Below are 243,793 nucleotides of genomic sequence, written 5' to 3'. Positions count from 1 at the left end.
GCCTCTTCAACAAATGGTGCTGGGAGAATTGGAAATCCATATGCAACAGAATGAAACTAAACCCATATCTCTCACCATGCACAAAACTAAACTCAAAATGGATTAAGGATCTCGGAATCAGACCAGAGACCTTGCATTTTATAGAAGAAAAAGTAGGTCCAGAGCTTCAACATGTCGGCTTAGGACCAGACTTCCTCAACAGGACTCCCATAGCACAAGAAATAAAAGCAAGAATTAATAACTGGGATAGATTCAAACTAAAAAGCTTTCTCTCAGCAAAGGAAACTATCAGCAATGCGAAGAAAGAGCCTACAGAGTGGGAGAAAATCTTTGCCACTCATACTTCAGATAGAGCACTAATCTCCAGAATCTATAAAGAACTCAAAAAACTCTACACCAAGAATGCAAATAATCCAATTGACAAATGGGTTAAGGAAATGAATAGACACTTCACAGAATTGATCTACAAGCAATCAACAAACATATGGAAAAATGTTCAACATCTCTAGTAATAAGAGAAATGCAAATCAAAACCACCCTAAGATTCCATCTCACCCCAATTAGAATGGCGATTATCAAGAATACAAGCAACAACAGGTGTTGGCGAGGATGTGGGGAGAAAGGTACACTCTTACATTGCTGGTGGGGCTGCAAATTAGTGCAGCCACTCTGGAAAGCAGTGTGGAGACTCCTTAGAAAACTTGGAATGGAACCACCATTTGACCCAGCTATCCCACTCCTTGGCCTATACCCAAAGGACTTAAAATCAGCATATTACAGAGATACAGGCACATCAATGTTCATAGGTGCTCAGTTCACAATAGCCAGATTGTGGAACCAACCTAGATGTCCTTCAATTGATGAATGGATAAAGAAATGTGGTATATATATACAATGGAATATTACTCAGCCATAAAGAATGATAAAATTATGGCATTTGCAGGCAAATGGATGAAATTGGAGAATATCATGCTAAGTGAGATAAGCCAATCTCAAAAAACCAATGGACGAATGATATCGCTAATAAGTGGATGATGACACATAATGGGGGGTGGGAGGGGTTAGTGTTAGGGTTAGAGTTAGGTTTAGGGAGGGGGCCAAGAATGGAGGAAGGAAGGACTATATAGAGGGAAAAGAGGGGTGGGAGTGGTGGGGGGAAGGGGAAAAAATAACAGAATGAATCAAACAACATTACCCTATGTAAATTTATGATTACACAAATGGTATGCCTTTACGCCATGTACAAACAGAGAAACAACATGTATCCCATTTGTTTACAATAATAAAAATAAATACATAAATAAATTTAAAAAAATATTAATACGAAGTGAGAGCTAAATTCTTTTTTTAATTTCTTAATTTTTTATTTTTACAGACTGAATTTTGATTCACTGTACAGAAATAGGACAAAACTTTTTGTCTCTATGGTGGTATATGATGTAGATTCACACCACTTGTGTAATCATACATTACACAGGGAGAAGGTAAATAGGTATTAGAGAACTGAGGCTGAGAGAACCCATAAGCAATTGAAGATACAGTCAGATCTAGTATATATACTCAGACTAGCTTAGTATTGAAATACTCCATGGAGACTCTTGTGCTTACCTAATGAATTATTAATAAATCAACCTTTCTTTTCAAAAAAAGAAAAAAACTTTGGTCCCTTATGCTATTTCATGTTACCATAGGATATTTAAACTGTCAATGCCTCAGGACTTTTTCTTCCAATCTCTAAAATACTACTACTACTACTACTACTACTACTACTTTACCATAAAACTTCTTCAGAGCTCATATTGTACAAGTTTACATAAAGTAGAGCAACTTTGCAATTATATAGGCCCATTTACCAACATCTCTGACAATCTTTATTGCCATGTAGATTATGTATATATTACAAAATCACTAAGAAATGCTTTAATTTTTGTTTTAAACAGATGTATATATTTTAAAGACATTTAGAGAAAAAGTAATTGTTTATATTTATCCAGGTTCTCCCATTTCTAACCTTCAATCTGAATGTCTGAGTTTCCTTCAGTATCACTTTTTTTAATATGAAGAATTTCCTTTAGCATTCATTTATTGTATTGTGTGTCTGCTGGTAATAAATGATCTCAACCTTTCCTGATCTAAAATTATCTTTACTTTTGGGGGGGATGTACTAGGGATTAAACCAAGGGCCTCACACATGCTAGGTCAGGACTCACCACTGAGCTACAACTCACAGCCCTATTACACCTTCTTGAAAAATGTTTTTGCAGTATATAGAATTCTTTCACCGTCCCTCGTCAACTTCAAAGAAGTTGTACTGCCGGGGTCCAGCCCTAGCAGGGGTCGTAGTGGTCACAGGTGATGGAGTAGGCAAGGTGGAGAACAAAGCAACACAAACTCAAGGAATGGATGCTAAGTTCTAAATTTTATTTTTCCCATCCAGCTTTTTATACATTAAAAGGTTGACAGTTACATGTTTTTCCAGAACAGAAAAAGATCACAAAGAAAAATAACAAAAATATCTTGTATAATCATTACTAGACCAGGCAATGAAGTATTCTAATTATTTTTAGTAATTGCTTACTCATGATAACCTATAACTAAACAATAAGACACATTATTATTGCTTAACTAATCAAAAAGGTAAAAGCAAGTTCAGCAGGGTTGAGTAAATGTCAGTTGTGTGGCTACTGCTGTGGTTAATAAGTGCTAGACAGTTTAAGCTAACAATAATATGACATCATCTTCTGCTGTGTGAACTTAACATTGAGGAACTTTTTCTCCGGGGGATAGGTGACCAATAATATTTACAGCATTTAGTAAATCCTAATCTTTAAGAAATGGAATATCTTGCACTCTTGTATGTATACTTTCAAACCAATTATAACATGTCCTGATTTTACATCTAAATATCTCGTGGGAGATGAAGGAGGGTCTAAATCCAGGGGCTTAAGAGGCATCCCTCTGTAAGGATGTCATGGCTTTCCATTAATTAAATAAGCATTGTCATAAGGTGTTTTAACTCTAGGAACTCTATTTTCTTTATTTCTTCTGTTCCTGTTAATCATTCCTGATGGGGTTGGAGTTATTTGCCTACATACTTCAGGTCATCTGAGAGTAGTCAACAGGGGATCGGCAGCTAGAATCTATTTTTGTATTTTCTCATAACTTTCTTGGTTACTCAAAGTTTCATTACAAATGACAAAATCTGAAATCACTATTCCATTAGAAGTCTGGTTTTTATGTTTTAACCCTGGTTCTGTTAAGACCCCTGTTTTCAGGGAAAACATATAAAATATTAAGAGTAAACCTACACATATTAAACTAGCAAGGAAGGAAAGTCCACAACCGAATTCCCAATATGATAGACTTTGCAAACATCTTTTATACTCGGTGGAATCCTTGTCAAGCACTGAGGGGAATTGCAGGTGGCGTAACATTGTACTATTTTCTATCATCAATACTTCCTAGGAAATTTGTGCTCTTTAGAATTGTGATTCTTCTTTTTGGGACCACAAGTGCCATTTCCCCGCTCCCAAGTTTCTCTTTATCTTTGTTTTTCGGCGTTTGAACATAATGACCTAAGGCATGATTTTCTTTGTGCCTATTCTTCTTTGTATTTATCATATTTTATATGTTTAACATCTTAAATATGTAAATTTGTCTTTGGTCAAAGTTTTCGGCTACTCCTAGTTTCTTCTTCCTAATTCTTTTCTTTTGAAACTCTTAATTACCTATACATTATATGAGATGATATTATCCTACATGTGTCTCAGATTTTGTTAACATTTTTTCAAAAGTTTTTTAGATTGGATAATTTATACTGATGTCTTCAAGTTCCTGATACTCTTCTCTATCATGTCCATTCTGCCATTAGGTTCAGCCACTGAATATTTTTATTGAATTTATTTAATGAATTTCTTAAAATTCTATTTGTACCTTTTTTTTTACGAATTCAATTTCTCTGCTGAGATTTAGTGTCTTTTCATTTAGAAGAGTGTATTGTTCTTTATTTCATTGAATGTTTTTATTTTTGCTGCTTTAAACCATTGTAGGATAATTCCTACATGCCCTCTTGAGTTTAACATCTGACCTTTACTTTTGAGAATTGGTCTGATTTTATTCATACTTTTGGATTATGTAGTTGGTACTTCAAGTAATTTTGGATTATGCCCTAGAGATTTTGAAAATTATCTTTTGGAATTTCTGGGTTTTTGGATTTTGTTATATTCTTCTGTGGATACTTTGTTTAGTAGGTAGTTAACTTGGTTCAACAGAAACAGTTTTGCTCATGTAGGTAACAGTTTAAATCTCATTTCAGTTCTTTTATCTGGATCCCTTGTATTCTATGTTTGAATCAAATTAGGACTTAATCAGGGACAGAGTTTAGAGTCCTTCTTTCTGGTTTTCTCTTTTTGAAATTCCTGCTTCACTTTCTAGCTTCCCTGAGGTCCCTTTCCTTGGGTCTTCAAATTAGAAAGCACACTTTCAATGGGAGTTTTTGCCATTCTGTGCTGCTTCACAATTTTTGGCTGTCTATTAACCAGTCACCAAAAATGGGAAACTCATTCGGTTGGTCATATCCTCCAAGTTTTTACTCTACCTGTTACTCTTTACTCTCCAGACTCTGGATAGTTTTTGTGGAAAGGTCAGTCTTTGGATCCTAATTACCCACACATGAGGTGACTGAGATTCTGTCTCAATTTGAAAAATTCCATTATGGTGTCCTTTCTATGTTCTTCCTGTATCCTTTGTAACAGAAAATTACAAGCAGAAACATTTCCCCTTTACCCATTTCCTGTTCTCTTATCACAGTTCTATCTTTCCACACTCCCTTCCTGCTCTGAGTGGGTGGGAGTGTGGGGATTTGAAAGGGCAGGGAATCACTGCAAGTTGATCCTCTATACAAAACCAGTGAATTCAGTAGTATATATATTTGATTCTTCTTGTGGATTTATCAGTTACCTCTCAATTCCCTCTTCCATACTTCTGGGGACAATGGATTAATGACAAAGTGCTTTTCCTTTACAGACACTTCCACGTCCCACAAATCCATACAATCCAAGCCACAGTCAACCCTGGAAGTTTGCTTCTTTCCCAGTGCTTGTTCTACAATGCCGGTCAGAGGTGGAAACAGTTTTGAGCATTCCATGTTCTTCCACCTGTATTTTCTTCTACCCTTTCCTTACCAGTCACTTCTCAATGCTCTGCCACCCCTCCTATATCTCCTCCTCATAATATCTACCATTTATTGAATTTGTTATGTACGTTAGTACAAACCACCCTATCAATCCTTGAAGTAGGTAGTAATACTAACGGCTAATATTTGTGTGCTTTTATTACTTGCCAAGCCCTTATAAATTCATCTACTCTGTAAGAATACTCTTCCTTTTTTTAGGGATAAGGGAGCTGAGGATCAGTGGTCTGGGTTACACTGCGGGTAACTGGCAAAACTAGATTCTGAAGCCATGTCTTAGTGGCACCAAGCCATTCTCATCCCATGATCAATATTTTCAGCTCCTTGTTCTGAACACTTTGTCATCTCTGGTCTCCGTGTTCTTTACCCCTATTCTCCTCTTTCCCTGGCCCCTCACGTTCCTTCTGCCTCCTCATCCTACAGCCTGCCCACGTTTCTTGACTCCACATTCCTGTCTCAATCACTGCCAGGCCCTCAGCTCCTTGTCTCTTTCTTCTCTTGAGATCCTGGTTTTCCCTTATTTACCCTCATCTCCAGAATTTCCCCTCCCTGGGGCATCACCCGAGTCCTCCTCAGCCCTCGGCCACACTCCCCGGCGCGGTGGCGTGCGGGGGGCGGGGCAAAGGAACGCGGGCAGCGCAGCCGCGTCCGAGGGGCGCCGCGGGGTCCTCCCGCGGCCGCAGACCCCGGGCGCGGTGCAGTCTGGGGGAACATGGCCGCTTCCGGTCTCCCTCCCGGGCCGGCGCTGGCCTGACTGCGGCCCCTACCCGGCGCACTCCGCCCTTCGCTCCTCCCGCCTGGCAGTCGCGGAGTCCCTTCAGCCTTTCGCTCTCGTAGCCCCGGCCGTGCCATGGAGAAGAGCTCAAGCTGCGAGAGTCTGGGCTCCCAGCCCTTGGCGGCTCGGCCGCCCAGCGTGGACTCCCTGTCCAGGTAACCCGGACTCCCAGGGCCCCGCCCAGCGTCCGAGGGGGATGGAGAGGGGCCGGGGACTCGCCGGGTGGGCCCCTGATCCTGGTTCCTGAAGGCTGCTCCGAATTCCTTCGCTGAGACTTGGAAATCACTTCTACCTCTCTCTCTCTCTCTGGGGCGGTGAGGGTGAGGGTGAGGAAAAGGAGGTGAAAACTCGCTGTTTTTGTTTTGGTCCCGCCACCTTTTTTATTCAGTCTCGTTTCTCCCGGGAAGTGGTAGCTCCAGTTAATTGGTTTTCTTATCTTTGATTCCCAATTCTTTCTTTGGACAGCCCTTCCCCCACTCTCCCCCTCATTTCTTGCCTTTTTGTCTTTAGCACTCTTTCCAAAACCATCTGTCAGTTTTTCCTCCATCCGTTTTTACGTCTTTAGTCTTTAGTTTTTGTGTTCATGTTCAACCCCCCTTTTTTCTTTTTCATCGTTTCTCTTTCACGCTTTGCCCCACACTTCCATTTCTCTCCTCATTCCCCAATTTTGCTTAAATATGTAAATAAAAGTGTCCCCTGTGCTCTGAGTTTCTCAGTCTTCCAGCTGAAAGTCAGTATCAAGGAATCTCAGTAGTCTTTATCCTTACCGGTTTACGAAAGCAAAATTAGTAATGTTAATTTTCATCCCTCTTGGGCTACTGGTTCTCCACCTTGTCATTTTTCTGGAAACATTTGGCTATTTTATTCTAGAATTTTGAGTAGGACTTTATACATCTTTGTAGAGAGCTGTTGTGAATATTAACTGGACATGTTTTAGATGTAGTCTTTTTTTTCAATGTTAGAATAGTAATTTAAAATTTTTGTAAGAAATAGTATTTGTTATGAAGCTACAATTAAATCAGGTCTTTTCCATTAAAACATTCTGTTATTAGGTACTAAATTGCTGTGTGAGCACACAATTTTCATTTGAATAAGTTGAGTTGCCCTTTTAAGAGTTCATTTTGGACTCTTCTAAATGTGGGTGATGCTACCATTTTTTTTTCCCATTGATATTCATTTAGTACCTCATTGAGGAACCTTTGACTAATCTCATCATTCCAAATTAGATTCTTTCCCTTATATACATGTATAGCTTTTGCTCACTCCTTTTTCACTCCTTAACAACTACACTCTTAATTGTTGGTTTAATTCTTCTTTAGTAGTTATCAGCTGTTTGAAGGCAAGTACCATATCAGTCATCTTCATATCTCCAGCACTTAACATAGATCTGGCATGTCATAGGTGATCAATGATCTATTGAATTTGTACATTAAATTACTCAGGAGATAAGAATTTTTCTCTTCCTTTCATTATATATAGTATACATTTGTTTCAAGTTTTTAAAATTAAATTTAGAAAACTGAGGATACATGTGCTCAACTGTAAGACCTTCAATTTTAAAAAACTGGAAAAATTAGTTTTATGGAAAAGTTACAAATGACAACTAATGTTCAGAATAATAAAATATAAAGAAAACAGGTGACACAACTAGTATTCTAATGCAAGGGAAAGGAGTTAAAGAAGGCAGCATAGGTATGTTAGAAGGAAGTACTGAAAATCAGTAGGCTCCATGCTGAAGTCAGCTAGCTATCTGGCCTGTATCATCTACTCTTTTTAGTCTGAAGTTTTCTCATCTTTTAAAATATGGGATTGATGTAGAAAATCTATCAGGTATCTTGAAACTTTAAAATTCTGTTTTTTAAATCTTTTAATGACATTACTTAGCTGAATGCATACTTACCACCTATTAAGGTATTACCTTTATAATCTTTTGTTTTGGATTTTGAAATTAGACTAAATAAATATTGTCTATTATTAAAAAGTTATGTTCTGGGGCTGAGGTTGTGTCTCAGTGGTAGAGCACTTGCCTTGCATGTGTGAGGCACTGGGTTCGATTCTCAGCACCACATATAAAGAAATGAATAAAATAAGTCCATCAACTAAAAAAATTTCAAAACAAACAAAAAGCTCCCTAATATTTCTAACTATAGCACTCTGACACATTAGTTTCCTGAAAAGAAACAAAGTTCAGCAGATTTAAAGTTTGTATATGTATTTTTGTTTCTTAATAAAAAAGTCTTACTGATATATGAATTTGAGAGAATGAAAAACAACTAGATAGAATTTTGACTATAGTAGCCTCCCCTCAGGACAAATTGACTTCGTATTTTCCAGAAGAGAAAGCCAGCTTTTATTTCTTTCTTAAGTAAGGCAGAAAAATAACATTTATTGAATATGTACATATAGAAGTTACCCTACCACATTCTTTCACCTTTTAAATTTCATTAATCATCATATTCATTTGCGGCACTCTTTCTAATCAACATATATAATAGCTTTCTTAATATACACATGTTAGAAAACTTGCATTTAAACTTCATTTAGGCTAACAGTCAGAGGTGATCTAAAACACAGGCAGGATAGTTTAAAAAGTTGTGTTAAGGGTCTATTTAGTTTTATGTTTTTACTTTTTGTTAATCTGTGACAATACCAAATATTGGTATTTTGACTGAGAGTTTTGCAGTACTGTCACCCTTTAAGTGTAGTTTGTTATAGCTTTTTGTTTTTATAGAGACTCAATTAGAAAATTTTCTTGTGCATCTGTTTTAACATTGATATGACTATATAATCAGTTATGTAATAGTTAATACTGTTAAATGTGTCACAGAATGTCTTTTGCACAATAGTGACAAATTGCTGCTGAATTAGCTACAAGGAAAATTATTTATGTAAAAAAAAAAATGTGATTGCTACCAGTTTGTTAGGAAATAGGAATGTGACTATCTTTCTCTTCAGCCTAGCAACAAACTTAGGTCAAATTTATAACTGAACCTGGTAATATATGCAGCTCTAGTTTCTTCAGATAGTTTCTTCAATTCAGATAGAACTGAATTGAAATATTATGTTTAAGTGTTTATTGATGTTTTCAGCTCTTCTTGGAAGAAGGATGGACATAAATCTGAAAAATAGTACAGAAACCTATTTGGTTGCTCATTGTTTTTTGAAAATGACACACTCTGTTGAAGTTCTATAAAAGCCTTTGTGCAGTCTACTAAACATATGTTGAGTCTTCATATACCCCCGTAGTTGTTTCAGAGTTGCTGTTGTCTCTGACTTTTCTAGACCATGGACCTGATACCTTTGGTCATAAAAGAGCAGTTTTATTCTTTATATGATAATTCAGATAGTTGTCCTCTAACCAATTGTAGTTTTGTCAACAAGCATCCTTAAAAAATGTAGTTTTCTCTGTTGAGTGTTGCTTGGTATTGCCAAGCAACACTCAACTCTTGTGTATTCTTGAATGTTCCCAGCCCCTCAGAGAGTTGCGGAAAAATTTACTTCAGCATACTGATAATCTTACTGTAGTTCATAATTTTATTCTTGTTGGTCTTGCTCTGGTTCTTGATGCAAATAGAACTATATGGATCTTGTATATAAATAAAACAAGATTGTAAGCTGGATGCTAGGGTAGGCCTGACATTCAGAATTATAACAAGGTAGCAGCATTTCATGGTAGTTTTGCCATCTTTAGTCTAGTTTTTCATTTTTCAGTTTGTACACTATTATTTCCATTTTTCAGTTTGTACTTGAATAGGTTTCTTTCCATTATTTTACTTTTTACTATGTGTAGTCAAATGGTAAGAAATCTAGTGCCAAACATGTGCTCTATGAACTTCTAAATAAAAGAATGTCTGAATTCTCACCACTAATTCTATTTATTGTTCCCATTCAAGGGATTGAAAAGGTTTTCTTCTTTTAGCCTGATCAGTTCCTATTTCATGTTCAAGCTGAAGTTAATTTTATGTGGATTTTACTAACTGCATTATCTTTTCAGGTCCCATTCCTATCTATATTAAGGTTATTATGTTCCCTTTCACCTACCTGTTTCACCCTTTGCTACTTGCTACTCTTTTTAAAAAAAAAATTTTTAGTTGTTGATTGACTTTTATTTTTTTATTTATTTTTAATGTGGTACTGAGATTTGAACCCTGTGCCTCACATATGCTAGGAAAGCACTCTACCACTGAGCTACAATCCCAACCCTCACCCTTTACTACTCTTGATTACTTTGACTCCCTTTTCTTGTCAGTCATTTTATTAAATGTGTATTTCTTTTATCCATTATATAACCTTATGGTCTCATTCTGGCCACTACTTTTTTGTTCCAGGTTATTTTTGTTTTATCAGATGATTTTTAGTGATAAATTCATTAGTATTTTTGAGCAGTTCATATTTACATTTAACTCACTTTAAAAAAAAAAAAAATAGGGCAGCCAGTGGCACATAATCCCAGCAGCTCCGGAGGCTGAGGCAGGAGGATCGTGAGTTTAAAGCCAACCTCAGCAATGGCAAGATGCTAAGCAACTCAGTGAGACTCTGCCTCTAAATAAAATACAAAATAGGACTTAGGATGTGACTTAGTGGTTGAGTGCCCCTGAGTTCAATCCTTGGTACCTCCCCACAAAAAAAAAGTAAAGGACAAGTACACATACTCATAGTAGTCCCCAACTAATTGCATTTTTAAAATGCATGTCTTCCTTAAAATTACCATCATTTGAAAATAGCAAATCTTGAATTTCTGTTTTAATGAGTTTTGATTATTTTTATAGCCTAAAGAGGTGGAACAGTTTCCAAGATTTCTAAAACATGTTTTGTTGCAAGGTGTCCTCTTTAGTTTCAACTTCAAGGTCTCTTAAAAATTATATGTTGGTAGGAAGTATGCTTTTGACATATTAATTCAGCAGTCGTGATGGATATGTGTAAATCACAGTCTTACATTGTGACTCTTGGCATGACTTTTGAGGCAGCTGTCCAGAATTATTGTTGCAAACTATAGATGGTAGTGCAAAGTGAAGCTACCAGTTGAACCTACAAACTTGGTATTGTTATTGGAACTTTGCATCAGCTACTGAACATGTTGGTAATCTAAAAATTACTTTTTTTGGATTTCATTTTTCCAGGACTCTAAAAGACCCAATATTATTGTGAATTAATTAGTAATTATTATCTAGATTTTTAAAGAAAGGATTTTTAACAAGAGTAATCGCCACTCACAAGTATGCAGTTTCATACTGTAGCTGAGATTGGATCCTGTACACTTTTTCTTCTTTGCTTCTTATGCTATCCATAGTTTTCTTTAATGTAAATTAGTAGTTCCCATAGTAGGATCCCTCTCTTAGTAGTATCAGCCTCACTTGGAAGTTTATTAAAAATGCATTTATTTTTTCCATTCTGGGGATTGAAGGTAGGGGTGCTCTACCACTAAGCAACATATCTCAGACCTAACTGAATCTAGAACCCTGAGGGTGGGAACCACTGTTTGTTTTAATAAGCCCTTCAGGTGATCCTGATGGATGCTGAAGTTTGAGAGCCACTCACTGCCTTGGATCTGCTACCTAGTGCCTCAGAACTTCATCTACATTAGTTGAAAAAGACTAAATTAGGGTTTATATTAGCCAGAGGTGTGATAAGCCTATTATTTGAGAGCGTATTTGTAAATACCTTAACTAAAGGAGTGAAAGATAAACGTCATCTCTTGTTGATTTATTGTATCTAATTTTTAAGGGGAATTTTCTGACTTTTCCTCAGTTATGCGTAACAAATCAAAAGTCCAAGTTGTAGGCTTTTTTGTTCCTTTTAAAAAATTCTTATTTTGATACGTTATTGGTAAGAAGCGTTTTAAAATGTGTTATAAAGAAGTCATCACTGACTTCAGTGAAATGTGGATTGTGCCCAAGGGAAGGAAATAACCTGGATATAGATGTTCAAAAAGCAATAAGTTTATTTTAGAAAGCTGCCAAGTTAACACTATTGTATTCAGAATCATCAGAGCCAAAGATTGCATGTGATTTAGGATTTGAGTAGTGGAAATCCTCCAGATTTTAGTATGGAATATTTTCCCTTTTAAGGAAAATGGTTTTGAATATGTAAAGCACTTGCTATCTTTGTGTCTTAGGATTTAGTTAAATAAGTAGAGAGTATTAAAAACTCTTGAAGAGGTGATATTCAAGGATAGGAAATGATTTTATAAGCCTGCTTTCCACAGGAAATCAGGTTAAAAATGGAACTCTATAAAAAGGTTGGTACAAGGCTATTAAAATAAAAGGGACTATGGAAGATGTCCTCTTAATGAAAATAGTAACTTCAGCTTCCTCTCCTGTGCCTGTATTACAAGCAATTGTGCTTTTCCCTAGGACTCACAATATTAACTACTGAATCATTTTCTTTCTTTTCTTTCATTCTTTAAAGATTCTTAGGCTCTTTAAATACTTTATAATTTATATCAACTAAGGGCAGGTACTGTGTTTTAAACTTAATAAAATAAACTCCAAAATATGTTTTAATATATAAATTTCAAAAATCTAAATACTAATATTTGGCTAATTCTTGATTCATTTCTTCAGGTTATGTTTCACTTGATTTACTTATTTATCTATTTGCAGTGCTGGGGATTGAACCCAGGACCTTGTGCTTGCTAGGCAAGTGCTCTTCCTCTGAGCTATATTCCCAACAGAATATAACAGAAAATCCAGACTAGCAGTGGTTTAAAACCAGATATATTTTTTAAGCCACTTAAAAGCTCAGAGATAGTCAATACAGATCTGATATGGATCAAGGACCCATATTCTTCATGTATCTTATATTCCATCTTTACCTCTTAAACAGCAATTGCTATTGGAGCTCTAGCCATTACAACTTCAGAAGAAAGGGAAGAAGTAGGGCATAATCCCTCTCTTTAAAGGACTCTTGGCAGTCATAAGTAGTTGTTGAGCTTATATCTTATTGGTTCCATGGCCATGGCTAACCATTGGGGTTTGTATATTCAATCTTTTCTGAAAGTCCTTGTGCTGAGCTAAAAATTGGGGGTTCTGTCATTAAGGAATAGGAGAGGATAGGTATTGAAGACAATCAGCTGCTTCTCCATGGTATACAAATTAATGATTTAAAATTTAAAAAGACGTTTTCCAGTTAAAGTCTAGGACACTTCACTTATTCCAAAGATACTCTTAGATTTTCAAATGCAATGACCAAAAAATAGAAAATATATTGAAAGAGAGAGGTGGTATATTGTAACCTACTGAAAAAGAGACCCCAATCTTGGAACACTCTGAACTCTAATTTTGTACTTCTTTGTGTATTTGGGCCATATTTTTACAATCCTAATTGAGGACCATAAAATGAAAGTGATACATTTAATAATTGTTAGATTCTTATCTGACAGGCAAGTTGAAATCAAATGAAGAATGAGCAGCTATGCTATTTCATTTTAAGAACTCAAGGAATTCCATAATAAAGTAGTGAAAGTAGTGGTGGTAATGAGCTTTAGACTGTTTACTCCTCTCCAGTTTTGTGTCAATTTCTAAACCAAGTATCCATGATTGATCTCCTTCTAGAATGTTACATCAGGTTCTACTTAGGTATTTTCTATTGTTTCAATTTTAAGCGTGTGGTCTTCATATGGGAAATAAAACTAGTCATCTTATGCTGTATTAGTTTATGAAAGCTTTTGCCAATAGTTTGTGTTTGTTTTATATCCTTGACCTAAAAATTTTATTGAAAAAACCAGAGAAATCAATGCTTTATGTATTCTTGTATTGCCTTACCTAAATATTTATATTTTAGTTGTGTACTTTCAAACATAAGGAGTTTAATTATTTTGGAGCAAGTAGAGAAGGGTAGATAAGTCTCCCCTGGATTGATAGGACCTTTGTTCATCAGTCTTAGAGGGTTTAATAGCATAAGTCACAACTATTGCCATCTTCCTTCTCAGCAGAATTGCTTTTCCTAATAGAAAGAAGCACATGAGCAGTTGTCAGAGTAGCCTTTTGTCAGGAGTTTGTGTATTAGTAAGGGGAAATAACTGCCTCAGAGTAATTTTCATAGAACTTATCATCTCATAATAATTTTCTTGAACTAAGCCAAGATAACTGCAAAGGTCAAAAACAAATTTTTGTATTGTGTGAATGTCTTCTGTTAATATTAGAAAACATTCTTTCATTATACCAAAGGCAGAAAGCTAAAAAATAGAAACACTTGAGAAAACCTATGCTTTCCAAATGGTAGACATTTGTAATCGATTTATGGAATTAGTATTAGTAAACAATGTAATATAAGTAATAGCATTTGACATTTATGTGTTTAGTGTGTGTGCTTACTATGTGCTGGGTATGGTGCTAAATTCTTTATGCATTTTCTTATGTAATCCTCATAACTATATAAAGTAGACTATTAATTTTTCCATTTATAGATTCTTAAGAAAACTGAAGATTAGAGAGAATAGTTTGACATTTGAATCCAAGTCTTCGGGATCTGTGTGTGCTTCAAAGAACTGCTCATGCCTGAAGATTTTTTGTCTTTGGTCCAAGTCAGATCTTTTTAGTTAGAGGGCAGTCCCAGGGCAGGTTTATTGGGTGGTAGTAATGAGGATGTGAATTTTCTTAATGTGTTGCCATGTTAGAGAAGGGTAAAGGTACATGATACATTAGCAAATTTGGAGTAGACATATTTGGAGAGAAATTTCCTTAGCTTTGAATTTTTTTTCCAGACAGAAAATAGGATAATTTGTCTTCTTTGCCCTTTGAGTAAATGGGTGAAGTATTTTTTATTTAAAAGAATGGTCTTATATTTTGAAGATCAGATAAATTATGAAGCAGGTAAATAATACCAAAGCCTCCCAACCCCCAACAACCTTTACACAGTGATTTAGAATACTTAACTCTAGGCTTCCTTAAATATCTGAATTCCCCTAAGTTCCTTTGTGTTTGTTTACAGTTAATGTGTTAAGAGCCATTGACATTTGAAGATCATCAGAAGTGAAGATAAAACATCTCAAAAATTATAATGTAAGTGAATGGGAAAATGCAAAAGGTGGACAGAAGTTAATATTTCTGGAATCCATATTGTCCCAAATGAATTTTGTGCATATGAGTAATCACTAATTTCAGACTTCAATCCCAATTTCAAGATCCAGTCTTGAAAATTCTTTGTTCACTTGTTCTTGGGGAAGACACTCATTGAATTTCAGACATCCAGTAATAATCCATGAGAATTTTATTTTACTTCCATGTATTATTTTCTTCCTTTTCCTGCTTAGTACTTTACAGTTTAACTTGAGAAGAGAGTGACAAAGGTTCATGTTATATATAAAGTTGTATTTGTGTAGACAGAGGTCTTTGCTTTCCAGCTGCTGATGTGTTTTTATTTTTACCTTAGTTTAATTTTGCTACTGTCTGGTATGTTTGTTAGTCTAAAATAATTATCAGTTTGCTAACAACCCTTTGTCCTTTTTTCCCTACCTTTATTTGGTTGCCTGCTCCTTTCTTTCCTTTTTTCCCCTCTCTGAATATTTGTTTCGTTATCTATTGTGTCTCCCACACTATGGTAGATATTCCTAAGAGCTTGGTGCTAAGACCAGTTGCATCATCTTTTTATATTGTTAAGAGCATTTGAGATCATTTAGTTAGTGCTTCTCAAGTGTCACTGAGGACTCCCTGCATATTTCAGTTACCTGTGGTCCTTGGTCAGCATTTAACTTCCTAAATTCCAGACCAGACATTCTGAATCATTGGAAGTAGACCCAAAATCTGCTCTTAAAAGTTTGTGGTTCATTGATCCAGATACTTTCAGCAGTCTAGTCCAGCTCTGTAACTTTGCAAATTGAGGATAGACCTGGAGAAATTGATTAAGTTACCTAAGTGCACAATAAATGTTAGAAGGCCAGGAATAGTTGATGACTTTTCTTTCAAAGTCACAGAGATATTTAGTGCTAAAGATGATCTCCTGATTCTCAGTTCTAGACTTTACCAAGTCATGCTATAATTTTTTTGGGGGGCCAGACAACTCATTGTGTTTCATGTCTATAGAATTCTCCTTTAATACCACATATAAAATCATAACCCAATTCACCACTGTAACTGAAAAAATAACTAAAAGCACACATCAGTTGTGTGCATGAAAAAACATGTACTGTTTCTCCATGTTTAGTCAGATAAGTGACTAATTCTGGTTTTGAAATCATTGACTGATAGTCTTGGTAGAAGGAAAAAAGGTTTTGATTTTATAGCCAGAACGTTATTTCTACCTGAACTTTTAAATTTTGTACTTCTAGAAAAGGAGAATCTGATTTCATTTTTGAATGAAATAGTAGGTACAAATTTCATAGTGTTTTGTAAATAGTAGTTGCTTGGTAAACTGTACTGTGAACAGTTTGCTATTAAAAATTTCTCCCCCTTTGGCTTCTATTAGGAGTGGTTTTATTTGCTTTGTACAGAATCTGATGCCTTATATAACAAATCAGAGATCTCAAATAATTGAAATTAATTTATAATACTGTATTGTTACAGTGGGGATTCACAGTGTCTCTGAGGGACTAATGTTTACTAAGATATTTTTTGAAATGTAAAAGTTTGAATTAATTTTACACTTGTATATATTTTATATTGTATTGTGTATTTTTATAGTTTCTGTATTGTAGCTTCATATTAACTAATATAGTTAGTATTTTTTTTGGAAATATTCTTTAATGGTTGAATTATTAGCAAGTTTAACTGTAAAATACAGTTACCCAAGTTTTCTGAATATTTTGGGACATGATTTAATTAAATCATTTTTTAAAATGTTATTTCACTTATTTGTTTTGCAGTGCTAGAGATCCCACCCAAGGCCTTGCATGTGCTAGGCAGGTGCTCTACCACTGCGCTCTACCTTCAGTCCTAAAAATGTTATTTTTAAAGCTTATTCATTTTTGATAAGCTTATTATATCTTGCCATTATAATTATTATTTCCATTAAATCTTATTACAAAAAGAAAAAAATTTGTATATTTGTAAATATAATCGCTCTAAAAAGGGACTTTATTGATGTAATTCCCTTTTTTTTTTTTTTTTCTTTTGATTGGGACACTAATGATAAGGAACTTTCCCAAGAGTGGAAGTTTTATACATATTAAAAAAAATCTTGTGAACAAAACAGAATGACATTTATTTTATGATATGTGTAAAATGTTTTGAAAATTGTAAAGAGGCACACATATGTAATGGGTTACCGATTACTACTGTGATGTGTCCATAGAGTTTCCTTGCAACTTAATTGAACGTTTGCTATTACTTACTTAATTTAAAATCAGAAAGAAAAATGCATGCATTGTCACTTGGTCTTTTATTTCTCATGCTCATATTTTATTTTGTTTTATTTTTATTTTTATTTTTGTTATTGGGGTGTTTAACCACTGAGCCACATCCCCAGCCCCTTTTTAATACTTCATTTAGAGATAAGGTCTCAATGACTTGCTAAGTGCCTTGCTAGGTTGCTGAGGTTGGATCAGAACTCGAAATCCTGCCTCAGTCTCCTGAACCCCTGGGATTACAGACATGTGCCACTGCACCCAACTCAGATTTTATTGATTCTTCTTGAAGCACATGATATTAGAATAGGTACTATGCAGGATAGCTAAATTTCTCTTTCTCTGTGAAAGAGTAGCAGTGACTAATCCAGATTGTCACCTTAAGTAATCACACAAAACACTCAAGATAATATTATATTGGAAGACTTGTATCAGCCATTTTCTGTGGAAGAAAATGGTTAATGAATGAATAAATGAGTATTCAATATACTTCTCAGGGTATTCAAAGTAGCTAATAGTAAAGTTAATATATTTTGGTGTACTTTTTATTTCCAAAGGTGTTTTACCTACACAGTCTGTTATTTCTCACAACAATCCAGTGAGATAGTTCTTAATTTGACCGACAAGTAGGTAAGACCCAAAGAAGTGTCTCTGGTTATAAAAGGTGGAACTGGAATTTTAATTTTGATTCTTAAAGCCATGTTGCTTCCACTCCCAATAAAGATAACACAGAAGTGGTAAAATTTCATGCGGTTTGCATTTTACTGTTTTTAAAAGAAATTTAGAATCTTGAAAAGTTGTCAGCAGGTTCACCTTGTCCGTCAGCCTAATTACTCACTGTATGCTTTTCTTTTGAAGTCAGACTCACTTTTCCTAAAATATTTAAAAGAAATGCTACTATCTTGGATAAAAGACTCATCCTGAGTGTGGCTACCAGCATGTGATGCCTAAAATTATTTGAGTGTTTAAATATAAAAGAGAGTGATTATGATCTTTAGAAGTGTATAGAAGTATATCAACAGGAAAAATTGTGTGTGTTACAGCACAATGTAGTGAGAAGTATTGATCTTTTCTTTGTCTTCCATTCTTTAATTCTGATCCTGCTTTTTAAGGATGACTCTGAATGAGTGACTTGACATCTCCGATCCTTGATTTTCTTACAGGAAAATGGCAAAGTGATAATCTACTATCCTACCTTTACAGGATTCTTGTGGAACCCAGATACGATGATTGATGATGACAATACTTTTAAATAATATAGGATATAGCAAGTTTTAGGCACCATTTTAAATATTTCACTTATATGAATTTAATCCTTATAGAGTTTTTCTGGGTATAAAAATGACCATTATTCCAACATTATAAATGAGGAAAGCAAGGCACAGAGAGGTTAAATAACTTCCTCAAGGTCAAAATGGTAGAAGCAGAAATTAATACTTGGAAATCTAGCTCCAGAGTTGGTGTGTATATAGAACATAATGTGTGTGAAAACACTTTGACCTTTGTAAAGGGCTATGATAATGTAAAGTGTTACTAATTAAATATTTTAGAAGACTTTTGTTCCTTATCCTTATTATACAAATAGAGAAAAATTACAAAAGCTAAGTCTCAAGGTACCTTCTACTCCCCAATCCTCTCCTGTACCTCCTATGGACACACTGATTTTGACTAGAATACTTTGACCTTTACCACATTCATTTAAATTTTCAGGTAAGATCTATGAAGAAACAATACTTTAGAGAAAAAAGAGTTGCTTGCAAACTGCTATGCATACTGGTTGCTGCTGGCCTTATCAAACATTATGTGTTGATTTTTAGCTTGGGAAATTAAATTGACAGACCTAGAAATAAAATGATTCAAAATTAACTGTATTCTGAGTCACATGGTCCTTAATCCCTTGGATTGTTCAAAGACTGTACCAGAGCTCAGATCTTTGTTTCTCTGAAGAATACAAAATGTAGTCTCTCATTTTATCAATCAGATGCAGTGATGAAAAGATAAGTCATGCCATCTCTTTTATCCTATAGATTGGTTCAGTTAAACAATGCAGGTTTCTGGCATAGCATTTTAAAAATAATTAACTGCATTAGTTTGTTTGAGTAGGTTTTCAATTTTTTTTTCTTTTTAATTTTGGAGATCCTGCAAATGTTCCGATTATGTTTGTTTGTTTGTTGAGTGTGTGTCCCAAATGCAGAAACACTACAGGCCTTTTATTGTTATTTTTAAAAATAAAATTTTCAACAGAATGACTAATAGATCATGAACAGTGCTTATGACACTGTAGTCCATTGTGTAAGTATTGAGAGCAAAATTTGCATTCCTAGAAAAGCCTGTTCACAATCAGAATATAGAAGGCATTCTTTAATGTTCTTGGGCAAACATGGTGTGTAAGTGCTCAGGACATTACTTAAAGAGGACATTTTTTTTTAAAGTATCTTTTCTTTCCATGGGATACTGAAGAAAACTTGAATTGGCAGCACGGCAGCACGAGTGAAGCTTAACTAAGGCAAGTGGTTTAGATCTTAATATAATGACTGTGGTCAGCAGGAACTGGAAATAGAAGAAGTGCAACCTTTCCTAAGACCTCTGAAGGTGTTTTTTTACTAGGATATATGAAAAGATAGGTGACTTGTTTTCTGCTTTCCAGGTTGTTTTGAATTGAGAGTGATTAATGCTGGTATGTTTATTTGCATCTCTAATTTTCAGAAATACTTCTCATTTTTATAAAATACTTTCATTGAACTTTGATATATTTGATTAGGAGAAGGAAGAGGAATGTAAATATATTGATTGCATCTTGAACTGCTTGCATTTTTTTTCTGCTCATTATTATTAAGTACCTGGAAGTGATGGTGTGATTGACAATGAAGTAGTGGTAATTCTATTAATATTCAAGCAAACCAGTGGAACCAGAGGTGGTTAATTCTTTACTGTTGGTTTCATTGAAAATTACTGGTGGTGGGCCTGGTTTTGTGATTGAAACTTGAGTTAGTTTTTCCTTGAATATATTGAAAGTTACATCAGATACACATTTACATATGTGGGTGAATGTATTTTAAAGAATTGCCCTAATATTTGTGCTTTGTGTTACACTAGATTTATCAGTTGATTAAAGGTTTTATTTTGACTTTAAAAGTTAGCATATTCAATTTTCTCAGTGTACATGAAGATATTTTACAGTATAGATCTAAATAAAAAACATTTAGGAGCAAGTACTTTGCTTCATTTAAATTTAATTAGTGGATTCCTTTTTAAAAGGAGACCTTTATTTCTGATTTCATTGTTTTCCCTTCTGAAGAGGGTACTCAGTGTGTTTTCTACAATACTATTTGTTAGACACTTTCTATCATTTCAGTATTTAACATTAAGTACTTTCAATATATCATGCTTTTTGATCATTATTACAGTCTTATAATGTATCATTATTTTATAAAGAAAGAACTTGGATTAAGTAACTTGCTTTATTTATTTACTTATTTTTTTGCTAAGTGGTGAAATTAAATCTGTGATTCTAAAGTTCTTGTTTTTAACCACTAAGCACTTTTGTCTGTGTTTGGAGGCAAAGGATCTCAGTTTCCATCCTTCTAAGGAAGTTGAGTAGTGTTTTGAGGTATGGGAATATTTGGAGATGATTTATTAATCCCCATTAGCTGGCAACAGATTTCTTTGTCTCTGAAGCATTAACAGGATGCTTGTAAGCCAAGTACTCATAGGTACCAAAATTCATTTTTTTAAGATATAGTCCCCCCACCACTTTTTTTTTGTTTCAATGCTAGAATTGAACCAAGGCCTTGTGCGTGCTAGGCAAGTAGTCTACCACTGAACTGCATCCCCAACCCTAGATGTAATGTCCCTAATTTGTAAATTTTTATCCTTATCAGTAATATGTTTAACTAAAAAAACTCCCAAATAAAAGTGTAGAGTGCTTTATTTATTGATACTATTTTGAAAAGCATATAGAGAATAATTCCTGTCTCCCCTAATTAGTTTGTATAACTGTTCACTTAAATGCCACACTTTGAAATAGTAGAACTTTTGAGACAGAAAGTGTAGCACATTGCTCTTACTATAGCAAAGGAAAATGACATTCTGTTACAACAGTAGACCAGTTAGTTTGTGGGAATGACTAAGAGTCAGATGATGGGATTTCTGTTTGTTCTTGTGGTGGAAAGAAAGCTGTCACTCTGGCTGAGATAGTGGCATGGTTATTAGAAAACAAAGGATGACTAGTGCTCTACTATATTTTGCCTCTTTTACTCAAAACCCAAGTTCTGTTATTTCATACGTATGTGTGTACATATATCTTCATTTTGTTATTATCTGGAACCTGCGTTTAACATTTAAATAATATTGACTTAGTTCTTTTTACTTAGGAATTGAAAATAATATAATTTTGGATAGAATGAGTGGGTCAGAGAGAAGAGATCTTAGAATGACTTTCATTTATAAGAATCATGATCCAGTGAATTTGAATAAATACATTTATGACTATGAATTGTATGTTCATGTAATCTTTAACTGCTTTTAAGGGTTAATAGTCAGTGTTTAATATATTAGAATGTAATTACAGTTTTAATTTAAGAGGTATTTTGAACCTCTTGGGAAAAGGAATTTATATATGAATTAGTTTGAAGAATAATTAATAGTATTCCACAATGCTGATTATGCTTTGATCAGTTTTGTCATTCTTGTAAAAAAAAAATTCTCTCTTTAACTATTTCATTAATTTCTAAAATGTGTTTTTTTGTTTATAAATTTTTTTGACATAACTTAGTTATCTGAATAAAGATGTTAATGCTTTCAAGGGTAGAAATTATGTTTTTCCTACCTTTGAGGTGTTATGTTTGTTCCTGTTAAAAAGTACACTTAACTCTTCCTTATTTTGAAACTTGGTAATTACTTGCAGGCTATCAGGGGCTGGGAGTTTTTAATTTACTTAAGGCTTAGATATTTGAGCCCTGTCAGGTTTTTTTTTTTTTTTTAACCTGCAGTAAAGGATTTATAAGAACAAAAAGGATTTGTGATTATAATTTAGTGTTATTTCTTTTTTTAATTTATAAAGAATATAAATTTATTTCTCACAGTTCTGGAAGGCAGAAGTCCAAGATCAAGGCACTGGCATGTTTGGTGAGGGCTGCATCACTGCTTCTACGATGACACTTTGAGTATTATGTCCTCTGAGAGCCTGGGTGTTTGAAGGGGCCTCTTTTCCATGACCAACTATGTGTGAGAATCATTGTTCCCCAGGTCCATGCAGTCACCTGTAGTCTTGCTCAGCCTCTTGGCCTGTGCAGTAGGAGCAACATTTCTGACTGGAAAATGTCTTCAGAAGAAAATGTACCAGATGCCAGACTGCCCACCCTGGGCTCCCAGTCTCTAGTTCTGGAGGCCAGGAAGTCCAAGAGCATGGTGCTGGCATCTGGTGTGGTCCTTTTTGCTGTGTCATAACATGGCAAGACAGACAAAGCATGTCTAGTGTTATTTCTTAACAGCTTTGGTTAATGGTTTAGACAGAAATATCCAAATCAGTTGGGCAGGAGGAACAAATTTTTATAATGCTGCAACTATGTGAGAGAGCCTTTGGATGGGGAAAGTTTATGCAGTGTAATTAAGAAATGATGTTGAAGGATAAGTCTTTGAGTCACATATTCAAGTGGGACAATAGTTTATTTGTATGCATACGTGTTTGTATGTGGGGAGAGGCGAGAAGGGTGGCATTTTGCTTGTTAATAAGTGAAAGGATGTTAAAAATAGTAAGCCTCTACTTTAGCAGAAATTTCCAGTATTTAGGAGTGTAATTCTTCATCTGTGATTCTAAAATTTTGTACCTGTGCTCCAAATCATAGAATCTTAGATTTGGACTTCGTGACTGTCTTGTAGTAGCAGCCCTACCCATTTAGTCTTCCTTATGGCTTTTGAATATCATCAGTGATTAGACCTTCATTTTTTCAGCACTTCCTGCCCCATTTTGGAGCCCCCATTTTTGATGACAAGGCCTTGTCATATACAAGAAATTGACTTTATGTAGTTTATCAGTTAAATGGAAAATAGGAAATGCAGAATGATTGCTTGTTGAAAACATAGCTTTCTTTTTCAATTAAACAGACATTGAAAAAATCTGACTTTTGGAGGGACATGAAAGCGGTGTTTAGTGATTACAGTAAATACTGTGAAGGATTGACTAAAATTTGAAGAATAGCATTGAAACTTTTAGAATCTTGACTGTTTGAAATCTCTGTGAAATCCTTATGAAATGAAAGGTCACTTAAAGTGTATTTGGACCATGACCATTTTTATAGTACATTGTCTTTTCATTTGTGTGCCCAAATTTTGTCCGATTAGGCTTTTGTCAAAAATGATACGTGATTCTTCTTTGACATTTGGTAACTTTTGCTCCTGTCTTGTAGTCTGTCTTATGATAGATTTGACTTCTCAAAATTTTTTTAGTATTTTCCCCTCTAAGTCAATTAACTCTTTCTTTTAGTGAGAGTAGCTCTGGCCTACCATTTTATTGCCATAGTAAAATACATATCTTGTAAAACCTATCTCTAAAAGAGTTCTGATTTTTAGATAGTTTTCTTGAGTTGTGCATTTATTGAGTTTGTGCATTTTAAAACCTAACTAGAAAATGTAAACTTGCTCAAAAAACCTTAGCCACCAGTTAGAGAGATAGCTGTGAATTAAAGAGATATGTCCTTAGAGCAGCATATACTCAGGAGAAATGGCATTAATCTGGAAGTTTTCCTGAGAAGATGGTTTTTGTTTCCCAACCCCATAAGTGTTTTTTTCTTTAACTTTAAAGTCTTAAGCATTTTGACAGTAACTTCATTTTCCATATTTTGACACCATTGTCAGTTGCAGGATACTGTCCATTTACTCCTCAATTCTTTTTCAATAGTGGTATGTATGTGTTTGTTTATATGTATGTTTCTATATATATATAAAAGAACAGTATAGTTTAAATGGAGTTTTCACATCATTTCTACTTGGTCTTTATAACTACATAGTGAAATAAATAGAACAAGTGTTTTCATCCCTACTTTGTAGTATGAAATTGAGGTTCTGAGAGGCTAAATGACTTTCCATGATTTATGACTCCCAATTTTCATTCTCTTCTAATACTTAAATTTACATGTCCTTATTGGAGTGGGAGAAGTTTATGTATTGGCACTTGCTAAAATGTTCTTTGCTGCAAATTGTGAACATGCTTTTTAATATGGTTATATATATGAGTCCACTATTAAAAACTGTAGATATTCTTTCATTGTAATAAAATAATATACAACATTTGGGACTAAAGTAGAAAGTATTGATGTTTTAAAAATGAATTAATAATTGAAACTGTTATTAAAGGGGAAATGTGAAATTTCCTTTTCCATAGATTATTTTTGATTGAGTAAATTGTCTTAATTTTCCTCTGTAGAGATTGTGACTAGGGCTAACTCCTTTAAAGCTAAAATTGTTAGAGTTGTATTCATTTAAATTCTTCAATCTGTGTCTGGCTTCATTCTTTTTTTTTTTTTTTTTTTTCTGTTTTTTTTTCTGGCTTCATTCTGCTAAACCAGGATTCTCAGATGGCTAAGAGGTGTCCTATTCTAGCCTTCATTAGATAAAAATAATAGTTTACCTGACTTTGTTACTGATTGTCAGATAATGTGCTAAAATCTTTGCATTTATATTTTATTTCATCTTTATAAGTATGGGAACAGATCCTAGCATATGGTAAGCACTCAGTATTAACTACTTGATTTAATACAGTTCAATAAAAATACACTTTTGAGCTCCTGTTGTGTGCCAGTATTAGTCTATAGCTAGACCAGAGTTTCTCAACCCTTTTTAAAATTATTGCCCAATGGAGCAGTTTTAGACACCCTTCCCTCAGCTGTCCTCTCCATCCATGAAAATATGATACCACAAAATATAATGTACATAAATTTGTGTACTTTATGTATGTTTGTTTATACTTAAAAATTAAGATTTTTTTCCCCTTTGCCTTCAAAGAACCTTTTTTTTTTTTTCACCTCTTTGTGGGGTGGTATTCCTCTTGCATGCTCTAGGTACTTGAGATATGGAAGTGAATAAAACAAAGTTTGGGACCCTCAAAGAGATAATTTTTTTTTTGTCTTATTAAGGAAATATTTATTTATTTATTTATTTATTTTTAAATTTATTTTTTTTGTAAACAAATGGGATACATGTTGTTTCTGTTTGTACATGGAATAATGGCATACCATTTGCATAATCATACATTTACATAGGGTAATGATGTTTGATTCATTCTGTTATTTTTTCCTTCCCCCCCACCCCTCCCACCCCTCTTTTCCCTCTATACAGTCCCTCCTTCCTCCATTCTTGCCCCCCTCCCACCCCCCATTATGTGTCATCATCCGCTTATCATCGAGATCATTCGTCCTTTGGTTTTTTGAGTTTGGCTTATCTCACTTAGCATGATATTCCATTTCATATCCAGTTTCATCCATTTACCTGTAAATGCCATAATTTTATTATTCTTTATAGCTGAGTAATATTCCATTGTATATATATACCACAGTTTCTTTTTTTTTTATTGTAAACAAATGGGATACATGTTGTTTCTCTGTACATGGAGTCAAGGCATACCATTTGTGTAATCATAAATTTACACAGGGTAATGTTGCTTGATTCATTGTTATTTTTTTCCTTCCCCCCCAACCCCTCCCACTCCTCTTTTCCCTCTATACAGTCCTTCCTTCCTCTATTCTTGCCGCCGTCCTTAACTCTAACCCTAAACCTAACCCTAACCCTAACGCTAACCCCTCCCACCCCCCATTATATGTCCTCATCCGCTTATCAGCGAGATCATTTGTCCTTTGGTTTTTGAGATTGGCTTATCTCACTTAGCATGATATTCTCCAATTTCATCCATTTCCCATAATTTTATCATTCTTTACAGCTGAGTAATATTCCATTGTATATATATACCACAGTTTCTTTATCCATTCATCAATTGAAGGACATCTAGGTTGGTTCCACAGTATGGCTATTGTGAATTGAGCAGCTATGAACATTGATGTGGCTGTATCTCTGTAGTATGCTGATTTTAAGTCCTTTGGGTATAGGCTGAGAAGTGGGAGAGCTGGGTCAAATGGTGGTTCCATTCCAAGTTTTCTAAGGAGTCTCCACACTGCTTTCTAGAGTGGCTGCACTAATTTGCAGCCCCACCAGCAATGTATGAGTGTACCTTTTTCCCCACATCCTCTCCAACACCTATTGTTGCTTGTATTCTTGATAATCGCCATTCTAATTGGGGTGAGATGGAATGTTAGTGTAGCTTTGATTTGCATTTCTCTTATTACTAAAGATGTTGAACATTTTTTCATATGTTTGTTGATTGCTTGTAGATCAATTCTGTGAAGCGTCTGTTCATATCCTTAGCCCATTTGTTGATTGGGTTATTTGCATTCTTGGTGTAGAGTTTTTTGAGTTCTTTATATATTCTGGAAATTAGTGCTCTATCTGAAGTATGAGTGGCAAAGATTTTCTCCCACTCTGTAGGCTCTTTCTTCACATTGCTGGTAGTTTGCTTTGTTGAGAGAAAGCTATTTAGTTTGAATCTGTCCCAGTTGTTGATTCTTGCTTTTATTTCTTGTGCTATTGGAGTCCTGTTAAGGAAGTCTGATCCTAAGCCAACAAGGTGAAGATTTGGACCTACTTTTTTCTTCTGTAAGATGCAGGGTCTCTGGTCTGATTTTGAGGTCCTTGATCCATTGTGAGTTGATTTTTGTGCAGGGTGAGAGATAGGGGTTTATTTTCATTCTGTTGCATATGGATTTCCAGTTTTCCCAGCACCATTTGTTGAAGAGGCTATCTTTTCTCCATTGCATATTTTTGTCTAGTGTGAGAAAATTGTATTTATTTGGGTTTGTGTCCTTGTCCTCTATTCTGTACCATTGATCTACCTGTCTATTTTGGTGCCAATACCATGCCATTTTTGTTACTATTGCTTTGTAGTAGAGTTTGAAGTTCTGGTATTGGGATATGCCCTGCTTCATTCTTCCTGCTAAGGATTGCTTTAGCTATTCTGGGTTTCTTATTCTTCCAGATGAATTTCATGATTGCTGCTCTATTTCTGTAGGGTACATCATTGGGATTTTAATTGGAATTGCATTGAATCTGTATAGCTCTTTTGGTAGTATGGCCATTTTCACAATATTAATTCTGCCTATCGAAGAACATGGGAGATCTTTCCATCTTCTAAGGTCTTCCTCAATTTCTTTCTTCAAAGTTTTGTAGTTTTCATTGTAGAGATCTTTTACCTCTTTGGTTAGATTGATTCCCAAGTTTTTTTTTTTTTTTTTTTTTTTTTTTGAGGCTATTGCAAATGGAGTTGTTTTCCTCATTTCCCTTTCAGCTGTCTCATCGCTTGCGTATAAAAATGCTTTAGATTTATGCGTGTTGATTTTATAGACTGCTATTTTGCTGAATTCATTGATGAGGTCTAGAAGTTTTCTGGAGGAGTTTTTTGGATCCTCTAAATATAGAATCATGTCGTCAGCAAACAGTGACAGCTTAAGTTCCTCTTTTCCTATTTGTATCCCTTTAATTTCTTTAGTCTGCCTAATTGCTCTGTCTAGAGTTTTGAGGACAATTTAAATAGAAGTGGTGAAAAAGGACATCCCTGTCTTGTTCTCGGTTTTAAAGGAAATGGTTTTAGTTTTTCTCCATTAAGAATGATGTTGGCCATGGGCTTAGCATAAATAGCCTTTACAATGTTCAGGTATGTTCCTACTATCCCTATTTTTTCTAGTGTTTTGAGCATGAAGGTGTGTTATATTTTGTCAAATGCTTTTTCTGCATCAGTTGAAATAATCATGATTCTTATCTTTAAGTCTGTTGACATGATGGATTATGTTTATTGATTTATGGGTGTTAAACCATCCTTGCATTCCAGGGATGAACCCCACTTGATCGTGGTGCACGATTTTCTTAATGTGTTTTTGGATATGGATTGCCAATATTTTGTTAAGGATCTTTGCATCTATATTCATCAAGGATATTGGTCTAAAATTTTCTTTCCTTGATGTGTCTTTTCCTGGTCTGAGTATGAGGGTGATATTAGCTTCATAGAATGAGTTTGGTAGGGTACCCTCTTTTTCTATTTCCTGGAATACTTTGAGAAGTATTGGAATGAGTTCTTCTTTGAAGGTCTTGTAGAACTTGGCTGAGAATCTGTTTGGTCCTGGGCTTTTCTTGGATGGTAGGTTTTTAATGGCTTCTTCTATTTCATTGCTTGATATTGATCTGTTTAAATTGTGTATGTCCTCCTGGTTCAGTTTGGGAGGAGCATATGTCTCTAGAAATTTGTCAAAGTCTTCTGTAGTTTCTATTTTGTTGGAATACAGATTTTTGAAGTAGCTTCTCATTATGTTCTGTATCTCAGTGGTGTCTGTCATAATATTTCCTTTTTCATCACGAAATTTAGTAATTTGAATTTTCTCTCTCCTTCTCTTTGTTAGTGTGGTTAAGGGTTTGTCTATTTTGTTTACTTTTTCAAAGAACCAACTTTTTGTTTTGTCAATTTTTTGAATTGTTTCTTTTGTTTCAATTTCATTGACTTCAACTCTGATTTTAATTATTTCCTGTCTTCTACGTCTTTTGCTGTTATTCTGTTCTTCTTTTTCTAGGGCTTTGAGCTGTAATGTTAGGTCATTTAGTTGTTGACTTTTCATTCTTTTCTGGAATGCACTCCATGCAATGAATTTTTCTCTTAGTACCGCTTTCATAGTGTCCCAGAGATTTTGATATGTTGTATCGTCGTTCTCATTGACCTTTAAGAATATTTTTAACTCCTCCCTGATGTTTTCTGTTATCCATGTTTCATTCAATAGCATATTCTTTAGTCTCCAGGTGTTGGAGTAATTTCTGTTTTTATTTTGTCATTGATTTCTATTCTCAGTTCATTATGATCTGAAAGAACACAAGGCAGTATCTCTATTTTTTTGCATTTCCTAAGGGCTGCTTTGTGGCATAACATATGGTCTATTTTCGAGAAGTTTCCATATGCTGCTGAGAAGAAAGTGAATCCGCTCGTTGATGGATGGAATATTCTATATATGTCTATTAAGTCTAGGTTATTGATCGTGTTATTGAGTTCTGTGGTTTCTTTGGTTGGATTTTGTTTGGAAGATCTATCCAGTGGTGAGAGCGGTGCGTTAAAGTCACCCAGAATTATTTTGTTGTGGTCTATGTGATTCTTGAAATTGAGAAGGATTTGTTTGATGTACAGGGATGCACCATTGTTTGGGGCATAAATATTTACTATCATTATGTCTTCCTGATTTATGGTTCCCTTAAGCAGTATAAAATGTCCTTCTTTATCCCTTCTGACTAACTTTGGCTTGAAGTCCACTTTTTCTGATATAAGGATGGAAACCCCCGCTTTTTTACTGAGTCCATGTGCGTGGTAGGTTTTTTTCCCATTCTTTCACCTTTAGTCTGTGGATGTCTTTTTCTATGAGATGAGTCTCTTGCAGGCAGCATATTGTTGGGTCTTCCTTTTTAATCCATTCTGCCAGTCTATGTCTTTTGATTGATCAGTTTAGGCCATTAACGTTCAGGGTTATTATTGAGATATGATTTGCATTCCCAATCATTTGGCTTATTTTTGGTTTTTAAGTTGGCTCGGTTTCTCCTTTGAGTGGTTTTTCTCTAAGGTCATTCCTCCCTTTGCTGACCTCCATTGTTGTTTTTCATTTCCTCCTCATGGAATATTTTGTTGAGAACATTCTGTAGTGCAACCTTTCTATTTGTAAATTCTTTTAACTTTGTTTATCATGGAAGGATTTTATTTCATCTTCAAATCTGAAGGTTAGTTTTGCTGGGTATAGGATTCTTGGTTGGCAACCATGTTCTTTCAGAGCTTGAAATATGTTGGTCCTGGCCCTTCTAGCTTTTAGAGTCTGGATTGAGAAGTTGGCTGCTATCCATATTTATCTCCCCCTATATGTAAATTGATGCTTTTCTCTCACGGCCTTCAAAATACTATATTTATTTTGAATGTTAGGCATTTTCATTATAATGTAGACCTGTTTCATTGGTGTGGACCTGTTGTGATTTTGTGCATTTGGTTCTGAAAGCCTCTTGTATTTGATTTTCCATTTCATTCTTCAGGTTTGGGAAATTTTCTGATATTATTTCATTGAATAGGTTGTTCATTCCTTTGGTTTATATCTCTGTGCCTTCCTCAATCCCAATAATTCTTAAATTTGGTCTTTTCATGATGTCCCATAGTTCTTGGAGATTCTGTTCATGATTTCTTACCATCTTCTCTATTTGGGGAACTTTATTTTCAAGATTAAATATTTTGTCTTCATTGTCTGAGGTTCTGTCTTCCTAGTGGTCTAGCCTTTTGGTGATGCTTTCCATTGAGTTTTTTATTTGGTTTATTGTTCCCCTCATTTCAAGGATTTCCATTTGGTTGTTTTTGAGAATCTCTATCTCATTGTTGAAATGATCTTTTGCTTCCTGCAGTTGCTCTGTCAGCTTATTGGTATTATCATTCATGGCCTGCATTTGCTCTCTTATCTCATCCTTTGCTTCGCGAATCATCTTAATCATGTATAATCTGAAGTCCTTTTCTGATATTTCTTCTAACATACTGTCATTGAATTCTATTAATATAGAATCTAGATTTGTTTGGATCATTTTCTTCCCTTGTTTTTTCATGTTGTTCATGTATCTTCCCCTCTAGCAGTGCAGATCTGGGGTATTGTAGATTTCCCCCTGTAGGCTTATAGTGGCTCTATAGGTTTCCAAAACCCTTTCTTGAAGGGGAGATCAATATTAGCAATGCCCAATTCAGACCCTGTGCAATCCTAGACCACATAACCCTATGAGGACAATAACAAAATTGTCATAATAAACAGAATGAATTCAAATATTATCTTCAGTAAAACAAACAGATTTTCAGTAAGGTCTGCAGTTTCTGATGGAGGACAAAGAGGATGCAGAGGGATGTAGAATGTGGCTGTTAATGGGATAAGAAAAGAATATACAGAAGTTCTAGATAATAGAAAGGATGAGAGTGTAATCAAAAGAAATTGGATGTTAGCATGCAATAAAGGGAGAAAGAGACTCTGAGGGAACAGGTAAACAAAAGGAAAAGAGAGCAAGAAAAGTAAAGAAATAAAAACTTAAAATTTTTCAATAAGGAGAAAAAAGAAAATCTACAGTATAACAGTCATATAGTAATGAAACCTCCCAGCGTTCAGTAGCCTGATGCATGAGAGGTACCTGACAATGAGCTTCAAGCCTCTAGCAGTCATCTCAGGATGGGATTTGCCCCACCTAAAGATCAGAGCTGCCGCTTCCAGGATTATCCAAGATGGCCACTCTGGCTTCTAAATGTGTTGGCAAATGGGGAACTGCAGCTCAGGGTGTGGACGTGCTCAGCTGGAGGTCCTGGATGTGGGGTGTGGTTGGTCAGTCAGGGGTCCTGGAGGTCAGGTGTGTTTGTTGTGGTTGCGGGATCCTGGAGGCCGGGTGCAGTCGGTCTGGGTTCCCAGTGATAGGGCGCAGTCAGTTGGTCGGGGGTCCTGGCGGCAGGGAGCAGTCAGTCGATGTGAGGGTCCCAGAAGTAGGGAGTGATCGGTTGGGCTGAGGGATCCTGGAGACGGTGCTCAGTCAGTCCAGCCAAGGGCCCTACGGGGCCTGGCTGTTGTCTCAAAATGCAAGATAATATTTTTTAAACTTTTTTTTTTGTTGTCGTCACTGGACCTTTATTTTATTTTTATGTAGTATGAGGATTTTTATGTGGTTCATTACTCATATGCTAGGTAAGTGCTCTACCAGTCAGCTACAATCTCAGCCTGAGATTACATTTTTAAGGAAGATGGGTGGAAGGGAATGTGGGAGACAAAAAATAAGGAAATAAGTAAAACAAAAAGAATGTCAGGTGATGACTAGTTCTCTTGGGAAAATTAAGGTAGGGGATAGAAAATGAGTTAGGTGGGTTTGTAGTGGTTTGTCTTCTTAAATAAGATGAGTAGGAAAGTCTCATTAAGAAGGCAGTATGTAAGTAAAAATGCTGAATGAAATGAAGGAAATAAACAGAAACATTTAGAAAAAGAGTTACGAATGAGACAACCAAAGCATTTGGGCATATTAGATGCCTTTGGAAGTATTTAAATAAGTAGGTATTGGAATCTAGAATTCCAGAGGAAAGCCTGAAATTGAGCTATAAGCTATGATATTGAGCTATAAGCTCTGAGTCTAGATGAGATTATTAAGTCGAGGAGAGATATACAGAAGAGTACAGGCTCAAGGACTGAAAGTTCAGGGACACTACAGTGTTTCAAGGTTAAGGAGGTAAGGGAATGGTTAAGGAGATGTGAGAGTAATGACTACTGAGTTAGGAGAAAAGTTGTAAGGGTCTAATGTTCTGGAAGACAAATGGAGGAAAGTATTTCAAGTAGGAAAAACTATGTTAAATGCTCCTTAGTGGGTTTCATAAAGTGGAGGCTATTGATGCCCTCAACAAGGGCATTTTTGTTGGTGTGATGGAGGCAAAGGCCTGACTGAAGTGGGTTTAAGAGAGAATGAAATGTGAGAAATTGTAAGTGGTGAGTATAGACATCTCTTTTAACAAGTTTTGTTCTAAAAAAGCCCAGGAAAATCAAATATCTGAAGGGGTTGAGGGAAATAGTAGCATGTTTCAATATTGGTTGGAGTGATTGAGTGGCAAGGGAGTATTCTATGATGCAGGAATCAGAGAGGAGAATTGCTGGACAGATTTTTCTTGTGCAGACAAGAGAAAATAGTTTAGGAGGGGTTTGAATGGGCCTTGTTGAGGTAAGTGGTCTGAATTTAAAGTGAGGCTGGGTCATATGGTTGGTAACTTTTCTCTAGACTCATTTAGTTGTCTGAGTACTACCAGTCTGGAGTAATAGAGAGTCAGCTTTTAAAAATTATGGAAATTTGTAGCATTGGAAAGAATTGTGGTGATTCTGAAGCTAAATCTTCAAGGAATGAAGAACAGTGACTTAGAGGTTGGTAGATGACTTGAACAAGGAGAGGTAGTAAGTACATAGTACAATCTGATGACATGAATTGATGACATGAAATTGAAAATTTGGGATTTTTAGAGTTGGAGAGGAATAATCTGAAAGGGGCAATGAGGAATAAAGTCCAGTTTCCAGGTCCAGACAGAGGAGAGAGGTATAGGAGAGAAAATAAAGGGATTGATTCTCTATTTGAGAAGGTTGTTGGGAAACTGTGTCCATAGGCAGGGAAAAAGAATTTAATAGGCATAAAAGATGAAGAGATCAATTAGCAAGACAGTAAATATATTTGTGACAGAAATATAGAGTTTGTTTTTTTTTTTTTTTGGCAGGGGTGAGGGGTACATGCTATATCTCCCAAGTGAAAGAAAAAACATCCTAAGGATATTCCTCCTTTTAGTTCTGTACTCTGTGTCAGAAGCAATGTGAGTTGATCAAAGGAGACCTGATTTCTATGTCAGATTTTATATACATTAGCTCTGTCTATCCATCTATGTGTATATGTGTTTACATACATATATCTCTGTCTTCTCTGCCACTAATTTGTTATCATATTCTAAACCCTGCATTTCACTTCTCTGAGCTGCACTTTATCTATAAATGAAGGGGATTTCACTAGAATGATCTCAGAGGTCCTTTACATTTCTATTAATTCACTGATTATCAGAATAGTTGGCTAACTAATATCTGTACTTGCATTTAAATGGAACAATTTTTAAAAGTATTATTCGATATACTTCTGGCTACTCTGTGGCTTAGTGTTATAAGGTATAGGCAATAGCCCAGCAGGATCAGAGTGAGAAATAAAACTGAAGAGAAGGGGTGAAACTGACAGTAGAATGATCAGACTAACAGAGGATATATGTAAATTAATGTGGGACTGAGAAATACATTTGATAATCATTTGTGCAGACATAATAAATGAAATTATGAGAATATGATATTGCAGAGAAAGATTGAATATAGAGATCAAAGGCAAGATCTGAGCTTTCAAGAGAATCTATATTTAGGGAACGACTGGAAGAAAAAGCCTAGGGAGTGAGAGGGTAAAAAGAAAGTACATGAAAACAGAAACCTAGAGAGAAAACATTTCCAAAGGCAGTGAAAGTAATATCAAATATTGCCAGGAGGTCAAAAGAAGGTGAGAAATGAGGAGACACAGGCTCCTTTGTTCCTGAGGTCATTAATGACATTTAGAAAGCATTATCAGTAACTAGTTGAGTCTTGAGTTCAATTTGAGTGTGATTATTAATGAGTTTCACATAGGTTCTGGTAATCACTATTGAGTTCTTATTAAATGTCCAGCGTTGTTTAAATCATACATCCCCACCTTCCACCCAAAAAAAGAAGAAACTGGATGGGCCAGAATTAGGAGCATAGGATGAAGGACTGGCCTTGACTCTGGGAAAGTACATGTGACTGTCTTAAGATTCCTGAGAAGGAAGAATGGATTTGAATATAGGCTAGTTTACTGAAGGAGAGGCGAGAAGTTGAGGAGTCCATACTTTAGTACCTCTGTTTTTTTTTTCGTTCATATCAAGTTAATGTTTCTAAAATATATTGGAGGCCATCTTGACTTAGTCATTGGTTTAACTTTTTTAAATTAATAAATTCAGTGGTTTTTTTCCTCCTGTTTTTCTTGACTATTTTGTCATATTAGATACTATGAAGTACTTATTTTGAAACACTTTTTGGCTTTCATAAATTTTTCTGATTCTGCAATCTCTGATTATTTTTTTTTTTGGTCCACCATTTCTACCTCCAGTCTCAAATCTCTGATCCTTGGGCTATATAATCCAATTTTATGGATTTGATTTAGCTATCACCTCCCTGTAACTATGCCAGGGGTCAAAAACTGTTTTTCTACTTATATAATGAATATTTTAACTGGGATATTTTACATGAATCTCAAATTCAGTGACAGGTTTTTTTTGCATTATTTTCATATACCACGTATCATTGAAACCTGATTTTTCTTCTGTGATTCTCAACTTTGTCATAGTGTGTCCTATTCTACTTGTCTATTAAGTGATCTAGCTGCCCAATATAACCTGTTAAATAATCTAACTTCCTGTAGAATATTTTCTATAGTTGATGCTTCATAAACTGAGTAGAATATCACTCAGTATATAGAACTAATTATTTGAACTTAGACCCAAAAGTGTTTGATGGTTTCCTTTCATCTACAGATTATAATCTATCTGAACTCTTTTGTATCTATTTTTTTTTTTCATAGAACATAGCCCCAATCTCTCTTGCTTTCTTCCCATTGAGATCTGCAGAGTTCAGTCATGTAGGTTTCTGTATTAGTCAGGGTTCTCTAGAGGAACAGAACCAACAGGAGTTATGATTATCAAAAGGGGATTTATTAGATTGGCTTACACAGGCAGAAACTGGATAGTCCACAATGGTCTTCCACAGGCTGGAGAGCTGTAGGAAGCAGAAACTGCACAGTACAAGATGCTGAAGCCTCAAAACAAGAGGGATCAACCATGCTACCCCACTTTGACACCAAAGGCTTCTGGAAATTCCCTGGAGAATTATTGGCAGAGTTTGCTTTGGAAGAGTGAAGGAGCAAGAGTCTGATGTCCTAAGGTAATCACAGCAGCAATCAAGAACCCATTCAAAGCCCTGCATTGTGGCCTATAATTCCACCAGCTCTGGAGGCTGAGGCAGGAGGATCACGAATTCAAAGCCAGCCTCAGCAAAACCAAGGCACTGAGTAACTCACTGAGACCCTGTCTCTAAATAAATACAAAATAGGGCTGGGGTTGTGGCTTAGTGGTTGACTGCCCTTAAGTTCAGTCCCTGGTACCAAAAAAAAAAAAAAAAAAAGAACCCGTTTAAGAAGAAGAATCATGCTTGCATCTGCTGCTGCTTCCTTGTTCTTCCAATATTTATTCCATCCAAGCCTCCAACCTATTGGATGGTGCTACCCACTGTTAGGGAGGTTCTCCACTTTAGTTCACCATCCAACATGCCAGTCATTCCTCATTGACATACCCAGAAACCTCTTAATCGTGGACATCTCTTAATCCAATCAAGCTGACAATTCAAATTAACCATTACAGATATATTTACTTAGACTGTTCTGTTTTGTATGTTTTTTATTCTAATGTTTCACCATCAAATCCTACTAACAGGATAGTGATGCCTGAATTATTTTCAGTTACATTTAATCTTTTCCTTCTCTGTGCTCTTTTAGCATTTCTTTCTTTCCTTTTGTTTTTTTTTAACCATGAATAGTATTCTTTGCAACCAGATTCATAGTTAAATAGGATAACTATTATTTAGAAGCACATCTAATATTGTCGTGTTGCATATCTTCACAGTACACTTGTCCAACACAGAGTAAACAGTAAATGAATATTGCCTGAATGAATGAATAAATAATTGCATGATCAGGTAAAATCTAAAATCTGAAATCCCTTGGCTTACTAGTATACATGTTGCTATGGATTTCCCTATGGATGCTTTGCTTCTACCTCCATCTGAAAAATTTGAAGACGGAATTCATCAGTTCCTCAGATGATTCATTTGTCTTCTTTACTCTCTAATTAGTCACCGGACCTAGGATTAAATTTTGACTCTTCTCTCTGATTGTCACGCCAAATCATTTTCTAAGTTCTGTTGATTTAATTCTAATGTCCCTTCCATCCACTCCTATTTCATTTTAATTGCTAGTTTAGGGTTTCATACCTCAGAGTTAAGGTTTCCTACTAGTCTCCTAATAGATCTTTCCTCTCTTAAAATTCATTCTTTGACCTGTTGCTCAGTCTTCCTAAAGTGCAAAAATTTTAGTGGTTTCTCATTGCTAAATGTCAACTTGTTTTTCAGTACCTTCTATAGTCTAATCCAAACCTATCTTTTCATGCTTATCTTTGTGCTGTTAGGTTCTTAAACTCCAACCAAAATGGTTTATCTGTTAGAATTGCTTTACCCACTTCTTTTTTTAAACAAAATTGTCAAGGCTTTGAACCTCTAACTAACTCCAAGTGCTAACTTCAAGTGCTACTTTTTTCTTAAAGCCTTTCTTGAATCTCTAAATCTAATCTGTATGTGAATTTGTCAATCCCCAAATCCCCAAGTTCTTAATTTGTCTCTCCCACTCATTTCTCATACTATATTTTGTAAGTATTTCTGTTAAGTTTACTGGAATGAAAGCTCACTAAAGGCAGCAAGCTTGTCTCTGAATCTCTAGGAGTTTCTAGAAGAGTAGTATTTTGCATGTAGTAGGGGTACAATAGCATTGATTAAATTAAACTGAGATAGTGTGATAGTGAAGGGAGATGAGATTTATAGATTGAGAACTGAGGAAAGAACAATATTTTTTTGTAATTGGATCATTAGTGATTATAGAAAGATGTTTTAGGGCATTGTTTAATAAAGGCAGAACCTAGATTGCAAAAAATTAAGGAGTGAGTGTGTACTGAGAAAATGGAGACAATGAGGATTAACAGTTTTCTCAAATGTGGAAAGTGGCTGAACTCTAAGAAATGAATATGGTTTGCAGAGTTTGGAAAAGACTTGTAAAGGAAAATCACATGTGGTGTATGAAAGGAAAATGAATGTGCTGTCAGAAATTCAAGTACCATGATTACTTCAAGTCATGCATTTCCATTTTTCACCCTGGCAGAAAAGTACTCCAAATGAGTCAGGCCACTGAAGCTAATAAGCAGCTCCAAAGTACTGAGGTTACAAGGGCAAAGTAAATGTGTGAATCACAGAATAAGAAGCCTTGTAAATACAACACTGCTGGGCACCGGTAAAATTGATGTCTTGGAGTCAATTAAATTTATAGTCCTCTATTCTAGGTCTTTGTGATTAAATTATTAATTTATAGTTACTGAGCTAACCATGTATGTATGTATTTTACTGAGCTAAACATGTGTGTATGTATTTCACTCTCCTTTGAATTGTTACAGATACAATTTGAAATGAGGTATATTTTGAAATTGCATATACATTTGAAATGGAATCATTGCTTAGCTAAATTAGAATGTTTGCAAATATATTTTAAAAGGTAGAGTTTCTTTTAAACTCACTTACTGTAAAGAATAAAAATATTTAAAGAAATTGTGACTTATGTTTCTTAACATGTCATTTCTAAATATAGATAAGCAAAAGTACTGAATTTACATGGTGATAGCACAGAACTGAATAAGTGTAGCAATTTGATTTAGTTTCATGCTATTATATGTAAATGTTTCTTAAAGTTTTTATGGTAAAAACACAATATTGGAATAATTCTGTTAAGTTTTCTTAACTTCATATTCAATATTAAGGCTGTGATTTCATAATATAACATTTAAAATATTAAAAATTTTAAAAATATTTAAAAGGAAACTTTCAAATATGAAGCTATTTTAGTGTATGCATGCATATGTATATAAACCTTTTAGTCAGTCTTTCAATATTCATCCCGATAGTGTGGAGATGTTAGAAAAAGTGGACTACTCATTTCAGAAACCCTAGACTACATTAGAAGCAGCAGTGATCATCTTGGCCAAGATTCTTAAAAGTCCCTGATATTGTAAGGCTAACATTGTAAGCTTAGTATCTTTATTTTTAAGGATTTTTTAGTTGTAGATGGACACAATACTTTTATTTTTACGTGATGCTGAGGGTAGAACCCATTGCTTCACTTATCAGGTGCTTTACCCCTGAGCCCAGCTTCAGTTCAAGCTTGTTATCTTAACCGTAGATGTTGCAAAGTCCCTGACATTGTAAGCAATTCAGGGAATAGCTTTCATGAGATTCTCAAAAGAGATATGTGGCCATCAGAAAGTTAAGAACTATTAACACAGTCTAATCTGTATGTTTCACAGAACGTTAAACTGTTCTAAGGAGTGGGGATTAAGTGAGTTAACCAAGAGTGTTGCTGTTAGCTTGATAAGACTAAGATCCTGATTTCTGCATTCCCAACTACTTTCCCTTTACCACCCCAGTGGAAATAACAATACTCAATAATCAGGTCACATTGATTGTTTAAGAATTATTTGTCATTCTCTTAAGACATAGCATCTTTAGGGAAATGTTTGCCTTAGTCTTCTTGAGGAACCTTTTGACAAGTATGGGACACTATTTGGGTATGTAAACTAATATAAACAAAAGGACTTCAGAAGGCAGAAAACTTTATCTTCCCCTACTCTTGTTTCACTTCTCCTTCTACACCTTTACCACTTCTTTTTCATTTTATCTTGTATGTTCTAGTCATGGCGTTTGATGAGTTTGATTAGAATACTTCAGTCTTTTGACCATTCTTATCCTTTCATTCATTAATTAATTCAAGTATTTCCTGAGTGATCTATGCCGTGTCATACTAGGTTCTAGGAATGGAATGGTGAACAGATCCAACATTATTCTTTTTTCTTTACATTCCCCCTCCTTCTTGAAGTTTCATGTCTTAGGGAGCATAGGCATCCCAGAAAATTTCAAAACATGTAAGAACAGATTGTGGAAGTGGAAAGAAATAAAACACAAAGTACTGTGAGAAAGATTACTGGGGTCACTACATCCAGCTGGGGTTTCCCTGAGGAGATGATGTTTCAGTTTAGAACTAAAGTTTAAACGGTGTTCGGCAGAACCACACTCCCTACAGAAAGCCAAGAATCTCAAAGAAGTCACATGTAGTTGAACTGGGGAGAACAAGGGGGAGAGATGCACAAGAGGGAATTTGGAAAAGGAGTCAGGGATCAGTTTGATCATATATTGACTTGAGGCTGTGAAGTATTGATCTTTATCCTGAGAACAATGGGGAGCCATTGAAAGATTTTAAACTGGAGAATACATGGTTATTTCTACTTTTTCACTATTATGAATAATTGTGCTGTGAATGTAGTTCAAACAAACTACTTACTTCTACCAAATATGCTCGGTACTTTCTCAACTATTTTATTATTTATTTATTTTTGTATATTCATTTGTGATTTGCAAAACCTCAGTCTGACCCTTGGATTCTTTAAATGCACTAGCTTAATTTCTTTCCTTCATTTTATCTTGAGTTGAAATTTGATTATTTGACTGATAATAGTAGCAGTTTCAAATGGTTCAACTTAATATATTTCTTGGTTTCCTCTAGTCATTGTTACTATTACTTCTTTAAAGTTTTTTTTTTCTTCTATCTTATATGTGTCATTGGTGAGCTTATGTGGTAAAGATCTCTTCTTGGGAAGAAATGTCAAGGACAAAGGCTATTCCTTATTATTATTGTAACTATTATTATTATTTTAATGTTGGGGAGATTTAATTGTTTTTAAAAAATATTTTCCTGGCTCAATTATGTTAGGTTATATGTATCCAGGAATTTATCATTTTCTTCTAGAGTTTTCGACTTATTGGTCAAAAATATTCCCTAATGGGCATATGGATTTTAGTGATATCTGTTGTAATATCACCTTTTCTCATCTATAATTTTATTTTCATCTTTTCTCTCTCCCTCTCTCTCTCTCTCTCTCTCTCTCTCTCTCTCTCTCTCTCTCTCTCTCTCTGTGTTAGTTTATCTTAGGGTCTGTCAATTTTGTTTATCTTACCAAAGAACCAATTTCTTGTTTCATTGAGCTTTTTTTTTTTTTAGTCTCATTTTACTTACTTCTACTCTGATCTTTATTATTTTTTTCCCTTCTTTTCCCTTCTACTGATCTTCAGTTTAGTTTTTTTTTTTTTTTAACCCCTCCTAAGACCTTGAGATGCATCATTTGGTTATTTGAGATCAATTCTGTTTTTTAAATATCGGCACTCAGGGCCATAGAAGTCCTTTTTAGTACTGTTTTCACTCTACCTTACTGGTTTTGGTATGTTGCGTTTCCATTTTCATTGGAAACGCAACATACCAAATTAAAAATTTAATAAAATTTAATAAAATTCTAGAAATTTATTAATTTTCTCTTTGATTTCTTCAGTGACCCACTGTTCATTCAAAAGTGTACAGTTCAATCCCCATGTATTTATATAATTTCTCTAGTAACTCTTGCAGTGAATTTCTAGTTTCATTTCATTATGATCTGATAATATGCCATAATTATTTCAGTTTTGTGGAATCTGTCAATACTTACTCTGTGGCTTAATATATTGTTTGAAAAAAGTTCCATATGCTGAGGAGAAGAATGTGTATTCTGCAGTTCTTAGATGGAATATTCAGCAGAAGTCTCTTGTATTCATTTGATCTGTAGTATAATTCTGTGATATTTCTTTGTTGATTTTTAAAAAATTTTGGTCTAGATGATCTCTTAGAATGGAGTACTAATATTGCCTACTCTTTTTGTATTAGTTCTATCTCTCCCTTAATGTCCAATAGTGGTTGTTTTATAGAATTGGGTATATATTATTTATAGTCATTTCCTTGATGCAGTGTTCCTTTTCAAAATATAATGACCTTCTTTGTTTTGATTGTGACTTAAAGTCTGTGTTGTTGTGACTTAACGTCTGTTTTGTCAGATTTGAGTGCTTACTTTTGAATTGTTTGCTTGTAATATCATTTTTCATTCTTTCAGTTTCAGTCTGTATATGTCTTTACCAGTGAGGTGAACTTGTTACAGGCAGCATATAGTTGGGTCTTGCTTTTTAATCTACTTAGTCTGCATCTTTTAATTGAAGAATTAGACCATTTACATCCAGGGTTCTTACTGAAAGTTTGTACTTGTTCAGATCATTTTGTTGTTTTGAGTTTTCTGTTCATTTCTTCCTCCTTATTTGTTTTAGAGGTTTGATGATTTACTGTATGAACGTTTGATTCTTTTCTAATTCTTGTTTGCTTATCTAATTCTAATGAGATTCTTTCCCATATTATCGTGGTTGTTTATCTTTCTTACTCTTCTGGGTGTAGGGTTTCTTTGAGTATCTACTACTGTGCTGATTTAGTGGTCATGAATTCCCTTAGTTTATATGTTTATCTTGGAAGGTCTTTATTTCTGCTTTGATTCTGAAGGATAATCTTACTGGGTATAGTAATCTGTTAGCAGTTATTTTCTTTCAGTCTTGAAGTACAACATTTATAATTTTAACTCTAATATGTTGTGGAGAGGTTCTTTTTTTGGTCATGTCTGTTTGGGGCTTGAAATGCATTCTATACCTGGATGTCCATGTCTTTCTCAAAATTTGAGAAATTTCCTGCTTTTATTTTTCCAGAGCAAATTTGCTCTTTGGATTCCAGCTAGGCCTCTTGTCTGTTCAGATGACATTTCTGCATGGTGCTGAATCTTGTGCTAGTGGTACTCACTTGGATCATGCCTTTTTCATGTCTACCCCTGCCCTCTGCTGTGCTGCCAGATGGTCGATTTTGGTGTCTGTTCCATTTCCAAAGTATCTGGGTTTCTCCAAGTCTGCCTGTCCACTTTCACACTTCAGCATTCTCCCTCAGTCACCCACCTTGATAAATAGCTGCTCTCCACTTGTTTTGATTCTGTCTTGTGGTGAACAGGTAAGTGCTGGGTGCCTCTACTCCACCATATTGGATCTCCTCCTTATAGAGATTCTTAAAATGACTAAATTCAATGTGAGAAACCAATCACTTAGGACTGGTTTCTTGTGGGAATATGAACTTTCAAGAAAGGGTTTACATAGCAAAACCTTTAGTTGTTCATGGGGAAGAACATTTGGAGACTAAAAAAATATTCAGAGTAGAAAATAAAAGGAGCCTGATCCTCAGGACCAGTGGTAAGGAAAATGTTTGTCTAAATGGAGTGAATTGAAAGCTTGAGCTAGAATTAGGTGTGTTGGCTCATTAGTAGATATCCTTCATCCTCTGCAGGCTAGAATTATGAGATATAATTTGATTCAGAGGCAGTTGGTTGCTGGTGTAAGCATCTTCATTCTAATGAATATAGGTGCCTATGAACCACTGAAGTGATGCTGGGAAAAAGTTATCCTTGAAGATTTGAATATATTAGAAGGAACTGAGTCTGATAGCTGTTAGGTTTGGGGTAAAGATGGTCATGGTTTAAAAAATAACTTGGGACGTGAGAGTATCATGGAGCACTATCTTAGGTCTAGCTCATGTTTCTAATCATGAATGTTATGTGGTCCCGTTTTGAAGATTTCCTTCACTTTAGTATGTGAGAAGGTAAATGTTTATATTGGTTCAAATTTAGGGACTAGCAGGGCCCATGGATAAGAAGGACACTGAAGGTTTGCCAAGAGTATAAAATCTTAACACTCTACATTCCAGGTTGAATAGGAAGGAAAGTGAAATGGGTAAGGGCGAGCTATGAATCACAGAGGACAATGAAGATGGAGGGGTTGAGGGACTGGTTGTCTCTACTAGCTTGAAGATAAGGTGAAGGGAAGGTTAAGAAAGTGAGATTCGAAAAGGATAAATGTCTGTGGTCTGATTAAAATTATGTACCTCCATTTTAAAATTATAGAGGCATAGTAGTTCCCAGAAATGATAAGGTCCAGGGTGTGACTATACAGATGCGTAGTAGTGGGAAATGAGGAAGAAGACTATAGGACTTGAGGAATTTTGAACCGACTTGTTAATAATTTATCCTTATGGACAGTAAAATTCCTATAATTATGGCAGCTTTGGAGTAGAATGAAGTATTGGAGAAAGTGAAAAATGAAAAATCCTGAATGAATAAGGAGGCGTGATTGAAAGTGGGTGGATAGTAGTAACAAGGAGATTGTATGTTGAAAAGCTGTGATCCTCAGAGAAAGAAGTCTTTTATATAAGGAGATGGAAAAATAACAGTACTATTGAAGCATGTGAATTGAGCTGGGTGTCTGCTGGTTTCATTTAGGCTTCATTAGATATGGGAAAAGAAAAGTGTCCTCTGTTGAAGACTGCGGGGATATGGTTTCCTGGATGATGTTAGTTGAAGCAGAGAGAGGATAGAATTCTATTAAAGATGTGAGGGGATTTTACTATAAAAGTTAGGAAGATGGTGTAGTTAAGGAAGATTTGGACTGAGAAAGTGAGTGGATGAAACACAGTAATGTGTTGAATGTATGTGATAGTGAATTGACCAGAAGGTCTGGCATGTTGAAAAGAAGCTCATAATGACAAGGATAAATAGGAATGTTTGGGTTGATTGTAATGAAGTTTGGGGGCCTAGGCAGTCTGAGCAAGTGGTTTTTATACACAGAATCTATGGAACTATAAAAGATTGGGAATTTATTCCAGCTGTAAGACCTTGAAGGAGACTTCACGGAAAAGTTAGATTTTTTAACTGAGTCATAAAGGGTAGGTAGTGTGTTAATAAATAAACTGGGGTAAAGGAGCCTTCTGTTTTGAAATGCGTGAGGAATGATGTGAATTTTTGGAAATACAGAACTGGTTTGTAGAACAGTTCATAAAAGGTAAACAGAATTTGACATCAAGATGATGAATAAGGGAAAATGGGGAAAAGCTATGGAAATAGAATGTTAATACCAGCAGTTTGATTATCAGCCATTATGACAAAAGAAAAAAAACCAACTACTTAAGATCGAACTCTGCATTCTAATGTGCTTGTGGCCACCTTCAGTTGGAGTAGCACTGAAGGAAATACTTCATGTTTATACCAGGAGAACTTTCAGTAGGTGTGCTGGTACGTGAGCGTGTGTTTCTGCCATAACCACAAGGATTGTACTCTGATATATTATCATCCTCAGTTTCCTCCAGCTCCTCATTGTTTGCCTGGAGTTTAAAACCTTTTGTAGAATGGTTATATTGAATGTTACATTAGTGCTTATTCAAATGTAACATTATAGATTATATCTACCCTTGTTTATGCATGTCTGAAAAGATAAGTTAACAATTAAAGGCTATTTATCACACTTTTGCTGAAAGACTGATTCTTTGAGATTGTGTAGTGTTAGTACATGGTTTTGTTATTTTATTTCTTTTAGATTTGTTTACTTTGTACTTTGACTCTAAAAAAAGTCATTTGTTTTCTTGGTGCTACATGCTGCAGTATTCTGTCAGTATTATTTTTCTCGATAGTACACTACCTATAATTTAAATTGTTTAAATTGTTTTTATTGTCCTTTACATTTTTTTCCTGTTCTCTGGGAAGATCTTGTTCGTATGAAGTAGTAATATACTTTTGAACTTTCCCAAAATGGACATTATGAGGTGATGATTACTTTATTAGTTAGAATTGTGTTTGTGTAGAATAGAAAACTCTATTATAGTGATTTAAAAAATTGAATTTCATTTGTTTTATATAACAAAAATTCCCATAGCAGAGAGTTGTTGGTATGGATGCAGCTGCTCAATGACGATGTAAGCACCTACGCTCATCCTGTTGTCCAGCTCTCTGTCCTTAGCCTGCCAGCATGTTGCTCATGTTTACATGGTAGTTAGTGTATTGCCAAGTTTTACATTATTTCATGCTAGAGAAAGTGATAAAAGGTAAGGGCTATCTTGCCATTTCTGTTCTCCTTTATTAAGAAAATAAAAGGTTTCCTTAACCTACTAAATATCATTGACCAAAATTGTGTCTCTTGGCTTTCCTAATCACAAGGAAGCCAAATCAAGCCTGTTATGTGGAGCTGTGCACAAGATTAGGGAGGAAAAAGGGAACTGTGTGGAGTAGGAAGCTAACAGCATCTGTCAAATTATGGTGCCTTAGGTTTGATTATTTCATCTGTTATATTAATGCAGATAACATTTAATTAAAAATTAGCTATAAAAACAAAAAGATATGATTCTCAGTCTATCAGTTTTTCTTTCCTACATTTTATATTTTAAACTAGATAATACAATTTCTTAGGACTCATAATATTTAAGGTTCTTAAGCTTATCAATATATACTTGGAAATGGTAAATAAAAGGATTTTTACATTTGAAAAAGTTCAGTGTTCCAACTGAAATGCCATTTTCATCCATTTAAATGAAGTGACAGTTTTCTTTTGGGAAAGGTGATTTCATATTGTATAAAAATTTAGTTATTTTTATTGTTATAGACAGTTTATGATGGACAAGTTTATTTTAAAACTAAAGCATGGTTTAAGAACACAACCTCAAGGTAGGAAACAGTTTTTAAAAATCTGTAATGAAAAAATTTTGATTTTTTTTTAAGGGAAGACTTCTAATATTTTGGGAATGAAACTTTTTAACAAATATTTTAAAATGTGAACTTTAATCCTTAATTCAGAATGTCTGAGGTTTTTCCCATCATTGATTTTTCTTACATGAAATAATATTCACTCTCCCTTGCTGAGGAAAAAATAATAGTAATCATTCAGTTTTTGGCATATTGTCATTATGTTTTTTTTAAAATTTACCATACATAATAAATGTTACCAGTATACACAGGTACTAAAAGAGATTTTGTGGAAAATAAAAATGAAGAAAGGTATAACAGTTGCCTTTAGCGCACTTAAAATTTAGTTGGTGAGGAAAAAATGTCTATACTTGGAATCAATAAATAATAGAAGGTTGTATGTGATCAAGTATCAAAAGTTCTATAAGAATTTAAGAAAATAAAACACCATGGAATGTGATTACTTAGAATAATGGAAAAAGTAGATATGTAAGGCAGGCTTATATAGGGTATGATGTGATGGGACAGTATGAGATAACAGAGGCTCATCTTTCTGTCCTCATCTGCTTTCTTGCACATCCAGCCGTTTTTGAACTATTTATTGTGTCTCAAATATTCTGTGCCCTTTGATACTTCCATACCTTTGCAGTACTTTTTTTTTGTGGAATTCTCTTACTTGTTTTCAGCCTGACAATTTCCAGTCTTTTAAAGACTGTTTACATATCCTCTCCTCTTCAAAGTCTTCCCTAAATTTTCTGGCCAGAGTTAGGGCTGTTCTTGTTTGTCTGATATCCATATATGGGGTGTGATTGTGTGTATGTTTAGAGCTGTTATCACATTTCATCATTTATTTACTTGTTTGTGCTACATACTCATAAGCTTTGGGAACATGAGGTCTATGCCATATTTATCTCTGGATCACTGTGCCTGCTACAGTGATTTTGTATATGGGAGCACTTTTATTCATGTTTGCATGAATAAAAGGGAGCGATGGATAAAAGGAAAGATTTAGCCCTGAATATGTTCATGAGTACTGGAAGAGTCTGCCCAGAGGGAAGGTGGGTGATAAGAATAATTAACCCTTTGGGAATAGAGTTTATAATTTATCTGCATTTGGATATAAATATGAAGAAGGGAAGTAGAATTTGTTGGAATTGAAATAATGCAGTTGTAAAAAAAAATGTATAAAATTGGTCTTTTAAAGCTCCCCTGTTTTCAAACATATTGTGCTTTTTTTACTTTTAGTGCCTCCACTTCTCATTCAGAGAATTCAGTGCATACAAAGTCAGCTTCAGTTGTATCATCAGATTCCATTTCAACTTCTGCAGAGAACTTTTCTCCTGATTTGAGGGTATGTATGCTATTTTAAAGTTCTGATGAAGGATTTGCTGTTAGTTGCTTGTTGCCAACAGTATCATAAACTTAATTAAACAGGAACAACTAGTGGAGTGTTCTAAGAGACCTCGATCTTTATAAACTATCCTAAACCTGCTCGGCATATTATTTATAAAAGAAAAAATGTGTAATTTATTCCTAAGGCTAATACTTTTAAGTTCTTTGACAAAAGATAACTGATAGATTTCTTTGTGGTATAAAAGATTTTCATGATTACTTTTATACTTATGGCCAATAATAACTAACATTTATTGAGTACTTACTGTGTGCCAAGCAAGTGCTATAAATGAATTATCTCTTGTAACCCCTACTAATTTTGTTATATTCTACATGTAATAATTCATAGATTAAGTAATGTGTCCAAGGTCTCCTACCTAATAAATTCTTTGGCCAGTGTTCCAGCCCATGCAGTCTAATTCTGGAGCTAAGTCACTTAAATACTATGTGATAGTTCCTACACATTTCATTATAGTGTGTAAGTATTGTTACTTCTTAAAAGGTCTTATTTATGTGAAATTAACTACATCACCAATATACTCTAGCACTTTGTTCATTTATGGATTTCATCTATTTTTCTACAACTACTTGCTTATGAATGATGCAGAAAATGAATTTCATGTGTGGTGTTAACCTCTGACCCTTACTTCAGAATCTTTAAAAATTTTAAACAATAAATATTTATTTTTATGGTTCTGGAAGTTGGGATGTTCAAGATTAAGTATTGGCAGATCAAGTGTATGGTGAGGTTATGCTTCCTGGTTTATCTTCTCTTTTTATCCTCACATGGTAGAGAGCACCTTTTATTCCAATCAAATGACTTCTTGCTTAGTGGTTGTACTATACTATTTTAACTAAAATATTGATTGTTTTCATTATTGAAATCATTTACTATTGAGCATATATTGAGAATATATTTTTTCATTTTCGAAACAAATATAAGAAGACAGGTTAGAAACATGTTAAGACTTCTGCATATTTGTTATTTCCTTTTGTGAATTTCATAAAAGATTAGGTATAGCATGATTTTAAACACTACTAAAATTATAAGGTATTTTTTATTCATAATCTGAATATATGTTCTGTTAATTATGATGGTTTCATTATATCATTAGCTATTATCTTGAAGTATGACTTGTAGTTAGGGAAGGGTTCATTCTTAATAGTGAATATAAATCCATTATTGCCTCTCCTTAACTTGATACTGCTTAAAAATATATTTTTTATTCCCTCTAATTTCTGCTCATTTGTGATATTAACAAAAGTCCTGCAGAGGTTTCTTGATAATTTTGAAAAATTTTGGTCTACTTCTGGTCAGATCTTTTTAGCAAAATGATTGTTTCTAACTTCATATTGTGACTAATAAAGGACTTACACTACAAATGAAGAAATGTTACTTATACCACTTTTTTAGCTTGCATTCTTTTTTGCTAATTTAAAAAAAAATTTTTACAGACTGCATTTTGATTCATTGTACACAAATGGGGTACAACTTTTCATTTCTGTGGTTATATATGATGTAGATTACATCATTTGTGAAATCATACATGAACATAGGGTAATAGTGTCTGTCTCAGTCCATGTCTTTTTTCCCCCTAACTCCTCTGACCCTAATTCCCTCTACACAATCAAAAGTGCCTCCATTATTCTTTTACTTGACCACCCCCAACCCTTACTTATGTATCATTATCCACTTTCCAGAGAAAATACTTGGCTTTTGGTTTTTTTGGCTTATTTCACTTAGCATGATATTCTCCATCTCCATCCATTTACCAGCAAATGCCATAATTTTATTCTTCTTTATGGCTGAGTAATATTCCATTGTATATATATACCACAGTTTCTTTATCCATTCATCAATTGAAGGGCAAGTAGGTTGGTTCCACAATCTAGCTATTGTGAATTGAGCTGCTATGAACATTGATGTGACTGCTTTACTGTAGTATGCTGATTTTAAGCCCTCTGGGTATAAAACAAGGAGTGGAAAAGCTGGGTCAAATGGTGGGTCCATTCTAAGTTTTCTGAGGAATCTCCATACTGCTTTCCAGAGTGGCTGAACCAATTTGTAACTCCACCAGCAATGCATGAGTGTGCCTTTTTCCCCACATCCACGCCAACACTTATTATTGCTTGTATTCTTGAGAATAACCATTCTAATTGGAGTTAGATGAAATCTTAGGTTGGTTATAATTCGCATTTCTCTAACTACTAGGGATGATGAGCATGTTTCCATATATTTGTTGATCACCTGTATATCTTCTGTGAAGTGTCTGCCCAGTTTCAATAAATGAGCATTTATTGATTGGGTTCTTTGTATTTTGTTGTAAAGTTTAAGTTCTTTCTCAATTTTGGAGATTAGTGCTCTATCTGTAGTGCATGTGGAAAAGATTTTCTCCCACTCTGTAGGCTCTCTTTTTGCATTATCAATTATTTGCTTTGCTGAGAAAAACCTTTTTGGTTTGAATCCATCACATTTTTTTTTTAATTGTAAACAAATGGGATACATGTTGTTTCTCTGTTTGTACATGGAGCCAAGGCATACCATTTGTGTAATCACAAATTTACATAGGGTAATGTTGTTTGATTCATTGTTATTTTTTTTTTCCTTCCCCCCCACCACTTCCACCCCTATTTTCCTTCTATATAGTCCTTCCTTCCTCCATTCTTGCCCCCCTCCTTAACTCTAACCCTAAACCTAACCCTAACCCTAACGCTAACCCCTCCCACCCCCCATTATGTGTCAACATTCACTTATCAGCGAGATCATTCATCCTTTGGTTTTTTTGAGATTGGCTTATCTCACTTAGCATGATATTCTCCAATTTCATCCATTTGCCTGCAAATGCCATAATTTTATCATTCTTTATGGTGGAGTAATATTCCATTGTATGTATATGCCACAGTTTCTTTATCCATTCATCAATTGAAGGACATCTAGGTTGGTTCCACAATCTGGCTATGGTGAATGGAGTGAGTAGCAATGAACATTGATGTGGCTGTATCTCTGTAGTATGCTGATTTTAAGTCCTTTGGGTATAGGCCAAGAAGAGGGATAGCTGGGTCAAATGGTGTTTCCATTCCAAGCTTTCTGAGGAATCTCCATACTGCTTTCCAGAGTGGCTGCACTAATTTGCAGCCCCACCAGAAGTGTATGAGTGTAGCTTTTTCCCCACATCCTCGCCAACACCTATTGTTGCTTGTGTTCTTGATAATCGCCATTCTAATTGGGGTGAGATGAAATCTTAGTGTAGTTTTGATTTGCATTTCTCTTATTACTAAAGATGTTGAACATTTTTTCATATGTTTGTTGATTGCTTGTAGATCTTCTTCTGTGAAGTGTCTGTTCATTTCCTTAGCCCATTTGTAGATTGGATTATTTGTATTCTTCGTGTAGAGTTTTTGAGTTCTTTATAGATTCTGGAAATTAGCGCTCTATCTGAAGTATGGTTGGCAAAGATATTCTCCCACTCTGTAGGCTCTCTCTTCACATCGCTGATAGTTTTCTTTGCTGAGAGAAAGCTTTTTAGTTTGACTCTATCCCAGTTATTGATTCTTGCTTTTATTTCTTGTGCTATGGGAGTCCTGTTAAGGAAGTCTGATCCGAAGCCAACAAGTTGAAGATTTGGACCTACTTTTCTTCTATAAGATGCAGGGTCTCTGGTCTGATTACGAGGTCCTTGATCCTTTTTGAGTTGAGTTTTGTGCAGGGTGAGAGATAGGGGTTTAATTTCATTCTGTTGCATATGGATTTCCAGTTTTCCCAGCACCATTTGTTGAAGAGGCTATCTTTTCTCCATTGCATATTTTTGGACCCTTTGTCTAGTATGAGAAAATTGTATTTATTTGGGTTTGTGTCCATGTCCTCTATTCTGTACCATTGATCTACCTGTCTATTTTGGTGCCAATACCATGCCGTTTTTGTTACTATTGCTTTGTAGTAGAGTTGAAGATCTGGTATTGCGATACCCCCTGCTTCACTCTTTCTGCCAAGGATTGCTTTAGCTATTCTGGGTTTTTCTTATTCTTCCAGATGAATTTCATAATTGCTTGCTCTATTTCTGTAAGGTACATCATTGGGATTTTAATTGGAATTGCATTGAATCTGTATAGCACTTTAGGTAGTATGGCCATTTTGACAATATTAATTCTGCCTATCCAGGAACATGGGAGATCTTTCCATCTTCTAAAGTTTTCTTTCATTTCTTTCTTTAGTGTTCTGTAGTTCTCATTGTAGAGGTCTTTCACCTCTTTTGTGAGATTGATTCCCAAGTATTTTATTTTTTTCGATGCTATAGTGAATGGGGTAGTTTCCCTAATTTCTCTTTCTGAAGATTCATCACTTATGTATAAAAATGCATTGGATTTATGAGCATTGATCTTGTAACCTGCTACTTTACTGAATTCACTTATGAGTTCTAAAAGTTTTCTGGTGGAATTTCCAGGTTCCTCTAAATATATAATCATGTCATCAGCGAACAGGGATAGTTTGAGTTCTTCTTTTCCAATTCGTATCCCTTTAATTTCTTTGGTTTGTCTAATTGCTCTGGCTAGAGTCTCAAGGATGATGTTGAATAGAAGTGGTGAAAGAGGGCATCCCTGCCTTGTTCCATTTTTTACGGGGAACGCTTTTAGTTTTTCACCATTTAGAATGATATTGGCCATGGGCTTAGCGTAGATGGCCTTTATAATGTTAAGGAATGTTCCCACTACCCCAGTTTTTTCTAGTGTTTTGAGCATGAAGGGATGCTGTATTTTATTGAATGCTTTTTCTGCATCTATTGAAATAATCATGTGATTCTTAACTTTAAGTCTGTTGATATGGTGAATGACATTTATTGATTTCCTGATGTTGAACCAACTTTGCATTCCTGGGATGAAACCCACTTGATCGTGGTGCACTATCTTTTAATATGTTTTTGTATGTGATTTGCTACAATTTTGTTGAGAATTTTTGCGTCGATGTTCATTAAGGATATTGGTCTGAAATTTCCTTTCCTCGATGTGTCTCTGTCTGGTTTAGGTATCAGGGTGATACTGGCTTCATAGAATGAGTTTGGGAGGGTTTCCTCCTCTTCTATTTCATGGAATACTTTGAGGAGTATTGGAATGAGCTCTTCTTTAAAGGTTTTGTAGAACTCGGCTGAGAACCCATCTGGTCCCGGACTTTTCTTTGTTGGTAGGCTTTTGATGACCTCTTCTATTTCATTGCTTGAAATTGATTTATTTAAGTTGTGTATGTCCTCCTCGTTCAGTTTAGGTAATTAATATGTCTCTAGAAATTTGTTGATGTCTTCGAGGTTTTCTGTTTTGTTGGAGTATAGATTTTCAAAATAGCTTCTAATTATGTTTTGTATTTCACTCGTGTCTGTGGTGATGTTTCCTTGTTCATTCCAAATTTTAGTAATTTGAGTTTTCTCCCTCTTTCTCTTTGTTAGTGTGGCTAAGGGTTTATCAATTTGTTTATTTTTTCAAAGAACCAACTACTTATTTTGTTAATTTTTCGATGTTTCTTTGTTTCAATTTCATTGATTTCAGCTCTGATTTTAACTATTTCCTGTCTTCTACTACTTTTGGTGTTAGTCTGCTCTTCTTTTCTAGGGCTTTGAGCTGCAGTGTTGTTTATTTGTTGATTTCTACTTCTTTTTTTGAATGCGCCCCATGAAATAAATCTTCCTCTAAGTACTGCTTTCATAGTGTCCCAGAGATTTTGCTATGATGTGTCTTTGTTCTCGTTTACTTCTAAAAATATTTTTATTTCCCTCCTGATGTCTTCTGTTATCCATTCATCATATAATAGTGTATTATTTAATCTCCAGGTATTGGAGAAGTTTCTGTTTTTTATTCTGTCATTTATTTCTAATTTCAATCCATTATGATCTGATAAGAATACAAGGTAGTATCTCTATCTTCTTGTATTTGCTAACAGTAGCTTTGTGGCATAAAATATGGTCTATTTTAGAGAAGTATCCATGTGCTGCTGAGAAGAAAGTGTATTCATTCTTTGTTGGATGGTATATTCTATATATGTCGGTTAAGTCTAAATTATTGATTGTGTTATTGAGATCTATGGTTTCTTTATTCAATTTTTGTTTGGAAGATCTATCCAGTGGTGAGAGAGGTGTGTTAAAATCGCCTAGTATTATTGTGTTGTGGTCTATTTGATTTCTTGAATTGAGAAGGATTTGTTTGACATACGTGGATGAGCCACTGTTTGGGGCATAGATATTTATGATTGTTATGTCTTGCTGATTTATGCTTCCCTTAAGCAGTATGTAATGTCCTTCTTTATCCCTTCTGACTAGTTTTGGCTTGAAGTCCACATTATCTGAAATGAGGATGGATACTCCAGCTTTTTTGCTGAGTCCATGTGCATGGTATGTTTTTCCCCATCCTTTCACCTTTAGTCTATAGGTATCTCTTTCTATGAGGTGAGTCTCTTGCAGGTAGCATATTGTTGGATTTTTCTTTTTAATCCAATCTGCCAGTCTATGTCTTTTGATTGATGAGTTCAGGACATTAACATTCAGGGTTATTATTGTGATATGATTTGTATTCCCAGACATTTGACTCATTTTTGTTTTTTGACATGATTTGATTTCTCCTTTATTTGGCTATTCCTTTAGGCTAGCGCCTCCTGTTGCTGATTTGCATCGTTGTTTTTCATCTCTTCCTCATGGAATATTTTACTGAGAATATTCTGTAATGCTGGCTTTCTTTTTGTAAATTCCTTTAGCTTTTGTTTATCATGGAAGGATCTTATTTCGTCATCAAATCTGAAAGTCAGTTTTGCTGGGTATAAGATTCTTGGTTGGTATCCGTTTTCTTTCAGGGCTTGGTAAATGTTGTTCCAGGCCCTTCTAGCTTTTAGGGTCTGGATTGAAAAAATCTGCTGATATTCTTATTGGTTTCCCTCTGAATGTAATTTGATTCTTTTCTCTCGCGGCCTTTAAAATTCTGTCTTTATTTTATATGTTAGGTATTTTCATAATAATGTGCCTTGGTGTGGGTCTGTTGTAATTTTGTATATTTGGAGTCCTATAAGCCTCTTGGACTTGATTTTCCATTTCATTCTTCAGATTTGGGAAATTTTCTGATATTATTTCATTGAATAGATTATTCATTCCTTTGGTTTGTTTCTCTAAGCCTTCCTCAATTCCAATAATTCTTCAATTTGGCCTTTTCATGATATCCCATAATTCTTGTTGATTCTGTTCTTGATTTCTTACCATCTTCTCTGTTTGGCCAACTTTGTTTTCAAGATTAAATAATTTGTCTTCATTATCTGAGGTTCTGTCTTCCAGGTGTTCTATCCTACTGGTTATGCTTTCTATGGAGTTCTTAATTTTGCTTATTGTTTCCTTCATTTCAAGGATTTCAGTTTTTTTTTTTTTCAGTATCTCTAACTCTTTATTGAAATGATCTCTTGCTTCCCGTATTTGGTGTTTTAACTGTTGATTGGTGCGATCATTTAATGCTTGCATCTGCTCTTTCATCTCCTCCTTCAATGCCTGCATTTGCTCTTTCATCTCCTCATTTGCTTCCCTGATTGTTTTAATTATGTACATTCTGAACTCCCTTTCTACATTTCTTCTGCTGTGCTGTCATTGGGTTTTATTGATGTAGTATCTAGGTTTGTTTGGGACATTTTCTTCCCTTGTTTTCTTATATTGGTCAGCTGTCAGTGGGACCCTGAGATATTGCAGATTTCCTCTATTGGCTTATAGTGTCCCTGTAGATTTCCAGTGTATCACCTCCCAGCCTTCAGTAGCCTGAAGTCTTGGAGGAACTTGATAATGCAGTGCTTCCGAAGAAAGCTGCCCCTAGCCCCTTACTGGTTCCAGGGCTTGGAGCTGGCTCTGTGCCGAAAGGCTCTCACTGGGGTCCTGCACTATGCAGCTGGCCGTGTGGGAGGAGCCCACCGCCGGAGCGTGGAAGGCTACCTGGGGAAGACTCTAGCTGCCCTGCCCTGCTCTGATAAGCCACCCCTATCTGTGCCTGCCACCCAGGCCAAGTTTCGCCCAGTGAGGGAGACTCACCCCGTGACTCTATTTTTGTCCAAGTCTCTCAATGCCTCCCCTTCTTGATTCCTGGGTTCTGGAGCGACTGGAGATGCAGTCACCCTCTAGTCCACCATCTTGGATCGCCCTGTGGAAAGAGCCTGCGGCCGGAGTGGGCAGAGCCTCCTGGAGAAGTCTCTGGCTGCCCTGCCCTGATCCCAGAGGCTGCTTGTGGATCGAAGCTCTCCGTTGGCTCGGGGACTTGTGGCTGGCTCTATGTAGAAAGGCTCTCACTGGGCGGTCCGTTCCGAGAAGCTAGCCTTGAACGGTGCCTCCCACCGCAGGGGGCCGGGCTGCTTGGGGAAGTCTCTGGCTGCCCTGTCCTGGTCCCTGAAGCCGCTTGTGTGCCTGAGTACGCCGCGCTGGCTCCGGGACTTAGAGCTTGTTCTGATCAGAAAGGCTCTCACTAGGGGGCCTGCTCTGAGAACCTGGAGAAGCTGGCTGTGTGGGAGGGGCCCACCGCCGGAGTGCGCAGGGCTGCCTGTGGAAGACTCTAGGTGATCTGCCCTGCTCCGATAAGCCACCTCTATCTGGGCCTGCCACCGGGCCGAGCTTTACCCAGTGGGCAGACTTACTCGTGGCTCTATTTTAGTCCGAGTCTCTCAATGCCTCCCCTTCTTAACTCCTGGGTTCTGGAGCGACTGGGGATGTAGTCTCCCTCTAGTCCGCCATCTTGGATCGCCCTGTGGAAAGAGCCTGCAGCCGGAGTGGGCAGAGCCGCCTGGAGAAGTCTCTGGCTGCACTGCCCTTATCCCAGAGGCTGCTTGCGGATCGAAGCTCTCCGTTGGCTTGGGGACTTGTGGCTGGCTCTATGTAGAAAGGCTCTCACTGGGCGGTCTGCTCCGAGAAGCTCCCACCGCAGGGGGCCAGGCTGCTTGGGGAAGTCTCTGGCTGCCCTGTCCTGGTCCCTGAAGCTGTTTGTGGGCCGGAGCACGCTGCGCTGGCTCCAGAACTTGGAGCTTGTTCTGATCAGAAAGGCTCTCCTCATTGGGATTTTAATTGGAATTGCATTAAATCTGTATAGCACCTTTGGAAGTATGGCCATTTTGACAGTATTAATTCTGCCTGTTCAAGAGCATAGGAGATCTTTCATCTTCTAAGGTTTTCTTTAATTTCTTTCTTTAGTGTTCTGTAATTTTCATTGTAGAAGTTTTTCACGTCTTTTGTTAGATTGATTCCCAATTATTGTATTTTTTTCAAGACTATTGTGAATGAAGTGGTTTGCCTAGTTTCTCTTTCAGAGGATTCATCACTTACAAATAGAAATGCATTAGATTTATGAGTGTTGACTTTATATATCCTGCTATTTTGCTGAATTCATTTATTAGTTCTAGTTTTCTAGGAGTTTTTTGGATCCTCTAAATATAGAATTGTGTCATCAGCAAATAGTGATAGCTTGAGTTCTTCTTTTCCTATTAATATTTCTTTAATTTCTTTGGTCTGTCTAATTGCTGTGGGTAGTGTTTCAAGGACGATGTTGAATAGAAGTGGTGAAATGGGGCATCTCTGTCTTGTTCTAGTTTTTAAAGGGAATGCTTTAATTTTTTTCTCCATTATGAATGAGATTGACCTTGGTTTTAGCATAGATAGCCTTTACAATATTGAGGTATGTTCCTACTATCCCCATTTTTTCTAGTGTTTTGAGCATGAAAGGGTCTTGTATTTTATCAAATGCTTGTTCTGCATCAGTTCAAATAATCATATCATTCTTCACCTTGAGTCTATTGATGTGATGAATTACATTTATTGTTTTCCAAATGTTGAACCAACCTTGCATCCCTGGGATTAACCCTATTTGTTCATGGTGCACTATCTTTTTATTATGTTTTTATATACAATTTGCCAGAATTTTGTTAAGTAAGGATTTTTGCATCTATATTCATCAGAGATATTGGTCTAAACTTTTCTTTCCTTGTTGCATCTTTGTCTGGTTTGGGTATCAGTGTGATATTGGCTTCATAAAATAAGTTTGGAAGTGTTCCCTCCTTTTCTATTTTATGGAATACTTTGAGGAGTATTGGTATAAGTTCTTTGAAGGTCTTGAGGAACTCAGCTGAGAATCTGTCTGGTCCCAGGCTTTACTTGGTTGGTAGGCTTTTGATGGCTTCTTCTATTTCATTGTAAAATTAATCTGTTTAAATTGTATATGTCTTCCTGATTCAGTTTTGGAGGATCATATGTCTCTAAAAATTTGTTAATGTCTTCGAAATTTTCTATTTTGTTGGAGTATAGATTTTCAAAGTAGCTTCTAATTATGTTATGTATTTCGGTGGTGTCTGATGTGCTATTTCCTTTTTCATCCCAAATTTTAGTAATTTGAGTTTTCTCTTTCTCTTTGTTAGTGTGGCCAAGGGTTTATTAATTTTTTTTTTATTTTTTCAATGAACCAACTTTTTGTTTTGTTCATTTTTTTTAGTTGTTTCTTTTGTTTCAACTTTATTGATTTCAGCTCTGATTTTAATTATTTCCTGTCTTCTACTTCTTTTGGTGTTTTTCTGTTCTTTTTCTAGGGCTTTGAGATGTAGTGTTAGGTCATTTAGTTGTTGACTTGTTATTCTTTAATTGAATGAGCTCCATGCAATGTATTTTCCTCTTGGTAATGTTTTCATAGTGTCCCAGAGATTTTGATACATTTGTTGTTGTTCTCATTTACCTTTAAAATTTTTTTATCTCCTCTCTGATGTCTTCTTTTATCCATGCTTCATATAGTAGCATACTATTTAGTCTCCACAAGTTGGAGTAGTGTCTGGTTTTTACTTTATCATTGATTTCTAATTTCATTCCATTATTATCCAATAGAATGTAAGGTAGTATCTTTATTTTTTGTATTTACTGATGGCTTCTTTGTGGCATAACGTATGGTCTGTTTTAGAGAAGGATCCATATGCTTCTGAGAAGAAAGTGTATTAACTTGGTGGATGGAATATTCTATATATGTCTCTTAGGTCTAAGTTATTGATTGTGTTATGCTTGCATTCTTAATATTATATTCTGCTTGCTGTTTATTGAGTTGTTTTAAGCCACTTGCATATTCTTTTAGAGTTACTTTAACTGTTTAACTAGTCTTACAGGTGAACTTTAGTACATGGCAGGATGCTGAAAGTAGATGGATGTAGAAGGCCTCCACTGTCAGTTTCTCTTTATTTCCTCAGGACACCATATATACCACAGAGAATGAGTGACTGACTTACATTTGGACAAAATAAGGGTCATAATATTAACCTTTACATAAAATATTGTAATTTTTATTTTTATTAAACTTAAAAAAATGTTATTTGTTCTAGTTATACATGACAGTAGAATGCATCCTGACATATCATACATAAATGGAGTATGTTTTTTCATTTTTCTGTTTGCACATGATGTAAAATCACACCTGTTGTATAGTCATATATGTACATAAGGTAATAATGTCTGATTTATTCTACTATCTTTCCCACCCCCATACCCACTTTCATCCCTTCACTCCCCTCTACCTAATCCAAAGTAATTCTGTTCTTCCTTCCCCCTCCCCTTATTGTGAAATAGCACCTGCATATCAGAGAAAACATTTGGCCATTGGTTTTTTGGGATTGACTTATTTTGCTTAGTGTGATATTCTTCAGCTCCTTCCATTTACTGGCAAATGCCATAATTTCATTCTTTAAGGCTGAGTAGTGTTCATTGTATATATAAACCACAGTTTCTTTATCCATTCATCTGTTGAAGGGCACCTAGGTTGCTTCCATAGTTTAGCTGTTTTGAGTTGAGCTTCTATAAACATTGATGTGGATTTATCACTCTTGCTGTTAATCTTGATCACTTGGTTGAGATAGTGTTGGGTTTATTTACTGTAGAATACTCCCATTCCCTTCACCTTGTACTATTTATTCTTTGGAAAGAATTTGATGTATACAGCCACCCTTAAGAAATTATGCTTTGCTTCCTTGAGAGGATGAAACATTTCTGGAATTCTTCTGCATGGAAGATTTATTTCTTCATCCTCATTTATTGACTTATTCAACTGTTTATTTCATGATAGACTTGTGGATATTTATGTGATACTTTTGTTACAATCAAAACCTACTTTATTGCTCCATTGTTTCAACTCCACATTTGGAGATCTTGTGTCCTTCTGACAGACTCCTGTATCAGTGTGATTTCCTCCTCCAACTCCTCCTTTTACTTTTTAGTACTATAAGATGCATATCACGTATATTTCCTGCTCCATTTCTAGAAGAATCATCCATTTTCCAAGGAACCCTATTTCCTTTTTATGGAGAATGGTATTAGAATCCAACAGGTTTTAGTATGGTTATCTTAGGAATCATAAAATGGTAGTATTTTAGTTAATTATAGGTGAAACTAACTGTAGGCAGCTTTGCTTTACTTTTTATCTGATCGTATTTTGGCTCTCTGTGTGGGATGAGGGGTTTGGTAGTATAATCTTGAAAGTTGTCATTCTCAGACAGTCATCAAGAATACAAGCAACAATAAATGTTGATGAGAATGTGTGTGGGGGGGAAGGTACACACATACATTGCTGATGGGGCTGCAAATTGGTGCAACCACTATGGAATGCAGTGTGGAAATTCCTCAGAAAACTTGGAGTGGAATCACCATTTGACCCAGCTATCCCACTTCTAGGTTTATACCCAAAGGACTTAAAATCAGCATATTACAGCGATGCAGTCACATCAGTGTTATTTTGGGCATCTGGAATGTATTCCATTCTGCTTGTCAGTGAAAAGATTCATGACCAGTCTGTTAATTATAGAACTAACCCCATTTCTGATTCTTCTAGCCATTATGATGTTTTTCTCCCAATAGGAGATATTTATAAATAAAAATTGAGATATGATAATGTGGAAAAAAATTTGAGTAAATTATATGAGGAAAATCTGGAAAAGGACCAGAGGCAGTTACTAATTCATTTTCTTCATGAAAGCATTTCATAATTCATTTTAAAAGTTCTTATTTCTCTGATTATTTTCATCCTTTATAGGGAACTAGTACCAAACTTAGTACCTCCCATTTTACTGAAATTTTTCTCTCCAAAGTTACCATTAACTCTCTTTTGTTAAATTTTGTGTGTTTTATAACATTTTGGGTTTTATTAAAAGAGTTATAAAATGTGTGGAAAATAGAAATAAGATTACACAAATAATAAAAATCACTAGTACTTCCACTATCTATGAATAACTATTCTTAGTTTTTGAGTAGTTAAATATAAAAATTTTTATAAAATCTTTTCCTTAAAATTCTCTTACTTAGATCTTTTACAAGTGCAGGGTTAAGTATCGGAATAAAAGCTCCTCAACTCTATTCATCACAAACTTGATGTCAGCAATTAGCTGTGCTCTTTGTGTATGTTAATATAATGTTTATTTGGTTTGTATTCCTTTTGATATGATTTGTATATATTATTATAGATTCTTTTAACCCCTGTAAGAGGGTAGAAGGTCTGAACGTGTTAAAAAGTTTAGTATAATGTGCTAAGTGATTATAAATGAAATCTAATATAATGTAAATTGTTTTAAAAACCAGAAAGTATTCCCAGAGGCTAAGATAGGAGGATCCCAAGTTCAAAGCCAGCTTCAACAACTTAGTGAAGCCTTAAGCAACTTATTAAGACTCTTGTCTCAAAATAAAAAATAAAAATGGCTGGGGATCGTGTTAAACCACCCATGGGAAAAACCCCAGTACAAAAACAAAACAGAACAAAACCAACAAACAAACAAAAAAGAAAAACCAAAAAACTAGAAAGTGGGAGAAAAAGTGTGTCTTTCTGATATACTCAGAGTGCATCAGAAATAGCATTGTCTTTTTTCTGTTGACAGTAGGGAGATAAGGAAAAATTCATATGTATAAAAGGTATTTGATTAGGTGGAATGCTAGCTAACATGATGCTGATTTTGGAGATTAAATCTTTCAGGCACTTTATTAAGCACAGAAAAAGTACTGCTGGTATAACTTGTGTTACAAACCTTAGATGGTTTCTTAAGATCATTTTCGAATGTACAGAAAAAGCAATAGTGAATATTTGACAAAATTCTACATCTATTCCATATTTTTAACTTAGGAATAGGTGAATACTTACGTGAGCATTATGCTTGATATTAAAATAGTAAAACACTGGAGGCATTCCCAGTGAAGAATATTGTTTATAAATACTGTTTTATCAATTAGATAAATGCATGAAAAGCATATTTTTGAAAACAAAGAGACAAGTATTATTTTACCTGGAAATCAAGAAAATCAAATGAAAATCAAGAATTTATATCACTGACAAACTGCTATACGCCTTCCCGTCCCCCATTGGAGACATAGGTAGGTAGAAACCCATCAGCTAAGATCTTTGCAGGAACCAGTACTTAAATTAATAATAAATTGCTGGTGGCTCTGCATAAAATATGAGTGTTAAAACTCCAGTGGTGTCTTATCTTAGGGAGGCCCTTTTAACTTTTGTGAGCTTTATCATTAAGAGCTTCACCAGGTTCTCAAAAGTGAAGATTGAGAATCTTCTGTTTCCCACAGGAAAGGGAAAAAGTACCATTCCGAATGGTATGTAGATCATTCTCTTCTTTTCAACAGGGCTTGCCCTCAAGAGAGGCTGTTTTTTTTGTTTTTGTTTTTGTTTTTTGGTGCTGGGAATCAAACCCACAGCCTTGTGATTGCAAGGCGAGCACTTTACCGACTGAACTATCTCCCTAGCCCAAGAGAAGCTGTTTTACCAGAGCCTAACCTACTGGGGTTTTGTCAGAGCCTGACTGACTTAGGAAAAGGAGACTGCTCAGGGCGAGTTCCTTCCAGCCCTCTCCAGGGTGGAAAGTACAAACTTTAGCACCCTCTAAGCCGTCCTGTCTTCCCTAAGGAGGAAGTGGTACAGTACTTGTAAATGTCACATCCCATGGGCAGAGAGGTTCACTGAATGATTGGATTATAGGATTTAGCCACAGTACTGTAATCAGCTTTTTCCCTTTCCTGAACTTGCATCTTGCTACCTTGTCACTGAAAGACTATTTACCTTATGCCTTTCAGCAAAAAATTACAATGCATACTAAAAGGCAAAATTTATATGTAAGTATGAATAGCTATTATAAAAGTAATTATAAAATATCAAGGAAGAAAAGATCATATATATAATCTATAATAATAAAAATACAAAATATCCAGGAATGAAAAAAATTTGCAGAAACTTTATGAAGAAAATTTAAAATTCTGCTTAGCAACATAAAATGATAAATGAATGGAAAGACACCTTGTTTTTGCACGGAAAAACTCAGTATTGTTCAGATTTTAATTCTTGCATATTCTGTAAATAATGTGGTTAAAAGCATGACAAACTGACTCAAATTTGTAATAATAAAAGTTTGAAAACAATTCAAATGCCTTTCAGTGAGGGGATGGTTATATAAATTGTTGATATGTTTATAATTGAATAATGCAATCTGAAAAGAAGAGGTGGATTCCCATGTTTGGATATGAAAAGTTGTTCAAGGCAGGTTAAAAAACCAAAGATTACAACAATGGTAATAAGTTCCCATACTTTACCCCTTAGAGATTTAGAATTTTTTTTGTAGAGGTTTTTGCTGAAGAGGAAAGGAACTGGTATTTATAAGAATATACCAGTGCAGGAACTGTTAGATACTTAATAAGTTACCTGTGTATTTTGGGAACAGCTCGTGATTTTTTTATTTTTTTATTTTTATTTTTTAGTTGTTGAAGGACCTTTATTTAATTAATTTATTTGTATGTAGTGCCGAGAATCAAACATAGTGCCTCACACGTTAGGCAAGTGCTCTATCACTGAGCTACAATCCAGCCCCGACAGCTTGTGTTTTTAAAAATTAATAGACTATTATTTAAGAGCAGTTTTAATTTTACAGAAAAACTTACTGGAAAGGACATAGTGCTCACATTATTGGATACTTATACCTACCAGTTTCCCCTATTACTTACATCTCAATGGTGTGGAGCATTTGTTGTAATTGATGATTCAGTAATAATATATAATTATTATTATTGCTGTTATCATTTTGCAGTAGCTGGGGATTAAAGCTAGAGCCACTCTACCATGAGCTACATCCCCAGACCTTTATTCATTTCTTTTTTCTTATTTTTTATTGTAAACAAATGGGATACATGTTGTTTCTCTGTTTGTACACGGTGTAAAGGCATACCATTTGTGTAATCATAAATTTACATAGGGTAATGTTGTTTGATTCATTCTGTTATTTTTTCCCTTCCCCCCACCCCTCCCATACCTCTTTTCCCTCTATACAGTCCTTCCTTCCTCCATTCTTGCCCCCCTCCCTAACCCTACTCTAACCCTAACACTAACCCCTCCTACCCCCATTATGTGTCATCATCCACTTATTAGCGATTTCATTCGTCCTTTGGTTTATTGAGATTGACTTATCTCACTTAGCATGATATTCTCCAATTTCATCCATTTGCCTGCAGATGCCATAATTTTATCATGCTTTATGACTGAGTAATAGTCCATTGTATATATATGCCACAGTTTCTTTATCCATTCATCAATTGAAGGACATCTAGGTTAGTTCCACAATCTGGCTATTGTGAACTGAGCAGCTATGAACATTGATGTGGCTGTATCTCTGTATTATGGTGATTTTAAGTCCTTTGGGTATAGGCCAAGGAGTGGGATAGCTGGATCAAATGGTGGTTCCATTCCAAGCTTTCTGAGGAATCTCCACACTGCTTTCCAGAGTGGCTGCACTAATGTGCAACTCCACCAGCAATGTATGAGTGTGCCTTTGTCCCCACATCCTCTCCAACACCTGTTGTTGCTTGTATTCTTGATAATCGCCATTCTAATTGGGGGTGAGATGGAATCTTAGGGTGGTTTTGATTGCATTTCTCTTATTACTAGAGATGTTGAACATTTTTCCGTATGTTTGTTGATTGCTTGTAGATCTTCTTCTGTGAAGTGTCTATTCATTTCCTTAGCACATTTGTCGATTGAATTATTTGCATTCTTGGTGTAGAGTTTTTTGAGTTCTTTATAGATTCTGGAGATTAGCGCTCTATCTGAAGTATGACTGGCAAAGATTTTCTCCCACTCTGTAGGCTCTTTCTTTGCTTTGCTGATAGTTTCCTTTGCTGAGAGAAAGCTTTTTAGTTTGACTCTATCCCAGTTATTGATTCTTGCTTTTATTTCTTGGGCTAAGGGAGTCCTGTTGAGGAAGTCTGGTCCTAAGCCGACATGTTGAAGATCTGGACCTACTTTTTCTTCTATAATCTGCAGGGTCTCTGGTCTGATTCCGAGGTTCTTAATCCATTTTGAGTTTAGTTTCGTGCATGGTGAGAGATATGGGTTTAGTTTCATTCTGTTGCATATGGATTTCCAATTCTCCCAGCACCATTTGTTGAAGAGGCTATCTTTTCTCCATTGCATATTTTTGGCCCCTTTGTCTAGTGTGAGAAAATTGTATTTATTTGGGTTTGTGTCTGTGTCCTCTATTCTGTACCATTGATCTACCTTTCTATTTTGGTACCAATACCATGCCGTTTTTGTTACTATTGTTTTGTAATAGAGTTGAAGATCTGGTATTGCGATATTCCCTTCTTCACTCTTTCTGCTAAGGATTGCTTTAGCTATTCTGGGTTTCTTATTCTTCCAGATGAATTTCATAATTGCTTGCTCTATTTCTGTAAGGTACGTCATTGGGATTTTAATTGGAATTGCATTGAATCTGTATAGCACTTTAGGTAGTATGGCCATTTTGACAATATTAATTCTGCCTATCCAAGAACATGGGATATCTTTCCATCTTCTAAGGTTTTCTTTCATTTCTTTCTTTAGTGTTCTGTAGTTCTCATTGTAGAGGTCTTTCACCTCTTTTGTGAGATTGATTCCCAAGAATTTCATTTTTTTCGAGGCTATTGTGAATGGGGTAGTTTTCCTAATTTCTCTTTCTGAAGATTCATCACTTATGTATAAAAATGCATTGGATTTATGTGCATTGATCTTATATCCCGCTACTTTACTGAATTCACTTTATGAGTTCTAAAAGTTTTCTGGTGGAATTTCCTGGTTCCTCTAAGTATATAATCATATCATCAGCAAATAGGGATAGTTTGAGTTCTTCTTTTCCTATTCGTATCCGTTTAATTTCTTTGGACTGTCTAATTGCTCTGGCTAGAGTTTCAATGATGATATTGAATAGAAGTGGTGAAAGAGGGCATCCCTGCCTTGTTCCAGTTTTTAGGGGGAATGCTTTCAGTTTTTCACCATTTAGAATGATATTAGCCATGGGCTTAGCATAGGTGGCCTTTACAATGTTAAGGAATGTACTGACTATCCCTATTTTTTCTAGTGTTTTGAGCATGAAGGGGTGCTGTATTTTATCAAATGCTTTTTCTGCATCTATTGAAATAATCATGTGATTCTTGACTTTAAGTCTATTGATATGGTGAATGACATTTATTGATTTCCGAATGTTGAACCAACCTTGCATTCCTGGGATGAAACCCACTTGATCGTGGTGCACTATCTTTTAATATGTTTTTGTATGCGATTTGCTAAAATTTTGTTGAGAATTTTTGTGTCGATGTTCATTAAGGATATTGGTCTGAAATTTTCTTTCCTCGATGTGTCTCTCTCTGGTTTAGGTATCAGGGTAATATTGGCTTCATAGAATGAGTTTGGGAGGGTTCCCTCCTCTTCTATTTTATGTAATACTCTGAGAAGTATTGGAATGAGCTCTTCTTTAAAGGTTTTGTAGAACTTGGCTGAGAACCCATCTGGTCCTGGACTTTTCTTTGTTGGTAGGCTTTTGATGACTACTTCTGTTTCATTACTTCAAATTGGTGTATTTAAATTGTGTATGTCCTCCTCGTTCAGTTTAGGCAATTTATGTGTCTCTAGAAACCTGTTGATGTCTACGAAATTTTCTATTTTGTTGGAGTATAGATTTTCAAAATAGCTTCTAATTATGTTTTGTATTTCAATCGTGTCTGTTGTGATATTACCTTGTTTATTCCGAATTTTAGTGATTTGGGTTTTCTCTCGTCTTCTCTTTGTTAGTGTGGCTAAAGGTTTTTCAATTTTATTTATTTTTTCAAAGAACCAACTATTTATTTTGTCAATTTTTTGTATTGTTTCTTTTGTTTCAATTTTGTTGATTTCAGCTCTCAGTTTAACTATTTCCTGTCTTCTACTACTTTTGATGCTGGTCTGTTCTTCTTTTTCTAGGGCTTTGAGCTGTAGTGTTAGTCATTTATTTGATGAGTTTTACTTCTTTTATTAAATGTGCTCCATGAAATAAATTTTTCTCTAAGTACTGCTTTCATAGTGTCCAAGAGATTTTGATATGATGTTTCTTTGTTCTCATTTACCTCTAAGAATTTTTTAAGTTCCTTCCTAATATCTTCTGTTATCCATTCATCATATAATGGCATATTGTTTAATCTCCAGTTGTTGGAGTAGTTTCTGTTTTTTACTCTTTCATTTATTTCTAACTTCAATCCATTAGGATCTCTTATAGAATACAAGGTCGTGTCTCTATCTTCTTGTATTTGCTAACATTAGCTTTGTGGCATAATATGTGGTCTATTTTAGAGAAGGATCCATGTGCTCCTGAGAAGAAAGTGTATTCGCTCTTGGTTGGATGGTATATTCTATAAATGTCTGTTAATTCTAAATTATTGATTGTGTTATTGAGATCTATGGTTTCTTTGTTCAATTTTTGTTTGGAAGATCTGTCCAGTGGTGAGAGAGGCGTGTTAAAATCACCTAGTATTATTGTGTTATGGTCTATTTGGTTTCTGAAATTGAGAAGGATTTGTTTGACATACATGGATGAGCCACTGTTTGGGGCATAGATGTTTATGATTGTTATGTCTTGCTGATTTATGCTTCTCTTAAGCAGTATGTAATGTCCTTCTTTATCCCTTCTGACTAGTTTTGGCTTGAAGTCCACATTATCTGAAATGAGGATGGATACTCCAGCTTTTTTGCTGAGTCCATGTGCATGGTATGTTTTTCCCCATCCTTTCACCTTTAGTCTATGGGTATCTTTTTCTATGAGGTGAGTCTCTTGCAGGCAACATATTGTTGGATCTTTTTTTTAATCCAGTCTTCCAGTCTGTGTCTTTTGATTGATGAATTCAGGCCATTAACATTCAGGGTTATTATTGAGATATGATTTGTATTCCTGGTCATTTGGTTCATTTTAAAAATTTTATTTATTTATTTATTTATTTTTGACACGACTTGGTTCCTCCTTTATTTGACAGTTCCTTTAGGATAATTCATCCCTTTGCTGATTTGCTTCTTTGTTTTTCATCTCTTCCTCAGGAATATTTTGCTGAGAATGTTCTGTAATACTTACTTTCTTTTTGTAAATTCTTTTAGCTTTTGTTTATCATGGAAGGATTTTATTTCATCGTCAAATTTGAAGGTAAGTTTTGCTGGGTATAAGATTCTTGGTTGGCATCCATTTTCTTTCAGAGCTTGAAAAATGTTGTTCCAGGCCCTTCTAGCTTTTAGTATGTGGATTGAAAAATCTGCTGATATTCTTATTGGTTCCCCCCTGAATGTAATTTGATTCTTTTCTCTCACAGCCTTTAAAATTCTGTCTTTATTTTGTATGTTCGGTATTTTCATTATAATATGCCTTGGTGTGGGTCTGTTGTAATTTTGTGTATTTGGAGTCCTATAAGCCTCTTGAACTTGATTTTCCATTTCATTCTTCAGATTTGGGAAATTTTCTGATATTATTTCATTGAATAGATTGTTCATTCCTTTGGTTGTTTCTCTAAGCCTTCCTCAATCCCAATAATTCTCAAATTTGGCCTTTTCATGTTATCCCATAGTTCTTGGAGATTCTGTTCATGATTTCTTACCATGTTTTCTGTTTGTTCAACTTTGTTTTCAAGGTTAAATATTTTGTCTTCATTATCTGAGGTTCTGTCTTCCAGGTGTTCTATCCTATTGGTTATGCTTTCTATGGAGTTCTTAATTTTGCTTATTGTTTCCTTCATTTCAAGGATTTCTGTTTTTTTTTCAATATCTCTAACTCTTTATTGAAATGATCTTTTGCTTCCTGTATTTGCTCTTTTAACTGTCGATTGGTGCTATCATTCAATGCCTGCATTTGCTCTTTCATCTCAACATTCAATGCCTGCATTTGCTCTTTCATCTCATTGTTTGCTTCCTAATCATTTTAATTATATACATTCTGAACTCCCTTTCTGTCATTTCTTTTGCCATGCTGTCATTGGATTTTATTGACGTAACATCTAGATTTGTTTGGGGCATTTTCTTCCCTTGTTTTCTCATATTGTTCAGGTATCAATGGACCACTAAGATATTGCAGATTTCCTCTATTGACTTATAATGTCCCTGAAGATTTCTAATTTATCCCCTGTTAGCCTTCAGTAGCCTGAAGTCTTGGAGGAAATTGATAATGTGGTGCTCCACAAGGAAGCTGCCTCTCTAGGGGTGGTGGCCTTCAGGTGGGGTATATTCCCTGCTAGTGGGCAGAGGTGCCTCCACTTGTTGACCAATGGTCATCCAAAGGGGAACTAGGCTGCGGGCTGAGGCAAGGCCTGTTTGTGCCTGTGTCTCTGGTTTTACGTCCTTGTGGGAAAACCTCACCCGGCAGGGAAGACTCACCCGGTGGGGAGGTCTCGCTGGTCAGTTCCCCTCCTAGAGGTTCCCCTCAATCTACAACTACCGCCTGGGCTGGGCTGCCTTCCTCTGCAACGTTCCCAGGTGCCCGGACCTACGTCCTGGGCCTAGGAGCCTCACCCTTCGCAGGCGAGTCTCCTTAGGCTGCCTCTCCTCAGAGAATCTGCCCGCAGTCCTGGAACCTTTGCTCCGCCCCTAAGCATGTCTTTGTGCGGCTCTTCCACCAAGAAGCCTCCTAGGTCCTGGGACCCTGCTCTGCACCTAATCGCCTGGCTATGTGGCCCCTCCTCTGAGTAGCCACCTGGAGCCCCGAATAGTCGCTCCGAGTCCCAGTGATCCGCCGCACACGTCTTCCTCCAGACAGCCGCCCGGTGTTCCGGTCCGGTCACTAGGAGTCCAAGCAACTCACTGCGTGCCTTCCCCTCCCGCCAACCGCCCGTAGCCCTGGGCAGTCACTCCAAGTCCAAGTGACCTGCCCCGTTCCTTCTCCTCCTCTGGGTAGTCCCCCAGGTGTTCAGGAGCGGTCGCTCTGAGTCCAAGCAACCCACCGCACGCCTCCTCTGGGCAGCCACACGGAGCTCTTGTTCGGCCGCTCCAAGACCAAGCGACCCACCGCGCTCCTCCTCCGGGCAGCCCACCGGTGTTCAGGAGTGGTCGCTTTGAGTCCAAACAACTCACCACTCGCTTCCTCTTCTGAGGAGCTGCCCGGATCTCTGATGCAGTCGCTCCGAGTCCAAGCGACCCGCCATGCTCCTCCTCCTCCTCCTCCTCTGGGCAGGCCCCGATGTTCAGGAGCCATCGCTCTGAGTCCAAACAGCTCTCTGCACAGCTCCTCCTCTGGCTACCTCCTGTAGCTCTGGTGCAGTCACTCCGAGTCCAAGCGACCCGCTGCGCTCCTCCTCCTCCTCCTCCGGGCAGCTCCCCTGGTGTTCAGGAGGAGTGGTTGCTCTGAGTCCAAACAGCTCGCTGCGCAGCTCCTCCTCTGGGCAGCCGCCCGAAGCCCCAGTGGTTGCTCCGAGTCCAAGCGCTGTGCTGAGCGGCCTCCTCTACGATGCTCCCAGTTGTCCGAGTTCACTGCTCCAGCGGGGGGAGGGGTGTCTCGTTGGGCAACTCTACTTCCCAAAGTTCCCTGCGTTCCGGGAGTACCGCCCCATCCGGGACGCCTCCCCAACGGGACAGACTCACCCGGCTACTTTGAGTTGGTCCCAAGTCTCTCAGTATCTCCTCTTTTGAATCCTGCGTCCTGGAGCAACATGAAATGCAGCCACCCTCTAGTCTGCCATCTTGAAAACCCCCTTCTTATTTCTTTTTTGAGACAGGGTTTCACTATGTTGCCTATGCTGGCCTCAAATTTGGGATCCTCCTGCCTCATCCTCCCAAATAACTGGCATTATATGTGTGCCACCATGCTGGGCTGATTGACTATTATTAATTTAAGTCCATAATTTGTGATAGGGTTTTATCTTGTGCTATGTATTGTTCTGACAAAAGTATAATGACTTTTATCCACCATTGCTGTATTATTTAGTATAGTTTCAGTGCCCTAAAATTTTTTCTTGCCTGTCCTATTCATCACCAGCTTCTTCCCTTGAGCTCCTAGAAATCACTGATCTTTTTTGGTCCTCATACTTTTGCTGTTTCCAGAACATCCTGTAGTTGGAATCAATCAGTATGCACTTTTTCCAGATTGGTTTCTTTCACTTTAGGCAACTCAATATGTCATGTACCACATAGTAACATCTCAGTCAATAATGGACTGTATATATCATGGTTGTCCTGAATGAGCTGAAAAATTTCTATTGTCTTGTGAACTTGTAGCCATCTTAGTATTACAGCACAACACGATTCTTTGTGTGTGGTAATGGTGCAAACAAACCTATTGTGACACCAGTTGTATAAAGTATAGCACATAAAGATATGTATCATATACAGTATTTGATAATTACAATACAAACTGTTATTAGTTACATGTTACTGTATTTTACTCTTTATTGTTATTTTAGAGTATATTCCTTCTAATGCATTTTTAAAAAAGAGTTCACTATAAAACAACCTCAAGCAGATTCTTCAGGAATATTGCAGAAGGCAGCATTTCTATGATAAGAGATGACAGCACCATGCATGTTATTATCTCTGAAGACCTTCCAGTGGAACAAGATGTAGAGGTGGAAGACTGTGATATTAATGATCCTTGCCCTGTGTAAGCCTAGGCAAAAGTGTGTTTGTGTTTTAGTTTTCAACAACATTTAAAAAGTTAAAAAAAAGTAAATAATTTTAAAAATGGAAAGAAAAAGTATAAAATAAGGATGTAAAGAAAAATATTTTCATACAGTTATATGTGAGTTTTAAACTAAGGGCTATCATAAGATTGGAAATTTTTAAAAGTTTATAATTATAGCAAGCAAATGTTAGTTTATTGAAAAAAGAACGATTTTTCAATAAATTTAGTGCAGCCTAAGTGTATAGTGTTGATGAAGGCTGTAGTAGTGAATAGTATCACCCTGGGCTCTCACATTTACTCATCGTTCACCCACTGACTTGCACAGAACAATTCTTCCTGTAGCTACATTTGTGGCAAGTGTTCTATACTGGTCTACCATTTAAAAATATCTTTTGTACCAAACTTTACTGTACTTTTCCTACATTTAGATATGGTTAGAGACACAAATGCCATTATGTTAGAGTTGTCTACAGTATTAAGTACAGTAACATGCTGTAGAGATTTGAAGCCTGTGAGAAATAGGCTATACAAATAGCCCGGGAATGTAGTAGGCTCTATCAGCTAGGTTTGTGATAATACACTCTGTGATGTTTGCACAGTGACAAAATTGCCTAATGATCCATATCTCAGAGCACATTCTTGTTGTTAATCAATGCATAACTGTCCTTTTAAGGTGCACCATATCTTTTCCTCGCTCCATATCTTACTTAGTATTACTAAATTATGTTTCATTGTATGGATGTATCACAGTTTGTTTATTTATTCACCTACTGAAGTTGTTTTAAACTTTTGGCAGGAATGAGCCATTTTTAACTTATTCTCAGATTAAATTTTAAACTTTTTCTGGATATTTGGTGCTTTAGTTTCCTAGGGCTGCTGTAACAAACTAGCTTAAAACAACATAAATTTATTGTCTTACAGTTCCAGAGGCTAGGAATCTGAGATCAGGATATTGACAGGGTTGGTTTCTGCCAACCAAGAGGACTTGAAGGACAGTCTGTTCCATGTCTTTTTCCTGGCTCAAGGTGAAGCCAACAGTGTTGACATTCTTAGGTTAGTAGATGCATCGTCAGTCCCTGCTTCTGTCTTTACATGGCATTCCCCCTGTCTTCACATTGCTGTCTTCTGGCAAGAACAGAATTTGGGATGCATCCTATGACCTCATGGTCCACCAGTATGAGCTCATCTTAACTAAGTATATCTGCAGTGATAATGTTTCCAAATAAGGTTACATTCTAAGGTACTGACACTTAGGTCTTCCAACATATCTGTATTGGAGGGCACAAACTCATAGCATAAAGTGCTGCTTTCTAGACTATGTCTTTAAATACTCATCCATTTTTGTTGTTGTTATTGAATCATTAATGGTGATGTAATGTTGTCCAGTTCTTGGTAATTGCGGTCTCATCTGAAATCTAAATTGCTCTTGCCTGTGTTATAAAAAGAAAGGGCTTCCCAGCTGCTGGAATTTGGATGTATTTTCAAATGTGTAACCAATAAAATATAACCCAGAAGCCAGTCTGTGGCTCTACCCTGTTAAGATTTTTGTTTGTGTGGTTCATTTGCTCACTTTGTGGTTTGTCAGTCAAGTTGTATAAAAAATAGAATAAAATAAAATGGATGTAAACAGTTTTTTTAAATTTATTTTTATTGTAAACAAATGGGATACATCTTGTTTCTCTGTACATGAAGTGGAGGCATACCATTTGTGTAATCATACATTTACCTAGGGTAATAGTTTTTGATTCATTCTGTTATTTTTTTCCTTCCCCCCCACCCCTCATTTCCCTCTATACAGTCCCTCCTTCCTCCATTCTTGCCCCCCTCCCACCCCCATTATGTGTCATCATCCACTTATCAGAAAGATCATATGTTCTTTGGTTTTTTGAGATTGGCTTATCTCACTTAGCGTGATATTCTCCAATTTCATCCATTTGCCTGTAAATGCCATAATTTTATTAATCTTTATGGCTGAGTAATATTTTAGTGGAATTATCCAACTTTTTCTTCTCAATTTAACACATAAAATATGGATGATAGTTTGCTGCTTTCACAGACTTAATTTTTTTCCTTTTAGATGATTATTATTTGGTGCCTTGCCAATTTCAGACAATTCTTTCCTGTTTTTCTACAATCTAACTATTCCACGTGAAAACTAACTCATAATATTGCCAGTTTTGAGATCAAGATTTCGGATTTCTCTTATAGTAATTTGTGTGTGTGTGTGTGTGTGTGTGTGTGTGTATGTGTGTGTGTGTGTAAGAGGGAGAGAAGTGCAAAAGTGAGAGAGAGGTAGGGAGAGAAGTAGAAAGTTAAAGTGATAGGGAATATTACTGAGCAGTTTGAAAATAATTTGATAGGATGGCATGGAAGAAAATCAGTGTTGAGAGAGCAAAACTAAGCGAAATTTTAAAAAATGGTACATTTGAATCTTGTGATATAACTTTTTTTGAACTAAAGATACTTTCATGTGAATGCTGAAACACTTTATAAATCAGTTTGGCATTGATCTCTTCATTCCCCAAATCCCTTTAAGGAAGGCCAGTCCCTGGTTTTTGAGTTGCCCCTCTTGTTTTGACCTCCCTTTGTCTCTTCATTGAGTCTTCCTTTCTCTCTTCTTCCATTACTGATATCTGAGATAAAATTCAATTTAAGTAAAAATCAAGTATTCATATAATTGCATCTGTTTTGTTTTATAAGCTTAGCATCAAATTTGATTACTTTTTCTAATATAGTGTATTCCTTTTTTATTTTAGCTACCACAGAGTAATCTAGGACTTTGCTATGTCTCTCCTAGATCATTTAACCTTTATCATATTAAGTTCTATGCATCTCCTTGACCATGCCATCTGCCTTTATCAGAGGCCTGTGGTGATTTTCTTTACATGACTGGTCAAGTCTGAAATTCTTACCCCTTCCCTAGTATTTTATTATAAAAATTCCTAAGTACACAACAAAGTTTACAAGGAATTCATTAACTCCACCATCCAAATCCTGCCCCACATCTTACTGTTTTGTTTTTTTATCTCATACCCACCATCTGTATGTTCTGCTATCCATCTATTCATTGACTTGCTTTTTGATACATTTCAAAGTAAATTGCAGATATTATTATACTCAAAACTAAATACTTCTACATCCAAATTATAGTTAAACAGTATATATAGTTTATCTTTTGCTGTAAAATTTATGTCAGAAGAAGTACTAAAACCTTGACATACATTCTGTGCCTTTAGAATAATGCATGCATATGTGTACATTGACCCTTATAGAACTTGCCAGTATCACAGCTGTATCCTTCAGACTCCTTTCTCAGTTTGCATTGCTATTCTTACCCCATAGCAACTATCGTTCTGAGTTTTCTTCCTCCTCTGTAGGTTACTTTTGTTTGTTGTAGAATTTCATGTAAATGGACTTATACAGTGTGGACTTTTTTGCTGAAGACTTTAGTAAATTTCATTTTTTTTACCCTATTTATTGAAACCCTTCACTAGAATACCCTAAACTTTCACTCCATTTTTATTTCTCAAACTTCTTTATTCTCTGAGGCAAACATTACAGTTATTCTGTTAATTTTCCCAAGTTGTGTCAGATTCTTGGAATATTTCTGCATTTTCCTTTCTATAATCTTTTATATGTACAACATTTTTTCAGTGTACTGTGTGCAATTTATATCTGTTGATGTAATTCAACAAGATATAAATGTGTTGATTTCATAATTAGAAGAAATTTTTGGCAGATTTTGATAATTGGTCTGAATTATTATTTGGCAACACAAAGTACATTTTATATGCTAATGCTGATATAAATTCTTTAAATGTATCAACACAGTTTTTATAATAACCCTGTTGTTAGGTACTATAATTGCCATTTAATAGATATAGAAAGTGAGGCATAGAGAAGTTGAATGCTTTGCCTAAGAATACCTATTATGTGACACAGTTAGGATGTGAACCCAGGAAGTTTGTATTTCTTTGACATATTGCAAGCTTTTATTATCTTTTTTTTTCTTTGTAAGTAATTGTCACGGGTTGGCCTGCCTTCCCTCCTTTCCTTCTTTCCCTTCTTTTATAACTACATAAAAGACTATGTCAAAGACTGGTAATTAGATAGCATTTTAAAAAGGTGAACTTTAAAGATGATTCTTTCTTGAGTTTTAGAATATGACATATTAAAAATATATTATTGATATGTACATTGTATTCTGATTCTTATGTGTTACATTAAAATTATAAGAAAAATTGTTGAAGTCTTGAAAGAATGAATTTGGATTATGAGTTTGATGAACAGAAGTAAATTTATTCTTGTAGTTCTTAGCTATCGGCATTGCATTATAAGTTATTGTGAGAATTGGATTGCATTATTAGTTATTATGAGCATTGGATTATAAAAGTAATATCTTAACACATTTGTCTAATCCTCCCTAAGCACTTGTCATAAACTAAGGAATAACTTGGTCATGAAGAAGCAGATTATATTTGTATTGCCTAGTAAAGAGGCCACTACAACTGTAATATCTAGTACCTGAATTCTATCTAGTATGATAAAAAAAAAGGAAAAGATAGTAAAATGTCTCATTAATACTTTAAAAAATAACTTTTACATGTTGAAATAATTTTTTGAAATATTGGATTAAAGAATATATATTATTAAAATCAATTTTGCCCATTTTTATTTTTGTAATGTAACTACCAGTTAATTAAAATTTGTGTATGTGCCTTATGTTGTATTTGTTGGGTATTAAAGGTGTCTAAGTAGGGTATCTCTTCTCTAGGAATCTGATAGGGAAGAAGACCAATTAGAATGGTACTTAGAATGGTAATTAGAAGGCAATTAGAATGGTATGGAAGTGAGATAGGAGCTCAGGCATAGGAAATATACGGGTGAGTTCTGAAGGTTATACAGCAGTAACTTTTTTTTCTTTTTACCTTCTTTTGAGGTCTTCTAGTCAAATTTTTGGATGGAAGGAAATAAATGACAAAAGCAGATAAGCATTTAAAAATGTTTTTTTGACATGTTTTTTTCTCAAGAGTGTTGGTTCTCAGTATAATGAAACAAATTAAGGTTGAAGAAGGATGTCTGAATTTGGTCCCAGAGGCCACCATTCTTTGTCTTCTCCTTGCTGCCTTGTACAAGCAAATGAATAGTAGTACCATTTGGTAGTTGGGACACACATCAGTTTTAGGTCTATTAAGTTCATGTTTTCTGTAGTACATCCAGTTGAAGGTTAATATTAGGTGATTGAATGTGTGGAACTACTATAGCCTAAAAAACTCTGGGCTGGCAATATAGATGTAGGTTAATTTAAGTCATAGGTAGGTATTAAGGATTGAGTAACAGGAATAGAGTCTAGGGCAAACCCCTGAGACCAAGCAAGGTGAGGAAAAGGAGAATAAAAGCCACTGACAGAGAATGCTCAGAGAGGGAGCAGTTCAGCCAAGGTATCTTTCAAGAAGCAGTAAGTATAGACAAATGTGTTTCTTTTTCTTTTTTCCTTTTAAATTTATACTTTTATTGTAAGATAATTACAGATTAACGTATAATAGTAAGAAATTACACAGATTCAGTTTATCTTTTACCTGATTAGTTTCCCTGATGATAATATCTTGCAAAACTATAATCTAATATTACAACCAGGATATGGATGTAGAGATGGTCAAAATGTTGAACAATTTGATCACCACAGGGATTGCTCCTGTTGTTATAGTATAGCCAAGGTCACTTCTCTCTTGGTCTCCCTTCTTGTCCTTAACCCCTGGCATCTTCTCTGTGTGTGTGTGTGTGTGTGAGAGAGAGAGAGAGAGAGAGAGAGAGAGAGAGTGTGTGTCTGTGTGTGTGTGTGTATTTCTTTAATAAGGATGTTTTTGGGGAGAAATCTGGTTTCCTGGATAGGATTCGATTAGGTGGCAAAACTAGATTGCAGGAAGCTGAAGAATTAATGGGAGGTGAAGAACAGAAACAGTGTTTATTAGTAAAAGAGATGGGGGATGGGGAAGATTTTGGTAGCTATTATAGGATATAGTTAGCACATGACAACTTGGTGTGTAGGTATATTTACTTGGTTGTGACTTCCATAACTGTTTCTGTATTTTCATTCTTGGAATACAATGTGGCATCCCTTCACAAAGGAGCTACCTGGTAACAGTTGTTATCAGGATTTTAATTTAACTTTTTTTTTAATTCAACAAGATTCATTATCAACATTATCTCCAGATTGTCTACTTTACTAAATCTATATAAGGGCTTAATTTTGCTCAAGTTTAAATGTGATGTGGACCTTCAGCATGGCATAATGGAAAGGGAATGAACTTTGTAATTGAAATTAACACTTTGGCATTTTAGGTATGTGGTCTTGAACAAATCAACTACCACTTTGGTTTTTTTCCCTCCTTACCTATCAAAAGAGAATATAATACCTCCTTTGTTGTTGGGCCCTTGTAAGATTCACTATGAAACATGTTAAGTTTTTTATGTTCAAATACAACTTCCCATGTTATATATGCCAACTCTGCAGTTTTTATAATTTGATTTAAAGTTGTAATTGTGATATGGTGTTATAAATTTAAGAACAAGCATATTTACTTGAAACTTGAATGAAAAATTAGCCTTTGAATTTAAAAAAGTGTTTCTTTTCTTGTTCCTCCCTCCCCTACCATCCAGGTCCTGAGGGAGTCTAACAAATTAGCAGAAATGGAAGAACCACCCTTGCTTCCAGGAGAAAATATTAAAGACATGGGTCTGTAATGGTATTTTTTGTTTAATTTCCTTCTCCTGTCTGACTGCAGACTATTCAGTACCCTCTGCATGCGGAGAATAAACTAGTAGCACTTATTCCCTGCAGACTGCCAACCTATAGTGTGTGCTGCAAGCCTCAGATGGTAGTGTTCATGTTTGGGCTACTGGAAAATAGGAAAATGAATTTTATCTGGTTTCATCTCTGGTTTGTTTTATTTTCTTTGAGTGCAGGTGGATTTATTTTTAACTGTTGCTCAATTTCATGAAGAGAAATTTCATTATTTTGAATTACTACATTAACATTGGGTTGTGTAGATGAAAACATTGACTTGTCACTCTATCCAAGTAGTGTTTCTTAAAACACATTCTCTCATGTTTACCTCCTTTATAGTGTTTTTTTTTTTTTTCTCTGAATAAAGTCAGGTCAATTTTTGGATAAAAATACTTCATCTGCATTGCAAAATAAGCCATTTGTCTGAAGGTGCCTTTCTCTGTACTGCTTAATGTGTATAATATGAACTGGAAACTCAAAATGAGCATCTAAACTGTATTTTTATCCCCAAGCGCTAGCTTTATTTTGATAATTTACATAATACTCAGAGATTTTTGAGAAAGAAAATAATATTAACAGATCAAAATAAAATTCTTTTTAGCCAAAGTGGATCAAGTAGATGATAGTTTCATTTTATTATCAATAATATTTTTAAAGGATTTAATGAATGTTTCATTTGCCCTGGCTAGGTGTCATTTTCTTGTGTACAGATAAGCCAAAGAAAGAAACTACCCTCTAAATGGGTGGTTAACTACTAAATTTAGGTTTTTAGCCCTAGCACGGATTTTGTCCCTTCTTGCTCTTAACATGATTGAATAACCTCCTCAGTCTTTTTTCCCTTCTCAGCATCGTGTATACACTAAGCTCTTAATCTGTTGAATGAGGTACTAAGTTATCATTGAATGTTACATAAGAACAATAGTTTTTGTCTGCTTGCTATCTCATTTAGTCATTCTCAGATTAATGGTCTTAGGATATTAGCCCCATTTGGTGGATGAGGTTCACAAAGGAAAGCACAGGAGGATTGCCTCAATAATAAAATTTTATCTAGCACTGTGACAGTTTCTTTTTTCCTATTCCAAGTCTAATGTCTATGCTCCCTCCCCTGAAATATGTGGACTTAACAAAATATTTTCAAGTTACAATTCAAGTTTCTTTCATTGATTTTTCTTCATTTAATATCAATACTAAGACTTGAGCCATTTCTCTTTTCCCACTTATATACTCTATTCTGTTGATTATATTCAAATTAATGATCTCTCATGTCATGTATTGGTTGATGATTACTAAATTTATATTTCCAGTGTGAGACTCCATCCTCATGGATGCCTAAAAAATGCCCAACTTAGATTCAGACCTTGTATCTACTATAGGAATCTTATACCCAGCATATCTAAAACTAAAATCATCACCCTTAACTCCAGACTTACTCTTTTCTTGCATTCTCTCAGTTGACATCATTACCAACTGTTCATTCACTGAAGTCAGAAATCTGGTTGTCATCCTTGACTATTCTTTTCTTCTTAACATCAAACTAGTTATCAGATCAGGAGGAGTCAATTGCAAAGACTTTCTTGAATTTATCTTGTCTTCATTTTCAGAAGCCCTTGTTATATTTATTTACATTGCATTTCAGGAACTTATGAGAGACTTCAAATGGAAATAGCATATGCAACTTTTATTTATTTTTGAAATGCTGGGGATCAAACCTAGAGCCTAATGCATGCTAGTCAAGCACTCTATCATTCTACCCAACACCTCAGGTGGAAATATTATATAAAAAAAGATCTAGGCTTGAGGTACATATTTAGGAATCATCAGCACATAGGTATTGGTTGAAAGTAGGAGGAGGAAAATAACCCAGAGACTGTATGGAGTGAGAAAAGGACCAAGAACATAACTTTGGTGATCACTAACACTGTAGTTATATGGGAGAAGAGTAATGACAGAGGGAAATTGAAGAGTGGACAGAATATGATATTCTTTTTTTGTGGGGGTTGGGTACTGGGAATTGAACTTGGGTATTCTACCTCTAAGCTATATCCCCAGTCCTTTTTATTTTTAATTTTGAGACAAGACCCCCACTAAGTTGCCTGGGGCCTTGCTAAGTTGTTGAGGATGACCTCAAACTTGTGATCCTCTTGCCTCAGCTTCCCGAGTTGCTGGGATTACAAGTGTGCTGTCACCATGCTGGGCAAGTAGGTAGAATATGATTCAAGACAGTTGGTGCGAGCCAGACTAGACAGTTACCTTTGTCAGAACATGTTCTTTATTTTCCTCACTTATGTAGCTTGGATCAGTTTTTTTTTTTTTTTTATCACTATCTTATTCATCTAAAGGATACCTGCCAGTAGGAAAAATTCCCTTGCCTATGTTCTTGAATACTTTCATGATCCTGTGCCTGAATGGATTTTTCCCATCTGTGTATACTTGAGTGTGTTTTTGTTTCTTTCTATATAGACTGAATGCTTTAATGCATTACATTTCTTTGTATATATTATCATTCTCATAGATGTGTATTCTCAAGGTCATTTTGATATTCCTCACAGAAACTATTAGTATTCTTACACTCTGATATTAGTGCAAATTTGAGAAGATCAGTAAATCTAAGATCTTTTGGTAATAGCAGGCAGTATGTTATTGCAAAATTTATAATACCAAACATAAATATATCTTAAAATCATCTATATAGACCTGATTATTGTGCAAAAAATTAAATGTAATAGGAAAAGAGTCTAATGTAAGGGCAACTTGCATATTTTCATCAAAACAAGACCTTGGGTTTTAAATTGGTTTACTATGAATACATGGTTTACATAAAAAAATAGTTAAAGCAGTTTAAGAACATCAAAGAATGCCTTAGGAAATGACTCTCAGAATATTGTGGGCTGGCCACATCAGGAATAGAGATATTCCCAGACTGCAGTAATTCACACTTTAATAGAGAAGGCAGATGTTAAACAGACTATGCTAAGTTAGTAACTGGGTTTTGCCCTGAGGGTGCCTGATGTTGTGAACAGAGGTTTGAGTTTTTAGTCAAGGGAACTGAATTCAAGTTTTAAAGAAAACAGTTACTAGTTTTGAAACATTCATCTTTAAAACTCGAAGAGATAACAATTACTAGTTTTGAAACATTGGGCAATTTATTTCACTTTTCTGAGACCTGATATTTTCATCTAAAAATTGTAGCTAACTGTATTCCAGTATTTAAGGATTAAGGTTAAATGAAGTACTGAGGTGAAAAGTACTTTATGAACTAAAATGCTAGGTCACCAGTGGTATTTATTATTGTCATTTGCACTGGTAAGGATCCTAGTCATACAATCTTCCTTCTGCTTCATGAAAACCGAGAGCATCTTTTCTATTCAGAGTAACTTAGCCCGAGCAAACAGATGAAAGCAGGGACTGATGATGGCAGTAGTAACAAAGGTCCAAACCCTTGTGGTTGTATAGTACTTTGAATTTTAGAAGCACTTTCATGTATATTATCTCAGTGATTTTAGAGTTAAAGGGAAGGAGGCCAAAAGCTTTAGAACAAGATGGCCATATCCTGTGGTGGGTTATAGGAAAATAAGACCCATTTTTTTCTTGTGCTAGTTAGAAAACTAGTTCTAGAAGGAATCCAGAAATACTTCTAGTAACATTGTATAAACCCTTCTTAGTTGAAGTGAAAATTCATAAGGATAAAAAAAATGTGTGCAAAGCAAGTCTGTGTATCTTTATATAATGAAGGTTTAATTTAATTTTAAAACCTTTCCCCTAAATGAAATACTTTGGAAATACTGTTTAAAAATTTATCTCATACTTGAGCCTTCCTAGGGAATCATTTTGAAGGTTAGAAATGATTGTTGAAAAATCATTCCCAATTCAAATTCCATACAAAATTCTTCAAAGTGATGAAAAAGAAGCAAAGTCAGGAAGTTGGAGTATCTTATTAAACATATTTCATGACCCTAAGCATTTCCAGAAGCCCCTTGAAAGGTTCTTAAAAAGTTGTGGCTCCAAAAAATTGTACCTTACTTTCTTGGAATGATAAAGAAATTGCTTTATGTGCTGATTTACTACAATAATGGCATAGCAATTATTTGTATTTTAAGATTTTAAAAAAACCCTCATATTGGTCATTTTGACCCCTCTGCCATTTTAAATAATATTTTCAACTTGTGGTTTCTGAGTTTCCTGCTTAATCAATTAATGCATGCTTTAAAAAGTAAAATGTCATATACATTCATTGTTTATTTCTTATTAAAACATTGCTCATGATCATTTCTCTACTAAGTTGGACGTCATTTGATTGGTCGGGAATATATCCCCTTACAATATTAAATTGTTTTGTGTACCTTTCTTTTCACCTACAGTATCTACCCCAGGAATATAATCAGATCAGTAATTTCTGATAATTCTATTATTTGGGTATTACATTTTTAGAGATATATTGACAAACTGGCCAGACCAGGAAGACCAAGAGATGAGTAAAGTGATCTAGAACCTGAGAAGATAAATGCTTACAGTGCTTCCGTACATTATATGTTATTGCCATCATTACCAGTACTCCTCTGCCCTGCTACTCCAGTCATCACATCTGATTTATTTCGCAGACATAGCAGGAATCTCTGTTTTCTTCTGTTTTGTCTCAGTGGAAGAGATACACTTCCACCTCTTCAGACCTTCCCTTTTATTCTACATTCTTCCCCCAGATTAATGAAGGATTAGAAGCTTGGATTAGGTTTTTCAGGTCTGTTGGAATCATTGATTATATGGTTTGTAGGCATAAATCACAATAATTTTGGGAGATGAGGAAGTTGTTTTTAATAGCATACAATGTAAATTGAATGTTTTGCTTTTCAGCCAAAGATGTAACTTACATCTGTCCATTTACTGGTGCTGTACGAGGAACTCTGACTGTCACGAATTACAGGTTATATTTCAAAAGTATGGAACGGGTAAGACTCGTTGGATTTGATTTTTGTATTTATGTGTGTGTGTTGTTTGCAGCCAGATTTGTTTACTTGTGATCATTTTTAATTAAAGAATTTCTGAATGAAATTTCTTTCTTCTTTTTTTCTTCTTTTGGTACTGGGGATACAGAACCCTAGTGCCTTGACATGCTAGGCAAGTACTCTACCACTGAGCTTCATTTCCTATCCTCTGATTAAGATTTCTATCTTTAACTATAACTGTGCTTAGTTTTATTTTTTCTTTCTTTTAGGACCCACCATTTGTTTTAGATGCTTCTCTTGGTGTTATAAGTAGAGTAGAAAAAATTGGTGGTGCTTCTAGTCGAGGTGAAAATTCATATGGACTGGAAACTGTGTGCAAGGTAAATTTTATAACTTGTACAACTTTATTTGGATTAAAAAGTTTTCTGCTAAATAGAACCTGTACTTGGAAACTGGTTTTCAGAATACCAAATGGATCTTTTACTAGAAATATCTTTCTAGTAAAAGAAAACATTTACATTTACCACTAAGTAATACCATGTTCCACTTCCCAGGTGATTTTTGTTGTACTTATTATAGCCCAATTAGCATCCAAGCACATTTCAATTTCAGATCACATTATTCCTTTATTTATTATTATTATTTTTTGCTGTTCTACCAGTGCTTTAAGTAAAAGAAACAGCACATATATAAATTAAAATACTTTCTTGTGATAATTGTCAAGGTTTTGTGAATCTTGTATTACATACTTAGTAATTATTTTCATGTTTTTCATTATAGTCAGAAGGGCTCTGTGAGTGTAATAGCTGTCAGCCATGTCTCAAGCATATTGTTTCTTGATCACTTTTCTGTAGTCAAGTAGTAAATAGAACATAGAAGAGAATATGAAACAGACTGACTTTAAAATCGTCATTTTCAATATATTCTTTTCTATGGAATCAAGACCATTACAGATAAACATACTTATTTATAGGGCTCCTGCTGTGATTGATACTTTCTGAGAACTCTTGTAGCTATCAGAATGATTCTGAGTATCTTTATTAATTATAAAGATATTTACTGAGGGAAAATAAGACCTCATAAGATCTCAATTTTAGTTCCTACATATGGATATTTTGAAATACAGTAAATTTAGCATTCTGATTTTGGGCCAGATTTGTAATACACTTTTTAAAAAAATTGTTTTTAGTTGTAGATGGATACAGTAACTTATTTTGTGTGTGTGTGTGTGTGTGTGTGTGTGTGTGTGTGTGTAATTGTGTTTTAATGTGGTGCTGAGAATTGAATCCAGTGCCTCACATGTGCTAGGTAAGCGCTCTACCACTGAGCCACAACCCCAGCTCCGATAACAGTGTTTTATTTGCTTCTGCTTTGTGGGTGGAATAGTATGTTGTGTTCCCATGTTTGGTATTACATTATGAGATATAATAAAGGTATTTTGAATCCTGCTTAGGTTATAACATTTAAATCAAATGGATAGTCTTAAAGATATTCTTAATCTCTATTTTCTAAGTGCTCTTAAGATATCAATAAAACAGAACATGAATATCTGAATTCAGCCTAAGCATAGAAAATTAGAGTATACATAATGGAAGACAGTCCTGGTCTTTAGATAAAACTATAGAGCCTGGATAATATCAGCCAAACTATTCAGAATTCTCCTGCCAGTAGGTGGAACTTGACTTTCCAATGGACAGAAGATCTTTGGCAGTTTGGTTCTCTTAGTCTAAGAGGAGGGGATTTATCAAGAGAAGTTCAAATGAAAATGAATTTTGGGAAGAGATAGTAAAGTAGGAAAATGATCTCCAGATACCATGGAAAGTAACAAGAGTTAATTAGGTTTAAACAGGGAAGTTCATGACAGGAAATAGGCATTCACAGGGAAGGACATATGTTGCCAGTGTGCCCTACTCATGATATTAAGCTTCAGATGCAGTATCTGTAATTTCCAGCCCTTATATCAATTTCTGCCTCTTATTGGCCAATGTTGAGTTCACAAGTCCAGAAGCATAGCCAAATTTTCTGCCCTCTGAATTCTGCCTTGTTTTAGAATGTCTTGTGTTTCTTATTTCTCTCAATGAACCATTATACATTTGCCTGCTTCCAGAAGCTACTGTATATTTTTCTATCCCATAGTCACAGATCTTATCATTTTACAAGGTAGTTCCACATCAACTTATTTTCATTAAATAAAAAGTGAACAGTGATTAATTTGTATCCAAAATATTTTCTAGGATATTAGGAATTTACGATTTGCTCATAAACCTGAGGGGCGAACAAGAAGATCCATATTTGAGAATCTAATGAAATATGCATTTCCTGTCTCTAATAACCTGGTAAAATATTTCTTATTTTTGGAAATATTATTATTATAATTACTGGTATAAGTAAACTTGATTAGGCTATCTAGAATTTCTGCATTTATATCCCTGCTTTGACATTTAACCAGATATATAGTTTAAGTTAATCTAATCTCTTGAGCCAATTTCTTTAGATATGAAACAAGGAAGCTGTACTAGCTCATTTCCAAGGTCATTCCAGCATGAACATTCTATAATTATATGATCTTTCTATCCAGGATATTTCCATGATGAAAAGCTGTAATTGAACTTCATTAGGATTTGAAATTTCAAATTCGTAGGACTTGAAATGTTTTCAGTTGGGAGCTCCAGTTAAGATTAGCAATTTGGGAGGGAAGCAGGGTGAATAATGAGCTTTTACTACATGCCATTGGGAAGTTTTGTGACAGTGTTAGGTGTCCTCATTTATGTAATATTATTTTACTTCCACAGTAGCCCTATTTTTCCCTGTTTTAGAGATGAAACCAGGATCAATTATGCATTTGACTCAAAGACATAGCTAATAGAGAATAGACTTTGGAATCAACACTGGTTCTCTGACTCCATTTTCAACTTTTTTTTTTAACATTATAGTTGTTTCTATCATTATGTCTATAAAAATGATAAATTGAAAGCCAAAAAATAAAAACCTTATTCTGTGTGGTTTAGAAAATATAGCATAAACTTAATAGTTGATTAACTAATTCTATCAGAAAATGCCTTTTTAAAAAATGTAATGTTTTTATTATTTTTAGAAATAAACCTACAAAAAGCTACCAAATATATTTGAAGGAGATGTGATAGTAATTTAGCATTTGGTAAATTTTGTGTGTGGGTCTATGTGCTTTCTATACTTTAAAAAATATGTAAAAAAAATACATTTTCAAATATAAAACAAAAACCAAAACAATAATAGAAAGTGCTGATACAAAATATTCTTGAAGATATGTAAATGAAAACTTTGAGTATAAGGATGTATTCTATTCATTACCTTCTTAAATAGCTCTTTAACTCTGCTTACTATTTTGTAGCCTCTTTTTGCTTTTGAATATAAAGAAGTATTCCCTGAAAATGGGTGGAAGCTATATGATCCTCTTTTAGAGTATAGAAGGCAGGTATGTACTACTGTTTGTTTTAGGTTTAGTATTCTATATTCTTTTTTTTTTACAAAGAAAACTTCAGGGGTAGAAGTAAACAACTTTTTAGAATTTTGGTTTGTTTTTGTTGTTACATGAAGGTTAATCCTGATTGTTTGGCTTCCTTTCGTTTTCTTTGAACTCTACTTTCCAGGATATGCCAGTGATTTTTTATTTATCTTTCCTTTTGTAAGAGGTTTCAAGTATTAGTTTATTTAAAAATGTCTAATAGTTGTAAAGATAAAAATAAATATAAATTTTAATTTTCTTATCTACCATCTTGCATTATTCTTTTAAATTTTCCTTTTGGGCATGCTATGATTTAATTCCGAAAACATTTCTTAATAATTCTACTCCTTATAATTTAGCTCCATATACAGTTTTGAAAATTTTATATCTTCACAGAGAACACAGTGTACTCTCTCTTTTGTTGTGTCAAAGGACAACATTGATTTATTATGGTCAGTGACCATAGTAAGAATAACCCCTCTACATTTTGGCATTAACGTATGATATTTTTATATTATTTTATATGCAGATCAAACTTTAACTGCTATTTGGTAACCTTCTCAAGTATTTACTGTCCTACTTTGATTCAGTTTAGTTTGATAAGTATTTACTAATGCCTGCTTGCCCCTTTACTATTTACTTTCTAGTTCTTCACCAGTATTAGCAGCTTTTGAAGGAAACATCTATTATTTCCTTGAAATTTTTCATACTCCAGTGGGAAGGCACTACAGTTATTTTGTCATGTTGTATCCTTAGGATGTAGCAGTGCTTGGCATGTTGTACATAGTATCTCTTGAATAAATAAATGAATGAATGAACCTTAGGAGAGTATTCTGCTTATAGTATGTGCTCTGTAAATATTTGTTAAGTAAAAAATTGTTTTATTAACTAAATCATGTGGCACGCGCATGTGTCCATGCATGCGCGTGCGTGCATAGACACACACACACACACACACACACACACACACACACACAAATATACGTACACATATAGATACCAGAGATACCAGGCTTTTCTTAGATATTTTGTAAATATTAGTTAATTTCATCTTTATAATTAGTTACCAATATTATCTACATAGCATGTGAGTGAACTGAGGCACAGAACATTGAGTAATCTGCCCAAAGCAACACAACTAATAAGTGTGGAAACCAGGATTTGAATTCAGGAAATCTAACTCCAGACCTATGTTCCTTACCATTATCCTTTGTGTCCATTTTTAAAAATCAGTTTTTTAAAAATTGGATTTCTGCTGCTAAGAGACTATTACTTCTTGTAGAGCAAAATCATCCAGAGTAGCTATAATGAAGATTTCACCTCTTACTGAGAAATGTATTTGTATTAATCAGATAATTGGAAGAATACAGTTTTAAAATTGACTCTAATTGTAACTGAGGACCATATTTACATTTAGGTATGACTAAGGGAGCATCTGCAGTTAGTTCCTTTCCTTGACTGACACAGACTTGCATTTTACTATATTTAGTAGTGACTTAACATTAAAATTTTGGTACAAAAATGAACACAGAGCCTTACATTAGAATATCTCATCCCAAAAGCATGACCACCATAGTCAGACTGCTATTCTAGTAGTTTCAGAGATGGATAATGGAAATATGAGAGTTTGAAAAGAATGGCTACTATTCTGGTTTCTTTTAATATTTCAGTTAATAATTTGTGTTATATTTTATTTCATGTGTAGGGAATTCCAAATGAAAGCTGGAGAATAACAAAGATAAATGAACGATATGAGCTTTGTGATACATACCCTGCCCTGTTGGTTGTACCAGCAAATATTCCTGATGAAGAATTAAAGAGAGTGGCATCCTTTAGGTCAAGGGGCCGCATCCCAGTAAGTATGATGCTTTGATGAGAGTGCAAAAGTTTCAGTAATCTGCTCCATGCTGAGATTAATGAATTGGAGAATTGGGTTCAGAATAAATATATCTAAAGTTGCAAGTCTTTAATTGAGATATTGGAACTGGAGTTATTAATAAAATGAAAACTTAAATTTTAAATAATAAAACTGCAAAATTAAAAAAAAAACAAAATTGCATGGTTCTTGACAATTTTTGCTGTGTATTACTGTTTCTTTATATTATATATTCTTTAGTCAAAATGATAAATGTTCTTTTCTATTAATTCCAAGAAAGAAGAAAACTTTACAAGTTTATAATGAATAACTGGATCTAGAAAGATCATCTCAAATTACTTTAGGTACAGAATTATCATAGATTCTGAAAACTTCAGAGTTGGGCAGTTTTACTGATAAAAAAATGAAACTTTAAAAGCAGTCTAAGTACTTAGCCCTGTTTTTTAATGTATTTTCTTGTAAACACAGCACTTCCAAATGAACAGTGACTTACATAAATCATTATGTGATTAAGAATTAGATGAACTTTTGCACATGCTGGAGTTGGCTTGAAAGATAATGATTTTTCCGAATAATATGAGCTGTCCTTTTATGGCTATGTGTTGGTTTCAGTTAGAAAGCAGAGCTTCGGAGAGGACTGTTTTTAAAGAAGCATTAAAAACAGAAAAGCATGTAAAGGGTATGTTAACATTTTCACCTTCATTAAGGTTTTATCATGGATTCATCCTGAAAGTCAAGCCACAATCACTCGATGTAGCCAGCCCATGGTAGGAGTGAGTGGGAAGCGAAGCAAAGATGATGAAAAATACCTTCAAGCCATCATGGATTCCAATGCCCAATCTCACAAAATCTTTATATTTGATGCTCGACCAAGTGTCAATGCTGTTGCCAATAAGGTGAGATTGTCTTTCAGTACTTAAGAATGTAATTATGGTATCTTGAATCAGATGAATTAGACAGGAACTATAGTGTAGAAAAAAGTAAAAAACCACCAGGCCATTCAGGAGTTTCTGATCTTGGCTCTTCTATTTGATGATGTGATAATGTGATTTTGAGTTAGTTATTTAATCTTCTTAAGATTGCAGTTTACATGCATTATAGAAGAATTGGTTAATACAGATAAGCAAAAAGAAGAAAATAGTTTTAAACACTCCAAACTCTATAACTATACAGAGTTTGCTTATACTTCCAGACCAGTGTGTATACACATGCACATTTATTTGAGACAAACTGGAATTTTAGTTCCTCTTCTTAAATATTAACACTGTCTATTTCTAGGTCAGTAGAAATTCATCTATAATATCATTTTAAGCTATGATAATCAATTATACCAAAGCATTGTTGGATACTTATGTTTTTTGTTTGCTTTTTGCCATTAGGAACAGTGTTTGGACAATCACCCTTTTAATAAAATTGTGAAAGACATTCCTTATTATTTTCCATCCTACTTTGCTTTTTGAGGGCATTGTGAGATCCAGGTATTCTTTATTAAACTGTAAATATATTCCTTAAAGGAGATGAGGAGGAGCATGGCCTCCTAAATCATTAATTCTTTAGTTATAGGGCATAAAAATAAAATGAGATCATGTGTAAATGAAACCCTTAGTGCAAGAACTGGTATATATTCTTATTGTAATTGCTATTCCTCCCTAAGCTTTATGGCATGGATAGGCAGGAATGAGACTTAGGATTATTTTCTAGGATCAGAGGAGAAGAATAGAGAACCGAAAAGCTGACAGGGTAAAATGTTAGATTCTTTATCTTATTTTATAAAAACTCATTCTTACACATAACTCACTGTACACAGTCCTTTTTAATTTACAAAAGTATAGATCCTTATTACTAAGGTTGCAGCACATTTTTATTTATAGTAGAAGCTTGATGAATTACTGTGTGACAAATACTTTTGTAACCATGATCCATGTCAAGAATTAAAACTTTGCCAGCCACAGTAAGGCCTAAATGAATGCCTTGCTCCAATCAATTTCACCTTCTACCCCTGGCAAAAGTAATGACTCTAATTTTCAAATAATTATTTCCATGCATTTATTTATGCTTTTATTACCAAAATGTGCTTTCATAGACTTTTTTAGTCTTACCTTTTCAAATATTGTACTCAATAAGTTTCTTAGTCTGCAGTCTTTCCTTTACCCATGTGTTTCTTGTATTTTATCTGTAGAGTTCTCACAGCCCAGACTTTGCTGATTTTATCATAATGTGGTTCATCTCTCTTCTGTCCCCTGAATTTCTGTCATATGAATCCAGAGGTTTATTCAGGTTTAGGTTCAGTCCCTTTGGCAAGACTGTAGGCGGTACACCAAGAGGCACATGGGATTTTAGCAGCTATTGATGCTCAGTGCCTAGATACACTAAAACACTATTGGTTGCAAAAAGGTTGATGTTCTAATTTGGGCTATTAGTTGAATTCTTTCTGTGAAGAGATACTTTCTCTTATTTATATTTTGGATAATTAGTTAATTCATATAAAAAAGACAGGATAAATGCTTCATTCTTCTTATTTACCTGTTTTCCCAATAGTGAATTTACTCCTATCATCCCCTTAAGGTAAGGAATTTATTAAAGTATCACTATTCATAATTAGCATTTTCTAACCTTTTTCAAGTATACCTTTTTCAAAGTAAAAAATTATCTCATCTTTGGTCAGAGGCAGCCTTTTCAAGTTATCTTCTGAGTTCTTTTCATATAGACATAGTAATTACTGTGGTTTGGATAAGTGTCTTCAATCCATGGCCCTTTTGGGAGGTGGAGCCTTTAGAAGTGTGAACCTACTGGGAGTTTTTCAGATAATTGGGGGGGCATGTCCTTAAGGGGAATGTGGAATTTTGGCATCTTTCTCTTTCACTTTCCTGCCATGAGGTAAATGATTTTGCTCTTTCATGTGTTCCTGCCATGATGTGTTGCATAAGCACAGGCTAAAAAAAGTGGAGTTATCTCATTATGAAGTCAGACCTCTAAAACTGAGCCAAAGTAGACTTTTTCTCTTTATAAGTTGATTATCTAAAATATTTGTTATAGTAACAAAAAGCTGACTGCCATAAGAAGCAGTCTGGTATAGAATTTACCACATTCATCAGAAAATCTTGTACATATTCTGCCTCAGAAAGAAAGAATCATTTCTCCAAGAAGTACTGGTTTCTGTTGGTAGAAAATGGTATTTCAAACCATGATCTTTTGCTAAGGCTGCCCATTTATTAACTGGCTTGGTTCTATTTCTAGGTCTTTTCAGTACACAGGTACTTTGTATTATATCTGCATTGTCACAGTATATAGCCTTTATTCTTTTCTACACACATCTTTCCCTTTGACATTTTGTTTCTACAAGTAGCTGTATACACTCACCTTTTGCTATCTAGAGATTCTGCATTCACAGATTCAGCTCTCTGCAGATTGAAACTAATTTTTATTTTGTTTTGGTTTTTGGTACTGGGTATTGAACCCAGAGGTGCTTTACCCCTGAACCACATCTTCAGCCTTTTTATTTTTTATTTTGAGACAGGTTCTCACTAACTTACTGAGGGCCTAAGTTGCTGTAGCTGGTCTCAAACTTCTGATCATTCCTGCCTCAGCCTCCTGAGCCGCTGGGATTACAGGTGTGTGCCACTGTGCCCAGCTGAAATTATTTTTTAAAAGTTGCATCTATATCAAATAAGTAATTTTTGCTTGTCATTATTCCCTAACCAGTATAGCATAACAACTATTTGCTTAAAATTTACATTATATTAGGTACTAATATATAATTAGGTACTAAGTCATCTGAAAGGAGATGTGCACAGGTCATGTGCAAATACCATGTCAATTTATGTAAGAGACTTTGACCATCCATGGATTTGGGAGTTCTTGGGGGATCCTGGAATAGTTCTCTAAGGATATTAAGGAATAAGGATTTTTTTTTAAAGCACTTTTATCTTTTTGGGACATAATGTGATGCACAGAAACTAAGTTCTATATAAGTTTTCTTTTTAAAATTTTAAAGGATATTAAATGTGCTACAAAGAGGGAAATATTTCAAAGAAGTTCATGGTGATTTGGCAAAGAAAACCACTAGTGACCTTTTACAATATGAAAACAAGTTTTCATAAATGAGATTTGGTTAATGAAGAGACTCCGTAAAGAGCAAATTTTTGAGGGTTTTGTTTTCTGATTCTGGATTGAATGATCTAAAACTCCATAGTTATTTAGTATCAAGTACTGATTTAAGTCTGCATATATCACAAATGATGGTTTAGATTACTTAGAGAAGTAATTCATAGTCCTAGTTTCACAACCGTCAGGGAATATCAATCAATACTATATGGTTTCCACTCTTTTAATTCACATGATGATTTTTGTTTTGTTTTGCTTTGTTTGTACTGGTGATTAAAGCCAGGGGCATTTTGTTACTGAGCTACATCCCCAGCCCTTTTTATTTTTTGAGACAGATTCTGACTAAGTTGCTTAGGATCTTGATAAGCTGCTGAGATTGGCCTCACTTGCAATCTTCCTGTCTCAGTCTCTCAAGTTGCTGGGATTACAGGCATGCCCCACCACAACCTGCTCTCTTGACTATTTTTTTTTTTTAAAGAAGGAATTCATATTTATTGAGCATTTATCAGATGCTACATAGCTGGGTTCTTTACATTCATAACCTCCCAAATAACTATTAGCATTCCCATTTTTTTTTAATTGTTTTGCTGTGCCAGGGATTGAACCCAGGTGTTACCAGAAACAATCTTTTTTTAATTTATTTTTATTGTAAACAAATGGGATACATGTTGTTTCTGTTTGTACATGGAGTAACAGCATACCATTTCCATATTCATACATTTACATGGAGTAATGATGTTTGATTCATTCCGTTATTTTTTTCCTTCCCCCCTACCCCTCCCATCTCTCTTTTCCCTCTATACAGTCCCTCCTTCCTCCATTCATGCCCCCCTCCCATCCCCCATTATGTGTCATCATCCCCTTATCATCTAGATCATTCGCCTTTTGGATTTTGGGAGATCGGCTTATCTCCCTTAGCACGATATTCTCCAATTTCATCCATTTGCCTGCAAATGCCATAATTTTATTATTCTTTATAGCTGAGTAATATTCCATTGTATATATATACCACAGTTTCTTTATCCATTCATCAATTGAAGGACATCTAGGTTGGTTCCACAGTCTAGCTATTGTGAATTGAGCACCTATGAACATTGATGTGGCTGTATCTCTGTAGTATGCTAATTTTAAGTCCTTTGGGTGTAGGCCAAGGAGAGGGACAGCTGGGTCAAATGGTGGTTCCATTCCAAGTTTTCTAAGGAGTCTCCACACTGCTTTCCAGAGTGGCTGCACTAATTTGCAGCCCCACCAGCAATGTATGAGTGTACCTTTTTCCCCACATCCTCTCCAACACCTATTGTTGCTTGTATTCTTGATAATCGCCATTCTGACTGGGGTGAGATGGAATGTTAGTGTAGTTTTGATTTGCATTTCTCTTATTACTAAAGATGGTGAACATTTTTTCATATGTTTGTTGATTGCTTGTAGATCTTCCTCTGTGAAGCGTCTGTTCATATCCTTAGCCCATTTGTTGATTGGGTTATTTGTATTCTTCGTGTAGAGTTTTTTGAGTTCTTTATCTATTCTGGAAATTAGTGCTCTATCTGAAGTATGAGTGGCAAAGATATACTCCCACTCTGTAGGCTCTCTCTTCACATTGCTGATAGTTTCCTTTGTTGAGAAAAAGCTATTTAGTTTGAATCTATCCCAGTTATTGATTCTTGCTTTTATTTCTTGTGCTATGGGAGTCCTGTTAAGGAAGTCTGATCCTAAGCCAACAAGTTGAAGATTTGGACCTACTTTTTCTTCTATAAGATGCAGGATCTCTGGTCTGATTTCAGGGTCCTTGATCCATTGTGAGTTGATTTTTGTGCAGGGTAAGAGATAGGGGTTTAGTTTCATTCTGTTGCATATGGATTTCCAGTTTTCCCAGCACCATTTGTTGAAGAGGCTATCTTTTCTCCATTGCATATTTTTGGCCCCTTTGTCTAGTGTGAGAAAATTGTATTTATTTGGGTTTGTGTCCGTGTCCTCTATTCTGTACCATTGAGCTACCTGTCTATTTTGGTGCCAATACCATGCTGTTTTTGTTACTATTGCTTTGTAGTATAGTTGAAGTTCTGGTATTGCGAAACCCCCTATTTCATTCATCCTGCTAAGGATTGCTTTAGCTATTCTGGGTTTCTTATTCTTCCAGATGAATTTCATGATTGCTTGCTCTATTTCTGTAAGGTACATCATTGGGATTTTAATTGGAATTGCACTGAATCTGTATAGCACTTTTGGTAGTATGGCCATTTTGACAGTATTAATTCTGCCTATCCAACAACATGGGAGATCTTTCCATCTTCTAAGGTCTTCCTCAATTTCTTTCTTTGATGTTTTGTAGTTTTCATTGTAGAGATCTTTTATCTCTTTGGTTAGATTGATTCCCAAGTATTTTATTTATTTTTTTTTGAGGCTATTGCAAATGGGGTTATTTTCCTCATTTCCCTTTCAGCTGTTTCGTCGCTTGCATATAAAAATGCTTTACATTTATGTGTGTTGATTTTATAGACTGCTATTTTGCTGAATTCATTGATGAGGTCTAGAAGTTTTCTGGAGGAGTTTTTTGGATACTCTAAATATAGAATCATGTCAACCGCAAATAGTGACAGCTTAAGTTCCTCTTTTCCTATTCGTATCCCTTTAATTTCTTTGGTCTGCCTAATTGCTCTGGCTAGAGTTTCGAGGACAATGTTGAATAGAAGTGGTGAAAGAAGACATCCTGTCTTGTTCCTTTTTTTAAAGGGAATGGTTTCAGTTTTTCTCCATTAAGAATGATGTTGGCCATGGGCTTAGCATAAATAGCCTTTATAATGTTCAGGTATGTTCCTACTATCCCTATTTTTTCTAGTGTTTTGAGCATGAAGGGGTATTGTATTTTGTTGAATGCTTTTTCTGTGTCAATTGAAATAACCATATGATTCTTATCCTTAAGTCTATTTTTTCTTTATTGTAAACAAATGGGATACAGGTTGTTTCTCTGTTTGTACATGGCGTGAAGGCATACCATTTGTGTAATCATAAATTTCCTTAAGTCTATTGACATGATGGATTACGTTTATTGATTTATGGATGTTGAACCATCCTTGCATTCCAGGGATGAACCCCACTTGATTGTGGTGCACAATTTTCTTAATATGTTTTTGGATACGATTTGCCAATATTTTGTTAAGGATCTTTGCATCTATATTCATCAAGGATATTGGTCTAAAATTTTCTTTCCTTGATGTGTCTTTTCCTGGTTTGGGTATGAGGGTGATATTAGCTTCATAGAATGAGTTCAGTAGGGTACCATCCTTTTCTGTTTCCTGGAATACTTTGAGAAGTATTGGAATGAGTTCTTCTTTGAAGGTCTTGTAGAACTTGGCTGAGAATCTGTCTGGTCCTGGGCTTTTCTTGGATGGTAGATTTTTAATGGCTTCCTCTATTTCATTGCTTGATATTGATCTGTTTAAATTGTGTATGTCCTCCTGGTTCTGTTTGGGAGGAGCATATGTCTCTAGAAATTTGTCAGTGTCTTTGGTAGTTTTTATTTTGTTGGAATACAGATTTTTGAAGTAGCTTCTCATTATGTTCTGTATCTCAGTGGTGTCTATCATGATATTTCCTTTTGCATCATGTTTTTAGTAATTTGAGTCTCCTTTCTCCTTCTCTTTGTTAGTGTGGCTAAGGATTTGTCTATTTTGTTTACTTTTTCAAAGAACCAACTTTTTGTTTTGTCAATTTTTTGAATAGTTTCTTTTGTTTCAATTTCATTTATTTCAGCTCTGATTTTTATTATTTCCTGTCTTCTACTACTTTTGCTGTTATTCTGTTCTTCTTTTTCTAGGGCTTTGAGCTGTGATGTTAGGTCATTTAGTTGTTGACTTTTCATTCTTTTCTGGAATGCACTCCATGCAATGAATTTTCCTCTTAATACCGCTTTCATAGTGTCCCAGAGATTTTGATATGTTGTATTGTCGTTCTCATTGACGTCTAAGAATTTTTTAATCTCCTCCCTGATGTTTTTTGTTATCCATGTTTCATTCAATAGCATATTATTTAGTCTCCAGGTGTTGGAGTAATTTCTCTTATTTTGTCATTGATTTCTACTCTCAGTCCATTATGGTCTGATAGAACACAAGGCAGTATCTCTATTTTTTTGCATTTCCTAAGGGCTGCTTTGTGGCATAACATATGGTCTATTTTCAAGAAGGTTCCATGTGCTGCTGAGAAGAAAGTGAATCCGCTCGTTGATGGAAGGAATATTCTATATATGTCTATTAAGTCTAGGTTATTGATTGTGTTATTGAGTTCTGTGGTTTCTTTGGTTGGTTGTTGTTTGATCGATCTAGTGGTGAGAGCGGTGCGTTAAAGTCACCCAGAATTATTGTGTTGTGGTCTATATGATTCCTGAAATTGAGAAGGATTTGTGTGATGTACAGGGATGCAACAGTGTTTGGGGCATAAATATTTACTATCATTATGTCTTCCTGATTTATGGTTCCCTTAAACAGTATAAAATGTCCTTCTTTATCCCTTCTGACTAACTTTGGCTTGAAGTCCACTTTTTCTGATATAAGGATGGAAACCCCCGCTTTTTTACTGAGTCCATGTGCGTGGTAGGTTTTTTTCCCATTCTTTCACCTTTAGTCTGTGGATGTCTTTTCTATGAGATGAGTCTCTTGCAGGCAGCATATTGTTGGGTCTTCCTTTTTAATCCATTCTGCCAGTCTATGTCTTTTGATTGATGAGTTTAGGCCATTAACGTTCAGGGTTATTATTGAGATATGATTTGTATTCCCAGTCATTTGGCTTATTTTTGGTTTTTAAGTTGGCATGGTTTCTCCTTTGAGTGGTTTTTCTCTAAGGTAGTTTCTCCCTTTGCTGACCTGCATTGTTGTTTTTCATTTCCTCCTCATGGAATATTTTGTTGAGAATATTCTGTAGTGCAGGTTTTCTATTTGTAAATTCTTTTAACTTTTGTTTATCATGGAAGGATTTTATTTCATCTTCAAATCTGAAGGTTAGTTTTGCTTGGTATAGGATTCTTGGTTGGCAACGATGTTCTTTCAGAGCTTGAAATATGTTGTTCCAGGCCCTTCTAGCTTTTAGAGTCTGGGTTGAGAAGTCGGCTGCTATCCGTATTGGTCTCCTCCTGTGTATAATTTGATGCTTTTCTCTCGCAGCCTTCAAAATTCTATATTTTGAATGTTAGGCATTTTCATTATAATGTGCCTTGGTGTAGATCTGTTGTGATTCTGTGCATTTGGTGTTCTGAAAGCCTCTTGTATTTGATTTTTCATTTCATTCTTCAGGTTTGGGAAATTTTCTGATATTATTTCATTGAGTAGGTTGTTCATTCCTTTGGTTTATATCTCTCTGCCTTCCTCAATCCCAATAATTCTTAAATTTGGTCTTTTCATGATGTCCCATAGTTCTTGGAGATTCCGTTCATGATTTCTTACCATCTTCTCTATTTGGGGAACTTTATTTTCAAGATTAAATATTTTGTTTCATTTTCTGAGGTTCTGTCTTCCAAGTGGTCTAGTCTTTTGGTGATGCTTTCCATTGAGTTTTTTTATTTGGTTTATTGTCTCCTTCATTTCAAGGATTTCCATTTTTTTTTTTTTTTTGAGAATCTCTATCTCTTTGTTGAAATGATCTTTTGCTTCCTGCAGTTGCTCTGTCAGCTTATTGGTATTATCATTCATGGCCTGCATTTGCTGTTTTATCTCATCCTTTGCTTCATGAATCATCTTAATCATGTATAATCTGAAGTCCTTTTCTGACATTTCTTTTTACATACTGTCATTGGATTCTATTAATATAGAATCTAGATTTGTTTGGATCATTTTCTTCCCTTGTTTTTTCATGTTGTTCATGTATCTTCCTCTCTAGCAGTGTAGATCTGGGGTATTGCAGATTTCCCCCTATAGGCTTATAGTGGCTCTATAGGTTTCCAAAAACGTTTCTTTAAGGGGAGATCAATATTAGCAGTGCCCAAATCAGACACTATGCAATCCTAGACCAAATAGCCCCTATGGGGACAATAACAAAATTGTCATAGTAAACAAAATGAGTTTAAATATTATGTTTGGTAAAACAAACAGGTTTGCAATAAGGTCTGCAGTTTCTAATGGAGGACAAAGAGGATGCAGAGGGATGTAGAATGTGGCTGTAAATGGGATAAGAAAAGAATATATAGAAGTTCTAGAAAATAGAAAGGGTGAGAGTGTAATCAAAAGAAATTGGATGTTAGCATGCAAAAAAGGGAGAAAGAGACTCTGAGGGAATAGGTAAACAAAAAGAAAAGAGTGCAAGAAAAGTAAAGAAATAAAAACTTAAATTTTTAAAAAGGAGAAAAAAGAAAATCTACTGTATAACAGTCATATAGTAATGAAACCTCCCAGTGTTCAGTAGCCTGATGCATGAGAGGTACCTGACAGTGAGCTTCAAGCCTCCAGCAGGCGTCTCAGGATGGCATTTGCCCCACCCAAAGATCGGAGCTCTGGCTTCCAGGATTATCCAAGATGGCCGCTCTGGCTTCGAAATGTGTTGGCAAATGGGGAGCTGCAGCTCAGGGGTGGAAGTGGTCAGCTGCAGTTCCTGAAGACGGGATGTAGTTGGTCCGGCCGGGGTCCTGGAGGTCCGGTGTGTTTGGTGTGGTTGTGGGATCCTGGAGGCCAGGTGCAATCAGTCAGTCTGGGGTCCCGGTGATAGGGTGCAGTCCGTTGGTCTGGGGGTCCTGGCAGCAGGGAGCAGTCAGTCAATATGAGGGCCCCAGAGGCAGGGAGTGATTGGTTGGGCTGAGGTATCCTGGAGAGGAGGCTCAGTCAGTCTGGCCAGGGGTCCTACAGGGGGTCCTACAGGGCCTGGCTGTTGTCTCAAAATGGCGGCAGCCACGTGTAATCAAACCTGCAGGTACTGTAACAGTGAACTTCCAGGCAACAGCAGGCAGCTGGTGCTCCACTGGCAGTTGGCGATCAGTTTGCTAACTGTTGTCAGATGATCGGGAGGTGAACCTCGTGAGTTGGGTGATGGATAGGTGTAAGGCAGGGGATGGACAGGCGAGAGGCAGGCAAATGGCGGATGATAGGCGCCTGACAGTGAGCAATCTGCTAGGAATAAGGATATTAAAACCAATGCAGCCACTTTTTTCTTTTTATCTTTCTAGTCCCTCCCCTCTTTGGAGGTATTCTGAAGTTGTTCTCTAGTAACTATTTCAGCATGGGAACATCATCTGAGTAGTTGCATAGTTGCATACTGATAGCAGCTTTTTTTTTTTTTTTTAATAATTGAAATTCAGTTTTATTTTATATAAAGTACTCGGCTCAGTTGATTTTCCTGAGTACCTGAAATACATTATTCCATTTTCTTTTGGCATAGTTTCAACAAGTTTGATGAAAAACTAAAACTTTTTTTCATCTAAGACCCTGATTTTGTGTGAATATCCAAATGATTTACAACATTTTTTTTTTCCAGATTATGTCTTAATGTTAGGTGTTTGGGGTCTGTATTCTCAGGTATGCTTGTATGCTATTTCGCTTTGTAATTTTCAGTATTAAAAAATTCACATTTTAATTATAGTTCTTAGTATTTGGTTTTCTATATGTGACGCTCTTCTTCAGGTATTCTTGCTATTTGCATGTTGGCTCTTTACCTATCCATCATTTGCCACTTTCTTTTTAATTTTTTTTAATGTTTTTCTAATATCTTTTTGATTTAAGACTTTTCCTTTTCACTCATTTGTTTCAGTTGAGCTTGTATTCTTTGTAATTTAGTCTTTATTCCTGAAGTGATATTTTCTTTTATTTGTAATTTGTTCCTGAATTTCTGTAATTCATTTGAGTTTTTCTAGTCCTATGTTGTTCTCATGCCTGGTATGATTTAAAAAATGTCTTTAGCTTGCTTGAAGATAGATGGTTTCACTTTTATGTGGCATTGTCTGTAGGGATGTTATGAATGCTGCTCATATATTTTTAGGATGTCTTTGTATATCAGTCATCTTTCTGCTACTTGTTTTAAGGTGAAATTAGTTGTCCTGAACTTTCAGAAGAAAAGTTAGACGACAGCACAAAAGTTAGGCATGCCCTAAAGTCAAAAGTGCTCATTTCAATGAGCATTCTTTAATTGTTTTTATGTAGCATTAAAAACTGTGGGTCTGGGGTTGTGGCTCACCTAGCATGTGTGAGGCCCTGGGTTCGATCCTCAGCACCACATGAAAATAAAGGCATTGTGTCCACCTACAACTAAAAATATTTTTTTTAAAAAATGTGAAGGCTTACTTTCTAGTATTTCTTGGCGCCAATTTGTCTTTCCCACTCTTCACCCACACCTCTTCCCCTACCACTCCTAATCCTAATTTCCCCTCCCTTCTTAACACACACACTTTTATCCAGATTTCTTGTTCATTGCCTCTGTCCTGCTCAATTTTTATTATGCTGTGAGTGGAAGGGATAGATGGCTGGTCAGATATAAGAGTGTATAAGGCTTAGATAGCTCTGGCCCTTAAATTTACCTCTGTTGTTGTATTTTTCAACCATTAAATGAACAGACCCCTCCCAATTTCAGATGCACTTGTGAAATTAACCTTTTGTACTCATCTGTAGTTCTAAATGAAGAAAGCCAAAGCAAAGAAATAGAACAAATACTCTAGGTTTCTCTTGTCTGCCATGTGTCTACTACTTTATTTATTCCCATATACTGCTAACAGCCTGACCTTGTGACTGTTGTTCCCACCTCTTGGCATTTTGCATTTTGATGGGATACACTGTCCCCAAATCCTCTTTAAAAAAAAAAAAAATTTTTTTTTTGGTTTTACTATCTAGTTATTCTTTTTAAAAAAATCAGTTTTATGGCAATATAATTCATTTTACCATACAATGTACTCTTTTTACTCTTTAGTGTATTTACAAAGTTATATAACTAAAACCTGATTCCAGAACATTTTTATTCTGTATTTTTATGACACATTCTTTGTAGTTGCCACTACTGCCATATTTCTAAAAATTGCATCAACAAATTTGATTTGAAAAGTCTCTCTCCACCCTCATCCTGTCCTATTCCTATTCTTCAGAAGTAATCCTTGTTACCAGGTACCCACTGAAGCACTATTAATTTTGTAATTGTGTGACTCCTGGATCTAAACTATTTCTTAGCCTGTTAGTGTCAAGAAATCTGAACTTCTATTCTTTCGGTAATATGTTAGTTAGGAATTGGTGAGTTTTGTTGTTTTCAAAGGTATGAATCATGAAGACTTAAGTCATGATCACTTAATTTTATATAACTATAGTGGCTTCTCTAGTATTAATCTGTTTCTTATGGGGCTCTAAGAAGTGAAGTTTTATATATGTCATGTGGGAGACAGGATCATTTTTTATTCATAAAATTATTTAGTCCAGAAAAATTAGGTTCTCTTTTTCAGTCATAGCTTATTTTGAAAAATACCAAATATTTTCTCATTCTGTTCTGTAGCTGTTAATCCTATGCCCTTATACATACTTATTTAAAAAGAATTGTATGGTTAAAATAGAAGCAAGCTATTATCACAAAGAATTTATCCTGCAAATATTAGGATTAAAATGATGTGAAGAGGCAGGTAGGTAAATTAGTATGGGTGAACCAGACATGAGCTCCCTGCACATGGAACTTAAGTCTGGTGATTTTAGTAGGTATGAAGGAAGTCTTTTGTAAGAAATTGTTTGGATAGGATTTGAAATATGGGTAGAAAAAGTAAAGTGTTTTTAAACGTTTAAATACCTTATTATAAGTTTAACATTTAATATTTATAATTGCTACTTAAGGAAGGGTAAGTACATATTCTTGTTTGATAAAGAACATGAGGTATAGCATGGTTGTGCTAAGTTGCCTTCAGTCATGTACATTTTCCCATAGGGTTTCCTGGGCACTAGTAATAAGCATTTTCTTTCGTGTCTTGGGATATTTCACAGAATTTTTTTATGATGTCCAGAGATAATGGATATATTCACTTATGATATCCTGTGATATGTGCCTCTTTCCAGGCAAAGGGTGGAGGTTATGAAAGTGAAGATGCTTATCAAAATGCAGAACTAGTTTTTCTGGATATCCACAATATTCACGTCATGAGAGAATCATTACGAAAACTTAAAGAGATTGTGTACCCCAACATTGAGGAAACTCACTGGCTGTCTAACTTGGAATCTACTCACTGGCTAGAACATATAAAGGTGTGTGATGGGTTACTATTTCTCAAAAAATGACTTTCTCTATCCTTTTGTTTATATTGGCTCTTATAATTGAAATCAGCATGAAGATACCTTCCTAAACAATGAAAAGCTGATAACTGCTTTGCTAGAATTATTTTAAAAAAGTTTTTAGATATAGTTTTAGTTGTTGATGGACCTTTATTTTTATTCATTTATATGCAGTGCTGAGAATCGAGTCCAGTGCTTCACACATGCTAGGCAAGCACTCCACCACTGAGCCACAACCCCAGCCTGATAGAATTACTTTTAAATTTGATGTTTGTTAAATTTCCTGTGTTGTGTGTAACATTTCCTGTGTTGTGCTTTCGGTTATGTTGTACTTCTTTATTTCCCTCTTTCTGATTCTGTCTGAATTCTACTCATCCTTCTGATCCTAGTTCATATTTCATTTCTTCCCTGAAATCTTTGCAGATTGTATGCATTTCATTTTCTCTGAACTCCAAATATTCATTTTTCTTTCCATTTAATTAGGTAATACCCCATTGCTTTTGTAGATCAAACAACATATATTGTTACCTCCTAGTGCCCTAGATTAGATAAATCATAGTTCTTTTTTTTGTTCCCTGAGGAACCAGGGCATCACAGAATAGGTGCCTAGTAAATACTTGTTGTATGATGTGAGGTTAAAACCATCCTGCTCAGAGAAATAAGGTAGAGTACTTGAATGAAGAATACCATTTGAGTGTTGCATCACTTGGAGAGCAACATGTGAATACTAATTTACCTAACATGCTAATTTAATGTTTACAGCACCAAACTATTTTAGTTAATATAGTTTATATTATATGTATGAATAAATTTTTTTTCCAGTATGGTATGAATCTCAGTAATATCAGGGCATTTTATTCTCTTGAAAAGGCTGGCTATAACAGAAACAAGTTTTCATAGAGGTGAAAGACATAACAGTCTGACTGGACTTTCTCCTCTGCCAGTTCTCACACCCACAAACAAGGCTTACCTACCACTTTCTTCAGATCGCAACTCACATATAGTGTTTGGCCTTTCCCAAACACTCCTTGCAAAATAGCAGGTCTCCCAGTACTCTTTATATCCCCTTGCAGATTTTTGTCATGGACACCTCACATGTTGTCTTTTCTGCGCCTGTCTGGACTTCCCCAAGTAGAATTTCAACTTCTAATATTAAGCAGGTTCTTTGTTCTCTGTTCAATGCTTTATTTTCTACCTGGAACAGTGTCTGTCACATAGTTAGGGACCCCATAACTATTTATGGAAGAACTAAGTGACTACTCTGGATATAACCCTTCCTGATCAGTCTTAACTAAGGCTTTGGGTTAATGATTCTTATGTGTGCATATACATTTGCATAATAGATGACTTATTTAAAACAGTGACTTATTTAGAACTACTGGAGAATGGGGCCATATACATACATGTATTTTTTAAATGGTCATAAATAATTCTGATAGAGTCAGGATTGAGATTGCTTTAGAGTGCCCTATTTCCAGAATATGCCTAATAATTATGTTGAAAGTTTAGTAAGTCTGTTTTCTTTCATTCTGATCTCTGTGATGCCATACTTTTCTTTAATTATGATATTATACAGTCATTGCAGACAATGCTGTATTGTCCATTTTTAAGGATAGTTTTTGTGTTTCCTTTCTTGGTTACGTCTAATTGTTCAATTTTCACTCAAGACTTTTCAAAAAAGGTAAGTTATTTTGCAGAGTTTCTGCATATGTATCAAAGGGCTGAAATTAGATACCAGATAAATTGGCATATTAATCCAATGAGAATTTTGCTTATTAAAGAAAAGTAGCTTACTCTAAAGTTTATACTATGCTAATTTTGTGCTGTGTGATATATAAAAATCTCTGTAGTCTGTAACAAATTCTATACAATATTAGAAAGGATCAAATTTTATTCCTGTTAGGTACACTTGGTTAAGTGTAAGCATTGTTTTAAAAGAAAGATAAGGCTTCAGCTGGCATAAAAATATGATATAGAAATATTTGATGTTTCTTAGAAACAGGTAACTCTAGAATTTAACTCTTAAAACTCTCCCTCATACTTTTCCTTTATTTAGCACCCAAAGTTATCTTTAATTTGGATATTTTATTGTGCAAATTAAGTTTATGAGATTTTCTAGTTTTAAAATCAAATGTATGTATCTTTTACCATTTTCAAGAATTCTTTTTAGGAAGGGTCAACTCATTTTTTTTCACCCCACGTGGGTGTCCCCAAGAAAACTGCATTAAAAATTTTTAGAAGTATTTAATTTTTAAAAAATTTCATTTAGAAAATATATTTTCCAGCTTATTCTTGCAGGGGCTCTTCGGATTGCTGATAAGGTAGAGTCAGGGAAGACGTCTGTGGTGGTGCACTGCAGTGACGGCTGGGATCGCACGGCTCAGCTAACTTCCCTAGCCATGCTTATGTTGGATGGGTACTATCGCACAATTCGAGGATTTGAAATCCTTGTGGAGAAAGAGTGGCTAAGCTTTGGACACAGATTTCAACTAGTGAGTAATGAACCTTGACTCATGATGCATCTCATGCAAGGCCTGTGAAAATAATGGTCTTAGACTGATCATTTATCTAGTAGGGCAGATTCCTCATAAAAATTTGTTTTGGAACAGTATTAGGATATCTTAAATGTGACTACAACATGGAGCCAGGGCTATTAGTCAGGTGTCTCACCCAGTGAGTCTTCTCTGATCTCTATCTGGAAATATCAGATATCATTGAGTCATGTCCATGGGTGTTTCCTCTCCAAATGACAGCTGTAAAATTGCTATGAATAGTAATGAAATTACAAAGGGTTTCTAACTTTTCTTATAGACTTAACAAGAGTGGCTAAATTATTATTATTAAAGTACCTAGACAAAGAATGAGAGTCTAAAGAATGAGAGTCATTTAGAATGAGAGTCTAAAACAAGGAGACTGGGCCTAAAACAAATAAAGGAGAAAAAACTTAAAGTTGGGAATAAAACATAGCTTTTTTATTATCTTCCTGAGATACTAAAGCCACAATGAGCATATATATGAAAATCACAGATAGTTTTATGGAAATAACAAAATTTTGAGCCCTCAAAATTTATTTTTAGGTTGCCAGATTTCAGAATTGGAAGTACATTAGAGTCCAAGCATTCCCTGTTACTTGGACTGAATAGCCCTATGAATCCAAAGTATGTGGTGGTACAAAAAAGCAAAGATCTGCTTATCAAATTACATGGCTAATGTAGGCTAATAATTCTCGAACTTTTTGATTTTAGTTAATATCACTGATTTTATCAGAAAAATCTTTAAGATCAGTGTAGTAGGTAAAAGTTTTCTAAAAATTTAATTTTCACTCAAAAGCATAACTTGTATTAACAACAAATACTGTCAGTTCTTTTTCTTAAAATAATATATTCACTTGTTTAAAAAAAAAAAAAAACTGCCAGATATCTAAGTCTTAACTAGCCACAGTTCATGATTATCAGTTGTTCTTTAAGAAAAAAATGTTCTGTGAAAGAATGGGATATTCTACCATCTTATGTCAATATGCAGCAAAAGCACATTATACATTTCCCCCATTTTGTCACATAGAAAATTAATCTTTCCTGGTTCATCAAGGACACTACTTTTAAAATAACTCTCTTTCAATGGTGTCTGGAAGGGTAAAACAAAATAATTATTACTATTGCAGTTTGGTACTACTGCCTTGATTGATTCCTGCTAAGGCACTGAAGTTTTACCCTTCGACACTTTTGCACCATTAGTACAAATGCCAACATGTTGGAAAAAGCAAATAAAAATACCTTTTTTATTGTGAAAAGTTTTGACCTCAAGTCCCCCAGAAATCTGTAGACAACACTTTTAGAATAAATCCCTGCTTTGGAATAAGCAGCAGGAATCTGTTTTAATCGTCTGTATAAAAAGACGCTCAAAGGAGGAAAGAACTGAGAAATCAGATAGATGATTGCAGGGTGGCTGGCAGGTACTATTGAAAGATTTGTGCTAATATGGTTCCTCCTGATGTGGTATGTACTTGTCATTTGCTGGCCAACGTATTTTTAATAGGGGTGCTTTATGAGACTAATGTACAAAGTAATTGTTCTTTATTGGAGGGAAATTAAATCTCCTAGATGAAAATCTGGGCTCGGAGGTCTGACTGCTCTTATTCCATTATCAATCTTTTAGGATCTGGGTTTCATTTATTAAATAAGGTGGTAGTGCCTTATTATAGCATTTCATGTCAGAAAAAAATCTGGAAGTTTATATCAAAATGTTAACGAATATATCTAGTTGGTGGAATTAAGGTGATTTCTATTTCCTTTGCAGTGTTCTTTAAAAAACTTCTCTGAAAAGTTTAAAAATACTGACCAAATATTACTTTTGTTGGAAAATATTTTCCATTAAAAAGTTAAAAAAAAAAAAAAAACACTTAAGATTTCACTTTCTTTGCTTCAGAGAGTTGGCCATGGTGATAAGAACCATGCAGATGCGGAAAGATCACCTGTTTTCCTTCAGTTTATTGACTCTGTGTGGCAAATGACAAGACAGGTAACTTATCTGGGGTATTCATTCTTCCATATCTCCTTTAAGCTTGGAGTCAGAGCTGGGAAATTTAGTCATGATTATCTAACAGTTCATGTGAAAGAGAAATTAAAATCTTTCTAAGTGATAAAGGTATTATTTATTGACACATAAATGTTTTTATTTGGGAGTAATAGTAAACACTTTACAGTTTGATTCCATTAGCTATTTAAAGATAGCATTGAGAATAATCTGAGAAGTCTCCTCCTTTATTATGAACCAAAGTGCTAAAAAATAAGTGTGTTCACCCAGAGACTTTTCTGTATAATACTAAGGAAGGGGAAGAAATAATTTAGGTAGCCCAAGCAAAATAAAATCCTATTTTAGTAATTTAAATTACTTTAAGGGGAAAAATGCATTCAGATGGAAATTATTACACGGTGACAGATATAGCTCTTTTAGGCATGGGGAGTGTGATTATGTATTTTAAACCTAAAAGCTTTGTAACAAACATTTATTTGAAACATTAATGTACAGACTTGATGTTTTGGGGAAGATACTACCAGGACAGGCTGAAAAACACTGATAAAGGGTCAGTGTCTTAATTATATGATTTAATTCTAACTTGCAAAAATCATTCCCAAACCCAAAAGTTGGAAGGCAGCTCATCAGTATGATATTTAACCAGGAGTTTGTTAGGTCTCAAACTTTATTTTAGTTAAGACTGCTACATGAATATAAATTAGGGCAACTGCTGGCCCTGCTTGGCTTTGGAATCATACTTTAGTTTCAATAAAATATTATTTATTTTAAATATAGGTGAAGTGTCAATTATGTATTTGATAGTTTTTTCCCTTAGCATTTCAGCTTGGGTGGATTATTTTGAAACCTGTTGGGTTAAATAAAGCATTGTCATAGATGTGACTACAGTGTGAGGGTAGGATTTTAACAGAGCAAATGTGTATACAATTCAGTTGTTTCCTAAGTTATGCCCTTTGTGTATTAAGGGTGCCTATGTTTTCTTCCTGAACATAAAGTTTGTTAGCTAGTATTTATTAGCAATCATTAGAAGTAAATGTATAAATAATTGAATACTACTAGGGAGACTTAAATAGCATATTTGTCAAAATAGGAAAATTATGTTGTAATTAGGCCGCATTCTATACCTTTCCTGCTCCTGTGCTCATGCCTATTCCCTTACTCCTGGCTCAGATCAGAAAGCTGTTGTCGGAAGGCCCTTCATGTTTTAAACATGTAAAGAAAATATTAGGAAATTATTGCCCAGCTGTTTTAGTTTCATTGTGAGGAAATGCCCACTGATTAAGCTGTTATCTTCTCATAACTGAGCTAATACTTTTGCCAAAAGGATGAAAAACTAATCATAGGTTTAGCTTCATGGGCTTATTTAGTGAGCCAGGATGTATTCATATTTGGCTAATAAATAAGGCCATTAAAAGTTTCTAATAAGAGATGGAATTTATTATGGGAAAGAATGGGATTTACTTATAGTTGGCTAGCTTTTTGTTAAGGCATATGCTTGATCACCTGCTTCCTTTAGTTTCACAGCCACAAAAATTATTCAGGGCCTAGGAATTGCCCTTAGTTGTTGTAGAAATATGCCATGTTACCTTGCTTGTACTTAGAAAACATTATTATCCACAGTTAAGTAATCCAAATATTCATGGAATTTTTTTCACACTATAGTTGGTACAGTCTTAAACAGAAACTTGAATTTTGAAATACTGACAGAATTAAACTTTCCATTTTGTATTCTGTAATCATTCATTTGAGTAATCTCCCAAAATAGAATTGTGTGAAAATAGAATATCCATTGACACCCTTGGCCTGGATTAGAGAGGATGAATTTTTTTTGTATTAGAAAGAGACTAACAAAGTAGAGGGTATGAGGGACCTTGTTTCAATAGGATGTTCCTTGAAAAGATTATGTTGCCTTGTAAATTATGTACATATATGTGTAGGATAGTTTTGTGTATTGTTGATTTTTTTCGACAAACTATTGATACTGTTTAATTCCTGAAAACAAAATTATGTTGTTGAAATTTTAAAGAAAAATTTTACTATGGTAAGGGAAAAACTTCAATTGCCATTTTTGGAAGAAGACTAGAGTTACCAGAATTGCCCAAATCAAAATTCAGCTACCAGCAGTTTAGGTTGATAGTGTACATAGAAACAACATGGGCAGACCATTCAGATTGCATAAGAAAAGGAGTCTGGGAGAAATTACCTGAGAAAAGTGACAAAGGATTTCTGAACAGAAAAGCAAGCTGATAATGGTGTAACAGCTTAGATATAGTGTTTTAAATGTGTTAGACTTAATTTTTTAGAAAAATGCTACAAAGACTCTACTCATGAAACGGATGAATATGCCTACAAAGTCTATTTTATGCATATGTGGTGTTCAATTTACAGTTTCCTACTGCATTTGAATTCAATGAATACTTTCTCATTACCATTTTGGACCACTTATACAGCTGCTTGTTTGGAACATTCCTCTGTAACAGTGAACAGCAGAGAGGAAAAGAGGTAAAATATGAACTGTGATATGTACTTTATCTCTATTCTGTACTTTTCCCTACAAAAACGACTGATAGATAACAAAAAAGCAGTTGGGTTTTTTTTTTGAGTGTTACCTTTTGGTAATATTTTATCTTATAAGTGATAATTACTTTCTCCCATATGTGTGGCCCTGATCTATTTTGAAGTACCTGTCACAAGGCTGAAGGTCCTAGCTGTCAGCTGATTTCATGGGTAGAAAGTAGTGTCTCCTAAAGAGAATTGAAGTATATGGGAATCTCAGGAGCACTAGTGTTCCCATTATTCCACGTAGGATGGAAATCCTTCAAAACTGGTGTAGAAAAACATAATTAGCAGAAAGCACACATTTGAATGGGCAGCTCAAATCCCCAAATATATTCTGTATATAAATACATTCTTAAATTATAAAATAACACTGTAGTAACTATATAAAGATTTTAAATACTATGAAGATAACTATGTAAAAATTTCTTTTCAGTATTCTTCTCCAGAGATCACTGTTAAGTGGCTGGTTTTAAGAACTAGTATAAGGATGAAATTGGATGTTTTCCTTTTCAGAATACATCTGTTTGATGTGTGAACATTTTAATCATCTTGTTCAGTGCTTCCCACTACATAAACTCATTCTAAAAAAATGTTATATAGAGTAGCTTCTTATTCTTCACAAAGTATACCAGGGAAGGTAGCTTTGATTAAAGCTCAGATACTTGATTTAGATCTTTGGGATCTGTCACTTTATGCATGACCTTGGGCAAGATTATTTCTGCTTCTGTAAAACAGGGCTGTGTACTTATACCACAAAGATTGCTATGAATTAAAGTGTGTCCTGGACTGAAAAGACCACCTGCATACCATAAAATCCCACTCTTTTAAAGTATATAGTTTAATGGTTGTACAACACCCATCATTTAATTTCAGGTTTTCATCATTAAGTCCCACGCCCGATAGTAATCAATTCCCTTTCTCCCACTTCCTGGCAAATACTAATCTACTTTCTCCCTGATTTGTCTCTTCTGGATTTTTTCTTTTGGGAACTGGGGAATGAACCCAGCAGCAGTGTTTAATCACTGGCCTACACCACAGCCACTTTCTATATTTTGAGGAGGGTCTTGCTAAGTTGCAGAGGCTAGTCTCAAACTTGGTATCCTCCTGAGACACTGGGTTTATAGGCATGTGCCTCCACACCTGACTGGACTCTTTTTTTTTTTTTTTTTTTAAATGGAATCACTGTGTGATCTTTTACTCAGTGTTAAATGTTTTCAAGGTTTATCTACATTTTAGAGTGTCATTTCTTTTTATGGCTGAATAATATTCCATTGTGTATGATATATATTTTATATATTCATTAGTTGATTGGATTTTGTTTTTTTTTTTTATCTTTTGGCTATTATGAATAGAATTGCTTTGAATATCTGGGACAAAGTTTTTGTATAGACATGATTTCATTATTGTTATGAGTGGAATTGTTGGGTTATATGGTAACTCTAACTCTGAGGAACTGCAGACTGTTTTCCAGGACACTTCGATTTTAATGTAAGTGGGTCTATTATCTAAGTGTTCAAGTCTACCCTTCCCTTTTGTAGTCATTAAAATCCCTTTTCATTTTAATGACTACAACATATATCTTTACGAATCTCATCCAAAGTATAAATAGCTTATGTGAATGTTTACCTATTTTTCCTGATAGAATCTTCCTAAAAGGACTGTGTCACTGTGGTCTTACATAAATAGCCAGCTGGAAGACTTCACTAATCCTCTCTATGGGAGTTATTCCAATCATGTTCTTTATCCAGTAGCCAGCATGCGCCACCTAGAGCTCTGGGTGGGGTATTACATAAGGTGGAATCCACGGATGAAACCACAGGTATAGTAAAAATGATGGGAGTTTTCATCTGTGTAATGTAACTCTATTACATTTGTTCCTTTTGAAATAATTGGAAATATTATCTGTGCATATTTGTAACTTTCAAAAATATCCATAGTTATAAATGCATATTAGAAAAAGTTACCACGTTGGTTATCAGTATACCTGGTTCTCAGTTTGACTTTGCTTATGTGACTTTGGACAAATCAGTTCTTTTTGTCTTCTTCCTGATTTAATTTCTAGGAGTCTTGTTTAATATGTGAAGAAAACAGCTTTAGGAAAGTTAAAAGCCTAACAAAATTCTGTTTCATAGTGAATATATTGTTGAATATTTACTACTTAGAACTGTTCAAGACTGAAAATCAACAATTAAATGATAGGAATCTTTTGACTACTGGGCTTTAATTGTCTTATTTGTAGATATCCTGGTTCCAGGAGCACCTCCACAGCAGGTGTTCTCTGGAAATACTTGGGGGCATTGGAAATAGTAGTGAAAGATTAGTAGTGTCAGTAGTCCCTGAATTTACTCTGCACTAATGGCTAGAAAAGGTGGGATTGGTTCCAGTTGCTGAAAATGAAAACGAAAAACAAAACAGTGCAACATGATGTGACTTTGGGTTTGACTAGGATTGCCTAGTTGAATAATTTTGTTTTGCTCTTGTAGGAACCTATTCACAACAGATATAAAGAACTTCTTGCTAAACGAGCAGAGCTTCAGAAAAAAGTAGAGGAACTACAGAGAGAAATTTCCAACCGGTCAACCTCATCATCAGAGAGAGCCAGCTCTCCTGCACAATGTGTCACTCCTGTCCAGACTGTTGTGTGAAAGGACTGTTAGACTGGGGGCATCATTGATATGAACTCTTCATTACACTGGCAGCTTTATGAGTTAAAAGTATCCCTATTTTGAACCCATCTATGAGAGAAAAGTACAGATGCTTTATTTATTTAAAGTCTCTCTAGGATGAGTTTAGAACTATAGCAATGTGGGTGGCTTAAGAGAAACAATTCCATATGAAATTATGTGTTTCTGACACTAATCTAAAGTCACCCAAAGAATAGTAAAATACTTCAATCCTGCATCCACAGTGGGAACAAGTGTCTAATTTTAAAAGAAAAATGTCTTAAAAACTGGCATCTGGTACAAGTACAGACTACTTTAGAAATGCACCTCTTAATGAGAGAAAGCTTATTGCACAGAGGAACAAGTTTTCAAACCAAATCAACACTGAATTTCTGTGGCCTCATCTATAATTGGGCCTTCATGTATGACAGATCAAAACCATTTAACACCCTTTCCCCCATCATGGGCTTTTCTTTCATGTAGTAACTGATTTACCTTGATCACCTTTCACCCTTCATTCTTAATACAGTGAAAGGCAAAGCATAGTGTGGCAGTAGTTGAAAACTGCTGCTGACATTATTTATATACTTAATTAGGGTATTCTAGTGTTCCAAAATGATGCCTTAGAGATATACTTAGGGGACCATAAGAAGACAAAGTGGTAGCCATTTAGGAGTTCAAAGACTTCTATAACATTCAGATTAATTTCCATTTTTTCCAGTTAAAAGAAACATTTTACCCCTTTTTGTTAAAGCTAGTTGGCAAGTTTTAAGGCAATACTTTAAAATCTTAAAAGATTTTTTTGAAGTCTGTATAAGTAGCATATGGTGAGAAGTACAATGCTCAAATTTTATACAAACTACTTCACTACTTTATTCCACTGAATTAAGTCTACCAAAGAACACACCGCATGTAAAAGTGATTTACAATCTCAATGCCAGTAAAAGAAATCTTGCTTCACTGCTTGCCTGAGAGTTTGGTGCTGGTATGGACTCTGATGACTATTTTACTCTATATGAGAGCCATATGTAATGTACTGTAACAAAGAAGCTTCTGGTCCCTTGGTCTTTTAATTAAAAGAAATTTCAATTAATTTTAAACTTTGTTCTTGTCGAAAGTCATTTATGTTATAGGTCTTTGTATGTATGACTGACCACATGGGCATGCAGAGCTATTTCTTGGATTTTTTTCCCCCCCAAGAAGTACCCAGTGCAGGCAGAAATGTTCAATTTTTTATCAAATACCCAAATGAACCAAACTAGTTTTTCCACTCATGAATTCACAATAGTCTGAATCCTAGCCTTATTGTTGGTCTTAGAATTGAGGAAATAGTTTCTATTAGTACATCCAATATTAGCAAAATTGGTACCAAGTGGATTTGATCATGTGAAATTTGTTATATGAGAAGAAATTTAACAGGTATTTAAATGGCCAATCAGTATTAAAGCTCTACTGCAAACTCTCAGATAAGAAAACTGAAGTAGTATTTTGTTTTCAGTTCTCACCTGAGAATATAAAAAACTGGAGGTTACAGTTTGAATCCCAGCTGAAGGATGGGGTGAGATTTAGCATTATTTAATCACTCTTCTCCTAATTAGGATTTGTATTTACTACCATTCAAATGATGGCTATACAATTTAATGACCTGAAATTCAAACAAAAAGATAACAAAAGTTTAATAGTTGAAATGGTGATTGAGACACAAGAAATATTTACCATGTCACCAGAGCAATTTCTCACCTTCCTTGTTTTTATGAACTCACTGTTGTGACTTCAATGACTTTGGAAGCCTGCTCATCAGAAAATTGCACATACAAGCAAACGTTTACATACAATTTCAGGATATTCACAAATAAGGTATTTAGGACGCTAAGAAATCCAAATGCAGAAAAATTAATTCAATAAGAGACTTGATAAGCCTAATGCTCAGGTACCTAGAATAAGTCATGCTATCTAGGTATAATCCTTAACCTCCATTTCAATTCAAGGAGAGGTATATGAAAACAATTCCCTTAATATGTGGTTAACATGTTCATTAGCCCTTTTAGAGTATCTTACATACCATGAGGCAATTCAGTCTTGTTGGGCTTAGTTCTTTGTGTGAGCATTAAAATGGCAAATAGGTACTGAATACTATATGTTCTTATAATCAAGATACTAATGTCCTATTTTGAAATGCATTTTTGAGTTTACAATAAAGCCTTTGTAAACAGGCTGTTAAGGATTAAGTTTCAGTGTTTCCTTAAAAAAGCTTACTTTATTGACTTGAGTGGCAAATTTATAAAAAGGTAACATCTTGATCTATTCAAAATTATAATTTACATCATTAACATGAAAATTTTGTGTGTACAGTTATTTTGCTTATACTGTACAGCAAAAAGAAAGCAAATATTCAAGGAGTTCTCCAGGTTTCAAGATTTAAAAACACCACAATACCTTGACTGAATAACATGATTACAAACAGGTACCATATAAAAACTGCAAATGTGTATGCTTCACATCTCCCTTCTCTCTCATTCTAACTTTATTCAAAAATCTCTTTTATTAATAATTAGTTTACACTTTAAAAAATGCTTTTATACATTTTACAGGTAGTTAGCTTAAAATGATTGCTTGGGTCTTTAAAAAAAAAAAAACTAACAGTGGATTAAAAAGCAATACGAGTGCATTCAATACTGATCAATGTTTGAAATACCAAAAAGAAAAAAAAAAACACAAAACCCAAATCCTCTTAAATATATAAATACTTAAATATAGAAAACCTCCATCAATAGTTGAAACAAAGTGTATTTAATGTTTGTAGGGGAAAGGGGAAGTGGGCACTTCATGTCAGGGGAAGATTTATAAAAGACTTTTCAAGCAAACCCTGCTATGGAAAAGCCTCATATTTTGAAAATTTAAACCTAATTTGTATGAAGAACTATTTTAAAAAATCATACCCACAAATAAAAAAAGAAGCCAAAAAAATAAACACCCAGTAATTTGTTTACAAGGTGCAATATATCAGTACAGCAAATTCATTTCAAAGAAATGGGGGCTTCTCAGGCTTTAAAACTTCCTTGGTTTTTTCATTAAAATGGTTTAACATTTGCACTGCATAGCAAAAGAAGCCTGGGTAATGAAGCCTGGGCCCCTTAACACCTGCTATTAATTAATTCTAACATAAGTGAGTATGAAACCTGGAAAGTGAATTGTCAACATCTGATTGATGAGGTACAGGTTATCTGAATAAAATTTATGACCTGGCACGAGGAATCAGTAATCCCAACACAAGTTACTGCTTTGTAATGAATTCTGTATGGTTTGCATGTCCTTCAATAACTGAAGATTTTTCCTGCTTTTTTCTCCAGGTCTCTGTTTGACAAAATCCTTCTTACTTGTGGTCCCTGTGACTCCAGAAGAACGACTGCTGCCATTTCCTTCTTCTTCAAGAGTCTTTTTGTTTGCTCTTAATTCTTTCTTCTGATTCTCTATCTTCTGTTTGTCCAGCTATACCAAATAACCAAGGCAGGGAAAAGAAGAATTTAATGAAAACATTTTCTTCTGACAATAACCGTCACATTAAAGGAAAAAAAAAAAAAAAAAAAGAAAGAAAGAAAAAGAAAAAACCCAAATCATTCTAGGTATATTTTTAATGGCTTCATGTCTATTACACTAGTCACTTAATCTCAGTACTTAAAATATTTAGCAGTATAAAAAAATAAACAAAAATACACACATCAATTCCAGTTTTGTATCATTAATTAAGGCAGGACTACTCAAATCCAGAATAGGTAGGTTAGAAGGAAAGCCAGGGAAAAGGATACAGAGGAGGCAAAAAATGAGACACTGGGAAAGGAAGGATGAGAAAGACTTTGACATATGTAGGAGAAAGGCATTCTAGAAATTGGCATGAGCAGATGAGGCAAGCTACAGATAGAGGAAGAGATGTAGTGGTAATGTAGTAATATGAAAAGGATTTTTAATTTTATTCATAATTCATTATTTTTAGAATAATTTAGGGGAGCTTTATTTTTACTCTAGCAAAACTGCTCACATTAATTTTTCATTAGAATAAAGTCAAGTCTAACGAACAAGAAACACATTAGAACATTACTCTGACAGGAATTATATTCTTTTTTTTTTTTAACATGAACTTTGGAAAAAGTACTTTTTTAAAAGCCCACATTTTGGATCCCACGTTTGCATCCCAGCTCTGCCAAGTACTTTAACTGAGGACATACATGTACTTCCCAGAAAACTTGGCTTCAGTTTCCTTATGTATGAAATGGGAACAATATACCCACTTCATAAGTCTTCTAGGAAATTAAATAAGGCAACATACTCAAAGCACTTTGGCACTATGTATATCATATGGCTACCTATCAATTAGTAGATGTCAAATCTCTCAAATCAGTGGTACCAAAATCCCTCCATACTTTATCCTTGGCACCAGGTAGCCCTGATATTTCTAATTCTAAAACAAACATCAAATCTGTGCACCTCTGCTCAACTCCAAATACTATCTTGACTATGTGACAACCACGTCTGATAGGCCTAACAGCCTAAGTGGACTCAATCTTTTAGGCCCTGATCCCATCCCCTTAGTCCTAGCAGTCACAGTAATCTCTTAAGTACATGAATCACTGTGTTTCTCTGTGCATGAAAACCTTTGAGTGTGACATCACCACTGCACTTAGTAGATATTGTATGGCTGGTTTATGATGAAATCTAACTAAAGATAGCTTTCTTTGCTAACTCACTCAATGCCAATTTTAGTAAACTCACTGTCGTCTGTAAAATGTCTCTCTGGTAGTTCTTTATGACATACATGGTATCATTAATATATGTGAAGAAAAATATGTTTTGATTATTAAACTTCAGTGAAGGACAACTGAATTACCTGGGCTTGGTATTTTCTAACTTTAGTTATTTGGTTGGCTTTTGCTTCCATCCTTCCCACTAATGCCTCGAGTTCACACTCTAAATTGTCTTTCAATTCAATTGTTGTTGACTCCTGGATAAGTTTTGTAAGCTGCTGGTGATCACTATATAGAAAGCAAAAGGAAGATTTTATAAGTTTCTTGTTTCATGGTTAGGTCCATATAGTCACTGCTGTGTGTTAAAAAAGTGACTCAATTTAAAAGAGTAATAAAATTTGAAACTATTAGTAATAATTCAGAAGTTTAAGAAGGCACCTGAGGCAAATGCAAGAATTCTTAATTTCAAGCAGTTACTACTTATGTTCCTATTTTCTCCCATAAAAGCATTACATAGGAAGAAAGGAAATTCTAGACAAGGATCTTATTCTTCATATACTCATCCTTAACTCATCAGTTAAGTTTAAATAAACATAAATGCATATCAAGCTCTCAATGAAATAAAACTTCAGTAAAAACCTTTAATATAAACATTTAAAACCTTTAATATAATCAGAGAAGGAAGACTTTACCCATAATAGTTGTATTTGTTCAATTACTAGTAAATTACTTTAAATTAAATTTAGTTAAATTACTAGTAAGTTGGCTTGGTATATGGATTATGGTTCAGTAATATTTGTTGAACAAGCAAAAGTAGGGTTACTAAAGTAACTAAGAAATTTAAAAATATGGGTTTAGAACTGAATATATATTAAAAAACAGAAACTAAAACTCACAAGCTCATTTGCCCAAATTCATCCTGTAAAGTCTGCAAGACTTCTGACAACTCTTCATTAATGGTGTTGGAGGAGGAAGGTGTTTCAGACTTCTTACTTTTATTACTTCGTGAAGATACAGATACTTGCTTTGCCAAAGGAACACTGTTGACTACTCGATCATTACACAAGGCTTTACTGTGTTGCTTCATCAGATGCAAGACATGCTGAACATTGGCTACTACAGCATGGCTAGGACTGGTGGACTGGAGAGAAAAGGATAAGTTAACTGAAGATACATCCTCTATTTCTGTTTTTCACTTTCCAACCTGGGTAAAATTAAACCTCCCAAAGCCTACAACATAAAATTTCCTAGTCTACAGTAATGACTTAAACCAAGTCTCCTGGATGCAAATTCAAAAATGTCTCCAATACATTTCTTAGTCTCCACCCTACTGTTATGCTATTGGAAGAACATCCCAACTGGTTTGCTTGCTCGTCTTTTATGTCTCTAACACAATAGGTCTATCAGTTATCCTCCTGAAATTGTTATTGTGATTGTGTTGTTCTATTTGAAATCCTTTGATTATGCCTGACTAGAAAGTCCAAAGTTCTCAGCATGAAAAATATCACTGATATGCAACTTACTTACTCCTTGGCTTCAGGTCCCACCATCTCCTAAATTCTATTTTATGAACAAATCATATCTGCAGGTAACATTTCTTTTGTGCAGTAACTTATACAATTCTTAAAAGCCAGTTTCAATACATCATTTTTAAAGGTTTCCAGGTAACTGCCAGGTAATTAATTGGTTGATTTCTCAGATTATCCATAAAACTGTCTACATATCTCTATTATGGCATTTATCACAATATAGTCATTTTACTTCATATCTATTTTACCTATCAATGTACTTCCAGGTGGTCACATTTTACTGCATTAATTTCTCGATCCTTGAACAGTAGGAAGCACTAAATACACATTTCACATAACTACATATGAAAACTGGTGTAAAATTCTCAAATATTTTTTGCTTTGAATAATAAACAATCCATTTATTCTATTCCAGTTTATAAATAGATGGCTGGGCTTGCTTGGCTCCACTAGCATCATTAGACATCTTGTTTAAAATGCTGATTCCAAGACAGCATTTCAAACAATCAGCATGTGGTCAGGGCTTAGAAATTTTTAAGTCTTCTAAGTTGATTCTGATCAGCCAGATTTGGAGGCCACTGTGCTTAGTTTGTTTTTAGTCATCAAACTGAATGCAACAGTATACACCAAGAATTATACACCACATCCAAGAGGGGTTTACTGAAAAAATGCAAATCTGGTCCAATATTTGTAAATCAATGCAATCACTGTTTTGCTCATAACTTGTGCATATTCACTATATTAATTACCAGTATGTACAGTTGCAATAAATATATTTGAAATTCTCCTGTTCCTGCCATTTTTCCATTTATTAATGTTATTTTATGTCTGTTGAATCTAGTCATAACTGGGACTTGTATTTTATGTCTTTATTTTTCTAGTAATTCACTTTTATTATATTTTACAAAGGCATTATCTATGATGATGTGTAATTAAAAAACTGATAATTCACAATAGATTGAGACACTGTACAGTAATTGTATAATCTTTTTTTGAGTAACAGTTCATCATAAATTATAGTTCATCATAAAGAATCCAGTATAGAGATGTCTCAGAAAACTTGGAATGGAACCACCATTTGACCCAACTATCCCACTCCTCAGTTTGTACCCAAAGGACTTAAAATCAGCATACTACAGTATCAATGTTTACAGCAGCTCAATTTACAATAGCTAAACTAGGGAACCAACCTAAATGCCCTTCAACAAATGAATGGATAAAGAAAATGTGGTACATATACACATGTAATACGATTTTGGCCAGTAAATGGATGGAAATGGAGAATATCATGCTAAATGAAATAAGCCAATCCCAAAGAATCAGTGGTTGAATGTTTTCTCTGATATGCAGATGCTAATTTATAATAAGGAGGGGAGGGACAGAGGTATTTTGAACTAGACAGAGGGGAGTGAAGGGAGGGGAGGGGGCATGGGAGTAGGACTGACTAGAATGAATGGACATTATTACCCTATGTGCATATGACTACATATCCTGTGTGAATCTACATCATATACAACCAAATAAGTTATATTCCATTTGTGTATGATATATCAAAATACAGTTATGAATAACTAATTAGAACAAAAATAAGAATCCAAATAAAAACATCAAATGGAGACAGCTCAAGCTGAAAAGCCCTTTCTTTGAATCTATCTGTCCAACCTTTGTTATTAATCACTTACAATAAGAATTACCAAAAGCAATCAAATTTGGGGTGAAAGAATGAAACAGACTTAATGTGAAATAGGATGAATCTATCTGCTCAATGTTTGATTAAGAATTCTCAATGGAAAACAACTCCACAAGCTGAGGCCCTACAGTGGCAGATGCAAAGATTCAGGAAAACGTTACTTTAGTTAACTCTAGAATCAATGGGTGAAAGGAATGGTGTGCCTTCCCCTGAAAAACTGGTTGCTAGGTTGCTAGGTTCAAGACAGGACAATTCTGTTCTCTGCCAGCCTATCACACCACATTAGAAGGCTATATTTAATTTTAGAAGGAAAGGAGAGATGAATCAGTAAAAAAACACAAAAACCACAATTATGAACAGCTGAAGAAAAAGTTGAAGAAAAAATTTTCTAATCTAGAAAAGAATAAGGAGGTGAGAAGAGAAAGAAAGAAAGTTTTCAAAAATTCAAATTTTTCTGGTAATCAAAGATTCATTCTTCCTACATATGGATGACTGACAGTAAAAAATAAGTCAGGTGGAATTTACAAAGTAATAGATTTCAACTCATTTTAAGGAATAACATTCTACAATGTTCAGAAATGTTAAGGGCTGACTGAAGTGTTATGAGGTCTAGTGCCAATATTCAAACACAATAGACAACCATTGGTTTGGGTATTTATGGAATTAAAATATTGGGTGTGGAATGGTACTAAAAGGGTACCAAATTTAACTGAATGCCAGAATGGGACTAGAGAGCAGATTCCCTGATTATACTAATTCAGTAAGTTTGTAGTGGGGCTTCATAATCTGCTTTTCAAAATATGTGTTCAGTGATTCTAATGCAGTTAGCTAGCCTTTGAGAAACTCAAAAGATGTTACAGTAAAGCAAAACAAGGAGCTTGGTGAGAAAAGGATATAAAAGAATAGGTTAAAAGTTGGCTAAAATACAGTAAGAGATTAAATTTATGGCAGAGGAGAACAATGACTATTTATATATGATCTACACCCTACACATCTACAAAGCAACAGCAGAAAAGCTGGGATGTAGTTCATTCTTCAGACATTTGCTGACAGCCGGCTTATTATGGGTTTAAAATAAATAAATAAAATTCAAAGTAACATCTATTACCCAGGCCTCTAAAAATGACAGTCTAGGTGCGTAATCAAGACATCCAAACATGTAACTAACTATAACAGAACCAGGTCATAAAAAAGTAGTATAAACATAGGTATTTGATAAAAATTATCATCATCTACATTTAGGCTCTAAAGGAACATAAGATTCAAGTCTGTATGATGATTTCTTGAAGAATTAGTTCCATGTATGAGATGGATATGAGGACAAATAGGATGTGCTATTTACTTATTTAAATACCTAATTATATCAAAGTATAAATCAATAGGGTTGATACTAAAAATAAATGCTAAGCGGGTGCGGTGGTGCACACCTGTAATGTCAGTGGCTGGAGAGACTAAGACAGGATTGCAAGTTCAAGTCAGCCTCAGCAACTTAGGGAGAACCCTGTCTCAAAATAAAATATAAAAAAATGGGCTGGGGAGGTAGCTCAGTGATTATGTGCCCCTGGGTTCAATCCCTGACACCCACAGTTCCCCAAAATAATCAAAGGCTACAAATATACTTTTCTTATTTCCTTGACCCTTATGTGAGATGACATCTTCAAACCAGGGTATGTGATTTTATAACTTTTGTCCCATTTCATTCTCATTCTTAGATTACTATGATCCACACTGGTAAATGGGGACAAATACATGATTTCACCACTTACAGGCATATAGACAAATGCATGGATGTAACTCAAACATGTCCGTTGTTGTATAAAGAAAATCTAGTTTGACCAACTCACCTTTCCAGCCACAAATGGCATATCACCCAAGCATAGTCGATAGTGTGGTTGTGTACCAAAATAGTTCCTAGGACCTTTCTGGAAAAAAAAAAAAAGGGGGGGGGGGAAGAAAATTCACATGAATTTTCTTGATAAAACTAGTCTAAACACAACTAACCTGAGACTTCAGCTTACTATATGGGTTATTTAACTTGCCTAACCTAAATTGATATTTCATCCTTGAGCAAGTGCCTAATAAAACTTGTGAACATGTATCTAAGCCCAGGAAAAGTTAGGGGGAAAAATTACTTAACAAAGCGGTAGTTACAGTCTAAGTAAAAAGTATACATATACATTCAACATTTTAGAACAAAAGATAATGCACTATCAAGTACTATTTATATAGTGTTTTATAGTTTCAAAATGCATCCATATATATTCTCACTATCAGGGTAAAAAACTAAAAGTAAACATTATTTATCCTCACCTTGTGAGTGAAGAAAATGAGAATAAAAGAGATTTACTCTCCCAAGATTATACCACACAATTTATGAGTATTTTCACACAAATTACACCAAGTAATCAGCACTCTGCCTGACTAGTTCTGTTTTCATACCTTTTCTGGTGGTTTTGACTTCTTTTTTTTAATTTTTCTTGCACTGGGAACATATGAAGCTGCATTATCTTCAAAGATAAGTTTATTTGTTTCTAGACCACTCTGCAACTAAAAAAAATTTAAGAGTTTCAAGCTAATGCAGAAATAAAAGTTAAGATTCAAATTTGAAATCTGCCCTGTAAAAAGCTTAAAAACCAACATTAGTATCTGACCAAAAACACATAACTGGATAACCATGTCTTAAGCCAATCTTGTTCACCTTTGTTAAATTAACTCCAGTTTCTCATTTTACCTTGCATGCAGCTATAACTTGTCTTTTCTTAAGCTTGGAACCACAGCTCTACGATTTGTAGTTGCTTCATAAACTTCATCTAATGAATTAAATGCAATGTACAAGAACCCTAAACTAATGGTTTGAGATTTTCTCTTTTCAAGGATGGTGTCCACCATAGTACCAGTCACACACTTTTTTAAAAAAACTCATACACTTACAATATAAGAAAAAGGAACCAGAATTTTATGTTCGAAAGTACCAAAAGTTATTTCAGCAAATGTTATCAAGTACTTTTCTGTAGAAGCTTAGTACCTACATTAATTTAAAGGAATACATTATGGTAGAAATTCCACAAGCAATTACTAAGAATTTTAAAAAAAACAGCAATTTCCTCTATATTTTCAACATTCCTTTAAAAAAAAACCAAAAAAACCTGTCTATCATGATGATTCTTTAAAATTCTGCCTCTGTATTAAAAATTGTCTGGAATTTGAGAAAAACTCAAGATTACAACACTTCTCTTGAGACCTGATTCTGAAAGTCCCTGGTTGAGAAAATTTATATTTTAAAAGTATTTTTAAAGTTCTCCAGGTAATTCTGAAGGAATTATAACATTCAGAAGCAATGGATTGAATAAAATGAAGCACACCATTTCTAATATTTTTCACAATGACTATACACTTCAGGAAAACAATCTCTTCACTGACAAAGGAATACAGAGCTCTCTACCCTCAGGAGCATTTATATACTCTCAAACAATACTTAATACATAGTAAATTGACTAGACAGAACACAATGAATAGACTATTACTACTCTTGTCAACGTATTGTGCTAATGAGCATGAACAGAAAACAAAAGAACAATTTTTTTTGAATACTTTAATTTTTAGCTTATTTAGTGTTACCTGGCAGTTGTCTTATATTTATGTGCCAGAGTTTTAACATATTCAGGGGTTTTCATTACCTTTTATCTCAACTGATCTCCCCAAAACTAAGATGATATCAAATGAAGATCCTTTTATCAATGGAAAAATCTAGGTTCTTATTGGTTAACTTGATCAAGATTATATAAATTAGGATTAGCTAGACTTCGAACCACATATTCTTGGTTACTGTTCTACTATAATAATGTTCTATCAGAACTCAAAACCTCTACTGATAATACATTACTCAGCAGTAAGTACTTTGGTTCCTAATTCTTGCCTGCTAAATGAAAAGGAAAGTAAAGGTATCATGAATTAATTTTTAAACTAAATAAAATAATGAATATAAAATTTTGTATTTCATATATAATGGGCTCAAAATCACAATGTATATAAAGCATAACTCATAGGTTTGCATGTTACAAGAAGACATAGAGCCTACCCTAAAATCAGAATGAGCAGAGAAAATTTGTTGAAGGTCAAAATAAAGCCATGTGGCTACATATCTCAGAAAGCACATTGAGGAGAAAAAGATAAGTTTACAAATTAACCAAAGGTAACTATTTGAAAATGTATCATGTTTAACTTGAAGAGACTATATTAAATCAATGAATTCAGAGGACTAGAAGAAAATTTACATTTATATTCCTACAATCACATTTATGAGGTGAGACAATGACACTCTGCAAGTTTGAACTCCTAATGTTTTCGAATCAGGACCTGCTTCTTGTATATTGAGAAAGATACATGAACATCGACGCAATAATTCTAAACAAAATTTTAGCAAATTGCATACAAAAACATATTAAAAAGATAGTGCACCATGATCAAGTGGGTTTCATCCCAGGGATGCAAGGTTGGTTCAACATCAGGAAATCAATAAATGTAATTCACCATATCAATAGACTTAAAGCCAAAAATCACATGATTATTTCAATAGATGCAGAAAAAGCATTCGATAAAATACAGCACCCCTTCATGCTCAAAACACTAGAAAAAATAGGGATAGTGGGAACATTCCTTAACATTGTAAAGGCCATCTACGCTAAGTCCATGGCTAGTTAAATGGTGAAAAACTGAAAGCATTTCCCCTAAAAACTGGAACAAGGCAGGGATGCCCTCTTTCACCACTTCTATTCAATATCGTCCTTGAAACTCTAGCCAGAGCAATTAGACCAAAGAAATTAAACGGATATGAATAGGAAAAGAAGAACTCAAACTATTCCTATTTGCTGATGATATGATTATATACTTAGAGGAACCAGGAAATTCCACCAGAAAACTTTTAGAACTCATAAGTGAATTCAGTAAAGTAGCGGGATATAAGATCAATGCACATAAACCTAATGCATTTTTATACATAAGTGATGAATCTTCAGAAAGAGAAATTAGGAAAACTACCCCATTCACAATAGCCTCAAAAAAAATAAAATACTTGGGAATCAATCTCACAAAAGAGGTGAAAGACCTCTACAATGAGAACTACAGAACACTAAAGAAAGAAATTAAAGAAAATCTTAGAAGATGGAAAGATCTCCCATGTTCTTGGATAGGCAGAATTAATATTGTCAAAATGGCTATACTACCAAAAGTGCTATACAGATTCAATGCAATTCCAATTAAAATCCCAATGATGTACCTTACAGAAATAGAGCAAGCAATTATGAAATTCATCTGGAAGAATAAGAAACCCAGAATAGCTAAAGCAATCCTTGGCAGAAAGAGTGAAGCAGGGGGTATCGCAATACCAGATCTTCAACTCTACTACAAAGCAATAGTAACAAAAACGGCATGGTATTGGTACCAAAATAGAAAGGTGGATCAATGGTACAGAATAGAGGACACAGACACAAACCCAAATAAATACAATTTTCTCACACTAGACAAAGGGGCCAAAAATATGCAATGGAGAAAAGACAGCCTCTTCAACAAATGGTGCTGGGAGAATTGGAAATCCATATGCAATAGAATGAAACTAAACCCATATCTCTCACCATGCACGAAACTAACTCAAAATGGATTAAGGATCTCGGAATCAGACCAGAGACCTTGCATCTTATAGAAGAAAAAGCAGGTCCAGATCTTCAACATGTCGGCTTAGAACCAGACTTCCTCAACAGGACTCCCATAGCACAAGAAATAAAAGCAAGAATCAATAACTGGGATAGATTCAAACTAAATAGCTTTCTCTCAGCAAAGGAAACTATCAGCAATGCAAAGAAAGAGCCTACAGAGTGGGAGAAAATCTTTGCCACTCATACTTCAGATAGAGCACTCATCTCCAGAATCTATGAAGAACTCAAAAAACTCTACACCAAGAATACAAATAATCCAATTGACAAATGGGTTAAGGAAATGAATAGACACTTCACAGAAGATCTACAAGCAATCAACAAACATATGGGAAAATGTTCAACATCTCTAGTAATAAGAGAAATGCAAATCAAAACCACCCTAAGATTCCATCTTACCCCAATTAGAATGGCGATTATCAAGAATACAAGCAACAGGTGTTGGCGAGGATGTGGGGAGAAAGGTACACTCATACATTGCTGGTGGGGCTGCAAATTAGTGCAGCCACTCTGGAAAGCAGTGTGGAGACTCCTTAGAAAACTTGGAATGGAACCACCATTTGACCCAGCTATCCCACTCCTTGGCCTATACCCAAAGGACTTAAAATCAGCATACTACAGAGATACAGCCACATCAATGTTCATAGGTGCTCAGTTCACAATAGCCAGATTGTGGAACCAACCTAGATGTCCTTCAATTGATGAATGGATAAAGAAACTGTGGTATATATATACAATGGAATATTACTCAGCCATAAAGAATGATAAAATTATGGCATTTGCAGGCAAATGGATGAAACTGGAGAATATCATGCTAAGTGAGATAAGCCAATCTCAAAAAACCAATGGACGAATGATATCGCTAATAAGTGGATGATGAGACATAATGGGGGGTGGGAGGGGATAGTGTTAGGGTTAGAGTTAGGGTTAGGGAGGGAAGCAAGAATGGAGGAAGGAAGGACTGTATAGAGGGAAAAGAGGGGTGGGAGGGGTGGGGGGGAAGGGGAAAAATAACAGAATGAATCAAACAACATTACCCTAGGTAATTTTATGATTACACAAATGGTATGCCTTTACTCCATGTACAAACAGAGAAACAACATGTATCCCATTTGTTTACAATTAAAAAAAAAAAAAGTTTAAAATCACAAAGTTGGATAACTTTTTGACAAATTAATTACCTCACGTATTTATAAAAAAAAAAAAAGGTACATGTACATGTGAACAACTTAAAAGATTAGTCTCCAGTTAAAAACACAAAAGTTTTATTTTATTGAGTTTAAGACCTACTTCAGAAGTCTTGCTAAATCCTCTAGAAATGCAGTTGTGATTGATACATATAAATTACTCAATGTTTCTGTGAATCCATACTGCCTCACCTAGTCTATCTGGTGACCACTATAGGGATAAATAAAAACTTGGAATGATGTGGTGGCTCTGTGAACTTGTTTGGGTCACTAGCTACCAGGCAACTCACCACCTCAACTGCTGTACTGATGTCTTCTTGATTGTCTCACAAAAAGAAGTACCTTCTTGGTTAATTTTTTATTTTCATATTTTTTATTTTTTAGTAGTGAGAACCCAGGGCACCCCCACATATGCTAGGTAAGTGCTCTGCCACTGAGTTATACCTACAGCCCAAGCAACACATACACACACACACACCTCTCTTGGTATTGGGGACTGAACCCAGGGTTGCTCTACCACTGAACCACAGTTGTCAGTCTTTTTTGTTTTTTATTTTGAGACAGGGTCTATCTAAGTTGCTTAAGACCTCACTAAGTTGCTGAGGCTGGTCTCAAACTTGTGATCCTCCTGCCTTAGTCTTTCAAGTTGCTGGGACTGCAACCTATGCCTGGTCCAAGAAGCTAAGAGACTCAATAATAATTTTCAAGCATTTCCTATGGTGCCCATGATACCTAAGTTTTATATAACTTACTTTATTATGTGTCTGATATTTTTTCAGTTTATTAGGTTTTTAAAATGCTGACTGAAACCCTGTAATCTGAAACATGCCAAATAACTGCTCAAATTTCATTCTTGTTAAAACACAAGTTCATAATTTTCTACTTTAAATTATATCTAAGAATTTATATACTGGGCTATTCTATAATGTAAATAATCTAAGGTGCTCAAATATAATTGTTTATGTTGAGTGGTAAAAATGTAAAAGCCTACCTACCCCTTTTCAACTTACCTCAGCTGCCTTAGCTTGCATACGTTTCCTTTCCTGTTCTTCTTCATGGAGTTTTGCTTCCAATTCTTGCATTTTTTTCTAGTGATAAAAATATCAAAAAGTATAATAGTGAGAAGTCTTATTTATAGAATTTTAATACATCAAATTGGAATATGTTATAAATTTAAAGCAGAGTCAACATAAACTTATTCACTCCAATAATGCCTCTTACAGCATCTGTGACATACTCTTGTGATCAATTAATAATCATTTATGAGGTAACTAGAAAGAATTTTGAATAAAAACTATAGCCAAAGAACAGAACTCTACATGAAGGTAAATAAGCTACCTTTAGCGTATTAACCTGGAACTTCATTTAGTAGTATTAAATATCTCCCAAGTGAAACAAAATTAAAATAGTGCAGAGAACAACTTAAACCAAGTTGTTTAACCTTGATGCAAGCCTTAAGGCTACCATTCAATTTTTCAAAAATTTCAAAAAGAACTTCTTTATGCCCATTAAGATTGAATACTTTTTTCCGATTTTGTTTTTTTTAGAAACTCCTATACATTCCTTTGTTCCAAGATCCCTATTATTGCTATAAATGGTCAATGATATGAAATTAATTTAAAAAAAAATGATAACCCAGTATTATACACTAAGTAAAAGATACATTCACTGACTTCTGCGATGGCCTGCATTGTGGTAAGTTTGTTATACTCCTGTTCAAGAAGATCCAGTTTTTCAAGCTGGGTTTGAACATGTGTTTGATCATGTTGTCGTTCTCTTTCTAAGGAAACCTGAAAAATATCATTAAATATAGTATGATAATTTGATTATCAAAAAACCAGAAAATATCAATGAGAATATCTTTGAGTATATAGTATGCTTTTTGTCTGGTCATTTAGAGAATTATTTAGAGAGAAACAGGAGTTCGAAGAATATAACATTAGGCTGAAACTGAAACCACAGGGATATTAAATAATGACTTTAGGATTTGAAGAGAATATTATTCTTACTGTATATTATTTTATATACATGTGGTTTTACATAGTGAGACTATCATTATGCCTGGGATAGCAAGGATTTCCTGGACATACTGACCAAGTAAATGCACAAATAGCATAAGTATTACCAATTAGTTTGGCACTCTTAAGTAGCTCATCTCTTAATTAAGGCAATAATTTGAGATTTTTGGTCTTTTAGAATCTCTTCAAATTTCATTTAAAATGGTTATTTTTTTTTTAGCCTTCTTTCCTTCAAATTTAGAGTAAAAGGTCTGAAAAGACTACTTGCTATAAATACTTAGGATCAAAAGTCACAGGGTAAACCATTTAACTAGGATAAGAAGTGGAAATACACTAAATTAAGATCTATTAGAAGAAAGTCATAAGAATGTGAACTTTAAACACTGTATGTCCATATATAACAATGGGTAATCATACTAAAAGAACTTTGAATAAGAGAAAATAATACAAAGCAATAATTTATCATTAAATTGTGTGAACTAATTTCCTTCTATACACTTTGGTGGATATCTGCAATAAACTAACTTAAAAATTAGCAGAAATCATACTTAACTTCCAGTATTGGTGCCATTTCCATTAAACTACCTTTATTAAAAGTGGTATTTAAAATTTAGTGATGAATCAACAACTATAATCCAAAGACATCTACTCTCTGTCTACTAGTTGTCTTTCAGGCACATTAGTCAAGATATCTCAAAGTTTTCAAGTAAACTGACACCCCTTTCCCCACACCACCTATCACAGAAATATTAGACAAAGCACTGTAAATTATAATGAATTATTACATAATAAGTTAAAAAGCAAAAATTTTAGTCTAAAAAAAAGATAAAAGAACTCAAAAGCAAATGAAGGAATACTGAAATCAGCATCACATGAGGCAGTACTGTTGATTTGGTATATAAGATATTGCAGGAATACAATATAAAACCTCAAGCAAGGTATGTATAAACTTCAATGATGCAAGAATACCACACCAATATAGTAACATAAATCTGACCTCAAATCAGCAAAAACCATCAAGTGACAGCAAAAGCAAATCCACAACTGCCTCACAAGGCTGCCCACACATTTGGAAAGTGTGGAATTCCCAATAAAACTCCAAAGAATATGAGCTTGCTGTGAGAAAGAAAATAAATGTTCCCAATGAAGAAAACACCAGGAGGAGAAATCAATAGATGAACTCAAAAAAACTTCTGCAAATATCAAATAATTTTTTAAAAATCTGAGAATTGTTTAGTGTGCAAAGAGATAAAAGGAAGGAATAAAAATCATAGGATAATAGTACACTAAAAGAGCAAAACTTTGTGGGACTTTTTTCATTCACTTAGAAACAAAAAATATTTGGTCACCACAATAAACTCAGGAGTACTGTGAAGAGATGAAGAAAACATGAGATTAATTATTAAGACATCCTTTCAAATACTGCTGTATGATTGTTCAGATACTTCAAGTTTGGTCTCTACAACTAGGAGTAAAAGCATATACACTTTCTCTTTTAAATGCAAAGCATCTAGCACCCAAAGCATATAAACTGTGAAAAATGTTAAAATATTCAGAAATCATGATATTCATGATAATTCAAATTCTAGTCACAGCAGGAAAAAGAGGGATGCTTTAAAAAAATATCCTGGAGATTAATGTTGCTAACATCCACTCACAAATGTGCAAGCCACTTAAATATGAAAGACCTCTAGTGTAACACAACAAAAACATTTTGTTAAAATAACAATTGTAAAGAGTTACAAAGAATCATGAACCACAATCTGCTTCATTTGACTTTTTAAACATTTAAGAGGTTCAGAGTTAAATGATTTACACTTTTTATAATGCAGACTTAAAGATCTTAACATGACTTTAAAATATCCCATAAATAACTATAGCATTTTCTCAATTTAAGTAAAACTCTGTCAAATACAATAACAGCAAAAAGAGTCAATCTAAACTTTAAACACTATAAATGATGACAAGAAATTTCAGTTTTGGGCTATTATAACAGCATCAGTCATCCTAACTGAGGAAAAAGGTCTATATTTGAATAAATTTTCTCAACAACTCTTCTTGAGTATCAGTCTGTAAGGTGCCATACCTGTTTTTCTAAGACAGATGTCCTTTCCATTTCTGCATGCTTTATCATATTTCTCATGTAATCCAACTGCTTTTCTAAAAGATTACATTTATTTTCTGCAGCTAATAACTGGGATGTCAGTTCTAAAAGGAATACATAAGAAAAGTAGAAATCAGCTCACCCATAGAATAGTTTTAACATGCAATTAACAGAATTGAATCTATTGAATTTATAATATAAATAGTATATCCCAATGGCCCTAGAAGACTTTTTGAATTACCTTCCAGTTCCCTAGGAGCCTTTTTGGATTACTTTCTATATGCTGGTCAAATCTACTTTATAGTCAGTAAAAATAACTCATGATATCAGCATTTACTCCTTAAAATGCACCTTGAATGTAATTTTGTCTTGAAGACACTAAGCACTAGAAAATGTTAATTTGGAGTTTTAGAATACTTATTTTGACAGAATTTAATTCCTCCCACAATTAAACAAACCTTGATTGTGTTTTGATTCTTCATTTTTTGAATTCTCCCTTTCTTGAATCTGTTCATCCAGTACTTTCTTATACTCAATAGTTTCTCTTGACAAGGTTTTCACACTTTCTTCTGCCTGAATCCTTTCAAGTTCCAAGCGGCGAATCTTATCTTGAAGATTCTTCAGAGCAGAAAAGATGGCTGCCAAGTATAAAGCAAATACTATAAATAACAATAAGTATGAAGAAAGGTGACTGAAAAAGAAAAAAAAAAATTGATGACTGGGTCCAGTGGAGAATCATTCTTTGGAACAACAAATGGTAATCATTATCTCCCTAATTACAAAAAATAAAATTTCTTTTAAAGACATCTTTTTGAGTCTCTGAAATGATCTAAGTACAAAGGAAAAACCCCACGACTATGATAAAAACATTTCAAGGATTTTAGAATATGGTACCAAGAACTTGACTAATCATGGATAAATTCATACAGCTGCCCTATAGTACATACATATTAAATGTCTGAATCTTTTTTCTGTTATTTATAGGATCACATGTAGACGCCACTTGTAGAGCGAACCATAGTCAAGCACATAAAAGACTTTCTTTAATCTGCATTTTTTTCATTTAAGAAAAAAATCTAAACACTCTTGTAAACTCTCCCTCAAGTTCCTGACTCTAGACATGATACATTCATTGTAAAAACTATAGAAGACACAGAAAGTTTAAAAAGGGAAATAACTCATAATCCTACTACCCAGAGAGAACAACTATCATTTTGTTTTTTGTAATCTTTTTCTACACATGTGAGATAAATTGAGATAAAAATATTTCTAAGTTTTGCTTTTAATTTTAGCATTATTAAATAATGAACACTTATTCATATAATCAGATAGTCCTTATGATTGATCAGTAAAAACAAAAGGATTAAGTTACTTGGTCAAAAAATGGTCACATTTTAAAAGTTCCTGAAACAGACCTTTAAAAGTGATTTCTTCAATTTCATACTTTCATTAGAAGTAGTCTTTGCCAACAGACTGTTAATTATAAAATTTAGGACATTCTGATAAGAAAAATATGCCATTCTGGTTATCTGGCTTGTCAATTAAAGTTTAAATATTTTTGTATACATTACTGGTTAATCTTTTTTCCATGAATTTCCTTTGTCTGTTCTTCTATGGAAAAAGATTCCTCCCTCTATTTTATTGTCTGCCTTTAATTCTAGTTTTGGTATTTATTGTTATTTTAATGTACAGGTGTTCAGATTTTTCATACAGTTTTATCTAATATTCTTTTTCAAGTTTTACTTATGTATTTATTTTATATGTAGAAAGTTCTTCCCAACCTCACATTAGAAAAACTTCCTATCTTCTGTCATTATACTTACATACATTTTTACACTTAAATATTAAGTAAAACTTTTTTATTAAAGGAACAACTTCAAATGTCAAATTTATCATATATGAAACTCATGCATATTCTCATATATATGTGTATATATATATATATGTGTGTGTGTGTGTGTGTGTGTGTTATGTATACATTCCCAAGACAGTTTCTGAGCTTTTGTCTATTCTGGCATATAGTAATGAGAGTGATGACAACTCTATTAGACCACAAGAGGCTGCTGCCATATTTCCCTTCTCTGCCAGCCTATTCCCATTTTGTTTTCTGGGTTTGAAATCTCTTTCTATTTGGAAGTAACCTGTTCTTTTTTTTTTTCTTTTCCCTCCAGGAGGGGTTTATTTAATTTTTTGTGGATTTCATCGATTGTCTAGCATAGTCAAAGTCCCTGGCTTGGGATCCCAATGAAACATTATTTCTGGTTTGGATAAATGTGGCTGTGCTATGCTCAGAGTAAACTCTCAGAGTCATGATTCTGGGCTTTGTGAACTAGTTTTGAAACTGATTTATTCTAAAATTTAGGTTTATATCACTTTAACAAATTCAAGTTTCGTCTTTGGAAAAAAAAGAATGTGAGGAACCAGTAATTCAAACATAACCAGCACTTTCACTCGCTTTTATTTATTTTTTTCTTCCTTATACATAAGTAAAACTTTTCACTCTCTTACTATTGACCAGCTTCTTCCACATAGCAAGAATCATGGCTACCATGTTTTTAAAATGAGCTTTTTAAGTTTTAAGTTGATAAATTCTGGCTTAGCTTTTTGGATAAAAGTCCCAAGGAAGATAGCCATTGTCTAGGTTTCAGTTGAGTGTCCACTATGAATCAATTAGCAAGATTTGTGAAAGGGTAAAAAGAATAAATCAGAGTCATAGCCATGTTAAGGTAATGAGGAATTCCCAGGAAAAGAGGTGTATAAACTCAGGTTCACAGTTCGTAACAGATATGTTTTACTTATATACTAAAATATGATAAGCATATTTAAATTAAAAAAAACATACCTTAGTGGTTTAAAAAAGGTTAAACTCAGTTGATATAAGAGGACATTAATCTTATATCTGGACTCTTTTCCTGTACGTTTTCATACTTTCTTTTCAGCTTTTTTTTTTCTTTCAGATTTCTAATATGTGTACGTCTGCTTTTGTTACAGTTAGATTGTAGTCTCATTGACAATGCCAGCAAGAATAAGCTAACTATATATTATAAAACCTATCAGCCTCCTCCATGAGGTCTTTTATATTCCAGGCATTAAAAAAATTGGTGAATGAACAAATTTCATTAATGAAAGGAAAAGTGTGCCTGGTGTTGAGTAAAAAAGATCTGTTTCTTTAAAAAGCTGGCACCTCTCCGTGACATACAGTTTACATGGAATTTCATTTAAATTCATGCTTAGGCAAAATGGTTCTGACTTAATTGATAGGAATACAAACATTTTAAAGATGTCTATAACATGGGAAGGTGGTGCCAACATTGAAATTTATAAAGCTTTCATTTTCTCCATCACTTGCTTCATTTTCTTCACCATCCTCTGTTGTTTTGCTCTTAGTGATCTAGGATGACATGCCACTCTCACTCTCATCTGCTGTGCTCTCCTGGGAATTCTGGGACAATCTCTTCACCCTGCAAGTCTGTTTTTGAGATTGCCCAGCCAGAAAGCCTCTCTGCAACTGCTGAAGACCAGCATGGCTTTGACTCTGCAAACTAAATGCTCCAGGGTCTTTTTGAGCAAAGGCACATGTTTGGTGGGTCTCATGTCCTGGTGAATCTTGGAATGCCCACATGGGTGGTGAAACAGCCTCGTGTCCAGCTGGAAGGTTTCCAGTAAGCTCAGCACATGATCTGTGTTTTCTAAAATTGAAGTTTAGGAGCAGCATATGCTGCTTCAGAAATGCTTCCATACTTCAAACATACAAGCAGAACTGGATGACTTATCAAATACTTTCATCAAGTTGATGGAGATACTGTCTCAAACAGCCATGTTCCAATAGAAGAGCTTCTCTTTGTAAATCTGTTGCCTGTCTGCTGCTGTGCCGGCCTGGAGAACATTCACTGTCTTCTCAAGTTCAGTCATCATCACAACAAAGTAAACAACAAAGGTGTGCCTTGTCAGTGTAGGGAGTGTATAGGAAGATGCATCTTTTGGAGATTTGATCGGTTCTGGGACACCAATGCCAGCAATCTCCTCTATGGCCTGCAGAACATTGTGTGCTCCATATAGATGCAAAGCATAAAATGCAGTTTCTCATTAAAGATGCTGCTCTTCTCTTTCTCCCCATCTGACCACACCTAATAGAGGCACTGTCTGGCCAGGGAAGCAATATTTTATTTCTTTGGAGCAGAAGCTGTAGATTTCTCCAAAAGGACTAGCAAAAGTCTGATGAGGTAAAAACCACACTGAAAACTGGGAATGCTGGAATGAAAATTCTGCAAGTAATTGAAACTCTGATTGACCAATTCTTCCAATGACTGCTCATGTTCTATTTGCTTCAGTTGGCTAGTGAGGACCTTGAGGGCTGAGTATAGTAAATGATTTCTAATGTGAAAAAAATCTTCTCTAAGCAAAAAGTCCATGAAAAATTTGCAGTAGCCTCTGATAACAGGAAGTCATTATGTGGTACTCTTGGAACCTTCACTCCTGGTTCATCAACTTCACATGATCCTCAGGAACTAAGTACTGGATATAGTTGTGAATATTCTTCAGAAGGTTACACATTGGAGTCAGCAGTTGAACAACACAATGAATAATTTCTGGGGCAGGCCTCTGATGGAGACGTGAGAAGACAATATTCTGGTTTCCTTTATTCTTGTGAAAGGGGTTTCTCTTGGTAAAAGATGGTGCGCAAGCATATTACCTAACTTGTGGGAGAGATCTTCCAGCAAGAAAAGCAGCTCAAGGGGCCCAAGCTGCACAACTTCTGTAGCTTCAGTGTGCATTTCAGTATCTAAGATGAATTTGGTAACAAGTTTACAATGCAGAACACAGAAGACCTCAATGTCCACCTCTAGGAAAAATGCACTGTAATTCTATAGCGACACTGATGCCTTTTCTTCCTTTCCTGTGATCTCCTTGCCTAGCTGGCTTCCACGAGTCCGCACAGCATCATATTGTGAATTATCCTCTTTTGAAAGTGTTAGGGGAGGGTGATATGCTGCCATTTGCTTTTTGCTTCCTCCTATCTTTCCTCTTTTTCTGTTTTTTGCTAAAGCAGTAGAACTGCTATGAGGTGTTACATCTAAAATTACCAAGTCAAAGTTGCAAGTGGAGGAACAGAGTCTGGGGTGACTGCCAAGTACTTTTCCCTTCATCTCAGGTGATGTTCGTCAGCAGAAGGCATTTACAACCTCTCAGAGCTAGCTGAACATAAGAAATGAATGAACACTCCTTAAGAGACAGACTCCAGCTCCTCTCCAGGTTCCAAGTCAGTAACAAATATAGGACAATCTAAGAGATCGTCAATCTCTTCCAGATTTCCATCATATTGTCTTGCCACACAAAGTCTCAATAACCAGAAATTGGGAGCCAGGCACAACAGAGACAGTTTTTGGTCTGGTTCCTGTGAACCCTTGATCTTTTGCAAATTTCTAGAAAAACAGTGGCAGGAAGTTGATGATGATCCCATCACGAGTATCACATTCTTCCAGTCCATAGAAAGCTTTCACAGGAAATGGAAAGTCACGTTATGGAATAACACAGAAGTTCACTACAGAGCAACTTGGAAATCACTAAAGACAGTTGGTCCAATTCATTCTAAGGTTTCTGAAGTCAGCTCCCCTTCTTGGATTAGGTTGGTAAACCCATAATAAAGTACAGAGGTTCAAGAAGACTGCTCACTATAGGAATCAATCAACTGCAGCAAAGAGGTCACCCGTGTATACTACTCATTGCTCAGGTCAACTCTCCTTTGGGTCAAAGTAGATCCATTTCTGTCTGTTGCCCTGATACCAGCCATGGTGATAGCACCAATACGTTCCAATAAGTTTGTATTTAAATATGGTGCTAAAGAGCTGCTCTCGTACCACCAAATGCATGTTTTCCTGGACATGGCTGCTGGTTCATGTGTTTGCTAAATGCCAGCATGCTGAGAATTATAGAAGAGTTTTTGTAGTTGCAGAGGGGACATATTATCCAGATAATCTAAAATGCCCTTCACAAAGACAGCATTCAGTCTCATAGCAGATGGGTTTAATCCTATCAACTCAAGGAGGACATTCAATGCAGTATCAATTTTCATTTCATTCCCACTGCAGACATGGGTCACTAGGGCACCAACTGCTTCCTGCTGGCAGTAAGTGACAAAAAACTTCAATGAGTATTTGTATAGGAGACTATCAAAAAATATATATATTCTGACCTTGAGAGTGGAACAAACTCTGAGCCAGCAACAGAATGGATGGACAAATATCCTTCAGAACCAAATAATGAATATATAAAAGTACCATGGAACAACTGTTCGTGAAAGCAGTCTGACTGAATCTTATTTTTTAGCACACTCTCAATGTTCTTCTTTGTCTGAGTATTGGTGTTATAAAAGATGAAAATCACTGCAGGTTGAAACTCTTGTGCTCAGACCCTGGGGCAATATTTTCAGTTGCCTTAAACCAGGCTTCCAAAATGATTTTCTTATACGTAACAGTCAACTTTCAGATATCAAAGAGAAGCATAACACAATTTGGACTGTTATCATCTTGATATTCTGAAGAAATTGCTTGTCCTTTACTTTCCAACTTGATTTGGGAAGCCTGAAACCATGATGGCCAAAAAAAAAATGCCGCAGATCCAACTTCTTCAGAAGCTCAGAAATTACCTCGAGTGCATTGGGGCTATTGTGGAATGAAGCATGAACTTGATTATCACAGGTAAGTCATTCAATCTGACTGAGGATAGCTCACCCATCACCAACTGGTGGATCTTAGATAGGAAGTTTGGGTCAAGTAGGAGGCTGAAAAGGGCATCCAGGATTGGGACAGTGAGGGGAGTAGTCTCCATTAATAGGTCACTGAGTTCTTTCCCCACGTCAGCATGCTGGGCATCCCCTAGAATTTCAGGTAGGCTGGTAGCAGGTACGCTGGAGTGAGACTGATCAGCTGCATGATCTTGGTGGTGAGGTCCTTGCCATCCACAATTCTGTCAAACCATTTTAGTTGACTGAAAATAAGGCATGTTGATTCCATCACTGCTTTCGATTTTGAAAAGAAAATACTGGCAACTTTTCACAAATAAGTTTTGATAATGGCAGGCTATAATATGTCAATTCCCAATAGGCAGTTTGATGACACTCTTAAGAGTAAGATGCAACCATGCTGGTTTCCTCATCATGCAGACATTCACAAGACAAAAAGTAGTTCCTGAAACTGTCATGGTCCTCAGTATAAGATTTCAGGCCATCAACAAATTCTTCCATCACTTTGGCATAAGAAGGATGTTTCCTCAAGAACTGAAATAGCTTCTTTGGAAAACTTATTTGATCCACAGCTAGGTGACTGATTCTCTTAAGTTCTGATGTCTTAAGAAGTCTTACAAAGACAATGTTATTTTCTTCAACTTCCTTAGGAGCATAAGATTCCTTTGTCTTTTTGGAAAGTGGCTGCTTCCTGACTTTGGAGCCATCTTCCATCAGGGTCTCTTTATTCTCAGATTTTGACAGTCTTCTTTTGGAAATCATTTTCAGTGAAGTCCACTACAATTACGCCCAGAAGTTGGTGTTGCCCCTCACTTTCGACTACCCCACCTGGCGAGGTCACTCTGGTTCCTCACATTTTTAAAGACCACTTGTACACTTGCCTTTCCTGTTCTTGATTGTTTAATCATCCCTTGCATGTTTGTAAAACAAAAACATTTCTCTTTACCAAGCTAGTTCATTGGTGGAAACTAATTTATAAATTTCAATCATTTGTAACTAAGTTTATATTATCTGTACTCTGTTTTCTAAGTTCTTTTAAAAAATAAATCTGTTAGCAGATAAATATAATGGTTTCATTCTACCAATGGCTAGTTATATATTTAAAAAACAAACACATATGTACATAAACACGTCCCTGAACACATTTCTATAACAAAAATGAAACTGTAAGAGAGTTAATAGAAGAAAAGGTAAATTTTACTTTAAATAACCTTATTTTCTAGTTTCCTACTTAGGGATTTGGAGCCAGGTGATTAATTTACCTTTTGTATCTTCATTTCCAGAGTTATATTTAGCATATATTTTCAGTTTCATATTTACTTTTCTTACGAACTTATCTTCTAAGTTAAAAGACATTCTAGATGACTAAGTGATGGATTTTAAGTTTTTTTTTTCCTTAGAAAGGTCTAAGAGTGAGTTATTACTTTTTCTTCCCTTCTATTGCCCTGTATTCTATGAATTCATAAACCACTGTGCCACTTATATTCAAATTACCTGAAAAGACCCTTGATTAAAATATGATATAGGTAGAAATGAACAATGGACAATTCAGAAATTTAAAACTTCATATAATGGTAAGAGAGATGGTAAGGAATATATATTTAGAACAAGAAACAAACTCCATACTACATCTTATTTGTTTTTATCTATCAACAGACTTTTCAAAGCATACATAAGATTTAAAAATTTTATCCTCCATTATTACCCACAATATTTCTTCAGTCTAATGCTCTCCCAACTGCACTATTTCAGCAGCCTACCCACAATATTTCTGAAAATGTTTCAATTTCAATATATTTTGACTAGTTATACATGAAAATGAAAATGCCTCTAGAAAACTAGATACAAAGAGATACCCAGTGTTCCTTAAACATTAATCTTCCCTGAAAAATGAGCTTCTTAGAGGAGAGAACCTCTTATTAATAACTGAAATTCCAAAGCTACGTACTATATGTGGCACAGAGTTGGCATTCAGATCTTGAATAAACAAATACTGAGAAATCAGGTGCAGTGGTCCACATCTGTAGTCCAAGCTACTTGTCTGCCCTTGCTACCAGGGAGGTTGAGGTAGGTGAATCACTTGAACCTAAGAGTTGGAGACCAACCTAATCAACAGAGTGAGACCCCACCTCAAAAATAAACAACAACAAAAAAACCCCAACGAAAACAAAATAACTAAGGGAAAGTCTGTATGATTACTAATTTAGAATATCAATTAGAAGATTTGTACCAATCCATTCTCTTTTATCCAAGAAAACTGAGTTTCAACTTAGGAATTCATTCTTTACCTAACATACTATCAAAGGTTCGCTAATTTTAAGCTGAATTTGTTTTGGAAAACAAAGCAAAACAAACAAACAAAAAAGCCCAAATGCCCAGGGCATAGCCTATACATAAAGAAGATAATCTAAGTGAATATTTTGAATGAAAGTCAGAGATTCAAGAAGATCCCCAGGTGATTCTTACATGCAAAGTTTGAAAATGCTCTAAATGACTTCTGGAAAACACTAAAAAACTGGAAGACTTTCTACCCACTTTTTAGGTCCCATCTGTTCATTCATTCATTAACAAGACTACAGTGTATGTTGGGGCACAGTAAGCCCAATAGATCTTACTGTTACCTTGTTAATAAAAAAAAAAAGTTTGGCCCATTTGTTGCTGGGAATATTGCTATCATTAAAATATTAATAAAGAAGAAAAAACTCAGCAGATCTGTAGTTTTCATCTTTGATTTCCCCAATATTGCTGTCTTGGTAGCTCTCTAACCTACTGGTACTCTTCAGTTCACTATTTAAATGATCTCTTTCCCAGCTCTTTTTTCTCTTTAGTTTCTAAGAAAACCCCCTTCACACTCACATTTTATTCATGAGTTTCTCTGATGATACCTGAGTTCATTAATGCAGTGTTCTTTATTATACTTCAGATTTTTAATTTTCATTTGCTTAGTATTCATCTTCATCTAATTCATATGGATCTTCAATTGAATATAGCCAAAATTATATTAGCATTCCTTGAAATACACAATCCTGTAAGCTATTGTAATAACATCATTAATACTCTACACTAGCGTTAGTTAGCTTTGCGTCACTGTGATGAAAATACTTAGACAAGAACAACTTAAAGGGAAAGTTTATTTGGAGCTTATGGTTCAGAGGCCTCATCCACAGATGGTGGACACCACTGCTTGGGGCCTGAGGCAAAGCAGAACATCAATAGGGGAGGGGCATGGCAGAGAGAAGCTGCTCCCCTTCTTATGGTAGCCAGGAGGCAGAGAGGCAGGTAGTAAGAGGACACAAGGAAGATAAATCCTTCCAGGGCATGTCCCCAATGGCACATCTCTCCATTCATACCCCACCTGCCTCACCTAAGTACCCAGTCTGTCCACTCAAACTTAGATGGACCAATTAGGTTACATCTTTCACAATTCAATCATTTAACTTCTGGACATTCCTATGTTTAACACAGGAGTTTTTGCAGGGCCATTTCATATTTAAACCACAATAAGTAGAAACCTAAGAGTCAAAGCTTTTTTCCTCCTGTTTAAATAAAATATGCATAACTCTTTTCTTAGTCCCCTGCTCTCTGTCCCAAATGCTGCTACTTCAGTTTAGGCTCATTTCTGATATAAACTTCAGTATTTTTTGTTTTGTTTTTTTGATACCAGGGACTGAACCCAGGGTTGTTTAACCAACAAGTCACATCCCCAACCCTTTTTATGTTTTATTTTGAGACAAGGTCTTGCTAAGTTGCTGAGGTTGGCTTTGAACTTCTGATCCTCCTGCCTCAGCCTCCCAAGCTGCTGCAATTAAAGGTGTGTGCCACCTTGCCCAGCCAGTTCAACAAACACTGATAGACCACATTTGGTGTGCAAGGTATTCTGCAAGATGAAGTAGATAAATTAAGAAAGTCTCTGAATTCAGTGAGCTATATATCAATCATCTAGATTCTAGAACAGATGCTGCCATCTACATTCTTCCCACGCTTGGTTTAAAAACAAAAAAAGAAAGAAATTTGTAATAGAGCACTATGGATATACTCACTTCATTTATAACTGTGGTTCTCAAAGTGTGGGGCATGGGTCTATGATAGGCAGGATTTGCCAGACCTTTTCAGGGTCGACTGAGATAAACACTATTTTCATAATATAAATAGAACTTATTTGCTCTTTTCACTGTGTTATTGGTTGTAATGATAATGCAAAATGATATTGGGTAAAACTGTAAATGTTTAGCTCAAATACAGGCAGTGGCACTTAACTAATCTTAAGCATTTCTTGTAAGGAAAAACAAGCCACTATGTCCTCATGAAGCAGTAAAAAATTATATCTTGATCACTAACTACACATCTTTTATTAATGCATAACAAAAAAGAGATCTGCACAGGAAGGGTGATGGTCTTGAAAAAGATCTGTATGAAGGTTTTTAATAGTGAACTTAACTGAAACCATTCAAAGTTCAAAACAGATGAATGGATTTCAGTGTCACAATTTACAGAAAAGTTAACCAGCAGACCTAACCTTTTTGTTTGACTAACCTCTGAGAACTTGTCTACCTGAATATTTTAATTGATAAAGGTGTTTGTATGCTTATGGCATACAAATCCTACTAAATTCTACCATACTTGTCTACGTAGATCATTTAATGCTAAGAATATGATTTATAGTGAATCCCTACTCCACTTTGGGGATGCTGGACTTTTGGTAATTGTGACTGGCTGAACAAGTACAAAGTACCTTTATGACTAATCTTTAAAAACTCTAGTCTGGGTCATGTATGTATGGCCTTTCCTTGGCAAAAACACTTCACTTGTTGTGTAGCTCACTGGTAGACATGTATTCTGTGTGAACTCCAGAAGGGAGAATTTTGGAAACCTCTATCTACAGTTTCCCAGGGTTTTACTGGTGTGTCTTTTAACAACCTCTCTCCCCCAGTAGTCTGATACCTTTTAAGAATTTCAACACTTGATACAAACCTCTTTATAAAAATACCATAAAGATGATAAAATAATGTTAATTAACTAAATGGTTAAAACGAATGATAGGATGCTACACATCAGAATATAACAGTTAAAGACTGACAATCTAAAAAAAAACAAAAATTATTATGACATCATAGGTTAAAAAGAACAAAAAATAAATAACTGAAGCCCACAATGGATCAAAAAACCCCTTAAGTTCCAGTTATAATTTCTTATTTAAAAATAAGCACAAGTGGCTGTGGTTGTAGCTCAGTGATAGAGCATTCGCTTAGCATGTGTGAAGCACTGGGTTCAATTTGCAGCACTACATATAAATAAATAAAATAAAGGTCCACTGACAATTTAAAAATTTTTTTAAAATAGACAAAATAACCATGGAATGGAACTCTAACTCTGTAGCAACATAAGACCTAAGAATTACAAATTAATCCTTCCACTACAATATTATATCTAGTTTTGACCTTCACATCTGTGAAAATAAAATATTAAGAGTACAGCGAATTATTAAACAATGAAAGACTCAGAAAAATTAAAGGAGAGGTGAATTTTTTCACAGAGCAGTCAGCAAAACTTTCAGACCAATATGCTAGCAATAAAGCTAAAATCTGCTTGCATCACTAGTGATTTTAAGGAATATGAAAGAAGGGGGAAAAAGGAGATGGAGAGGAAAAACAAGAGAAACAACATGCAAAACTCTAAGTTTGTTTTACATCTTCAGAATGTATCATGGTGAACTATTTAAAAAATGTCTCAGGATAATCATTAAATTGTATTGTACAGTTGGCCTTCAGCATCCATTGGTAATCCAATGATTATCCAATCCAATGATTTTCAAGACCTTCCCATCCCACAACAGATACCAAAATCCAGATGCTCAAGTCCCTTATATGGAATGGTGTAAATTCACATATAACCAACACATATCCTTCCATATACTTTAATCATCCCTAGCTTGAATACTTATAATTCTTAACAGAAGAATTTAAATGCTATGCAAATAGTTATTATAATTCATTAAGGAATAATGACAAGGAAAAAAGTATACATGCTTGCTACAGATGCAAATTTTTCCTCAAATACTGTTGACCAATAGGTTGAATCAATGGATTCAGAACCCACAGATATGCAAGACCACTGTACTTTTACAGTGTTTTCTTGCATCAATTCAACAACACCTGCTTTACAAAATGAAAGACACCAAATCATCACCCTCTTCATATCGCCCAAATTGAAAGCTTTAAGTTATGAACAAAGGTTTAAGAGATTTCAAAAACAACACTGAGGAAGGCAGAGAGGTATAAGCTGGAGAAGCTAGAGGAAAGAAAGACCTCTTGAGGTAAATAATACATAAAGAATACTGACTTTAAAAAACAAGTATAATTCCAGACAAAGAAAATTTCAGTACAGGAGTACACGGGAAAGTCTTGCAAACCTCAAGTTAAATGATGTGATAGGCAGAGTGGAAACCTACTCTCTGACAACTATGGTGAATATCTTTCAGAGATGTTATTAAGGTTATGGATCTTAAGACACTGAGATTATTCCTGATTATCTGAATCTAATCATGAGTAGAAAATTTTCTCCAATTATGGATAGAGAAATGTAGCAGCAGCAGAAGTCAGAGAGATTTAAAGCATATGAGACCTGATTCATTGTTGCCATAGAAGACCATAAGGAAAGTGAGGAGGAACAAAGAGCCTATAGAAACAAAGACTGGTCCTCAGAGCAGGAAAATGGAACTTCAGTCTAGCATCAAAAAGGAAGTGAATTTGGTCAAGAATATAAATGTGTGGAAGCTAATCATTCCTAGTGTCTCTAGTAGAGAATACTCCCAGTCAAAACCTCAATTTGAACCTTATCAGACTATAAGCAGAGGACCCAGAAGGATCCACTCAGGTCTCTCACCTACAGAAAACTACAACCCAACAAATTTACATTATTTAAAGTGGTTAAATTTGTGGCACTGTGTGTTTGTTTATTTATTTATTGTGACTGAATTTAACCCAGAGGCCCGCTACCACTAAGCCACATCCCTAGTTCTTTTTACTTTTGAGACAGGGCCTTGTCAAATTGCTGAGGCTGACCTTGAACTTGCTTTCCTCCTGCCTCAGTCTCCTAAAATTGCCAGGGATTAAAGCTGTTCATGGCATTTTGTTAAGGCAGGCAAGAAAACAAATACAGGTACAAGTATGTCACAATGTATTCCACTATTATGTGTGTATAATGCCAATTAAAAATTAACTTAAGGGCTGGGGATATAGCTCAGATGGTAGAGTGCTTGCTTCGCATGCATAAGATCCTGGATTCAATTCCCAGCACTGCCCCACACCCCCGACACACACACACAAAGCTGAAACTTTGTTAATGTGAGAGACATAATGGATAATGACAAATGCTAGTGACGTTGTCAAGTGGGGATGAGAAGGAGAAGAAAGGCATGGGTATTTGTTAGGAGTATACTAGAACATACTAGACAACAGGTAAGAATGTGAATGAAATCAATGAGAATAAAAAATAGGCTTTTGAGTTACTGCAGAAGTAAAAACACAGTCTAGGATAGTGACTGATGTTGGAGATGACAAACCAGTGAGGGATGACTCAAAGTATTTTAGCTTAAGTGATGTGGTAGATGATTACAAAAAAGCATTATATTTTTAGTAGGCTAAAAACAGGCAGTAAAGGGAAAACACATATTCCTCAAATTTTGAAATAATGGAGGACAAAATGAACACTTTTAAAGCAACAGGTAAATACAAGCATCTTTTTTGTTAAGGTTTATTACCTCTACTATTGCTTTCTGGATAGGCAAGTGTAGGCTTATTTGGAGAGCGACGTAGATCACTATTAAGGAAAGGCTTATCTGGTGGATATGATACATATGGAGACGAAGAATGGCGAACCACACCCCGATTAGACCTTGACGGTTCAGCTGAGATGTTCTGAAAAAAACAGAGAAATTACCTTGCAAAAATTGAAACCACAAACTCATGACTTAAAAATTGGAACCGTCTATATATTCCTCTGATAAGAGACAACAAGAAGAAAGAGTCCAATAACTATACACAATTCAACAATTATTTATTTTAAAGAAATATAACTTTAAAAGTGTTTCATATTTGTCTAAATGTAGTCAGATACAAACACTACAAAGAATGCTCTCACAATCTAAATACACTGTATAGAAAATACAGCACTCAATAAATGTGGTACTCTACAATAAATAATATTGTATCTTAGGTATAAATAATGAAATATACATTCAGAAAAGTAAATCTTTTTACAGAACCAGAAATTGCTACAAATGATTGAATTATTCTATCCTCAAACTCAACAAAATAGTTCCTAATATTTCTAGTATCCAAAACCTCAAAAAGAAGATACTGTCCTTGCCTCAAATGACTTATTTTAAGTAGAATACAGTGAAATAATCAGAAAACATTAAGGTTTATTAAACATTCATATATAAAACTTTATTTCCACACCCTTCATCTGTCATGGATGGAATTCTGTCAAATTTGGGATTATGTTCCATATGACATGAAAACTATCATATTATGTCAGAAAATGATGATGAACTTTGTTTTGATTTCCTGATGGTATAGTGGAGAATATAATCAAAATTTGAAGGCTAAGGCAGAAGTTGTGACTATGATTTGTAATGCTCAAACATCCATTTTTCTTCTTTGAACTGCCACACAAACTAAGTTTTTGAAGTCTTACCTTTGGAGAACTGTGCATTATAAAGTACTAAATAATCTGTGTTCAGGAAAGTACAAAGGAACAATAAATATAATAATAAACAACCCCTTGGGACTAAAGGCTATCAAAATATGCATATTGAGATGTTATTAAAACTGAAGATTCTACTTTTATGTTAGAAACCATATAAATTCCTAGTTGATTTACAAAAGCAAATATAAAACATATAATTGCTGTGAAAATGAGAAGGTAAAACAAAATGATCAATGTAGGGGGTATACTAGGAATGAAAAACTAGATTGCATTATAACATCTTTTAATGTAATCCACCTCATTAAAGGAAAAATCCACAAGCTCAACAAGTGTGAGAGCATTCAATAACATTCACACTCCAACAGAGAACAATTTTCTTAAGGCAATATGAAATTGTGCCAAAAAACATGGCAAGCATACATAATTGTGCAAAATTTCACACATTCCATTTAAAATCAAGAATAAAACAAAGCCCTCTGCACAACTTCTAGCTGATGTTGTACTGCATCTCCTAAATTGCATATTGTTATATTGAAAAGAACAGATATTACAATTGAAAAAGAAGAATCCAAACTTCACAGATATGACTGTTTAAATAAAAAAAAACAAAGAATACTAAATTAGAATTAATTTGAACTTGGGAAGGTTGCTGGGTAAAATTCATGTACAAGAATCAGTAATTCTATACACTAGTTGGAAAATGCAACTTAAGAAAGCATAGGTCATACAATAAATAAAATAGTAACTAGAATTAATGTTTGGAAAAAAGATTTGATATCCTAAATGTATCAATTAAAATCCAAAAACAAATTCAACTATTTCTCTTGAAGAAAAGCAGAGACCAAAATAATTAACATTTCTCTTAAGGAACATAGAAGATAACTGCCCTTCACTCTCAACTAAATAGGAAGGAGAATCACTAAGACAGTAAGTACCTAGAAAGAAAAGACAAAAACAAAACCAAACAATAACAACAACAACAACAACAAACAGAACAAAGCACCCTAACAAACCAATATACACATGGAAATTAAAGTACTCACAGATCTAAAATTGTGAACTTTTAGGAAAAGGTTAACTTTCTAAGAAGTAGGTTCCAGGACAGTTGCTTATCTTAAAAAAAAAAAAAAAAACATTAAATTAAATAAATTTCAAGTCAATTAAGAGTTTAAAAGGCTCAACTTTAAAAAGAATAGAGAATAATTTAGAAGCATACCGTAAAGATCTTGGAGTGAAGGAAGAATCTCTCAAATCACTAATTGTAAAAAAGAATGACTAACAAATTTTACCACATTAGTATTAAGAACTCTTATTTAATGAAAAAATACCAAAGAAAAGCAATGATGTTTTTGGACTAGTCCTACCAGAATGAGGATTAAAATCCAGAACACAAATGAGAGTAAATAAGAAAAAAAACAATCCAACAGAAAAATAAGCAAAAGATATGGACAGGCATTTCATGAAAGAAAAATACACAAAAAACTAGAAAAGGTATGAGACGAAAAGGTACATCCTTACCAATGATTAGGGAAGCATACATTAGAAAGAAAACAGGATAACATTTTACAATCTACCCCTTCGAAAAAATTTACAAGTGGAATAATACTACCCATTAAAGAGGATACAGAATAAAGAGTACTATTGGTTGGAATACACATAGGTACAATTTCTTTAGAAGACAATTTTGCCTTAGTAAGCCAAAGTTGTACATGCTCTATGATAAATCAATTTCACACACAGGTGTACCTACTAAACTATTTTCATTTTCTCATTTTTGAAAATGACAAACTATAAACTATGTACACATTCTATAAGCCTGTATTGAGATCTAACCCACATGACAATCTGCATGTCGCCCCTCAAACTTTTTGCTCTGCATTTGGCATATTTTGGTTGACATATATGAGGCAAACCTAGTATTGCACAAACATATTTGAATAAGACCTTGTAGACTCCTAGAGAACAATACAGAGACCCCTAAAGTTCCCTAGATCACACTCTAAAAACTGCTACTTTAGAGAAATTTTTGCCATGTTGAGCAAATAAGGATCACAAGATCATTATAATATCTAGCAAACAAACAAAAAACCCAAAGACCCCAAAGCCCATCAAGATACTACATAGTACTATAAATGAGATGAACTCTTAACCTTGATGTAACTTCATGCATCACTTTGCACATTTGAAAATGGAAATGTTAACCCCACAAAGGTTACTGCAAGGATTAAATGACTTAATATATGAAAAATGCTTAAAATAATTCCTGTCAGTACCATGTAGGTATTACATATATTATGGTCTTAAAAAGTATAGTAGTAAGGGAAGGAGGAATGGAAAGATTAAAAAGAGCCAGGAAGACATTCACTTTATTATCCTCAAAAATAAATCTTAAATGTATTTCATATTATAAAATCTATGATATACTAAAAAATTTTTGATGGAAATTAATATGAGGCTACTGTGTTGCTTGGTTAAAGGGCCTGACTAAAAAGCTTAAGACAAATTAGGTGATTAATTTATGAGGTCCAAAGTGACATAAGGGTGTTACACGTGGGTTAATATTAAGAGATGAACATAAAGACATTTTGCTGTTTTCAATACTATGCTCTTTATTTAGTTTTAATTTCATTAAGCCAAATTATGTTGTATTCCTGCTGTCACTTACTAGTGAGTTGATAATACAGCAAACAATGTTACCTGCTGTTGCCAATCTTGCTGTTGTTGCAGTGAAAAAAAGACTTCTGGCTTTTGTGTTGTCCACAAAGTTTAAGATTTACATGGTAGCTGCTTTTTTTATTTGGAAAAAACCCTTGCCTCGAAAAACATTTATTGTAACTAGTTCTGCATAGGGTTTACCAATAACAAACACAAATTGTTAATATTCACAACCTTGAAACCTTAATGTGAGTAGTCTTCTGATTTCACACTGTAGTTTTTAACATAAATTTTTATTTGTTCTAATTTGTTATACATGCCAGGAGAATGCATTTATACATTTTGATAGATCATACATATATGGAGTTAGTTGTAAAGTCTTTTTACGTTATTATTTACTATCAGCTGCTTGCTAAATTCTTTTGTAAATGACAGCTTTATTTCTAATGGCACATTTATTAAGTAGGATCATTTCTTATGCACTGAGAAATCAAGAAAATTTAATGTTTTTTGACAAATAGGAGCTTCCAAGTTAGACATTTTGATGCAAGTTAATTAAAATTGTTGCACTCTAATTTGTAAAGATTTTAGCATACTCTTGGTATTTAGAATCCACTTAAAGCTGAGTTTAATGCATAAAGATATATACGGTTTCCTAACTGAACATTCTGGAAGGATTTCTGTTAAAAGTTACCATAAGGACCAAGGGTTGACTACATCTCAGTGACACTGCTCAACCAGCTGGCTGAATTATATACAGTGTGACTCAATTCACTCGTTTGGTCTCCAAGCATTACATTTTGAGAGCAACTTGAAGAGCACTCCTCTCCCCAAGTTTATTCAATCACACTCCCTATATAATTCATTTATCTGACATGTTTCTAACAGTTCCTCTTTATCTTACATTTTTCTTCTCTAATCATTAAAGAACTATTGCTTCACTCATTCATCATGTACAATGATGGTGGGATTCACTGTGGTGTATTCATATATATACATAGGAAATAATGTCAGATTCATTCCACTGTGAATGACTTTATGACATTTGCCACTAAATGGATGGGTCTGGAGACTATCATGCTAAATGAAATAGGCCAGTCCCCAAATGTTAAAGATCAAAATTCTTGCAGTGCCTTCTCCTCCTATTTTTTGTGACAATTACAACTCCTTCTATACGTAGCTAGCTCCATTTTCCCTTTAGGAAATCTTCTCTAACCTACACAAGAACTGCTAATCATCCTCCCCTTGACTACTGAAGTTAATGGTACCTCTTATAAAACTGTACTCTGTAGTAATTATCTATGCATAGCTTCTCTTCAATGCTTCACTCCTTCAGAGTACGGTTTTTATCGTATTCACCTGTGTAACTTTAAAGCTTAACAGTCAAAAGGCAGTGAATATTTGTAAGTGAGCTCCAGTGTGCATTTTCCAGAACACTGAGTTCAACACTTCGATTACAAAAATACCAGTGACTAAAGCGGCTGGTAACTGTCGTGGCGAAAACAATGTTTACTATCTCTGTGGACTCTCCCAAACCGTACTTCCACGTTGCAGCCTGACAACATCGTGGGAAGCACGGGCTCTGGCTAAAAGATCACGCAACAAAGTTAATGAGATGGGAGGCAGAGGCACTGCGAAGAAAACAGTTCGAGCAATAACTAAAATGCACACTCGAGAGACTGCGCACTACTCGGTGACTACCTGGCCTAGGCTAGTTTCCAAGAGGGGCCGTTACACTCACGTGACTAATGGAGCTGTTTTCGCAGGCCAGGATCTGCCAAAGCCCAGTCTCAGCAACACTGGGCAACCTGGCCTGCTAGGCCAAAAAGCGAATGAAGGATGAGAATGGATACACACCAGCCGGCTTCAATGGAAGCTAGAGGGTATAGCTTTGACTTTGGAATAGTGGAAACCTGCGTAGCGTGGGGCCATCTACCCCGTCCTCCGGGATGGGGTCGGAAGAGGAACCGAAAACGGCCTGAAACGTGGAAATGTAAAAAGGCGCTAGGAACAACCTGGAACCTATTCGAACGCCGATTACTTCTTACCGAGAACTGAGAATCAGAAACTGCAGAGACCGACGCCGTCGCCATTTTTCTGCCTGCCCAGCACGGGCCTCCGCAGCTCCGGGGCGGCCTGGGTTCTCTTCTGCTTCAAGACTCGAGAGCCGCCCACCAGGGGCGACTCTAAGCCGAACCCTGATGGGAGGGGTGTGGGTGCTGGTGTCAGGTCTAAACACCCCTGCCACACACCCCACAGGGACGCCCACGCTCTGAGCGCACGCGGAAAGGGCAACACGTCCTAACAGACGTCTTCTATAGCCAATCAAAAAAGCGAACGTCTTCCTTTGGCTGGAGAGAATTCGCCTCTTCCTCGGTGACGTCACAAGTAACGCGCAGCTGCGCCTGCCACGGCCCAGTAGCGTTGCTGGCTGCTAGGCGACTCAAAGGATTCTGCAAAGGGATTCTGAAAAGGGAATTCCTTCCCAGGAGGTAACGTGAGCCAGGGTTCCTGTTGTTGCCAGTGACAAGTGAATGGAATGATTGAAGCAGAATAAACACGAACGGGAAGTTGAAACACTCCATCAGTTCCCTTGGATTTAACGCGCGAGAGAGCGTGAGCTTGACTCGGGACGCCTCTCCAGGTGAAGTACTGACTTTTTGGCCAGTAGCAAAATTAGGAGGGGCTTAATGATTTGGTCCAATAGAAGTCGAGTGAAAAAGAGTAGACATAAAGGATAAACCATCACGAACATTTGCCCAAGTTGACTGGGGCGCCCTTACCCAAACCTAAGACAGGCGGCTGGTACCTGCGGCGACCGGGACTTTTGGGCGGGGCAGATTTGAAGCGGATTTCGCGCGTCGAGAGCGTCAGGCTCTTATTGGCCAGCGCCTTCCTCCCTTTGTGGGCGCTTCCTGCGTAACCGGGTCTAGGGGTTGGGGGGAGCGGCCGAGTGACGCAATATCCCCCGCAGCCAATCAGGGTTGCGGAAACGAGGCCGAGAAGGAAGCGGATCCGCGGTCGCGCAGCTAAACCGCATTGAGCTACCCGCTTCGTCTCCCTCCGCCGCTATCGGGGCCTCAGCGGGAGCGGCTGGGACAGCGTCACTGGGTGGGCTGGGGCGGAAGTGTAGGCGGAGGGAGACGGCGGCGTCTGCGGGGCCTGGGGCTCTTGCGGCGAGGCCCTGGTGGGCAGAAGGAAGGGGGAGGGGGTGGAGGAGGAGTCCGCGGCCCGGGCGGCGGCGGCGCCCGAGTTCTCCGTAGGGCCCCGCCTCGGAGCGGGCGGCCGTGGAGGAGGAGATTGAGGAGCAGGATGGCGGCCTCGGCCCTGTACGCCTGCACCAAGTGTACTCAGCGTTATCCCTTCGAGGAGCTCTCCCAGGGCCAGCAGCTCTGCAAGGTCCGTGGGCACCGGGCGGGTGGGGTTTCCTTTGCCTTATCCCGAGGGGCTGGGTGCCCGCTGGAGGGCACCCCGCTCTTCGCCGGCGCCTAAGGGTTTGGGAATCTGGAGCCCTAGCCTCCGCACCCTGGGACCCTTTCATCCGAGGGCCTGGGCATCAGGTGGGAAAGACCCCTGAGGCGAGACAGCATCCCACCTTCTTCCAGGCAGTTCAAGAGGGGGCCGGGCCCCATTACCTTCCGAGGGTCTCGGGTGGGGCTGAGTGAGGCAGCCACCTGTCTTATGCCGCAGAAACCCTGGGGTGGAGATATTTTCATTTTGGTTTTCTGCCTGGTCTGTCCTCTCCTTCCACCAGGAGGCAGGGGACGGTTTTTGCACTTTCTTGCTAGGAACCCGAAGCCGCAAAGCTGATGGCATCCTTCTTCCCTGTCCAGGAAAGCGAAGCGACTGGTTTGGGAACAGAATGCTCTATGATTTGGAGCTCCTCCCATCCCATTAAAGCCAGGATGCTGTCTGTGAGCAACGGTGTAAAATAACAAGTAGTTTCACATTTAACCAACCCTTGAAATCATCTTTGACAGCTTTCATAATTTATCTGTAATATATCCCACATATCTAATAAAGACAAAGACACCTACGCCTTCCCTAAGGAATTATGTTGTGATTGGCCACTTACATGAGTCACCCAATTGTTTACATTGGGGACCAGGTTTTATTGATGTTTTAGACATTTGATTAGGTTGGATAATAATTTTCTACCAGAAAAGTGAGATTTGGGACTTTAAGATAGATGCTGACTACTGTATTTTCTTATTACAGGAATGTCGGATTGCACATCCCATTGTAAAATGTACTTACTGCAGGTCAGAATTTCAACAAGAGAGGTTTGTATACTGAACAGTTCTTGATTGTTAACAAATGTTGCCTAAGGAATACTTGGGGATTATAATCCCATATTCGTGTAATTTTTTTTAAAATGCCTTAGTCTCTGAAGTTTTAAGTTATAAACCTTTTGTATATGGTGTGACAGAGAATGTTGACAAAAAAACACCTGGTTGCTATTTTACAACTAGAGTTCAGTGTATACATGAGGAAAAGATGGATAAATTAATGAATGGAAAATGTATAACCTTGATAACAAAAAATGTAAATATAAACAATTGCTGTTGAGCTCTAAAAAAAATGGGCAAAATGCTAATGGACCTGAGAGAAGATCAGTAGTGTTACCAAATGCCTTCGAAGTGTGAAGTTGAGTCACTGGTTTGCAGAAGAATAGCACAGACGTTTTTAACAAGCGGTTCCACCTTGAGAACACATACAAGAAAGTAGCCTAAGAGAATAACAGATTTCTTCATGAGTAGGTGTGGGCATCATAAATAATGGAGAATGGCTGAGTGGAAGGTTAGGTAGGCACTGATAATCCTGTGCATTAATAGTGGTAAGTGTGAAGATGGTAAAACTAGAGAGGAGACATAAGAAGTTTTTGCTTTGTTTCCTTTACAAAAAAATACCTAATACAGAAGTATAACATTTGTCTTAAGTTAATAGAAAGAAGTAAATTTGGATGAAACAACTCTTTAAAAAACAATCTTTATATTTGTCTTTTTTGAAAAAAATATGTGGACTAAATTAAAAGTTTTGGGTACTATGTTAAGTTCAACACTGTATTTATTACCCCAGAAAACTACATAATGCGATTATCTATATATAATTTCCTTTCAGCAAAACGAATACAATATGTAAGAAGTGTGCTCAAAATGTGAAGCAATTTGGGACTGTAAGTATGTCTTTTTTTTTTTTTTTATAACTAGTCAGTTGATGTTTTTCACAAAGACACACCTTTTAGAAAGTATATAGTGTTATGTTCTTATGTATTCCAACATATCAAAATACTTCATAGGAGAATAGTCTTATGTCAAGGCCACATTTAAAAGCAAACTATGTGCATTTTTTAAGTACTGTATTTTTATTTTCAGTGTGATATTTTTAAAGTTATTCTTTAAACATTCAAATATAGCAGATTTACTGAGAATCTACTTAACCATAAAATTTGCATAAACAAACTCTTTTTCCTCTTTAGAAATATTTGTATATGATAGTATAGTACATGTACTTATTCACAAGTTATGACGATATGTTAATAAAAATTATCTTATGTTTGTATATAGCCACTATTGTTATATTATGGCAACATTATTTATTATTGGTCAAAGTGTTGACCTTAATACTATACTAATCAAAATTGTCTTTTGAATATCCAAGTAAATCAAGATTTTTTATTATAATTTAAGTTGAACATGATTGCGTCAATTTTTTAAGTTGAAGATTGACCTATATTATATATTTCTTACTATGTATTCCTGTATATGATAACAAGTTAAATTTTTTGCATAAATGATATGGTAATTAAGCTAGCCAGGATATTATTATTATAAGTTCATTCCTCCAATTTAAATATATGAGATTTTTTTCTGTCCCTGTGTTCCTTTATTTTCATTCTTCAAGGCCTTTTTCATGTGCAGCTTTTGTATGATATAACATACTATACACATCCTGTTTCTCATCATCTTATTATTTAAAACTTCCTGTAGAGTAATACTGAGTTTCATGACTCTACAGATAAATATTTATTGAATGAATAGAAACATGATAAATGTTATTAAATATGGCAGATGACATATTTGAGAGGAAAAACAGTTTTTTTACCTTAGTTTTCTTAAATTTTCCAGAGTTCAGTTTATATGTGAGGAATTTTATGCAGCAAACTTGAATATCTTTAAATGTCTCAGTTAAAACATATGTCTGCTTTTCAGCCCAAACCTTGTCAGTACTGTAACATAATTGCAGCATTTATTGGTACCAAGTGTCAGCGTTGCACAAATTCTGAAAAAAAGTATGGACCACCTCAGACCTGTGAACAGTGCAAACAACAATGTGCTTTTGATCGGAAGGAGGAAGGAAGAAGAAAGGTGTGTTCTATTTATGTTTTGGTGTCTTCCTGAAATTAAATGAAATACCAAACAAGCTAGAAATTATAATTGATACAGTGGTAAGATATGATTATTTTTGGGTCCTGAAAGCAGATAGTTAGATGAAAGGGTAAGAATAGTGAAAATAGTGAATTTTCTCCTTGTTTGCATCATATGTGGATTCATGTCAATCAATCAGGATTACTGTACCTTACAAATTTCAATCCTGGCATGGTCGTACACACCTATAGTTCCAGCAACTTAGGATGCTGAGGCAGGAAGCTCACAGTTCAAGACCAGCCTGGGTAACTTAGTGAGACCTCTATCTCAAAAATAATAAGAAAAAATAATTCTGTGGTGGCTATTTTCCACTATTTGGTTGTCCCCCATATGATTTCTGAGACATTGTCATTGAGTAAATCTTTTCACCTATTTACCTTTTGCTGGTTACTTGAAGTTGCTGGTGTGAAAAAAATACCTGATGGCACATTAGCACATAATATTCAAAGTTAGTCTACTGCCTTTTGATATGGGCTCATATTTGAAACCATTGTTTGTTTTTCTCTACCTACAGTGACTTAATAATTATGTGTATGCATGTGGCATTCTTCTGCTGATCAGCATTCACACAGGCCTCCTGTTGTCTATCAGTTTCAGTTGACTTGGAGGATGATTGTCTCTTTGAGGGGCTTCCCCAGGTCCCCCCACAGCAATGTATGTACCTTAGTTGTAAGACATGTCCCTCCAGCACTTCTCGTGTGAAAAACAGAAGACAGAAACTATTTTATAGGTTTTGTCTTAATTTTAGAAAGAACTCTCCCTCCCCGTTGACTCACGTAACAATTGATTCTCATTATTTGCAGTAGTTAACATTCTTTAAAGTTGTCAGGAACACTGAATTGGTGAAAACTGGACTGTAGTTCTTAAGGGAGATACAGGATTATGTTCCTATGTCTAGTCATAACATGTTGGACAGTCTCACAGTACATAATCTTATTTTGTTTACCCTTGGAGACGCTTTATTGCATAAATAGATGACTGATTAATTTAATTGAACTCATTACCAACAGTGCTAATGATGCCTGAATAAAGTTTATCTAAAAACACGTAGTTTTTCATAACGCACATCACAGCCTTCTTGAGCATAGGAACACCATGTCAGCACTAGTATTTGGAATTGTTAGAACAAAATCGCAAATAGAGCACAAAAACTTGAAAAATACAGCACTAGTGAAAAGGACAGTTTATAGTATATAATCTAGAACAAGAAGTAGAATGTCACCTGCTTTTACTGGGAAATGTGTATTGTCTGGTGGCACACTTTTCAGTGCTATGTACCTGCTGTGTATGTATGACTACAGATATACTGCAAGTATTGTATTGGGGATTACAGATAAATTTTAGCAAAACAGCAAATCTGCAAGTATGAAATCTGAAAATAATGAGAATCAATTATATTGTTCAAGCTCTCCTGTTTTTCTATAAATTCACAATTCTTAACTGTTGTGGGAAATCCTTTATCATTTTAATTATTACACAGTGACTCGTGACTCGAGTTCAGAATAGATTACTTGTAAGTATGTCAGGAATTTATACTGATTTTGTAGGAATAAGAAAAAAGTTAAAATGTCTCTTCAAAATGTAAAATGCCTCAAGACTAATGGAAGTTCATAACATCATCCTCACCAGTTTTATAATCTTTTAAACAAAGTTTGAGAAAAGTCTAATTTGGCTTCCATTTTGCAAAGATCTGTGAATGTATGTATTCACAGAATTTTGCACATATTTGTGAAATATAACTAGAAGTTGAGCAGTCTGTCTTACCTGGTTTCATTTGCAGACAGATAAAATACACTTAATACAAATATTTTCTTAAAAGGTTGATGGAAAGTTACTTTGCTGGCTGTGTACTTTATCATACAAGAGAGTTTTACAGAAGACAAAAGAACAAAGGAAGAGCCTTGGATCTTCACATTCAAATTCTTCATCCTCATCTCTTACGGAGAAAGACCAGCATCATTCTAAACACCATCACCACCATCATCATCATCACCATCGTCATAGCAGTAGCCATCACAAGTAAGTATGATGAAGTTAAGTTTTCTAAATTCCTTCCCAGCATTTTAGTGCTATATTAATGTTTACTTGCCAGTGTTAACTATGTGTTAGTCTAGTTTTAATTGATCACGGTAAGCTTCTTGAGTATCTTAAACTGTGTTACATACTATGCAATGTGTGAAATTATACATATGGAAAATGTTTAGCTGTTTATCATAATTATAAGGGTATGACATTTAGGGAGTCAGTATAAAATGATTGTACATGAAGTCAAAGTAGAAATACATCAGAGTTAAATACTTCAACTATTTCAGTTTCAAAAGCCTCTATTTTTTCCAGGGGGTTAATCGTTGGATTTTTACTCATGAAAATTATATTTATACCAGTTGTCATTAATAAGTTTTAATAAAAACAAATAAACCAGTGACTGGGAAAAATACATCTAATCTTCTTGGCGAATACATTGTAACATTACCATTTGTGACTTAGCAGAAAGAAGCCGTGTATGTGTGTGTATGTGTGTGTGTGTGTGTGTGTGTGGTGGGAGTTGGGGTATGAGGAATTGAACCTAGTGCTTTGTGTGTGCTAAGCATGAGCTCTACCACTCCACTGAGCTGCCTCCCTGTTACCTGTGAATACATTTTTTTTTTTAAACTAGGGATTGAACCCAGGGGTATTTTACTACTGAGCTATATCCCCAGTCCTTTTTATTTACTTACTTATTTTTTTGGCAGTTGTAGGTGAACAGATGCCTTTAATTTTTGTTTATTTTTATGTGGCACTAAGAATAGGAACCAAGTACTCTTGTCACTGAGCTACAGCCCCAGCCCTCCTTTTTATTTTTTTCTTTTAAGGCAGGGTCTTGCTAAGTTGCTTAGGATCTTGCTAAATCGTTGACGCTGCCCTTGAACTTGCCTCAGCCTCAGCTTCCTGCCTCAGCCTCCAGAGCTACTGAAATTACAGCTGTGTGCCACTGTGCCCACTTGTAGAAGCATTCTTAATTTGGGGGTCACCAAAGTGTGAGAAATATTTTAAACTAGTGGTACTTTGCTGTTTTTTAAAACAAACACAGTAGTAATCCTATCAAAATACAAATACTGCTTGATTTTTAAAAGTGACTTGGAGTAAGGAGAAAGTTATGTAGCAATAATATTTTAACTCTGTAGTATACTTTTTTAAAATGTGATTTTAGTTTCATGGAAAAATAATATTAAAATACAAATCAAATGCATAAACACAAACAGGAACAAGATGCATACCCATTTTCAAAAGAATTTATTGTTTTTTGCTTAATTTTACTATGAGTGTTTTTAATTTCAGATAGTTATTTGAAATATTACAGAAAACAGATATCCACCACATTTTAGAACACAGTAGTTCTGTCCAATTAAGATTTGGTTATAAACTGGAAAATTCTGAGGATTTATCAAGGCACTATGTTTACTTTTACCTTGTTGTATTTTCTAGGCATGGTAGTGGTTAGACAGCAATGCAGTGAATTCTAGTTTGGCACTTTTGAAGAAATTTTGTGATCATTCTATCCGAGTATCCTAAGGGACGAATGAATATGAAATGTCCTTGTTTTTGGTTCTTGCTTTAAGAAAAAATATGATGGGATAATTATATACCATAATGGCATCTGCTGAACTCACTCCAAAAACTCTTGCCAGAATCTCTTTTCCTTGTCATTTGTGGATAGATTTGACTTAGCATGATATGAAAGAATGCAATCAGAGTATATTTGAAAGATCAAATGAGGTGGCAGTAACCTAATCTTTGGAAAAGAATAGCAGATTTCTAAAGTAAAGGGGAAAAGAACAGTCTTCACTTTCAAATTTTCTTTTCTTTTGACTACTTAAGAAATACAAACACAGTCATTACTAGGTATCCCTGGCAGTTGGTTTCAAGTGCTCAGTTCCCTTATTTTAAAAGGTACAGTTTTTTCACATACCTCTGCATTTCTTTTCATGTACTTAAATCATCTCTAAATTATTTACAATACCAATGGAATGTGTTACATAAATAGTTGCTGTACTGTATTGTTCAGAAAATGAGAAATCTGCTCATTGAATGCAGACAACAACAGTCTTAACTACATTTTCTGTTCACAGTTAGTTGAATCCTCAGATGTGGAACCTGATGATACAGAGGGCCAACTCTTCCATTTTATATTTGATGGCCAAGGGACCGTTTTATGAACAGGCAGCCAGTTTTTAGGGGTAAATTGCAGAGATCAGAACAAATATGAGGAACATACATATTGGGATAGATGGTGATTGGTGTACAGGGACAGCGTGGTGGTGGTCGCAGCAGTTATGGTGCTAAGTTCAGTTTGGATTCAGGAATGGTCACCCTTCAGAAAACTAAGATGGGGGATCCAAGTGTTTCCAATAAATAATTTTAATGTGATTGTTCTCACTTCAGAATCTAATTAGTGCTATTAACTGATGTGTGATTATTTGGCTTCCTAGTGCTTATACTGTTAATGAAATACGTAAAAGAATTCCTCAGTAGAATTGCCGTTCATTGACACAAAAGAGTAACTCGGGTCTATAGAGTTACAGCTGTGATTTCCCCAACTTCCTATTTATTTAAAGGTGATTCTTAAGAACATGGGTTGTTTTTTACTTTGGCCTAAATATCATCTATAGCTAAAACAACAGTGTACTTTATACATGTGTAAACGCATACATATTTTTAGGTTGTATGTGCTAGCACTGTACTAAATGCTTCTGCCCTTGTAATAAATATATTATACCCATTTTACAGATGGGGGAACTGAGACTCAAGAATTTTGAATAACTTGCCCAATGCACCCAGCCTACGAGTTTTTATCTCTCTCAAATTTTATGGTATCTGGTTTGCAGGAGATACTGTATACATGTTGAGTGAATAAAGACATTAGTAAAGGATTGACTAAAGTGCAAGTGCAGAAGGAAAAAAACACAGGATTCATAATGAATCATAAATTATTAATATGGCAAAATGGAACTGACATTATAAGTCTAAGTAAAATAATTTTTTACTATATTGTTTTCAGCATGCCTTCTTTAGATTACTAACTAAAGAAAAATCTAAAGAGAGGATTCTCAGGAAAACTAGAAAAGTATCAAAGGAATTAAGATAGTTCCTCAACCAGCAAGATGCACTATTCTGAGCAAATTGAGTTCCTTGAAAGAGTCTCCATTTTGAATTATTAGAAAAATCTTAACTTTAAAGATGCAGATTTTGTGTATGAAATACTAAGGGCATCTGAAGTAATTATAGAACTCTGTTATAGTTTTTATGTTTATATGCCCCAACCCTTGGTATATTAGATGGAATTATGGAGCTCCTGATGAAAAAGAAAATTCAGTCTCTACCATTGTATGTTTTTAAAAATTTAATGTGGTTAGTAGTCATTTGATTAGTATTTATTCCATTAGAATATAATTTATTCAATATAGTATTAGCCTGAAAACTTAATTAAATATACCTTTCTCTGAACATAAGATTTATAGTGTTTTGTTTATGACATAATTTGATTCTATTGGAAAAGAATGTTATTAAATATGTATTAAATAAATGTTGTTATCAGATGTCATTTATGTGTTTTTCAGAATCAGCAGTCTAAGTCCAGAACAAGAGCAGGGACTGTGGAAACAGAGGTAAATATATTAACATATTTTCTGAAATATTTGAAATATATTCTTGTAAATGTGATATTCCTTTCACTGTCACTTAGACTTTAAAAGTATCAGTGTGGCTCCGTAATATTTTAGGGGAAGAAGAATAACTTATCAATTGATGCTTCTGCTCTTTTTATCTAATTATTCTTATTAATGTTTGGTTTCAGCCATAAATCCTCTGCAGCAATTCAGAATGAAACTCCAAAGAAAAAGCCCAAATTGGAATCTAAGCCATCTAATGGAGATAGGTAAAAATGAATTCCTTTAGTGCTGTAAAAATTTAACTCAGTTGAACAGTTATGGTTGATTGCCAGTTATTATTAGATAAAAGAATAGAAACATGTGTCTTCTACACTGACTTCTTCGAGTCACATAGAAGCGTAAACATCAGTTAAGAAAATTTTAATTTTGGCAATAAGAAAGTGGCACTAAACTATGTTGTTGTAGTTGGGAATGAATTTGGGTTTTAAAAAAAAGAAAACATTGACTAGAGAACATTATCTTAATTGTTCTTCAAAGAAACACAAATCTTGATTGTGGTATTTTAAAATTGACCTACTTAGAAAATGTTTAGATTTGAAATATTTTGAGTGTGACTTTGTTTTAGTTCATTAGCCAAAAGTTTGCTGATGTTACTGTACAAATTGGCTGCCTATTGCTTTACACTAGAAGTATTGACCCCCTAAAAGCTAATACTGAATTATATTTCTGCAGGTGTATGTAATGTGTGCCATTAGTAAGGTAATTTGCCAGTTGCATCCATTTCTGTCAGGTACATATTTTTTTGCATTAGCCTTAAGGATGTTTGTGGAATTGTCTAATTTATGCAATTTGAACACATGCTAATTTTTCTTCTACTTTATTTAACTGTGTTTTACCTTTTTTTTTTTTTAGTAGCTCTATAAATCAGTCAGCAGATAGTGGGGGAACAGACAATTTTGTCCTTATAAGTCAGCTGAAAGAAGAGGTGATGTCACTTAAGCGTCTCTTACAGCAAAGAGACCAGACCATTTTAGAAAAAGATAAAAAGGTAAGAATGTGGTTCACTGAAGCCTACTTAAGAATAATGTCTTGGGCTGGGATTATGGCTCAGTGGCAGAGCACTTGCCTAGCATGTGTGAACCCTGGGTTCAGATCTCAGCACTGCATATAAATAAATAAAAAAAAGAGGTCTATCAGTGACTAAAAAATTATTTAAAAAAAAAGAATAATTTCTTGACTATTGCTTGATAATTGTAAATTTTCCTAAATAATTTGGTAATATTTGTCATTCACCATTGTTATAAATTAGAATAGCCCAAGTTAGAATTTAAACCAGCTAATGAAGATAAGTAAAAATGATCTTTCAAAATTTTTGTGATTCTACAATTTAACTGAGAGCTAATTTGAGTAGTACTAATTTCACAACATTAGTTTTCACTAAGCATGTAATTTTAAAATAGGTCTAATAACCTAATAATTTGAAAATGTGATATGATTGGAATATTCTATGAGTTCCTATAATTTAAGAAAGTAATTGAATATACTGTAATATACACTGATGTGTTTTTATCAGCCCAGATCAAATAACTCTTGATTAGAAGTAATGGTAAGAGAATTTCCTGTGTGGTACTCACTTGTATTAGGTATCTAAGATCATTTTGTAGAGAGTATACTTACTGATACTTAGTTTCTTAGATAAATTAAGAGGATATCACATATGTTTTCTGTTTAGGGGAAAGAGAAATGTTAATAGAATTACACATTTAAGGTGGTCTTATGTCATGGTATTAGGATAATAGAGGGCAGGCATGGAGCAGAAAATGAATTTTGAAGATATTTAGCCATACTCAGGTTCAAACTCCAATTCTATCATTTTCTTTGTGACCTTGAACAGAATATTTCCTTTTAGGCCTTTTTTTTCTCATTTAAAAAATAAAACCATTGTTGGTACTCTCATGGAATGTTTGCAGTGATTAAATGAGTCTGCAAAGTGTGCACTATAGCTTGTCTAAGTCCTCATGGATGCCATTACTGATGTTTTGTCAACTTTGAGGATAGAACCTACTCTTGTACTTGTTTTGTTATCCCAGGGAATGTAGTTTAACCTATATTAAACAAATGTCTTATGCAGTAGGACATTAAAAACATTCCTTTTAAAAGTATAAGGCACGTTGGGTATGGTGGTGCACACATGTAATCCCAACAACTTGGAAGACTGAGGCAGGAGGATTGCAAGTTTGACACTAGCTTCAGCAACTTAGCAAGGCCCTAGCAAATTAGTGAATCCCTGTCTCAAAAAAGCTCACTGTAAAAATACCCCTGGGTTCAATCCCCAGTATTCCCCAAGAAAGATAACACATGATTATAAATTCATACATGAATTATTTATCTCTGAGACTTCATAGTAGCAAAACTTGAGCCTGAGCTGGCTTTTACTTCTGGCTTTCAACAACTTTTTAAATTCCATTTTCTCACCCTTTAATGGGATTGTGTATTTAAATACATTTGTACCTTTAAATTCAGTATAGGAAAATTATAGTTCTTTTTGATAGCATTTTTTAAAATTAATGCCTTTTTGGAAATACTTTCTATACACAAAATTTTAGAGAAACTTTATTGTACAAAGTCAAGTATATCTACATTAACCTTGAAAAAAGATGAAAATGCCAAATTTATTGCAAAATAGCGAAGATTCCAAAACCAAGTAATACTTGTGTAATACTGACTTATTTAGGTGTTTTTCCCTCCTCTAGTATAACTGTTCTGTGTTAGAGTAGTTGGTTGAAGTTGTTTTGATTTTTCTTAGTGTTCCTTATTAAAACAAAAATAAACAATACAGGATTTGAAATTAGAAGTGTTGTAAGAAAAATAATTATAAATCTAGAATAACTACATGTTTGTAACTTTTTCTTTTAAATCTAAGGCAAGTTATTTTTCTGAATTTCAGTTTTTCAGTGACTTCTAGAGCTAGACACTACTAGGTCATGAGGCTATAAAAAACAAATAGTACACAGTCTTTATATTACAGAAGTTTGTACACTGGAGGCAACTACAATGTAATGAATAGAATAATTATCTTAGTTGAGGGTGTGAACTGGCATTTCAGAATAGGAGTTCTGTAATATGGAAAATAGAGAATTTAGTTATTCTTTGAATTTGATAAAACAAGGGATTTTATTTGGAAAGATAAATGTCAGACATTACGACTTTGTTTTCACTGTTGTATATCTTCAGGCTTACTAGGTACAGGAAGAAAACAAAAAAAAATTAAATCTTGCATTGTGAAGAACATTTGAGAATAACCTGAAGCAGCTTCTACATATTTCTTATAAATTATGTAACAATTTGCTTTTTAATTGGATGAGATATTACATATTTGTGTCTGTTATTTATATTTATGAAAAATTTGTCATGCAGTCTTTGCTTCCTCAAGCCACTAATTTTTTTCTTATATTTGTCTAATTTAGCCTAAATATTTTGGTAATCATTTTTTCCTTCTCATTCTACATTAGTTGTATTTCTGCGCTTTGTTCTCCACTTTTGCTTCAAGTACAAATGTTACTATGGTGGTATTATGTACATAATCCTGTGCATAAATATACAAATAAAAAAATTTAAATTTAAAAAAAAATACAGCTCTTGATTAATATGACCATTCATTCCTCTTTATACTTACACATTGTGAAACTTTTTTCCTTTTACCATTGAAAGATTATTTTAATTCAAAACTAGTTTAAATGTTTACTTTTGCTTATACTAACATATGAAGTACATTTTAAATCAAATGCTTCTTAAGATATTAGCATAAAGTTTTTCTGTTAGCTTACCAGTAGTCTAGCTCTGTCCACTGAAGCCAGAAACAAAAATGGCAACTTAAGGTTAATAAAAGCAGATAGAATTCATCATTTCACAGAACAAATTCTAACTAAGTTATAAAACTCAGGAAAATGTTGTTAACATCTACTTTTAAAAAAACATGAGGAATATTTATATGTGTATGTGGGCAGATAAGACAGATATATATATATATGTATATCCCTGCCATATACATATATATATATGTATGTATCCCCTCTTTTATTCTTTCAGTTAACTGAACTAAAGGCAGACTTTCAGTACCAAGAGTCAAATTTGAGAACAAAAATGAACAGTATGGAAAAAGCTCACAAAGAAACTGTGGAACAGCTTCAGGTAAATGACATTATTTATATAAGTATCAGACAAGGAGGACTAAACTTTGATAGTAGCATTCATTGACTTAGATTGGTATTAGTATCTATTTTATGTATATGTGACTTTGTAAGTTTTAATCTTAACCCCTGTAAAAGTTATTGTTTGAAATCACTCAAAAGGTGAGTCAGTTTATTAATCCTGAAAACTTTTGTGTTAACTTCAAATGGAGTTTTCAGAAGAGGTTATAATTGGGATATGTTGATCATTGGACTAAAAGCAAGAAACCACATTCATGAAATTAATGAAACTAACACGAAAATAAGGTTTTAAGTTGCATTCTTTTTTCCTGTTTCCCTCTAGATAATAGAAAGGGAAGTTGATATAGAAAAATCAGTTCTCAAGGACCTTGAGTGAAGGAAATTTATGCTGTGTGTGATGATGGAAGTCAAGAGAGTGTCCTTAATCTGTGTACTTTGCAAAGTGCCAAACAGTGACTCCTCTATGCCAACAGCTAGTCATCTACCTCAGTCTCATAGTGTGGCAAAGTACAGTAGGCAGAATTTAAATAAAGAGAATAGCTGGTAAATCAAAGAATCATAGTAGTAAAGCCAGTAGAACCTGATGTCTGGCATTCAGGAATGGTGAGCATCCAACTTGTGATTGTTCCCTTAGTATAGCTTTAGTCTTACCTATGTTTCATACGTTTAGAAATGAAACCACACTTAGTTAACTATGTGTTCTCCGATTTATATATTCTGATATTTGTAGAACTAATTTATTAGTAACAGTTTTAAGGTTAAGAAAGTAAGTCTTAAAAGCATAGATGAGGCTAGCACACAGACTTCAGATTAATGGAAGAGTACACCTTTGAAATGAAGGAATTAATACCTACTTATTTTTGTTTTAATATTTTAATATCAAGAGATATTTGCTATTTCTGTCTTGTGGTCTAGTACTTGTCAAACATCTTTGCAAGTAGCTTAAATGGAGTAGAATTTAGGTACCTGTTGAAATTCTAGATACAGCTTATTTGGTTTTAAACCTGATTTTACTATTAAAGATTTTAAATAGGAACCTCATGAACCTGGAACATCGTAGGCATTCAAATTATTTGTTGAATGATGATTTATGGAAATGTCCTTCTGTCCTGAGAAATTGCCCACACCATATATTGAACTTCTTGTACATTAATTATTGTTTTTCACCCACCATCCAGTATTTTTAGTTTTATGATATTCATGCTTATTATTAATGCTGAATGATTACATGAAATATAATCTTCAACTGGATGATCTCTGATTTAATGCACTATAACCAAAGCTCTGAAGTAAATCCAGAATGAAATAACTGTGTAACTGTGAGCAGTAGTTAAGTATGGTTTAACTTAGTACTCCCCACTGTTAAAAAGATCATTAAAAAAAAAAAAAAAACAAAAAAAAACCATAGTTGTAAGCATAAGAAAACCCTCTTTGCTTCAGCCTGATTGCTGCCAGATGTTTGGTAGCTGAATTTTCATATGATATGGGAGTAGTTGATATTTGTATAGAATTAGGATGTTTCAACATGATTTTACATGTGTTGTTTTATTTGCTTCTTAATTAAGTGATATACTCATATTTTAGATGAAACTGTGTTTACATAATTAGTAGGTATAATGACATAGAAACTTACATCTTCTACCTTTTTACCTGTTCTTCATTGGCTCTCACTACCCAAGTTACTCAGGTTTTCTATTTCATCCTCATCTTCCCTGTACCTTTTGAGTTATTGCTAGAGACATTCTGTCGGAGCTAAGTGCCATCTTTTTACCCCACTCCCTTTAGCAACCAGTGTACTAGTAGGATTCACTACTGAGGTGAGTAAACAGTTTTTTTTTTTAATCTTTTTGTGATAAGGAATCGAATTCTGTAATATAAAATTTATCTTTCTCTAATAGCTCACAAAATATTTTTAACTATCAAACCTGAATATAACCCCAAAAATTGTGTGAAATAGTCCTTACAAACCAAGAATACCAAGTAAAATCTGTGTTAATTTAGTACTTGAGTGGCTAAAAGGGCAAAGGAACCATTTGAATGCCTACTATGTACTGGTCATTTTATTAGGCTGTTTTATATGTTTGACTAGTTCTTTTGACTAATTTTGAAGTGGGTAGTTGAGTTTCTGTGTTACAAATGAGACGTTATACTCCAGGTTACTTAGTAGGTTAGTGACAGAGCCAGAATTTAAAGTGGGATCTGTGTAATTCTTAATTTCAATCTTGTTTCCTTTAGGCAAACATTTAACTTGCTTTAAGAGTTTCTAAATAGTTTCATTGACTTTGGCAGAGTGCATAATAAAGAAGAGTTTTTAGGATAAAACATTTAAAAGCATAAGGATTTATGTTTTAATATACTCTAATTAGAGTAAGAGATGCACCGTTTATCCTAAAGGCTTTTTCTTATATAGTTTATCAACAAATATGTTTATTAGTAATGTGACTTGGGCATCTAATTATATAAATGCAGATTGAAAATTGGCAGCTAAATCATTAATAGAAAAAAGTGCTTACAAGATCTAATTTTTGATTTCTTGTAGTTAGAATATAAAAATTATAAATTCTTTTTAAAATTTCAATGTGATTCAGAAAAGAATTTGGAGACTCATTTTTTAGCCATTTGGTATATTAGTATAAACATTTTTATATAAATGTATCTTGCAGAGATCTGGTAGAGACCTCTTTGTAGACGTAGCCCTTCATTACTTTTAATTTTTTAAATTTCTGTTTAACTTTCCTATTTTCAACCAGTAGGTCTATTATAGTTATGAATTAAATAATATGTAGCTAACAGTGAAAAATTTTAAACTACCACATTGACTATAAATATTCTGCTGAATAATAAATTGAATGAATGTGAGTGTGCTACTTGATTTTCTTCAACTCCCAAGCATTCTTGCTCCATTTGTGGTTGTTTTTCAGGCTGTTTAGTTTTAAAGGGAAAATAAAACTCCTGTTAAATTTTGATGATTTTCTAGATTTGAAGTTAACATTGAATTTGAATGAAAAGTTATTATCATCTTACTTATTTAATAACTACTGAATAGGAATACCTCATTCATCATGCAGCCAAACATAAAAGATGATTTGATTGCACATGTAAGAGAGCACTGAGAATACTTGCATTTGGGAGATCATACTTGGGAAGAGTTTGGAGACAGCCAGGGAGTAGAAATACAAAGCCTAAAAAAGGTTGATATTTCATGAAGCTACTTTAGGTTGGAATATAGAGAAGGCAGAGTATTATCTGGCCATACAAAAGCTAAAAATTAAAGTAGAAAATGAAGCACTAAGTTTAAAAGAAGCCTGTCTAAATAGAAAAATTTAAAACTGTGAGTTTAAGTGGTTTTCAAACAGCCAGAGGAAATCTTTTTAAACTTTTGTTATTTTAGGGCAGAGCTTAGGTTCTAAACCATTTTTATCACTGTTCATATTTTGACTCAAAAACTTGGCAAATGCTTGATTATTAATATATTTGTACATACTACGGATTCTTATCAGAATTTCCAAAGTCAGGAAACTGCATAGAGTGTCAGAGGCAGTCAAAATATGAAAATATTTACTAAAGTACCTACTTAGGCAGTCCTCCTTACTAAACACTAGTGATCCCCTAGCAATGATGGATGGGACATTTTATAATGCAGTGCGAATTCAGTTCAGGTGGTTGGCAAAGAGAAATTTTGATCTTGGTGAAAAAAAAAATTAGTCTTTATTGAAATTAAAAGCACTAATGATATGAAATTGCTTAGATCCTACCAAGCCAGTGCCAGATGACTATATGGCAATTAAAGAAACATAAGATCAGAAAGAGTGGTTCTATTGTGTACTTAAACAAGAGAGAGGCCCTTGATGAAGTTATAAAGGGGATAATTTTTACAACAGTTGCTTAGGCAGGTTTTACAAGATGGTAGAAATCAAATGAAAGAACTCATACAACTTGCTGAGAAATATTTCTCCAAAATCAACACTTGGTTCATCCTTTGATTTTTATTAATTATAAAACAGCTTATTTATAATTTTTATGTTATATTTTTCAATAAAGGACCAATTTTTTCGCCTATTTAAAATTTGAACCTTTTAAGTGTACTCATTTTGTTGCCTTTTTTGTGACCAACTGTATCTTTGGGCAAAAATTATTTTAATACTGACACTTAACCAAAGTATCTGTTAACCCAATCTAGATTTTTACTTCTACCTCTTTAATCTTAAAAAGAAGAACCTAAATACACCAACTCTTTCATTTGATATGTTAGTATTTTTATAAATATTTTATTATATAAATGAACAGTATTCTTCAAGCATGACTTAATAATATTTCATACTTTTTAAATCTTGAATTTTTGTCTCTCACAGGCCAAAAACAGAGAACTACTCAAACAGGTTGCAGCATTGTCCAAGGGTAAAAAGTTTGACAAAAGTGGAAGCATACTAACATCTCCTTGAAAAAGTTATTTATTTAGTGTTTCTGCTTATAGTGTAAATTTGGGAGAAAAAATTCTGTGAAGCCCTTAAATTCTGTGTTGTGGAAAAATATTTTTGCACACCAAATGAATTGGCGTGTTTCCTATTCACTTTTGTAATTGATATACAGCATTTTTTAAGTTGTAAAACATTCAAATAAAACTTCAACTGGTTTGAAGTAACTTTCTAATTATTTGATATCCAGGAAATTTTTGCCAGCAATAGTATTAAACAGTTGTAAAGGAGTGCATGAGTAGTGCTCTTTCTAAAATGAAACATGCAATAATAGAGGTAGGTAAGGTTTTAGGAAGTCAAAGAGCAGGGTTTTTGGGGTTTTTGTTTAACACTATGCTAATTTCAGAAAAAAATAGTTTCAGTTTAGAAATACAACAACTTTTAAACAAGGATAATGGGGAACACTTTTTTTTGGAATTGTATTTTTACTTTGCATCTACACAAATTTAGGTGAGAATCATGGTGCTTTTTTATTAAATGAACTTCAGAGTATATGTAAATATGTTTTTAAAAGTTACATCATTAACATCAATTAGTAACCTAGCATTTTCATTATTGGTATAGGATTAATGTTTATTGTACAGTATCCAAGGTAAAATGTGTTTTTGTTTTGTAAAAACTACTGTAGATTTTTACTTACAAGTGCCTTTTTGCCACCTAATGTTTTTATTTATAGGAATGCCGATATTTTGTACATACAATTTGTTTTAAAATCATGTTCAATAAACGTTTGTATATAAATATATATGTATAGAAGCCTATTTCAAAAAGAAATAAAAGTTGCTAATAACGTTTGAGGTTGCATTAAAGAACTAACTGATAATACATATAGACTTTAGGTGATTTATGGTTGGTTTTCTATGTGATAAGGGAAGGTGTTGGTCACTGAATTCATTTAATTATGTTGAAGTATTTCCCTAAAGATTTAATTTTAAATCATTTCTGATAGAGCGTTTTTATTTTTTATGTTATGTGGCTTCATGTTCATAGTTTGTGAATTACTTGTTTTGCTTTTTTTATATATATATGTGTGTGTGTGTGTGTGTGTGTGTGTGTGTGTGTATATATATATATATATTTAAATTTCTTTAAAGTTTATGTTTCTGCAGTGGTCCATATATCTGCTTTCCCCATAACTTGTGGTTATCTAAGTTAATATTTATGTGCTCAATACTTATTTTGTAAACTTAATGCAAATCTGGGAAATTAAATAACTTTATAATCTAATCTGTGCTTACCTTTGAATAAATTGAGTCTAATGTTCAGGCACTATTTATAAGTAAATTGTCTCAAAGTCTTCAAAATTGCCTACAAAAGGTTAAGATAATGTGGGGTAGCTTATATGAAGTTATTGACTAATATTCTGATCTAGTTGTTTTCAGTCTGTAGTGGGAATTGATCTACTTAATATCAGTTCAAATTTTTAGTTCAATACTAAAACCTCAGGCTTTGTTAGATACACTGTATAGAGTGAAAGAGTTAGTTCTCTTAGGAATTTATGGACAAAGATAAATTTCTAGTAAATTTTAAATTGATCTGTTTTGAAGGTTTGGTTTTTAAATGTTGATTATGAATTCCATATCAAATTGGCTTTCTTAATGTTATTATAGCAATTCTTTTTAACATCATTCTTGTTTCAGTGGATTATTCTGTACTTGCTCATTGATAACGTATCTTTGTCCAATTTGGAAAAACATAATTTAGGGTAATTTTCAAGAAATAGTAAATGATTGAATCAGCCATATTTGGAAAAATTAAGCTGGTTTTTTAAAATGAGACCTTCATGTAGTAATCTTAAATTTAGTATTCTCAACCATGGTAGATACTGCCTTAACATGAGTTTTAATGTCTGCAATATTTGCTGAATTCATAAGGTGGTCACTACCTTTCTTTAAAAATTGTAATGTTTTATATTCTGGTTTCATAGCCATTTGTCAATCCACAGTGATCATTATGATTCTACAATAAACTGTATGATGGTTCTTATACCTTCTTGGAAATGCTACACAAGAAAATCGCCCATCTCCCATTAGCTGAAGTTAAAATAGAAAATCAGTTTAAATAATTAAGCTTTGTAAATTTCAAGGCTAAAACCATTTAGGGGCTTCACAGTTTTTAATCCTAATTAAATACCTTCTCTATTTCATGACCTTATTTTCTAATTTAAACTTTTTGCAATTGTATAAACTAGTAATTGAGTCCCAGTCCTATCTGTAGTGTATTGACATAATGAGCTGATATTCCTTAAATGTGGACCTGTAAGGAGATACTATGGTGTGCTGTATTGTGCTTCTAGCCTGTTTTCCACAATTAATTAGCATTTACCAGTGAGGGTCATTTTGGCTCAAGTAATTTGTGTATTAATAGCCTGTGAATATTGCAGTCCTTTTTAGATGGTATTGGTCTAAATAAGCATTCAGCAGTGAACCTGTTAAACTGTTCACATGTATAGACTATTGAAATACTGTACTTGTACACATCTGACTGTTGACATTTTGTACTTTTTTCTAAATCCAATATTTCACAATAAAAACTTGTCAAAAGTTGTATGTATTAATTTTCTATTTCTGTTGTAACATTACCACACATTTTGTGGCTGAAAACAACAAAACTAATTATTTTACAGTACTAGAGGCCATAAATCTAAAACTGGTCTCACTAGATTAAAAGCAGTGTGTTGGCAGGACTGGTTTCTTCTGGAGGTTCTAAGGGAGAATGTGTTCTTTTGCCTTTTCCAACTTTTAGAACTGCTTCCCTTGCAGTCTGTGAGCTGTTGACTTCTTCTGTCTTCAAAACCAGAAGTGTAACATTCGGAATCTCTCTGCCACCATCATCATATAGCTTTCCCTCTCTTCCTTTTTATAAGGACCATAAAGGACATCATTGGGTCCACCTGAATGAACAGGATCATCTCTCCATCTCAGTTCCTTAATATGGTCATATGTGCAGAGTCCCTCTTGTCCTGTAAGGTACCATATTCACAGGTTCCAAGGACATTCAGCATGCACTTCTTCAGGGACCATTACTGACCCTACCATTGACAACATCCCCCCACTACCTTTTCCCATTTTAAAATCTCAAAACAACAGATATGTGAGAAATGGTTCAGGCCAAGCCTTAATTAGAAATCTTTTTCCTATCTATTCAGTCCACTTTAGTACAAGCTATTTGGTGTTTTTTTTTTTTAAATTGAGCTATTCTTTTTAGATATACATGACAGTATAATGTATTTTGACATAACATACATGGAATATAACTTCCTATTTTTGTGGTTGTACATGATGTGGAGTTACATTGGTGTATATTCATATATGAACATAGGAAAGTTGTGTGTGATTCATTCACTGTCTTTCCTATTCCCATTCTCCCCTTCCCTTTATTCCCCTTTGTCTAATCCAGTGAACTTCTGTACCCCTTTCCCCTTGTTGTGTATTAGCATCTGCGTATCAGAGGGAGAATTCAGCCTTTGGTTTAGGGGGATTGACTTATTTCACTTAGCATGATAGTATCCAGTTCCATTCATTTTCCGGCAAATGCCATAATTTCAGTCTTCTTTTGGCTGAGTAATATTACATTGTGTAAATGTACCACATTTTCTTTATCCATCTGTTGAAAGGTACTTATATTGGTTCCATAGGTTGGCTATTGTGAATTGAGCTGCTATAAACATTGATGTTGCTTCGTCACTATAGTATGTTGATATTAAGTCTTGGGTATATGCTGAGGAGTGTGATAACTGGATCCAACGGTGGTAACATTTCAAGTTTTCTGAGAACTCTGTACTGCTTTCCAGGGTGATTACACCAATTTGCAGTCCCTCCAGCAATGTATGAGTGTACCCTTTTCCCCATATCCTTGCCAGTATTTATTACTTGTATTCTTGGTAATTGCCATTCTGACTGGAGTGAGATGAAATCTCAGTGTTTTCATTTGCATTCTCTAATTGCTAGTGATGATGAATATTTTTCATTTGTTGACCAGTCATATTTGAGCTATTATTTCAAATAACAGAGAAAGCTAACTATAGTGTGTGTTTGTTTAAGCTTTGGAAAATACCTAAGTACCATGCCAGGCTGCTTAATGGGATTAAAAATTGAAGACATGACTAAGTAACATATACCAATTGGGAAGACAATATGCATGAAAAATCCATAACTTAGGTATTATATATTATAATAAAAAGCTAATGACTTTTAGAAAGGACATTCCAAGAATCATGGGAAAAGTACTAATTTGTTTCTTAAACTTTAGTATATATGAGTTACCTAGAGGGTTTGTTAAACATATATTGTTGGGGTTCATCTCCAGTTTCTGATTTGGTAGGTCTGGTGTGGGACCCAGGAATTTGCATTTCTAAGTTCTCAGTGCTGATGCTTTTGGAACAGGTGCTACTCTTTTTAGAATCAGTGCTGTAAGAAAAGATAAGGGTGGTAAAAGTTGGTTTAAGGAATAATGGGTGGAAGACATTGTAGGAAGAATTATGGCATGAACTTGGAAAAGTTATTTGGAGCCCTATTTAAAATGCAGTTTGGGCAGAAAGACCACTAAATTTTTTAAATTTTTTATTAATTTTTTATTTTTTTAAAGACTGCATTTTGATTCATTGTACACAAATGGGGTTTTAAATTTTTTAAAAGGAAGCAATGTGTGACCATGTAATTTATAATTTTGTACTTTTTAAGAAAACTAGGAATAATTTTCTCCAACTCTCTGATGTTATAGCCCCCCCCCCAAAAAAAAAAGCAGGGACCTATAAATGGCTTATATATTGACCTTTAATAACATCCCATTTTCCAAAAAAATTCAAGGTTGTTTGACTTAAGTGTTTTGTATGTAGCAAGTTTTCTGCACACATGTATCATTTTTAAGGAGGTATGTATATACTCATCATGTCAGACATAGCTAAGAATTTGAGAATAATCAGAAAAAGCAATTGGATATGACAAGATTATAAGCAGAGAAAAATCTCACTTCTCAATAGTGCATTGACATACAAAGTACAGATTTTTTTTAATTGAGAAGCAACTAAAAAAGGCCCAGTAGTTTAATACTGGTATGACAGACTGTGGAACTTGGTGCTGGTCACCTCTTCTCAAGAAAACTATGATCTGAGAAACACAATTTGGTTTGGAGACTGGATTCTTGCATTCTAAAATCAAAAGCAACAATCCTACAGAAAACTGGGTCAGAGAAATATGAATAGACATTTCATAGGAAAAGAGCAAATAATTCTTAAGCATATCAAAAGATGCTGAACCTCATTCATAATAATGAAAGTAGAGTTACATTTCTCATCTACAGATGCAAAATCCCAAGTTTGACAACATTATTGACTAGGTTGTGGGAAAATAGACCCTTGTGTACATTGTGAATGGTCATAGAAGAAAGGTCCCTGTGAAGGTAGATATTGTTATTAACTGATGGAATTACAGATCCATTTATACTCTGACCTGGTAATCCAATTTATAGGAATCTCTTAAATATACACCTGGAAAAAAAGACATGCTCAAAGCTATTACAAAATTATTTGTAATAGCAAAAATCAGAAAACAATAAAAATAATTAGGGAATTGGTTTAAAACTATGAGATAGCCACACAGTGGATACTGTGGTGCTAAGAACAAGTCAGCTACTATTCCATACTATATTCTTAATTAGTGTGTTAAGCATGTTACTGTTTAAGAAGAGTTAGGACACATACTACCATACATGCCAAAGTATCTGCCTATATTTTTTAGGAGTTGAAGGATTAATCATTTTTTGAAAAAATGGTTACTAATAAGGGTGGGAAGAAATAAGTTGCAAGAGGGGAGAAGCTGGATTTCTTTGTATTTACCCATATTTGTTGATTTGATTTTGGAGTCCTTTACATATTTTACAGTATTATAAAATGAAATAATCTCTTTTTAAAAAGCAAATGTGCCTAAATGTGTATCCAGTTGGTACACCAGATGATAATTATTTTAAGTGATACAAATTTCAATAATTTGTACCTCTTTAGTGGGATATACCCTAAGGGGAAAGAAAAACATACACAAAAATCATCAATCTCTTGGCAGTAATCTTATTGTTGGTGGCACTGTTAGTATTGTTATTCTAAGATAGTGTGGAGTAGAATATTGTGGGATAAATGAAGTGAGTAATTACGTGATATAATTCCATTTGTTACAACAGTCTAGTATTTTTGACTAGAGGGAAAGGAGAGACAAGTAAAATCTGTAAGGTCCTATTTTTAATTAGAATTATCAATATAAACTCAAGCTATTTTATCTAAGAAAAAATAGACATTCAGTATGAAATGTATGAAGAAGAACCTGCAACCTCTTGTCATACCAAATAGCAAGAAAAGTACAAGGATTATTTTTGTATGCTTTCAAAAGGACTATTTTAGTCAGCTATTTCACTGCTGTGACTAAATGACCTGACCAGCACAACTGTAAAGGAGGAAAGGTTTATTTTGAGGGCTCAGGGTTTCAGAGGTGTTAGTTCATAGAAGGCCAGCTCCATTCCACAGGGCTCAATGTGAGGCTGAACATCCTGGCAGGAGAGGGTAGTGGAGGAAGCACTCACCAAATATATATACACACACACACACACACACACACACACACACACACACACATGCCCCAATTCTACTTCCTCCAGCCACACCCCCTGCCTTCACTTACCGCTCAGTTACTCTCATCAGGGAATAATCCACTGATTAGGTTAAGACTCTCAAAACCTAATCATTTCTTCTCTGAACCTTCTTAAACCGTCTCACATGTGAGCTTCTGGAGGACACCGCACATCCAAACCGTAACAAGAACAGATGAGCTGATTTAAATGTAGTACAATGTGAACAATAATATAGAAAATAACAGCAGCCGCGGTGCAGGTGCAGTGGCACACACCTGTAATCCCAGCAGGTCCAGAGGCTAAGGCAGGAGGTTTGAGAGTACTCAATTTGAAAACCCCTACTTAGTCCTGTTGAGCTGCTATAACCAAATACCTTAGATTGGGTCTCTCAAAGGACAAATTTATTTCTCACAGTTCCATAGGCTAAATCCAAGATCAAGGCATTGGCAGATGCCATGCCTCCTCACATGGTAGAAAGGACAAGGAAGCTCTCTGTTCCTTTTTTATAAGGCACAAGATCATTCATTATGGAGGATCCCTCATTATCCCATCCCTCCCAAAGATCTCATTTCCAAAACCATCACCTCGGTGACTAGGATTCAACATGAATTTTGAAGAGACAAAAACACATCTACATTATGTACAACTATAGAAATGATAGCTTGTACTCCATTTGTGTACATTGAATCAAAATGCAGTCTGTAAATATAAGAAAAAAGTAAAAGACCATACCACCTACTCTACTCAAAATGCTAAAATGGATTTTTATATCAGCCTCTTATTAGCCTAAAAGGCCTTGACTTTAACGTAAATTTTTATACCATGCTACAGCTTATACTTGGTTAATCAGTGAAGGTAGGTATTCTCCCCACCTTTTTGGTAATAAATTCTGTACACATTAAGAGGAAATGAAAAAATTTCGACAGATTTTATCCTTTTTGTTAGAATTACTATGGATGTCCACAAGGGGGAGCACTTTACTGCTAAATAATATCAAGTATGCAATATATTCATTTGCAACTCTGTGGCCATAAGAGTCACTCTAACAAGAGCAAGCACAATTAGTCTTTGTGACTGAACGACTTGTTGCATGTGGTAACCCATTTTCAGAAGCAGTTGGTTTTGCACAATTCTAGTGTATTTTTTTTTATAAGAACCAACCAATTTGCTCAATAAAAGTTTTAAAATATAATTTTGTCTTTGGACAGATTGTTTTTGAATTCGGAAGTACTATTTTTAAAAAAAGCTCTGGGAGGCAGGAGGTGAAGGAAAGGGGAAATACTGGAGAACAATATTGACCAAATTACATAGCAATAAATCCCACTATTATACATAATTGTTTCAATAAAAAATATGGGGGGAGTTCCTTTAAGAATATCAGTATTAAATTTTTTTGCATATATTTTCCCCTACTAAATATAGTCCTACTGATACACTGAGTACAACATTTATTTGGTCCCTCCATCTATCTCTGATGAAGTTACTGCACTTGATATACTCAAGGGCAACATACTGGGTTAGGGAATCAGCAGTAAGTCAGAAGCCAACTGTCGCAGACAAAGTCATTGTCTCCTAGAGAAACTTGACATGGACGCTGCATTGTTAAGCTTTTCTATGTCAGTGCATCCCTGAAGGCCTGGGGCTATATACTCAGCCTGTGCAACCATGCATCCTCACTGAGGCTTAGAGTACTCATTGGGCTAGAAATGGTGTGCTTTGAACCAAGCTGTTGCATGTATTAGATAGTCCTAAATGATCTTTTCTTTATAGATTTTGCTCATTTTTGCACATTTCAGGTGGTTTGAATTTTTCTTTGTGAGAGTTGTTAGGCCTCCCTTATTATTAATGTACATTGTCTACTGGGAAATCAGGAACTCATATGGGCTGGGTCATTCAGCTTCTGTTCTGATCTCCTTTTTTCATAGTGTTCATTTTCAATGCGGCTAGAAAAATTGCTTCTTCCTTGTCGATGTGAGAACCAAATGAACTGCTTCTATCCAGGAAATAGTTTATAAATCTTATTTTTTGGATAAAATCGTTAACTCTGTGTGTGTGTGTGTGTGTGTGTGTGTGTGTGTATGGGTGTGTGAATGGTCATTACTGAAACACTGGGCCAAATATTTTACATGAATTAACATTCTGGATAATAAACCTGGAATGTTGTAACTTATTCATGTACAGTTTAGAAGATTCCTGAAAAGTAATGAGTAAAACTAGAAATAATGATGGTGTGAGAAGGTAACCTGAGAAACCTAGAGAGTAACTGGAAATAAAAATCTGGAGCATTGGCATAGAGGAAGTTCAGGTATAAATCTATAAACACCAGAAACCAACACAAAAGATTTTCAAACAAGTCTAAGACTGAGGTTGTAGCAATAACCATTTTTCAGCTGGATGCTTTTATTGATAAATTATGTTATTCAGCTTTCAGTTATTGTTACAAACACCTGAGATAACCAACTTACAAGGGTTATTTTGGCTCATGGTTTCAGAGGTTCTGCTTCTCGAATTATTGACCATGTTGTTTTGGGGCTGGGAGGGAACCTGATGATGGCAATATGAGGTAGAACAAAACTGCTCACCTCAAGGCCAGAGAGCAAAAAAGAAAGAAAGAGGAAGAGACCAGGGTCCCACAATTCCCTCCACGGCCACTCACCCAATGTCCTGAAGACCTCCCAGTAGGCTCCACCTCTTACTTTCCATTACTTTCCAGCAGGGGACCAAACCTTTAACATATGGACCTCTAGGGGACATTCAAGATGCACACTAGAGAATAAACCAGTCAAAACCAATAACCAGTGAATATATAAAATGAGACCTGCATTCTTATTACTTTACATCATTTTTAAATTGTCTTAAGTTATTTTATTATTATGAAGGATTGAGAATAACTGTAGGAATTCATATACTTCTTTTAGTAATAATTTCCAAGTACTTCACAAAAGGAATAAAAGGCCTTTACTATACCATTTTCTTTACATCACCTTGTGATTTTCTTCATGCAACAGTGCTAAGCAAACAGGAGCCACGGTGCAGGCTTCTGCTGTCATCGTTGCCTGCCCCATAAGGCGAGCCCAAAATTGCTGACCACCTGTGTCAGTGTGGTGGCCCATTTCCTAGACTATAAGTGTCTGCAGAGTAGAGGGAGAAGAGGATATCTATTCGTCAGCATTTAGTCTTTCCTTTGGGTAAGTACATGAGGACTTGAGGATATAAATTGTTTCTCAAACACAGAGTATACATATTTTTTGGTGTTTTCAAAATAGCTATGTTCTTTATCCACCCAAATCAATGTAGTAGGGTAAAAAAATCTTTCAGAACCTTCAAAAAGGTATGCAAAACAAACATTCGTCTGGGTGCAGTGGCACAGCCACTCCTGCAATCCCAGGAGGCCGAGGCAGGAGGATTCGGGTTCAAGGCCAACCTCAGCAACTTAGCAAGGTCCTAACCAAATTAGTGAGACACTGTCTCTAAATAAAATGTAAAAAGGGACTGAGCATTTGGCTCATTTGTTAATCACTCTTGGGTTCAACTACGGGTACCAATAAAATTTTTTTTGGATTAGGAATAGGACTGTGAACTCAGCTTGTATATATAGATTGTTTATAGTAGGATATAAAATTGAGAAGCATGATTGAGATAAGATACAATGGAAATGAGATCCCAAAGTGAAATGGGCCACCCTTGGGGACTTGCATAAAGAAGTCCTGAAAACCCAGGACATAATTCTTAAATTCTTTGCCAGCACTAAGTGTCTGAAAAGCTTAGGGAGGTACCTAGGAGATTTATTTGGAGGCAGCTAATCTGTAAACCCTCCATTTCCATTGTTTTGGGATTGTTACCCCATCAAAAGAAAAGATCTTCATAAATTCACTTGAAGAGCTTAATATGTTCCCTGCCATTAAGTGGACAAAATGGACTAGGGTCTGACTGCCTCCTGGAAATCTAAAATCGGGCACTCAGGGCTGGCTAGCCACTCCAACGTTATCCACAAATGAGATGCCACTACCTTGGGATCAACTTCCATTCCAAGAGATTGGTGGGTAAAGGGTATGTGAGTAGAGTTTCCAAGGGTAGGAAATGTGATATAGCTGCCTTAGACTTGTGCTAGATTTTGCCCAAGAAAATTGCTTTGAGTGGGTGGGAATGAGCTGTGAGGCAATTCTGGCAGAATATCTTTATTAAATAGCATAAAGAAAATCTGGGCTTTCAGGGAAGGAAAGAGACACAGGAGCACATCTTGCCAGTGACGTGGGACGAAAGTACAGTAAGAGGTTCCTAGTTTTTGGAGGGAGATCTCAAGGGAACTTACAGAATCACTGGCTCTGCAGCAACCATCTGTCCACTGCGGGAAAAGGAATTCAGTCTACAATGATTGAATCCAGAGTGATGCCCTCTAACTCCCATTCTTATGTGTATGCTGTTGCCTCTCCGGGCTTGGGTACAAGCTGGGCCAGAAACACAGCAAGCTGGAGAAGATATGCTAACTGGGGAAGAGAAGGACCATGACCTCTCTACCTACCACAAATGGTTCTGCAGCACAGTCCTTTGTCAGGAAAAACATCCTAACTTTAAAGTTTCAATTTGTACACTGGCTATAGAAGATATCTCCAAAAATTAGCCTCATGCATTATACCTTCCAGGATTCACGCCATTGCCGAGCCCCTCCTCCACTGAGTCAGTGATGGCCCTGTGTCTTTCCTTTTAACCAATACCAGGCAAAGGAAGGGATGCTGTGCCAGTTCTGGGCCAAGCCTTAAGAAGATCTGGCAGTTTTCAGTTTCATAATCTTGGGAGAACTTCATGTAAGAAGTCCACTGCCAGGTGGATGTCGCACACCTGTAAGCCCTGCGGCTTGGGAGTCTGAGGCAGGAGGATTGTGGGTTCAAAGCTAACCTCAGCAAGGGTGAGACACTAAGCAAATCAGTGAGACCCTGTCTCTAAATAAAACACAAAATAGGGTTGGGAATGTGACTCAGTGTTTGAGTGCCCTGAGTTCAATCCCCAGTACATTACCACCCCACCCCCCGCACTGCCACAAAACAGAAACAAAACAAAACAAAACAAAACTCTGCTGTCAAAAGGCTACATGGAAAGACCCCAGGGAGAAGAAAAGTCTGACTACACAGGGAGAGAAAGGAGGCCAGTTCCCCTATGCAAATGCAAGGCTGTTGCCCTGTAACCATGCCCAGATATCCCCAATTGTGTTCAAGCAAATTTTAGTCCTCATATAATCTTATTAATACGTTAGTATGACTCTGAGTGAAAAGATTTCTTTCTAAAAACATCACCTTAATTCCATAACATCATTTAAAAGTTATAATTGCTTAATATCAAATGTTAGTGTTCAAATTTTCCTAATAGAGCCTAGTCTAGTTTTTTGAAACTAAGATCTATATGAGATCCACTGATTGTATTAATTTTTTAGGTTTCTTTTCATCTTTAACCTCTCCTTAGTTTACTCTCCCACTCCATATAACTCAAGAGATAAGAATCTTAAACACAAGGTTCTGAGTAAAGCTTATTGGACGACTGTTTCTCAGGGTATTCCAACAACCCAAATGGAGTCCCTGTGAGCTAGCTAACAGCATGCACCCAGTTTACGGGGCCCAGCAATTAGACAGAGGCCCATCAGCCAGAACAAATAATTCATGCACAGTGAACTGAAGATGCTGCTGGAGAGAAAGAAAAATGTGAGCAGGAAATTAAAAACAAAACAAACAAAAAACATTCTTTAAGAACTACACAAACATGAGGGAAAAGAGACTTTTCAGACCTAAAAAAGATAACTTCCCACCAAACATTTCAATAGACAGACAGATGGTAATTGCTGAGATCTGGCTAGTGGTGGGGAAGGATAATAACAAGACAAAGGGAATACTGTGAGAAAGGTTTGTTTGTTTGTTTGTTTCTGCAAGAATCATGGGTCCTGATATGCAAAGTAACAATAATTTTAAAAAGAGGTTTCTTTAAACTATTTTTTTTTTATTTTTACAGACTGCATTTTGATTCATTGTACACAAATGGGTTACAACTTTTTGTTTCTATGGTTGTGCATGATGTAGATTCACACCATTCGTGTAATCATACATGTACATAGGGTAATGATGTCTGTCTCATTCCACCATTTTTCATAAACCCCCTCATTTCCCTCTACATAATCTAAAGTTCCTCCATTCTTCTCTCATCTCCCACCCCTCTACCCCTTTATATATCATCATCCACTTATTAGGGAAAACATTCAACCTTTGGTTTTTTTGGGATTGGCTTATTTCACTAGCATAAAATTGTCTAATTCCATCCATTTATCTGCAAATGCCATAATACTATTATTCTTTATGGCTGAATAATATTCCATTGTGTATATATATACCACAGTTTCTTTATCCATTCATCTGTTGAAGGGCATCTAGTTTGGTTCCACAATCTAGTTATTGTGAATTGAGCTGCTATAAACATTGATGTGGCTCTGTTACTGTAGTATGCTGATTTTAAGTCCTTTGGGTATAAACCAAGCTGTGGGATAATTGGGTCAAAAGGTGGGTCCATTCCAAGTTTTCTGAGGATTCTTCACACTGTTTTCCAGAGTGACTGCACCAATTTGCAACTCTACCAGCAATGTAAAAGTGTGCCTTTTCCCCCACATCCACACCAACATCTATTATTGTTTGTGTTCTTAATACAGCCATTCTAATTGGAGTAAGATGAAATCTTAGAGTTGTTTTAATTTGCATTTCTCTAATTACTAGAAGTGTTGAACACTTTCTCATATATTTATTAATTGCCTGAGAAAAGCTTTTTTGTAAAGGAAGCAGTTTTTACTAATTGTTAACAGGACACCAAAACAATAGCAACAAAGGCACTTCTCAGAAGGAGAAAAGGTTTTCAAAGGAACAAGAGAGTAATTATAATAGAAAATATCCTAAAGCAGATGAAAGCATATCTGCATATTAGAATCAATGAGTTTCTAATAAAATTGATTAATAAAAAGAGATGTATCCTTATTATTTTTCTGTATTATAAGGCTAAGGAGGAAAATCTTACAAGCTTCTACCCAGGAAAAAAAATAGATTTTCTGCAAAGGAAAAAGAATGAGACTCATCTGTAACAGCCACCATGACAATGAGCTTTTTCTTTTCTTCTTTTAATTTTGCTATTCTAATAAGTAGCTTCACTTTCCTGGCCATCAGAGTCCAGTGAAAGTGAGTTGTTTTTGTTTTTGTTTTGCACCCTGAGTATTCCAACCAACAAGTCAATTGAGCCAAATTAATAAACATGACAAGATGATCATGAATGTGACTGAAAAATCCAAGTTTGGGAAAATCTACAATAAGCCAATTTATTTTGTGATTATTTTGTTGAGGTCATGGGAATCCACGGCACCATAAAGAGTTGAAAGGCTTTCCTTTGCAGGAAATGAATGCTCCCACTGCCAATTACCTGGGGTGAGTGGTGGACCAAAGACTAGGAGAGGGCAGGGCATTGTCTTCCCTCTGGAACTCTGAGTAAGTTGGGCATAGTTTCCAAGGACTGGAGAGACCTTGAACAACCCAACAAGAAGGAACGAGGTGCCTCAGCAATGAGTACAATGGGCAAGCAGAAACCAATGAACATAAGTAACTCTTTTTTTCATGGCAGAGGCAGGAACAGCAATAAGAATAAGCCCAGAGGAAACGAATTCCAGATCAGCATGGGGAGCCCAGGAGTCTATAGGGCTCCCTTTTGAGTTCCACTCAGCCCAAAGCAAAAGACAATCAACAGATGCAAGAAACACCTCCAGAAAAACAAGATTTCTTTCGAATCTGATTAAGTGGAAGCTTGATTTATATACCTTGCCAATAAAATGTAATTCCAACTAATCTAATCATCCATTTCTATTGCAAATTCCTCAGTAACTTTAGATGAAAGGTTTTCATACTCTGTTCCACAGAAGCTATGAGTCTACAAATATAATAAAAATTCTTGAATATTCAAATATGAATAAGAAGTAAAAAAGCAGACTCATATTGACAGTGAATTTTAACACATGGCAGGCTCTTCTAAGGATTATGACTTAGAGTAACAGACACCAATCTTTCAAATAGTTAAAGCAGAAATGGAGGTTTTATTTGAAGGACTCAGGACTTGTCGCAGACTTAACGCTGGAATGCAGCCAGGTTGCTGAAAGGGATTGAAATCAGGTACTAAGGGTTAATGAGACACACTATTTCTCATCCTTATGTGTTCCCTCACATACTTTTATGAAGACTTGCAGTTCTGACTCCAAATCCTCAGGAGAGAGAATCTAATTGACTAACGTGTCAAGTATCAAATGTAGGTCCTGTCTGCTGTGGTCAAGAGCACAGAATCACACACTATAAACATGACTGCCAGGACCCTGTGCCGTGAGAAAAGGAGTGTATGTGAGCCAGCACGGACATTCCTCAGATGTCTACTGTAAGGACCATGAGTTATGTGCTGACTTGTTACCCACTCTAACTTGCTTTTGAGCATACTTGGGAATAAATATTTTCTGACAAACTTCCAAAACACTTTGGAATAAAATTTTAGTATTTGTACTTTTAAGAGAAAAGAAATGTGTTATATTAGAGGTTTGTAGCTCCACCCTAGTGTTTTTCAAATTCAGATGGGTGCATGTGGCCTCTCAGAAAGTCGTATCAGTACGTACATTATAGCAACCCAGGAATGCTGTGCTCAAGTCAACGTTAGGCAACACTCAGATGCCTCCGTGGGGTGTATGGCACAGAAATAGCCAGTCTAAAGAAATACGTGAATGGGCAACATGTTGTGATCCAATTATATTACAGATAGTTTTAGCATTTGTGAGTTTGTGGTGCTGTCTGACTTTTAATAAGCGGAACGTGCTCAATTTTAAAATGCAGTTTTTGAGTACTTTCCAACTTATAAAAGCAGATAAAATGTCAAGAATAAAAGTGAACCTTAAAGTTTGAAGTCTACATGCAAAACAAAATAAATATAACACTTTAAAAACAGGCTCAGTATGGCAAAGCAGTTAGTTCTGGATTTAAATCACTTGAGTTTCACATGCAGCTTCCCTATCACCCGCAGGAAACCTTGAACATACTGCTTAGCTCTTTTGGCCCTCCTTTTTTTCAGCTACAAATTGGATGGTATTGGCTTTATAAGGTTTCTGTGAGGATTAAATGGGACAGCACCTAGTGAGGCAATCAGAACACAATTTGGCATGTAATAAGTACACAGTACAACTCAGGATAACTACAAACCCCTGAATCCAGGGTTATCACTACTAAAGCTGACCATCTTTCTATCTCAGCCTCTCTGGGCATGTTCAGAGCTGGAGTTACCGTTGTTTTTGCTCATTAACTGGTATCACATCAACCAGCTTCTATTTGATGAAAATTTACCAATGACTTTTGCATGTTGATATTACCCTTCCCTTTTTAGTTCATATGTGAGTCCCCCACTTCTTTGCTTATTGCCATTTCAATGAGCCTTCAGGAAGAGAGGGAAGTGTGCGCTCCACTTATAGTCTGGAACAGATGACTTTCTGAGATTTTAGAAGACATTCTTGGATATCTTGTAGTGATCTCAATTATGTATGCTTAAGAAACTGTCTTACCAGCTCACTCCAAACTGAAAACTAACCCGTGACAAAATGTGAGCTATGTTAGATATTGTTGGTGAGTCAACTTTGAATAAAACAGATTTTTTATGATTGCTTTTTTAAGCTTCTAAAGCAGTTGTAGTATCAAGAAACTGCTAGGCACTCTGTTAAAAGTATTATCACTTGCAAGTACTTGTCTCTATTAATTGGTTTCTTAATACCCTGTACCCAATAAAAATGAAGTACAGCACAGTGGTTAAGTACAGTAGAATAATTATAATTCACAATGACCTATTGCATATTTTACAAATAACTAGAAAAGAGGAGTTTGAATGCTCCAAACCTAAAGTAATGATAAGGAGATAGAAATGCAAAGTACCTTGGTTTAATCAGTATGCATTGCATTCATTTATTGAAATATCCAATGTACCCCATAAATATGTATAATTTCTATGTGTTAATGAAAAAAATTTTTAAAAGTTTAAGGAGATAGAAAACCTAACCACCTGATATTATTATTATACATCATATAGATGTATATATATTTTAATTATCACAGTTGTACTACATAAATTTGTACGATTAAAATTATAATAAAAAGACTTGAAAACAAAGAAGTACATCAGAGACTGAGGGTGATATACAGCAACTACCATTCATGATTGCTATCAACCCCCATTTTTAATCTAAGTGAAGATTTCATTATTCATTGGTGACTTTATAAGTATATATTATAATTTTTATTAAACTTAGTGTATTGACCATATACATTTATATTATTTTCTTTCAGAACCTCACTAAGACTAGAGAAAATGAAAAGTTACAAACTCAGGGATAAAATGGAATTATTGGTAGATGCAAGAGTTTCATACATTTTTGGAAGGTGCAAAATGACTGAAGAATTATTGGTAAGGGCTAAGGCAGAGCAGAGGAGACCAGGCTACTAAGAGCTGCCAAACAGGAAACTGATCAGCAGCAAGCTAGCCCATTCCCCACAGAGAACCTGTAAGGCTCAGAACTTGGATTTATCTAGTATGATAGAGGGTAGGAACGAGACACAGGGCTGAACATAAGAAGATGTTTGAAAGTCTACAACAAACAAAGCATGAACTCAGCACTAGGTGGCCTGGTGTATGGCTCAGATGAGAGGCAGGCAGAAAGCAGGGCCTGAGTGAAAGTTTCCAAACAGAAGCCCAGCCCTCCTGCCACTTTCCCTGTTTCACTTCCAGAAGGCCAGAGCCTGAGAATAAGTAAAAGGAGATAGAAATACACAGGTACAGAGAAAAGGGAGTGAGAAATCATAGCAGATATGATATGCCAATAAGTATTTTAGAAGAGAAAAAGCTGATGGGCAGGTGTTTTCAACTTAGCAGAGTGAGAACAGCTGAAATTAAGTGTCTGAAGGGAAGGTTCCAACAACGAGGCAGCCAGTTTATCTTGCAAGACACAGGAATGATGGAGGAATTGGAGGCAGGGTAAGCATGGGCTGAAAGAAGGGAGACTGGTTGAAACTTAGACTATTTGACCCCTTCTGCCTACTCTCAGAAAGTCAGGCATCTGGAGACTTATTCTTGAGAAAAATTAAATCAAGGCACTTATGGCTTAGTGATGATAAACACAACCCAGGGTCAGAGTAAATCAATGTACTAGAAATGAGGATGACATTAAATTCTGCATAGGGAATGGTAAGATCTCTCAGTCCATTTATTTAACTGGTTTTCCAACTGAATTATAGACACTCAGTGTGTTGCACTAGGGCATGAGTTCCTTCCAAGGAATCAGGCATGGCAAAGACTAGGGTGGTGTTTTGTTATGTTTTCTTTTGTTTCTTTGGTTGTTGTTTTTTGGTTTGGAGTCTCCCCCATCACTTTGGTATTAGGGATTGAACCCAGGGGTACTTTACCTCTGAGTCACATTCCCAGTCCTTTTAAAAATTTTTTTCTATTTTGAGACAGGGTCTCCCTAAATTGCTTATGGCTTCGCTAAATTGCTGAGACTGGTTTTGAACTAGTGATCCTCCTGCCTCATCCTCCCAAGTTGCTGGGATTACAGGCATATGCTACTGCACCCAGTGGGTGATTTTTAATGTATAGTAAACTGTGACAAAATATAGTGGCATAAGCATATATCATTTTATTATTCTAATGGTTTTTCTAGGTCAGGAGTTCAGACATAGCATTCTAATAAAACTTAAAGGAGATGGCTTATTTCTTTTACAACACTTACAGGCTGAACTGGGAACAAAAATCTGGAGTAACACAAAAGACTAGGGACTTAATCATCTGTAAACATCCAGAACTCCAGGCAATGTGACTACTGGAATGGCAGGAAGATTGGGTTCATTTGGGACTGTCAATTGAAATTTCTATGTGTGGCCTCTCTGTGTGGTTTGAGCTTCCTTACAGCATGGTTGACTGGTACAGCAAAAAAGATAAAAGCTTCTTAGAGGTGAGTAATCTAGCCTTGTAAATCACATTGTATCACTTCTGCAGTACTCTATTGACCAAAGCAATTGAAACCTATATAGATAGGAGTGGGGTCACAGACTCCATTTCTCAACTGTAAGAAAGTCAATTTGTAGCCATGTTTTAAAACTACCACATTTATCAGGAGAATTGCAGTCAAATAGTTAAGAGTTCATCAGGGAAATCAAGGCAGAAGCCAAAGGAAAATCAGACTGAGTTTTAGTTCATAAGGGATATGTGTTTTAGTCAGCCTTTTCATTGCTTTTACCAAAAGACCTGACAAGAATAACAAAGGAAGTTTATTTGGTGCTCACAGTTTCAGAGGTTTCAATCTGTAGAAGGCCTACTCCATAGCTCTAGGCCCAAGTGAGGCAGAAATCATGGATGAAGGGCAGGCTAGAGAAAGCAGCTCAGGACATGGCAACAGGAAGCAGAGAGAGCTCTGCTCACCATGGACAAAATGTAAACTCCAAAGGCACATCCCCAGTGACCTATTTCCTCCAACCACACTCTACCTGCCTACAGTTATTACTCAGTTAATTCATATCATTGGAGGATTAAGTTATACCTTTCATAATCTAGTCATTTCACCTCTGAAAATTCTTGCAATGTCTCACACGTGCTTTTGGAGAACACCACATATCCAAGCCATAACTATATGACAAAAACATAATAATTTACAGATTATCTGCTGATGGCTGAGGTGGCTGCTATAATCAGCTTGGTTGGATACATCCTGGTTGAGAAGCTTCAGGGGAAGGGTAACTAGGACTCTACAATGGGAGGATGCAGAAAGGTCCAGAACCTCTGGAGCCCTAGCAACCAAACTTTCTAGTGACCCTCGTTAGGATAATGCCTGAAGAAAACAACTAGAAATTTGGATAGCAATGATGCAGGGGATTTACTGTAATATTTGGTGGTGATTATAGTATTATTGTTATATTAAAAATGGTAATTTCAGTCCTTATTTTCCTGAAACACATGAAAGTATGTAAATAAAATAATAATGGCATCTTCGATTTCCTTCAAAAAACCCAGTGAGTGCTGGGGATATAGCTCAGTTGGCAGAGTACTTGCCTAGCATGCACAAAATAACCCAGTGAGGGGAGGAAGAGGACATGCAGGTATAGATGAAACTAAAAAGACTATGAGTTGATAATTATGAAAACTAGTAGTGGGCATATGGGAGTTAATTATACATTTTTCCTCTTTCATGTGTATTTGAAAATATGGTCAGAAAAATATTTAAAAACTTATGCATAAACTCATGTATGTACACATGTACACACAGATAGGAATTAACCTCCAGAGTATATTTGCCATATTTAAGAGAAATGAGGAATTTCTAATAAATAATAAATATTTGCATTTATTTAAATCAAATTATTTGTATAGATACCTCGGTCACACAGCTACTACGCGGAAGACCCAAGTCTCAAATTTTAGTGTTTTGACCTCATAACTCATTGCTATTTTGTGATTAGTCACTATGCAGCACTCTGCGGCTCTTCACATTTCGGGGTTGTATGATACTTTGATGACCTGGACAAAGCTATGGAACCTCTTCCCAGAAGCATGCTCATGTGTACATATCCAAAAACATGAAGACAATTTCAAGGATGAGGAAATTCATTTCCCCCAATACATCTGAAGCTGATTCATGGACCTTGGGTCAGACATTACTACTCTATGAAGAGCTTGCTTATTTGTCAGTTATATTTCTCCCCTGTTTCCTCTCATTAGTCACCCTTCTAACGGAGTTCTGGCTCACTCCCTCATCCAATTACCTACATCAGAATGGCTCTATTACTTTACCCCTTCTCTTTGGTGATGATCTGAGCACTGAGCAAGAAGGGCTCTGTACCATGTCTTAAATCATCTTTTCCTCACAGACACCCCCTACCCCTGCAGATAGCTATTTTATCTGTAATGTTTAATTTATAGCTCCCTATACCTCTTACACTGTTTCCACTATTACGAGAAGCTCAGGTACACTGTTCATCATCTCCTGTTGAAAGGTACTTGCTCTGGGAAGCTCTTCCCATGGCATGAAGAATCAATCCTTCTTCTATCCTCCTATTGTTGCTCTCTGAACATGTCTCTATCAAATGAAAGAGTCCACACAATATTCTGCTATTTTGCATATATAATGTTACTATTTTATTATGATCCAGTTACCCATATTCCTCCTTCAGGGGATTCTCTAATCCTTGGGATCAGGAACCATATTGATTCATCACTAAGGAATGCTAGCACAGGGCATGACACATAGTAAGAGTGAAATAAACATTTCTTGCATTAATAAATAAATGACTCCAAACATATTATTTAATGAATTACTTAAAAGAGTAAAAACAAACAACCCTCCCAAACCCTATAAATACTTGCCAGGTATAACTGTATCCCCTAGAGGTCAATTAAGTAGTAGTTATTTTGAATGATTCCTTCTATTGCTCTTCTGGTGACAAGAAGGAGAGAGAAATGTTTTGCTTAAATGTCATTAAAATTTCTCCAATATTATTAACTACTTTTCCAGAGACTTATTTTAGGGCAACATCTAATTAAAATGTTTACTCCCAATGATGTCCTTAAGTCCTTTGCTCCTACCTGGATTGCTTAGATGCTCCCTTTTGAGTTAAACAACAAAGACACAATTGGTGTTTCCAGAAAGCATTTGCTGAAAAGAACAGGTAAATAGCAACAATCCCTGAGCTAGTCTCCCCACCACTATTGGACTATAGTCCAATCACATAGTCCCTTAATGGGGAGTTGAACTCTGAACAGGTGGATAATTAGGCTGGAAATTCTATTGAGAGACATTTTGAAAAAAGTGAGGAGTGTAATGTATTGCATGGGCATTCAGAACCAAGGATGCAGGTGAGAAAGGGTGGTCAGGCAGGGGACTGCTGCTAAATGGAAATGTCACGCAGTCACTGATTTGCTCTCCCAAACAAAAGCACTAGAAAAATGGACCAAAGTATATTTAACAGCTATCTTTAGACTTTGGACACAGTCAGAGAAGGACTGTGATTCTTGAGAGAAGGTAAAACTGTAATGTGGGATGTAGAAGAACCCAGGATTTCTGTACTCCATCCATGGCAGCACCTGAGTTGAACAACACCAGTGTTCTTGTGCTGAGAACACAAAAAAACAGAGATGGAGAAGTTGAGATGGCTAAAATTTATAGGACAGGCAACTAGAGAACAGAGAGCTATGCAGAGAAAGAGCAAGATATCTGTATACAGGTTTATTTGAGTCTGTTCCTGAATACTAAACAACACATCCAGAGGGTGAAAATTCCTCAAGGCCAAATGAGGAATCAATTACATGTGTTTAGAAGACTTAAAATTGTTCCACAGATTACTGAGTCTCCGTTTATTTATTTCAGTTTTCTTTTTCTCTGCTTCTGTTTGGATAGTTTCTATTGCTATGATTCAATGATCTATTTTTCAATTCTGTTTGATCTTTCATTTAACTAATATTTGTTGAGCAGCCTCTATGTTTGATATCATGACAATCACTGGGGATTCGGATATAAAAAAGATATAATCCCTACTTTCAAAGGACTGGAGATTCCTCCCACAATGACTTAGTTAAAGCTATGTAGTGCAATTAGGAATTTGGAGCACTGGCTACAGTACTATAAACTGGGTACAGAAGCAGTACAACTTGCATTGGTGTTATCTGGAGACGGTCTGCACTTGACTCACTGAAGGTGACACCTGGGTATCCCTGGGGGTCCTCTTATCTTTACCATTAAGCAATGTGAAGTCATAAAATAATTAGGGTTGGCATGCTTTTAGAGGATTAATGTTCTAACAAATTGGGTGATTTTGCTCAGTGTGGCTATTCAGGATAACATATTGTGAATTTACTGAGCTCATCTGTGACCAGATTCCTCTGCAGGGTAATTGAAAGTGAATGGAAATGGCTATTTATGTATTCTCAGCCAATAGATACTGTTTTCATCCTTGATTTCTTTGGATGATGAATCAAAATATATACTGAGATCATTGCCTGCGGGTGCCACTTCGCATGTTCAATTAACTAAGGCCTGTGCTTAGTAGTGGCCATGAAAAGGCAGATGGCGAAGGGATGCTGAACTGCTAAACTTCAGAAGTGACCCACCAGCCAAAAGGGATATATTTCTGAATTGCATCTTCTTCTATAAGTGCCTGATGGCCACTAGGGGTGTATGGTAATCAAGCTAAATTCAGTCCTATGATAGGATTGTCCAAAGCTTCTGCAAGGATGTTAAGAACAATTAAAACCCACGAATAATGAGTTATTGGTGAAATAAATTTAGGCAGTGCTGTATTCAATGAAGTTAAATGTATTTCTTTAGTGCAGAGGATTTTAGAGCTTGAAGTATACTTATGTGCATTTTGAATTTCTCTTAAGAGGAAGGTAATAAAATTATCAAACTTACATAAGGATGCCAGCACTTATTGAGCACCTGTGTGTTACTTATTACATTGAATATTTTATGTAGATAAATTATGTAACCCATTTTATCTTTATTTTATTTTATTTTATTTCAATTTTTGGAATGATGGTCCTGAGTCCCAGAGTGCTTAGTAAATGTCCAAGGTCACAATGGTCAAGTGACTTTAGCTGTTAGTCTGAGAACTCATATTCTTTATCATAATGCTTTTTTTCTTTTAATTTATTTTTCCCAAAAAGCACCTTGCTCAAGCAAAGACCCATAGATCATACCAAGAAGGGAAATTTTAGGATAAAGATAACAAATTTTTCTGGAATGTGCCCTTATTGTGGGTCAACACATTAATGATATAATGGAGACAAGGAAACATAAAGCATATGTTAGATATTTTTCAAGTCACCTTATCTGATCTTAATCCATAAAGTAGCAAATAAATGGATGACTCTTAAACTTTTGGAATGCAAGCTGACTCCACATGACCCTGAGCATTGGACTCATTTTGTGCTTACATAGTTCATCACTCACTTTTTTGTTCAAGCATCACAGAAACCCTAACCACATCATGTTACCCACTAAACTCACCCATTTTTGTGCACATATTATGATCCAGGTCCTGTGCTAGCTGTTGCATTCAGAGCTAGTTCCAGAGTGAATGCAGGAATCTGAGAGATGTAAAATTGACTTTGGTGTAAGGATGATTAGAGAATGTGGTTTCGAAATACCATCCCCAATGGGCCACCTAAGATTTCCCTGCCAAATTAGACAGACTTATCATTCATGCCCTGGAAGAGCAGTTTAACCCCATCATTTAGCCTACCTCATACATTTACCCATGATAATGACAGGGAAGTGGGTATCCTTAGGACCAGTGGGATCCCAAAGGAGAGGTAGATGGGGCTGAGTTGAGCATCCTAGATTTCTTCTCCCACATCTTATAATGAAGTCAGTCACCTAGAAAGAATGAGGGAGGGTTTAGAGAGTCATCAGAATCTCCTCTTATGCTTTTCTTTTCTGAGGAGAGTATTAATTCCTGCCTCTCCGTGACTGGAAACAGGTAGGGGAAATATGTATTCCCCCTCCCTGGATGATAGTGACAGGAGATAAAATAGCTATATATTCTCTCAAGGAGCTCAGCATGCAGTGGAAGAGACAGGCAGATAAATAGGCAAGTAAAACAAATAGGCAAGCAAAAGTATACACGAGGAGATAAAGTGGAAGGTTGTGAGAGAGATATGGTAGCAATACTATTTTTAACCACTTAAAAATGAAATTCACATTGTTCTTTCCCTAGGTCAGCATTACATTTTCATATATTAATACTTTCTCATTTTCTCATCATCCATCGTTCATCCATCAAATGACTATTGAATATTAACATGTGGTAGTGAACCTTAGGTATATAAGTTAACTGAGATGAAGCTAAACTCAGGGATGAAAATTATATTCTCTTGGAATAATTAACTGTGTGAATTAATTATCACAAACCATTGGTTTACTGGTTATGTGGGAAGTACTCAAGGTTTACATGCCACAGAGGATGTAAACTGGGGGGGGGGGCTGTGTCATGTAGGTCAAGAATACCTTCTGAGCACTGTAAATTAGTGATACCACCAGTTATTGGTGATGAATTTGGCTTCCTCAAATGTTGAAGTGTGAACATTAGAGAAGCATTGAGACAAGCATAGAAAGAAGGTTTTATTTAATAAGTCGTAACAGACTTCACCCAGGAAGGAGAAGGGGGCTGTACCTGGAATTCTGGTATCCCAAGAGGTGAGAGCACCTTGCCCCTTTTATACATTTTAGACTTTCTTTGTTCTCCTGTCCTCTTCCCCCTTATTTCTCTCCTTCCTGTGTATGTGACTAGGCCCAGGAGATGCTGGTGGGATGGCCAAAAGGTGAGAAGCAGATGGGCAGGGGGAAGGGCCAAATGGAGTGATCCAGGCAGGTAGGGGTCCAGGGGGAATTAATTAACAACTCTATGTCTGCAGCCTTTTGGGAGGGATAGTATAGGCAGGTAATCTTGGTAATCAAAGTGCTCTGGAGACATTGACATTCTAATTTCCCAGGGCAGTCTCCAACTTCCGGGATCCAAACCTGTCTCCATTTTCTCATTCGACCCAATCATCTACCTACACTAACTGCCTTTCTTTAATTTTGGCTATATATATATATTTTTGGGATGCTCTTCTTCTTCTTCTTTTTTTTAATTCATTTTTATTGTAAACAAATGGGATACATCTTGTTTCTCTGTTTGTACATGAAGTAGAGGCATACCATTTGTGTAATCATACATTTACCTAGGGTAATAGTTTTTGATTCATTTTGTTATTTCCCCCCCTCCCCTCCCACCCCTCTTATCCCTTTGTAGAGTCCCTCCTTCCTCCATTCTTGCCCCCTTCCCACCCCCTATATGTGTCATCATCCGCTTATCTGTGAGATCATTCATCATTTGGTTTTTTGAGACTGGCTTATCTCACTTAGCATGATATTCTCCAACTACATCCATTTGCCTGCAAATACCATAATTTTATTATTCTTTATGGCTGAGTAATATTCCATGGTATATATATACCACAGTTTCTTTATCCATTCACCAATTGAAGGACATCTAGGTTGGTTCCACAATCTGGCTATTGTGAACTGAGCAGCTATGAACATTGATGTGGCTGTATCTCTGTAATATGCTGATTTGAAGTCCTTTGGGTATAGGCCAAGGAGTGGGATAGCTGGTTCAAATGGTGTTCCATTCCAAGTTTTCTAAGGAATCTTCACACTGCTTTCCAGAGTGGCTGCACTAATTTGCAGCCCCACCAGCAATGTATGAGTGTACCTTTTCCCCCACATCTTCTCCAACACCTATTGTTGCTTGTATTCTTGATAATCGCCATTCTAATTGGGGTGAGATGGAATCTTAGGGTAGTTTTGATTTGCATTTCTCTTATTACTAAAGATGTTGAACATTTTTTTATATGTTTGTTGATTACTTGTACATCTTCTTCTGTGAAGTGTCTGTTCATTTCCTTAGCCCATTTGTTGATTGGGTTATTTGTATTCTTTGTGTAGAGTTTTTAAGTTCTTTATATATTCTGGAAATTAGTGCTCTATCTGAAGTATGAGTGGCAAAGACTTTCTCCCACTCTGTAGGTTCTCTCTTCACATTGCTGATAGTTTCCTTTGCTGAGAGAAAGCTATTTAGTTTGAATCTGTCCCAGTTGTTGACTCTTGCTTTTATTTCTTGTGCTATGGGAGTCCTGTTGAGAAAGTCTGGTCCTAAACCAACAAGTTGAAGATTTGGACCTACTTTTATTCGGAGGTAGGAGAAGAGGGAATGTATAGTAATAAATGGGTTTAGAACCTTAGAAATGAGTTGTGGAGAAGCTCCCATCCAGTCTTGAGTTGCTTCATGATTTGGTGTCAGTATGTCTTTTATAAAGAGTGTACTCATGGACGTCCAGATCAGGTCTAGGAAATCAAATGAAAGTCTTAGAATTGAACTGGTAAAACACTGAGAGTGTTGGAGTATTCTGACGTCAAAGGACGTGACTGGTATTTATTCTATTTGTGAAGAGAAGATGAATGGACTAAGAGTTTAGAGATCAAGAAGCTCAATTAACTCTAATGAATTATAATGGATATAAGAAGTGGGGTATCCTAATGTTCCATAAATCAGAACTGGAAATTAAAAGAGTAAAAACACCATGTAAATTCCATTGTTTTTTTGATAAAGGAACAAAAATATCAGTACTTGCCAGTATGAGGTCTTGTTTCAAAGGAAGGGATGTGTGCCTGTACGGGAAGCTCACTCTTTGGATGACTGACTGTGAGGAGGACAGGGGGAACTTTCCACTTATGTCCCCAACCCCAGCTTAGCCTTCTTGGTCCTGTTCTACAGTTCATTGTTCCAAACCATAATACTTATCACCCTTTTTTACGTCTCTTGTTTATCATCTGTCTTTGCCATTAGAATATAAGTTCCACCCGGTGGGATGCTTTTTCCTTAAGTGTATTCCAGGTGCCTAGAAGATTGTATGCACATCATGCTTGGGATCTGAAACAAATGTTCATTGCATGATGAATTATTTGCCAAATGCCTCCAAGGAATTAATACAGAGAAGGTATTTTCATTGAAAAAAAGAAAAAAATGGGTAGGGAGCAACGCTTTGGAAAGAAAAACAAATGGGTTTGCTATAGGTCATTCTCAAGGTCTGAATTTGAGATAAAGAAAGCCATTGAATTGAAAACAGAATAGGATTACAATGAGAAAAACTGCTTACAGGGTGGTATTTGCTCCAGATTTCACATTGGGAGATAGAGCAAGATGGCAGGTAAGATCTTGGAGTGATCATCTGTCCACAGGTACATCAAGCTGAATAACTGAACAACTCACACACAAAACTAATTTCACAAGAGATCATAATGCCTTCTTTTAGTATATATATATTTTAAAAATGATAAGAACTATTGAATAAAGCAGGAAAGAAAGAGTTGCTAGCATCACCCCTTCCCCAACTCTAAGCAGCCCACCTTGGAGGAGTGGGAGAAAATTAAATCTAGGCCTTATACTTGAAACCCGTACAAAGTCCCCCAACATGAAATCCAGTTCTGAGGAGAGTACTACAACCCCTAATGCCAGGTCAAAAACTCTGGACTGATCCAGTGGAATATCATTAGACCAGGTATCTGATTGCATTTACCACCTCTTCTCCAACCTCAGGTGACAGAGTGGGTAGCAAGATTCTACCTGTTGGAGGGTAGGATAAGACAGCTAGCATTGGGATTTGTCTTGTGGCCCAACACCTGGTAGAAACTGATCACCCTGTATTTAGGCCAAAACTCACAGGCTGATCCTCTAGATAGGCCCTGGAATCAGCTGGAATCCTGTTGTTATGGTTAGGATATAGGGTGCTCCCCCGAAAGCTCACATGTGAGACAATGCAAGAAGGTTCAGAGGAGAAATGATTGGGTTGTAAGCGTCTTAATCCATCAGGGATTAATTGAAGTGGTAGGGTGTGGCTGGAGGAGGTGGGAAATGGGGCGTGGCTATGGGGTTTATGTTTTGTATCCAGAGTGGAGTCTCTCTCTGCTTCCTTATCGCCATGTGAGCTGTTTCCCACTGCCACACTCTTTCACTGCGATGTTTAGCCTCACCTCAAGCCCCAAGGAATGGAGCTGGCCTTCTATAGACTAAGTCTAAGACCTCTGAAACTGTGAGCCCTCAAATAAACCTTTTCTCCTCTACAATTTTACTGGTCAGATCCTTTTAGTCACAGCAAAGAAAAAGTTGACTAAAACACCTGTGCAGTGGTGGGACAGACTTGAGTTTTGACCTGCATCATTTCCTACCCTGGAGTGGGCCTAGGACATACTGCCTTTCACCTGATAGTGCAAGTTCCTGCTGCTATGAGACTCAGGCACAACCCAGTTTAGCATCAGTTTAGTGGCCAAGGAACTTCTTTCACCAACATTAACCAACATTGGGCAGCATAGTGTGGTGTGAGAATCTATTTGCTAGCGGACAGGACAGGGGAGTAAGCACAACACTTTGCTTTGGAACTTATGGCTGGGCTGGTAAACCTGAACACTGGGGAGACTCAGCATCTCCCAAGACCCTGTCTCAAAATAGAAAAAGGATTGAGGATGTAGCTCAGTGGTAAAATGTCCCTGGGTTCATTCCCTAGTACAAAAACAAATAGGGAATGAAGAAAGCTTACAGTTTTAAAAGAGCAAATATTTTGGATTATTGGTTCAAGAAGGACATGCAAATGCCAATGAAACACAAAGCTGATTCAAAGAAAAAGAAAATAACAGAAAACTTCCTAAACCTAGAGAAGTACCAATATTCAGGAATAGGAAGGTCAAAGGACTCTAGTCAAATTTAATTCAATCAAGTGTACTCCAGGACATCTTATATCAAGTTCTCAAAGGTGAAAGAGAAGATTCCAAGGTTATAGAGAAAAGAAGCAAATAACACACAGGGGTGTCCCATTTGTCTGATAGGAAACTTCTCAGTAGAAACCTTACAGACCTGGAGAGAATAGTATGAGATTTCCACAGTACTGAAGGAAAAACCCTGTCAACTTAGAATATTGTATTCAGCAAAGATAGCCTTTAGAAATGAAGGCGGGACAAAATATTCCCAAACAAAAGCTGAGAGTATATACCTCAACCAGACTTTTTCTAAGAAAAATGCTAAAAGAAGTTCTTTAAACCAAAATAGAGAAGAAACAGGAAAATATATAATTCATGGTAAGATTAATCAAATGCATTCAGAATGTTTTAATATTGATAGCATAGTGTATAAACTATTCATTTCTTTAGTATGAAGACTAAAATACTATTAAAAATAATAGCTACATTAATATCTTAAGAGATATGCAATATAGAAAGATGGACACTGGGATACCACAAATTCAAATGTGAGGAGGAATGAAGTACAAGTGGGAGGTTTTATTAGTATATCTATTGTCATTTGTTTGTTTGTTTGTTTCTATTCTTCAGAATCATGTTAAAGTTGCTATCATTTCAAATTCGCATGTTACAATAAAAAGATGTTTCTTGTAAGCTTCGTGGTAATCACAAAGCAAAAATCTATAATAGACAAACCAAAACAAGAAGCAAGGAATCAAAACACACTAGCAGAGTAATTCACTTAACTACAAAGTAAGACTGTAGAGAGGGAGAAAGAAAGGAACTATAACAAAACTATAAAATAAGTTACATGATGACTACAGTAAGACCTTACCTGTAATAATTACCTTGAACTTAAATGGATTAAATTCACCAATTAAAAGACATAGATAAACTGAATGGATTAAAAAAAAAAACAATTATTTGTTGCTTACAAGAAATTTACTTTACTTCTAAAGACACACACAGCAGAAAATGAAGGAATGAAATAAGATATTTCATGATAATGGAATCTAAAAGAAAGCAAGAGTAGCCATAGTCACATCTGATAAAATAGACATCAAATCAAAAATAGTAAAAAGAGACAAAGAAGGTCATTATATAATAACAAAGGGGTCAATTGGCAAGAGGAAATAACAATTCCCAATATATGTGCATCCAATATAAGAGGACCAACATGTGTAAAACGAATATTAATAAACCTAAAGGGAGAGAAAGACTTCAACAGATTAGTAGTTGGGGACTTTTATATCCCACTTGCAGCAATGAATCAATCATCCAGAGAGAAAAACCAACAAAGAAACAGCAGAGTTAAATTGCACCCTAGACCAAAAGAACACATCATGCATCCACAGAGCATTCCATCCAACAGTTTCCAAATACACATTTTTCTCATTATCACATGGAACATTCTCTAGGGATCATATGGTAGGTCACAAAACAAGGCTCAACAAATTTTAAAAGAAACTGAAATCACATTGAGTATTTTTTTCTGACCACAATACAATAAAGCTAGAAATCAATAACAAAAAAACTTGGGAAACTATAAAAATGTATGGAAATAAAACAACTTACTTCTAAACAACCAATGGATAAGGAAGAAATCAAACAGGAACTTAAAAATTTTCTTGAGGCAAATGAAAATGGAGATACAACATATAGCCAAAGCAGTAGTAAGAGGCAATTTTATAAACAATGAATGCACACATTAAAAGAAGTAGAGAGATTGCAAATAAATAACCTATCACTGTATTTCAAGGCACTAGAATAAAAACATGAAAAAAACCAAACCCACAATTAGAAGGAAAGAAACAAAGATCAGAGCAGAAATAAATGAAATAAGTATATAACAAACAAAAACGATAAACCAAAAAAGATCAACAAAAGAACCAGTTCTTCAAAAAGTAAACAAAATGAACAAACCCTTTGCCAGACTAAGAAAACTCAAAAAAATTAAACCAGAGATTAAAAGGCTGACATTACAACCAATACCACAGAGATAGAAATACCATTATGAATGACTATATTTAAACAAATTTGATAATTTAGAAGAAATGGACAAATTCCTAGGCACTTTCTCTGAGAGAGAATCTGAAGAAATAAAATTCCTGAACAGACCAACAAGTAATAAGGTTGAATCAGTAATAAAGAGCCTACCACCACAGAAAAGCCCAGGACCAGGTGACTTTCCTGCTGAATTGTACCAAACATTTATAGAAGAACTAATACCATTTTTCTCTAAATTATTCCTAAATAAAGATAGTATTCTTTCAAACACATTTTATGAGGCCAGTGATATCTTGACACCTAAACAAGATAAGGACATACAAAAAAAGAAAACCACAGGCCAATATCTCTGATGAACATAGACACAAAAGTCTTCAACAAAATATTAACAAAAAATTCAACAATACATTATAAAAATATTATTCACCATGATCAAGTGGGATTCATCTTAGGGATACAAGGATGGTTCAATATATGGAAATCAATAAACATGGTACACCACATCATCAGAATGAAGGACAAAAGTTATATGATCATCTCAATAGACAAAGAGAAGGCATTTGATAAAATTCAGTATCCCTTCATGATAAACAACACAGGTATAGAAGGAATGTATCTCAACATAATAAAGGCCATTTGCAACAAGCCAACAGCTAACATACTGAATAAGGAAAAGCTAAAAACTTTCTTTCTAAAATCTAGAATAAGACAAGGATGTCCACTGACATCACTGTTATTCAATAGAGTGCTGGAAGTCCTGGCTATAGCTATCAAGATAAGAGAAAGAAATAAGGGACATCCAAATTGTAAAGCAGTAAAATTGTCACTGTTTGTAGATGATTTGATCTTATACAGAGAAAATTCTCAAACCTCTATCAAAAAACTTTTAGTACTCAATAAATGAATTCAGCAAAGTTTCAGGACAAAAAACAAACATATAAAAATCAGTGACTTTGCTATATGCTGATAGCAAATTATCTGAAATAGAAATCAAGACTGCAATCCCATTTATACTAGCCATAAAAAACTATGAATAAATTTTAAAAAAGAAGTGAGGGATCTCTACAATAATGATTATAGAACATTGATGAAAGAAATTGAGGAGAACATGAAAAAGTGAAAAGATACCTGTATTCACAGATTGGAAGAATCAATATTGGTAAAATGCCCCTATTACCCAAGGTGATTTATAGATTTAGTGCAATTTCTATCAAAATACCAATGATATTCTTTGTGGCACTAGAAAAACAATTATAAACTTCATATGGAACCACAACAACCCTGACTACTAAAGCCAGTCTTGAGTCCAAAAAAGAAATCAGGAAGCACTACACTACCTGACTCCAAAACATACTACAAGATGGATGCAGTGGTATAACCCTGTACTTCTAGCTACTAGTGGCACAAAGGCAGGGGGATCACAAGTTTGAGGTCAGTGTGTGGGCAACTTGGTGAGATCCTGTCTCAAAACAAAAAGGACTGGGGATGTGGCTCATTAGTAGGGTTCTTACCTAGTATTTGCAAGGCCCTGGGTTCAATACCCAGTACTACAAAAATATAGCAACAACAAAACATTCCACAAATCTGTAGTAATTAAAATAGGATGGCATTGCCATAAAGGCAGGAGACAGACCAATGAAACAGAATAGAGCCTAGAGTAAATCTATATATCTACGGCCAACTGATTTTCAACAAAGATGCTAAGCACATGCACTGGAGAAAGGACAGAAAGGACAGTGTTTTAAATAAATTGTCCTGGAAAAAATGGATATCAATATGCAGAAGAATGAAAACATACCCTTGTCTCTCACCAGTTATAAAGATCAACTAATCATGACTTAAATACCTACATGTAAGACCAGATAATATGAAACTATAGAAAAAAGACACAGGAGAAACACTTCAGGACATGGGAATGAGCAATGACCCCAGAAGCACAGGAAGCAAAGATAAATATAGACAATAGACAAATGGCATTACATCAAACTAAGAAGCTTCTGCACAGCAAAGGAAACAATAGCAGAGTGAAGAAACAGCCCAAACAATGAAAAAACATCTGCAAACTATATATCTCACAAGAGGCTGGTATCTAGAATATATAAGGAACTGTAAAACTCAACAGCAAATACAAAAACAAAAATCAAACGATCAACAACCACCTCCATCAAAAAACCTTTAGTACTCAATAAATGAACACAGCAAAGTTTCAGAATACAAAACCAACAGATAAAAATCAGTGACTTAGCTATATGCCAACAGCAAATTATCTGAAATAGAAATCAAGACTGCAATCACATTTATTCTAGCCACAAAAACAAATGTAGGGATAAATTTAATAAAAGAAGTGAAGGATCTCTATAAAACTATTTTTTATCTCTATAAAAACTATTCCTGATTAGGGAATAGACAATAGATCTAAATAGACAATTCTCAGAAGACACATGTACATGAAAAAAAGCTCTACAACACTAATCATCAGGGAAATGCGAATCTAAACCACAATGAGCTGGACATGGTGGCGCACACCTGTAATCCCAGCAGCTTGGGAGGCTGAGGCCAGCCTTAGCAAAGTAGCAAGGACCTAAGCAACTGAGCGAGACACTGTCTCAAAATAAAAAATAAAAAGGACTGAGGTATGGCTCAGAACTTGAATGCCCCTGGGTTCAATCGCTGGTACCAAAAACAAAGAAACCCACAATGAGCTATCACCTCATCACCTTACCTCAGTAAGAATGGTTATAAAAGACTAAAAAGTAACACTTACTGGAGAGGATGTAGAGGAAAGGGAATCCTTGCACAGTGATAGTGGGAATGTGCATAGTACAGACAGTATGGAAGACAGTATGGAAGTTCCTCAAATAATTAAACTAGAACTACCATAAGATCCAGCAACCCCACTGCAGGGTCTATATACATAATAGCCAAGAAATGGAAACAATCCAAATATCCAACAACTTGAATGAATAAGGTAAATGTGGTGCATATATGGGTAAACTTTCTGTCATCAGACAAAATACCCAAGAAAATCAAATTAGAGGAGGAAAGGTTTGTTTTGGTTCATGGTTTCAGAGGTGTCAGTTTGCGGTCACTTGGCTCAGTTGATTCTGGGCCTGTGGTGAGCACATGGCAAAGCAAAATTGCTTGCTTCATGGTGGTCAGGAAGCAGAGAGCAAGCCTGGGACCAGGAACAAAATATGCACTTGGAAGTCACGACCTTAGTGACCTACTTCCTCCAGCTAGGCCATACCTTCCAGAGTTTTCACCACCTCCAATAGTGCCATCAACTGAGGACCAAGCTTTCAGCATAGGAACTTTTGTGGGGCATTTGGGATCCAAATCATAATAAATACAATGAAATACTCTTTATCCACAAAAAAATGAAATCCCATAATTTGTGGGAAATAAATCAGGGAGAGAAAGGCAAGTACTGCACAATTTCATTCATATGTGGAATTCAAAAAAGTGAATCTCTTAGAAGTTGAGATAACAGTGTTTATCAGAGACTGGGAAGTGTAGGTGCAGCAGAGAGGAAATATAGTGAGGAAATATTGATAAATGGATACTGAGTTACAGTTGGGAGCAAGAAGTTCTGGTGTGCCATTGCACAATAAGATGGCCATTGATAACTACTGTATTCTGTACATTTCAAAAAGTTAAAAGAAAGGGTTTTGAAAGTTTTCACCACAAAGAAATGATAAATGGTTGAGAGGTGTTTCAGTCAGCTATTTTGCCACTGTGACTGAAAGACCCAACCAAAACAATTGTAGAGGAGGAAAATTTTATTAAAGGGCTCATGGTTTCAGAGACCTTAGTCCATAGAAGGCTGACTCCATTCTTCGGGGGTCAAGGCCAGGCAGGACATCAAGGTGGAAGAGTGTGACAGAGGGAAGCAGCTCTCATAGTGACCAGGAAACCCAGAGAGAGATCTCCACTTGCCAGATACAAATGTATAACCCAAAGCCATTCCTCCAAATTCCACCTCCTCCAGCCATGCCTTACTGCTTCAGTTACCACTCAGTAAATCCGTAGCAGGGGATAATTCACTGATTGGGTTAAGACTCTTATAACCCAATCATTTCTCCTGTGAACCTCCTTGCATTGTTTCACGTGTGAGCTTTTGGGGCATACCTCATATTCAAACCATAACAAGAGGATAGATATGTTTAACCTGATTTAAACATTAGACAAGTGTATACATATATTGAAATATTACATGTTGCCCCCCATGAATATATATGGTTTTTATGTATCAATTAGAAATAAATTTGAAACTACTTCAAAAAACTTGGACTCTTAGAATTAATCCTTTCCCACCCTTCCGCCAGTTAAGACAAAAATGTCCAGGTGATCTACATTTCTTTCTCTGATCATTTAGTCCACTGTTCTGTAGAAAATTATTGGTTAGCTTACCAGGCCCAGGTACATCTTGAATTTTTAGGGCTCTAAATATTCAGTAATGCATGGGGTGCACTCAATGAGTTTGGTCTTCACTCAACTCCTGCTAGAATTGAGGAGGCATTGAAAATTTTCTTGTTCTTCCTTTAATCCTATAATTGTTTGCACTTCTGAAGGCTGGGTTAATTATATAGTGGCTATTTTAGGGAGGCTTCTGCCTACATAATGTTCCTGTTTGGTATTTTTTCCTTAAATAAAAGTAATTTGTATTCCTGAGTACCTGAAATCAAAAGGAAAACAATAGTAGACAACATTTGTTTTGTAGGTTCCACTGAACTTTATTTCATGAAATCACCACCAAGAGCCTGTGGAGTGGTACCACGGCTGTAACTTTAATTTCAAATGACTTGAGGCTTAGGGTCATCAAGATGCTTATGCAGACACACAGCTAGGAAGGTATGCCAGGTGGTATTCAGACCCATGTCTTCGGACCAAATCCTGGGCATGCTACTGCCTGTAAGTTATCATAGTCTTATGCAACTGTGACCTGAACATTAGTCTTATCAAAGCATTCTGCCTAGTAATTTGGAGTCTTAAGAAGCATACAGACCCTTGAACTTCAAGGACACATTCATTCTTCAGACTAATTTTCAATTGTTGTTAAAATTGCTTTACTATGTCAAATAGAAGAAAAAGAAGCTACATCTCAAGGTTCATTTCTCTAAAAATACACAAATCATCAAGATTAGTATTAAGATCTGAACGATATTAGTCCTTTTTTTACTTTTGCTGTTGCTAGAGTAGCCAGAAATAACATGGCAACAGCTCACCACCTCTGTTCACCTTTCTACCACCAATCTCTGTACTATACAAGACTGAGAAAATAGGATTACTGTGGGATAGAATCCAATAAGACTTCCTTCTTTTTTTTTTTTTAAATCTGCTTCAGTATTGATCTATTCTAATCATGTTTTACCATTAGATAGCCTTTCTTAATGGGCCTTCCTTCCTCCTTTCTTCCTTTCTTCTTTCTTTTCTTTTCCCCATTTAGAAATTAAGAGAACATAAGCTTTTTACCCTCTCTCATGTTCATATGAGTATTTTGAAATGTTACAAAATAGCACCATATAGAAGACATTCTACACTGATAGAAATTTTCGAACACTTTCCCAGTTCTTTTCTGTGTGTTTATTCTAGCTGACTGCTGTCCTCGGCTCCCTTCCTTGCCCTTCCCCTGCTTGCAGGGTTGATCCCTGTAGTCTGTTTTCCAGATTTTTGTGTTGCAGGCTTATGGCTGGATATGGCTAATAAGCCTTGGAGGAGACTGGGGTGAGGGGGGAGACAAATGGAGATACTGAGGTATTTCTCTTCCCTTGTATATTTCTTGGGTTCTCCCTGGCTAGGTGATGTATTTCCATGTCACTAGCTCCTGTTTGACAGATATGCCATGAAACTGACTCCTGCCCAGTAGCATTGACATCTGGACCCTGGCAACTTTGCCTCATCCCTGTATCATTCTGGCCTAGGGGTGCCATGGTTCCTTGATGTTGTTGAGGAGTCCTCTCAGAGTTCCAGTTGGCTTTCAGATTCATTATTACCTGTGAAACCAGAAGCCCTCCTGTGTATTCCTCTGTTAGAAGCACTTCAAATGAATTGTATTTTCCTGGTTACACCCTGACTAAAAGAGACACTGATAATCCCTTAAAGATTGCCAAGACAAGTCGTTTTGCTACACACTATGATAGTAATAAAAATTGACTTGCTTGATGAGGGAATTGGTTTAAATTGTGAATGAATTCACATTCACTTTAATGAACCAGTAGAGAAATGAGTAACCAGTGATTTTTATATGAATTCTTATTTATAATACTTTAAAAATTAGTAAACTCTATTTTTGAACATAGTTTTAGGTCCACAGGAAAATTATTTAGAAGGCAGAGATCCCATATTTCCCCTGACCATCATACACCCACCAATTCTTGTAATTTTTTTTTAAACAAGAGAGTTTAATAAATAAATAGCAACCTCAGTTCTGTTACTCTGTTGTGAGAGCATGTATCAAGATGGTAAGAGAAATACATCTTTCTAATTTTCTGCAGGCAATGTAGTGAATGGTTTCTTCTATTCAGTGTGTTATGGTGATGTGAGGTGCCCCCCAAAAGCTCATGTGTGAGACAATGGGAGAGGGTTCAGAGGGAAAATGATTGAGTTGTGAGAGCCTAAACCCAGTTTATGAATCCCCTGATAGGGATTAACTGAGTGGTAACTGGAGGCAGGTGGGGTGTGACTGGAGGAGGTGCAGAGTTAGGGGCATGACTTTGGGGAATATATTTTGTATCTGGCCAGTGGAACCTCTTTCTCTGCCTCCTGATCACCATGTGAGCTGTTTCCCTAAGCCACAATCTTCCACCATGATGTCTGCCTCACCTTGAACCCTGAGGAATGGAGCCTGCTGTCTGTGGACTGAGACCTCTGAAACTATGAGTTCCCAAATAAGATTTTCCTCCTGTAAAAATTGTTCTTGTTGGATCTTTTAGTCACAGCAGCCAAAAAACTGACTAAAATGCAGAGAAATATCTGTTCAGCTGGAGGAATTCTGGCAATGGAGTATATGATTCCTTTTGGGTTCTGAGAAATGGAAGTGAGCAGGTTGTGGGGTTTGGGTGTTCCTCCTGGGAGAGGGGAAGGAAGATTGAAACTACCCTCACAATTAGCTGGTGACTGTTGGGAAGGAGGAGGAGAAAGAGAATTTTAAACACATCTAGACACACCAAAGCAGAAGTCAAAGAGATTAACTCCTAACATGTAAGACATTTTAATAACTACATCTTAAAACATGGATGCTTTCTGTATGAGAAAAGACCTTCCATTCAAATACTGAAGAGACAGGCTGGAAAGTCCACAAATAGTGCAGATGGAACTGGAGTGAGCTCGAAATTTCACTGGAAACAACTGACTGCCACCTCGCAGCTCAGAGGCCTGAGAAGTCACACAGAGCAGTGATGGCCTGGAAGTTGGAGAGATACTTCAGATTTGCCTTCTTGCTTCCCCCTTCTTTCCTTTCTTCCTTTTCTATTTAATAGTTATTTGGGTGCCTACTGAAATGTCAGGAACAGTTGGAGGCAATGGTGGCACATTAATTAATTAGAGAACAAGATATTCTTGTCTTCATTCTGGTGGGAAAGCATCAGCAATCCTAATAAACAAGTTGTTATTGTATAGTTTGCTGAATGGTGGACAGTGTTGTGGGAAAATCTAGAGAGAGAAAATAAGAATTGGGTTGGAGGATTGGTTAGGGTGAAACTAACCTAAAATATCTTTTGGCAAGGATGTGAGAAAGCAAAGGGAGGTGCCTTGAAATGCATAGAGGAACACCATTCCAGGTAAAAGGAACAGCACAAGCAGAAGCCAGAAGGCAAGAATCGCCTCATAAAGCTAAACATACATTTAGCCTATAACACAGGCACCTCATTCCTGAACATTTGCTTGAGAGAAATGAACATGATTGTTCACATAAAGACTTGTACACTAGTGTTTAATTAACTTTATTCATATTAGCTCCAAATGGAAAACATCCCGAATATCTACCAAGAATGGATAATAAACTATGGTATGTTCTTACAGTGGTATATGAATACATGCCAGAATATGAATGAATCTCAAGCACATTATGTTAAGTCAAATTAAGCAGACACAAAAGAATACATGCTATTTGATTGCATTTATATTAAATATAAGAAGAGGTAAAACTATGGTGATAGAAATTGATCAATGGCTGCCTACAGCATGGGTGGGAATTGACTGGAAAAGTGCCTGAGGAAACTTTCTGAGGAGGCAGAAATGTTCTAAATTTGGATTTGAATGGTGATTACCTGGGTATATATAATTATCAAGATCCTATGAATTGAACATTTGAACATTTTATTGTATCTAAATTCTATCTCAATTTTTTTTAAAGATGTGCTTGCAGTGTTTGTTGAGCAGGGAATCTCAGTGTATTTGGTGTGGAGTGAGAGGGGAGAAATGTTGCAGGAGATGAAGCCAAAGATAAAATAAGCAATGAATTGAGTCCTCTAATGCATGGCAGCCTCAGGCTTTCATTCAGGATGAAATGGAGAGACTTCACAGGATTTTGAGCAGAGGCATGAAATGATCTAAATGTTTTAACCGGATCAATGGCTGCTGTGTTGAGAAAGACTGTGGGAAGTAGGATTAAAAGAGGCAGATCTATCAGAAGACCATTACAGCAATTGGAGCTAGAGTTAATGATGGCTGGGATGAGGGAAATGTGGAGATGTTAAGAAGAATCTGGATTCTAGATTTAAGTTTGAAGGTAGAGAGGTTGGGATTTTGGAATGATTGGATGTGGGATAATAGAATATGAGGAATCAAAAGGGACTCCATGCGGCTGGGGTTATAGCTCAATGGTAGAGCACTGCCTAGCATGTGTGAGCACTCGGTTCAATTCTCAGCACTGCATATAAATAAAATAAAAGTCCATCGACAATTAAAAGTTTTTAAAAATAATAAGACCTTAAAATACAGTGATTCCAAATTTTGGCTCTAGTAACTAGGAATGTGTAGCTTGTAGTTTCCATTAGCTGAGATGAGGAAGATAGTGGATAGAGAAGGCTTTGTGGACATGTTAAGCTTGAGATGCCCAGGGAACATCCAAGTAGAGAGGATGATCAGGCAGCTGGATATTGGGAGTTTTTAGTGTACAGATGTTATTAAAAGTCACCTACCTGTGTACGATCACCAAGGAATAGAATGTAAATAGAAAAAAGGAGAGATTCACAGATATTTGAGTATCAGCCATTCTGAAATTATCACTGGCCTGCCACGAAAGGCAGGAAAGGAAAGACCACCAGTAGGGAAGGGCAATTTCAGAAGAGGAGATGTTGTCTTTTCTGCAAAGTGCCCTTTCTGCCTCAGCATCAGAAGGGGATGGAAAGCAGAATGGATGGGGGAAGCAGAGTGTGTCTCCCCATACTGTCAAGTTCCTAGAGTCATGAATTTACCTTGTGTTAGGATGAAGAGAAGAAGGGCTTTGGATAAACTTTTAGATTGAAGCCAAATGAATAGCATTCAGTTTTAAAGATCCATAATGTATATGCCTACAAAGTTATGGAACTGTAATGATACCTTGTGAGAGTCTGCAATCCAGCCTGGAAAACCATGTGGGCTAGAAAACACTATGGGTAGTGTTAAACAGAGCACAGGTTGTATCAGTTATTGGAAAGAAGCCAAAACTTGTACTGTTTATACCCCTGTGAGTTGAGACTGCTCATGAAACTCAGCATGCTTGTTTCTGATGCAAAAAAGTTTATGAAAGAGAGCTCTGGGGTTCAATTTGTGTACCTTAAAAAAAGTAGGTTGGACAGCATGATAATCTACAAGATCATTTTTGTCATTGGATTCAAAGCACTTAAGATGAGTGGTAGCACATTGGCTGCTGCTAAATCAACATTTTGCTGAAGAGTGATTATTTTTCTTTTAAAGTACATCTGGAAGAATAGGATTTATCTGAGTTTCAGTGAATCTAAATAGCTTTCTAAAACCCAGTTATTAAAATACTTTAAAGATTCTGCTTTTAAGGCAATAATTACCAATAATAAAGAGCAATAAAATTCCTGTCTCTATGCAGAACATGCATATCAATGAAATTTCAGTTTATGCAGATACCTGCTTTACAAGGTTTAATGAGAATCTAAAAATAAGAACTAATGTCCTATATGGAGATAAACACTCTGACAGATTTGTTTGACACAAAGAGTTCCCAACATTGAGGAACATATCTTTCCAACTTATGTTTTGGCTTCTTTAAACCCCTTAAACAGCTATCTTTTAGCAAACTTAATGATGGATGTGTTCCAGAAATAATTTCCCATAATTCTTTCCTATTAGTGTAGAAATCAGCTAAGGTCACAGAATGCAAATCAGTGATTTTACCATACAAAATTTATTCTAATTTTCCTCTTGGGAAAAACCTTGCAATTGAAACACATTGGTTTTGAGCAGATTTGAGGCCCATTTTGCAACTGCAAATATACAAATATTGAACTTCAAACAGCAACCAATTGTTGCAGCGTCTGTGTAACTGTATGTTATAAAAGAAGAAAAACCATCTGAAATCGTCTCTGGGAATTCACTACTGGTTTGAGCATTTGTTTTTTAATTTAAAAGGATTAATAACATTATATAAAATATTTTTGTTTGGAACCTGGGTGTATTATTCCAATGAGGGGAAAAAGCATTCAGTGAGATCTTACCTGATATGTTCAATACAGTTCTATGCCCTGGCAGGTACTGACTGGTCAGTTGATTGGGTTTTCACAGAGATAGAGGGATCAAATGTAGAGAAAGTGCATTTAGAACAGAAGCAAAGCTATTATGGTCTGGATGTGAGGTGTCCCCCAAAAGCTCATGTGTGAGATAAGGAGAGAAGGCTTAGAGGAGAAACCCAATCAGTGAATTAATCCCCTGGGGATTAACTGAGTTGTAACTGAAAGTGGGTAGAGTGTGACTGGAGGAGGTGGGTCATTGGGGGTGTGATTTTAAGGTATAAATTTAGTATCTGGTGAGTGGAGTTTATCTCTGCTCCCTGATCATCATGTGAACTACTTCCCTCTGCCACACTCTTCCACCATGATGTTCAACCTCACATCAGGCCTCAAGGAGTGGCACCTATTGACTGTGGACTGAGACCTCTGAAACCATGAGCCACAACATAAACGTTTCCTCCTTAAAATTGTTCTTGTTGAGTCTTTTAGTCATAGCAGCAAATATCTGACTAAAACAGAAGCTGTAAATTTTATCTAAGCAGTACAAGTAGACTAAATACTAATATCAGAAAAAAATTTAAAGTGTTTAAATTATAAATTTAAAAGTTTTTATTCAGAATATTGGAGTTTGTGATGATTTTCTTGACTGTGTTGCATAGTTTTACTTTTAATTCTATATATGTAGTTTAACAAATTTGAGAAATGCCATGTTCTTTGGAAACAAAGAAATATGAGTATTAAAAAAATATATATATATATATAAACATATATAGATGTAGATGTGTGTGTTTATATAGAAATAAAACATTCTGTGTGTGTATGTGTGTGTATACATATATGACAGAAGGGAGAGAGAGAGAAAGTTCTGGTCTTTAATTTGCTTACCTTAAAATAATTAAGTTGGACAATTCAGTGGTCTACAAGATTATTTCCTATCATACATATACCTACCATGTACGAGTCATTTACATAGTTCCTAATAGTGGGTTGTGAGATTAGTGACAGACTCAGTAAATCTAAGAAATGTGTTTAAGGTTACACAGCTAGTTAATTGTAGACAGTATTGATTGTGAGTCTATTTGACTTTAAACCATGCTCTTTCACTCTGTTCTACTTTCTTTTTCTGTTAACCTACTAAGAAGGTAATACAAAACTACCAAAACAAATTAATGAGAGATAATTATTTTGTTTAAAATGAATTCATTATAAAAATGAGCAATGTTTGAATACCATCTGCTCTTATATACAATCCATCATAATGATATCTGTTTTTCAGGAATGTAAGTATTATATAAAACATGTTTTTGAAAATGAGTGTGATGAACTGGGTATGTTGGTACCTGCCTATAATTCCAGCAACTCAGGATGCTGAGGCAGGAGGATCACAAGTTTGAGGCCAGCCTGGGCAACTTAGTTAAACCCTGTCTCAAAATAAAAAATAAAAAGGGTTGGGGATGTAGCTTAGTGGTAGAGTGCTCTTTGGTTAAATCACCAGTACCACAAAAAGAAAGAAGGAAAGAATAAGTAAAGGAAAGAAAGAAGGAAGAAAGGAAGGAAAAAAAGAAGGAAAGAAGGAAGGAAGGAAAATAGCCAGCCAGTTAGCCATAGATGTATTCTGGGCTTTGAAAGACCTTTGCTGCTTCATTCCATATGTATTACTTTCTGACATCTTCACTGATAACACAGATAGAATCCTTTGCAGAGAATAGAAATGACATTGAAAGGATCATATGCACATGAGGCACCAGGACTGTGATAAGCAGCCAAGGTTTGTCAAATTCCTAGTGTGTCAGAATGTGTCAGTCAAGGGCAGACAAATGTATAAGTTCCCTACCATTAAGTACCGTGAAGTAGCATGGCAAAGATGCAACAAAGACTGCCACAGATACAGAGATGGAGAGAGATGTTCGCATATTTCTAGTGATGTACACAACATTTTCTAATCCACACTTGGTAAGAAGTGAAATTAACAGGGTCAGAATATCAGAACAAATATATTTTTCCTTTGGCTCTGTCTCCTTCACCCAAGACACCTTTAAAATCTTCACTTATTTTTTCTGAATTATCCTGAGTATTTCACCAGAATACACACACCCAAACTCCATCGTTTTACTTCTTCCAGCCCTGGCTTTGCTGCCTTGGGTAAGGTCTCCTGCCAAATTTTCCAATGCCAAAGAAGCAGATGCTGCTGCCCAGGGCTCCTGCCTTGGCTCCCTCCTCCCTCCTGCCCCCTGCTTTCCCCAGTACTGAAGCTATTTCACTGTGCCAAAGTCATTGATGCAGGCAGCTCTGGTGCAGAAATCTCATGTTGTGTTCTCCACTGGTGTGTGGAGAATCCCCCCTCTCTCTTTTGTATCACACTCTTAGAATACATGTAACTCATGTCCTCAGGCCCCATCAGTCGGTTGGAAGAAAGGAAGTCACATTAACATAATGCCCAGGATTTGCTGGCTCCTTTGCCCTCATTTATAAAACTGCAGTGATTTTCCAGTCCTCATCCCTGCCTGAGTCTCCCCACTTATGTCCTTAGAGAGTGGCAGCTCTATGCACTCAGAAACAGGTCTGTTCATATTTTCTACAAACTGAGTCCTCGTTGGAGCTGTCTCTTCTTTACTCCAGTCTCTTTTGTTTAGAAAGCTTCCATGTAAAAGCAGTCATGAGCTCCAGACACATGATCCCACATTCTGAGGCAGTGTGGATCTTTGTAATACATTTCTGAGTTGCTTAAATGGGCTTTAACTTAGTGCCTGTCACTTTCAACAAGAAGAATCAACTGATATAAATGTGGCAGAAAGGAATGGTATTTGTCTCTGAACATAGTTACTTTTTATGTTCTGAATCATTTCATTTCTTCAGAATTTCCAAGATTGTCCTTGAACATTCCATCACTAGTTGTATTCTACACAGTGTAACTCTCAGATTAGTAAATATAGAGGATACAACTAATTTCTCTGATGTGATTTGCTGTCAGCATTAATTGGACAGTTTTTATTTATTTTAAATTATTTTTATTACACATAATTATACATATTTATGGAATTCCATTTGAAATTTGATACATATATACAATATGTAATGGTCAAATCAGGGTAATTATTTATCATTTCTTTGTATGGGGAACCTTTGTACTCCTCTCTTCCAGTTCATCATATGATATATAAAACATCCTTGTAAGTGATCATTACCTTACAGTGCTGTAGAAGACAGAACTTATTCTTCCTGTTTGGTAATTTCATTTTTTTATATTGCACAGTTTAACATTCTCAATCTCATGAATTTATTTATATTTTATAAACCTAAGTTGAAAAATTAAGTGTTCTTTTGATAAGCTACTCTTGTGGCAGATACTCTCATGTTGCAGATAGTAGGGACATGTGTTAGTGATCATTCTGTTACTATAACAAACACTTTAGATGATCAGCTTAAAAAGAGGAGAAGTTCATAGTTTTGGAGGTCTCAGTCTATGGTTATTTGGTTATTTGGTGAATAGCAAAGGAAGCTATTCACCTTATGGGGGTTGGGATGCCAAGACAGAGTAAGAGACCAGTGTCCCACAATCCCCTTGAAGGGCACACCACCATGTGACCTAAAAACCTCCCATTAGGCCCCACTTCTTAAAAGTTCCACCACCTCTCAGTAGTGCCAACCTGGGCATTTGGGGACATTTCAAATTCAAACTACTGCACACATTTTAGCCTGGAGACCTGCAGCTTGGTCCAGGATCCATCACTTTTTCTGTATGACTTTTATTTAGGCTTTCAGTATCTCTGAAATCATTTCATCATCTACAAAAGAGCACAATGATACAATGTTATGAAAGGATTGTGAAAATATATGAAGTCTATAAAATGTAGAGCATTTGATAATCAAAACAATAAGTTAAAGGACATTGAGAGTTTTATCTCTTTATAGAAAATAGGTTTACAAAATTTTTACATTGAATGCTTTTCAAAATAATTTTGGAAGTGATATAAGAAAAATTTTAAATAGATAGCATTCAAGCTAAAATCAGTAGAGATATAATAAAAATGTAATTGAAAAAATAAAGACTTTTGGTAGAATTAAAAATACACTTATGCATTTATAAGTGAGATGAAGATACATATTTCCATTAGAATATTTTGTAGTCTTTTTAGTGTTTGATACAGATGGTATCGTCTTCTCTGAATATAACATCCTCATAGAAAGCTGATTTCTAGGCTTATGTTAAGGTTAAGTATCCAAATTTATCAATGTTGAACCTAGCTAAGTAGTCATTAACTCAGTCAGATTTTAGGATGAGGAGAAGGGAGGCAAGGATAATGTTTAACCTTGTCTTTGCTAAAGGGCTGGTGAAGATGATACTCACACCTTCAACAGGTACTAGAAATTCATCACCTGAATTAGATAAAAATTAAGACTAAGTATGGATGTTAATGTCCTAATTACTAAATAATGGTTAGATTTGGGACTTAAAATACATTTTCATAAGTTACCTATAGTGATCCAAGATGGCAGACTAGAGGTTGACTGCATCTCCAGTCGCTCCAGAACCCAGGATTCAAGAAGGGGAGGCATTGAGAGACTCGGACTAAAATAGAGCCATGGGGTGAGTCTCCCCCAACGGGTAAAGCTCGGCCTGGGCAGCAGGCCCGGATAGAAGTGGCTTATTGGAGCAGGGCAGGGCAGCTAAAGTCTTCCCCAGATAGCCCTGCATACTCCGGCGGTGGGCCCCTCCCACACGGCCAGCTTCAACAGCATCTCGGAGCAGGTCCCCCAGTGAGAGCCTTTCTGATCAGAACCAGCTCCAAGTCCCAGAGCCAGCGCAGCATGCTCTGGCCTGCAATCAGCTTCAGGGACCAGGACAGGGCAGCCAGGGACTTCCCCAAGCAGTCCGGCCCCCTCCGGCGGGAGGCGCCTTTCAAGGCTAGCTTCTCGGAGCAGACTGCCCAGAGAGAGCCTTTCTACACAGAGCCAGCCACAAGTCCCCAAGCCAATGGAGAGCTTTGACCCGCAAGCAGCCTCTGGGATCAGGGCAGGGCAGCCAGAGACTTCTCCAGGTAGCCCTGCACCCTCCAGCCGCAGGCTCTTTCCAAGGGGCGATCCAAGATGGTGGACTAGAGGGTGACTGCATCTCCAGTCGCTCCAGAACCTAGGACTCAAGAAGGGGAGGCATTGAGAGACTCAGACTAAAATAGAGCCACGGGGTGAGTCTCCCCCACCAGGTGAAGCTCGGCCTGGGCGGCAGGCACGGATAGGGGCGGCTTATCAGAGCAGGGCAGGGCAGCTAGAGTCTTCCCCAGGTAGCCTTGCAAACTCCGGCAGTAGGCTCCTCCCACATGGCCAGCTGCGCAGTGCAGGCCCCCCAGTGAGAGCCTTTCCGCACAGAGACAGCTCCAAACCCTGGAACCAGTAGTGGGCTAGGGGCAACTTTCTTCGGAAGCACTGCATTATCAAGTTCCTCCAAGACTTCAGGCTACTGAAGGCTGGGAGGTGATACACTGGAAATCTACAGGGACACTATAAGCCAATAGAGGAAAACTGCAATATCTCAGAGTACCACTGACATCTGACCAATATGAGAAAACAAGGGAAGAAAATATCCCAAACAAACCTAGATACTATATCAATAAAACCCAATGACAGCACAGCAGGAGAAATGTCAGAAAGGGAGTTCAGAATGTACATAATTAAAACAATCAGGGAAGCAAATGAGGAGATGAAAGAGCAAATACAGGCATTGAAGGAGGAGATGAAAGAGGAGATGCAGGCATTAAATGATCGCACCAATCAACAGTTAAAAGACCAAATACGGGAAGCAAGAGATCATTTCAATAAAGAGTTAGAGATACTGAAAAAAAAAAAACAAAAACAGAAATCCTTGAAATGAAGGAAATAATAAACCAAGTTAAAAACTCCATAGAAAGCATAACCAATAGGATAGAACACCTGGAAGACAGAACCTCAGACACTGAAGACAAAATATTTAATCTTGAAAACAAAGTTGGCCAAACAGAGAAGATGGTAAGAAATCAAGAACAGAATCTACAAGAATTATGGGATATCATGAAAAGGCCAAATTTAAGAATTATTGGGATTGAGGAAGGCTTAGAGAAACAAAACAAAGGAATGAACAATCTATTCAATGAAATAATATCAGAAATTTCCCAAATCTGAAGAATGAAATAGAAAACCGAGTACCAGAGGCTTTTAGGACTCCAAATATACAAAATTACAACAGACCCACACCAAGGCACATTATTATGAAAATACCTAACATACAAAATAAAGACAGAATTTTAAAGGCTGTGAGAGAAAAGAACCAAATTACATTCAGAGGGAAACCAATAAGAATATCAGCAGATTTTTCAATCCAGACCCTAAAAGCCAGAAGGGCCTGGAACAACATTTACCAAGCCCTGAAAGAAAACGGATGCCAACCAAGAATCTTATACCCAGCAAAAGTTACTTTCAGATTTGATGACGAAATAAGATCCTTCCATGATAAACAAAAGCTAAAGGAATTTACAAAAAGAAAGCCGGCATTACAGAACATTCTCAGCAACATATTCCATGAGGAAGAGATGAAAAACAACGATGCAAATCAGCAACGGGAGGAACTAGCCTAAAGGAATAGCCAAATAAAGGAGAAACCAAATCATGACAAAAAACAAAAATGAGTCAAATGACTGGGAATACAAATCATATCACAATAATAACCCTGAATATTAATGGCCTGAACTCATCAATCAAAAGACATAGACTGGCAGATTGGATTAAAAAGAAAGATCCAACAATATGCTGCCTGCAAGAGACTCATCTCATAGAAAGAGATACCCATAGACTAAAGGTGAAAGGATTGAAAAAAACATACCATGCACACGGACACAGCAAAAAAGCTGGAGTATCCATCCTCATTTCAGATAAAGTGGACTTCAAGTCAAAACTAGTCAGAAGGGATAAAGAAGGACATTTCATACTGCTTAAGGGAAGCATAAGTCAGCAAGACATAACAATCATAAATATCTATGCCCTGAACATTGACTCATCCATGTACATCAAACAAATCCTTCTCAATTCCAGAAATCAGATAGATCACAACACAATAATACTAGGCGATTTTAACACACCTCTCTCACCACTGGGTAGATCTTCCAAACAAAAATTGAACAAAGAAACCATAGATCTCAATAACACAATCAACAATTTAGACTTAGCCGACATATGTAGAATATACCATCCAACAAAGAATGAATACACTTTCTTCTCAGCAGCACATGGATCCTTCTCTAAAATAGACCATATTTTATGCCACAAAGCTACTGTTAGCAAATACAAGAAGATAGAGATACTATCTTGTGCTCTATCAGATCATAATGGATTGAAATTAGAAATAAATGACAGAATAAAAATAGAAACTTCTCCAATACCTGGAGATTAAATAATACACTATTATATGATGAATGGATAACAGAAGACATCAGGAGAGAAATAAAAATATTCTTAGAAGTAAACGAGAACAAAGACACATCATATCAAAATCTCTGGGACACTATGAAAGCAGTACTTAGAGGAAGATTCATTTCATGGAGCGCATTTAATAAAAGAAGTAAAACTCAAAAAATAAACGACCTAACACTACAGCTCAAAGCGCTAGAAAAAGAAGAGCAGACCAACACCAAAAGTAGTAGAAGACAGGAAATAGTTAAAATCAGAGCCGAAATCAACAAAATTGAAACAAAAGAAACAATTGGAAAAATTAACAAAATAAATAGTTGGTTCTTTGAAAAAATAAACAAAATTGATAAACCCTTAGCCACACTAACGAAGAGAAAGAGGGAGAAAACTCAAATTACTTAAATTCGGAATGAACAAGGAAATATCACAACAGACACGAGTGAAATAGAAAACATAATTAGAAGCTATTTTGAAAATCTATACTCCAACAAAATAGAAAACCTCGAAGACATCAACAAGTTTCTAGAGGCATATGAATTGCCTAAACTGAACAAGGAGGACATACACAACTTAAATAAACCAATTTCAAGCAATGAAATAGAAGAGGTCATCAAAAGCCTACCAACAAAGAAAAGTCCGGGACCAGATGGGTTCTCAACCGAGTTGTACAAAACCTTTAAAGAAGAGCTCATTCCAATACTCCTCAAAGTATTCCATGAAATAGAAGAGGAGGGAACCCTCCCAAACTCATTCTATGAAGCCAGTATCACCCTGATACCTAAACCAGACAGAGACACATCGAGGAAAGAAAATTTCAGACCAATATCCTTAATGAACATCGACGCAAAAATTCTCAACAAAATTTTAGCAAATTGCATACAAAAATATATTAAAAAGATAGTGCACCACGATCAAGTGAGTTTCATCCCAGGGATGCAAGGTTGGTTCAACATCCGGAAGTCAATAAATGTAATTCACCATATCAACAGACTTAAAGTTAAGAATCACATGATTATTTCAACAGATGCAGAAAAAGCATTCAATAAAATACAGCACCCCTTCATGCTCAAAACACTAGAAAAAATTGGGGTAGTGGGAACATTCCTTATAAAGGCCATCTACGCTAAGCCCATGGCCAATATCATTCTAAATGGTGAAAAACCGAAAGCATTCCCCCTAAAAACTGGAACAAGTCACAGATGCCCTCTTTCACCACTCCTATTCAACATCATCCTTGAGACTTTAGCCAGAGCAATTAGACAAACCAAAGAAATTAAAGGGATACGAATTGGAAAAGAAGAACTCAAACTATCCCTGTTTGCTGATGACATGATTATATATTTAGAGGAACCTGGAAATTCCACCAGAAAACTTTTAGAACTCATAAGTGAATTCAGTAAAGTAGCAGGTTACAAGATCAATGCTCATAAATCCAATGCATTTTTATACATAAGTGATGAATCTTCAGAAAGAGAAATTAGGAAAACTGCCCCATTCACAATAGCATCGAAAAAAATAAAATACTTGGGAATCAATCTCACAAAAGAAGTGAAAGACCTCTACAATGAGAACTACAGAACACTAAAGAAAGAAATTAAAGAAAACCTTAGAAGATGGAAAGATCTCCCATGTTCTTGGATAGGCAGAATTAGTACTGTTAAAATGGCCATACTTCCAAAAGTGCTATACAGATTCAATGCAATTCCAATTAAAATCCCAATAATGTACCTTACAGAAATAGAGCAAGCAATTATGAAATTCATCTGGAAGAATAAGAAATCCAAAATAGCTAAAGCAATCCTCAGTAGAAAGAGCGAAGCAGGGGGTATCACAATACCAGATCTTCAACTCTATTACAAAGCAATAGTAACAAAAACGGCATGGTATTGGTATCAAAATAGACAGCTAGATCAATGGTACAGAATAGAGGACATGGACACAAACCCAAATAAATACAATTTTCTCATACTAGACAAAGGGTCCAAAAATATGCAATGGAGAAAAGATAGCCTCTTCAACAAATGGTGCTGGGAAAACTGGAAAACCATATGCAACAGAATGAAATTAAACCCCTATCTCTCACCCTACACAAAAATCAACTCAAAATGGATCAAGGACCTCGGAATCAGACCAGAGACCCTGCATCTTATAGAAGAAAAAGTAGGTCCAAACCTTCAACATGTTGGCTTAGGATCAGACTTCCTTAACAGGACTCCCATAGCACAAGAAATAAAAGCAAGAATCAACAACTGGGATAGATTCAAACTAAAAAGCTTTCTCTCAGCAAAGGAAACTATCAGCAATGTGAAGAGAGAGCCTACAGAGTGGGAGAATATCTTTGCCACTCATACTTCAGATAGAGTACTAATTTCCAGAATGTATAAAGAACTCAAAAAACTCTACACCAAGAATACAAATAATCCAATCAACAAATGGGCTAAGGAAATGAACATACACTTCACAGAAAAAGATCTACAAGCAATCAACAGATATATGAAAAAATGTTCACCATCTTTAGTAATAAGAGAAATGCAAATCAAAATTACCCTAAGATTCCATCTCACCCCAATTAGAATGGCAATTATCAAGAATACAAACAACAATAGGTGTTGGCGAGGATGTGGGGGAAGAGGTACACTCATACATTGCTGGTGGGGTTGCAAATTAGTGCAGCCACTCTGGAAAGCAGTATGGAGACTCCTTAGAAAACTTGGAATGGAACCACCATTTGACCCAGCTATCCCACTCCTTGGCCTATCCCCCAAGGACTTCAAATCAGCATACTACAGAGATACAGCCACATTAATGTTCATTGCTGCTCAGTTCACCATAGCCAGATTGTGGAACCAACCTAGATGCCCTTCAGTTGATGAATGGATAAAGAAACTGTGGCATATATATACAATGGAATATTACTCCACAATGAAGAATGATAAAATTATGGCATTTGCAGGCAAATGGATGAAATTGGAGAATATCATGCTAAGTGAGATAAGCCAATCTCAAAAAACTAATGGACGAATGATCTCGCTGATAAGCAGATGAGGACATATAATGGGGGCTGGGAGGGGTTAACGTTAGGGTTAGGATTAGGTTTAGGGTTAGGGATAAGGAGGGTGGTAAGAATGGAGGAAAGAAGGACTGTATAGAGGGAAAAGAGGGGTGGGAGGGGTGGTAGGGAAGGGAAAAAAATAATGAACCAAACATCATTGCCCTATGTAAATTTATGATTACACAAATGGTATGCCTTGACTCCATGTACAAATAGAGAAACAACATGTATCCCATTTGTATACAATAATAAAAAAAAATAAGTTACCTATAACTGTTAACCCAAATTAGACCAATGAGAACTTGAAGTTCTAAGTTATTTTTTCTCTTTTCATTTCCATCCTAACAACATTGTTTTCAGGATAATTTTCACAGTTATTTGTTTGTGTGTTTCAGTTCAGTTACAGCGTGCTTGGTAACACTAAGATAATACAGCATCATATATCCAGAATATTGCAACTAAATTAGTCAATAAATTAAAAGAAACTAAAAGAATGTGGATTTGTTTCTATCAAGTCAACTAATATAAATAGAGTATACCACTAAAAATATTGCATTGGAACTTGTAGTTGTATTTTCATTCAATAAAACTACATCTATTCTGTCTGTATTGTCAAGAATTCTGAATTAATGGTATACAAATTAATGTATAGCATCTCCTAGATTTTAAGTTTGAGTGAACTCTAATTTTTCCTCTTTCCACACAGCATATTCTCTGCTTCTGGAAATAAATTGGATGAAGTTCCTTTCACCCTCTGCAAGAGAAATTGAATTTTCTTGTGTAGAAGCAAAGCAACTAGGAACATATTTTTTTCTGTCTTGGGCAGTTTTGTTGAATTATAGCATCATCACACACCAGGCCTTTAAAGATAAGGAAGTCAGGTGTGGAGAGACAAGAGTTCTTAAGGAGAGATAAGTATATTGGTTGAAGATGGAATCATATTTGGTAAGCTTGCTGTCTGTGAGCTACATGGGAGGGGGATGTAGCATGCTGGAGTAGAGCATGATCTGATGTAAATAAACAGACTTATGTAAGGTTCCAGCTAAGCCACTAAAGATGGAAATTAAATGTACTTGGAAATTTATACAATCACATTTAATCTTCTGACCAACTTTGCAGGGCAAGTATTATTACCTGAATTTTATTGATGAAGGAATTGTAACTCAGAGAATTGATATGAGTAATAGGAGACAGAACATGGAATTTGATCCTGGTCCTTTTGATTCTAATGGACTCATTCATTTCCTACTCACCACCACCTTCCTGAGAGTCCCCCTTATCATCAATGGAAAATGTTTGTTTTTGGCTTATTGCTGCGAGGCACCGAGACAAGGATGTGTGCTATCTTTGGGATCAGCCTCAGCCATTAGATTTTATGAAGTCCTCAACATGGGTTCTTTCCCTATATTTGTGCATCTATTTGTTGAATGTTACTGCTTCAAATTAGACCATAAGCTTCCTGAGATGATGGACCAAATTTGTTTTCCTCAGTGTTTTATCTGAAGTATAGGCCAGTACAATACAAAAGCAAATGTGTTCAATGTAAAATAGAAAATTTTTCAAATACCCTTTTAATTTCAGAATAATTTTAGATTTACAGAATTATTGTGAAGGTAGACTGTTTCCCCTATGATTAATATCCCACATTAAAATGGTATTTTTTACACAATTTATCAATACCGATGTTACTATAAACCAAACTCTATACTTTATTTTGATTTCTCTAGTTTTTAACCTGATGTCCTTTTTATCTTCCAGCATCCCACCCAGAATACCATGTTAGATTTAGTAGTCATGTCTTCTCTTAGCTGTGAGAATTTCTTAGATTTTCCCTGTTTTGAGGACCCCAGTATTTTTGAGGAATTACAGTCAGAAATTGCCTTGGTTTGGATGTTTGTCCTTTTCAAAACTCATTTTTGAAATTTAATTGTCACTGTAACAGGTAGGGCCTTTAAGAGGTGATTAATCATGAAGGATCCACCCCTCTGGGTGGGATTGGTGCCATGGTAAAAAGGTAAGTTTGACCTGTCTTGCCATCTCTTGCAGTTCCTCCTTCTACCTTTGCCACATGCCACCTTGGATTTTCCAGCCTCCAGTTGCATGAGTCAATGCATTTCTGTTTTTTATGTATATGTCCAGTTGCAAGTATTCCTTTAGAGCAGCAAAAATGTTTTTTATAAAAATGTTCCCAAATTAGGATTTGCCCACTGTTTTTCTTATGGTAAGACTAGGGTGTATCTTTTGGGGAGATAAAAAGTCATTCTCATTACATAATGTTAAAGATCCATACTATCAAGATGACTTATTAATATTGATGTTAACCTTTATCATCTGGTTGAGGTAGTGTTTTTCAGGTTTTTCCAATATAGAGTTACATACCTTCCCTTGTTTCCTCTTCCATACAGTACTCTTAGAAGAAAGTCACTGTGCACAGCTTATACATAGGTAGTGGTGCAATGGACGACTCCTCCTTTAGTGTGGTGAATCTACAAATTACTTGGAGTCCTTTCAAACAGAGGCTTTGTGTCTTCTTGCCAATTTATTGAATTCATCACTTGTATCAGTTTGCACTCATGGATATTTATTTTGCACTTTGAGTTAGAATCCACTGTTACTTTGTTTTCTTGCTCAAATTATTCCAACTTTGACCATTGGGAGCCCTTTCAGTAGCTCTTTTTCCCCTTTGACATACCCCTATCAATGTGGAGTTTTGTTTGAGCACTTCTTGTTTTCTGGACCTACAGGATACTTTAGGCTCATCTTGTGTATCTACTGCCCAAGTCCTAGAGCCAGTCTTTTCTCTAAGAGATCCTAGTTCCTTTTACAGGAAGGTGGAATTAGAAATCAAAATCTGGACACTAGGTGTGCTTATTACTATGGGATAATGATTGCTTCTAGGTTGTGTCAGGTGACAAAGTGAGAAAATATATGTGTATATATATTCTTTGGTGCATATATAAATTATACAAATATTACTATATGTAACCATATATATCTATATTGAGCATGAATTTATACTGATGTTCCCAACTCTAGCTTATTATATGTGGATCATTCTAGGCTCCTTCCATTGTGTATCTGTAACCTCTAAATCAGTGAGAGACCTGTAATCCACTATCCACTATCATTACTTAATTGTCCAATTCAGTATTCAAGCATCGTGATTTCAGAATTGTTAACTGATATTCTTGTGGGAAACAACTTTATCAACTAGAGTTTGTATAGAGTCTCTTTTGTCTTTAGTGTTATAGACTGTACTCATTTTCAATGTTACTTAGATCAGCATTCTAATTCCCAAACCCATTCAGTGAGGTTGCTTCGTATATTTATAATATATCTAAATTCCTTTGCCACATCTGCAATCTTGGAATTTTCTGACCTCCTAAATGTTTCTTAAACATTTGCAAACATGATAGCCACACTTCATGCTTCAGTGTTCTATAGACTTAAAAATACATTCTATCATGTATATACCATTATAGTATCATACAAAATAGTTTCACTGCCTTAAAAATCTCAAACACTTTTTCATTTTGTACCAGGGGTTGAACCCAGAAATGCTTAACCACTGAGCCACATCCCTTGCCTTTTTTAGTTTTTATTTTGAGACAGAGTCCAAGTTGTGTAAGGCCTTGCTAAGTTGGTAAGTCTGGCTTCAAACTTCTGATTCTCCTGCCTCAGCCTCCCAAGTCACTGGGATTACAGTTATGCACCACCATGACCAGCTTAAAAAAATCTCATACACTTTAAAAAATCTCATATACTTTTAAAATTCAATCATACTCATCTCTTTTAACATACTCTCTGCCTGACCATGTAGCAACCTCTGTTGTGCTGGTGATTTACCATCTCCATAGTTTTGCTTTTTCCAGAATGACATATTATTGAATTTTACATTATTGTAGCTTTTTGGACAGGCTGTTTTCATTTAGCAATATACATTCAAGAACCATCCAAGTCATTTTGTGGTTTGATAATTTCTTTGTTTTTATCCCTGAATACCATTTCATTATATGGATGTACAAAGTTTATTTATCCATTTACTCATTGAAAGACATCTTGATTGCTTCTAGTTTTTGGCAATTATGAACAAATCTTATATATACATTCATGTGGAGGTATTTGTGAGGAAATATGTTTTCAAATCAGTTGGAAAAATAGCTATGAGCATGATTGCTTATGAGGCTATATTAATTGTGTAAGAAACGCCAAAATGTCTTCCAAAGTGGCTGGGTCAGTTTGCATTTTCACCAGTAATGAATGGAGAGTTCTTGCTCTGTGTATTTTTCAGTCCTTAGTTTCGACAGTGTTTGGGAATGTAGTCATCCTAATAGGTATATAGTTGTCTCTTTCTGTTGTTAAATTGATGATTTTTTCCACAGGAAATGGTACTATTCATTCCTGTTCCTTGGAAATGTACAATTTATAGATGATCTTCTGGACCAAACCTTTGTGGTACACATCAGTAAATTGAGGACCAAGGAAAAGTAGTAACTTGACAAAGTTCAATGGAATTCAGCAGAACAAAAAAATTGCACTGAGACTGTAGTGTGAAGATTGTTCTCAAACTGACCCCAACAAACTCTGTAGCTAGCTACTTCAGCTGGATTTATTGTATAGAATTTAAAGAACTCACTCTAGCAGTGATGGATAGGGTATGGGGGGAAGAGAGCTATTGCCCAACTGGGTATGATCTGAAAACATTTCCCCAAAGCATAGAATCTGTGGATGTTTCAGACTGATGAAGTAAACATTTGTGATTTCTCTTAAGAGACTTTAAAATGAGAGGCAGAACTCTGGTCATGAGTGGATCCTGGGGAGGCCAACCATTGTGAAACTCAGGTGATATGGGGTCATGTTCTGAGGCTGATATGAAATCATTCTGTCTGGCCCTGGTAGCTTTATGCTATGGATCTATCCCCTGATCATGAGATCATATATTTTTAAACAACTACGAGTGTTAACTTATGAAACATTGGAAGGAGAAATATACCTTCTTATCTATTACATTTACCATTTGTACAACATAGAGATGATAAGCACATCTGCTGATTACCTAAACTTTTTGTCTAGATACCAGAATTGTGACTGTAAAATTCAGTCAAGTTCCATTCAAATCTAGAAAAATTTTTAAAACTATACCTGGAGAACTTCTTTAACTTGGAATGAGACAGACATCATTGCCCTATGTACATGTATGATTACATGAATAGTATGAATCTACATTGTGCACAACCATAGAAACAAAAAGTTGTACCCCATTTGTGTACAATGAATCAAAATGCAGTCTGTAAAAAATTAAAAACTGTGGGCTGGGGAGATAGCTCAGTTGGTAGAGTGCTTGCCTCACAAGCACAAGGCCCTGGGTTCCATCCCCAGCACCACCAAAAAATAAATAAATAAATAAATAAAAGCTAAATAATAAAATATAAAAGAATTAATGAATGGTTAGTAAATCTATATTATGGAATGAAAATTATGTGAACTTATTTTATTGTTAGCATGAGCATGAGCAAAATAATAATGATAATAATCAGCTAAGCATCCTCTTACTCTGGGAATAATTCTGATTCCTTTATCCCAAAGAACTGTTAAAAACTTCAACCAGATGTGACCAAGGAAAGCATTTCTATTTTGATTTTTTATCCAGGAACTGTTCTGTTTGCTCTGTTGTACCTTATACTATTTAGGTTCCAGACTTTGTACAGATAGATTACTTTCCTCATGGGTTTTGTATGTTGTTACATAGAATTTTCTGTATTTTTTTTTGCAATCACCCCAAGTTCAGATGGTGTTTCAAGTGTGAAGATGTTTATTATTTCCAGCCATCTTTTTCATATAATTCCTTCACCTCTGCAAAACACTGGATGCAGATTTCTGTATCTCTTGGTACTATCATGCTCTGATCTATGCTGTAGTGATGGGCAGGGAATTGGGGGTAGAGAGCTACTGCTCAACTAGGTATGACCTGAAAACATTCCCCCAAAGCATAGAATCTGTGGATTCTCCAGATTGATGAAGTACATGTTTATGATTTCCTGCTGTGGTAGTTGCAGTAGGTGCTCCCAAGTTCATGTTTTCTTCCCCAGAATGGACAAGTGGTGGCCCTGAGTCCCAGAGTCCTCTTAAAGTCAAAATTTTGTAATAGCAAATTATGCTAGCCCTACTGAATCACTTCAGGATTGGTGATTTCTCCGTGTATAGGAGAAAGATTTCAGTGAGTTGGTCACAGAATTTTCTGATTTTATTCTATTCATTTTCAACTAAAGAGGGGTGGGGAGTAGCAGTCTCAAGGGGGTCTCTTTTAAAGACCTCTCTGCTTCAGGGTTCTCAGGTGCTCTCTCTTCAGCTTCCCTTTCTACATTATTTCCCTAAAGATCCTGGATCCAGGGGCATAGCCCACTGATACTACCACTCCCCATCAGGGATGTAAGAGCTCCAAGAAGGGCTGGCAGAGAGTGTCAAGAAGAAAACTGGAGGAGGGGAAAGCAGTTATCTGTATAGCATGGCTTGAGAGGCTCGAAACCTTTTTGACTTCTTTACCCAAACGTTTCTCTTCCTGATCCTGTCAAAGTGCTTGGAATTTCCCAAAGCTATTTATCTCTTGGGCTTAGGCACTGAAGTCTTATATAATGTATTTGTGCTATTTAGATGCAGGAGTCATGAAAAAATTAACTCAGATTTATCAGTTAAGCTGCAGTAATTTATCAGAGGAATAGAATATTCCTGAGGGAATAAGATTTGAGACATGAGATTTGATGTGGAAAGAACAGCGGTTCTTACCTTTGGTTGTTGTAAACTCCTTAGAGAATATTTCAAAATCTATCAAACCTCTCCCCAGAAAAATGCACATACAAGGGAGATGACTTTTGCAGCTGGGCATTTGCAAAAGTCAAAACTAGTTGCTTATACACCCTTAAATCACCTATGAAGCATTCTGTTCAGGGTTTTGAGGTATTTTGTTTTTTAGTAATTATGAAGTATATTGAAATTTGATTACTGTTGATCTAGACCAAAGAGAATAAAAGAATGCATAAAGGCTGATATTTGTCCTTTCAAAGCATTCTACATTTGAAGTAACTATTAAATCTTTGGTGTAGAATGGAACATAGACCTACATTCTAAAGCCTATCTGTAGGGTGTATTGCAGTCTGGTTTTTATTGTTAAGCAACTAAACATTAATATCTGCTAATGAATTTCCTTGTGATTAATTATTTAAAAAGTTAGTGGCAGGGCTAGGTTACAAAGTCAGAATACAAATTTCATTTGTGCAAAATGAGTCTCCACTGTATACACAAAACCAACTTCTGCTTTGGACCACTTATTGTTTCAGATGGTTGGGAGACTGGGAAGTTGAACACTGAGAAGAGGGTATGAACTGAAGTGATGGAAATGTGGCAAAGAGAGAAAGGCAGAGAGGACTGTGGAAAAGTCCTTTTACTGACCTTCATTTCTTCATTGGATCAGTCCAGTTGGAGACCTTTCTCCTTTTAAAAACACCCTTTGCTCCCTCTTCTGTTTGTGCCTTCCCACCTTCTGTCTCTTTATTTGCCCCAGTGTTCTCCCCTGGACTCTTGGCACTCAGCAAGTGAGGCCCACAGGAAGTCCCAGTTGGACAGAGGGAAAGCATAAAGCAGCCTTATCACTGCTTCTTGGTTCCTCTGTGGTTTATTGTTATTTTTTTAATGCAGTGTTTCTATGTGACAGCTGTGTTTTCAACTGAAGAAATTTTTGACCTTAAGGACAGAAGGGGAAAAAAAGTTATTAAAAGAGGCAGTGAGGAATTTTAAAAGTCAGGATTTCTTTATATAGCCTCAAATGTAGCCAGTTCCCATCTTTTCAACAAAATCTTCTCTGACTGAATAGAAAGTATGTATCCATACTCTATGGTCTGACAATTTCTCATTTCTTTTTGGATATAACCCTTTATGAACAACAAAAACTTTCTCAGCATCTAGTGAGACCATTCATTTATTCGCTTGTCAAATCAGTTGGTATATTTGTTAGGAAGTTAATTGGTAATTTAGGAGCTTTGACCATTGGAAAAACTACAATATGTTGGTGCATGAAGGTATATCTCTACCTCTTACCCTATTTCCTCATGTGGTAGAAACTAAACGGAAGGGGGCAGAATGTGATTTAGTATGTTGTTTATGTATCGTAAAGATTAAATGTGATAAGCATTACTTAGTTCATACAAACAGTCAGTACCTTTTTAGTTTCACTTCCTTTCTCTAGATGAATACTCCCACACTCCAGATGTTTCTATTCCTACCAGAACCCAGTGCCCACTACTCATAACACTGAGGTGACAAGAAGCAGTAGGACATATGAATTTATGTTAAAGCACTTGGGGAACTTCTAGTTTCCACACAGGGAGAGGTGAGTCTAAAGTGGTTCATTTATCTTTGGTATCTATTCTAATAGGTTTCTATACCTTTAAATTATATTCTTGGGTTACAATTCTTCTGGTTTTATGGAGATAATTCCCATCAGATTAGGATGGAAAATTTGTGAGATCCTTGGTGATATTATGTATTCTGCAAACAAAATGATTTTTTTATGGTCAAATTCTGGGATTGTTAAAATTCTTTTTCAGGTACAATTATGCTAGCATGCAAGCTGCATGAGGATGGAGATTTTGCTCTTTTCTCATTGTAGCACCCCAATCATTTAGGTACCTAAGACATAGGAATGAACTAAAAACTTCTTTGCTGAATGAATGAATATACTTGTTCAAGCTACCTAGAGAAAGAGTCAGTCCAGGCTCTGCCTCTGGAATAACAGAGAATATCTACCAAATATTCTCAGGAGTGTTGAAAAAAAAAATGTTTTGAGAGCTGACGATGTATCTGGCATTGTGTTGTACCCTTGGGATTTTGTGGTTAATTAGTCATGCTCCCTGCTATGAAATGAGCCTATAGTTTAATGGAAAAGAGAAATATTTTAAAAGGTGCATACAACAGGGATGGTTTTATGAAAAAAAGGGTAGAGAGTGTGGAGAGAGCACTGCAGGGATCCCAGCATGTGCCTCAAGCAAGTGTGTGAGCTGAAGTTATCCTGAAAACTAAAACCAGTATTTCAAATGAAAGGTATTGTTAGCAAAGGCCTTGTGATTAACTAGCTGCCTCTTTCCTGGTACTCACTCTCTTTCTTGTGACACAGGGTAAGAAGCTTTGTGTCTCAGTGGTTCCCTTGTGTGCATGACCCTGAGCTGCAGCTGAATCACTGAGCCTGAAGAGGTCAGCAAGCAACTTGCTCTAAAATGCTTCTTTTGAGGAAACATCTGTCTCTCTTTCAGGATGCTAACTGTCACATGTGTCTCCCAACATTAGCATATTTTTCAGCCATCTGCAGTGGTTGCCTCCCACCTACACAAGCTTAGTCACTGCATACAAACACATACCCTTGCCCAAACTTCAATACCAGGCTGCAAGACACTGCAACCATCTTAAAGCTTCATAGCCATGCGTATTTCCCCAAGGTACTACTTACTTACCTTTTGTGCAATAAACTTATCAGTTTTTAGCTTATTTGAATGCAAGGAAAATAGGAGAAAGAACTGTGGTTGTAGGTCTTGTTTTTGGTTGTTACAGTTGTCCCTTAGAAGAAACCCTGAGATATCATTTGGTTTCACTTCCTACTAGGCATTAGGTAGGCCCATTCTTAATGAAAACTCTAATTCAATATCTTCTCATTTTTAAACCACTTAGAGGGGCAAAATTATGTAGGTTCTGATGGTAAATCATTCCAGAGTTAATAAATCTTGCTCTCAGAAATCCCTTTTACATATAGCTAATGTATCTTCCTTTGCCTCTGTTCATACGTGTAGTTTCAGTTACAGCACAGCTTACGATGTAGTTATGAGTGACGATGTAATTATGAGTGAGGTATTCAAACCTGGTCTCTTTTCTGATGAATTATATAATTTAAGACAATTACATGACCATTTTTAAATCCCAGTTTCTTCATTTGTAAACTGAGGAAAACAGTGTTCATATCAAAAGGATAATGTCTGTGACCCTGAATTGACCCAGTTTCTCCCACATAATGCATATTTGAAAGACAATGATTACAATTATTGTTTAGTAGAAACAGGAAGCATGATTTATTTGGGTTTGCATCATTCACAGCCCTTAGGTGGTCCTGTGAACATGATAGGTACTATAGAACTGTGTATAGATGTTTAACAAATAATTAAAACAATAAGAGTAGGGAACAATTTGCTATTCTATTAATTAGCTTCATGCCAGGGAAAATCATTTGCACATCCTGAATTTTAGTTACTGTACTGTAAAATAGTGTCAGAAATGGTCATTTTCTCTTGAATATTTATGGTGAGTATTCCGTCCTATAAGTACTCCAGAGAAGGAAGTTCTATAGACAAAATTTCTGGGCCTAAATATTATTTCTTATTAGTTATCTCATTTTAAAGAAATTATATATTTTCTTTAACTACTTTTTTCTGTGCCTCAAATGAGGTAGAAGTTTATTTCTCTTTCCTGTTAACAGTCTGCAGTTGAACCAACTAGGTCCATGGGTACCTCTGCTCTGTATGATCATTCAGAATCCAGGTTCTTTCCATCTTTTTATTTTATTTTTAATTAACATGTATTATTGTACATATTAATGGAGTTCAGTGTGACATTTAGCTACGTTTTAAAACAACTTTGAGGAAGACATTGACATTTTGTCATATTTGTTATATTTGATTAGATTCAAGATAAAAAGGAAAAAATGTTGTGTTCTTGCTCCCTTGGTATTAGTTCAAGGACAGCATAGGACCAATATTGAATATTATTTACCAAAGTAAAAGCAGGGATGGGGAAGGAGATGAAGGAGCCAAACTCCAGAACAATTTCGTTTTTTTATTGGGTGACTAATGTCTTCAACATTCTCCTTGGAGTGTTTCTGAAACTTTGCTCCAGTTCTCCTGGACTCTGCTCATTCTCAATCACAGCTAAAGGAAACGACTGTTTCTGTCTATATAGATGCTGAAGAAATGCAGCCTGTAAAGACTGGGCCCAATTCTACTTAAAGAGACTGATCAAACTATATTTATGTTGTCTTAGCATTTAAGTGGGTCAAGGCAAAGAAGTATGTGATTAGGAGGCAGAGGAAAGTCCTTTGGGGATCTTAAATGCTCTTGGGAGTTTCTTTTTACATCTAACTCTTATCAGGAGTTCTGAAGTTTCCAACATAAACATGAATCCCATCACAAATTTCTAAACCATGAATCATTTTGTCAGTTTCACCAATGACCACTTTGGATTCCCCAAAACCACAGTAAACTTCAGTTAAATGGAACAAGAAGTGTGTCAGCATTAGCATAATCTTATCTGATGTACCCAGCCACAAATCTTGTGTGGTCAATGTTCATTATGATACATATTGGCAAGAAAAAAGTTGGAAGAGGTAAATGAAACTATATCCCTGTATGAAGACTCATGAAAGCCTAATTGTAGATGGGTATTCTACCATGGAATTTTACCATGTTTATTTATTTTTTGATAGGCAAGGGGGATTCCTTAGGATCTTTTGGGTAGAACTAAGCTGTAATGTGGGAAAATTTGTCCAACTTCAGGTTAACTGATAGCACCAATGAGGATAAAATTCAGGTAAGTCAGTGAAGTTTCATAGTTTCACTGTTAATACTGGAACCATGTTTTTATATTTTGCAGTCTTATTTTAAGTCAATGAGATAAACAAAAAGAAGTTCAATCCTAAAGGAAATTTTTTTTGTTGAATCAAATAATTGTAGGAAAGTTGTTTCTTCTTAACTTCCTAAATGCTACCACTAATCTGTTGGCTATAGGGTAAAGAGACTTTCCTTTGAGAACTTTCTTTCTTCAAACTAATTAAAACTATGTGATTCAGGAAATTCTTTTAGTACAAACTAGGGGAAGTTGATTTAAATGAAAATAAGGTGAAATGAAAACAGTGGATAGAGTCTGATATGTTTATTTGTTAAAATACTATATTTGTGAATGGTAAAATATAATTTGGATTCCACTAACATTTATGTAATGTCACTATCATACCATCTTATGTAATATTTAGATTAAATTTGTCAGATAGCTTTTACTAGCACTCTTTTTTTCAAAGACAAGAAAATGGAGGCAAAGAGAAGTTCATTAACTTCCTCAAATAAGTAGGTAGTATGGATGGGAACCCCAATTCAGTTCTAGCTCCATCTGACTGTAGGGCAATGGTTTTCCCACTTTGTGCTTGAGAAACCTTTTTTACTTCAGCGCATCTGATGATTCCTCAACTTTTTCTCACTCGGTATCCATGACCATTCATATTCCTCAATAGCAGTGGGGGCGTCTCTGTGGGTTGAGAAGGCAGAAGTTTTCCCTCAGGGACTCATCAGAGTCTATGTGTGGGTGGGTATGAGTAGTTAAGAGAAGATGCCAGAGATCATTTCACTTCCCCACCACCCACCTGGATTCACATTTTCTGTATTATCTATCCCATACTCTGTACCATTTGGTTTGATTCTAAGCCAGCAACTTTATTATAGAACTTCTCCCAGTTTTCTTGTTTAGTATCTCTGAGTTATATTTTTTTAGCACAAATTTACTGGGCAATTTCATGGAATATTCCTGGGTCGGCACATTTCCTTCTCTTAAAAGTAAATCTTGAAATATATGGGGCAAGAGACTCTTACCACAGAGTTATATTAAAGTTTAGTTAGTATAAAACATCAGTTCGGGGGTTATTACGAGGAGTTGGAAATATCTGTGTTATGTCTCTTTGGTCCTCATCTTGTGAGAGTCTTGATATTCCCTACAATGGATACTATAATAGGAATCATCCTCTTTAGCTGATTCAGGTACTCATGGCTCAGTTGCTTCCTAATATGCCTGAGGAGGAGGATTGAATTCCTTTTTCTACCCACTACCTGCAGGTGCCTTTGTTTTCTGGCTGTGGTCAACTCTAGTCTCCCAGCCCTGCTCAGTATCTCAGCCAAGTCCCATGCATGCTTAATATTCAGTTGTGGTATTTTACTGGTTGCTTTGGTTTTCCTTCAGTCTCCTCTAAGCCGTAACTCATTTTTCTCATTAACAAAATGAAGTTTTATGGTATTGAATTGGGCATAGGGAAAAACACACTATTAGGCTGTCAGAGCTATGGGACCCACTGAATTCTAAGTGCCTTTAGCCCTGTGGAACTAATATTGAGTAGGCCAGATTATGTGCTTTAGGTCCAGTCTGTGTGTCATGCTGCTGCTCAGAGAGACATTTCTCTTTTCTCTCTGTGTTGGTGGTTTCAGTATTAAAGTAATATTCTTTCAAAATCATTGACCAGTTTGGATTTTACAGACAGCACAATCCTTTCAGGTTTTATCTGAGGAAAAGGAGCTGTTATTTTTCACAGAAAGTCTGCTGTCTGACAAAAGCCCAGCCAGGAGAGGATTTTTCACAGCTGGCCTTGATTGTTCTAAAACTCATCATGGAACAGCTGGGAGTCTGTGACTTTGCTTCTAACCTCAGAGGTCATGTGAAAGAAGAGAGCTATGTATTCTACATGTTCACCTCCATCTTTCTATTGCTTTCTGTCTGCTCTGTCTGGACTCTGACATTCATGGAAGATGGAGTAAGTGAGCCCACAAATGATGTAATTTCAGGAACAGATGTAATTTTCAACCTTTGTCAAGATATCTGAAATCTAATCCTGAAAGATTCATTCTTTTGGGGCTTTATTTAAGAGTCTCATACAAAAGTGTAAATACCATTGGGAGGTATTGTATTTTAAGCCTTATGCTTTTTTTTGCACTTAAAACACCTTAAGGCAATGTCAGTCCACACCTGAGGGGCATCCATTGACAACGAGTTGAAAGCTAAATTATAGGGAAAGCAGTGACTCAGAAACAGTCTGTCAGGGAATGGTGCTAAAAGAAACCAAGGACAAACTTTGACAAGTTCACACCTTTCTGGTCCTCCATATGTGTGTAATAATAATTCCATCACAAGAGGTTTTGGCACATTGCATTTGTAGGATGCATATCATGGATTGTGTTTGAGAATTAACAATAGTGAACATTAGTCTCTAACAGTGGGTAGACTAACATATAATGTTAAAATTCTATAAATATTTTGTAGAAACTAGTAAAAATGTGATAACAAAATTGAATGTGTTTTCCTCTCTTAGGAGATAATGGATCTTTTTGCTTTTGTTAGCTAGTTTTTCACTTGATAGTACCCCCTCCCTCCCTTGGTGAGATCAGTGGGGCTTTCCGGAACAGGATGCAAAGTGGAAATAATATTAGAGCAGACAAGAGGTGGACCCACAATATGACAGATTGTTCAGCTGAGTCTAAGAGCACAAGTACAGACCAGAGCGGGGGTGTCCTTTTGGGTTTTTAAGGCAGAAGGGTCCAGAAGTAGAAACTGGGAGGATAATTCAGAAAGACAGAGAAGATGAGAACAGGAAGAGTTATTATAAGTTATTGTTAAGTGAACAGTCTAGAAAAAGATTGGACATTGAGGACTGGGTGTTAAAGATGAAGTTTTACATATTCCTAAAGCTCTTGGCTTGATCAGGCCTGATTTGGTTATAGGATCTGGGATGGAATGGAGCTATTCCTGTCTATTCTCTTTAACATGTATGCAAATGTTGAGTATTTCCTGTAGGCCAGCTCTCTGCTGGGCCTTGTGAATATAAGTACTGACAGCAATAACACTTACTCTTGGCACCATGATGATATTCTTTCAGGTAAATGTTATCTTCATTGTGCAGATGAAGAAACAGGTTTATTTGTGTCAGGAAATGTGCCCAAAGTTATATGAGATATAAATGGTGGAGTTGGGATTGAACTCACTTCCCTGTCTTTAAAATTTATGATCTTAAAATTTTACATAAGCTTTATAGCTACCTATATCTGTTAACCTGTTATTGCACATTCTAGGTAGTTGAAATTAAGCTCAGGCTTATGTGGTGGTAAGGAAGCATCTTGTGCTTCAGCCTGGCCAGTGCTTCCTCCTACTTTTGCTCAAACTCATCCCATGTTCCCCCTCTTGTGAGGCTAAGAGAGTACAGGTTATGAGGTGAATTCAGAGCTCTCTCATACAAACGAGCTCCTGTGAGGAATGATGTGAAATGCAGTGAGAGGTCATGAAGAGGAAATGACCAGATCAAGAAAAAGTGTTTGTTAGGGCACAGGCCCCACTGGGGTTGTATGATATGAATAAATATCACTGCTGCTCTCCTGGAGCTTAGGAATCTGCTGGAAATATTACCCCAATGCACATGACTACTTAGAGAACCAGACATGAATGGATTAATAGTATGTACAGAGCTACCAGTAGGCAGTTCAATCAATAAGTAATTGGTATTGATCTTGTGACGTATGAAAAATTGTAAAGACTTTCATGAAGAGAGAAAAATATTCTTACCTATTCCTTAAATAGTACCAAGGTTCTGACTGTTGGTAAACCAACGGGAATGGAGTAAAAGTATGAGAAAAGTAAGCAAAATCCAATTTGGTGCAGACCTGGGATAGAGGACTGGTGGCAGATAAGACAAGAAAGTGAACTGGGTAGAGAGAGTGTACAGGATTTCAAAAGTCATGCCAAGGAATTTGCATTGTTAGGAAATGTGGAACCATTCTTGTTATTTAAAGGAAGAAAAGATACTTTTAGAGGGTATTTTAGGAACATATACTTGGGGGTGGTTAATAGGTATTGAGAGAGGATTCAGAAGAGAAGGAGCATGTTCTAGCCACATGCTGAGCTTTTTCATCTTCCAGTTCTCTGCCTGGTTTATGCTTCTATCAGCTCTTCAACTGACTAGCTCCTCTCACGGCTCAGGCAACACCTCACACAAAAGCCTCTTTTGGATCTCTCCTTTCTACCATATCACCTTCTTGATTTCCTTCATAAAAATGTCCACAGTCCAAAATTATTATGTTTATTTATTGTTGATGTGTTTATTGCTTCTCTCCCTTAATGTTAGCTCCCTGAGGCAAAGATCATATCCAATTATTTCCTATATCCAAACACATCTCTTAAGTAGTGCCTGACCTGTATTAAACAAACAAACAAACAAACAAACAAAAAAAAAAAGAACTTGCGAACAAAACTGGAATCTGGACACTATTTTTGATGGCTAATATAATATTCCAAGCATGAAGTAGTAAAAGCTTTAAAGTAATTTATTGGGAATAGAGCCAGAATTGAAATGATAAGTATGTACATTTTCAAAAAGTAGAGATGGAAAGTGAAAGAAAGATTAATTCTGTCATATGTCTAGTTAATTCACTGCTTTTTTCTCTTTGACTCGGACTTTATGTCTTAGTGAGTGCCAAAATGAGGAAGGACTCATCTCACTTTCCTGTATAGCTTCTTTTGACAAGAAGAAGAGAAATTACAGAATACTGAAGGACAGAGAGTCAAAAAAGTGTTTCATTCTCTCTTTATTCCAAATGAAATTCAGTGCCAAAGATATCTAGCTTTGCTATAGCTCCCTATTATGTACCTTAAGGTGGAACTTTTCTCCTAGCTGAATAATCCTGATTGCAGAGCTGGAATGACTTTCTCTCCACCAGTTGGAGATGACAGTGGGGTTGCCTGTAGAGTTGCTGAGTCTCTGTCCCTGAAGATGTGACTGTTCTCAGGGGTGAGAGTATTTCCAACACTAGCATTGATTTTTCTCAGCTCTGAAATTGTGCACCTATAGTGATGCTAATCCTTACTTTTCCCGTACTTTATTTGTGATATGGCAAAGATGACCTTTGGTAGGGTATAATACTACTAAACACATAATATGTAATAGCAGATAACATTTATTAAATACTCTGTACTAGCCATGTCTATATGCACTGTTAATGTATTAGTTCACTTAATTCTTGCATCTGCATTATGAGGTAAATACTATTACTGTCCCCCTTTTATAGAAGAGTGCATCAAGACACACAATATTTAAATGATTTGCTCCAGTTCCCAGTTAGTAACATGAAAGTTGGGCTTTTGAAACCTATGTACAGTCTGGCTTCAGAACTGACATTCTTAACCCTTATCCTGCCAGTCATGTTACTTGCTGCAGGCCCTCTTCCTTGGTGTGCATGTGCAGTCTCACCCCAGTGTGACTGCACTGGCCTTAGTGCTGCGGTGCTCTGGAGCCAACTTGTGTGGGTTCATAAGAGCTGATTATGCACAACCTTTCTCAATTTTGCATTCAGTGGTAGCTTAAAGTTGGCCATGGTGGGAGTATTTATACTGCAGAAATCAGCAAACACTACAAGTTAGGACCTTCCCCCTCCAGAAAGCTGGTTGTTAAAAACTAACGAGTGCCCTGCTGCCTTTATGTAAGAAAGAAAATGATGTTGTCTGCTTCCTAAGAGCAGAAAAAAAAGTCTTTATAGATGATCTCAGGATTTTTGTAGAGTGCTTTCTGAAGGATCTCTCATAACTCTTCTATAACATTTACTTGGCAGTTACATGGTAGTTATACCATTGCTACACTTACTTTGTACAAATTCAAGTGTACATGCATATTAAAAAGGAAACCCAGAGATGTAACAGCATCAGTAGCGTGGACTGTTCTGTAGAATCGTGCAAGTGGGGGAGCATTTCTTTTGGAATGAGCCCTGGTGCAAAGAAACACAGGAATAGAGAATAGCCTTTGGGATCCACAGGTTCATATCCTGTTACTCACTGTTTGACCTTGGACAATGTTTTACTTCTTTCAACTCTGTAGTTTATTAGGAATAGTGAATGAGATAACCTATGAAGACTCTATTCCTCAAGATCCCCAATATGTTTTAGTTTCCTGCCCTTTTAAGAATTATGTATGGGACCAGACTCCACAGTTTCAAGGTGCTTCTTCCAGTGGAAAGGAGCCTGTTTGGGCCTGAGTCCTAAGATGTCAACTCTGAAAGATGTCCATGGGGCAGTGTGAGCAGAGAAGTGGGTCAGGAAGCAAAGGACAGACAGAAGCAGAGCTAGCCTCAATGAAACACCAGCCAATGCAGCAAACAAAGAACAACAACAGGAACAACAAAACAATGATGACATATGAATAACTGTGCAAACTCACTAGCAGAAATGATTGCTGACAGGGAACCACAACTCCTAGGACACATATTGCATGAAAATGCTAAGCACTGAAAACTGTAGAACTGGTGAACAGTTAGACCAGACATTTCCAAAGATGAATTCTTGCAATAAAACTAGATGTTAATTAGAAACCAGTGTTTTAAAAGGAGGAAAGAATGCAAAGAAAAGAAAGTCTGTTCTTTTGCTTTCTTTCTGGCTCCGTCTCTATTCTTTTCCCTGCTTTTTTGTTCCTTAATGTCTCCTTGACTCTGTCTCTCTAGGTTGTTATTTCCTTCGTTCTGTTATCTCTTATTCTTTTTTCTATGTGTGGTCAGGGGTAAAAAAATTTCTGGTGCCAGTTTCTTCTGCCCTTAAGTCATGTTGGATTTTTTTCCTTTAAGCCATCTTCAGGACTGGGTATCTGGGGGTGAAGGTAAATCTGAACTCCTCCTTCCAAATGTTTTTCTTTTCCCAACTTGAAAGTTGCCCTTCCTTCCTCTTCCTTTAACGCACAGTCCAAGACACACTTGTCCAATTGGTACTTACAAATATTAGGGTTGGCCCTGGGTAGTTTGGATGTTTAGAGCACAAAGGGACTGTTATGCAAGGAGTAGCAGGGGAGGTGCAGTAGGTGGCGCCCTGCAGTCGGCAGTGACTGAGGAGGAGAGGTCACAGTGCAGCTCTACCTTCCTTAAATCTGCAGTGGGGAGTTTCCCAGCTCATTAAAGGAATTACCATACTGCAATTGATGTATTACTTACTACTTTCATTTTAACTGTTTAGCTCTTTCATAATGTTTTGATGGGTGGGAACCGAGATATTTATTTCCTAGCGACATTATTAAACCTCATTTAGACTGATAGAATTCAGTGTTGGATTGATATTCTGCCCAGATATCAGGTCAATGGTAGTCTTAGAGAAAAGACTTTGTATGTCCATTGGAGACCTCTTTTCTTTCCAAGTGCTTAGTTTTTGCATAATATTGCTAAACTTTATGGCAATACATAAACAAATAATCAACAACTACAGACCTTTTTTGTAAGTGTGAAGAAAAGTCTATTTCTGTTTGAGAGGGAACTTGGGAATGTTTAGAATAGAAGGCTCAGTGTAAGTGGGGCAGGAGGTGTTGTCTCTGGAGAGTTGCTATGGTAACATGTACTTTACAGCTGGTCCTTGGCCCAGTGGAGGGAGAGCACCTGGCTCAGGGCTTAGTCCAGAGTAACAAGTAAAGAAATGCTGAATTGAACACTAACTGTCCCCATATTCTGTGTTCAAGAAAGTAGGATATTTTATCTTTGTCCACTTTTCCTTTACTATTTTTTTTTTCTCTCTGATGACTGCAGCAAAAAATTTGAGGGTTAAGTAGAAACATTAGGGTCACCAGCAGTCCTGGGACATTTTATTATTCAGATTCAGCTGATTTTCTTTTCCTGTCATTGCATCCTGTGTGAATTCTGTGATGCTCCCTGGCAATGATGGCTACATACTTTTTGTTCCATTCCATGGGATCTATTGCCTATCTACCACCTTCTTCATCAACATAACCCTGTTTCATGTCTATGAGAACTTAATATTCTTGTTCCTCTGGTCAGTTGTGATTTAAAAAATCACAAAAACGTTGAAAATGTAAAAAATGTTGAAAATTTATAGTTACATTTTTACATGTCTAATCACTTGACCCAATTTGAAATTTGTAAAATATGTTCACTGTCTTCAAGATTTTTTGCTAGTTTCATCAGTGTTTTAAGTTGAAGTAAAGGGCTGGCAGTGTTAATCATCCCTTTTCTTCTAATTGCATTTTGACACAATGTTTGCTTTAAAAAAGGGAATGAAGAATTTCAGGCAGAGGGCAGGCTGATGAAGGAGATGATTTGGAGGTGAACTGAGCAAGTCACACCTCTGTGAGGAGAGATATATTCTAACAAAATCTCTTGGGATCCTTCTTCTGCAGCTTTGCAGCTGCAGCATGCAGTGTGTATCTAAGGAGGAATAATCCTTCTGATGCCACATTCTGGAAGGGCTGTTGCTAATATTTTCCTACACTGTTCATCAGAGTCCTGGTTATGATTTGCCACTGGGAAGATCCTATCTAGATAATCATTCATCATGATATATGTTGGGGTGTATCATATTGAATGTTAAAACAGACACAAAAAGGATTAATGGAGAATAATTAAACCTAATAACTTGAAATGTGCTAGTTTTGAGTTATTCTCTCCTTCTTTTCACTGTTTTATCTGATTTCTGCATTCGGGTATACAGTATCTTTTATGTGACATACTATTCCATGTTCTCTGTAAACCTGCTTTGAAATGGTCACTTCTCTAACTACAGCTCTTAAACTACTTGAGAATTCATAGGCTTAATATCTGCAGTTGCTTAGTGTTTACTCTTTAAGACTAATTTCTATCAGTTATTATTTATTCAGCTCCAATTACTCCTTTTCCTGTATATTAGTCCCTGAATCTCTGTAAGGCTGGAACTTCTGCAAGATTTTCTTTTTTTTCCAGCCTGCTCACAGCTCTGGTCACCTGGAGATGACTTAACTCTCCTGTGCCTGCCTGCTTTCTTTTTTACTTTTCTTTCCCTCCCTCCCTCCCTCCCTTCCTTCCTTCCTTCCTTCCTTCCTTCCTTCCTTCCTTCCTTCCTTCCTTCCTTCCTTTCTTCCTTTCTTTCTTTTTCATCTCTTTCATTCAGTGAGGTCAGTATGAATGGCTCTGGCTTTTAATTGAGAAGAAAGCAAATTCTGAGCAATAACTACCTAAAAGTCTCCATTTTGAGAGTTCATTCACTTTAGGCTTGTTCCTTCATCTCATTTGTGTGCACAGAGTTCTTTACTGTGTTTTTGCCCATCCAGTTATGCAAACCTAGAGGTCTTTTCAAATCCAAGGGTGGAGTGGGGCTCAGACAGCAAGCAGCACAACATGGGGCATACTCTGCTGCTGAATATCTGCAGCTTTTCTCTAAGGGGAAATTGACACAAAGAAGACAGGCAGTGTTGCCCAAA

The 243,793-nt window shown here is 35.6% G+C and overlaps 3 protein-coding genes and 1 pseudogene across 9 annotated transcripts; 2 read left to right on the top strand and 2 right to left on the bottom strand.

The window, feature by feature from the left end:
* Nucleotides 1-5,793: 5,793 nt before the first annotated feature.
* Mtmr2 (myotubularin related protein 2) lies at nucleotides 5,794-115,363 on the top strand. 3 transcript variants are annotated; one of them, XM_047516734.1, is made up of 16 exons: nucleotides 5,795-6,121; nucleotides 14,898-14,968; nucleotides 47,495-47,600; nucleotides 78,222-78,297; nucleotides 83,197-83,291; nucleotides 83,558-83,668; nucleotides 85,523-85,624; nucleotides 86,659-86,742; nucleotides 88,478-88,627; nucleotides 89,356-89,544; nucleotides 102,742-102,927; nucleotides 105,240-105,446; nucleotides 107,380-107,472; nucleotides 109,876-109,989; nucleotides 111,689-111,865; nucleotides 112,530-115,363. In XM_047516734.1, exons 4-16 carry the CDS (start codon nucleotides 78,252-78,254, stop codon nucleotides 112,689-112,691), a joined length of 1,716 nt encoding a protein of 571 aa, XP_047372690.1. In that variant the 5' UTR covers nucleotides 5,795-6,121; nucleotides 14,898-14,968; nucleotides 47,495-47,600; nucleotides 78,222-78,251; the 3' UTR covers nucleotides 112,692-115,363. The 3 variants fall into 3 exon arrangements, with proteins under 3 accessions (XP_047372689.1, XP_047372690.1, XP_047372692.1); XM_047516736.1 differs by having other exon boundaries at nucleotides 78,222-78,307; XM_047516733.1 differs by lacking the exon at nucleotides 14,898-14,968 and having other exon boundaries at nucleotides 5,794-6,121.
* On the bottom strand, nucleotides 111,327-152,123 carry Cep57 (centrosomal protein 57). Its single transcript, XM_047516737.1, has 11 exons — nucleotides 151,839-152,123; nucleotides 146,186-146,342; nucleotides 132,143-132,322; nucleotides 131,667-131,788; nucleotides 129,236-129,352; nucleotides 128,573-128,650; nucleotides 123,107-123,214; nucleotides 122,512-122,589; nucleotides 118,345-118,589; nucleotides 117,592-117,736; nucleotides 111,327-116,198 (listed from the first exon to the last, which is right to left on the bottom strand). The coding sequence occupies exons 1-11, from the start codon at nucleotides 151,881-151,883 to the stop codon at nucleotides 115,965-115,967; spliced, it is 1,509 nt and encodes a 502-aa protein (XP_047372693.1). The 5' UTR covers nucleotides 151,884-152,123; the 3' UTR covers nucleotides 111,327-115,964.
* On the bottom strand, nucleotides 134,959-139,188 carry LOC124958380 (Fanconi anemia group D2 protein-like; annotated as a pseudogene).
* Nucleotides 152,124-152,782: 659 nt separating the features above from the next.
* On the top strand, nucleotides 152,783-173,092 carry Fam76b (family with sequence similarity 76 member B). Of its 5 annotated transcripts, XM_047516742.1 has the most exons (11): nucleotides 153,225-153,704; nucleotides 154,009-154,073; nucleotides 154,912-154,966; nucleotides 156,003-156,158; nucleotides 158,038-158,237; nucleotides 161,816-161,863; nucleotides 162,052-162,132; nucleotides 162,779-162,914; nucleotides 165,956-166,057; nucleotides 167,863-167,894; nucleotides 170,430-173,092. In XM_047516742.1, the coding sequence occupies exons 1-10, from the start codon at nucleotides 153,600-153,602 to the stop codon at nucleotides 167,875-167,877; spliced, it is 963 nt and encodes a 320-aa protein (XP_047372698.1). In that variant the 5' UTR covers nucleotides 153,225-153,599; the 3' UTR covers nucleotides 167,878-167,894; nucleotides 170,430-173,092. The 5 variants fall into 5 exon arrangements, with proteins under 5 accessions (XP_047372697.1, XP_047372696.1, XP_047372698.1 ...); XM_047516741.1 differs by lacking the exons at nucleotides 153,225-153,704; nucleotides 167,863-167,894 and adding an exon at nucleotides 152,783-153,189 and having other exon boundaries at nucleotides 162,782-162,914; XM_047516740.1 differs by lacking the exons at nucleotides 153,225-153,704; nucleotides 167,863-167,894 and adding an exon at nucleotides 152,784-153,189.
* Nucleotides 173,093-243,793: the final 70,701 nt, after the last annotated feature.

Source organism: Sciurus carolinensis, chromosome 11 (genome assembly GCF_902686445.1).
Source record: "Sciurus carolinensis chromosome 11, mSciCar1.2, whole genome shotgun sequence".
Taxonomy (NCBI): domain Eukaryota; kingdom Metazoa; phylum Chordata; class Mammalia; order Rodentia; family Sciuridae; genus Sciurus; species Sciurus carolinensis.
This window is presented reverse-complemented; position numbering and strand designations above follow the sequence as displayed.

Bases quoted from the DNA above. Each gene is read 5' to 3' on its own strand.
- Mtmr2 (XM_047516733.1), top strand. From the start codon at position 6,042: ATGGAGAAGAGCTCAAGCTGCGAGAGTCTGGGCTCCCAGCCCTTGGCG. The intron at 105,447-107,379 runs GTGAGTAATGAA...TCTTTGCTTCAG, and splicing joins TTGGACACAGATTTCAACTA to AGAGTTGGCCATGGTGATAA. The intron at 107,473-109,875 runs GTAACTTATCTG...TTCAATTTACAG, and splicing joins TGTGGCAAATGACAAGACAG to TTTCCTACTGCATTTGAATT.
- Cep57 (XM_047516737.1), bottom strand. From the start codon at position 151,883: ATGGCGACGGCGTCGGTCTCTGCAGTTTCTGATTCTCAGTTCTCG. The intron at 128,651-129,235 runs GTCAGTGAATGT...TTTTATCACTAG, and splicing joins CAATGCAGGCCATCGCAGAA to AAAAAAATGCAAGAATTGGA. The intron at 123,215-128,572 runs GTAAGTTGAAAA...AATTTTTTTTAG, and splicing joins TGCAAGCTAAGGCAGCTGAG to TTGCAGAGTGGTCTAGAAAC.
- Fam76b (XM_047516738.1), top strand. From the start codon at position 153,600: ATGGCATCCTTCTTCCCTGTCCAGGAAAGCGAAGCGACTGGTTTGGGA. The intron at 153,705-154,008 runs GTGAGCAACGGT...TTCTTATTACAG, and splicing joins TTAAAGCCAGGATGCTGTCT to GAATGTCGGATTGCACATCC. The intron at 161,864-162,051 runs GTAAATATATTA...GTTTGGTTTCAG, and splicing joins CAGGGACTGTGGAAACAGAG to CCATAAATCCTCTGCAGCAA.